The sequence below is a fragment of the Marmota flaviventris genome, chromosome 1 (genome assembly GCF_047511675.1).
Source record: "Marmota flaviventris isolate mMarFla1 chromosome 1, mMarFla1.hap1, whole genome shotgun sequence".
NCBI lineage: Eukaryota > Metazoa > Chordata > Mammalia > Rodentia > Sciuridae > Marmota > Marmota flaviventris.
Window position 1 is genome coordinate 160,894,039 of NC_092498.1, and position 249,928 is coordinate 161,143,966.

Here is a 249,928-nt window from a genome sequence, read left to right on the forward strand (position 1 = left end):
TGGCCAAGTGCCCCTGAGTTCGATCCCTGGTATCCCCCCCAAAAAAATTAATTAATCAAAGTTAAAAATAAAAGGGCTTGGGATCTAGCACTCCTGGGTTCAGCCCCAGTATTGCAAAAACACGCCAAAACTGCACTTTATTTTCTTACTTTAATTATAATGGGTGAATTTTTTTATTCTGTGCATTTTATGATCAATAAAATGTATCCAGACTAAAGAAAAATAGAAAATGATCAACTATATGTATTGACAAAAGAAATTTTTATTTGAGGAAAAAAATGAATCACAAATGGCTGTATTATATTGACTAATGTATGCCGTATGTGAGTAAAAGAAAAATCTAGAAGGATACACTTCAAAACATTTTAAAAAATCTGCTGAGTAGAGGGCCCAGAGATGATTTTCATTGTCTTTTTAAAGTAATTTTTACTGGAAAAATTTAAAATGCTCCTGGTTCCCAAAATTCATAGTACACAAGGAATACAAAATAAAACAACTCTCTTTCAAATCATCACATTTTTCACAATTTCCTGAGTATTTTTCCAAATTTTTCTATGCATACAGAGGCACATGGTTATCTGGGATTTTCTTTATAAATAAATCACTTAAGTACTCAAATAGAAGCACACTAAATATAGTGTTCTGCAATTTGCTTTTCTCTCTTAATTTATCATAAATACCATTCGATATCAGCACTTTTTCTTTTTTTTAGGTACCAGGGATTGAGCCCAGCAACATTTAACCACTGAGCCACACCCCAGCCCTTTTTATATTTTAGTTAGAGACAAGGTTTCACTGAGTTGCTTAGAGCTTAGGAACTTGTGATCCTCCTGCCTCTGCCTCCCCAGCCCCTAGGGTTGCAGGCATGCGCCACCATGCCCAGCCAATATCAGCACTTATAAATAAACCGATGCCGTCTTTAATGTATGCAAATGATTCCCTTGTAAAGATATTCAATAATTCACTTAACCACTCTCCCTTTGAATGAACACTTAGATAGTTTTAATTCATTTGCCAACCTCAAACCCTGACAATATTTTCCTTTAATGTTCTTCTTTGGGGGCACCTGTATTAACTATTTCTAGATGATAGATGCCTGAAAACAAAATTGCTAGGATATAGGATATATGCATGATTATTTTCATTTCAATGTTACATGACACCTTTTTTGGGGCGGGGAGGTCTTGGGGATTGAATTCAGAGGCACCCGACCACTGAGCCACATCCCCAGCCCTATTCTGTATTTTATTTAGAGACAAGGTCTCAATTTAGAGTTGCTTAGTGCCTCGTTGTTCCTGAGGCTGGCTTTGAACTCATGATCCTCCTTCCTCAGCCTCCCAAGCTGCTAGGATTACAGGCGTGCACCACTGCACCTGGCCTCATGACACCTTTTTAAACACTAAGTTATTTTAAAATGGCATTTGAGGGGCTGGGGTTGTAGCTCAGTGGCGGAGCACTTACCTACCATGTCTGAGGCACTGAGTTCGATCATCACCACATAATCCATAAATAAAGGTAATGTGTCCATCTACAACTAAAAAAATAATAGTAAAATTTTTAAAATGGCATTTGAACATCCACAGTCTTTCCAAAGTCCTCATGAAGCTCCACTACTGTGCATTTGACCTTGAAAGAGGAGGAGCCCTGGTGCGGGACCTACTGAGACACCATGCCCAAAGGATATGTGGTTCTGCAGTTGCCAAGTTTGAGAGGATGACGGCTGGAATCTGAAACCACAGACTCCATATCCAATCCCCTTTATCATGCCAGGGAATCTCAGAGCTCTTTCTCAACCATGTTTGCCCATTTAATAAGGCAGCAGCAAAAACCGGCATTGGGCTGGGGGAGGGGGGGATGTGCTTCTGATATCTTTGGCATCAAAATGCCCTGAGAGATGCAGAATGGTCAAAACCCCATAAAACTGTCACAGCCTGTTGAGAGGGGCATGGCAGTCTTGACAGAGGCTGAGATGAGAAGAGGCACATTTTCCCAAAAGGACCAAGGGAGAAAGGGTTGGATGGGAGTCCCTCAGAGCTTCGTTGCTCAGACAGAAGAGCCTACATGATTCTAGAATCTGCTCACCAAGCCGAGCTAGCGAGCCAGGGCTGGAGCGCAATGGAGGGCGGACAGCTCTCCTTGCAGCTGGTGTCTTCAAGAAATCTGTTAATTGTGTGTTCAGGGATAACATCAGGAAAGGGCATTAAAACAACTGTCCAAACAGGATGAAATGAAAGCATATTTGGCAACGGTCCTCAGAGGACAGGAGAGCAAATGTTGGCAACTTTCCTCAAATGGCAGGAGATGAGTTTGCTCAGAGCACCCAGAGGCTGGCTCACAATAGCATGAGCCGACTAATTATTTTCTACTCCTTGTTCTGTTTCTTAGACCAATAACCCTTTTTTCAGTTTGTTTAAAAATCTAGTGCTTTGCTTTGTGATCGCACCTCTGAAGACTGCTTGGTTTGCAGCGTTGACTGGCGAGTCCAGAAACCAATGTGAGAAAATTGAGTCCCATGAGGAAAAAACGCAGATATTAGATTAGGTTCATTTAGAGCAGGAGAGGGTAAAGGGGTTTGAAAACAACTGACTGAATGAAGAGCTTCATGTTCTGTGTTCTAAGCTGTAGGGTATAGGAGACATTAGCAACATGTGAGATTTAAATTTAAAGTGTTCTGGGCACGGTGGTGCACGCCTGTAATCCCAGAGGCTCTGGAGGCTGAGGCAGGAGGATTGTGAGTTCAAAGTTAGCCTCAGCAACTTATAGAGGCCCTAAGCAACTCAGAGAGACCCTGTCTTTAAATAAAATATATAAAAGGGCTGCAGATGTGGCTCAGTGGTTAAGTGCCCCTGAGTTCAATCCATGGTACAAAAAAAAAAAAAAAAAAAAAAAAAAGAAGAAGAAGAAGAAGAAGAAGAAGAAGATAATACCAAAATCTGAAGCTTCCATAACAAAGTATGGCAGTCTCGGTGACTTATTCTCTCAGAGTTCTGATACTAGAAGTCAACTGAGGAAGGATCTCTCTAGGCTCTCTCTTGGCGTGTCCATGATGATCTTCTCCTGTGGCTCCTGGAACTCTTCCCTCTATGTGAGTCTCTATGTCCAAGTTTCCTCTTTTTACAAGGACACCCTTCATGGAGGTTGAGGGGGCCACTTACAACCTCCTTTGAACTTCATCACCTCTGTAGAGTCCTTAACTCCAAGTACGACTGAGGTTCCAGCACTTAGGATCTCAACCAGGTCACATTAATGTTTAGTGGTCATGAATATAACCCTTAAGAATATAATGACTATCAACCAGGACGGCAGGTCCTGAAGTCTCTCTCCTTACTACTATCTGCATTCCTGGGATAGTTCCTTCATCTCTCCATCTTCCCAAAGACTTCCTTTGTGACGCGGAACTATTTTCTCTTATTCTATCATCCTGCATTGGAGGTACCCAGAGCAGAGCAGAAGCACAGGGTGAACTGAGACCATTACATTCAGCAATCACTGCATACCTTGTTTCTTGAGGAAAGCAGGGTGCTAGAGGTCAAAGACACAGAAATGGGCCTGGAAGTGCCCTTGACCTCAAGAAGCTCCCAGTCTGGTGGACCCTAGGTGTCAGTTTTTTGTTTTGTGTTTACTTTTAATTTGCAAAGAAAGCCAGAGTAGAGGTGCAGGCCTGTTATCCCAGCTGCTGGGGAGGATGAGGCAGGAGGATCATGAGTTCAAATCCAGCCTCAGCAACTTAGCAAGGCCAGGAGCAACTTGGAGTGACCCTGGCTGGAAATACAAAATAAAAGGGGACTGGGGATGAGGCTCACTGGTTAAGCACTCCTGAGTTCAGTCTCTGGTACCAAAATAATAATAATAATAATAATAATAATTTTAAAAACAATAATCTGTAAAAAAAAGAAAAAAAGGTCAATTCAGTAACTGGGAACTGGGTACATGTTCACTCTTCTCAGTCTTAATGCATAGATTTGGATGATTTTTAAGCCTTCTGGGATCAAATAAAATGACAACCACTCAACAGTAAATTTGGGAAGCGAACTAAAATGTCTTGATAATCGACCACCTATCAGCTGCTTGCTTTACCTCCCCATCATCCCCCCGTAAATACTCAAGCCAAACCCAAGAGCAAAAAGCAAGAGAAAAAAAAATACAGCTACTTCAACAGTGACATTTTGGAGAATTTCTTTTCTTTTTTCTTTTTTTTTTGGAGGGGAGTGGCTACTGAGGATTGAACCCAGGACTCAGTGGGGGACTCAACTGCTGAGCCACATCCCCAGCCCTATTTTGTATTTTATTTAGAGACTTGTTGTCACTTTTGCTGAGGCTGGCTTTGAACTCAGGATCCCCCTCTCTCAGCCTCCCCAGTGGCTGGGATTATAGGTGTATGACATTTCGCCCTACTGAGAATTTCTCGATTTTTAAAAAAACTTTGTATCCAAGCCTAGTGGCATCACCTATACCCAAAATGACACTGAACATTACTTTACAAAGGCACCTTCCATGGACTTACAAGCTGAGTAGCCCGTATCTATATGAACAATCATGGTTATACAGTGGGAGTCTGGGTTTAATGGCCAGTCTGAGGCAGACACAAAAATAAGAACAGAATAACTGTTGGAAAAGATCAAGATTGGCTTCAGAGCTGGGAAGGCTGAAATTTGCTTTGGATCTGTTTGAGGACTGCGGAACAGAAGATAAGGAATCTGTGTCTTAGTTACAGACTTGAAGGTAAATTGGACCCATTAAAGGATAATTGGGGAAATAATGTTGACCGTGATAATGCTAATGCAGCCCTAGCAGCACTCCACGCTGACCTTGGCCGGATTTGGGTTCCCGCCAGCCCCCTCAAGCCCAACCATTTAGCTTTCACTAGCTTTCAACTGCAGATCACCGTCTGTGTTCCTTCTCTGAGTTGAAGGGCAGGCTCCTACCTCCAAAGTGAGTAAATAAACATGACCGTGAGCCCTTCCATAGATGCCCACCCATGGTTCCTGGGAAGGCTTTGGACCAGTCTCTTGAGAACTGCAGACAGATTTAAGGGGGCCTTTGCCATTTACTGGAAAATCCATGTAGAACAGGAAGACTTATTGGGGCCAGTGATTCTAAAACAATAAACACAAAATACACTGGAGTCAAGACCCATCCCACACAAAACCACCTGGCAGGTTGTCGAGCAAATCTAAACACACACGCTTCCAAAGGAAAAGCACAGAAAAAAAGACACCACGCTCTTGTCATCCCTCCCAACCGTTCATAAACACTCTTCCTGCCAAGCTGCAGTTTTAGCTCAATTTCATGCAGAATTTTTACATTTATCTGGAAATAAAAACAACAAAAAAAATTTTATACCTTATTTTTGGGGTTGGGGGTTTATCGGGGATTGAACTCAGGAGCACTTAACCACTGAGCCATATCCCCAGCCCTATTTTGTACTTTATTCGGAGACAGGGTCTCACTGAGTTGCTTAGGGCCTCACTTTTGTTAAAGCTGACCTTAAACTTGTGATCCTCCTGCCTCAGCCTCCCAATCTGCTGGGATTACAGGCTTGCACCACCACACCCGGCCTTTTTTTTTTTTTTTTTTTTAACCTTTTATCAGTGCAAACAGACAAATGTAGGGTCATTTTTTTTCTGCCTAGGAACACACCTGGATCAGAAGGTTGGAAGTCATCTGCGCTTCAGTCCTCTCGTATTGCAGAAATATGGCGCAACCCTGGAGATCTCCGATAAGGGAGAGCACAGACTTTCCCCCTGGTCATCTTCCTTCTCCATTCCTGATGTTCATTTTTTCCCTTCGTAAGACTTTTGTCTGAGGTTGCATTTCAAAGCAGATAACTGCTCATCGCACACGTGGCTTCTCCTCAGTGAAACACACCCCTTCTGGTGGTACTTGCCAATAATTTCTGGATCCATTGAGGGCTGATCTCATCCTTCTCCTCCCTTCAGCACCCATCAAAATAATGGATGGTGGAGCTTCTCCCTGGCGATGCTGGCACAAACAGCAACGTGCGATGGCAGGGATTCTTTGTTTCTGATTAATAGGTATTCTGGGTTTTTTTTTTTGTTTTTTTTTTAGATTAGGAGGGAAGCAGGCGTCTGAGGGGAAAATAGGGGGGCCTTCTGGATCGTGGTGGATGGGGTTACTCTAGTTTGCTTTCTCTTGCTGTTGACCCAAGGATTGGACAACTGGGCTTTCAAGTGCCTACACTCGGGTCCCATGGGCTGGACTGAATTCTTGTTCAGCTAAGAGGGAAGGTCACTTAAACTCTGTGCTTCAGTTTCCTCCTCTGGGATGCAAGAATGACCACAGTCCGCATCTCACAGGGATGGTGGGACACCTAAATGCCACAAAGCTGGTACCCATAGACCACTCTTCCCATCTGATGGTGCTGGCATAAGTTCTTAGCACCCCTCAGGGAACCGGTCAGTTCTCAAAGTAAGTTCTTGAGTCCAGCATAGTGAACCGGATACCAAGAGGCAGAGAGAGAAGAGATTCCGGTTGGTCAAGGACACAGGAGATGTTCTCAAGTATTCAGGCAGACATAATTAAGGGAGGCCTTGGAAACCGACACTAAAAGTGACACTGGTGCCCAAAAAAAGTTCCTAGACCCCATTCTTGACCTAATAAACCAGAAATTAGGGAAGAGAGGTTAAGACTTGGTGTTTTAACAAGCCCTCCAGGTGAATGTGATGTACATTAAAGTTAGGGGGAACAGTTTTCTTTTCCCTTACACTGAAATTCCTTTTAAAAAAAACCTCACTTTTGCAATCCTACAGCTGGTGGGATGAGCCTGAGCCATCCTTGGAAGGAAGTGTTTCCAATAAGTATAAGCAAGCTAAGTCTTGTGTGTGTACATGCAAGAATTTACTTGGTTCTCTATGGGCATTTAAATCAAAATAATTAGTCATCCTGTTGTGAAAGGTCTTTTTGTGTGTATGTGGGTATCTGGGATTGAACTCAGGGGCACTCGCCCACTGAGCCACATCCAGCTCTATTTTGTGTTTAATCTAGAGACAGGGTCTCACTGAGTTGCTTAAGGCCTCACTTTTGCTGAGGCTGGCTTTGAACTTGCAATCCTCCTGCCTCAGCCTCCCAAGTTGCTGGGATTACAGGTGTGCACTACCACACCCGCCTACATTTTGATTTTTCTTCACATACATTTCTGAAACTAAGACGCAACCTACAATCACTATATACATTTAAGGTAAGATTTGTTTTGTCTTTATCCCCCCCCCAACACAAGGTGATGGTAAATAAAAGACAGAGCATATGATTCATGATGACCTGAAGAAATGACACAGAGTTGATGGTCAGGAGTATAACTCTCTATTCTCGTTTTAATAACATTTTATACTTTGCATTTTTCCTCACTGAAGCAGAATTAATGGTTCAGTTCTTTTCTTTTCCACTAAGCAATGAGCTGCTTTTAGCACAGAACTGAATCACTCATTTATTAATTCATTTCCTGCCCCCTCCAGCAAATGCTACCAACAAGGATCTGGCCCATAGTAGGTACCAAATATTTGTTGAGTTAATGGAGGAATATATAAATATGATAAATACACAAGCTTATATATAAGTTCATATATAAACTTACACATTTATTATATCTATGTATTTAATTCTATATATGTTTAAATAATATATGCATAATACATCATTATATAATATACATTTAAATAATAATAAATAATATTAAAAATGTGACTCAAGAACAATGTCCTTTTAAAATGCCTTTAAAATATATATATTATGCTGGGTGTGGGGGCGCACACCTGTAAGTAAGTCCCAGCAGCTCAGGAGGCTGAGGCAGGAGGATCAAAAGTTCAAAGCCAGCCTCAGCAACTTGGTGAGGCCCTGAGAAACTTAGCAAGACACTGTCTTAAAAAATAAAATGGGCTGGGGATGTGGTTCAGTGGTTAAGCACCCCTAAGTTCAATCCTAGGGGCCAAAAAAATTATATATATGATCGTTATGTTTATAAATCTATAAATAAAATCATTACCATTACATTTATATTTTTTTCACATATATATGTATATATGTATATAGGCTGAAGATATAATACCCAACATTTTTTAAGTCCTAACATAGGCCCAAGCTCTACGCTAAGAGCTTCTCATGCAGTGTCTCATTGATTTGCCTATGCGCTGTCAACTGACAGCCTCATTCCCTCCTTTTTCAAGCATGCACACTGAGATCAGAGATTTTTTGCCCCGAAGTAGCCAGCTTGTAAGTAGAACAGCCATTCCTCCACTCTGGCCCAGCTGGCTCCACAGCTGGTCCTGCTAGCCACTGGAGTGACACAGACCCATTCCAGACCTAAGATTCAACACCTTGGTAGAAGCCGCTCTGGAAGTCCAGCCTTTGCGCCTGCCCACTTCCATTCCTTTGGTAGCAAGGAAGGGGTCTGGCTGCTGGGTCAAGGAGGACTCCTGGTGAGGCCTAGCTCCTCTTCCATTCCTTTGTTGCCCAAGGACCCAGCTCAGGAAATGATGCTTATAGTAATAGAACTATCCAGGGGATCTCTTTTATCCTGCTTCCAGTGGGTGAGGGTCATCTGCATATTTCAACTCTGAATGCAGGAATGCATTCCTGCTCAATCACACATCTCTTTTTCCTTGGAACAAAAAGTGGAAAGAATTATACGACACAGTCATGAGATCATGATGGGGAATATTCAGTCTAGATAAAAGTGGGGAGGTACCCTTATCTGTTTAGATTACATATCAAATCACACTCCCTGAGACATGCTGCGTTGGGAACCACTGCTTATTTCCTAATACTTTTCTCCTCTTCTCTCAAACTAAGAACTAGCTCAGTACCTGTACAACGAAAACAGAAGCCACTTCTCAGAGTTGGGGTCACAGAGTTGGGGCCCTACACAGCCTCAGTTCAGACCAATAATCCACAAATACGAAATACCATATGTGAGTTCTATTAAGCTTTCTTCAGTCTGCTGCCATGATTTCTTTGTGCCACCTTTTTTATCTCTTCTGTCCTGGTGGCTGGAATTTTAATGTGGTAGCTGGAGGGGAAGTTGCTATTATGGTGTGGCTGTGAGGTGTCCCCCAAAAGCTCACATGTGAGACAGTGCAAGAAGGTCCAGAGGAGACATGACTGGGTTGTGAGAGCCTTAACCCAACCAGTGAATGAACCCCTGATGGATTAACTGGGTGGTGGCTGGAGGCAGGTGGGTGTGGCTGGAGGAGGGGGCATTGGGGGCGTGGCTTTGGGGTCTCTATTTGTCTCTGGAGAGTGGAGTCTCTCTCTGCTTCCTGATCACCATGTGAGCTGCTTCCCTCCACCACACTCTTCCCCCATGATGTCCTGCCTCACCTTGAGCCCCAAAGAATGGAGTCTGCTATCTATGGACTGAGACCTCTGAAACCATGAGCCCTAAATAAAATTTTCTTCCTCTACCATTGTTCTGGTCAGGTCTTTTGGTCACAGCAGCAAAAACGCTAACTGAAAGAGTCGTCATCTTGGACCATGGTAATTCTGGGAATGGAAGCTACACACAGTGGAATGAAGTAGAACAACCCTGGTCCCTGGAGTCTTTCGAGCGTAGAACCTTTTTAACAACTTTACACTATCTACCTCCAGATTCTGACCTGAGAGAGAAATAGGCTTATCTGGTATAAGCTGTTGTTAGCAGTTTCATAGTTTAAGTCAAATCTAACCTTAGCCGACTCAATGCCAATGGCAACCTATAATCCCCTGATACTAATGTGGTAGGGTGATGGCTGCCTACCAGTTTGAATGTGGAAGCTACACCAGCTTCAGGGATCCATTTATCTGCCTTTTAAGACACAGATATTTGATACAAGGGCTACTTGGGATTATGATGGATAAAGTGGCTATTTCTTGAGGGCTGAGGATGTATGTAATCAATAGATAAATAAGGAAAACGCCCAGGCAAAGATTCAATGGGCAGTTCAGCTGCCAAGTAAAAGCCAAAAATGACAGTCACCTAGGAACTTGGAAAATCAGTTAACAAATGAAACGTTACAAGCAATAGTCCAATCAGAAGTGAAACATGGAAGCAAGCTAGGGTTGGCCCTTGAGATCTATCTAGAACAACACTTGTCTGAAACTTGAAAAGTCAGCAAGTGGGGGAGCTTACCACCTGATTCCTCGTTCTGCCCCACCCATTCTCCACCAGAGCAGTTCTAAGGAGGGGTCCTGTGGAAAGTGCAGATGAGGCCTCCCTGACCTAGGAGGGGCCCAAGACTCTGTCTCTCTTACAGTTTTTTCCTGCTGCATAATAATTGTACATATTTCTGGGTACAAGATGATAATTCAACCCATGTATACAATGTATAATGATCAAGTCAGGATATTCAACACTTCCATCTCATTTATCATATCTTTGTGCTTGAATCCTAAGAACTTTTCTTCCCTAGTTCTTTATAAAAATATCAGCTTTTCAAACTATATAGTCATCCTATTGTGTCTTAGGATAGTAGCTCTTACTCTCCCATATAGCTGTGCCTATTTTTCAACCACCCTTTATCCCCCTTTCCCACCCACTTCTCTTTCCCAATCTCTAGTGACCTGTATTCTACATTCTTCTGTGAGATCAAGTTTTTACGCTTCTACTTGTAAGAACATTCAGTATTTGTCTTTCTGTGGCCAACTTATTTCACTGAACCTAATGTCAGTCAGATCCATCCCTTTTTTTCCACAAATGATAGTAGTTCATCTATTTTAATGGCTGAGTAATATTCCCTTCTACATAGAGGCCATTTTTCTTTATTGTCTTTATCGAATTATCCACAGATGGATACCACTGTCTTGACTATTGTGAAGAGGGTACTGCAATAAACACAGGGATGCAGGTGTCTCTTTGGTAGGCTGATTTCATTTCCTTTGGAAACAGACCCAGAAATGGGACAGCTGGGTCATACAGTGGTGCCATTTTTAGTTGTCCGAGGAGTTTCCATATTGTTTTCCATGATGGCTGTGCTGACTTATATTCTCACCAACAGTCTGAGACTCTGCCTTTCTAACAAGCTCAGAGATGATGCTTGTCCATGGATGGGCCATGAATGGGCCACACTTTAGTACAAAGAATCCACACAACACCAAAGAAGCTCTCCAGAACCTAAATCAGACCATATCCGTCCTCTGCTTGAAACCTTGCAGTGACTTCCCATTGGATTTAGAGTAAAACCCAAACTCTCTACGGTATCTCCTGAGACCCATCATGATCTGGCCCTCGTCACTGGCCAAATTGCCACCCCCATTCCTTGTCCACCCTCCTCCAGCCACAGTGGATTTATTTCTAGCTCAAGACATGCCATTCTTATGACCTCGCTTTATTTCATGATCATAGGAATGTCAATCTCAGGAATACCTACAAAGTCCAAACCCGGGGGATATAGCAAGTTTCTGGAATTTTACAGTGTCTGCTACAGAGGACTTTATACAAAGGAATGCTAAGAGCTGAAGGCAGGACCACAAAATTAGCAAGAGTCATTGATCCTGGGGCACAACAGCCTGGTGGACAAGAGGAACTTGAGGACAGAGCGATAATGCCATTATCTGCTGCACATATGCAGATAAGAGCCCAGAGCCCAGAGGACTGACTCCAATTTAAGGCGATCCCTGGAGCAAATAGCTCTAGAGCCACACTCCTAGCCCGGGACGAGCAGATGGTTCATCCCCGGCATGTCTGACAGACCAAAAGCCCATGATGACACTGGCCTTGGCCTGGGCAGTTGGGCCCCAACTTGGCCTTCGGTGAAGTGCAAGCCTTTAGTTTCCAGGGACATGCTTTCATGAGACTCCTTGTTTGAGTCAGCCTTTTGCTGCTGTGACAAAAAGACTCGACCAGAGCAATGGGACAAGAGGTGGAGTTGATTTGGGGCTCACAGTTTCCGAGGTCTCAGTCCATAGACAGCAGGCTCCATTCCTCGGGGCTCCAGGGGAGGCAGGACATCATGGAGGAAGACTGTGGTGGAGGGAAGCAGCTTACATGGTGATCAGGAAGCAGAGAGACTCCACTCTCCAGAGACAAATAGAGACCCCCAAAGCCACGCCCCCAATGCCCCCTCCTCCAGCCACACCCCCCTGCCTCCAGCCACCACCCAGTTAATCCCATCAGGGGTCCAATCACTGGTTGGGTTAAGGCTCTCACAACCCAGTCATGTCTCCTCTGGACCTTCCTGCATATCTCACCTGTGAGCTTCTGGGGGATACCCCACATCCAAAGGAATGACATTGATCATTTCGGTGGCAAAGGAAACTGAACACAGGGTCCCTGTGATGAGATAAATCTGAGTGAGACATGGTTCCCCAAAGAAGGCCTTCTGATTCGCATGCACCCCGTCTTTCTCCCCACCCCCACTGTAAAGCGACAAAGCCCAAACACAACCGCACAGCCCAGAAGGACTGCTGGCTCCTGCCATGAAAAACAACCATTCCGTGTTTTCTTTTAACTCACCCCATTCCCTCCCCAAGGGTAGAAATAAAACATTTTGAAGGTCTGAGAACATTCAAAACAAGCCATCATTTAGAAGCAACGGCTGCTTGGGCTCTGCACATAAATAAAAATCCATACCAAACCAAGGCACGTTTATAAGGTCTGCGTGAAGACTTGGCCTTTTCTCTATAAATGTCCAGAAAGATGAATTAAGAGCAGGATGACTCATCCGTCTAGATTGATTAAACGTATATTTAAGGGTCAGACTGGAAACAATGTTCAGATGCATTAACATACAATTTGCCCACGGTGATTAGCCTATTTATTTTACTTGCTGACGATCTTTCTAGAATTAAGTCATCGTGAATCAATGTCTGGAAGGAAAGACGGGACCACCCAACTCCCCATCTCTGAAGCCATCTTCTCTTGCAGTATTAGCCTTCTTCTCCCAAATTTTCAAGCTCCTTTAAAATCTGGGATAGGAATAGAGAGAACCCAGGCCTCAGGGAATGCCACTAAAAGCAAGTCCCACACTCAGATCTCTGTCTCCTCCGCCACCCCATCCCTAGCCCTTGGGCAATGTCCGTGCCCTCTCTGAACTTCTTTCTTCTTTTTTTAACATTGACCATCTGCAGCAGAGCACATTTTCTGATAACCTTTTGGGAATAATAGACTCTTTCCCAAAAACAAAGCATTTGATTATGTGCTGGGGGTGGGGGGCTAAAGAACAGTCCCAACCTCATGAGGCTGTGTCTCATGCTTTGTTAATTGATATTTACTTGTTATTTGTTAACTAATTAATAATATTCACAAGGAGTCTGGGATGTAAGGATGTACATTCTCTCTCATAGGTTAGGGAAACTGGTACTCAGAATTGGAAAACCTTGCTGGGCATGGTGGTGCATACCTGCAATCCCAGTGGCTCTAGAGGCTGAGGCAGAAGGATCATGAGTTCAAAGCCAGCCTCAGCAAAAAGGAGGCCCTAAGCAACTCAGTGAGACCCTGTCTCTAAATAAAATGCAAACTAGGGCTGGGGATGGGGCTCAGAGGTCGAGTGCCCCTGAGTTCAATCCCTGGTACCCTCCACCCCCAAAAAAGGAAAATGAAATGGAAACCCTTGGCTGTTTATGCAGCTACAGGAAGGAAATCAAGCTTCCACACCCAGGTAATTGGCAGTATGAAGCCTATACTCTAAGCTCTGTTGCCATGTTGTCTCACAAATGTCACACTGTATCTGGGCCAGTTCTGCTTCTCTGAGGCAGGCATCCTATGTCTGCAGGTAAAAACCAAGTCCCACCACCGTCCTCGTCCCTGGTGGCAAATCACAACCAGCTAGGCCCCAGATGCACATTTATACACTGTTAGAAACTCTAGGTGTGCTGGTGATTTTCCTTCGGCTATTCTCTGGTTATGGTGGCCAATTCTCAAACTTTAAGCTGTGTTTATTAATATAACTCCAAGGAGCTTTTTAAAAAGCTGATCATACTTCCAGACTGACTGCATGGTTCTAAAATGAGCCTACCAATGGAGCTCTAAAGAAAACAAGGTACTTTGGGTAGAAAGTAAAAGAAACCAGGACCCAGTCTCCCTGGTCAAAGTGGGGCTGAAATGAGGCCAGGTACAGGCCTGGGCCTCCCGTCTTCACACCGCCACTGTTCTGGGGCCTCAGGTCCTATTCCTGTAAGAAGAGCTAACTTACAAGGTCGTGGAGAATATTAAAGGGGACAATGAAGACAAGGCAAGAAGTACAGTGACCATCACATAACATAAGCTCAACCACTGAGAACCATCACTGTCATCAGTCTCTACTGGAAGTTCCGTAGGACTTAGTAAGAATGACAGTCATGGCTGCCACACATAGGAGGCCGACTATTCTAAGTGCTGTGTATCTCTCATCTACCCAGAGAGCAGGATATTCTTCCAGCAGGAATTCTACTATATCCCTAGAGTCTACCATTTTGCCTGATATTTTGTTAGGCATCTCACACATTTATGTGGAATGGTACTTTTGATGATAACTATGAAGCATGCCACTTTTTTTTAAGGATCAGAGGTTGTAGAATAAAACTATTGAAGATCAAGGTTTTCATGATGTGAAAGGGATTTAGACAATTCTAGAAAAGTACTAGCCACTGTTTCCTCAGGTCACTCACTATAATGTGGGAACCAGGAGAATGTTTAGCAGTCCCAGTTTCTAGAACATTCTTCCCCCCCCAAAAAAAAATTTCAATATCCCCTTCTATTATTTACAATCGTTCTACTTTAACAGGTTTTCTGTGAAGATAATGCTCAGGGGCAGAATGATAATTATGACATTTTCATTTAGCTTTCTCCGCTGTGGATTTAATAATATTAGCAGCTTCAAATTTTTCCCATAAAAAACTATTAATTTTCATTGCTTTCATGCTTCTCCAAATGACTCATATCTTAGTTCTTATGTTACATCTTATATGAAAATAAAGGAAGTTTGAGGTTTGTATTCTAACCTTTGTTCTCCAAAGACAAAAAATTAAAATGAAAACAGAAACCAGGTCTGTATTATTTACAAAGTAAGGAATAAAATTAGGGTTCAGGGAATGATCATTTGGTCTCAGTCTACCTACTTTTTATTTTATTTTACTACTACATACTCATGGACTAGGGATATGACTCAGTGGTAGAATACATGCTGGGTATGTGGAGGGGCTGGATTTGATTCCAGTGAGATACACACACACACACACACACACACACACACAATTGGGACATGCTAAAACTTTCTACGACATTCTAGAAGTCAAAGATTATATGAAGCCTATGGTTTAGTATAAGCACCTACAGAAAGATATTAGAAATCATGTTATATTTTTACAGGCTCCCATTTCAAATATTTTAACCTGTTTTTTTCATGAGTAGACTCTTAAGTGTCATATCTATTTCCTAATTTGGGGATCAAAAAATACGGCCAACCTGCCTATGATCTATAATCTCTACATAACATTGCCAATATCAGAAGGAAACACTGATTGCAGTTTCCCTCCATAGTTGCACCCTGGTCCCTTCATAAGTATTCTATCTTTTAGTCATTAAGAGATATTTATGAGTAGGTACTGCTTTTCTCCCATTGTACAGATGAGGATGTTGAGGCTCATTAACTCACACAGACTCAGCCGGCCACTAGGTGGCAAGGCAAGGGCTCTCACATTGGGTGTGGCATATGCTCCAAGCTCTATGCATCCTGCTGCAGGCTCTGGGAGCACGGGCTTTGGGGTTTGGTTTGTGACTTGATCTAGCAATACACAAGCTATAGCTTCTTCATAATTACCTGATTTTGACGTGGAAAGCAGAGCCTACCTGCTGCACTCGCAGCACTATGAAATGGATGGACCCCTTTGGAGATGATTCGGGCAGTGTTTCAGAGTGGGGATGATGATCAGGGTCCAGCCATGATGCCCTGGCAGGATGGCAGACACCACTGACCAGCCAAGCCCACTCCATCGACAGCCTCTGGGAAACTTCCTCTTCACCTGCCGGTGGGTGAAACATGTGATGCTCTTCTGGCCAACAGGGCATAAGTGAAAAGCCGAGGAGCAGGGCTTCCACCAGAACTTTTCTATGGGGTCCAGAATGCTTCTTGGGCCTTTTGCTCCTTGTCCATCTTCCTGACGGGAATATTGGATGTGACGTCCAGAGATGCCATCACTGTTTTATGTCCATGAAAATGCAAACTGAGAATAAAATGAACCCACTAAACATGGCAGAAAGGCAGAAGGAATCAACCTAGGTCAAGTACTTTAGTCCTGGAATGTTTACCTCCAGACTTAGCATTTGTTATGTTAAAAAATGTGCCATTGCCAGATGCAATGACACGCGCCTGTAATACCAGCGCCTCAGGAGGCTGAGGCAGGAGGATCATGAGTTCAAAGCCAGCCTCAGCAATTTAGGAGGCCCTAAGCCACTCAGCGAAACTCTGTCTCTAAATAAACTATGAAAAGTGCTGGGGATGGGGCTCAGTGGTTGAGTGCCCCTGGGGTCAATCCCTGGTACCAAAAAAAAAAAAAATGCCATTAATCTCCTGGCAGTTGGGCTTCTTGACACAGTTCTCTTGGAAAGACTCTTATACTTATGCCCAAGGTGACATCCACAAAAGCTTGTAACATCAAATCTTGCAAACAAGCAGAAGTTTAATGCCCATCAGTAGATAAATGGATAAACAAATAGTGACACATTCGTACCATGAGACACCACATAGCACTTAACAAGAAGTGACCTAGATGTATACAGATCCACAAGGAGAATTCTCAAAACCATGATGTAAAGGGAAATTGCTGAATGACAGGTGCTCAGCCCAACACTACTTGAATATATTTTTAAAACACATGGAACAATTCCACATGCTTTGTGGATCCATGTGCATGCACTGAATATAAAAACAATATTTGTACTGAAAGTATAAAAACAATGTTATAAAACAAACTCACCAGCTTCAGGGAGGGAAGACGGGAAGGAAAATATAAAGTGATAGAGAAGGCACTTAAACTGAACTTGTAGTTTGTTGTTTTCTTGAGACGGGGTCTTGGGTTCAACCAAACTTCATCACAGAGCGCTGTTCAGAGAATCAAGGCAGAAGCTACAAGTCCTCTTGGGGCCTAGGCTAAGAAGTCAACAGAATAATTCTGGCTGTATTCTGTTGGCCAACGTGGGTCTGTTAAGTTGTCCCAGCTGGCCTTAAACCTGTGATCCTCCTGCCTCAGCCTTCTAAGTAGCTTAGATCACAGGCATGTACCACATACCCAGTGATCCAATAGGATTTGGGTTTTTTTTTTTTTTGGGTGGGGGGGAGGTTGTTTGTTTGTTTTTGGTACTGGGAATTGAATCCAGAGTTGCTTTCCCACTGAGCTACATCTCCAGATCTTTTTGATCTTTTTTTTTTTTTAAGACATAGTTTCACTAAATTGTAGAGGTTGGCCTCAAATTTGCAATCCTTCTGCCTCAGCCTCCCACCACACCCAGTTGAGCCTGTAATATTTTACTTCATAAAAGTAATCTGAATCAAATAGGAGGGAAAATTGTAACATTTATTAAGCCAGGTGGTGGATAAATGAGTTGATAAATAATTCACTGTATTTTTTCTATATTTTTAAAATGTTTCACTTTTTTAAAAAATTGGGTGGAAAAAAACTATTTCAAAAATCAGTTAGCTATTTACGTAAATGTATTCTGCCAAATATAAGTCTCTCTCACACACACACACACACACTCAAAGTTTGTTACCTGGAATAAAGACTTAGTTCATATTTTGAACTGAACATGATACAAACTTATCAGGATGTGGCTGTCATCCTAAGCTCCACCCTCAACCAGTTGAACAAGGTAAAAGATAAAAGAGGAAGTGTGGTAGTTTATTATAGAGAACTCGGGAATCAAACACCCTTAGGTTGGAGGGTAGACTATTGGTAAAGAAGGATACAAAAACTCCTCCTGTCCTCAAAGGCTTTGCCATATGATATTGCAGAACTTTCTATCGGGCAGTGAAGTCTAGTCATCCACCCATAGATCCATACTGGCTGGTGACTCGAGTTGGCCAACAGAACAAGCCAAAATGATTCTGTTGACTTCTTAGCCTAGGCCCCAGGAGGACTTGTAGCTTCTGCCTTGACTCTCTGAACAGCCCTGTGTGATGAAGTTTGGTGGAACCCAAGGATTGGCAGAATATGGCCCAGAGACCAAATCTGGCCTGCCGCTTGTTTGTGTAAATAAAGTTTTATTGGCATATAGCCACGCCCTTTTGTTTAAGTAGTGGAAGAAGTTGGTGTCAAAGCTGGGGGTGTGGCTCAGTGGTAGAGGGCTTGCCTGGCATTCATGAGGCACTGAGTTGGATCCTCAGCACCACATAAAAATAAATAAATAAAAATACTCCAGATTTCTTACCCTTTGTGAGATATAACTTTGAGATATCCGTCCTCCCCTGTCCTGAGAGTCTTCCTGCCTGGTGACACTGGCCTCCCACCTCTGTCCCGACAGTCTTCCTGCCTGGTGACACAGGCCTCCCACTGGCTTGCTATAGCACCCTTTATTAGCAGCCTCGCCTTCCCAACCCACATACTCTATTTTCACTTGAACCCTTGTCATGGGACCTGGCCGCACATGAACCAAGAAGCCACGTAGCTTGAGACAAGTGTGTGTCTCTCTGAACCTTAGTCTTCCTACCTGTAAAATGGGCCCGAAGGGAGCTCCTGCACCCAGAAGGCGGACAGGCGACTGACTGGATGTAAGGCCAGGCCCACTCTTGCTGGTGGTTAGGTGCCTTCATCTAGCTCCGCCTCTTCCTGCACCAGCCCTGGTGATTGGCCAGACCCATGTGCCCCTCTGAGGGGACTGGCCAATAGGATTGTAGGGAGGCAGAGAGGCCCAGGATGTTACGCCGCCGCAGCCGCAGTGCCTGTGGATCTCCTCGTCGCCCCTCTCCTCGCTCCAGTCACGTCCTCCTGCTTCACATGTCCCAGCCTCGCGCCACAGGTCGCGCCTGGAGGACGCCATGGCTCCTGAGTTCCTCCTTGGCACGTGGAGCTGGATCCTGCTTCGTGCCTGACTCCAGGAGCCGGTCCCCACGAGAAGAAGCAACTCGGTGGAGGAAGTGTGGCCGACAATTAGAAAAACACCCAGCCCCTGCCTGGGGTGGAAGGTGAGCATGACGTCACTGGTGGCCTTAAAAAGAAATAGGGAAGCAGGGAGGGTGTGGCCTGTTCTCTAGTGAAGAAGTCTGTCCCCAACCCTCCGCTCCCTGGGACCGTCTATAAATACACACCCTGCAGAAACCTGGAGGAAAAATCAAGGGCGTGCATTCACCTCAGGGAGCACGTTGCATTTGCTCCAGTTGTTTCTGGGCTCGTTTAAAGGTTGCCTGCTGAGTGCTCCCTCCTCATGACCTCCCCCCAATGATTCAGGGGTGATCAGGGAGAACTGGACCCTACAGCATGCTCAGAAGGCTCTACTGGTTCCTATATTCACGTAAAAATCTCTCTCAGACCGAAGCGAAGCTAGCCAAGTATTAAGAGTGACCTTCTGGCTCACCTCCAGACCAGGAAAAATGGAAAGCTTTTTTTTTTTTAATGATTGCCCCGTAGGAATTTGAATGGAAGTGACTATTTTAGAACCTGAAAACATCTCCACAGCCTCTTGGAGTCACTTTTGGGAAAGTCCCTCGCTGTTGTCTTCTTGTCATGCGATAGGATGTCAGCGTCGGGGACATTTCCTAACTGAAAATCATCAAGGGCTCCGTGTAGCACTTGGAGAAGCTTAAAAGGGTGCTAGGGTTTACAAAGCTTGGCTCTTGCTGAAAATGGCATCATTTCTTCTTCCAGAAGAAAACATTTTTGTTCTGGTGTTTATTGGTTCAACACAATTAAGATTGTTTGTGGTCGTGGTCTCTCTGATCACAGAGCATAACCTCTTTGCAATTTATCTTTGCATAGCCACACAGTGAATCAAGTTCTTGCAATTATTAGATGCTCTGGGAATATGTGTCTGGAAAATGAGATGTACTCGGTTTCTGGAGGCAGAAATCTTATTGGAGCTGACCAACCTCTCAGACCCTCTGTTTCCTTATCTGTTTCCTCTGCAAACTTCCTTCTTTCCCTCCTTGTACTTCTGGAAATGTGAAAGGAGAAAAGGGGCACACCCTCACCCACACTGAGTCCTAGTACACAGTATATGCTCAGTGAATGTGAGTTCCTATGATTAGAAAATCACTTGTGATTCTTCAGCTTAAGAAAAAGAATGTTGGAGAAACAAAAGACAGGCTACTGGGTGATCATGAACTCTGCAGTGGCAATACCTGGGTTTAGTTCCTAGCTTTGCTATATCCCAGGCCATGACTATGAAGAGTGTAATTCTCTTTCCTTGCCTCAGTATCCCAACATAAACAGTGCAAAGACACCTCATAAGACTAGTAAGGATTGAGACAGTTCACAGAAATGCACTCAAAGTCTGTTGACCATAGCTACTAGCAAAGAACAGTTACTTCCATTGCCGCAGTCCGGCTGCAGCAAAATAACCCCGGGGGTGACGAACAACTTGTGTACATTGATACAGCAGGAGTGGGAGCCATTTATTGTAGGACAGGAGTGGTATATATACATTCCACACAGCTTATCTTAATTAACATAAACTAGATACAGCAGTCAACCAATAAGGAATCTCCACACTTAATGGCTCGCTGGCGTTACTTCACAAACCACTCCCTCTTGCAAAATGCCAGGTGCCATCTTGACTTGTTTACAGACTCTAACATTTCCCCCTTTTGTTTAATTTAAATAAAGACCATAGTGGTTTTTACACAAACACTATAAATAATCTGCTACAAGCAGAAGGGGAGGATACAAAATGCCACAATACCAAGCCAATTGATGGCTCCATGCAACAAGCCCTTGGAAAAATTATACCAGCAATGACACCGTTAGCAAAGATACTGAGTTACAATTTGTTGTAGATTACAGTTTGTTGTCTCAGTCCAGGTAAAGCACTGTCTCAATAGATTAACTCACAGTCCAGGTAAATCATAGTCCAGGTAAGTTCTGCAGGCAGCTAGCTTAAATCACAGTCCAGGTAAGTTCTGCAGGCAGCTAGCTTGATCCAAAGTCTCGTCCGGTTTTCAGCAACACTGGAAATTCTTCCACCCTCACTCCGGCAATAATGGCTAAAGAAAATCAGCCTCCAGGTGTGGGAGAATCATTGTAGCTTAGTTATTGGCATTGAAAATGACTAAACATCAGGGACACCGGTAGCATCCCAGGCAGCCCCAGATGGCCCTGGGGAGTGTCCCGGACTCAAACTGCTTCCGGGCACAGGGAGCAAAAGCTTGCGAGACTGTGCCTCCAGGTCAGGTCTAGATTTGGGCTCGAGGCAGTGGAAGAGCCGAGCCAGCTGCCGCCGCTTGGAAAGTCCTTGCTGCGCCATGACCGGCTTGAGCACGTGGTAGCCGCCACCCAATTCACGCACCCTCCGGTAACGAAAAGTATTCAGTAATAGCCTTTTGCTGCAACTTTTTTCCTGATAATCCTTCTTTTTCTGAACTTTCTTTTTTCTGACTAGAGTTCCTGGGCTTCCATCAACACATGCTCTAACTATGCTTGGTTCCACTGGGGTGCCTTCTTCCCTTAGTAATTTACTTTTCACCCCTTCCATATTTTCGTCACAAAGACAATACAACATTTCAAGACAAAATAAGACACAAACATACTGCATCAATCCTCTCCATTTTCTCAAAATGGCCATTTTTCCTCTCGCCCTATCTGTCTAGGGATGAACAGATTTGCTCCCGTCCTTTCTAGGGACGGGCAGCTTTTTTTTTTGTCACTAACCCCCAAGTGTCCCGGGGCTCCCCATAATGGGCCACCATCTGCCGCAGTCTGGCTGCAGCAGAATAACCAGGGGGTGACGAACAACTTGGGTACATTGATACAGCAGGAGTGGGAGCCATTTATTGTAGGACAGGAGTGGTATATATACATTCCACACAGCTTATCTAATTAACATAAACTCGATATAGCAGTCAACCAATAAGGAATCTCCACACTAAATGGCTCGCTGGCGTTTCTTCACAAACCACTCCCTCTCGCAAAATACCAGGCGCCATCTTGACTTGTTTCAGACTCTAACATTCCATTAATGTCATAATAATTATTTTAAAATTATTGTTAGAGAAGACCAGTCTCTTTTCACGCCTGGAACTTGAGCTGTCAATCATAAAGAAGGTACTTGGGAGGCATTTGGAGGCCACAAAGCATTTGCTAGCAATCAGGTAACTGTTGGGAGGGCATCTTTGGAGACCATGGATTTCAGCACAACCTGGAGACTCCATTTTTTTGCCAGGTTGTTTTCAAATCCCTGGATTTCACATACCATACCAGGATACCCATATGAGCATGGTATCATAACTACCTTGATGTGTTGAACCAATAAACACCAGAACAAAATAATCAAAGTAATAAGATGTGTAAAACTTGACAAAAGGAATATGTTAAGAATTGTACTTAAGGTATCAATGTATATGAAGGCTCCCTGAGAATTAATAACTTGGCCCAGAAATAAGGTTATCCCAGACCAACCACTCTTCCATTTCCTTGCATAGCATTTTTTTTAAGTAAGAGACAGTAGGCTGGATTTGCAGTTAGCCACATCTGAAATTGTCCAAAACATTGTGTTAATGATAATGATAAATCAAAATGATGGTATGATAGCTAATTAATGTCTACTACTTTTTAATATGATACTCATTAGCTTTCCTTATGTTATCTCATTTTATATAAGGAGAAAGTTTACCCTTATTGTTCCCATTTTACAGATAAGACAGTTAGCACTTCATGAAGAGTAAGTAACACGCTGTTGGTCACACTCTCCTATGTGATCCCTGGAAATTCGAACCCAGCCCTATGAGAAACAGGAGTTTCCAGTTTGGGTATGAGCATGGAGTGAGAGGACAGCTTTGTAGATCCATGATCTCCATGAATTTCATGTGAATTTCCAGTGAATCTAATTTATGGCTTCATTTCTGTCTAAAGAATGAAGAGCCTAAGGAAGTCAGGAAGTGCTAAGAAGGTGGTCAGGGTACTAGCTGCCCAGTGCTGTGACAAAATACCTGAGATAAATGACTTAAGAGGGAAGAAGAGTCATTTGGGCTCATGGTATCAGAGGTTTCATTCATGGTCACTTTGGAAGTTTTGCTCTGGGCTTATGGTGAGGCAGAGCATCATGGCAACCAAGAAGCAAACACAAAGATAACACAAACACAGAGGTGAAGGGGTTGGGCTCCAGTGTCCTCTTCAGGCACACCCTCAGTGACCTAATTTCCTTCCACTAACCCCACCTCCCAACACTGCCACAGACTGATGGCAAAGCCTTTATTTAGCACATGGGCCTTTGAAGGACTCTTAGGCTCTAAACCATAATAGTAGATTAATAATCAGTCCGTTCCTTGAGCCATCACAACTAAGAGCAAATTGATGGGTACAAAGGTACATTACCACCAAAGATGAAATAGCAGTTAGCAATGATCATTTTGCAAGGAGTCAAACTCATATTCTGTCACTGGGCCCTTCAAACCATCCTGCAGAAGCAAAATAAACACAGACAGCCCTGGAGACACGAGCTGCATGTGGCCTGGCTGGGAAGAAAAGGGTTAGAAACCCTGACATACAGAAGTCAAGTATGGATGATGGGCATGAGGCTGGGGCTCAGCGGTAGAGCACCTGCCTGGCACATGTGAGGCCCTGGGTTCCATCCTCAGTACCACATAAAATAAATAGATAAAATAAAGGTACTGTGTCCATCTGTGGCTAAAAATAAAAATAATATGGATGATGATCAACTGAGGGATTTACAATGTGATCACTGCACAGGGATATATATAGAGTATAGTGACACTTAACTGGATTCTGTTGTTACAGAAAAGATGGTTTTAAGGGATCCTGATCATCCATTGATTGTATGTCAACAATACATTTTAGAAAGTGACCTAGAGGAAATACTTCACCTGGATTCTGCACATACTGGTGAGCATATCTCTCTGCCACACCCTTGGTACCTGCCAGTGACATCCCAGTGAACAGCAGCAATGACCAAAGGACACTTGGAGTGAGAAATCTGCTGGGCCTGAGGGACCATGGTGTATAATACATCCTAAACTCTTCCATAGAAATGTTTATAATATCCACTTGAAAAAATAATATTGCTACTCAAATACACACTAATCCAACACCAATTATAGTTAATCCTCTGTATACTTGGGTTCCAAGTCCTTGGATTTACCCAATATGGATAGGAAATTTTGAAAAAAAAAATAGTTATGTTGTTGCTATTGTGAACTACATAGTTATGGTCACATCTGTACTGAATATGTCCAACTTTTTTCTTGTTGTTCTTACCTAAACCATGGAGCATAGTCTCAATTTACATTGTATTAGGTGTTAAGGCTCTCACAACCCAATCATTTCTTCTCTGCTCCTTCTTGCATTGTCTTGCACGTGAGCTTTTGGGGGACACATCCACCATAACATGGTGGATGTGAGGTATCCCCCAAAATGGTGGATGTGAGGGGTCCCCCAAAATGGTGGATGTGAGGTGTCCCCCAAAAGCTCACGTGCAAGACAGTGCAAGAAGGAGCAGAGAAGAAATGATTGGGTTGTGAGAGCCTTAACCCAGTCAGTGAATGAATCCCTGATAGGATTAATTGGGTGGTAACTGGAGTGGTAGGGTGTGGCTGTAGGAGGTGGGCATTGTGGACATGGCTTTGGGGTATATAGTTGTGTCTGGCAAATAATCTCTCTGCATCCTGATCATCATGTGAGCTGGTTCCCTCTGAAACACTCTTTGACCATAATGGCCTGCCTCACCTTGAGCCCCAAGGAATAAAACCTGCTATCTATGGATTGAAACCTTGAAACCATAAGCCTCCAAATAAACTTTTCCTCTCTACAATTGTGCAGGTTGGGTCTTTTAGTCACAGCGGTGAAATAGCTGACTAAAACAGCTGATTTGAATGCAAAGATGTATAACATAGCATGTAAAGATGTACACAGTTTCTACACAAAGTCTATACCATTTTGTGCAGGACTTGAGTATATGTAGACTTTCTCACTGTCAGGGGCCTGAAACCAAACCCCTGCAGATACCAAGGGATAGCTATATTCTGTCCACTAGCATAGTTTTGGAATTTGCAGGATCAGTAGAAAGAAGATGTAAGTTGAAGGTATAAACAGGATCTATGATGGGTGTGGTGGCACAGGCCTGTAATCCCAGTGGCTCAGGAGGCTGAGACAGGAGGATCATGAGTTCAAAGGTAGCCTCAGCAACTTAGTGAGGCCCTAAGCAACTCAGCGAGACCCTGTCTCTAAATACAGTATTAAATAGTGCTGGGAACGTGGAGATCATAAGTGATGGATTAGACCTTTGCAGCATATTGACCAAGGGGACAAGAGCCATCTCAGATAAGAAACTGAGCTATGTGACCTGCTGTGCTTGGTCACTGGCCATGGCTGGGCGTGCATGCATGGAAGGCAAGCAATCGAACAAAACCCAAAAGGCTGTGCTCAGGACAGCTTGAGTTTTGTCTTCCAAGCACTGGAGAAGCAGTGAAGAGATTTCAGAGCAGAAGTGGCAAGCTCAAGATTTGTTTTCAAAAGATTGTTCTGGCAGCAGGATGGCTGTCAAAGATGGAGAGGGCTGGCTTACTGCAGTGTTTAAAGTCCGTGGTCCTGGCACTTCTGCCCACCACAAAGAGCTTCTTAGAACTGGGGAATTCTTGTACTGAATGCAGATTAGGGCATTTGTACAGGCCTTTTTACTCCTAAAACCCTCTCTTTCAGTTCATCAAATAACAATCTGGGAGGTGGGCCACATGGACTTATCCCTTACTCACATATGGGAAAACACCTCCAAGTGGCTACAGAAACACAGAACAATTGCAAGTTAGAGTAATTGCATGCTAGCTCTGTCTCAGTTAAGATTGGAATTTGATTTGTGTGGCTAGGAAATGAAGCATGTTTAAAACTCTGGGGAAAAAAACCACAGCAACTCAATGCCTATATGTAGAAATCAATGCTAAATAATGACCTTAAAAAAAACAAACAATGGCTTTCAGAACAAAAGAACAGGAAACTTAACACAAAGACACATACAGCACACCTGAAAACCAGCAGGCTGCTAGCTGGGATCTGCTTTGCAATATTAAAAATACTTGATGGAAAGTATTATAATTTCATGCATCTAGTATGCATAGCTTTAAAAAATACATTCAGATATAGAATTTAAGCTTGCCTAATTGTGCACATTACAACTCTTACCAAACTGTGCTTGGATTGAGCTTAAAAGCCATTTCAAATTGACTACAGAGGAGTACACATTCTCTGAATTAAAAATGAAAGCCTGTCTGAGGACCTGAGCAACAGGAGAGCCCATGGTGTAAGCCCTTAGTCCAAGGTCAAAAGCCTGAAGGGGCAGTTGGGCAAGGGTGGAGGTGGTGGTCACTGATGTAAGTCCCATTTGAAGTCCAAAGCCCCAGGTCAAGCAGAGACTAGATGTGCCCCTCCTCCACATTTTCTTTTATTCAGATTCTCAGTAGATGGGACGATACCAATCTGTATTGGTATAGGGGAAATTTCTGTACTCAGCCTACCAATTCTGATCCAATCTCTTACCAAAAACAACCTCATAGACACATCAGAAAAATGTTTTACCAGCTGTCTAGGCACTTCTTAGCCCAATCAAGTTGACTAATAAAATTAACAACAACATTCTCAGTGCACCACCTCTTTTTTACATTTCCTACAAGTCATGTGTACATATTCACAAAATTAGAGAGAGATCATTGAGTCTATTTTAACATCCAGTATAATTGACTTCTTGAACTTTGGGTTTCAGAACAAGCAAAAAAAAAAATGCACAAGATCTGTAGATTTGCAATACAATTTTATGGCTCTACATAGGCAAGAGAAATTTCAGGTGAGAAAAATACAGAGTGACTTTAATGACCTTGAGCAGCTTCCAGATGGAAGATTTAGATTGTCTATTTAGATTGGGCTCAGTCCCTACTTTACTCTAGGCCTCAGTAGCTCTACTGTAGAATGACCCAGTGGCCCCAACTAATCTGGCTCTCAGCTGTATCTCCAACTTTGTTTCAGCATTCTCTCCATCACTCACTCGTCCTCCACCTCGAGGAGGCATCAGTGTCTCCTGGATATACAAAACACATTCCCATATCTGGGCCTTGGCACTTGCTATCTTCACTATGTAGAAACAGCTGTTCCCTCAGATGTTTTCAGACTTGTTCCCTAAAAGACTTCTTTCAAGTCTCTGCTCAAATAGTTCTTCTGCAATAAGCCTTCCCTTGGTCTCCTAGTTCATTTTCTATTACTATAACAGAGTACCTGAGACTGGGTATTTGTTCAAGAAAAGGGATTTTCTGTCTTAGCTCATGGCTTATGAAAATCCCACAGCATGGTTCTGGCATCTGACCAGCTTTTGGTGAGGGCCTCATGCTGCTTCATCTCATGGTAGAAAGCAGAAGGGCAAGTGAGTTCACACAGAGAGAGAAATTCCTAGGGTAGTCTTACTTTAGAACAATTCACTCTCAGGTGAACTAACCCTTTCTCATGGGACCTACATTAACCAATTCACATAGGATCCCTCCTGAACCAAATGTTTCTTAAAGGCCCCTCTCAACACCATTATGTTGGAAATAAGAGTTCAACATGAGTTGAAATTTGATGCCCCAAATGATATCCAAACCACAGCTGTCTCTAAGAAGCACTCACCACTCAGTACTCCCCATCTGACCTTTTCTGCCAACCTTCTTTATGGCATTTGTCTCCATCTGCCATTATTTTCAACTTATTATCCATTCTCACCCCACCAGTAAAAGATAAGATCCTTGAGTGTCAGACTTCTTCATCCTCCTTCCCTTTCCCATGTCTTCAAAGAGCACCAGCAAATAAGTGCAAGCTCAGTATAGAGAAAAAGAGAAACAGAAGATAAGGAGAAACAGAAATCTCAAGTCTCCATCAATATTTCCAAATTAGCACCATAGTTCTAAGATATTTCCATTGTCTGATTTATGCCAGACAGTTGGTGATCAGAATGAGGGATGAATAATCATTTCCTTTTCAAATTAAAAAGATATTTGTGGCAATTGGGTAGATAAGATTATTATCTCTTACAATGCCCTCTCTGGATTACAGAACATTTCCAGGAGGAATCCCATTTTGATCATAATCAATTGTCAAAGGAATTGCATAGACCATTTCAGAAGTCCTAAATAACTTAGGCTGATTCCCTTTTCTGAGATCTCAAGTACTTTGGAAAGGAAAAAATATCCAGTATGGATTAGACACTGTTTCCAGGCAGAGGTCAAGGACTTCCCCCCTTCTTATGACCATCAGACTACCCCATATCCCTCCAAATAAATTATAGTAAGTAAAATCAGGGAATGTCTATGTAAATTTTGCCTCAAGGGGCGTTCTGGGTCTGGCTTCCTAATACACAGCTTCTAAGTCAATTAAAGACATTATAGCCAGGTGTGGTGGTGCATGCCTCTAATCCCAGCAACTCAGGAGGCTGAGGCAGGAGGATTACAAGTTCAAAGCCAGCTTCCACAACTTAGCAAGGCCCAGAGCAACTTAGCAAAACCCTGTCTCAAAAGAAAAAATAAAAAGGGCAGGGGATGTGGCTCAGTGGTTAAGCACCCCTAAGTTGATATTATAGACCTACCTCCATCCAAAAAATTATGCTAAGTTCCTATTTACATTAACTGGGTTACTACTTTTAACAGAAGAAAGCAAGTGCCCTGTAATATACTTCTGCTAAAGCAAGATGACAGAATTTACCAAAAAAAAAAAAAAAAAGAACCAAAAAATCATAATAATAATAATAACAAAAACCATTAATTTATAATGCACCAGAAGTAGTGTAGTCTAGTAATGGAGCAAAACTTTAAAGCAATATGATGAACTTTTTCCTGTTTTGTCAGTGGATATAAGCAATGTTAAATGAAACCTCATTTGGTGGTTATGTCTACATTTGAAAGTCTATGAACATGAGACTTGGTCAAATGACCCTTGTGCTGGGTCACCAGGTTTATTCCCAAGTGACAAGACAGAAGCTAAGGCTAAGGTTATAGCTCGTTCAAGGAAACCAGAGAGAGTAGAAAAACAGGTATGCACATCCAGGTCTTCTAACAGAAAGTTCTGAGTTGTTCCATTATACCAGGCTGCAAAATAACATTCCTAAATGTAACTGGCTCATTTTTCCATCTTTTTAATTTTCTTCTTTGGCATTCAAAGTCATTCTATACTGGAATCTCTTCCTTCAAGAATCACATAAAAGGGTTTTTTTTTTTTTTTTTTTAAGCCCAAGCTATGAATTTTCTAGACTAATGTCTTAGCAATAAAAAACACCTTTCCTGAGAAAGTGGCCTTACATGCCACCTGGCAGCTCCAACCTCACTTTAGGAAATACAACTTAATTTAATGGGGTGCTAGGAAGCACACTTGGGAGGAATCCAGCATTTTAATGCAGACTTTCTGACCAGATGGTATTCACTTGCTCTTAAACTTATTCTCTTATTATTGCAAGACTACTTTCTTCCTTTTTTTCTTTTATTGCTCTAGCAATAACTAAAGAGGTGAAGGTCATGGTTTTGATCCATGTAAGGGTCAGTACTACTTATTCAAGTTCCAAGATGTTATTGCCTTTTTTGGCCCCATTCCATGGGCCAATGAGTGGTAGACTGGTGCAAATCCATTACCAGGGAGCTAAGAGCAAGTAGGCAAGTCAGGTCAAATCTTCACTAGGCTTCTAGAATGTTCTGTATCTAATACAATGGATGATACCTTGCTGGGTAACAAAAGAAGGTTTAGTCCTAATCTGTCAACTATTCATGGTGAGTCTCTACCACATTTCTGGCACTGTACTAGGTACTATGGATATAGCAATAATCAAGGCAGATGCTGCCTGTGGAGCTCACAAACTAGTAACTAGAGGAAGTTTTTTTCCCAGTATAAGTCAATATCAGCCGGTAAATTCTTAACAAATAAAGAACTGAAGGGTTACAAGGATAAAACACCATCCCAGCCTTTAGAATTCCCACATTATAAAAAATTTTTTAAATAAATAAGCTCTCAAAAGCTGTATATACATGTGTACATAAAATATTTAAATCACTGACAGTCTCTTAAGGAAAATACTCAGTAATGTTGATAATTGATTTTGTTTTCTTTGTTTTTGGTACCAAGGATTGAACCCAGGGGTGCTTAACCCCTGAGCCACATCCCCAGCCCTTTTTAATTTTTATTTAGAGACAGGGCTCACTGAGTTGCTGAGGTTGGCTTTGAACTCTCATACCTCCTGCCTTAGCCTCCCACCTCAGCCTCCTGAGCCACTAGGATTATAGGCATGTGCCCATACCTGGCTCCAGTTACTAATATTATTAAGAAGTCTTCACATTGTCTCAAACATGGAACCACTGATCCTCAGGCCTCCCTCCCCCCCCCTTTTTTTGTTTCATTTTATTTTATTTTTTAACTTAAAAAAGTGCATTATAGTTATACATAACAGTGGGGTTCATTTTGACATAGTCATGAATGAATAGAACATAGCCTTCTCCATTTCAGTCCGCAGTGATACCTCCTTCCCACCTCCTCCTCCCCTGATCCTCTTCCTGAGGGCCTTCTTCTAGAAAACCCTTTCTTTTTAGGAAGGCAGGATTTATCTGCCAGTGCTGGATGCTGGGTGTCAGGTATCCAAAGGCGGTTTTCATTTTATTTGCACAAGGGCATAAACTGAGCACTGTGTACCCTTTAGGGGACCTGAACAGAAGTACGTTTCATAACATGTAAGTTTTTATAGAGCAAGTATCAGTTGTAAGCTAACTGTGACAAACTAGGCCATGGGAAATTGGGTCACTGTAAAGTTTCCCCTCAAAAGAGTTTTAAATTTTCCAACCATAAAGTTTTGGTTAGAAAAAGATAAGCCACTCTTTGGACAGAAGGTTAGCAGAGAACAGAAGTGGACAGACTCGTTGCTGTGAGATTAGTACCCGGATGTGGGTTTTAGATCATGAACTTGGAAGTTAGGGACACCTGGCTTTGAATTCTGGCTCTGAAAGTCACTAACAGTGAGTACTTGCACAAGTTGGATTTTGTTAGCTCTAAGATAGGGATTACTAAGCCTACCTCAAGAAATGGTTGGGAAGACTAAACTAAGTAACATAGACCAAGTTCAATGTCTGGATGATGATAAGACAGTGACGATGTGTCCTTGATGATGATGACGACTACGATGATGTTGCTGATGCTGGGGAGGACAATTAAGATAAAAATGTCAGTAAGCCTGACAGTGACAGCTCTGGGATTCTGTCTCCCACCCAACCCTTACCTCCACTCCCAGGATGCTATCTTGAAGGCTGGTTTCAGAGACAGAAATAGAGATAATCCCCAGAAAAAACAGCAGGCTGCTATCACTGTAGAACAAAACTCTTTGAATAGTGTTTCAACCACTAGGACAACTTGAAATCATCCCTCCGTAGTATTCAGGTCAGGTCGTCCTTTGAATAGAGCTTTTGCTTGTAGGTGGTTCTTTGCTTGCACAAAGCTAACTGGCCCAGATAGGGACACAACCTGAGTAATATCTCGGCCTCATTAGCACCATCTCATACCCAGCTAAGCTAACTAGTCTGACATGAGGGATGAATATAATCCCAAATTAGTCCCTGGGTTATTTTCTTGGGCTCCATCATAGAACTGGCTTCAAGAAATGTCTATTATTATTATCATCATTGTCATCAGTGAATTTACATTTGGAATATCTTCCTTCCCATGGTAATGGTTCCTGGGCAAAGGCTTGGGCAGTGGTCACATGTCTCCTCAGCTATAAGAATAAACACTCCATTTCCTTGTGATCATCTAATGGGCACAAAGATGCAAATGTCTTAATAACAAGAAGGCAGATGAAAAAGAATGACTTTATGACTTCTGCTGGTAAACGGATGGAGCTGGAGACCAGCACACTAAGGGAAATAAGCCAGTCCCAAAAAACCAAAGGTGAATGTTCTGATAGGCTGATGCTAACACACAATAGGGGGCAGGGGTTGAAGAGTAGAAATTCTCTGGATGAGACAAAGGGAAATGAAAGGAAGGGAGGGGGATGGGAATAGGAGAGACAGTGGAGTGAATCTGTCATCACTTCCTATGCTCATATATGGATACACAACCAGGAAACTCCATATCATGCACAACCACAAGAATGGGAAGTTAGACTCCATGTATGTGTGGCATATCTAAAAAGAACAGATTTAAAAAATAAATAAAAATTTTAAAAATCCAGAAGGCAGGATAATTTGAATACCTGAAGGGAGAATAGCAAACGGTGAATTACTTTACTTTGTAACTGTATCTTCTTGGCATATGAAAAATATCCATATATGAACATATGAGAAAGTGATATCTGTAAGACACTACTTTTTCACATACTTTAGGTTTTAATGCCCTGGATGGTAGAATTTCAGCATATTGGATGATGTGAAGGCTTCAAATAGCAGGCAACTTGAAATGTGCTGAGAAGAATCAAAACAACATGTTAGCATTTGACACTGCTATCTAAGAGCTGGCTTCTGTCTTGGCAAAGGGAAGCACTTCACCTGTAGCTGTTCCAACTTCGTGAAATGTGTCATAAAATCTCCATTGAGCAATAGGGCTTTCCAAAACCTTAATAAATTGAAATGGAGCCAAGCCCGACTTCCCAGATAAGTATCTGATGTTTTTCATTTAGGAGTTAGAACACTAAGGTTTGACTTAAAATGAAGTCAATCTGATATTTTTATTGAATGCTTTATCCTACACATCATAGTCATTTTGTACATTACACATGATCACAGATGCTAAGTGTTGGAAGTTCATGTTTCACTGCAAATAATGAAATCCTGGGACATGCAAGGAGAGCCATTCAAGGGAAACGACTTCTTAGCTTTAAACCACTACTTCTAACCATTACTGTGGGGAGACAGATGAAAAACTGAATTTTAAAGTAGTAATAGCTTCAAGTAATAATTAGCACTATGGAGCATTTCCAATTGGCTGGCATTATTGGGCTAAGCACTCTCTAGGTATATATCATTTGATTTAGCCCAGCTCTTTGAATTTGATAATGACTATGAAGTGACAAAGATGGTTGAGCTTCCATGTTTAACTGACATCTTGGGGGGGCTGGGGCTGGGGTTGGGGTTGGGGTTGGGGTTCAGTGGCAGAGCACTTGCCTAGCACGTGTGGGGCACTAGGTTGGATCCTTAGCACCACATAAGAATAAATAAATTAAATAGAGGTATTGTATCCATCTACAACTGAAAATATTTTTAAAAGATCTTAAGTGGCATCATGGGAATGAAACATCCAAACTGCCAAGCACTGTTAATAAAAATAATGTCTATTATTATTTTTTAAAAATTATATATTATATGATATATATCATTTATATATTACATGTGTATATATTATTATGTTTATAGTATTATATACTATAGTATATTATGTTATACATACATAATATATATAAAACATCATAATATATATAAAACATCATAACAATTTTTAAATATAAATTTCATTTGTTATATATGTATTACATATACATGTGTATATGTATTATGTATAATATATGTCAAAATATATATAATTATAAGATTTTTATAAATTTTATTTATATATTATATATGTGTATGTGTATATACATTTGCATATAATACATATAAATCTATACCATAAAATGCATGTTTTATATATAAATTTTGTTTATATATTATGTATGTATATATTATCACATTATGTATATATTACACATATGTAACAGAAATATATAAAATACATATAATTTTATATATGAATTTTATTTATATATTATATATGTATATAGTATATATAATTTATATAAATAATATATATCACAAAATATACATAATTTTGTATATAAATTCTATTCATATATATTATGTATGTCTATTATTATATTATGTATGTATTATGAATATATAATATATAATTAATCTATATCATTATTATTTATTTCATTTGGCACCCCCTAGTGAGAAAAATGGGAAAAGCAATACCCATCCAGACTTTGGGCACTTCATTCATTCATTCATTCATTCATCCGTTATTTATCCATCCCAGGGATGCGCACTGATTCTCTTAGATGCAAGACACTGTAATGGGTGCTGGTATACAGTAAGAATCAATAGCCCTGCTCCTACCTCCAAGGAGTTTCTAAGTCCCATCTGAGACAAACAACCAAAGTAAGGTTAAAAACGCACAGTTGCTGAGGGAAATTATCCGAAATGGCTAGAGTCCTGTGGTAGAAAGAAGTGGAAGGCCCTGAAGCTCAGTGTGCTGCGGGAGTCTGGGGAGTACTCCAGCCAGGGAACAGCATCCGTGAGGGTGCTGAGGTGCATGGGTCCTTGGTATGTGCGGGAAGCACATGGGCTTCCATGGCTGGGGCAGGCGAGGGAGATGGGCAAGCTCAGGAGAGTCAGGACTCATGAAGATGGACACAGTCCAAAGGATTCATCCTGAGTGTGAAGGGAAGTGGTGAAAGCATCTCGGCTTGGCCCTCACTGAGGGGATTGCTGGTTAGTCAAGACCTCTCTGGGAGGGTCTTAATCTTACTGGGGAAGGACCATGAGAAGGTCTGATGGGAGCTGAAGTAGGGCCTGGATTGGATCAGAAGTTCTCAACCAGAAAAGACTTTCGGATGAAGCATCCTGCTGGCATCCAGTGGGACGAGCACAGGGGTGCTGTTCACAGTCCTAAAAATGCCCACAGCAAATAAGTGTTCATCCCAAAATGTCAGTGGTGCAGGGATGGGAGCCCACAGTTTGGAGGTTTTGGGGTGGTGACAGAGACAAGTAACTGAACTCCATTTTTAATCTTTTTTTTTTTTAACTATGGAAGAAGAGCACTTAGTGATAGATGAATGTAGATTGGCAAAGGGAGAGGGAGGTATTAGGTATGACTCCTCAAATTTCTGGCTTGAATAAAGATAGGGTGCTGTTTACTACGATGAGGAAAACTATGGAAGAAGTCAGATTTGCAACAGAGGAGAAATAACTCAGCCTTGAATATGTCACTTTGAGATGCCTGCGTGACGGCCAAGTGGAGATATCAAACTAGCTGATTTTCTAAATTTAGAGCTCACCCATAATCATGACAGCAATTAATTTTATTGAGCAACTCTTATGTGCCAGGCATCATTCTAAGAATTTTGGTATATCATTTTATGGATCCTGTAGATAGTAAAGATCAGCATAAATTATTAACATCCTCTTGATTTCTTCTTAAGTTTCCTAATTAAAATCAAGGGATATCAACCTAGTCTACAAAAATCTGCAAACATGAGAGAACATTTCTGAAAGCTACCAGTAAAAGTGATGCCTTCCCTAGTAAAATAGCATATGTCCACATGACAGAACATCCTAACCACCGCACCATCAAAAAGATTCAAAACTGCATGTACCATTGTTCCAAAAGCTTTTTTTTTTTTATTTTGTTTTAGAAATATCCTGAAATCACTGTTCTTTAGCATCTCTGGTTTGGATAAAATAGCAACATTCTGCCCCAAAGGGAACACTATTTGAGAAATAGAAGCATGATCTCTAGAAACAATTGAGCATTCCAAGACAGCCTCATGCCATTTAATCTTCTTGCAAAGCCATCTGGCCCTCCGTTTTCTTGGCCACATGATACAGTGTCTTCAAAACACTTTCCCCCCATTAGCAGATGCCGCTAACTACAGTCAGGAAGCCTGAAGGAGTTGAACAACCCAGTTCTAAGTTATATGATATGTAAATCCGTCTGTGATCCTTGGGATGGATGTCTGGGAGCAGTTTTGCTTATTTAGTCTGAGAGAAAGAATCTTAAATAGCAGGGCTGTGAAAGCTCATATTGTTACTGCAAGTTCTCCTGCGGTCGAGGGCTCAGCTGGACTTTGGTGAGATGGGACTCCACTTAGGAATTTCTTAACAAGGCCAATTCCTAGTGAGGTGCATTTGTGACTTGGCCTTGGTCTAGAGTTTCAGGTCAAACTCACACTACAGTCAAAAATAAGTACTTTGTTCAGTGGAGATGGAGCTACTCAGCTCAGAGTCTCAGATTTCAAATGGTTTGTGCTCTCCACGTGTCTCAGGGTGGTCTATTAGGATTTGCCTGCAGTTGCTGGTCCGTCCAGTCCAACTGAGAACCTGAAACAAATATGTCTGACAAGCAGGAGAAGGGCCTGATCATTACAGAAGGGCCATCCACAGGGATGATTAGTATGGTCTCTCTGAGTCTGTCTCTCTTTTTCTGGTACCAGGGATTGAATCCAGGAGTGCTTAACCACCAAGCCACATCCCCATCCTTTTTTTTTATATTTTATTTAGGGACCTGGGCTCCCTGAGTTGCTCAGGGCCTTGGTAAGTTGCAAGGCTGGCTTTGAACTCATAATCCTGCCGCAGCCTCCTGAATTGCTAGGATTTAAGGCATGCAACACCATGCCTTAAATGCCTGTGGTATGATGACATTAGTTCTTCAGGATAAATACCAAGGAGTGGTAGAGCTGGGTCATAGGGTGGTTCATCAGGATTTGCCTGCAGTTGCTGCATTTTACCTGATCATTTTACCCTGATCACCTCTCTAAAGGCCCTATCCCCAGATGCAATCACATTCTGAGGTGATGAAGGTAGGACTTCCACATCAGAATTGGAGTGGGGGACACCATTCAACCCATGAACCTTGAGGAAGTTTAGGTATTTGATTTCTCCTTTTTTCTCTCAAAGCCAACCTCAGCAACTTAGTGAGGCCCTAAGCAAGATCATGTCTCAGAATTTGAAAAAAAAAAGTTTTAAATCTTTTAAATCCAGTCAATATGGTCTCAGATTTCAGACTGCACTATATTTTGTTTTGTTGGGTTCTAGGCCTCCAGGTACCATCAGAAATTTGGAAATTGGGAAATCCTTTCAGAATTTGAAAATTCTAAAGTTGACTAGACAATATTGAAAATCCCTTCCCTAGATTGTAAATTGGTACAACCACTATGGAAATCAGTATGGAGTTTCCTCAGAAGACTAGGCATGGAACCACCCTATGACCCAGCTCTACCACTCCTTGGTATTTATCCTGAAGAACTAATGTCATCATACCACAGGGCCACGTGCACACCCATGTTTATAGCAGTGTAATTCACCATAGCCCAACTATGGAACCAGCCTGGGGGTCCATCAACAGAGGAATGAATAAAGAAAATGTGGTGTATATCACAATGGAGTTCTATTAAACATCCATAGGGAAAAATGAAGTCATGTCATTTGCAGGAAAATGGATGGAACTTAAGAACTTTATGTTAAGGGAAGACTCAGAAGGTCAAAGGCATACGTGGAAACTAGAGAGGAGAAAGGAAAAGAAAGACCTCATGGAAATCAAAGGGAGAGCAGTAGAACAGAGGAAAGAGAACAGGGCAGGGAGGGGAAGGGAGCAGACCGGGGAATGGTACTGGCAATCACGTGGTTACACTGTGCGTGTATGAATATGTGACAACAAATCCTACCACTACCTATCACAATAGCGCACAGTAAATATGGGGGAACCTGGGAGTGGTGGCGAACGCCTGGGGAGGCTGAGGCAGGAGGATCGCGAGTTCAAAGCCAGCCTCAGCAACTTAGTGAGGCCCTCAGCAACTCAGTGAGACCCTGTGTCTAAATAAAATATAAAAAGGGCTGGGGATGGGGCTCCGTGGTTAAGTGCCCCTAGGTTCAATCCTCCAGTATCAAGAAAAAAAAAAAAGGCGTGGGGAAGAAAGTCACTTCCTTAGAGCCAACAGCCTTTCCTGCCCTTCATTACACAACTTCCTTAGTTCCAAAAGCGGCTGTGGGACTCCCCCAGGGAAGGAAGAGAACCGGGAGAGTAATCGGAGGAAGCAGCACACTTCTGTGCCTGCCTGTCCTGTTCAGGTGCGTCTACTGAAGTTACCACCTGTGCTGGACAACATTGGGCCCAGGGCCTCCGCCACTGTCCCTGCTGCCTCAAAAGGGCAGCCTGTTGAGAGAAAGGCTTTCTTACTCATCTTAGTCATTTCAGAAACAGCGTCTCCCACAAAGATGCCCATAGAACTTCCTCAATGCAAAGTCAAGGTAGGGACTACACTAACATGCCATGCGTCATTTCCTTTTCCACACGTCTTTCCAGAGGAGAATATCTGCTTTTTGGAGGTGGGGGCAGGGAGCATGCAAGACATTTGCAATTCCACAAATATACATCATTCATCATTTCATTTTTATTTTGGTCCCGGGGATTGAATCCAGGCGCTTAACCACTGAGCCACATTCCCAGTCCTTTTTATATTTTATTTACAGACAGCGTCTCACTGAGTTGCTTAGGGCCTTGCTAAGTTGCTCAGGCTGGTTTGAAATCAAGATCCTCTTGCCTCAGCCTCCCAAGCAGCTCAGATAACTGGCATGCGCCACCTCGCCTGGCTATCATTGATCATTTCTTAAGAAACAAATACGCAAGTCTGCCTTTGAGGAATACTAAATACAAACTCACTAAAGATGATATTCTGCTAATTTTAAGACCTATGTTCCCTCCCCTTTACTTCCTATCTCAAATTTTTAAATTCTGTGAGTCCTGTTTTCAGTGTCTCTGATAGCTATATCTGAGTATCTTTGGGGACTCCCAGGACACCTGTATCCTGTTGCACATTTGGAAACTAGTTGGATCCAAGCATCAAAAAAGAAGTTACCTTCCCTGAAGTTATATCGTGCACCCAGCTCTAACCTAGTGGTTAGCTCATTTAACTGGTGATACATAATGAACTCAGAAACATTTTTCCCACTGGTGGTGTGTGATTTTATTTAATCACAAAATTAATATATGCTTATTGAGCAAATGTGGCAACATTGAAGACAGGCTGCAGGAGTCATATCCCCATCCCCCTGAGGGAGTCACAGTTCAATCTGCTTTCTTGCATGGACATTCCCATGTTTTGGCTTTCCAAAATCTAGTTATGATGATACTCTGTGTAATTCTTTTTTGTCTTTTAATATTTTTTAGTTGTAGTTGGATACAATACCTTTATTTTATTTACTTATTTTTATGTGGTGCTGAGGATCGAACCCAGGGCCTCACACATGCCAGATGATGCTCTATCACTGAGGTGCAGCCCAGCCCCTCTAGGTATAATTCTAATATACATATTTTACATGCAATTATGCATAGTTGCATTTATATATAATAATTTAATCATTTTCAATTAACACTAAAAATGTTTCTTTTTTGTTGTTGTTTTTGTTGTTGTTGCCAGGGATTGAACTCAAGGGTACTTAACCACTGAGCCACATCCCCAGCCCTTTTTTGTATGGGTCTCGCTGAGTTGCTTAGGGCCTCACTAAGTTGCTGAGGCTGACTTTAAACTCACAAGCCTCCTGCCTTAGCCTCCCCAGCCACTAGGATTACAAGTGTGTCCCACCCTGCCCGGTCTAAAAATGCTTTTTGACAGGGTATTATTCCATTCTCTTTGAACAAATGCATCTATGGCTGTATTATATTTGTCTTAATTACTCTCAGGATGAGCTGGACATTTTAATCAATTTACATAGGTCAGGAGGGGAAATTACACTGTCCTTTTCTGTTTAGAAAAAAATAAAAGATCCCAACGGCTTGGGAGGCTGAGGTAGGAGGATCACAAGTTCAAAGCCAGCCTCAGCAACTTAGTGAGGCCATAAGCAAGACCATGTCTCAGAATTTGAAAAAAAAAGTTTTAAAAGGGTTGGGGATGTGACTCAATGGTTAAGCAACCTTGGGCTCAATCCCCAGGATTAAAGGAAGGAAGGAAGGAAGGAGAGAAAGAAAGAAGAGAGACAATGAAGAAGAGAGAGAAAGATTAGGCCATGCAAACACATCAAAATCATCGAAACATATATTCTTTCATTGTTAATTTGCCCTATTTTCCATGAATGACTATGAATTTTATTAAGTACATTAAAATACATACAAATTGATAAATGGGACTGACATCTTCTGGTTTCCTTTCCACCACCTCAAAAAATAAATGAAACATGAATTCCATGAGTTCCATATGCACCTTCAAAAGATGAGCCAGAAAAGTATAAACAGAAGGCTCTCACAGCTGGTGTGGAAACAGTCATTTGACTCAATGTATTAGTCAGGTATGGCTGCTGTAACAAAACACCACAAGTGGAGTTCATTTTCTCCCTGGCTGGATGTCCCAGATCAAGGTGCTGGCAGGTCCATTTCTCCTGCAGCCTCTCCTTGGCTCACAGATGGCTGTCTTGTCACTGTGTCCTCACATGGTCTTTCCTGTGCCTGCACATGTCTGTGTGTAAATCTTCTCTACTTAGGAGGACTCAGTCATACTGGATGAGGGCCCACCCTTGTGACCTCATTTTACCCTGATCACCTCTCTAAAGGCCCTGTCCCCAGATGCAGTCACATTCTGCGGTGCTGAAGGTAGGACTTCCACATCAGAATTGGAGTGGGGGACACCATTCAACCCATAAAGAACCTTGGGCAAGTTTAGCCATCTGATCTCTCCTTTTCCTCTCCTGCTAGATGTCTGATTAACAAAGAATCTTCCTTTTAAAAGAAAGAAAGAAAAACAGATGTTGTTTCTCTCTAACACTCACTCAGGCTACTCTACCCAGAAAAAAAATTTTTGAAGTTCTTTTCTTCATTTGAAGTATCAGATCACAACTGCACTGGGCAGGTTTTCAAATCTTGGGTAATATCTCAGACTAGCAAGGGGCACAACTTTTGCACTAAATTCCTTTAAGAAATAGCCCCAGACTTTCTGCCATTTCAAAAGGAAAAGAAAGGAAAGAAAATGCTAATAACAAGGCTGCCCCTGACACTCCTGAGGCCATATTTTTTTCAAACCAGCTTCTTGGTTCCTGATGTCACAGAATCACTGCCCTTCAGTGGTCTCTTAATTGCCTGTCCCCAATGAGCCCCAGACCAAAAATAAACCCTATTTTCTTCTTGGCACCAGATTATAGTGTTTCTGCTTAAATGTAAACACCTCAAAAACCTCTCCCAAAATATCTCCTAATTAAAAACACAGTGAAAGAAGACACCTAACTCTGTAAAGATTTCATTCCCCACCAGCCACTCCAAGGCTAGGAAGAAGTGGGTTTGACATGAGCCGGTCCAGAGAAGGCTATGCTTTGAAGAAACGGCCATCCCATAGGCCCTTCTGTTCTTTGATTTCCACAGGAGACGATGTGAGCAATCTTGTATCCTTTTTCCATATCTTTTGGTGGAATCTAATCTCATTTTGCTAAAGGTCGCCTCCCCTGCTCAGCCTGCCGTGCCAGCGGGGATGCATGTTGCATTTTGACCTAGCGCAGAGTCCTCTTGAGCTTATTAACATGAGACTGCTGAAAAAGGCCAATCTCCCTGAGAGAGGCAATATCCCCTTTCCCTGGCCCATGTGCCCACGAACATCATTCCAAACAGTGGCTGTATTTCGAACCAGGTGAGTGGTTCTGAATCTCCTGGCTCAACTGAAATGCAAATAAAGGACTCTTCAGTAGGGTGAAGGGAACAGAGTGGGAAAGCCCACGTTTTCTTTCTTCTGGATGGTCATAGTGCCCTTGAATTGTAGGACCTGGGCTTCTCCTGTGTCCTGGCCCTGGGCAGGCCAAGGCAGCACTAGCTTGCAGCGTGGATCACAGAAGACCTCACCCTTGGTTGGGAGCCTGTCTGCCATGATTAGTCCAACCACCAAAGAGGACAAACTGTGTCTTCATTCAGGGTCTGTGAGCTCCTTCTGTTAACACAGAAAAAGAAGTTGTCCACTAACCAGACCCAGCGAGGACGTTCCAGGCCTTCTCTTCTGGCTCAGAGCCTGCAGAGCAAACCCCAGTGGGCCCACCCTACAGAAGAACACCAAGTGGAAACAGTTGAGCGCAGAGAGTTCAGAGAAATCCCTAGAAAATCCCCTCGAGAAATTACCAGCCAGTGCGGTCACTGATGTCTCTGTTAGCACAACAACAGTTCCAATAATTGGTAATGTGACTACATAGGAAATGTCCATGTTCTAAAGTGTCTTTACAGGAAGACAGGGATTGACAGAACGAATGAAGAACCATTGAAAGAACAAATAAAACATCAGAGAAAGGTACAGGTAAGGTGTTGACACCTTACAGTAAATCTTAAAGGTTGGACTCTTATCATAAAAGGTGATTTGGAAAAAAAGAAATGATGCCTGTGTTTGTTACATCATGCCAAGCATTTTAATTGTCACTTTTCCCCTCTGGAATAAGAATAGCTTCTGGGCACGATGGCATGCCTATAATCCCAGTGGCTTAGGAGGCTGAGGCAGGAGGATCACAAGTTCAAAGCCAGCTTCAGCAATTTAGCGAGACCCTAAGCAACTCAGCAAGACCCTGTCTCTAAACAAAATATAAAAAGGGCTGGGGATGTGGCTCAGTGATTAAGTGCCCCTGAGTTCAATCCCTGTTACCTCCGGCCCCTCCAAAAAAAAAAAAAAAAAGATGCTAATATTTTCTAAGAAAGTTTTCTGAGCTCCTGAGTCCTGAATAATGAGCCATTTCAGTTTGCCTATGATTGACAGGACTGCTAGAATATGGGATTTAGGGTGCTCATACTGGGCCAGTCCCAAGACAGCCAGGGTGAACCAAATGGCTCATGTTCCTTTTTACCTCCCCAATTACAAATGAATACTCCATCTTACAGGTGAGACTCTGGACAGCTCAGCCCTGATAAGGACTGTCTCGTCGGAGGCCCGAGGGCCAGCTAACCATGTGGCAGACCAGCAGGAACACCACGTGGATCCCACCTGGCAATCAAGGCAATGATCACAAATGTGCGTGTGGCACTTTCTCACTTAATCCTACAGTGACCAGAGGCCACAAAACCAAGTTACAGTCAACTTCCATTGACCTCCCCTGGGAATTTCGTGGCCCATTACTCTGGGCTCCGATAAACCACTTTGTCCCTTCTGTGTTTAGAGAAGATACACAGAAAATAAGAGAGGAAGGGAGAGAGAAATCAATCTTCATCAGCAAGTGATTTCCTCCAGAGGCACCTTTAGATCATTAGTATAACAAAATGCATTTCTTTTTCCAAAGTCTGTGCTAAGGTTGAGAGAACGACTTTAACCACAGAATAAACGAGGGCCTTCAAGGGGTGAGGTTGTGAATTGCCCATCAGGCCAAGGATTCATGGCTGGCTGCCTTCTTTTTATTTATCTCTGAGAGTTCCCTGACCCACCACCTGGGACTGCCTTTACTGATATGCATTTTTCAGTTTAGCTAAACCCTGAAGTTACAGGCAAGAGGAGATTTAATAAGCTGGGGGAGGAGGGAGCATTCACGAATGTAATAAAGGTTTTCCCAATAGTAAGTCAAGCACACTTGTATACTTTAATTGAAAATAAATACCTTATAAATGAAGCATGTAACTACATACAAGACCCATGAAGAAAATGAATTGATTTTCAATTAGATTTGATAATGTGAATTTGTAGGGTGTGATAATTTGGGACATCTCTTTGGCTCTCCGTGGTCTTTAAAATTTGGCACAATTTGTCTTGACGGTTAAGCCTTCTTTTTGGGATCTGGAATTGAATCCAGGGGCACTTAACCACTGGGCCACATCTCTTTTTTATTTAGAGACAGGGTCTCACTGAGTTGTTTAGGACCTCACTAAGTTGTTGAGGCTGGCCTTGACCTCATCATCCTCCTGCCTCAGCCTCCCCTGTTAACTGTAAGGCTTCTGGCACCACATTTCCAGCTTTATTTTTCTCTGCTCCCAGTCTTCTTGTTGAACTCTACCTCAAACATTGTCTTAGCCCCCCACCTTTACTGGGTGCTGCTGGAAACCTCCCCAAGGCTTTAGCTCTGCCATGAGACCTGCCAGGGACACCCAGCACCCTCTTCTCCTCTTGCTTGGTTTTATAGCACCCTTTTTTAACTTGGGAAGGAACTATCCAGACCCAGCTCGGTCCATCGGTTGAGTGGAGCTGAGACCGTCTTTCACTCCAGAGGCCAAAGGAAAAGTGACCCATATTGACAAAATGGAGCCCTAGTTGTATATTTTGCTGGATTTATCAGGGAAAAAGATACTTCTTTTTTTTTTTTTCTGGACTGATGGACACAATATCAAGGTGAGCTTTGCAGAGCTGCTATCCATCTTTACCTAGACAGGAAATAAGTCTATCAGAAAACAGGGTCACACAGGGTAAAAAATAACCCCTAAATGGAGAGACAGCTCTCTAATGGGATCATAAGGTATCTGGATACATCTGAACCTGAAGCAGGATGCCCTGCATTTTTTTAAAATTAGGTAAGCAACATATTTACCTATTTTTACTTCAACTAGTTTGAGTTGAACCTCTGTCACTAAAAACTAGAAAACACAAACTTTTGGATTATGCAAATTCTTCCGGCAATTATGGATTCATCTCAAAGGTCACTACTTTCCTGAAGCTTCTTTAGCCTCAACAAAGGGATGACTTTTTTTACTTCAAAATATTCTAGGACTCAAAGTCTTTTAGTACTCTGAGTATTTCTCATGATGTTCTTGTCATCTACTGTGGGTTAAAATTATATATCAATGTCATGAGACTCTAAGCACCTTGAGGACAAGGACTGGGTCTCTTACTTCTATTTCAGCACAGTCTTGCACACAGCAAATGCTACTACCCGTCTGTAAATTTCATGGGATCAAATTTACTTTGCAGGTAAACATGTTTCTTTAAAAAATCCTTTTGCTCACCCAAGGATAATGTCCACACCTACCTTACCCAGAAGTCAGAAGGCACTGAGTCAGGAGAGGTAAAAAAGGCATGATTGTGGAGAGAACAAGCTAAGGTATGTTTATTTCTACATCTTCAACAATGATGATGTAGAAATAAACATAAATAAATACAATGACTATGATTTATAATGTGTGTAAAAATCCTATCATACAGTCAGCAAGGTAGAGGCTTGAAAATTAGGTGCCTTGTGAAGTTTGGTGAAAGAAGAAACATATTTGGTTTTTGTCTCTGGTTTCTGGCAAAGAGCACCTAAAATTTCCTGAATGATAAGGAGGTTTCCTTTGCTTTTTTTGGTAATTTTTTTTAGTTGTAGATGTTTGTAATACCTTTATTTTATCTATTTATTTTTATGTGGTCTGAGGGTTGAACCCAGTGCTTCACACAAGCGCAATACCACTGAGCCACCCCCCCAGCCCCATCTTTTGCTATTTAAAAGTAAAGTCTACAGACTCATGAGACCCTCAGAGTCCTGGGGTTTCCAATCCTCTCATGGCCTGATTGTTGTATTAGATTTAATTGTTCTGTTTAATCAAAAGAACCTTAAATGATTTGCCAACACCAGGAATGATGATGAGCATGACAAAGAGGTATGCAATCATCAAAATGATAAGTTGTACAAATACAAAAGTATGACTAAGATATAATTTTAGGAGAAACTACAAGAAAAGAAAATAGTATTTCTCCATATCAATATTAGTGAGTAAAAGTAACAAATACATCAAAGGATGTTGCCAGTAAAGTTGCAATATACAAAATGGGAGAAAATATTTGGAGAATATATAAAGAACATCTACAAATCAATAATAAAAAGTCAACTCCATAAAAAAATGAGAAAATAATTTGGGTAGATATTTATTCAAAATACACATACAAATGGTCAGCAAGCACAGGGAAAGATGCTCAACATCATTTGACATGTAAGAAAAGAACATCAAAAGCACAATGAGGCACCAATTCATACCACTTGGATTGCTGTTTAAAAATTTTTTTTTGAAAATTGCCTGTGTTGGAGAAGATGAGGAGAAATTAAACACTCTGAATATTTCTGGTAGGAATCTAAAATGTTTCAGCCAATGTGGAAAACAGTTTGGCAGCTCCTTTAAAAGTTAAACTTAGAATTACCACATCATCCAATAATTTCACTCATAGGCATATTGAGAATTGGAATCAGGGACTCAGAACAGAGATGTGTACCTGAATGTTCAGAGCAACACTGTCCACAGTATCTGAAATGTGGAAACAGCCCAAATATCTGTCTTAGATAAAAGCATAAATAAATTGTGGCTTATACACATAATGGAATACTATACAGCCACAAAAAGGAATGAAGTACTGATACATGTTACCATATAAATGAATCTTAAGAACATTATGATACATGAAATGAACTAGACATAAAAGGTCACATAATACATGATTCCATTTCTATGAAATATCTCAAATAAGTCCAGAGAGACAAAATGCAGGTTGATGGTTGCTAGGAGCTAGGGAAGGAAGGAAATGGAACCAACTGCTTAATGTGTCCATTTTTTAAAAAATTGGTGTAGGGTGGAGGATGATGAAAATATTTTAGAACTAAAAAGAGATGGTAATTGCACATTTACTATTTTAAATACTAGTTAATTGCTTCCTTTGAAATGGTTAATATTATATGAATCTTGTATTAATTAAAAATAACAAAGAAGAAAAGATAAAATTGTTGGGATGATTTCATTAGAGCAAGATTAATTTTTAAAAAATTTATGAGATGGGACCTTGCTATGTTGCTCAGGCTGACCTCAAACTCCTGGGCTCCAGTGATCTTCCTGTCTCCACCTCCTGAGCAGCTGGGACGACAGACAGTGTCTGGCTCTAGAAGCAGTCTTTTTAAAAAGTATTTTTAGTTGTAGATGAACACAATGCCTTTACTTTATGTATTTATTTTTATGTGGTGCTGAGAATCGAACCCAGTGCCTTACACATGCTAGGCAAGTGCTCCACCACTGAGCCACAAGTTAAGTACTGAATCACCATTTCAATTATGCACTCTTATCTATGTGTATATGTCTATATATTCCTTTTGAATTGGAATAAATGTTTATTGGTTCCTTAAAAAATTAAAACTTTGCTGGGCACAGTGGCTCACGCCCGTAATCCCAGCGGCTCAGGAGGCTGAGGCAGGAGGATCACAAGTTCAACGCCAGCCTCAGTAATTTAACGAGGCCCTAAGCAACTCAGCAAGACCTTGCTTCAAAATGAAATATAAAAAGGGCTGGGGGTGGGGCTCAGTGGTTAAGCGCCCTGGATTCCCCCCCAAATTAAAAAATTTTCAGTTGAGAGAAAATTCAGGATGCTGTACAACAGGAGAAGGTGCTCTTGCTGATGTTCCCTTGATGGCGTCAATCAGATTCAAAGCAATTGGCCCTGGCCCTTGTCCTCCTCAGCACCTTCAGCCCTGTCCTCTCAGTCACCTCCACATAATATAGTGCCACATGTCCATGTTGGTCATCTTCGCATCACTGGGGCCCACAGACACACCAGCTTAGAGGGGGGAGGTTCATTCTGACGCCCTGTTGGAGAGGATCCAGTCCACGACTGGCTGACTCCAAGGCAGTACAATATGGCGCAAGGTCATGGGAGAGGGATGCTAGCTGCTCAGTTTGTGGCAGCCAGAGAGAGAAGGAAGCAGGCTCTAGGGACAAGAGAAACACCCTCAGGGACTGACCTCCTCACCTCACCCCCACCATAGCCTACTCGGCTCTCCAGGCACTGACCCACTGATGTGGTGGCACCTCAAGATCCAGTCATCACCTAAAAGCCCACTTCTGGACACTGCGGTCCTGGGGCCAGGACCTCAACACGAGCTTTCGGGGACATTCCAGATCCAAACCCTCACAGTGTCACACTTGTACCTCCCAGACCACATTTCTAATATGTTGGCGTGACTTACAGTGAAGAATGTTTGCCTTTAAAAAATATTCACATCATTTAATTTATCGTACATTTCAGTACGAAATATGAGTATCATTGTTTCTTTTGAAAATTCACATAAGAATGAAAGTAGAAAATTTTAAAAATCCCCATCATTCTGTCACCTGGAATATACATGTTAAATACTGGCTTTATACACACATGTGGGTACACCCACAGGTATGCACAGTCATGGATACATTAGTGGTAACAAATACTCTTGCTATATATTTTTTTTTTCTTAATGATGTTATGAGTAATTTTCTCTGTCACTAAATATTTCAAAATAGCATTTATTTTTTTAACTCAGGGGCGCTTAACCACTGAGCCTCATCCCCAGCCCTTTTTTATATTTTATTTAGAGACAGGGTCTCACTGAGTTGCTTAAGGCCTTGCTAAATTGCTGAGGCTGGCTTTGAACTCACGATCCTCTTGTCTCAGCCTCCCGAGCTGCTGGGATTACAGGCCTGTGCCACTGCACCTGGGTTAAAATATCATTTTTGATCAAACAATACATAATGTGACTTAAATAATAACTGAAGTAGAGAGTGCCCAGAGGAAGATCTCCTGCCCATGTATATATTCCACCATCCCCTCTGTGCATGACCAATGTTCAGGGCTCCTCATGAATCCTTCCAGAAACCTGTGCATTCATAAGTATTAGTCTAAATGCATTATTCCTGTATAATATCTTGTTATTTTCCACCTACTGAACAGTTTGAACATAGCTTCTTTATTCTTTTTACTGCTGTGTACATCTGTATTGTTGAGTGTTATACCCTTACTCAGTGGCCTCCGGATGAATATTTAAGCTGCCTTTAACCTTTAGCTGTCACAGACAATGGAGCTGTGGATGATCTTGTAAATATACCACTTTACCTACCAACAGGAGAGTGTCTGTGTGTGTGTGTGTGAAGTTAAATTACTAAGTCACTACGTTTAAGGATCATAAAATAATATTTTAATATTATCAAAAAAGAAGTGAGAGAGCAAGGAGAGACAGTGAAACATTAGAAAGCTGGTCGGTCTGGTCAGTGGTAGGACATGTCCCATATCTGCCAGGTTGCACATGTCTGGACTCCCTGGGGGACTGTCCCATTCTCCCTGGTCTGCTTAGGTGTTTAGAAATATCCACTGACCCAGGGTGAGAAGATGGGAGCTGGAAACCTGGTGGCAGAGCGGCCTCCACCCCAGAGCAGTTGGGGCAGCCCCAGGGCCTGAGGGCGGTAAGGAGAGTCGGGCCTGCCCAGGGACAGCTGGGCCTTAAGCCCCGAGGTGACGCCACAGCTTTCCCTTCACAGTACAAGACGGGGACCTGTGTAGGGGTGGAAACTGATTTTCCAGAGGGGAGACTATCTCCAACACCAGGGATCTGCACCCCAAAGCCTCCATGCGGGTCTTCATTTACCATCCCGCCTGGTCCTGTCCTGGGGAAGCTGACCTGGGGTACTTGAGGAAGCCCTTTTCAGAAGCAGGTCCCCAGTTAGTGCCCAAATCAGAGTTGTACACCGTGATGACTTTGGTCAATGTGAACACGTCCTCGGGGGCACCCTCAGACCAACCAGTGGGACGGGGCAGACCCCAGAAGCCCATTGTGGCCCTCCATCGATACCGCTGAGAGTGACCATTTGCTGTCACTGACGTTCCATCGTGGGGGGGCCTGGGCTGTACCTCTGTGTCTGCTCTCTCTCCACGTCAGGTAGAACCTTGCTGCGGCCTCATTTTCTTTCTACTGTCATGTGTAGCTAATAAGAACAAATTTTTTTAAAAATGCCTCTCAGTACTATTGCATTGGGCATTAAGTTCCTAAGGTGCTATTTCAGGGACACCCGTAACCTACATCATGCCAACACTTAAAGCACGTTGGGCCCCTTAACTCCGAGGGAGCTCTTGAAGACTGCAAGGTCTTATTTCTGTCTTTATTACAAGAACCCAACATGGAGCCCGTCACCTAACAACTGCTCCCATGACACAAGTGTCCTGGGCCTGATCTTTCTTTCCTCTCTTCATTCCTTTTTTTTTTTGGTACCCGGGATTGAACACAGGGGCACTCAACCACTGAGCCACACCCCCAGCCCTATTTTGTAGTGAGACAGGGTCTCACTGAGTTGCTTAGGGCCTCGCTAAGTTGCTGAGGCTGGCTTTGAACTCGCGATCCTCCTGCCTCAGCCTCTAGCCACTAGGATGACAGGTGTGCGCCCTGGCACCAGTTTCTTCTCTTCACTTCTCAACCACATGGATGGTCCTCCCCTGCCTGCCCAGCATTTGAAAGGCTCAGTCCGTCCTTAGGCCTTTGTTCTGGGCCTTCTCTTATTTCTGTGGAGTCCTTGCCCTGGTCAGAAGCCCTCTTCCCTAGCTGCACATTAGAATCACTTGGGGAGGTAATTTGAAACCTCTAGTGCCCAGGCCCCCTCTGCAGAGATTCTGACTCTCTGGGTCTGTTCTGAAGGAGCTCCCTGGTAATGACACCCACCTCCAGCCTCCCCAGGCTGTCTGTTACAGGGCTAGAACAGAGAAGTATTGCCCAAGACCAGGATCTCCAACTGGGGCCCCCAACTGGTGGGCATCTGCCTCCTCTGCAAAGTGTTAGACATGCAAATGCCTGGGCCCCACACAATTGTTCCAAGTGCAAATTCTCAGCCCTCAGAATCAGAAACTGGGGGTGGGGACCTGCAGGCCATTCTGAGGCCTGCTGAGTAAAGTGTAGGAAGCTCTGCCCTGGGGACTCCTGCTCTCCCAGGAACTGGGAGCACACAGAAGACCACCTTCTCCTGCCGTCCAGCCTGGCCTCTTCCAGGAACACCAGCTGCCTTTCTGGCTGACCTTCCTCCACAGGGTCTCCCCAGCATCTCCAATGTCCCCAACACATTTTCCCCTCACCAAACTATTTTTCCCAATCACAGTGATTGGCACCAATCTCCTCTGAGTTGCTAGAGGTAAAAACTTGGGAGTTTGTGATCTAACACCTGGGAGGTGACCTCACACCAAGGAGGTGCAGAAAGGTAAAGAAGCCTCCCACCCTTTCCCCTTTTCTGGGGAAGACATTGGAACTCTACCCCTCATGAACTGTGTGTCCCCGACAAAGTCCCGATGTGGAAGTCTAACCTCCAGTGTGACTATATTTGGAGACTGGGCCTTTCAAAGGGTATTAGCAGTGAGTGAGATAAGAGATGGACTCTAATCCAGGGTGACTGTTGGAAAGGCCTGTGAGATCACACTGAGGTGCCTGTTACAGGCCACACAGAGGGGACTCTCAGGACACCAACCTGTCCACACCCTGATCTTGCACTTCCAACCTCCAGAACTAGGAGAAATACATCTCTCTTGTCTACAGCAGATATTTTTTCTGGGGGGGTGGGGATGCTGGGCTATTCTGTTTTGGTAGCCTGTGGACATTTTTAGGTGTCAACTGGACTGGGCCATAGGGTGTCCAGACGTTTACTGCGACATTATTGTGAGTATTTCTGTGAGGGTATATCTGGATGAGATTAATACTTAAATCATTAGACTAAGTAAATCAGATTTCCCTCCCCCCGTGCCAGGACCTCCTCCAGTCAGAGCCCCTTCTGGAGTGGGTGCGTTCTTCCTGCCTGCACACTGGGATGCTGGTGCTTGTACTTCCTACTGGAAGTGAATCAGTGGTTCCCCCTGGGTCTCAAGCCTGCTGGACTTAGATGGGACCCACACCGTGGCTCTCTGGTTCTCAGACTCTGGACTCACACTGCAACTGTCACACGTGCTTGCCTGAGCCTCCAGCTCAGCCCAAGACCTCCCCTCTTCCCAGTTGTTCATCTTCCTCACGGGGTGACTGCTGTATTTAGCTTCTTACATAATCTTTCAGAGTTTCTTTAGAATATAGAAGCAAAATGAGGGAATGTACAGCTATTTTTTCCACCCCCCCCCCCCACACACACACAGACATTCCTTTCACAGAGGAACTACATTTCCTTGTCTGGGTGTTTCCTGATTCATTCGCTCAGGCCCTCCCAGTTTATATTTTTTGTGATGCTTGCCATTAGAAATGATAGTGCTATGGGGAATTTTGTATATGTCATTTTCTACATAAGCAAACACAACAGGTATGTAAAATGTAAAACGCGGGCGGTGGGGGGGGGGATGACATCACAACTTTGATAGATCTTATCAGATTTCCTTTAGATACGCAACAGCCACATATAAGAGTTCCCTGGAGCCTTAGTAATGGACTGTGTTCCTCAAACTTTTAGATTGTGTGTCTGGTAATTGAAAAGTTTGGATTGGTACAATCTTAAGTTGAATTTTTCTTTTTAGGAGTAAAATGAAGTATCTTTCCACAAGTCTTGGCCATTTTTATTTTCTTTCTTGCGAGATATCAATGGTAAGTTTTTTCTTATAGGTGGAAGGAAGGATCTCTCCTGTTATGACCTGAAAATATTTTTTCTGAGTTCCTCATTCAGTTCTGATGTAAGTATGATGTGCTGTGATTTGTAGGTGTCCCCCCAAAAATGCATGTGTTGGAAACTTAATCAGCAATAACCGTGCTGAGAGATGGAGTCTCAGGAGAGGTGACCCGGCCAGGAGGGGAGAGCGTGTCGACTTGACACCAGTACTGCAGGTGGATGGGGGTACTCGTACCCCTTTCTTCTCTGCCCTTCTGCCATGCCATGCCCTTGCCATGTTGTGACACAGGAAGAAGGCCTTCACTAGACACAGCTCCCTGGTGCTGGCCCTCCAGAACTGCCAGCCACAGCCTTCCTGGGGTTGCAGATGACCTTCTCTGGCATTCTGAGTAGTAGCACAAAGTGAACTAAGACACGCTGTCTCTTGTTGTGTGCAATTTGTTTTTATTTGCTTTATAACTAGGTTAAGTGTTTCAAGTTTTGGGTTTTTTTAATGGCTTGTGGGTTCTGAGTCATGCTCAGAGGCCTTCCTTATGCCACAATACAGAGCTGTTACTCCTGCTGTCTCCTCTAGACAAGTTTGGTTTAGTTTTTTACATTCAATTCTTGATCATCTGATATGGACAACACACGGGTTAAGAGCCTGACATACAGAGTCCACTTTATCTGTGTGTGTGTATGTTTGTTTGTTTTTGTTGTTGTTGTTGTTGTTTGTTTGTTTTCTTTTTTTGTACCAGTGATTGAACCCAGGGGTGCTTAACCATGCAGCCCCATCCCCAGCCCTTTTTTCTATTTTATTTAGAGACAACGCCTCACTGAGTTGCCGAGTTGCGTTTTCACGGGTGACTATCAAGTTCCTCTCGGCACCCAGAATTGAGTGGTCTGTGCTCCTAGTCTAACTGAGAAACCATCTCTATCAGAACTAAGTCCTCATGTGAGATCTCTTTCTGGATTTTAATATTCTCTTCCATTGGCCTGTCTGTTCATTTACAACCCAGTATGGCCCAAATTCATTATGAAGGATTTCTGTTCTGTTTTATTATCTGGCATTCTTTCTAGATTCTCTTCATTGTCTACATCTTTTGGCTTTTGTCAAATAAAACTTTAATTTGTCCCAAACAAAAGAAAAATAAACAGGAAAAACTGTATGGAGAATCTAATCATTTTATAGACATCTTAGGGAGAGGGGCACCTTTGCAATAGTCTTACTCACATCTCCTGAGAGGTCTTGAATGTTTTGAAATGTTCTTCATATAGGGCATGCGCATTCCTGTTCCTTTGTTTCTTCCTTTTTGGTCTTGGTGATTGAACCCATTATGATTGATGCATTATCACTGAGCCGCATCCCCAGCCTTTTTTATATTTTCTTTAGAGATAGGGTCTCACTAAGTTGCTTAGGGCCTCACTGAGTTAATTGAGGCTGGCTTTGAACTCGCGATCCTCCTGCCTCAGCCTCCCGAGCTTCTGGGATGACAGGCGTGGGCCACCGAGCCAGGTGATTTTTCTTGCCATTCTCTATGGGGTTTTGTTCTTTCATATTCTCTGGATAGTTGCTATTTATATATTTGAAAGAGCAATTTCTGCATAGTGATTTTAGGACTCCTTGGTGTATGTCCCCATTACTTGCCATGACATCCTTCACCATGTCCTGTTGATTCTACCTTGAATAGACACTTGCATATGCCTGATTCTTGGCAGCACCACTAACACCTATGATGTCACCTTACTTCAAGACACTGATTTCAGCCAAGCCTGGTGGCGCCTGCCTCTAATCCCAACTGCTGGGGAGGTCGAGGCAGGAGAATCACAAGTTCAAAGCCAGTCTCAGCAATTTAGCGAGGCCCTAAGCAACACAGAGAGACCTTATCACTAAACAAAAATATAAAAAAGTGGGGCCTGAGGATGAGGCTCAGTGGTTAAGCACCCTTATACCAAACAAAAAAAGAAAAAAAAAACACACAGAGATTTCTCATCCAGACAATTGCAGTATTCCATTAACTCCATTCTCCATACAGCAGCCAGAAAGATCTTTTTAAACACAAAAAGAACACTGTCTTAGACACTTGTGTGTAGCTATAACCAAGTACCTGAGGCTGGGTGATCAGTAAAGAAAAGAGTTCTTTACTTCGCAGTTCTGGAAGCCCCAAGAGTATAGCAGCCTCATGTGTTCAGCTTCTGGTGAGAGCCACATGCAGCATCAAACATGGCCAAAAGCGAAAGAGATCACATGGCAAGAACAAGAGGTACAGAAAACCAAGGAGCCCCACGGGGTTTATAAAAACCTGCTCTTAGAAACTACCCGACTCTCATGGGAACTACCCCAATCCCTCATGAGGGCAGCTCTCACGTGATCCACCTGCACCTCCCAACAATACAGCAGAGACCAAGCCTCAACAGGTCTTAGCAGGGACAAATCCCATCTGAGCCACAGAAAGCATTTTTCTATTCCCTTATCTAAAATACTTCTGAGGCTTCTCCTTGGATTAGAAGGAAATGCAAACTCCTTCCCATGAAGGTGAAGACTCGTTCTGTTCTCAACTATCTCTTCTCATTTCTGGAATTGGAGTGACCAAGGCTTCTTTGGATTCTCAAACACACTACCTTCTTTTTCTTGACTCCCTTTTAATCTTTTTCACAATACTCAGTAGGATCATTCTACACCTATTTATGACTTACTTATTTTGTGTACCTCTTCCCCACTTCTTCCCCACTCTGCTACTTGCAAAGTACATAGTAGGTGTTCAATAAACATATTTAGTGAATGAATCCACAAATATCTTTCCTGTTTATACAGTCAGAGCTTGGAAAGCTTAAATACATACATGTGTGTGTGTGTGTGTGTGTGTGTGTGTGTGTGTGTATTTTTCCTGTTACTTAGCTTTATTCCCCATTCATGCTTTAAATCCCTGATTACCATCTGTCAAACGCTTATATTTCTAAGTCACTAGCTTCCCCCAGAAGCCTCATGGCCATCATAAATCTCTTCTCAGCATTTGTTCCCATGTACACAAAATATATAAGGTTATTTTCAAATAATGAAGTGCATATTGAATGTTACAGAAAAAGGTAAGGTTATACATATTTATGAGAACATTTTTCCCTAAGGGAATGATACCACTCTATATTTACTTTATATATTATCTCTTTATTTAAAGAGAAAAACATTATTTTTCTCATTAAAAATTAATTTATTCTTGGTGTAACAATAAACAGTATGGAAATGAGGAAGTCAAAATATAAAAAGAAAAGATCTCCATAATTCCCAGTCCCAGAGAGGACCAGGGGTCACAGTTGAATGTATATCCATCTTTTTAGACTTTTTAAAATGCACATCATATTCGAGCACAGGCTGAGAATTCATCATTGTTGTTTTACTTCAATTTTACTACTGTTGGACCCAATTAGAGGAATAGCTCTGTGACTTGGATTCTGAACAATACATCTTGGATGTGTTTATGTGCTAAACATATAGCCTTACCCGATTTCTTTCTTTCTTTTCCTTCCTTCCTTCCTTCCTTCCTTCCTTCCTTCCTTCCTTCCTTCCTTCCCTCCCTCCCTCCCTCCCTCCCTCCCTCCCTCTCTCTCTCTCTCTTACTGGAGATTAAACTCAAGGGGGCTCAACCACTGAGTCACACCCCCTGCCCTTTTTATATTTTATTTAGAGACAGGTTCTCACTGAGTTGCTTAGGACCTCACCAAGTTGCTGAGGCTGGCTTTGAACTCATGATCCTCCTGCCTCAGCCTCCCGAGCTGTTAGGATTACAGTCATGCACCACCACACCTGGCTTCCTGACCCTGTTTCAACATTTGCCTAGTATTTCATTCATCTACTCTCCCTTGAAAGTCCCCTTCCCTCTTTACCATGTTAGTGCCGGGGGAGGAGAGGGTCATGAATTTGTCACGTTTCTGTTTTTAAGGACTGTGCTGCTCTTGGACACAAGGCTGAAAGTCTGGATCAGGGAAGGAGCCACTTCTCTGCTTCAACTTCCATATTGGTGGAGGAGGTATCAGAGCAAATAGAGAGTTCCTAAGAACCAGGTTCATGTTCAGAATCAATGAGCTAAGTGAATTTGTGTCACCTCCTGTCATTGGAATTCAGACCCTCTACTGCCATGCTGAAGGTATCTAAAAGGAAGTCATACCAGTAAGTTCTTATTTTTTCCTAACTTCCTGTTGTACAGAGCCCAGGTAGCTGAAATTTATTCCCGTTACACTGCCATGAATGCCATCAATATGGACTGTCAGACCTGTTTTGAGTGGGGAATGAAAATCACTGCAAAACTGATTATTTGGCCAACATCTGATAGGGACTGGAGAAGGCACTAATTGCTAGGCTTACGTTTCAGGAAGCAACTTATTTTGTGGTATTGGTGCCAGTTAATACAAAGGCCATGCTTGGTGACTACACCATTTCCAACTAGCATTAATCTGATGTCACATAATCTCATTACCAGGTCAGGTTGGTACATGGGACACACTTCCATGTTTGCACATTTTATATACATTAGTTTGGAAAATGAAACTATTCTTCCCTGCCTTCAGCCCCTTCCCATAGTTTCTAGTAGAGTAGCTAAAATGATTTGAAAAGGTCTTTGAAAAGCTTCTTTGTCGAGGGCCCTTCAAATTAGCTCATCCTAAAGAATTCAAAGCCTGTGCCATTTTTACAAGTGTTTATATAGCAAGGACCACATCCAAACAATACAGGGCCCTGGGCTGATCTGGAGACCAGGGAAGGGGGTTCCCAAGAACTGGTACAGCAATGAAGCCACTGGAGTATGAGGCTCCCAGGGCCAGTCTCACAGGTGAGTGCTCTGCCTTTCCAGAAAGACCTTCCCCTCCTCAGTCCCAGTGGGCCTGAGTCCAGAATCCCACATTAGTGACCGACTCCCTGAACCCCATCCCCGAACCATCCCCTCTGGCCTAGTCCATCCCAGCGTGCCCATATCTGAATTCCACATGTTTTTGGATTTCTACTCTTGGAAACTGCATCCTTAAGCTTCCCAGTTTATTCTGGGTAAAGCCCAATAAAACATAAATGAGTACAGGCCCTGGAACCTTCCATTCAGCACCTAGCAGTGCAACTTGGACCAAGTGACATATCTCCTTTGTACCCTGACTTCCTCCAGTGAAAAGGTGATCTAGTCTGTCTAAAACTAACAAGTAAAAGGAGGAAGAAAAGGGGTCTAACAGCATTCTCTGTCTCCTTGGTTTGGCAGGAGGATTAAATACAATATTATCCATCGTTCCTGGAAATACCCATTATAATCAATATTATTAGAGCAGAAAACCTATCTGGCATCAACGGGGCAGAGGTGTTTGATTTTTTTTTTTTTTTTTGAATGACTTTTTTGAATGAAATGTGCTTACCCTAAAAAAACACTTTTTTTTATGTACAAAGGGAAATGATGTTATAACTATTTAAAAAGATTCCGCTGGGAACAAAAACCTACTTGAAAATTACTAAATTGGACTTATATGAATTGCTCATTTAAGCAGATGGTAAGAAAGAGAGAGTAAATCTGTTTTCAATTTTTTTTTTTAATCTTTAAGAAGATGAAGGGGCCAATAGCAAATAGAAGTGTGGAAAGCATTTTGCAATCAAGGACACACAGGCCCTGGAGGAAGGAAGAGACCACCCTTCCTAACTAGCAGGTAGTGAGGCTGCTGACTTCAACCACAGAGATCACTTCCTCCACACCAGGCTCCAAGCCAACGCTGTCACCACTTTAGTCATTTTCCCGGCATCTGGGAGGCCAGGAACCATTATGACTCCCCTTCTAGGACACACAAAGGATGTGGAACCTGCCCAGGAAGAGGTCTCCTGCCCGCTGTACTGAGCAGGTGAGGATGCTCCCACGGTCCTGGTCACCATGGTCCTCAAGCAGCCCCTAGAGAAAGCCGAGCTCTGGAAATGTGTGGTTCCAGGAAAAAAGGAATCCTGGTGATGTTGATTAAAGCAGGACTTGCCTCCCCAAGAGGAATGACACTGTAAGAAACAGAAATGAGGTACGTGGGTGTGAAGAGGGACTTCTCTAAATTGAAAGAAATACTGCCTCTGAAAACTAGAACCAAACTGGCGGCAATAGTTACCTCATTTAGAAATATTGGTAAATACCCACCATGTGCCACAGGGACTGTTTTAGTCTTTTTTTTTTTTTTTTGGGGGGGGGGCTGCTGTGATCAAAAGATCTGATAGGAACAACTAGAGAAAGAAAAGTTTATTTTGGTGCTCACAGTTCCAAAGGCCTCAGGTCATAGACACCTGGCTCCATTCCTCAGGGCTCAAGGTGAGGTAGAACATCATGGCCGAAGAGTGTGGCAGAGGAGCTGGGCACGGGTGGTGCACGCCTGTAATCCCAGTGGATGGGGACGCTGAGGCAGGAGGATCTTCAGTTCAAAGCCAGCCTTAGCAACGGTGAGGCCCTAAGCAACTCAGTGAGACCCTGTCTCTAAATAAAATATAAAATAGGGCTGGGGATGGGGCTCTAAGCCTTGCATTGCATCACACATGAGCTTCTGTCTAAATCGAAATTATAACAGGTATATATCAGTTCAGAAGATAAAGTTGGGCTGAGGATGTAGCTCAGTGGTAGAGCGCTTTCCTGGCCTGTGCGAGACCCTGGGTTCAGTGCCTAGTACTGCAAAATAGATAAATAAATATGAAAAAGAAGACAGACTCGTCCATTGCTCTCATGCTTCTTAAAGTCTAACAAATGCCACCAGCTAACCCAACAAGGTGGGAAAAGTCCTGGGCTCCGCGGGCATATTGCATTCTGATATGGTGAGACTTACCAGAGTCCATGAGAGCCTATTGCTCGTAAATAGCTGGGTTAACTGAACTGTTGGAAAATCACGAAACTGCACTTGGACACACTGTGTTTCCATCTAATTTGGCTTTAGTGTGAGCATGGTCTGGATTTGAGCCAGAAGTCCGGGATTTCCAAGTTCTGTTGGTGGTTCTAATGTTGAACCCCAGGTCTGAAGATCTCATTTCACGGGATGTAGAGAAGATGGCATAAGGATTTGAGGCTCTAAGGATAAAGTCTCAAATTAAACATTTGTGGGATTCCCATATGGGCTCTGAAGCCTGAGCAATAGAATTGAGGATAGTGTTCTGGAATAGCAAGAAATAAGGCTTACCACGGAGCATCCCTTCCAGATCTGCCCTGAGCTGGTCACGAACAACTGGAGAAACAATGTTCTGAGCATGCTCCAGAGAAGCTCTTAAGAACTTGGGATTTAGCACTGGAAGAAAGAGGAACGTTCTCACAGATCATATTTACCAGGCCAGGTGCAAGGGCTGAGCCACCAAGAACAATTAGGTAAAAGGCTCTGTGTTCCTTAGGCTGCTCCAAGATGGAGATCACACACTTTGGGGGTGAACCAATCCCTGTGCAGACCCCAACTCTTCACATTCTGGCTCTGTGGTGTTTGGCAAGTCATTTAACTTTGCTAAGTCTTATTTTCATCATAAGTAAAATGAGAGCAAGTGGCAGGATTGCTCAGAGAACCCAATGATTAGCACATAGTAGGAATTCAAAAAAGAGAATCTAATATTATTGTCACCATTTCTCAACATTATGCTGCACTGGAAGTTAGTAGTAGGAAGACTGTTAAAAAAAAGTATAGCTGGGCGCAGCCGCGCCTGCCTGTAACCCTAGCAGCTGGGGGGCGGGGGCTGAGGCAGGAGGATAGCGAGTTCAAAGCCAGCCTCAGCAACTTAGTGAGGCCCTAAGCAACCCAGGGAGACCCTGTCTCTAAATAAAATACAAAATACGGCTGGGGCTCAGTGATTGAGTGCCCTGAGTTCAATCCCTGGTACCAAAACTGGTTTCCAAAAAAAATTAAAAATGTACACTAAGGTCATTTGCCCACATGGCCAGCAAACAAGACACCGTTTCTCCCTACTCCCATCCTGTGAATAAACTAGATCAGAGAGGGTGATACCCAAGGTCACAGAGCTCAGTCACCCTCAGTTCCTCTGAGGGACTTCACTCTCCACAGTCCAGTGCTCTATCTTTTCCCTGAAGTCACCTGTTGCTGACCGCTCAGGAAGCCATTCACTGGCCCCCTCTGCTCTATCATTTGGGTGTGGCTTTCCCTTTCTGTGGAAATAGATGGCTTTGCTTCAGGCCCCTTCCTGCTGCTTCAGTGGTATTCAGCCAACAGGGTCATTTGTGATGCCATCTCTTTCATTTCCATCCCCCAGATTATCTTGGGCTAGTGACTGATGTTGATTATCACTCCTCTGGGGCCCAGTTTTCAAGAAGAATCAGCCAAAGACGACTTCCACTTTAACCTACAAAAACATTCAATTCCAATAAAGCCCCAGGAGAGGGGAAAAAATGGGTTAAAAACTCTTTGTTAATTCCAAGTAACCACAAAGTTCCGCATCTTTGAGAACAAACTTTTGTGAGGGGTCATTTATTTTCAAAATCCACTTTCCCACCCGGCTTGATGGTGCATGCCTGTAATTCCAGCAGCTTGGGAGGCTGAGGCAAGAGGATCGTGAGTTCAAAGCCAGCTTCCGCAATTTAGTGAGGCCCTAAGCAACTCAGTGAGACCTTGTCTCTAAATAAAATACAAAATAGGGCTGGGGATGTGGCTCGTGGTTAAGTGCCCCTGGGTTCAATCCCCAATACCAAAAGAAAAAGAATAATCTACTTTCCCTTCCTGGACTCTATTATTCTGTGTAGTTCTTTATAGAACCAGACTCCAAACTGATTTTAAAAATATACATAATAAAGAAGCCATTTTAGCACAGTCGAACCAAAATTGAGAGACCACATTTGGTCAATATTTGTTGAACATCACCTGTGTCAGACCTCTCCTAGGTGCTGAAGGAAAAAAAACCATGGAACACCAGTGAAAATCCAAGATGATTCTCATCAAGTCCTCACCATTAGACAAACATGTCTAAGTGTCAAAGAAAAATCATACATAGAAGAGAAAATCGAGGCAATCCTCTGGACAATTTTTGCTACCCTCTCCCCTACCAGTCCCCCCTAAAATCTAGCAAACTCTGATTAATAATTTATTCATTATTTTAAGAATTATGAAATGGGATCATATCACTGAAACAGAATTTAAATCCTCACTATCACTAGGCAGGGATTCTGGTCAAATTACTTCACTTTTTTGGGACGTCATTATTGTCATGTCACCTGTGAAACGAAATTTGACTGACATTGCTTGACTTGTACAGCAGCTGTAAAAACTAAGCAGTGTTTATTAGCACATGGGCTGGTACTCGATAAGGACTCAATAAAAGATTACTACTTAGACAAAAGGTTTTGATCTGAATTAGCTCAAGTATCTTCATCATTCCAAACATCTCTTCCTAAGATTCTCTAAGACTCCAAAGTCCAAGCATGGTGGCACATGCCTGTTATCCCAGTGGCTCAGGAGGCTGAGGATCTTGAGTTCAAAGCCAGTCTCAGCAACTTAGGGAGGAGCTAAACAACTCAGCAAGACCTTGTCTCTAAATAAAATATAAAAAAGGGCTGAGGATGGGGTTCAATGGGTGAACCCCATCAGTGGTTCAGCTCATAGATTGATATTTTTCTGTTCCATGCTGAACTCTTAGCAAGTGCTCTGGGGTTCAATCCGTTGTACTAAAACAAAACTCCTTTATAGCATAGATGCAGAGGTGCAACAATCCACCGAGGAAAGGAGGACGTGAAATGCAGAAGTCCAGGGTCTCCATCACCTCGGGTGGTCTCAGGAGATACTTGATATCTCCTCCCCCTTCAGCTTTTGTGGATAAGACTGTGTTGTATCAGAAACAATTTTCCCAAACTGTAGACAAAGTTCATTCATAAAGCAAATTTTTAGAAAAGAAGCACAGGAGATGGTTCACACAGAGAAATCGGTTGCTACATGTAAAATTTATACCCTCTTTGGTTCTCTTCATCAGGAGTGGTTTGACTTGAAAGAGAGGGAAATCATCTAATGGAAAAATACTGAAAAGTACTCTATTTCTGAGTAATTTGAGTAAAAGTACTATCATAGTTTTTACTGGAATCAGCTCATAGATTGATTTCTTGATATTTTTCTGTTCCATGCTGAACCCTTAGCAAGTCCCAGGCTCTGAGGAATTTTATCACATAATGAAAGAAAGATGACATATCAGAAGTACACTTCCGTAGATTGTTTTAAACAATCAAGACTGCCAATCCTTTAAATCACCTCTACACTGTTGATGGGATTGTCAATTAGTACTACCACTCTGGAAATCAGTATGGTGGTTCCTCAAAAGAGTAGGCATGGAACCACCGTAGGACCAGCTATCACTCCCTGGCATTTATCCTAAGGAATTAAAGCCATCATACTACAGTGACACATGGACACCATGTTTATAACAGCACAATTCACAATAGCCAAACTATGGAATCAGCCTGGGTGTCTGTCCATCAACGGATGAACGGAAGAACGGATGAAGAAAATGCAGTATATATATATATATATATATATATATATATATATATATATATATATACACACACACACACACACACACACACACACACACAATCGAGTTTATTCAGTCATAAAGAAAAATGAAATTATGTCATTGGCAGGAAAATGAATGGAACTTAAGACCATCATATTAAGCCAAATAAGCCCAACTGAGAAGGTCAAGGGTCATATGTGAAAGCTAGAGAGGAAAAAGGAAAAGAGAGGTGGGGGCAGGGAACTCATGAAAATCAAAGGGAGATCAGTAGAGGAGAGGGACCAGGGGCTAGGAGGGGTGGACCGTTGGGGGGAGGGCTGGGGAGAGCCCAATTACATTGTTAAACTGGGTGCATTCTTAACAACAAATCTCATCATTATACAACTATAACATACCGATAAGAAATGTGGAAAGGGAAAAAACCGCCATCCTTAAAAATCTCAGATTGTGTGCATGACGGACGGGTACTTTACCAACTTTATGTAGTATATACCCATTATGAAATTCCAGTAATACAGCCACACCGTGGCCACAGTAATGGATTTGGATTAGTAACTTATTTAGGAAATTCCAATCTTGCCAAGTCATTTTCCTCTCTACCTGGACAAATGCACATAGGAATATTTCTAGAATTGTGAGTGCTTCTAGCATATTGCTCTTTGGTGCCAAATCTTTGGTATTTTCAGTCCTGAGTGGTAGACTACCAAACAACAGAGAACCCTGGTTCTAGGACACTTGGGCAAACATATACACACACACACACACATTATATACACATTTATGTTTTAAATATATATTTAAGTATCATCTATTTATTTATATCATATCTTTTACTGAAATTGCCATTTCCTTTCTCTTGAAATCAGCACATCCTCTCTGCCTGAGAGCTTTTGAACCACCCAGGATTAAACAGTTCTCTTTCTCTTCTCTTCCCTGCTCCTCCCCCTGCCATTCCCACTCTCTCTGGCGTAAGTTCTGACTTTCAAATATGCATCCTCAGTCGCAGGGAGCTGTAGCTGGAAGAGTCTGCTCTGAGCAGCTCCAAGCATCTCTGCCCAAAGCCAACGGAAGTGAATGAGAAATCCCTCTAGCTACTGGTACTTCCCCTAGGGATCCACAACCTCGCACTGCGTCCCTCCCTCTCTCCTCCCCTCTCTAAACCCGGGGTAGTTAGGGGCGCCAAAGTCCCCGCCCCTTTTCGCTGCCCGGAGCCGTTCCTAACCTTTTTTGGGCTGGGGACCCACAGGAACCTACAGACCCTCTCGGGATAAGGGCAGAAGTTGGGAGAAAGCAGTTTCAAAATGTTGCGAAACTTTCCAGGGACCACGGGTTGGAAACAGGGCTCGATTTGCAGGAGTGAGAACCCTGTCTTTAAACTCTTGACTTGGGGCGATTAAATCGAGAGAGGAGCTCAGGTGCCAGATCCCGGCGCGAGTGAGCAGGAGTAGGACGCCAAGGCACCCTGCGCTGGGTTACTTTCACTTACAAGAAACACCAAAAAAAGAGGACTGGTGGAGAGAGACGGGGACAGGAGAGAGAGAAAGAGAGAAAGGAAAGGGGGAAATACGGCAAATAGGGGCGCAGTGGTAAGGGGAGAAAGAGGCCAGCGGTGGGGGCACCGGAGAGAGTCTGAGTCCCGAGAGTCTCTAGGAGGGCCGGGAGGTAAACAGAAGGAAAGAGACCCGGGGTGCGGCGGGAGCGGGGGCGGGGGGGGTGGGTGCTGCGCGTCTGGAAAGGGAGAGAACTTTCTCTGCTCCTGCTCCCCAGGGCAGGGAGTCTCAGAAAACCCATCTCAGGGAGGTGGCGCTGGCTGCGATCGACGGGCCAAGCGCGGCTGGCGCCTCTGGCCCCGGCCTGTTGTGGCCTGAGGGGTCTCTCTCTCTCTTCTCTCTCTCTCTCTCTCTCTCTCTCTCTCTCTCTCTCTCTGCGAGTCGCGCACGGGCCGAGGAGGGGACACGGTCTGGAAGGAGGCGGGCCGCGCTCGCCTGGCTTCCTCCTCCCCTCTGCTCCTCCTAGAGGCGTGCACGGTATTTGAGCGGCGGAGGACCCGGCCCCCGCCCCCGGCCCCCATTCAAGAAGCCGCTCGGCTATCCGCGCCAGCACAGGGCGCCCAGCGCCTCGGAGCGCACGTTCCGCGCCCGCTCGCTGGACATTATGCGGCCGAGCAGCCGAGCCCCAGTCCTCCTCCTCCTTCTCCTGCTCCTCCGGCTCCTCCTGCGGCCCGAGCGGCTCAGCTCTCGGCAGGCGGCAGCGTTGCTCAGCCGAGCGCAGACGGGACCCTCACCGCACGACCTCAGCGACTCCTAAAGTCAAAAGTTGGCGGCCGCGCCGGGCTCCGCGCGCTCTCCACGGCTGCTGCCTCGCGTCGCCGCCGCAGCCTAGGCGGGCAGGAGGGAGGGGGTGGGGGCAGGGGGGAGGGGTGGGGAGCACCATGCAGTTTGTATCCTGGGCCACACTGCTAACGCTCCTGGTGCGGGACCTGGCCGAGATGGGGAGCCCAGACGCCGCGGCGGCCGTGCGCAAGGACAAGCTGCACCCGAGGCAAGGTAAACGAGGCTCTGGCCCCTGGGACCCCCTCTGGCCCGGTCGCTGCCTCCCTGAACTCGCTCCCGGGCGGGGGCACCCCGCAGCGGAGGCCTCTCCTTTTCCTAGAAAGAATTACCTCCCGCTTTGGAACCTCTTCTTTGGGTCATCCCCCAGCCAATTGTTAGGGACACACTTTAATTTAGTTACTCCCCCCCACCCTTGCTTCTAGCCTGATCTTTCACCTTCCCTAACCCACGCCTCAAATTAAAGTTACTAAGTAACTGGGGCCACCAGATAGCGCACGTTTTATTTTATTCAAGGCATTCATCAAAGATCTGAAATTATCTTATGTATCTTGACTCGTTCATTGTCTGACTTCCAGTGGTTGTATCCTCTGCGCCCAGCATTGCTCTTGACTGTTACTGTTACATAGTAGGTGCTCAGCAAATATTTGTCCAATGATAAAGGGTGAAAGGGTCGAGTCAAATGGTCTAGAAAATAAGTCCGGACAAAGTCCCCATCTTCGTTTTAAAATGAAAACTTGCCGGGAAATGAACTATTGGCTCATATACCTCTGCTTCTCTCTGCAGTGAAATTATTAGAGACCCTGAGCGAATACGAAATCGCCTCTCCCATCCGAGTGAACGCTCTCGGAGAACCCTTTCCAGCGAACGTGCACTTCAAAAGAAGGCGACGGAGCATTAACTCTGCCTCTGACCCCTGGCCTGCCTTCGCCTCCTCCTCTTCCTCCTCTACCTCCTCCCAGGCGCATTACCGCCTCTCCGCCTTCGGCCAGCAGTTTCTATTTAATCTCACCGCCCATGCCGGATTTATCGCTCCACAGTTCACTGTCACCCTCCTCGGGGCGCCCGGGGTGAACCAGACCCAGTTTTATTCCGAAGAGGAAGCAGAACTCAAGCACTGTTTCTACAAAGGCCATGTCAATACCAAGCCCGAGCACGCGGCGGTCATCAGTCTCTGCTCGGGAATGGTAAGTGGGCGCGTGCCCCCTGCCCTGCCCTCCCGCCTCGTCGCCTGCTTCTTTAAGACTTAATTGCTCTCCAGGCCCGGAGACGCTCCCTGCACCCAGAAACTCGTCTGGGTTCCTGGGGCTGGGGGCTGCTAGCTCTGCGTGCACGTACACTCCCAAGGATCGCACGCACCCGCCCCGAGAGGCTGGTGGATGTTTAGGGGGCTTTCTAGGGGCCAGAGTCGGCTCAGCTGTGCGTTGCCCAACGCTGCAAGGCGGCCTGGAAGTCGGTTTCCAAACTCGGAGAAAGTTGCTGGAGTTGTGGTTTGTTGCAACCAACTTGGCTGCCCGCGAGCGGAGCAGCTGAGCGCAGGGCGGACCCGACTCCTCATTGGCGCGTCCTGGGTCGGGATTGTGGATTGACAATTCCCAGCCACGGGTACTGGGAATTCCTTCTCAGTGTTTGGGCAACTGAGGCGAGTAATCTGGATTCTCCGCCTTCTCCCGGGACCTTTTATCAAGCGCAAAGAATCCTAAAACTGAACCGGAATGACAGGGAGCAGGTCGCGTCCCAGGAACGGAAGGGCGGGCCAAAGGCTCTGAGGGCGGGGGAGAGGGCGGAGCCTGCTTCCAACTCTGCGATTTAGGGTGGAAGCCTTGAGTGGGGGGTGCAGCGCAGTCCGACTCTGCACCCTGCTGGCGGGGTGGCCCAAGACGCAGGAATTATTGGGACAGAGCTTAGAGAGACTGCCCGGACGTGATTTTGGTTCTTCTGGAACCCGTGGTGGTTCCCTGGGAGTGTAGGCAGAAGGGATCCTCGGGGCAGGTTTCCCTAGGGAGGCTGGACGGGACTACCACCTCCCGGAGCTGCCAGATACGCACTTGGCAGGGGATCCAAGTTTGTACCCGTCCCCCCCTGCTTTCCGACCCCCACCCCCTAGCCCTTTACCCTCCACTAGGTCTATAGGGCATCCTCTCCCTCTTCCCACGACATCCGAGGACCCGATGTACGCTTCTGGCCCCAGCCAGAATGATCCTTGACTTTCCCAAGCGACGTGCGTTTCTGCCACGCGCGTATGACGCAGAAACTTTCCCGGGCAGGCTCGCCTAGCTCACGGCGTGGCGTCGTACGCTCCTTTGGGTATTAAACCTTGCGTCTATGATGTGTCTACTCTCACCCAGAGCACCCACACTCCCCCCACCATCTTTTCTAAGTGGGGGCTTAAGTACTCACCCAGGGAGCTCGGCAGCCCCGTTGCGCGCTGCGGTCTTGGGTCTTAAGCTCCAGATCTGGACGTCGCATCCTCCTCCTCACGAGGGAAGGCTTTCGAGGGAGGGGTAAGCCAGCTTGAAGACGGGGAGGGAGGAGGTCTAGCCCACTGGGATGTGGGGAAGGGGCTGAACCCCTGCTCACCCCAGCTAAACGCCGGGAATCTCTGCGCCCGAAGCGCGTCGTGGAGATTGGGGGTAGGCGGAGACCGCAGTGTGGCTGGGCAGCGGAGGAGGGGTGCTGCGGTGAGTGAGTCATCGCTGCCCCGAGACCTAGGTCCTGGACGGTGGGATCCCTCGGGTCTTTAGCAGGTGATGGCTTAGGTGGGCGCGAAGTCCGGCGTCTGACCGAGCGAGCTTCAGCGCCCCGGGGTTTCAAGGTAGTACCCTCCAATCCCTAGTCCCCGCGACTCGAGCTGCGAGTGCACGTCAAGTTTGTAAACACTCCTCACTCCTCCTCTCTCCCCGCCTCCGCCCCCCTCTGAAGCCCGGTGGCCCCAGCACTGGTTTGAATGTTTTGCTGCGCAGAACCTTCATTTCCATTGGTAGTTTTAGGTGGTAACACGTGGTCTTTGGGGGGAACTGAGAACCGAAGCCACTCCCTGGGCAATGGCCATCATATTCATATTGCGTTTGATTTGTCATCTGCCTCGTTTGGGGAAAAGAGTATGCATGGATCTTAAAGATAGGTGCTCTCTGTACCTCCAGCCTTTAATCTAGTTCCAGCGCCCTGCCCCTTTGTGTTCCTTCTGCAATTTTTATTTCCTCCTGAGATTTCTCCTTACCGTTTTTGGAGCCTTGGAATTAGGATGTTCCAGATGTTTTGCCCAGGAAGTCTTCCACTCCTTTGAGTGGGCGGGGCCACCTGCATGTCAGTTATCCGTTCCCCAGAGTTCCAGCTCAGGTGTTTTGCTTACTTCTGAACATCCCTACCTCTCTTCTATTTTCCTTCTCTTTTCCCCTCCCCTGATTCCCCCCTCCCCCATCCCAGGCTCTCATTAGGACTGTTGTCTAAGACAAACTTCCACAGGCTCTTGTCTTCCAGTCTTTTCTCTAAATCCCTGCCCCCCCCCACACACACACACCACTAACAGATGAATGATGATTGAGCACAAGTACTCATCACCACTCTGCCCAGGTACTTTGCGTAGCCCCCCATGGTCTAGTAAACAACCATAGACTCCTTCATTGAGCAGTTAAGACCTTTTACATTACATTCGCTCACACCACAGCCATCTCACACTCAAGTTTTTCTCCTGAAATCCTATATTTCAGGCAATATGCTTTATTCCCTCTGAATCACTTCATACAGCTTCCCATGTCCAAAACATACTCTTCTTAAAGCGTCAAGTACGCCCCCTTCCCAGGGAGACCTTCCCATACAGATAGATAGATAGCATCTCTCTGGTCCACTTAGCTGTCTCTCTGTTGTGATGCTTGCTGCATTCTTTCCTGTGATGAAGTTCCCAGGTGCACAGATTCTGTTCCTTCATCCTTAGTAGCCAGGTCACCATCAATTCTTCTCTGGCATTGGATCCTTCAATCCTGTGTGTACTTAATATGTACATTTGAAAAAGGATCCCCTTAGCCAAGAAAAGGTAACTCTGGCCCAGCAGCTATTTGTGAATCAATGGCAAAATCAATTTTGGTGCCATATTGTTATTGTCGTGCATGGAGCCGTTATCCTGGCACCATAATAAGCACTTTACTGTATGCATTGTTTTACCCAGAGCCTCCTGAGGACAGTGCTTCAAAAACCCATTTTACTATTAAGGACACTGAGGCTTTGACCTGGAGTCTTGCCTGAGGCCTCCCAGCTGGTCAGTGGCAGTTGGGACCCACTCTGGTCTTTCTGCTCAGTGCTGTGAACCATGAGTCAGAGACTCCATCTGTGCTCTTTCGGGAACTTCAGGATTTTTTTTTTATAGAAAAGGCACCTATTTTAGTTGGAATCCTCAGTTCTCGACTTGTCCGGCTGCTTCTTCACCATTGGAGGGGAACTCTGAACAGATCACTCCCTTTCTGTGCCGTGGTTTCCCCATTGACCAACCGCAGGTGGCCCAACTTCTCCACGTGCATTCCCAGGCTTTTCTTTAGTATTCCTGTCTCTGGTAGATTTCTCGTGTTTGGTGGATCTACCTGATTTGTGCTCAGAGAGCCCCGAAGTTATATGTTAATTTCAGAGAGAGATCCCCGGGTGAAAGGAAATGTGTTCAAAAGCCTCCTCTGGTAACCAGCCACTCTGTCTCTTCGATGACAATAGAGCTGTTTCCTTCTTAAACAAGTCCTCCTGAATCATGTGGAAAACTGTCTTAAGAATACAAATTCTGGCCGGGTGCAGTGGCCCACACCTGTCACCCAGTGGCTCAGAAGAATGAGGCTGGAGGATTGAAAGTTCAAGGCCAACCTCAGCAACTTAGCAAGGCCCTAAGCAACTCAGTGAGACCCTGTCTCTAAATAAAATACCAAATAGGGCTGGGGATGTGGCTCAGTGGTTAAGTACCCCTGAGTTCAATTCCCAGTATCAAAAAACAGGATTTCCGGGGCAATTTTGATATTACCTGGTTTGGAGCCTGGTGCTTCTCACCTGTTATCATTTTTAAGAATACCCTGGGGGCTCATTAAAATCTGATTCCTGGAGCCCGCCCCAGAGATTCTGATGCAGTGGATCAGGTTTGGGTTGGTGTATAATCATTTGCATTTCTAACAAGCTCTGCATGTGGCAGATGCTGGCCTTTGGGGACAGTCATTTCTCTTGTGCCCAGGAAGGGCAGAAGCCTGCTGATTATTTTCTGGTGTGGGAAACAGGACGGCAGAGAAAGAGAAGAGTTTGATTTCTTCTCTTAGACACCGCCCACTGGCACGACATGGAGTATTGGTTGGAGTATTGTCTGGTTTGGGTGGTGGGAGCTTGAAGTATCATGGACGGTTGGCAAAACTTGTTAGGAGTAGAAAGAGTGGCCTTTCTCAAGATGCTTAGCATGGTTGGTAGGAGCCCTGGTGGATCCTGCCATACCAGAAACCACTAATGAGTTCTAAGCCCTTCTAAGGTGTCAGGCACTTTATTTGCATTCTCTCATTTAATCTGCACAATGGTCCTTGACAGAAAGCATCTTTATCTCCACCTGACAAACAGTAAGCTCCATCTCAGTGCAGTTAAAAAAACTCACCTGCCCAGTGCGGTGGCACACACCTGTAATCCCATCAGCTCGGGAGGCTGAGGCAGGAGGATCACGAGTTCAGAGCCAGCCTCAGCAACTCACTGAGGTCCTGAACAACAAAGTGAGACCCTGTCTCTAAATAAAATGTAAAAAAGAGCTGGGGATGGGGCACAGTGGTTAAGCATCCCTGGGTTCAATCTCTGAAAAGAAGGTACCAAGATGGCAGAGGGTGAAAATCTTCTCCATACATGCTGCAGTATTTTCACTGTAAACATGGACTGCAAGTCCTCTATGGGCAGAACTGCCCACAAAGGAAAGGGGTTGAATAGAATGAGCCTGTCTCTACTTGGAATTGTTCTGTTTTGTTTTGTTTTCCCTTCCATTGGCTAAATTCTGCTAAATCAACTTCTCTCTTCATTTGCAGCTGGGCACATTTCGGTTCCATGATGGGGATTATTTTATTGAACCGCTATTGTCCGTGGACGAACAAGACAATGAAGAGGAGCAAAACAAGCCCCACATTATTTATAGGCGTAGTAGCCCCCAGAGGGAGCCCTCTCCAGGAAGTCATACGTGTGACACCTCAGGTATTTGCTTCTTGTTTAAGTGGAGATGCCAACTCTGTGAGATGGGTTCATTAGCCAGACTTCAGAGATGTAGCTCTTTTGCAGTTTGCAAGGCACTACTGTATCGTTGTCTTTTGTTCAGTCCTCCAGTGAGGTAGGTATACCCTCGGCCCCATGTAGATATGGAAACTTCAGAGAGGTTTAGTGACGTTTCAAAGGTTGCACAGCTGAAACTTGGCAAAGTGAGGATTCAAAAGCACGAAGTGGTGATTCCAATTCCTGTGTGGGCAGAGCTGAGTCTTCTGTTGCAAGTTGCTAATTTTTAGGACTCAGCTTTAGTAGTTTTTTGAAGCTGTGACAGTGATATACCCCATCAGCAATTGCTTGTATTTTCTTGGTGTGTTCTAGTGACTTTGTTTTTCTGGGCTTCTTCCTGTGTAGGGTTACAAGAATTGCCTTACAAATGGAATTTGCAAAATCTTCTGTTTTATCTGAAATTTTCCTACCAACTTCACTTTTGCTAATGCCCTGTGGTTTCAGGAAATAAAGGAGTGGGCCTGTACCCACTACTAGATCTCTTTCCATTCTGACCAGATTGTCACAGGCTGCTTACTGATCTGTTTGGCCGCTGTCAGGGATCTGTCATTGCAGACACCTTGGAAAGCTGATGCTGGTCCCTGTTCTTCCATCTACAGTCCTACAGCAACCGCCATTGTCTCCTGAGCCTGGTTGCTTTCTACTTAATGATAGCTTATCGTTAAAATCATCCCTCAGGTGGGTGGGCTCAGTGGCCCACTCCTGTCATCCCAGCAGCTCAGGAGGCTGAGGCAGGAGGATCGTGAGTTCAAAGCCAGCCTCAGCCACTTAGCGAGATTCTAAGTAACATAACAAGACCCTGTTTCAAAATAAAACATAAAAAGGAGCTGGAGATGTGGCTCAGTGGTTGAGCGCCCCTGGGTTCAATCCCTGGTATAAAAAAAAAAAATTACATCAACAAATTAACCAGCTCTTCAGGGTCTTCATAGTATGTGCAAATAACAAAACCTTCCAGACTGACAGGGAGTTCTTCAAATACTTCTCATATGATTGCTTGCTTCATCTTGTGTGTGGATCAGGTCATCCCCTGGTGATAGTATCTGGTGTCCTCTTCCCTCTTGGAATTGCTATTTCTAAAGTGAACCCTTTAATTAAAGATAGCATCAACCGATGACTAAGAGGGCGGCATCCTAGGTCTCGTGGCTTCACTGTATTCAGTTCTGTGTTCTGACCTCCAAGCCTGGATGAGTGTCACTGAAGTCCTGTCTTGCTCAAGATGAGCTGGGATTGGGTGGACATACCCATAGACAGTAGGCCCGGGAGCTTGTGTAGCATCAAGACTGCCACCACCAGCAAGTTTAATGGTCAAGGCATTTGTCACTATTTATTTATTTATTTATTTATTTATTTATTTATGTATGTATGTATGTATGTATGTATGTATGTATTTATCTGCCTATACTGCTAAGACCATTGCCCTTCACTTTTTGACTTCCCAAATCCATATTCCAAAGTACACTTTTTTTTTGTACTGATTTTTTTATACTGATTGAATCCAGGGTGCTTAACACACTGAGCCATGTCTCCAGCCCTATTTTGTATTTTATTTAGAGACAGGGTCTCACTGAGTGGCTTAGGGCCTCACTGAGTTGCTGAGGCTGGCTTTGAACTCATGATCCTCCTTCCTCAGCCTCCCAAGCCTCTGAGATTACAGGTGTGTGCCACTGTACCTGGCACAAGTACATACTTTAAATATGTCCATAAATGTATGTGAAGCATGTGATAGAAAAAATGTGTTTCTTCTCCTCCTTTCTTCATAACATGTTCAAAAGACGCTGAAATAATATTCTTACCGATTAACTTTTAGAACATTATGTATTGTTTCCAAAAGTGGCTACAAACCAACATTTTAAAAAATTACTATTGGCGCTGCAAGTATATTATTTATACTGTTTCATTCATCTTTTTTTTTGGTATGGGGAATTGAACCCAGGGGCACTCAACCACTGAGCCCCATCCCCAGCCCTATTTTATATTTTATTTAGAGACAGGGTCTCACTGAGTTGCTTAGGGCCTCACTGTTGCTGAGGCTGGCTTTGAACTCCCGATCCTCCTGCCTCAGCCTCCCAAGCTGCTGGCACTACAGGCGTGGGCCACTGCACCCGGGCTGTTTCATTCTTCTTTATCACAAATTTATGAGATAGGTGCCATTCTGATTTCAGTTGTATCTGGGGAAGAAGCTGAGGCTTAGAGCAATGAAGTACCCTCGCCAAGATCTTACACCTAGTCCTCAGTAAGAGTTTCACGATCTTCTTACTCCAAGAGCCATTTCGTCTGTGTAGGTGACTGGTGGAAAAGGGAAGTTGGCTGGGAAGAGAAAATCTCAGTGCTGACATTCCAGAAAATACTCAAGGTTCAATTATCCAAGTTAGTGGACATTTAATTTTCTGAGAGGACAAGTCATTGTCAAGTCGTGTTAAAAACACTAAGAAGAAGGAATTTTAAGAGTAAATATTGAGCCAGGCTCAGTGTCTCATGCCTGTAATCCCAGCAACTCAGAAGCCTGAGTCAGGAGGATCTCGAGTTCAAAGTCAGCCTCTGCAAAAGTGAGGCCCTAAGCAACTCAGTGAGACCCTGTCTCTAAATAAAATACAAAATAAGGCTGGGGATGGGGTTCAGTGATCAAGTGACCCTGAGTTCAATCCCTAGTACCAAAACAAAAAAGTAAAGATTGAGAACTATCAATGGAAGACGCCTTATTTTTTTCCACAAAAGCTTATTTGTGTTCTAATCATTACTGACATCTGGGCTGTATGTAACGCCTTCCAAGTCACAAATGCTGATTTTTAAAAATATATTTTAAAAAACTTTTTAGTTGTAGATGGACACAATCCCCTTATTGTATATATTTATTTTTATGCGGCGCTGAGATCAACCCCAGTGCCTCCCCTGTGTTAGGAAGCGCCCTGCCACTGAGCCACCTCTCAGCCCCAATGCTGCTGTTCGGTTTCCTTGCTAGTGACCAATATGGTGTGCCCTGCCTTCACCCCCTGAGATGGATCAGGAGCCCAGCAGTTTCTACTGGCTCTTCCAAAGATCGCTGCGGGACTCTGCCACTCTGGTTTCTCTCTTCCAGCTGCTTCTGCACCCCTTCTTTGAATTCAGATACAGGCGGCTCAGAACAGAGGCTCAGAACAGGTGGAAGGCACTTTGAACTGTGGCACAATCCACAAGCACCATTAGAGGGACGGCTCTGCAGGTCATGAAATCTCCGACACCAGGTAGCCCTTGTCTAGGGAGTGAATGGAGATTGGGGTGGGCGTGGTCCCTCTTGCCAGAGAGGACAAGGGCCGCCTCCCTAGGCCAGTCAAGCAGCTTCAGCCATGTGTCCTCCCACCCAAGAGCAGGGACACAAATGCAGATTCTTTAGAAACAAACGTATCTTGCAGAAAAATGGGATGGAACTAGAATCAGTGGCTTTCCTGCGTCTTCCAAGTGATTCAGACTAGAGCTCAGTGGGTGTGTCTCTGCTGAAGTTGGCTATAGGGCTGTGATCTCTGTCTCCTGCTGGACTTGACCTTGTATGTTGATGCCTTCTTTATCTTATAGGATAATACAGTATTTGCAATGGGGGAAACCTTAGCAGTCAGGTCTAATCCAATTCTCTAGTTGTAGACAGTATAGGAAACTGAGGCTCCGCTGTGGGGTCCCTCTCTCATTTCCAGCAGTGATCCTACCTAGGGACCATGTGGCAGAACTGTCTCTGGCCCAAGTCTTGGGACTGGTGCCCCAGAGTCCTCTGCTGAGCTAGGTGTCACCCTGGAGTTGCTGGATTCTGGGGATCTGAGCCAGGCAAGGCCTCTGGCCTAACCCAGATTACAGGTTGGTGGGACCAGGTCAGAAAAGGTCTAAGGGACTTGATGGTGGCAGGGTTGAGAGTGCTTTCCGCCTGCTTGTTTCCTCTGTACCCAGCGAAGCTTGTTGACATTCTATTTCTCGAAAGTGAAAGTGTCTCTTGGCCCAGTGGCTCCCTTTCCAGATCATCTCTGCTATCATGAGCTGTCTCTGTGTACCTTGGGCCACTTGGGCGTGACTGCATTTATTTGTCTTTGCATCCTGTTGATAAGTTCCTTGGGTCCAGCACGAGGGGCGAGGGGTCAGTTTCCTATGCCAGGCCCTTGTGACTGCAGTGTCCCTCCACAGTAGGTCTTCGTCAGTTCCACTGAGCTGGCCAGCCTGCCTGCCCCAGGCTGCAGGAGACCAGTGACAGTCTGGTGGGAGCCCTGGGGAGAGGAGGTGGCTTTGGTAAGCCCCCTCCTGCTGCTGATTCACTGCTGGCCTCCAGGTGAAATCCCCAGTTCGGTCTCTGACCCTGAACTTTCCCCAGGTGGCTTTAGAAGTTGTTCTAGTTAGTGACCCTCATGGGCTCCCTGGTAGATGTGGGAGAGGGAGGCAGCCCGTGGAAGGTCCCCCTGTTGACTTGGGCTTGTGGGACAGTGTTTTCCTGTTACTAAAATTCCTCTTTCGTCTTCCCACCTCAGCAAGGCCAGCTCTCTTTGTGTCTTGTGGGATGTGCCCCTTGGCCTGCCAGTGCTGTTTCTAAGAGAGCGTTGGACAGTTATGTCCAAGAAGTTATGAATGATGCCCAGTACCAGGCTCTTTTTTATTTTTTTAATAATTTTCTATTTGTTCTTTTTAGCTATATATGACACTAGGGTGTATCTTGACCTATCACACATACATGGCATAGCTTCCCATTCTTGTGGTTGGACATGATGTGGAGTTTCCCTGGTCGTGTGTTCATATATGATCATAGGAAAGTTCTGTCCCATTCACTCCACTGTCTTTCCCATTCCCATCCCCCTCCCTTCCCTTCATTCCCCTTTGTCTCATCCAAAATACTTCTATCCTTCCATCCTCCCTCCCTTATTGTGTGTTAGTATCCACATATCAGAGAGAACACAGCCTTTGGTTTTTGGGGGATTGGCTTATTTCACTTAGCATGATAATCTCCAGTTTCATCCATTTACACACAAATGCCATAATTTTATTATTCTCATAGCTGAGCAATATTCCATTGTGCCAATACCATACTTTTATAGCAAGAGAACAGAAACAATCCCGGTATCCCTGAGGTGAGGCATAGATCAATAAATTATAGTGTGGGCAGATGATGGATTTCTCTGCAGCCTGAAAAATGATGGCATAGATTTGTTAACAAACATGGATGTACACGTTAAGTGAACAAGCAGGTGATGAACTAGTATGTATGATATGTCACTTTTTAAGAATGTTAAGATTTACCAGGCATGGTAGCACACACCTGTAATTCCAGTGGCTTGGGAGGCTGAGGCAGGAGGATCACACGTTCAGGGTCATCTCAGCCACTTAGTAAGGTCCTAAGGAACTCAGCAAGACTCTGTCTCTAAATAAAATATTTTAAAAAGGGCTGGGCTGGGATGTGGCTCAGTGGTTAAGCACCCTGGGTTTACTCACAGGTATCACCCGCCAAAATTAAGATACATATATGTGCACCTGCAAGCAAAGGCATAAAAATATTAACAGTGATTATTTCTTGTTGCCAAGAACATAGGCAATTTTTACTTTTTACTTTTTTTTTTTTTTGGTACTGAAAATTGAACCCAGGGGTGCTTAACCACTGAGCCCCATCCCCAACCCTTTTTTGTATTTTATTTAGAGACAGAGTCTCACTGAGTTGCTTAGGGCCTTGCTTTTGATGAAGCTGGCTTTGAACTCACAGTCCTGCTGCCTCAGCCTCCCGAGCTGCTGGACAACTCTTTCCAACTTCAGTTTTCAGAGCATCTTCTTGGACTTCCCATCTAGCTTCCCATCCCTAAATGACCTATGGATGGCCAACTTTCATTGAGCAGGTATCATGTAGTCAGCCCTATTCCAAGAGCTTTCTGAGCTGTAGTCCCTAATTCTTCCCTTGGCTCCATTTTGCAGATGGGGAATCTGAGACTCATCCAAGGTCACACATCTCATACAGACACCATTGTTAGAGGATTTTTCTGGCCTGTCCCTTTCTGGCTCCGATTGCATTCATCTGAGTTCCTTCTGATGGGAGGACTTTTTAAGTGCCTGCCTGGAATTTGATTTGGCTTCAGGAGGGTTGCTGGTACTTGAAATTCCCACCAAGACTCTAATGCCTCTTAGTGTCTCCCGCAGGCCCCTGTTGGAGTGTCTAGAGGTTACCCATTAACCTCCTGGATCCCATTAATAATTTAGCATAGATTAGCTGATTAGATTAGCTCCCGGGCCAGTTGGGCCCAGATGGAGTGAGAGACAGAACTCAGCAGCCTCATGAGGCAAGGGGGAGGGGTTATGTAAATGACTCTGTGGCAGTGGCAGTCCCAGGGGGAACCCTGTTGCTTCCCTGTTGGTACCCAACTTCTGCAGCCCCAGGTCCTTTGCCTCAGGCTTTACACCCTATGAAGGACCAGGTGCCAGCGCCCTGGAAGCCCCCAGGGATCCCTGCACCACTCCAGAAGCCCCCCACCCCCCCCCCCACCAAGGCAGAAAATGCTCAGGTTATTCCCGGATGAGAAACTGAACTTGACCGCAGCGAGGAAACCAGGAAACAGTAGATGTGGCGACCCAGAACTGAGCCTAAAGTTTAAGTGATAGTTGGATCCGTTTGGTGTTTCTTGTTCATTTACCCCTGTTTCACCCGTATCAGTGTTTTATGATTTTTTTAAAATTTTATAATTTTTTAAATTTTATAATTTTAAAAAATATTCTTCTATAACTTTATGTCTAATAAAAAGACAATATAAGCAGTGACCTCTGGAACCCATCCTAAGTTATTATAACATATTTTTTTAAGCAACTAAATTTTCAAGTTTAATTTTCTCAGCTTGATCTTTACAGCATTTATATAAAAACATTGCTTTCCTATTTTTCTTTAACAAACATTGGTAATAACAGTACCATTTTTCAAAAAATATAATTCAAGGATAATGAAACAGAAACTTGTAATATAGGAACAATTTCTCCTTCATTTGTTCTCATTTATTAGTGTAACTTTTTCTTTCATCTTGTTTTTATGAAAACATTTTATTATGAATGTCTTCTTTGCACAAGCAAAGTAGAGGCCGGAGTTAAATGAATCACCCTAAACACGTCATCTGCATTTAACAATGACTAAGATATTTTCACATTTGCCTTCTTTTATTTTCTGGAATAATTTTTTTTTTAGTATCATTTTATTTAGTTATCTAGTTGTTTATTTTTTGGGTAGGAGGGATTGAACCCAGTGGTACTTTACTACTGAGCCATATCCCCAGTCTTTTTTAAGACAGTTACTTAGGGCCTCGATAAGTTGCTGAGGCTGGCCTTGAACTTGTGATCCTCCTGCCTCAGCCTCCTGAGCTGCTAGGATTATAGGTATGTGTCATCTTCTGGAATATTTTAAAGCAAACCCAAATATCATCTCTAAAATATCTCTAAATATCCCAATACAGGTCTTTTAATACGTAACTGAAGTATGATTTCTCACCATGAGCAAAATTAACAGTTTCTCCATATCAAAAACAGTCTCTATATTAAAGTTTTCCTCATTTTCCCCCAGATAACTTCCTGGCAGCCTGTTTGATTAGAGGGTGATCTAAATGAGGTCTTTATGTTGCATTGGGTTGTCATCTCCTAAGTTGCTTTTTGCTTCATTGTTATTGTTACTATTGTTCAAATTGACATTTTCCTCCTAGTTTTAGGTTTGGGGAATTTTTTTCCTTTTTGGGGGATACCGGGTTTTGAACCCAGGGGCACTCAACCACTGAGTCATATCCCCAGCCCTGTCTTGTATTTTATTTAGTGACAGGGTCTCTCTAAATTTCGGAGGCTAACTTGAAACTTTCCATCCTCCTGCCTTAGCCTCTGGGATTATGGCCCTTCCACTGTACCTGGCTCTCACCTGTGTTTTGAAACCCTGAAGAACCAGTTCTCAGTTGGAAACTTCAGGCAGGCAGTCCGCTTGGCCTAGAGACTGAGGCTCTTTGATGTTGGATGGACTCTCTGGTTCCCTCCCCGGAGCATTTTCTCCCGGGTTCTGGATCCAGAGACAGCCAGAGGGTGCCTGCTTCAACAGCCACCCAGTCTCAGGGCCTCTTCTGTCTCCTACCCATCAGATCCTGGGAGTCCTGATTGCTTTGCTTCAGAAACCCAGCCGGTTGGAGGGAAAGGATAAAGCAGATACTTGCTAATTTGTTGCCTTCTGGGCAGTCACTGGAAACCTGCTGAGCAGCACATCCATCTGTGATAGGGACTCAGGAAATGGCAGGGGGCTCTCTGGCCTGCAGGGGCAGGAAGTTTGTTGGTTTTTCTATTTCCTCTTAGTATTTTCTAGTATTTCTTGGTATTTTCTAATAAATAAATAAATAATTTAGAGACAGGGTCTCACTGAGTTGCTTAGGGCCTCCCTAAGTTGCTGAGGCTGCCTTTGAACTTGCGATCCTCCTGCCTCAGCCTCTGGAGCCACTGGGATGACAGGCTTACGCCACTGCGCCCAGCAACAGGAGGTTTCAGGGGTCAATGACCCTTCAGAGCTTTCTCTTGAATGGGCTATGATTTTGAAGTAAAAGAATTCTGGGGTCTCTTCCTATGCAGAGATAAGCCCTCTCACTTTATAAAATGCTATTTTTATCATATAATTGCGATTTCAAATTTGCAACTTTATATACATCAGAATTGGGCTCTTTTTGATAATCAGATTGTTACAGAGTCACTGCCGTGGTCATTTATGGGTTACTTTTCTCATTTGTCTCTTTACGTCTGGACCACACATCTGCCTAGGCATTCTGTATAATTGTACATCATTAATAAATAGGATATTCTGGGACGGGCGCGGTGGTGCACGCTTGTAATCCTAGAGGCTCTGGAGGCTGAGACAGGGTGATCAAAGCCAGCCTCAGCAATGGCAAGGTGCCAAGGAACCAGTGAGACCCCGTCTCTAAATAAAATACAAAATACGGCTGTGGCTCAGTGGTTGAGTGCCCCTGGGTTCAATCCCTCATACCCCACTCCCAACATAGGACATTCCATATAACTGCAAACCGTTAATAAATAGAAAATGTTCTTAATATCATAAAAAGGATCACAGATGAATGCACAAGGTGATGATAGGTGCACATACAGCCTGTGGGCACTGAGAATCTCCTTTGAGAAGGAGCAAAATAAAATGAGGAGCAACTATTAATATAATTATTCGTTTAAATTGACTCCCAATTCTCACCGATCCTCAGTTCTCATACACATTAGAATCAGAGTAAGGCACTTAAACATGCAGTTAGCATATGGGAAAAGTTCAAGTTGCTGTGATTCCAAGACTTTTTCTAAGATTTTTTTTAAATCTTTTTATTTCCCCTTAGTATTTTCTAGCATTTCCTTTCCATTCTTATCTGAAGGTATAATTTTTATGCTCTAACCTCACCCATTCTAGTGTATAGCTCTGCAAGTTTTGGCAAATACGTTCAGTCTTGAAACTGTTCACAATCAAATTATAAAATATTTCCTGTTGTCCTTTGTAGTCAACCTGTCCCCCTCACGTTCTGTTTTTGGTCTCTGTAGTTTGACCTTTTCTGGAATATCATAGAATAACTAAGCAGAGTGCATTTGAGGTTCATCTACATTGATGCCTGTATCAGTCATTCATCCTTTTTATTGCTGAGTAGTATTACATTGTTGGACATACTGCAGTTTATGGTATGCACGTGAGCAGCACAGTTTTCAGTCATTACAAATAAATCCATTATTAACATTTGCATACAGGTTTTTTGGTGTGTGAATGTAAGTTTTTATTGCAGTGGGGTAAATAGGAGAGAGATTGCTAGGTTATATGCTAAGTGTATATTTAACTTCACAAAGGACTACTGATCTACTTTTCAAGTGGTTGTACCATTTTTCAGTACCATTAGCAGGGTATAAACTTTCAATTCTTTTGCATCCTCACCAGTGCTTGGTATTGACAATATTTTATGGGTTTCTTTATTTCTTACTTTCATTTATTTATATGGTTTTTTTTAGATATATGTGACAGTCAAGTGTATTTGGACATATCATACACACATGGAGTCTAACTTCCCGTTCTTGTGGTTGGACATGATGTGGGGTTTCACTGGTCGTGTGTTCACATATGAACATGGAAAAGTTCTGTCCATTCATTCCGTCTTTCCTATTGCAAACCCTTTCCCTTCCCTTCATTCCCCTTGGTCTCATCCAGTGACTTTCTGCCCTGCCCTCATTGTAGTCAGCCTCCACACATCATGACTTTATTTTTAGTTAGAGCCATTCTAATAGGAACATAGTGTAGTCTCATTGTAGTTTAATTTATATTTCCCTCGTGACTATTAATGTTTAATATCTCTTTCTGTAGTTATATTTACCATTTATATATCTTCTTTGGTGAAATGTTTGTTCAAGTTTTCTGCTTATTTTTTTAAACAAATTAAGATGTTGTTTTCTTATTATTGAACTTGGAGAGTTCTTTATATATTCTGGATATTGACCCTTTATGTAGTTTGTAAATATCGTCTCCTGGATTGTGGCTTGTCTTTTCAAAAAGTTCCTTAATTCTCAGGCCCTTATTTGACACATAGATCCTTATTTTACTGCCAGCACTTCATGCATTATAGATTTCATGGAATTATACACTAAGAAAGTATGGCAGAGCTAGGTACGATGGTACACTCCTGTAATCCCAGTTTCACGGGAGGCTGAGGCAGGAGGATCACAAGTTGGAGGCCAGCTGCAGCAATTTAGGGAAACCCTAAACAACTTAGTGAGACTCTGTATCAAAAAAAAAAAAAAAAAAAGAATAAAAAGGGCAGAAGATGTGGCTCAGTGGTTAAGCACCCCTGGGTGCTTAAGCACCCTGGTTAAGCACCTCCCTCCCCCCTAAAAAAGAGTATGGTAGATACTGAACTATAAAGTTTGTCCAAGACAGAGGTACAGAGAAAGGAAATGCTTAAGACTTATTATTCAGCTAGACGAAATGATGCTCGCCTGTAATCCCAGTGGCTTGGGAGGCTGAGGCAGGAGGATCACGAGTTCAAAGCCAGCCTCAGCAAAAGCAAGGTGCTAAGCAACTCAGTGAGACCCTGTCTCTAAATAAAATACAAAATAGGGCTGGGGATGTGGATCCATGGCCGAGCGCTCCTGAGTTCAGTCCCTGGTCCCCCCCACCCCTCAAAAAGAAAGAAACTGTTGCAAAGCTGTGGAGAAAGCCTTCAGACCTCCAGTTCCTCTGAGGGCTTAGGATGCTACCCAAGGCGGCCTGTGGCTGGGGAGGTGCCCCTGTGGCCATTCCCTGCCATGGCCTCTCCCCGGGGTGAGAGGCGTGGCTGCTGCAGGACAGCTGGCCTGGGGCCCATGAGGGAGGTGGGTGTTCGGCAGGAGGAGCCTGGAGAGCTTTGTGCTCCTTCATCTCTGCTGTGGACAGGGCCTGGGACCCCACCCTGCATAGCCTCCCAGAGCCACAGACTGCTGAGAAAGGCTAAATAGGGGCCAAGGTCACCAGCGGGGAGCCCAGCAGCCACTTCCTTTGGGCAACCTGACAGCGGTGCCCACCGGCACCCTCTGGAGTGCTCACAGTGATCCATGGTGCGTTCAGTCATTTACCTGACCCACCTCCCTGTGGTCATACCCATTCCATAAATGGGGAGCCTGAGGCACAGAGGACTCAAGTGACTTGCCCGAGGTCATGCCAACTGGGTATTTGAACCCAGGTCCCTCTGACTCCCGAGCCCAATTTCTTTGTTGTTAGTGTCACCACACCCTCCGTTCATTCTGCAAGCAGCGCCCAGAACGCACTGACCTCTGTAGTCTCCAGAGTGTCCTTGATGTGTGGCCAGTGCTGCATGTTGAGATGGCCACATTCTGGATCTGTGGGGTTAAAGGGAACACATTATTAAAATCAGTGTCATCTGGGGCTGGGGCTCAGTGGCAGAACACTCGCCTAGTACGTGGGAGGCCCTAGGTTCCATCCTCAGCACTACGTAAAAATAGATAAATAAAACAAAGGTATGTGCTCATCCACAGCTAAAAAAAATTATAAAATAATTAATTTCATCTGTCTCTTTTGGTATTTTTAAAACGTGACCCATAGAAATTCTTACCTTCAGTGTGTCACTTGCATTTTATTTCCACTGGAGAGCACTAGTCGAGAAGTTTCCCAGCCAAGGGACGAAGGGGCCCATGAGGCTACGCAGTCCCTAAGGGCAGTGGGCAGGGTGGTACTGTCACCCTGAAGAAAAGCCCCGTGTCCCCTGCTGCCTAGCGATGGAATGAGTCAAAAAGAACATTTTCCAGAGAATATTTAGATATTAATAGCCAAAACAAACAGTTCCTTAGTAAAATACAGGCCCGGGTACATTCTGCATTTTATGTTACTTCAAGAAGATAGTTTTAAAATATTTCCTCAAGTTATTTCAAGTGTTCCTCCATTTCCTCATTTCTGATATGCAGATAAGGGTTTCAGGAGAAATAAGAACCGAGTTACTCCCTTTAATGCTTTGAAGAGTGCCTTACTCAGAAAAGCTCTCCCAGACCTTAGCCAGTATTATTATTATTATTATTATTATTAGTAGTAGTAGTAGTAGTAGTAGTAGTAGTAGTAACAGGAATTGAACCCAGAGGCGCTTAACCACTGAGCCCCATCCCCAGCCCTATTTTGTATTTTATTTAGAGACAGGGTCTCACTGAGTTGCTCAGGGCCTCACTAAGTTGCTGAGGCTGGCTTTGAACTCAAGATCCTCCTACCTCAGCCTCCCGAGCTGCTGTGATCACAGGTGGGCACCACTGCACCCAGCTTAGCCAGTACTATTGTGTCCCAAAGTCATGGCCACCATTGTTGCTTTTCGGTAGTTTTCTCCCAGGAGAAAACGCTGGCACAGTGTCCTTCATCTTTTTCTATTTCCTTTTCTATTTCCATCCCTCCCCCTGCTTCCCAGTCAGGAAAGGATCCCCAAGTTTTGGCAATCATTTGGTTAAACTCATGGAAACCGGTTTCTTTCTTGTAAGATGTCTCAGAGCTTTGCAAAGACTCCTGTGCATGGAGAAAGTTCCAGATGTGACTGCTGTGCAGAGTGTTTAGCAAACCCAAAGGATGTGTTTGGGGAAATATCTTATGGGACAAATGTTCCATAAACTGCTCTCACAGAAACATTGTCCATAAAGTTTCAGGCCAGCTAAAAAAGGAATCTCCTTCACCAAAACCTCCCCCAGCACTGCCGGGGTGTCTATTTATTATAAAATGTTAGCGCTGTGCATGTTCCCGGTCCACGGGCTGCAGACTGCGGGTTGTCACTGTTTTAAACACAGCTCACAGTTTGTTAAGGAAAATGAACTTGGGGACACAATCCAGATAGCGTCCAGGGAGTCGCTGCTGTTTTTAAAGCTGGCGGATGGTGAACCCTTTAAAACATTAAATCTTGTTGAGTTCAAGTTCAGACACATCAGAGGTCCCTGTGCGCTCGCCCATCCCCCGCCCCCAGCTCCTTCTCCACCCAGATTCTAGAAACACATTGCTCTTTGTGATTGAAACAATCCTGGTTTTGTGGCTGTTTTATTTTTTTTTTCCTTTCTTTTTCTTGCTACATTGTGCTTTTTTACTCAACTTCCTCTGATCCTGACCAACTCCTTCCCTTGTCCCCCCAGGGGACCCTGACTGATGCCTTCCTTAGGTCCCCCTGAGCCTGTGCCCCTCAGTGCACATCTCGGATCTGGGGGACACTAGAAGTCAGGAAAGTGCTGTCAGTGTCTGGAGCCAGCTGAGAAGCACAGCAGCTGGTTGCTTTCTGTCCCCTGTCCCCTGGGCCGGCACCTCCTCTCACTGTCAACTGCAAGGGCTGGCACAGCATGAGAAGTTCCAGGGCAGCCTCTCTGCAGAGCCCTCCTTCCTTCCTTCTCTGACTTTAGAAGATTGTTTGTAAAGTAGAATGGTTTGTCTGAGGCTCCCTGATGCACATATAGTAATTCATAAGAGGGGACATTTTGCCTTCTACTAAACAATAACCATTAATAATAATAATTGTTATTGGCCACTAATTATTAATAATAAATATTAAATATTTACCAGGATAAATATTAATTACTATTATCCTGTTGAATAGTTAATGGATCTTCCTATGAGTCACGCCCTACACCAAGTGAACTTCATGTGTTCTCTCTCACCGTCTCCACCGTGGCCCTTTGAGATAGCTGCTGTTATTATCCTCACTTGACAGATGAGGAAACCGAGGATGGGAGGCAGGAAATTGCCTCCAAAATGGCAGCTAGAGCCCTGTGAGGGGCAGGAAGGGAAGCAGCCTGGGTCTGACTCTGGAGTCCGAGGGAGAGACTGCTGTGGCTCCTGCCCAGCCTTCCTCTCCTCTGCCAAGCTCAGGTGGAGCAGAACGGGGACCTCTGCTGTGCTCCCGAGGCCCCTGGCTGGTCCTGTGCCAGTGATTCCCCAGCCAGTTAGACCTGAGGTCACAAGGAGGCTCATTACCTTAAGGAAGTAGAGTTAAATTTTGATCAACCTCATGAAAGAGCAATCATGAATTTCCCAGCTGCGGAGGTTAGCATTCGGATCTGCACAGGGCGGGCCTAGCTGTTGAGAAACACTTCAGTGAGTAACCACTGGATAGCAAGGCCAGGCAGTTCCATTCGAGAACAGTGTCCCGTTCCCCAGTGACAGATCTCCCTGTGCAGTGAAGCTCATTTCCGACATTTGCACCAATTATTGTTAACGCTTTGTGAATTTTTTTTAATGACTTTTTTTTTTTTTTTTTTTTGGTCTGGGTGTTGATCCCAGGGGCACTTAACCTGAGCCACATCTCCAGCCCTTTTTATTTTGAAACAGGTTTTAAGTTGCTCAGAGCCTTGCTAAGTTGCAGAGGCTGGTCTTGAATTTGTGATCCTCCTGCCTCAGCCTCCCAGGCAGCTGGGATTCCAGGTGTGGAATTCCACCACACCTGGTTCCATCCTACATTTTTATAAGACTTTATTTTAAAGACTGAACCTAGGTTTTATTTTTATTCTGTGGCCACTTTTTAAAATAATTTATGTAGGTCAGTACCTTGTACAGAATAGGTGCTCAAGAAGAGAATTTTAAGAGAGTTTTCAAATATTCAACTTATCATTTTGAAGAAGTTCTACATACGCTTTCTTAATTCTCAAGAGAGTCTTAAGATGGAAGCAGTACTTATATGCCCATTTAAGAACCCAGGGAACTTGTGGGGGGGGGGGGGAATGACTCAGAAAAGGCCCTTTAGTGATGTGGCAGATTGAAGCCCTACCCGCTTAGCTTAGTAGCCAAGGCCAGGGGTCAGAAGTGAAGTCGGGCCCACTCTGTGCCCAGGTGCCCCACTTCAGGATACAATTCATGTCCTTGACATTGGGACGGTAAGCCAGGAAATTGTTCTTAGGCACACTTAGTCATTCTACCTTAAAAGGTTCCTTTTGCATCTAAGTCCTGCCATAATTTTGTGCCTGGTAAAAATAGAAAAATAATGATGCAATATTTACCCATTCATTTCTCAGCACTAGGTATGGTGCCAGCTCATGCAAGCGCCGTCTCCATCTAGTCCCTGGAGAAACTCCATGAAATGGGTCCTGTTGTTGTTGTTGTTGGTTTTTAACCAGGGATTGAACCCAGAGGTACTTAACCACTAGCCTCATCCCCAGCCATTTTCATATTTTATTTAGAGACAGGGTCTCACTGAGTTGCTTAGGGTCTTGCTAAGTTGCTCAGGCTGGCTTTGAACTTGCAATCCTCCTGCCTCGGCCTCCTGAGCTGCTGGGATGACAGGCATGTGCCACCGTGCCTGGTGTGGGTACTGTTCTTACTGATCTCCTTTTATAAAAGAGAGCAGGGTGAGTGAGAGTCGGCGATGTGCCCAAGGTCCCTGAGTCCCATATACCCACTTTACTACAGGAGCGCTTAGAATATTGGCTATTGGTGGTAGCATAAGTGTCACTACTTTGGTTTTGATGGCCACAAAGCTGGAACAGTTCCAAACGCCAAACCAACCCAGGTCCTGGGAGTTCTGTGTTAGCAGTAGTGCCTGCTATGTGGGGACGGCAAGCCCGCCACTGCCTTTTAGAGTTTTTTTGCTTTTTAGATATGCCTAAGTTTGTTTACATGCATACGTGAGGTTCATCTTGCTAAATGTTATTCTGCAAATCTAAGAGTGCATTTGATTCCTGGAGGAATCGATGTGTTCTTTTAGAATTTGAACTTGGCCTTTTTTTTTTTTTGTAAGCTGTTTAGTCAAGTAAAAGGTGATAAATTTTTGAAGACTCTTCAAAGAAGAAGAGACATGAAAAAAAGAATGTCCTGTTTTGGAATGTCACATTTGAGGTTCAAGCAGAGGCAAGAAAATGGGGAAGCACCTTTGGAAAATCATTTGTTAGTTTCTCAAAATCTTAAACAGAGGGACCATGTAACCCAGCAGTTATTTCAGTTGTGTGTGTGTGTGTGTGTGCGCGCGCGTGCGCACGCATCTCCAAGAGATATGAAAATATATCTACCCAGAACTTAGTATATTAATATTTATAGCAGCTTAGCCAAGTGTGGTGGAGCACACCTATCATCCCAGGAGTTTGGGAGGCTGAGGCAGAAGGATTCCAAGTTCGAGGCCCTAAGCAACTCAGTGAGACCCTGTCTCTAAATAAAATATAAAAGGGCTGGGGATGGGGCTCAGTGGTTAAGAGCCCCTGAGTTCAATCCCCAGTACCCCCCCAAACATATTCATAGCAGCTTTATTCAGTTGGCCAGTTGGATTATTGAGTATCCTGCATATTCATCAACTGACTAATGGACCCACATAACATGATATATTCTATTCAGGAGACTATTTGGCAATAAAAAGCAATGAAACAGAAATACATGCTAGAGCATGGATGAACCATGAAAACATTATCCCAGGAGAAAGAAGCTACATAAAACCCATATGTTGTAAGGCTCTGTTTAGATGACCTGTCCAGATAGGTCCATCCTAGGAGACGTAGGTTGTCCATTGCCAGGGCTGGGGAAGGAGCAGAATGGGGACCAGGACTGCTGATAGGTCTGGCATTTCTTTCTGGAGCAATGAAAATATTCTAAAATTAAATAATAGCAGTGATCAACTAGGAATGTACTAAAAACATTGAATTAGGATATACTTTGAGAAGGTGAATTTAATGCACTCTGAATTTTATTTTAATGAAACCGTTACTGAAAAGTAATCATGACAGTAAAGCTATGTAGAGAGGGAAACAAAGATGAGCAAGGATACCTAGACCATTCGTGCTGTGATTTCCACAAGGGTGAAATTTTATTATTTAGTCGGGTCTTATAAAACGATTAGCAAAGTGACCTTGTAAATTCCTGAAACACTAGCCCGATTCCATTATGCTAAAAGGTCACTAACGAAAAAAGTAGATGACTTTCTTTTTATCCTAACAGTCTGTGGTCCCGTGGTGGAAATTATACTCTGTTATTATGATTCTATTCAGGGGAAAGGACTTTGAGTAGGTATCTAAGATATAGTAGCTATTTTTATGCCATTTCTAATGCTCAATTTAAAATTACTTGCAAAAATAGTTACTGTGCTAGAAATTAGTTGGGCTAATTTGGTCAATAAATATGATTCTAATCCATTAGATAAAAGACTGGGGAGTATTATGTATTGGAAGATGTTGCTTCTGCCAGGCGAAGTGGCGCACACCTGTAATCCCAGTGGCTCAGGAGCTGAGGCAGGAGGATCACAGGTTCAAAGCCAGCCTCAGCAACCTAGTGAGGTGCTAAGCGACTCAGTGAGACCCTGTCTCTAAATAAAGTCTAAAAAAGGGCTGGGGATGTGACTCAGTGGCTAAGTGCCCTTAGGTTCAATTCCTGGGACCCTCCCACCCCCCAAAAAGAATGAATTCTATGCAACATTTTCCCAAGTATGTTTCCCCATGATAAGTGTACCTTTTCTGAATCAATCTAATCTGTCAAATCAGACTATGCTGTGGTTTGGACTTGCATCAGAGATTCACATGTTGGGACTTGGTCCCCAATGTGGCAGTTCGAGAGGCAACGGAGCCTTTAAATAGTAGGGGCTAGGAAGAAGAGGTTAGGTGGTTGGTTGCTCTGCTCTCAGAACAGAGTGAGGTAGTTCTCATGAAAACTCAGGTGATTTTCACAAGAATAAGTTGTCAAAAAAGAGTGGGCTTGATCGCTTTCTGCTCTCTGGCTTCCTGTCTTACCCTGTGACACCTCTCTCCTGTGCTTCTGCCATGATGCCATCTGCCACGTGGCCCTCTTTGAAGGCCAAACAAATGGGGTGTCCAGTGTCAGACTTTTAGCCCCACAAACTGTGAGCTAGCAAACTTCATTTTTTTAGACATTATGTAGCCTCAACCATTTTATTATAGCAACAGAGAGCAGACTAATCCAAAATATTTACCTAGGATATTAAGGATTATTACTTTCACAAACTTGGTGGTATATTGTCTTTAAAAAAAAAAAAAAAAAAAAAAAACAGCTTAACCAGGCATGGTGGTGCACATCTGTAATCCCAGTGTTTTGGGAAGCTGAAGCAGGAGGATTACAAGTTCAAAGTCAGCCTCAGCAACTTAACGAGGTCTTAAGTAACTTAGCGAGACCCTGTCTCTAAATAAAATATAAAAAGGGCTGGGGATATGGCTCTTGGTTATGGGCCCCTGGGTTCAACCTCTGATACCAAAAATAAAACAAACAAACAAGCAAGGGTCAGTTTAGTAGGAAGGTACAGTAGTTATAAACATGTATGCAGAAAATTTGAACAGGCTGTACACCAGGTATGTCTAGCAGACAGCTATAATATATCCAATCCAACGACAGCAAAATGTATATTCTTCTGAAGTCTACACGGAGCAACCTCCGGAACAGATGACATGCTAGGTCCTAAGACAAATATATGGTGATAAATGAAAATGAAGACACAAAATGCGTAAGCTTGTGGGATGCTGATAAAGTGGTGTTTAGAGGAAAATTTATAGGTGTGAATACCTGTATTAAGAAAGAAGATGCCAGGCCTGGTGACCCCCCCTGTAATCCCAATGGCTTGGGGCACGGGGGCAAAAGGAGGCTGATACAGGAGGATCATGAGTTCAGAATCAGCCTCAGCAATTTATCAAGGCCCTGAGCAACTGAGGGAGATCCTGTTGTCTCTAAATAAAATATAAAAAGGGCTGGGATGTGGCTCAATAGTTAAGCGCCCCTGGGTTCAATCCCTGGTACAAAAAAAAAAAAAACCTAGTTAGTGTCTATTCTATATTCATTTGATGATTTCAAATTTGAATGACAACTGATTGGCCCTATGACACTGGTATACATATGTGAAATATCCTTAAAAGAGACTGAAAGTAAAACCAATGTCACATCCAGCTTCAGGCCAGTCATTTTGTCCATACTTGGGATCCGCATCATCCATTTGACAGGTTGGACAGATCTCACTATTCACATTATCACCCAAATGCTCAAGTGTTTATGTTTGATTTAGCAACGTGTATGTGCTAGACTCAAATGATCGGTTTAGCAATTGGTTATCTTGGTGAAATATTTGGCCCCTTCAAATAGTCAACCACTTACTTTTTTGTCTGTATATTTTGGTATTGGGGTGACAAATTCTGCTCCTTAGGTCTTAGCCACCTAAGTGTGTTTCTTCCTTGTACAATTCTGTTGCTTAATCTAGACTCCAAGCTAGTGCCATTAAAGCTCTCAAGCACATTGATGAACTGATGTGCAAGAGAACTGATGAAATTTTGTTTTTACTCAAAGTGGGTCCAGACAGGCACTTCTGTGCCTACACTCTGTGGACTGTGTGTGGTGGGTGGTGTGAAAATTGGATAGGTCTTCTCCAAAACTCAGTATGAATACAAGTCACTGGGGGATCCTGCAAGGTGGAGACTCAGGTCTGGGGTAGAACAGAAAAATCCCATTTTCATCCACTTCCAGGTCCTGCCTGAGCTCCTGGTGCACAGACCACGCTCTGAGCAGCAGGACTGTGGGAACCCAAGAGGCCCAGGCAGGAGCCGGCAGTGAGCAGAGCTGGTCTAACGTTGTAGACCCCTGCACGCACTCAGACTTTAGTCTCCTTCCTTAACTCAGCCCTGAACCCACTAATTAAAACTTCAGGGGCATTGGATTCCACCGACTGTGTTCTTCTATTTCCAGTGATCTAAAAAGGTAATAGAATACAGCAGTAGGTATTTTCTATAGTTCCTCGGCGCTGCCTCCTGGCCTGCCCACCTGTCAGATTTCTATCTAACATGTCATTGAGTATCAAAAGTGATCTACCTATGAAACATCTCCATTTCCCTTCTTTAGAGCCCTGGAGCTGTGTTCTTGGCCCTAACTATATCTATGGCAATGATATACTTAGGGCCAAGAACTATGAGGCAATGAGGGAGAACCTCTCAAATCCCAGCAAGGCTTCTGGTACCCAGTGGAAGGAATCTTGCGCATTGTTTGCCTAAACTCAAGCCTGGTTTTCTAGTATCTTTTTTTTTTAATATTTATTTTTAGTTGTAGTTGGACACAATACCTTTATTTCACTTATTTATGTTTATGTGGTGCTGAGGATCAAACCCAAAGTCTCACATGTGCAAGGCAAGCGCTCTACCACTGAGCCACAACCGCAGCCCCTGGTTTTCTATATCTTAAGTGTACATTTATTGTAGCTTCCCAGGGAAACTAATCTCAGACCCTCAGTCATTTAAATGAGATTGCAAACTGAGTTGTACCTATAGAGGCTGCTCTCTGTAAGACAATACGACATAGGGCCAATCAAGTTTTATATCAAATCTGAGTCCAGAGGCAGCATTTTAAGTCATTTCAAATTTAATTTTTTTTTTTTTTTTTGTACCAGGGATTGAACTCAGGGGCACTCGACCACTGAGCCACATCCCCAGCCCTATTTTGTATTTTATTCAGAGACAGGGTCTCACTGAGTTGCTTAGGGCCTCACTAAGTTGCTAAGGCTGGGTTTGAACTCACGATCCTCCTGCCTCAGCCTCCCAAGCCACTAGGATTACAGGCATGCACCTCCATGCCCGGATTTGTATTAAAAAAAAAAAAATCTTATCTAAGTATTATCATTTCAAAAATTACTAGTGAGATTTTATTGATTTTGTTTTTTACACCAACTTGTTTAATGCTCATGGCCCATCTCCATTTGGGCTGGCCACATTTCAAATTAAATTCTCCATATGGAATGGATGTGGCTTGTCGTGTAATGCACTCTATTCAATTTGTTACAGATCACAGAAGCAGTCACAGTAAAGACAGGAGGAAAACCAGGACAAGAAAACGGAAAGCGAGGAGCACTAGCCTGTCTGATGATTTGGCAGTGTTGAACGGTGGCTTGGCCACCAAGGCGATTTCTGCCTATGGGAACAAGACAGACAGCATGAGGGAAAGGAGGACGCACAGAAGAAACAAACGTTTCTTATCCTACCCACGGTTTGTAGAGGTGATGGTGGTCGCGGACCACAGGATGGTATCATACCACGGAGCAGACCTGCAACACTATGTTCTAACGTTAATGTCAATTGTAAGTATGCTCAGAAGAAGGTCATTCAAGAGCTCTTGAAATGCACCCTGGGGGAATGGGTTCCCCCCAGAGCTTTGGAGGGTTACTCAGGGCTGGCATTTCAACCTTTCAGGCAAGTGCCCGAAGGGAACCTGAGATGGCTCATTGGTTGCCTTTGTATGGTGATGACAAGGGTTATTAATGTGGAGTGTTTATTCTGTGTTAGAGACTTTGCTTCTTAGTTTAGAGGCCTAATTGCTGACTCTGCTGGTATCTCGCTAGTTGGAATTACGTACTCATTTCACAGATAAGCACGCTGAGTCTCAGAGGAGTTAGGTCACTTGACCACGGTCAGGTAAATCTAGCAAGTGGCTTAGATGTTGCAAGTGGCTTTATCTTGTCTACTTCCCTAAATCCACGATCTGATTTCTGAATTTTGCTCAGCCAGGTGTGTTTCTTCAGTCCTTCTGGGTGCTGCTGGCTGTGAATCAGAGTCACCCATGAGCTTTTGTTACATTCAGTAGTCTAATTAAGTAGCCCTGGGGCGAATCCTGGGAATCTATTTTTCTTCTCCCATTGAAATTGGATTGAATTAAAAACACTAAATTTGCATGATTAAAAAATCATTCCCTATATATATCATTTCATCAAAAGGAACCCAAATACTATGTATAATCATAATGCTCTTATAAAAAATGTAGAAAGAAAAAAAAAACAAATGAAACCTCAAACTATTGTTAGAAAATAAGTTTTCCATGCAAGTTCCCTGACCATTGCCCAATAAAAGCCACATATTTAATTTCACATGTTTTAAGAGGCATTATTTTTAGAAGAGAAAGAAGTGAGACTAATATTAATAGTATAATTTGTCTTATCTAAATATTATCATTTCAAAAATTACTAGTGAGATTTTATTGATTTTGTTTTTTACACCAACTTGTTTTATGCTCACAGCCCATCTCCATTTGGGCTGGCCACCTTTAAAGTGCTCCGTAGCCACATAGGGTGTTTGGCCACCACATTGGGCAGGCTAACGCTGGATATGTACCTAAGCTAATGACTTATGCAAATATGTGCATATACTGTTGGCCCTCTGTAGCTATAGATTCAGCATCTGTGGATTGAAAACATTTGGAAAACTAATTGAACTGTACTGAACACATATAGACTTTTTTTGTCATTATACGCTGAACAATACAATTATTTATATAGCATATAACATTATAAGAAACTATAAATCATCTGAAGCTGCTTTTAAAGCTTAGGGGATATGCAGAAGTTAGATGCAAAAATTATACCATTTTATGTGAGGGAACCTGAGCATCCTCGGGTTTTAGTATCCTTGAAAGTCCTGGAGTCAACCGCCCTGGATATGGAGAAACAACTGAGCAATTTTTTTTTTCACCTTATACAAAAAAGGAGCATCTCATGAGTTTAACACATTGCTATTATCTTGAACTAATAGGGATTGTTCCATAGCAGCCCAGATAGATCTGTCTAGCTCGTTTTTAGCCTTAGCTTGACATTCCTCTTTATAGACTAACCCTAATTTACCTGAACCTACTTTTTTTTTTTTTTTTGTACTGGGGACTGAGCCCAGGTGTGCTTAACCACTGAGCCCCATCCCCAGCCCTTTTTATGTATTATTTAGAGACAGGGTCTCACTGAGTTGCTTAGGGCCTCACTAAGTTACTAAGGCTGGCTTTGGACTCACGATCCTCCTGCCTTGGCCTCCTGAGCTGCTGGTATTATAGGCCAGTGCCACTGCACCTGGCCGGAACCTATTTTTAATAAATTCCACAGATGAGTGTGAAAGAACATGTTTGGGAATGTTGCATTAGGTTTTCCCCTTCCCACCCCATGGCTGGGGACCATTCCCCCATGCTGCCCCAACCCTGCCACCCCTCACTCTCTCACCCCCTCCCCTTGCTCAGTCCCATATGCCCCAGCTCTCTCATGACCAGAGGAAGAAAACCAACCTTCCACAGCCCCAAGTCCATATCTACGCCATGATTTCAGAAATGTAATGAGAATCTTGATGATACACACAGCTGGCCTAGACTGAGATTTCTGGCTCTGCCACTCACCACTGTATATTCAATTTCTCTGAGGCTTGGTTTCCTCATCAGTTGCACGGAGATTGTCATAGTAACCAGCCCAGAGTTTTGCTATGCAGACTGATTGCAAACGCCTATGGAGTTTTTCAGCAAGGATCTAGTTCATAATAAGCACTCCGTGAATGCTCGCCCTCATAATTAATTACAGCAAAATAAAACAAAAGCAGGTTTCTCAGGTTCTTGAGAATGCAGATGGGTGATAAGCATAAAGAACCACAGTTATTAGCGGAGGTAATTTTGTAAGTTAGCCATTGTGATTTTGTTAAGTTAGCGATCCAGGACTTCAGATGGGAGGAGAGACGGTAATTGGAAATTAATATCCAAATGTTTGGGTACAGAGAACTGTGAAGCAGCAATACAGTTTCGAGAGAAAATACCATTTGGCATTTAAACCTGTTTGAATTCATTATTATCTAAAAGTGCCATCTGTGGATTCACAAAGAGATTTCAATAAATGCATGTTGAATGAATGAAAACTCAGAACAACAGAATGTGTATATGTCATGGAACATAAAAAAGAGATGGAATCCAACCTAAGAAGTGAATTGCTTATTGCTTACAGAGAGTTCACAATTAACTTTGAAAAATTTATCTCGGTTGCAGGTAGCCTCTATCTATAAAGACCCAAGTATTGGAAATTTAATTAATATTGTTATTGTGAACTTAGTTGTGATTCATAATGAACAGGTAATCACGTTTTTTTTTCTTCTTTCTTCTATCTGTATCCGAAATGGCATCTCTGATTGGTATTGCTAGCAGAGACCAACCGTAATTCTTCTCTGTATTTAGGAAGGACCTTCCATATCTTTTAATGCCCAGACGACATTAAAAAATTTTTGCCAGTGGCAACATTCCAAGAACTATCCAGGTGGAATCCAGCATGATACAGCTGTGCTCGTAACCAGGTATGTGGATTTCTGATTCCTCCAATCTCTCTGTTCAGGTCAGGCTGACGGGATGGGGTCATCTAGAGCAACCTTTGTAGGACGTTTCTCAACTTAGATGCTATTGATGTCTTGGACCAGATAATCCCTTATGGGGTGCCCTGACTACTGCAGAACATTTAGTAGCACGTCTGCCCTTGGCTCACTACATATCAGTGGCACTTCGTCTTCTCAATGGTGACAGTGCCTCTAATCACTGTCCAGCATCCTCCTGGGGAGGAGGGAGGAGGTGAAGAATTACCCCTCCTTGAGAACGACTCCTGTGGAGGTGCCAGCTAAGAGTCAATTTGTTAGGCAGCTCTGAAAGTCAATGCCTTTATATACAGGGGACAGCTGCTGTTCAGATGAAGCAGGTTGTGGTGACTCGGATCAGAGTCCCATGATTTTGTAAGAAGCTAGAAATATGGATTGGGGGAGGGTCATGGGGGATTGAACCCAGGGGCACTTAAGCACTGAGTCACATCCCCAGCCCTTTTTAAAAAATATATATTTTATTTGCAGACAGGGTCTTGCTAAGTTTCTTAGGGCCTCACAAAGTTGCTGAGGCTGGCTTTGAACTTGCGATCCTCCTTCCTCAGCCTCCTAAGCTGCTGGGATTATAAGTATACACCACCATATCCAGTGAAATATGGGTTTTTTAAAAATGTGAAATCCCCCCAAATTTTAGTGTATTATAGTTATGCATAATAGTGGGGTTCAACAGCCATAAATGCATATAACATAATTTTCTCCATTTCAATTCCCAGCCCTCCCCCTTTCCTTTCCCTTCTCGATTCCCTGTGATCTCCTTCCTCTGCTCTATTGGTCTTCTTTCTATTTATTTTTTAATGGATGCATTATATTTACATGGTAGCACTTGTCTCAAAAGAGCAGGGTGTAGTGGCTCACGCCTGTAATCCCAGTGGCTCAGGAGGCTGAGGCAGCAGGATCACAAGTTCAAAGCCAGCCTCAGCAACTTAGAGAGGCCCTGAGCAACATAGTGAGACCCTGTCTCAAAATAAAATATTAAAAAGGACTAGGGATATAGCTCAGTGGTAAAGTGCCCCTAGGTTTAATCCCCAGGACCAAAAAATAAATAAATAAAAGTGTTTAAGACATTGCACAGGATAACAGAGAGTTGCTGGCCTAAACATACCTCCCATCCATTGTGCCGTACACTGGATTTTTCAAAAACTTTTTATTTATTTAAATTTTGCACAGTGCTGGTGATTGAACCAGGGCTTTTTTTTTTTTTTGCGGGGGGTGGGGGTGCTCCTTTAAGTGAAAAGCATTTAGCACTTTTTTAGGAATGTTTACAAATTATATATAAAATTACAATCACTCGTGGGTGTGTTGGTGCAGGCCTGTAATCCCAACACCTTGGGAGGCTGAGGCAAGAGAATCCCAAGTTCAAAGCCAGCCTCAGCAACTTATCGAGGCCCTAAGCAACTCAGTGAGACCCTGTCTCCAAATAAAATACAAAATAGGGCTGGGGATGGGGCTCAGTGGTTAAGAGCCCCTGAGAACTCCTTGGTACCAAAACATTTTTTTGCAAGTTACAATCACTTATGCTGGGTATTGGGGAAGTCCTGGCTAGAGAGGCAGCAGGAGCAATCTTCTTAATGTAGCTGTTAATCCTGAATCACTGCCTCCCAAAATGTTTGCATTGTAAAACCTGGGTCTTATTAGTTTGTTTTTGGGGAGCGAACCTCCCCCCAGCCCCCACACTTACCCCCCACTGTAGCATGTGGTACTGTGATGCCTAGAACCCTCTGAAGTATTTTCTTGTGTTGACCTTTGCTCTTTGGTGTCATCAAGGCCTAAGTCTGCTTTGCTTTCAGACAGGACATCTGCAGAGCTCATGACAAATGTGACACCTTAGGTGAGTCCTCCATTCATATTCTCTGTGGCTAAAACAGTTTGCTACACGTTTCTGTTCTAAGTCACAATTGCTCTTTAAAGTAAGTCCTTGTTGGTCTTTTCTTTCCCCTTTCTAATAGGTCTTGCTGAACTGGGAACCATCTGTGATCCCTACAGAAGCTGCTCTATCAGTGAAGATAGTGGACTGAGTACAGCGTTCACCATAGCCCATGAACTGGGCCACGTGTAAGTGTCACTTCAATAATGTCATTTAATTCGGAGTCACCTACAACTTGCATTCCTTGGCTTCTGTGAGCTTTTGCTTGATGTTAGGGTATGTGAGTCACTTTCCATGTCACAGTAGAGTTTCAAGGTTAAAGAACTTTGAACCTAGTTGGGAGAAGTGACCTTGACTTCCAAAGTTAAAGGAACACAGTGCACCGAACCCTCTTCAGCCAGAGCTTGTGTTTTAGTCAGCTTTTTACTGCTGCGACTAAAAGACCTGACAGAACAACAGTGGGGAAGGAGTAGTTTATTTGGGGGCTCAGGGTTTCCGAGGTCTCAGTCCACAGACAGCAGGCTCCATTTCTCTGGGCTCCAGGTGAGACTGAACATCATGGAGGAAGAGTGTGGTGGAGGGAAGCAGCTCACATGTGATCAGGAAGCAGAGAGAGACTCCACTCTCCAGAGACAAATAGAGACCCCAAAGCCACGCCCCCAATGCCCCCTCCTCTAGCCACACCCACCTGCCCCCAGCCACCACCCAGTTAATCCCATCAGGGATCCATTCACTGGTTGGGTTAAGGCTCTCACAACCCAGTCATGTCTCCTCTGAACCTTCTTGCATGTTTCACACATGAGCTTTTGGGGGATACCTCACATATAAACCACAAGAGCTTCTGTGTTTTCAGTAAAACTGCTCCAGTTTGGTATGCAAAATCTAATAACAGATTTTCCTTCTGGGAACTGGGGGAACAGGGCCTTTCCACTTCCCTCAGGACCACGTCTTGGTCTAGAAGGGTCCCCGACACTGTCCTGGCCCCCAAGATTTTTACGAGTCCAGCTCACTTCTTCATTGAGCTATGCATAGCTGTAATTGAGACAGGAAGCACCTGCAGACTGTAATGTCCCTCTTTCAGGGAAGAGAGTGAGCCAGGATATGCAGAAAACAGTCATTTCCTAATCAAGGCCTCCAAGCACCTGGCTATAATGAAATGGGTCTTCCCTTTTGTTTCTGTAGAGACAGAGCCCGGTTAGAATGTGGGCTCATCAATGTGAATTGACTAGAAATTGGTCTGATTTTCAATCTGCAATTTTTTCTTTCTATAATAATCAAATCACTTACCCTCTATATTTGGAAAATAACTTTTCTCAATCGATGCCATTAGTAGAACATCCCCACATGTCTATTTGTGTGTCAGACGCTGACTTTAGAGCTAACGTTATACAATCGGCAAGCTTTTCGTGCAGGTGTTTTCTGGATTCACCTGTGGGCAGTGCGCTCACACAGATCAAGATGCCCACAGGCACACACAGGTATCTCCAAGCTTCAGAAGCAGTGGGTGTATCTTCAAATGAAGACCTTTCAATCGTATTTTAAGAATACATTCCTCATCCTGAAAGGGAGAGCTCCAGATGACAACTAACTGAGAACATAAAGAGCCATGGCTTTCTAGGTAGCCGCTGTGACAGTCCCCAGCATCTTCTCTGCCCTGAAGGCTCCTAAGGCACCTCCATGAACCTCAAGGACTCCTTGAGAAATTCCAATTTCAGTCCCCCTCCCCTCGGTCCCCTTTGACCTTCATCAAGTCATTAGACCTCTCTGTGGCTCAGTTCCTCATCAGCAAAATGTGGGTAATAGCCCAGTCATCCCTGTGTGTCTGTGGGGGCTGATTCCAGGACCCTCGTGGATAGGGAAATGTGCAGATTTGCAAGTCTTTTTTATAAACTTTTTTATACTTTTTTTTTTTTTTGGTAAAATGGATTGAACCCAGGGGCAACTTAACCACTGAGCCACATCCCCAGCCCTATTTTGTATTTTATTTAGAGATAGGGCCTCACTGAAATGCTTAGGGCCTCACTAAGTTGCTGAGGCTGGCTTTGAACTTGAGATCCTCCTCCTTTAGCCTCCCAAGCTGCTGGAATGATAGGGGTGCACTACTGCACCCAGCTATACCTTTATTTTATTTATTTATTTTTATGTGGCGCTGAGGATGGAACCCAGTGCCTCACATGTGTTAGACAAGCACTCCACCACTGAGCCACAACCCCAGCCCTGAAAAGACTTGGCTCTTACTATTTAACCAGGGTTCCATAAATATTTACTATAATTTAACCCCTGCCACGAGCAAATGTGTCTGGCATCTGGATAAAAACAAATTGTTATTTCATATGATGAAGTAAACTTGATTTCATTAAGTAAACTTGATTTCATGATGGGATAGGATTATCTGCCAGTTACCTTGCACCACAGAGAAGCAAGCTGAGGTTTGAACACTTCCTGGTTGTACAATGGATGCCTCTGGAGTGAGGGACACCATCATTCCCGGCCCCCTTCCTCTGACTAAGCCAAGAATGGCAAGTATGTATTCATGCAGCTGCCAGGTTCCCTCCCAGGCCCAGGAGGACGGGGGCGGTCCTCAGGGCCTTCTGGGGTCAGAACCTGGGTTAGTTTAAGAACGCTTTGTGCCGGTTTTCATCAAGCCAGCCCCCATATGGTGACCTTGGCACAGAGCACAAGACTATTGCCATCGCTGAGTCCCGCCTGCTCCATCTGCATGCCTCTGGTCTCCATGATCATCATTTTCTTTCATGAAAATGGGCACCCACTTTACAGACCTTTTTAATGACCTACCTGCCCAGGTGTATCATTTGTCATCTGGGGCCCAAAACAGAAGATGCCAAGACTCACAGTCAGCTCCTTATTAGAAAGCTTGGGCTTCAGAATTTTTATTTTTTATTTTTGTTTTTTAGTTTTTTGATGCCAGCAATTGAACCCAGGGGCACTCAACTACTAAGCCCCATCCCCAGCCCTATTTATATTTTATTTAGAGACAGGGTCTCACTGAGTTGCTTAGGGCCTCGCTTTTTCGGAGGCTGGTTTTGAACTCGCCATCCTCCTGCCTCAGCCTCCCGAGCCGGTGGGGTTACAGGTGGGCACCACTGCGCCCAGCTTGTCGTGTTCTCCACCCCATCTCAGGTAGCTTCAGATCTGTTCTGCTGCCCTGGACTCCAATTCTGATCCATAACCCAGTAGCCTCGGTGCTCATGGCGCCCGCCCTGGTGTCCCCTAGGTTCAACATGCCGCACGACGACAACAACAAGTGTAAAGAAGAGGGCGTCAAGAGCCCCCAGCATGTCATGGCGCCGACGCTGAACTTCTACACCAACCCCTGGATGTGGTCCAAGTGCAGTCGGAAATACATCACCGAGTTTTTGGAGTAAGACGCCACTTTCTCTTAACCGGGTTCCTGGGGCAGATTCCTAGCCAGTGTTCAGAAGGTCAGGGCAGAGCCGAGGAGGAGCCTGGGGTCTGAAAGGGAACCCCAGTTGGGCTTGGACATGTGTGGCCACCTGGGAAGAGGCCCTGTAAAGGCCCGAACGAAAGCCACCCACATCTCTGCACCTGTAGCTTAGTGACCTGGGCACAGGAAGGGCGGGATCAGGAGATGATCCCCAAGGGGGTAGAAATTGGAGCAGCCTCCGTGTGGTTGAATGGAGGGTGCGTGTCTCTCCTACTCTCCTTACCACTCCCCTTCCCTTTTTATCTGTCTTTCCTTTTCCTGTTTTTGTTTGTTGGTTGGTTTGTTTGGTACCAGGGATTGAACCCAGAGGCACTCAACCACTGAGCCCCATCCCCAGCCCTTTTTAGATTTTATTTAGAGACAGGGTCTCCCTACGTTGCTTGGGGCCTAGATGCTGAGGCCAGCTCTGAACTCATGATCCTCCTGCCTCAGCCTCCTGAGTTTATTTAATTATTTATTTTTAACTTCCGTCTCAGCTGCTCAAAGATCCAGTTTCATTATAAAATTGCCCCAATGTCACAAATATATTGGTCTTCTCTCCCAGTTACCAAAAAGCACCAAAGTTAAAGCAAAAACCCCAGGTTTCTGCAACTACAGGGAATGGGTGGATTTCTTCATCAGAACTCAGGGGTGACACTTTCCCAAAACAGGGAAAACATCCTTTGCAAAAAAAAAAATAAAGTGAAAGAACTGGAGGATTCCATTTTTCCTCTTCGTCAGGGGATGTTTTCTTTCTGTGAGTCACTGATTTCCTTACTCATCCCTTTGGCAAACACTTATTAAGCACCTGCTGCTGTGGACCGGGCCCTGTACTTGAATGAAGGAGACACTGTCTTCCTGCCTTCGACTGTAAGAAGCTTACAGTCTTTTGGGGAAGACGATCAAAAAATAAGCTGGTAACTGCCTCCAAATGCAACCAGTGCCCTAAGATATTCATACTTCCTGTATGTTGTATGTAGATCTGGTTCTAGAAGTATACACCAAGGATACAACTCCAACTTCTGGACTTAAGATGGATGAAAAGAATAAAGCCGGCTGCGCTTGATGGCACTCACCTGTAATCCCAGAGGCAGAGGCAGAAGGATCAGGAGTTTGAGGCCAGCCTCAGCAAGTTAATGAGGCCCTAGGCAACTCAGTGAGACCTTGTTTCTAAATAAAATAAAAAATAGGGTTGGGAATGGGGCTCAGTGGTTAAGCACCCCTGGGTTCAATCCCTGGTACCAAAAGAATATAAAAAAGAAGAAGAAAGCCAAGATCAAAAAGGAACTGTCCTCTCTTCATTGGACTGGGGTGTGGCCTCCACATTGAGGGGACCTTTGTCAGTCCCTCCTCTTACCTTCTGTGTGTCTCTACTTCCTGCAGCACCGGGTATGGCGAGTGTCTGCTTAACGAACCCGAATCCAGACCCTACCCCCTGCCTCCCCAGCTACCTGGCCTCCTTTACAACGTGAATAAGCAATGTGAGCTCATCTTTGGCCCTGGTTCCCAGGTGTGCCCCTACATGGTAAGTGTTTGGGGCTGTTTCTGTCCTCATCAGATTTGGGACGTCTTGCTCTGCCTGGCTTCCCGTTAGCTTCTCACTCAGCCCAAGGACAGTCAAACATGCAGTTGGCACTTAGGGGGATCACTGTGCTGATGGTATCAGTCATGCTCCATACGTCGGCGCCCTGTGGCATCTCTTATTTTCCCCTCCTGACTGGCCAGAAGGGACATGCTATTGCAAGTGTGAGGTGGGGCTCCCAGGGGGTGCAGGGGCAGAGCTGGTAATCCCAGAGCTTGGGTGTTTCTCTCTCCTTGTCTTCTCTCATGCCCTCCTCCGACTTGTCCGAGTGACTTACAGCGATTCAGTAAAGATGACACAGGAGGCAGACCTGGCTGCTCCTCCTAGCTTGCCAGCCTTGGGTCCTGGGTCCACTTGGAGCTTCAGATCTTTTCTGGTGGTTGTTCACCGGGCTGCTGTGGTTTGTGCCGTGAATATCTGGACCAGTGATATCACCTAGGGGTGACTGGGTAGAAATGAGGAGAATGGTGCTCCTGTGGGTTGTCCCGCTCTGTCCCTTTGGGGCTGTGTGTGTGTGTTGCTGGGAGACCCTTCAGAGGTTGCAGAGTAAGTTGCAAGAAGTACAGTGATTCCATGGAAATAATTTAAAAATTTGAGTCACTCTACCTTAATAATACCCATTTATATGTTACCCATGATGGCACGAATTAAGAGTCATTGACTCTGAGGCGGGAGGATCACGAGTTCAAAGCCAGCCTCAGCAACTTAGTGAGGCCCTGAGCAACTCAGGGAGACCCTGTCTCTAAATAAAACATAAAATAGGGCTGGGGATGTGGCTCAGTGGTTGAGTGCCCCTGGGTTCAATCCCTGGTACCAAAAAAAAAAAAAAAAAAGGAGTCATTGAAGTGTTAAACAAAAGAAAGGTTAAGCATATTTTAGTATCTCCATTTAGTGGAATATTACATAGCAGATGAAAATGATCTACGCAAGACACATGTTCCTGCTCATGTAATTTAAGTTAAAGAATAAGATGAATAATTGCATAGAGTGTGTCTTCAAGTCTCAAAAGAGGGGGAAAAGTGACAGGGAATGGGTGGAGAGCTCGAGGGACTTTTTTTTCCCTATTTTTCAGAGTATATATTTAGTTCTTTCTTAATTTTTCTACCATAAGCCTGATTGATTTTGTTTTATTTTAATAATTAGGAAAAATATAAATTAGAGAAATCTTTTTTTTTAAAGTATGCATTGAAATAGCTAAAGTAAATCTTTCTTTTAAATTTTTTTATTTTCTAGTTGTGTTGTCAATACCTTTATTTATTTTTATTTATTTATTTATTTTATGTGGTGCTGAGGATTGAACCCAGGGCCTTGTACATGCTAGGTGAGTGCTGTACCGCTGAGCCACAACCCCAGCCCTGCTAAAATAAATCTTTAAAACATAGTATTCAGAGGAAGAACAATGTTTCAGAATGTATCAAAATCAGTTTGCATGAAGCTTAAATGCTGTGTAACTGCTAGATTTTTATGCTGTTGTGTAAAAACTTTGGGACCAATGAAGTCATCATCAATCAGAGTGGGTCACCTCTGCAGAGAAGAAGCAAGGAAGAGACAGACCCAGGATGGGTACAAAAGGTTTTAGCTTACCTGTGAACTCTTCTTTCCTTAACAGGGCAATGGGTACATAGGTATCCATTATGTTATTATTTTTTCTTTTGCTCATTTTTATTTGTTCTTTCTTGATGTACATGATAGTAGAGTATATCTTGACATATCATACATACATGGAGTATATCTTATTCTAATTAGGATCCCATTCTTGTGGTTGTCCCTGGTTGTGTGCTCATATATGAACACAGGAAAGTTCTATCCCATTCACTCCACTGTCTTTCCCATTCCCATCCCCCTCCCTGCCCTTCATTCTCCTTTGTCTAACCCAGTGAACTTCTATTCTCCCTCCCTTCATTATCTCTGCATATCAGAGAGAACATTTTATCTTTTTTTTTTTTGGGACTGGCTTATTTCACTTAGCATGATAATCTCCAGTTCCATTCATTTACCAGCAAATGCCACAATTCCATTCTTCTTTAAGTTTGAGTAATATTCCATTATGTGTATATACCACATTTTCTTTATTCATTCATTTGTTGAAGGATGCCAAGGTTGGTTCCATACTTTAGCTATTGTGAATTGAGCTGTTATAAACATTGTTGTGGCTGTGTCACTGTAGTATGCTGATTTTTAAAAGTCCTTTGGGTATATGCCGAGGAGTGGGATAGCTGGGTCAAAGGTGGTTTCATTCCCAGTTTTCTGAGGAATCTCCATACTGCTTTCCAGAGTGATTGCACCAATTTGCAGTCCCATCAGCAATGGATGAATGAATCTTTTCTCTACATCCTCACCGACATTTTTTGTTGCTTGTATTCTTGATGATTGCCATTCTGACTGGAGGGAGATGGAATCTCTGTGTAATTTTGATTTGCATTTCTCTAATTTCTAGAGATATTGAGCATTTTTTCGTATCTTTTTGACCATTCATATTTCTTCTTCTGTGAAGTGCTTTATGTTACTTTTTAATACTTTGTGTAGGTCTGAAATATTGTACACTATCTAATACCTTCTATCCTCTAACAACCCCTAAAAGCCTTAGAAACGATTCATAATATGATCATGATAATACATGGCCCTAGTAGAAGCACACACACAGAGACATACACACACACATGCATGAATGCACTTTGAGTCAGGCCAAACTGAAACACAAATCATATCTGATCACTCCCTAACTCAACAACCAAACTCACATCACACAATTCCCACATGCTCCTTTGTCTCTCTGAACCTCAGTCTCTTCATCTGTATATCTCAAATGCATGGTGGGTCCCCTTTTATGCTACACTCTATCCTCCCAGGCAGACAGGGCTGCTCAGGGCTGCTCGTTATCACCCTGGGACTATTTCATCATTTAATGAAGGAAAAAAAATCCCTTTCCAAGTTCCCCTATACCTTTGGCAAAGCATTCATTGAAAGATTCTGTCTTAATTCCACTGTCTCTTCATTCAACTGAATCGAGCAGGTGCAGTGTAGACGGCTCTGGTGCAATAACGTGGATGGGGCTCACAAAGGCTGCCGGACTCAGCACACGCCCTGGGCCGACGGGACTGAGTGTGAGCCTGGAAAGGCAAGTACCCCCCATTGCCTCTCCCCACCCTGGGGCTGCAGAGAAAGGTTCAGGGAGCTTTTGAAAATGTGAGACTCACATGATGGCATGATCCTGACACCAGAGATCATTATTGCCTGCATGTGGGGACAGTCTCCCAATTGAACACTTCTCTCATTTGAGCCATTCTGAAATTCTAATGCCGTGTGCAGGAGTGTTTTTTGGATTGTTTGCTTTCTGTTTTGAGAGCGGCACTGCAAACTTGACGGAGCATCTCAGAATCAGGAGGTGCAGAGAACGGATTCTGTCCTCTCCTGTGACACCAGGCTCTTGCCAGCCTCTGCTGTTCCCTTTAAGGAGAGATGATGTCACTTGGTACATATCCAAGTCCAGATTCTCATGAGCTACTACTTGTCATGGTTCCCAGTGATTTTGTTAATAACTAAACGAAATCCACTCCTTGTGTGGCCCGGGGACAGCTGTGTCCCACGCACCTAGGGGTATGATTAACTTACCCTCCTGTCCTGTGTGCATCGAAAAATCAGAGTCATGAGTTAGTGATATCATCATCCCTCCCCCCCAAAATTTGGTGGCACAAAGTTTGAGAGATAAATCCTGATTCTTTTTTTTTTTCTTTTTATTTTGTAATTCTGTAAGGATGAATGCATTTAGCATTGACAGTGATCCAGTCGCTGGATTCTATTTCTGAGATTTGTCGTCTTTATATGTAGGTAGTTCTTCTACCCGTTAGCTATCTTACTCACGTTTATAACTCTTCATTCTCATTCATCTTCTTTCCTTTTACTTTGTAGAATTATTAGGACCCAGAATGGCTCCTTCAAAGGGATCTTAATTGATAACAGGGTTTTACTCCCACTTCCCCATTTTTTTTTTTTTTGTACCAGGGATTAAACTCAGGGGCACTTAACCACTGAGCCCCATCCCCAGCCTTATTTTGTATTTTATTTAGAGACAGGGTCTCACTGAGTGGCTTAGGGCCTCGCTAAGTTGCGGAGGCTGGCTTTGAACTCGCCATCCTCCTGCCTCAGCCTCCTGAGCCGCCAGGCTGACAAGTGTGCATCACCGTACCAGCACAATAGGTCCATTTTAATAGTATTCTAGAAGAGTGGCCAAGTCTAACGGCTTTTACTGAAGGTGTGGGGATGTACAGGTACTCTTAAGATCATGCATTTTGCAAATGCTGGAGAAGGTACCCAGGCTGGCATAGGAGTGCCTTGTGATTTTTCTTGTTTAGTGTTGATTTCACAGAATTGGCCGTGTGGGTCTCCGGTCTGCATGCCAGCATTCCAACTCCCGTTGCCGCTGGGTTAATTTTTTTTTTCTTTCTGTTCTCTCTGCCCTGCTCCCTCCGTAGTAATCCATCTTGGGCTGCTGACACAGTGTTATTTTGATGAATGACTCACTAATGTCTCTTTATTTGCTGTGCTCTCTTGTTAAGTCCATTAACATTTCATTTTAACCCTGTTTTTTGAGTCCAGAGAATCCTTGAATTGAAGTTGGCCTCCACATTTACCTTCCAACCTCTTAGATAGATGCATGGATATAAAATATCAGCTAAATAGTTTGGGACACTTTTAAGAAAGGCTGACTTTTTTTGGCTCTAGTTCCATCCACCAGCCACTTAAAGCTTTGTTATGATGTAATGGCAATTCCCATATAGAATTAAGATTTGTCGGATTTGCCTGGTAAATAGTTTGAGGGTTTTTTTTGTTTTATACTGGGGATTGAACCCAGGGGCACTCGACCACTGAGCCTCATCCTCAGCCCTTTTTATATTTTATTTAGAGACAGGGTCTCACTGAGTTGCTTAGGGCCTCACTAAGTTGCTGAGGCTGGCTTTGAACTCGTGATCTTCCTGCCTCAGCCTCCTGAGCTGCTGGGATTACAGGCCTGCTCCACTGTGATTGCCACTGTGCCCAGCCAGTTTTTGTTTTGTTTTGTTTTGTTTAAACATATTTCCCAAACATCCCCAGCTTGTATCACCCTATTCCTCTGAGTTTCTTTCTCTGTTTTGGATTCCTGGTAGCAAGATGGGAAGGCTGAATTTCACCTTGATTTTGTGTTAGTTAAGAATTTTGTTCAGGTTCAATCCAATTATTGTGTTTTAAGCAAATTGCCTCTTTATATGATACAAAAACTAGACAAGTTATGGAGCTATTATGTGGCTCATGCCTGTAATCCCAGCAGCTCGGGAGGCTGAGGCAGGAAGATCACGAGTTCAAAGCCAGCCTCAGCAACTCCGTGAGACTCTATTTCTAAATAAAATATAAAAAAGGGCTGAGGATATTAGGGGCTGGGGTTGTAGCTCAGTGGTAGAACACTTAGCATGTGTGAGGCCCTAGGTTCCATCCTCGTACCACATAAAAATAAATAAAATAAAGGTACTGTGTCCATCTACAACTAAGGGAAAAAAAAGAAATGGAGGTCATGCTAGTCCCTTATCTGAAGGGCTGGAGGTCTGAAGGGGCTCAGATTCCAGAGTTTTCTTGGACTGTGGGATATTCACATGCACGTAGTGAGCACCTTGGTGACGGGACCCAGGTCCTGTGCACCTTGGACACACAGATTGAGGACAGTTGTCCACGATATTTCTGGTCTCCCTTGGTTCTGATCAGCACCCACCACGTCAAGCCCAGTGGGGAACCGTGACCGTGGCCTCGTGCCCACCCTTAACAAGTCTGGGATTCGGGGCCTTCTGGGTTTTGCGTTTTGGAACCGGGATAGTCAACCTGCTCAGAGCAGTGCCCGGCCCTGGTCAGTGTGGATGCCCACCGGCACCCCAATCCTACCTAAGCTGCACCCTGTGCTCAGCTGTTCCCAAGGCCTCCTGTCATCAGACCCAGGACAGCCTGGTCAGAGGGGCTCCCTTTCCAGCTGTGGACACAGACTCCCACCCTGCCCTGGGCCACAGAGCCAGTTTCTAGGAGCCACCGCTACAGCAGAGGCCTGCTGATCTGTTGACCTTTGACCCGAGGCTGCTTGGTCCTGGGTGTGGCCACGTGTGGCTACCATGCACTTGAAATGCCAGTCTGGTCTGGGGTGCACTGACATGCAAAATACAGCCAGGTTGTGGACCCTAGAGGGCAAGAGAAAGCTTCCTGCAGTGGCCGCCTCTCATTCTGTCATCAGACCCAGGACATGTGTGAGGCCCTAGGTTCCCTGATACTTTGCAAGTGTTTGAGATATTGGGTGGTACTGAGTGTATATCAACATTATTTATTATTTATATAGTGATAGACATAATATGATGATATATGGTATATTATATGTGATGGTATATTGTATGTGATTATTATAGCATCAATAATTATTAATATATATGTTATTATGATGTTATGTGTTGCATATAGTATATGCATGTATACATATACATATACACACATATACATATATGACATACATATCTTATATCACATATAGTATATGTGTATGCACATAAGTATACATATAATATTTATGTATGTCATTCATAATATTTGTAATATATATGTTTATTATTTATAATTGTAATATATGTGTGAATATACATATATCACATGTATATTACATCTATATATTCATATATTACATGCATATTATGTGTATAAAATATATATGTGTATATAACATGTATATACATGGAATATATGCATGTATATGTAATATATATTTATAATGTTATACATATTAGGTAGGTGTATGATTATGCATATATGTGCATATATAATCATACATATGTGTGTATAATTATACACACATACATCATACACATATAATATATAAACATATATTAGCAATATCATATATGTCTATACATTCATATATAACATTTCAAACATGTGATATATATAATGTCTTTCCTAGGCACACATACCTATGATAATGTCTGATTTCTAGATTTGGCATGGTAAGGGATTAACAGCAATAGTTGACAATAAAATAGAAAAATCAAAGTAATTTTTATACTGACTGCATGTAGAATTAATAATGTTTTTAGATATACTGGGTTAAATACCATTAGGATTTATTTCGATTTTTGTTTCCAAAATGCTTTAGTGTGCTTCTAGAATTCTCCGTCCTCTCTTGGGCCTGGTTAGCTCCTCCTGGGCGGGGGCTCCAGGCCCAGCTGCCCTCTTGCCTGTCTTTGTGCACAGGCACCCCAGGGAGTGTGACAGTAGAGACAGGATCAGTGATGTCAGGTAGCGTGGGCCACCGCAGCTTGGCCAGACAGCCCAGGGAGAAGGACGTCTGCTGTCCTCAGACGCTGGAGGGGATCAGGTCAAAGGAGGAGACGGGGACTGCCAGGGACAGGCTGGGCTGCACCTCCAAACAGCCAAGCCACGGCCTTCAGTGGACAGGGACACTCTTCCCATGGAGACGCCCTGGCCCCGCTCTGCCCAGCCTGGAGCCTCTGCCTCCGCCCTCCAGAGGCGGCTCTGTCCCCCTGAGATCCGTCACACAGCCACAGGCTGCTCCACTCCAGAGATCTGAGAGAGCGGCGGGGTGTCACCCTCCTGCAGCCACTGCCGCCACTCTTCCTTTGTCCACTGCTCGGTGACCTTTGTGTCAGGGCTTGCCACCCCCACAATGGCAGAGGGTCCTCGTGGGCCACTCCCTGTCCTGCTGAGGAGTTTAACTTAATTCTATTTTTGTAATATCTTTATTTTTTTTGTTGTTTATTTTTCTGTGGTGCTGAGGACGGAACCCAGGGCCTCACGTGTGCAAGGCAAGCACCCTGCTGCTGAGCCCCAGCCCAGCCCCTATTTTATTTTTTATGATTCTTTTAAAATCATGGCCTCCCTCCTGCTCCAGGCTGCAGAAGCTGAAGCCTTAGTAACAGCAGCAACAATAACAAAGGAATCAACTTTAGGGGACCCTGTGAGGGCCCTTTGTTACTTCCTGATCCTAAGTATTTTCTTGAAGTGAGTTTATAGAAATCATGTAACTACTTTTTCCCCTCCCTCTTCCCTGGTGAATTAAAATTGGGTTTTCAAATCCAAGGGGAGCTGGACAGGGTCTCACTGAATTGCTTAGAGCCTCAATAAGATTTGGGAGGCTGAGGCAGGAGGATCGTGAGTTTAAAGCCAGCCTCAACAACTTAGTGAGGCCCTGAGCAACTCAGGGAGACCCTGTCTCTAAATATAATACAAAATAGGGCTGGGAATGGGGCTCAGTGGTTAAGCACCCCTGGGTTCAATCCCTGGTACAAAAAATAAAGATGAGAAAAACAGGAAAGCATTGCTATTTTACCGGAGGCCTTGTGAATGGAGGTCCATATGCAAAGCTCACTTTGTCCTGTCCTGCCTACCACCACCTGCCCATGTCCACTCTGCATTTTTCCAAGCTGGAGACTTAAGCAGTCTAAAGCTGGCCACTGGAGTCGCCCTGCCAGCCTGCAGCCCCTCACTCAACTGGCTTTTTTTCCCCCACAAGCAAGCTATACCTGAAGACCCAGCCTAAAATTAAGATCCTTACAGGGCTAAATCCTCACAGAGCTCACGCTCCCCATAGATGGCACATGCGCAGCATTTCATAAACTATGATAAAGAATAAAGAGATGAGAGAGGAAGGACGGTATGTTTAAGAAGACAGGGTCCTGCAGTGACTCCTGGCACCAGCCCTCCCTCACTGTCGCCCTTATTAAATACAGCACTGCAAGTATGGATTTTGTGTTCCCAAAGAAATGGAGGTCCCCGCGACTGATGGATCCTGGGGAAGTTGGAGTCACTTTGGAACCTGCTCAAGAACATGCGGAGGAGGGATCAAAACAGCCATCCGAGAGTGCAACCGACCAGAGTAAGCTCTAGAATTATCGTTGACTGCCAGGGGGTGGGGGGAAGGGTGGGGGGGTGGGGGCGGGGTAGCAGGAGGCTGACAGGAACATGGTCCAAAATAGTCAGCAGGTAACTCCAGGCACCTCTCGATCTTCTCCTTATTTAGCCCCCCAGGTCCTTCAGTGTTAGGTTGGTCTCCCAAGCAATTGGCAGTCCTGGGATGGTGGGTCTGCTTCCCGGTTTGGGCAGTCAGGTGGGTCTCAGTGCCACCTGGAGCATGGGCCAGCTTGCTCATGGAGGGCACACTTACTTGCACAAGGAACTTTTTAAAACATACACAAGGCATATTCATCCAGAGTTCAGTTAAATAACACTGAGATGCCACAAAGGCTCCCAGGATCCTTTATGGCTGTGAGCAGCAGACCCCAGATATCCTGGAGCCACAGGTCAGGGAATAATAGTAATAATAATAATTATAATAATAATAATTATTATTATTATTATTTGGTACCCAGGGGTGCTTAACCACTGAGCTACATCCCCAGCCCTTTTTTATATTTTATTTATAGAGATAGGGTCTCTATAAATATAAGTATATATATATATATATATATATATATATATATATATATATATATATATATAAGTTGCTATAAATGAGTTGCTTAGGGCCTCACTAAGTTGCTGAGGCTGGCCTTGAACTTGCAATCCTCCTGCCTCAGCCTCCTTAGCTGCTGGGATTACAGGCATGTTCCACTGCAGGGAATTACCTTTTGAATCAGTCTAAATTTATAGGTGAGACTCCTGGGGTTCCTATCCCATAGCCTGACTGTGTCCAGGTGGGGAGTTGACCTGCTTTTCAGTTCTCAAGATGTGACCCTGCAGCCTCTGCCAGCCTAGCCTCGCTAGCACTTATATTTCCAATAAGGCCATGGATCTTGTGGTTTTTTCCAGCATTTACTATGTGTTTGTCAGGGGAGTAGACAGTAAATCATATCTTTATGTCGGAAGTAATGGTTTACATGTCACTTCTTGGATTTGTCATTGCATCTATATAGACTGGGAACCCAAGGAGTCTTCACAGTGTAGGGGTAGCTTCAGATGTATAAATCAATGACTTTGATTGATTGATTGATTCAAAGTCTCCCTCTGTTGCCCAGTCTGGTCCCCAGCTCCAGGGCTCAAGGGATCCTCCTGCCTCAGCCTTCTGTGTAGCTGGGACTGAAGGCATGCACCACTGCACCCAGCCCATCTACTTTGGGATCATGTAAAACAAGTCTGCCTTGAAGTACTCATTTATTTATTTTTTTAACACTTTTGATTAGTGATAGCAAACTCAGTTGTGGAGAGAAGTAAAAAAAGAATGAAGAGCTAGCAGACTATAAAAGTTTATCCTATCTGGGCATCATCATGCACACCTGTCATCCCAGCAGCTCTGGAGGCTGAGGCAGAAGGATGGCAAGTTCAAAGCCAGCCTCAGCAACTTAGTGAGGCCCTAAGCAACTCAGCGAGACCCTGTCTCAAAATAGAATATATAAAGGACTGGGGATGTGGCTCAGTGGTCGAGTGTCCCTGGGTTCCATCCCCAGTACAAAAAAAACAAAAAATGTTTATTTTAGAGTAAAAGTGGTACAATTGTGCTGGGTGCTGCTCAAATCTAATGTTGACAATATGTTTTTTGTATAAGAAAAATCTGCATTTTATTTACAAGAAATAACAGAGCTATAATCCACTGGTTTATAAGCAATGGTCTAAGTAAATATTCTATGGTACAAATAATAAATAATGATCAATTTATTTTTGCTCACAGTGCAGTATGTGTATCTTGTCTGCTTAATATTAGTCTTGGGTTAGGGATAGAGCTCAGTTAGTAGAGCGCTTGCCTTGCATGCGCAAGGCCCTGGATTCAATCCCCAGCAACACACACACACACATACACACACACACAAAATGGTCTCCAAGGAAGAAAAAAGCCCCAAAACTGGTTCATAACACTAACATTGTAGCTATAGGTAAAAATGAATAAACATTAGACTTTCTACATAGCATATATCTCATAGCACATACTTTGCATTTTTATAGTAGGAGAAATAGTGTTCATGTTCAGAAAAATTCAAAAAGGTATGACTTGAAAGTTTTTGACACCATTTTTCTTACCCCCTTAAGAACTTTCTGCTGAAAAATAATGTTTTTCTTTTTTTTATATATGCCAAAAAATAATTTGATGTGTGTCAATTCAGACTTTTCAAATAGATTGCGGATCTTGTGTGTATTATATGAAATCAGTATCCCATAATTTAAAGTGAGGCTCGTGTTACTTTTTTAAACCTAACTATATATCCTAGCTGCCTGTATTGTTGAAGTTTAAAATCAAGTCTTTTGATCAACATTTGCTGTTGGGCTGTGGCTGTCACTCAGGGTGTAGAGCACTTGCCTAGCGTGTATGAGGCCCTGGGTTCAATCCTCAGCACCACATAAAAATAAACAAATAAAATAAAGGCATCCTGTCCATCTACAACTACAAAACAAACAATGAACATCAACAAGACCTTTGCTGTTAGCAGCAAATCCAGTGATTATTTTTAACGAATTAAAATTCATCAGGTGCCTACCTTGAAACCAAATTATACTAAGTGCTGTATTGCTATATTTCGAATAGTAGATGCTTTATAAGTGCTTCTTAAACTCTGATTCCAGAATATTCCATTCCAAAAGAAGTGACCTTTTGGTTTGGTTTTGTGTTGGGATTTTTTTTTTTTTAAAGTCTTAAAGCCATTCTTGAAGAAATGAGGAAAGTGAAGAGAGATAAATCACTCCCTAATTGGAAAGGGCAGACAAAGAAAATCACCCCAGTGTGAAGCTCTCACCAAAAGGAGTCTGAGCTTCAAAGTGAAACAAAGATCCTCCCATTCAGAAGTTAAGAGCCTATCATTAAAGACCTCAATTAGAGGCCTTTGTCCTTGCTGTGTGCTGGGAGAGACTTGGGGGGAAAAGTACAATCCACCTCCTTGAGGGTCAGAGCCACATCGTGCCATTGAAACTCCTCCGAGTTATTTGCTCTTTAGGGTGCTCCTGTTAATTGAGGAAAGGAGACTGCTTCTGAATACTTGGGGGGGGGGGGTGCATTGGAAAAGTGAAAGGGACACAAAGCAGAGAAAATCCCATCCCAATCTCAGGGCAAAAGCTTGTTCAGAGAACTTCAGAGCAGAGGGCTCACTTTGTACAAGGTGGAAGTGGTTTCTTCTGGCTCCGTTATCAGGACCCATGGTTTCGTGTTTCACAAGGATCTTGAGGGGAACAGTCCCTCCTCCCTGGGAATCCTCTTTTTCTCAGTTGGATGAGCCTTTAGAATACATGGTAAGCTCCATTTTTAGGGTCCGATACATGTGTCTCCTAGGGACACTGGATTGTTCTATTTAGCATTTTAACAGTATCGATGTGATTTAAGAATGTATTTAGTTAGTCTCTGGAAATTTTATGCCATATTTTTAGAATTCTCCCTCTGCCCTGAAATCAAAAAAGTCATAGAAGATACATAGTGCAGGTGCAGCTCCAGAGGCTGAGGCAGCAGGATTGTGAGTTCAAAGCCAGCCTCCACAAAAGCAAGACCCTAAGCAACTCGGTGAGACCCTGTCTCTAAATAAAATACAAAATAGGGCTGGGGATGGGGCTCAGTGGTCGAGTGGCCCTCAGTTCAATCCACGGTACAGCAAAAAGAAAAAAAAAAAAGGTAAGAAAAGTAGCTTTCCCCAAGTTTTGGGTTGAACTGGTATATGTTACTACAGGTGGAGGCCTGATATTTGTCTTAAAATGCTTGCTTGCTTTTTTGTTTGTTTGTTCATTAATGGTATAGGGGATTGAACTTAGGGCTGCTTAACCACTGAGCCATGTCTTCAGCCCTTTTTTTACATTTTATTTAGAGACAGAGTCTCACTAAATTGCTTAAGGCCTCGCTAAGTCGCTGAGGCTAGATTTGAACTTGGGCTCCTCCTGCCTCAGCCTCCCGAGCAGCTGGGATCACAGGTGCACCACCGTGCCTGACTTTTTAACTCTCCATTTGATCCACCCTGTACATAATAAGATGCCCACATGTCTTGGTTTGTAAGGTTAATCCCACTTTATGTCTGTTCCCCTGGGGAAATTATTAATAGCTCTTATTTTCACTCCTGTGAAAAGTGTCCTGGATTGGACAATTAATTACGTGGGTCTCCTGACCCATAAGAAACACGTGAAAGAGTAAAATCTAAACTGGGCCCACCAGAAAATGTAAAAGTTAGAACATCAAAATAAGACCAAGCGTTGGAGCTAGAAGATGTATCATCAGGCTGCTGGGCCCTTTGGTTATTACTTTGTGTTCAAAATTTGGCCTTGAGCTTCCTGGTAGCTGAAACAAAACAGGTAATAGAATTGCTCCAGTCTGTCAAAATAGAAAAAAGAAAGTCGTGCCAATTCTCTAGGTAAAGCAAAGAACTTTCCTTTTTCATGCTACTATTTTACTTTTAAATTAAGAGACTGATGGAAATTATAATAAACTCAGATATGAGAAAAGGGATCATGAACTACATATTTCCTGCTAGATATAGCAACTGCTGATGAAATCTTACTTAAAGGTAGAATACACCTGTGATGATCTTTGCAAAAATCCCTTCTTAACTTTGGCCACACATCATCCCAAACTTCCTCTCTGTTTATAGGTCATGGTTGTGTAATGTGCCAGAGGAAAGATCCAACTTGGCTGTACAAGATAACAATGACTCTAGCAATTTCCTTCAGTCCTTCCCACCTATCTCTGGCATGCAATATCTTTAAAGGATCTTAATAGTTAGAAAATGTGGTGGATATTATTTTTAAAGCTAAATTTCCTATAATTTGGGGGTTTTGCCTACATGGAAACATTACCCTTCTATCCAGTTAAATTATTAAATTATAAGTTTAATTTTTCCATGATGAAAGATTTAGTTCAGCTGGCTGAAGCTTTCCCTAGCTCACAGTACCATGCAAATTCAGCAGAAACCACATTGTCTAAGAAGAAATGCCATATGGTTCAGAAGGGCACATTTACATTCATTAAAGTCATATGAAGGCTGGGTGTGGTGGCGCAAGCCTGTAATTCCAGTGGCTTGGGAGGCTGAGGGAGGAGGATCACAAGTTCAAAGCTGCCTCAGCAACTTAGTGAGGCCCTGAGCAATGCAGCAAGACCTTGTCTCTAAATAAAATATTAGAAAAGGGCTCACTCCCCTCTACCTAAAGTACCTCTGTTTTCCCTAGCCCTGCCCACTTACTGTGAGTTAGCATCTGCATATCAGAAAAAAATATTCAGCCTTTGGTTTTTTGGGAGTGGCTTATTTCACTTAGCATGATAGTCTCCAGTTCCATCCATTTACCAGCAAATTTCATTCTTCTTTAAGGCTGAGTAATATTCCATTGTGTATATAGACCACATTTTATTTATCCATTCATCTGTTGAAGAGCACCTAGGTTGGTTCCACAGCTTAGCTATTGTGATGCTCCAGTTTCTTTAAAATGATAATCAGTCTGAAACCATGAGCCATGTGGCAGGCCAGATTTGGTTCATGGACCATATTTTGCCATACCCTGTAATAGCTAAGTGTTTATTAAACACTTACAGTATGCAAAGCCATGTTCAAGTGCTTTGAATGTAATGATGAAGTTAACATTCCCTACAGCCCCATGGAGTAGATGGTGGGTGTTTTCTCCCTTTTACGGACTGAAAAGTTGAGGCTTAGTGGGGTGAACCCGTTGGCCTGAGATGGTATGTTGTTAATGCAGAGCTGGAATTCAGACCCTCTGTTTCTAGAACCCATGGAAATAGCCCCTAGCAGGGCTTCCTCTTACAGATAGTGGTTCTTACATGTTGTTTATCTTAAAATGTTTTAATAGAAATAAATCATAGCTTGCTATTTCCTCATACTCCAAATATGCAAAGTTGGAAACTACTAATAAATTTCAAGGATCAGCCAAGATGGTACATAAGAGAACAACAACAAAAAAATCTGCTTAAAAATGTTGTTTTCAAAGGGGAAAGAAATACGAGATACTTTGGGGCAATTAATAATCATTCTACCACAGTCAGTTGGAACATTAAGAGACTTTCCATATAGTTCCTACCTCAGGAAAACTTGAAGGGGGTCCTCTTTAATACATTTAGAACAGGTTTTACCTGAGCAGGTACATGGGCCTAATGAGTTATTCATGTGTAATTCGTGATGTTTTATGCATGAGGTGGAAAGGGTCTGGTATCCAGGAAACCAAGCCTGCATCTCTAAGTGGCTATAAAACCAAAAAGCCAAGACTCACAGTTTCTGGGGAGCAGAGCAGAAAGAGCACAGAGCAAAATCCTGGACAACTTGGATTCTAGTCCTGACTCTGCTCCTCTATTGGCTGTGTGACCTTGGGCAAAGTACTTAACTTCTCTGAACCTCCTGTCTTCTGGTTTCAAAGTACATTTATTGCCTACCCTTGGGCAATAAATGAAAGTCAAGTGCATACTACAGATTCAAAGCACATGGACTTAGTTGTATTGAACAGGGAAACAGTCAGACATAGACACTGCTGAGTGACATTGCAGTTTGTATTCTTAGATTTCGCTTTTTCATGATAAATAATGGCAAATATTCATCCGACTCCTGATAAGCTCCTCAGATTCATCCAGAAGCCTCACATTTCTTTCACATAAAGATGGAGCCCCAAGACTCCAAGCTTTTAACTATGCTCTCTCCTTACTTTACAATCTTTGATCTAAGGAGCACATTTATAGCAGTATGAGGCCAGGCTTCCCCCAGGGCCCCTTCCTGAGTCCTGGCCACTCTTCAGGAGCATTGAGTTGCCTTTCCATGTCCAGAGTTGGTACTCAAACCGACTGCTGGCTACACTCAGATTAGACTGGGCAATGTTGACACATAATGTCACAGTAGCTAACATTTTCCATCATCCATTAGCAACATTCATTTCAAAGGAAGGGATAAGTCGAGGTTCAGAGAGGTTGGGTACTTAGTCTAGAGCTACACAGTGAGGACAGGGCGAGACTGGAATCCAGGTTCTGCTCCAGCACTCTGGCTGCATCTCATTCCATGTTTTATGTCTGTGGAGCTATTTCCCATATCCTAGAAACCCTATTTGAGAAAACAAAGCAAAACAAAGCACTCTTACAGTCAGGATCACTCTCACAAATTCATTGTTTAAAAAAAAAAAAAGGTGAAATTTTCCAGTTCTGGGGTGTCCCGGGGTAGCTGTTCCGGCCCTGGTGGGTGGCCCCAGCATCCTGCGATTCCATGATCTCCCCCTTTTCCGTGGTGAATTTGGCCAGCTGCTGACTGCTGGTCGCTGTGTGGTGTGGTGTCCCCTCCAGGTCACACCTGGTGTAGGACTGCAGGCCAAGGGTAAATCTGCACTGTGGTGCTGTCCATGGCTTCACGGTCCCACAAAGATAATGAAGCCAGTATGTCCTCCTCTTGATTCGAGTCAGTCCATAAGGGGACACGTGCCCTTTCTTCCATTTTATTGTAAAACAAACCAACTAAACCAACAGTGGCCAGGAAACAGGAAGGGAGGTGCCGGAGGAGTGGAGGTGGAAGGGCGCATCCTTTGGCCTCCCGTGACTGCATCTGAAGGTCCAGGTGGCAGTCGGTGAGCAATCCACCTGCTGGGTGGCACTCTCTCGCCATTAGTGTTTTTAAAATCAAAGGACTGCAAATGTTCAGGAGAAAGAGGACTCCCCCAAAACACCACAATTCATAAATCCAGGCTTTGTGTTTTGTATTTTGTACCCTCTTATGCTGACCAATAGCCTTGCAAGGTGGCAACAGCCCATTTCACAGATGTCAATGCCGAGGCTTGCCAGAGTTGCCCAGATGGGCCTCCATGGTCTATGTGAAATTAATGCCGGCATCTTTAATAGAGAGCAGAATGCAAACCCAGAATCCGGAGCCCCTGGGCTTCCCTGGGTCATCTGCCACCGCCAGTTTGCTTCTCTCCATCACAGGAAGTCATGAATGGGATAGAGATGTACAGAGAAACCCATTATAACACAGTGCGCATATGTGCATGTTTATATTTTCTCAGGCCCAAAAACGGTGGCAAGTACTGCGTGGGGCGCAGAATGAAGTTCAAGTCCTGCAACACGGAGCCCTGCCTCAAGCAGAAGCGAGACTTCCGCGATGAGCAGTGTGCGCACTTTGACGGGAAGCATTTTAACATCAACGGTCTGCACCCTAATGTGCGCTGGGTCCCCAAGTACAGCGGAAGTAAGTGCCTGCGGGCGAGGGCCCCGGGATGGCGGGCTGGCCCTGGTCCAGGCGCACACATGTCCCATGGAATGACGTCTCCCCTGCAGTTCTGATGAAGGACCGCTGCAAGCTATTCTGCAGAGTGGCCGGGAACACCGCCTACTACCAGCTCCGGGACAGAGTAGTCGATGGAACGCCTTGTGGCCAGGACACCAATGACATCTGTGTCCAAGGCCTTTGCAGGGTGAGTCCCAGATGGCCTTCTCTTCATGGTGCTGTGGATTGTGGTTTATGGCTTTCTTGATAGAACAGCACGCAGTCCTGAGCAGGGCTTCTCAAAGTGTGGTCCCTGGACCAGCATGAGCGGCGGCCAGTATCATCTGATTCTGACCCATGCTCTGTCAAAATTTAAGAACCACTGCCCTGGGTTTTTCCTGACATTTTTAGCCTCTATGGGGGCCCCCAGATCTCCCTGAAGGTTTATTATGCTAATTTACGCTCCTTTAGTGTGACCTGAGTCCAAGGTTAAACCCAAATGCTCTCTGACAGCATTTCCTACAGTGAATAACTGTGTTCCAGAAAAATGTCAGGAGAAGAGCTGGCCTCGCTCAGATTCCTCTTTGTGATTTTAACCATAATTGCTTCCACCTGAGACGTGCCTGTTAATTATTCTTGGAAGGTAAATTGAGACACTTCTGGCAGACAGCAACGTCTCTGTGACTTTCGGAGAGCTTGGTACCTCTTCGCAGTTCTCGCTGACCAGAAACTAGTGCTAACTGTGCCAGGTTCATTCAGGTGATGTGTTTCTCCCTGAGTGTGGTCCAGATGCAGATGACAGTTCCTCGGGGACAAGGATTTGATGCACAGAGCCCCTAAGAGCCTCACCCCTTCCCAGCCTGCACCTGCAGGGCAGGTCCCCTGTTCCGTCCAATCCATAGCAACATCTTGAGCTCTTTCTCAAAGAGTGGTTCACACAGAGGGACAAAAGGGACAAGCCTGTGGCCTCTCCTCCCCAGTTCTGCAGGTTGTTGCCAGGGTTGGCCTCAGGGCTCAGTCTGTACTGATCCATGTTGCAGATTCCAGAGGCCAGGGATGGAGCCAAGGTCTCAAGCTGCCACCTGTCAGTCATGCTTTCCCCTGCAAGCTCAGCCCAGGATTTAAACATGGGGGATTTTGCATAATATCCAAAATTCCCAACTTCTCTTGAAAAACAATTTGGAAAATGTCAACAAATGTTCTTGTTGCTAAATGGTCCAGCAGCAGGGAGTGTCAGCAGCTCCTCCCTAAGGTAGAGCCAGAGCTCCTTAATTAAATATAGCCTCTCACCACCCCACTCCTTCTTTTTCTCATTTACTCTGCTTATTCTTTGTTGGGGGTGTGTGTGTTTTTTCTTTTTTGTTGTTGTTGTTCCAGGGATTGAACCCAGGGGCACTTGACCACTGAGCCCCATTCCCAGCCCTATTTTGTATTTTATTTAGAGACAGGTTCTCACTGAGTTGCTCAGGGCCTTGCTAAGTTACGGAGGCTGGCTTTGAACTCACGATCCTCCTACCTCAGCCTCCTGAGCTGCTTGGTGATCACAGGTGTGTGTCTCTGCACCCAGCCCCACTCTACTTATTCTTCGGTGCTTCTCAAACTTTTCTCTGCAGATGAAGTCTTGTTAAAATCCCAACTCTGATTCGGTAGATCTGAGTGACTCCTGAGAGTCAGTATTCCTAACAACATCAAGGATGTTCACGGCTGCTGGACCAAATTTTAAATGGCAAACCCATAGATGATTTGAGTTCTCAACCCTGGAAAGTTTCAAGGGCCATCTCTTCCTTGTGGTTTTGAATTTGCATCATTGAAAGAAACGCATTCGTTGCCATTTTATTATCTCATTCATGCTTCACCATTTATTTCTAATGTTTTCTTTCTTTCTTTCTTTTTTTTTTAAAGCAAGCTGGATGTGATCATGTTTTGAACTCAAAAGCCCGGAGAGATAAATGTGGGGTTTGTGGTGGCGATAATTCTTCATGCAAAACGGTGGCAGGAACATTCAATACCGTACACTATGGTAAGAATCTGCTTCTAAAGATTGTGAGAAGGAAAAGGTTTTTTTTTTTTTTAAGTTGAATTGTACATATCATGTGAAAGTATTAATGTCAAGCGTAAAATCAATCTGGTTACAGTCCATTTTCATCCATCTGGCCGTAAAGTACCTAATAATGAGAATCACATTTCCTTGTGGCCCACCTTGGCTTCCGTTCTTAGAGAAAGTGAACCACTGAATTTTTGTTAAATTCTTTTCAGGTTACAACACTGTGGTCCGAATTCCAGCTGGTGCTACCAATATTGATGTGCGACAGCACAGTTTCTCAGGGAAATCGGAAGATGACAACTACTTGGGTGAGTCGGGGTGCCCCTGCCGTTTTCTTCAGACATTCCGGTTTTCTGGGGCAGTTGGCACAAACTCCTCCCTCCTCTCTCACGCCTTCCGATGGGTTTTCATAAAAGCAGTTGATCTCGAAATTCATTATTTTACTTCACGCTCGTACATAACCCCCTCAGAATATTGATTCAGGGGTTAAGTGGTTGCCCCGTTCAATATCAAGGGATTGACTCTGGATTTTACAAAATAGATAGGCTTCAGGTCAAATTCTGAAAGGACTTACCCTGGAAGTTTAGCATAAAAATCATTGGTCTCGTTGAGGCTTTTGAAAAATCTTTCCTGTGGGTAACTGACTTGCAAATATTTTATTAGAGGTATTACTTAATTTTTTTTTTATCAGCTCCTTCCAAGTGCAGAACATCGGCGGGGGGAGGCTATTCAATATTTTATTATGCCTGGTGATTCCAGAAGATTCTGTAGTGGCACATATTTTTTCTGAAGTCATTACTAGAATAGCTAACTTTGTTGCTTTACAGATTCTTCATCCTTCTCTCTGGATTAATTCACATTTTTTTTTTCCTGTACTGGGAATTGAACCCAGAGGTGCTTAACCACTGAGCCACATCCCCAGCCCTTTTTTATATTTTATTTAGAGACAGGGTCTCACTGAGTTGCTTAGGACCTTGCTAAATTGCTGAGGCTGGCTTTGAACTTGTGATCCTCCTGCCTCAGCAACCTGAGCTTAATTCACATTTTTCCTTATATTTAACCACTCCATTAACTTATTTCTATTTCTTGCATTAAAGGCACAACATGCCAAAGGCACTATGTTAATTTTTACCTGTTTTTCCCCACCAGTCTTACTTCAATTAATTATTCTATAAACTTCCATAAATTGTTATAAATTTACCCAGTTGCCTTTTAAAAGAAGGACCTATGGGAGAGCAGAAAGACTGGAAGGGATTCCACTGGTCACCTTGCGCTGGCCTCTTCCTAGCCATGCCTTGTACCTAGGGAAGAAATCAGGCAGGCAATCTTGCTGAAAAGCCAATTTTTAAAAGCAATTAATATACTTTCTTTCCAATGGTGTTCAGGCAGGAATTTATTTATCCATGTGAATTCAGCCTCTCTAGAAGCTCAGGCCAAGCACTTGAACGCACTGAGCTAGTTAATGAGTATTTGTTGAATCAAATTAAAACCTACATCTGTGTTTTGAGATGTCTCCATGAACCCGCGCATTGATAGACAGAGACCCTTCCGCCGAGCTCCCTAATCAAGCATGATATTCGTGCCTGATTCCCTGATAGTGTTTTCTGCTATGGATCTCCATTCATTCGCTGATTTAATAAGCACCCGCATTATTTGAGGCACAGTGAACAAGAGAGACAAAAAAATAAAATAAAATCTGTTTCTTAGAACCTGTATTTCCATGGAAGAAGGTAGACAATAAAGAATAAGTTAATAAACGAACAAAGATGTAAGTATTTATAGTATATAATAGTATGAAGGTGATACGTGGGATTAGAAATCAGAGCGTGATAAGGAAAGTTGGGATCTGAAGGCTGGGTGGGAGGGCAGGAGTGTGGCTCAGTAGCAGAGCTTCTGCCTGGCCTGCATGAGGCCCTGGGTTCAAAGTAAAAGGAAAAAAGAAAAAGAAAATCAAGGATGGGACTGAAATGTTTGGAGTGGAGGAAGACAGAAGGCGCCATCTTGGGCAAAGAAAGACATTCCAGTGGGGGGAACAGCCCTTGCGAAGTCTTTGAGGCAGGAGCGTGCCTAGGTCCGTGCAGAGCAGACAGGGACCAGTGTGACTGCAGGTGGTGGGCAGGGAGGGGGGTCCGAGGTGGGGAAGCAGGTAACAGGACTAGACCATTCACCCAAGGCCCTTGTGAGGACTTGGGCTTGGACTCTGAGAGACCTGGGGAGCTCCCGGGGGTGTTGCATCAAGGGACGATGGATGTAATCACACTTAGGCTGTAAGGAGAACTCTGGCCATTACCGTGCTCGTAGATGATGGGGCAGGCACGTAGGGTAGAGGGGTGGCCTGGCTTAGGGAGCTGCTGCAAAACTCCGAGAGAGAGATGTTCATGGCTCTCCCCCAAGCAGGAATGTGGAGATGGACCTATGTGGTTAGGTCCTGGGGACATTTTAGAGTTCAAACCATCATGACTTTTTTCTTCTTTTTTTTTGATCCCAGAGATTGAACCCTGGGTGCTTAATGACTGAGCCACATTCCCCAGCCCTTTTTTGTACTTTATTTAGAGACAGGGTCTCACTGAGTTGCTTAGGGCCTCACTAAGTTGCTGAGGCTGGCTTGGAACTCGCAGTCCTCCTGCCTCAGCCTCCAGAGCCACTGCAATTACAGGAGTGTGCCACCGCCCCCAGCTGACTGTGATTTGTTGATGGATTAAATATGGAGGTACATGGGAAAAAAATAGCCAAAGATGTCTTGGAGTCAAAAGGAGTCAAAAACTCTCTGGTTTTGACATGATCAATGGAAAGGAAGGTGTTGTTCTCCACTGAGATTGAGATTTGGAACTTATTTGTGCATGTGACTACCAGTGTTTTAGGTCAGGACTGTGTCTTTGCATCTTTGCTCCCGAGACAAAGCCTGTACATGATAGGTGCTCAGTAAATGATTGCTGAATTGTTCAACAGGCATCGCTCCTACCGTGAGCTTCATGGGGAACGGAGCTACCTTGGAGATATTAGATTCATTTCTTCTTCTAAAGACCATAAAAAAGTCTTCCTTGTAATTAAGCACCCTATCGCTGCCTCAGGTTTTTGCCACCCTAAATACCCAACATCTGGCAACATTATAGGAAAATGAACGAGCCAGATGCAGGGGTACACACCTGTAATCCCAGAGTCCTAGGAGGCTGAGGCAGGAGGATTGTGAGTTTGAGGCCAGTCTGAGCAACTTAGTGAGGCCCTAAGCAACTCAAGGAGACCCTGCCTCTAAATTAAAAATAAAAAAGGGTTGGGGATGTGACTCAGTGCTTAAAAGTGCCCCTGGGGTTCAATCCCCAGAGCCAAAATAATTAATTAATTAATTTAAAACAAAAAGAAAATTACCAGGGTGAGGGGTATAGCTCTATGGTAGAGCATGTGCTTAACAGGCACAAGGCCCTAGGTTCAATCCCTGGCACCACAGTTACAGCAAGAAATCAAATAAGACAATGGACAAAGTTCTTGGAAACCATTTTCAAATGATATTTTCAAGGATTTCTCATTTCCCCACGATGCAAAATGGGTCAAAGATTTTTCTCCATGTACTTGGTTATAAATTTGTGCCTGTGACTGTGACCTTCCCTGCTTCCTAATTAAATCAAGCAGCTGCACTCAGCTTCCTGGGGAAATTGAATTCCTGCTAGCTGAAAGCCATGTTGAGCTGTTTCTTTCCTCTCCTCCAAAGGAAGAGGATTCTCTTCTCTCCTCCTCCTGTTTGGGAAAATGATCGCTCTCCAATTAAGCAGCCTCAATTCCGTTCAACTCAATCAGCCCGTGTCAGGTGTTGGAATTTGGGGTGGGCCTCCAGAGAACCTCTTATTCATCACCAGAGGATCTTAATCTCCTTGCAAAGGATGAAAACAAAATTAAAGAAGATCTGTCATCTGGAACAGGCAGTCCTAGCCACTCGTGGCTCTTTAATGGAATAGTAGGAGGATGTCCCTTGTTGGCCTAAGAACAGTCTCTCTGGACACCAAAGTGCCCAAGCACAGATTTGGAGACACAGTCCGTCGAGTGTGAAAGCAGAGACCTCAGAGCCTTTGAACCTCACAGAGGTGTCTTAGAAGGCAGGAACAATTTGATGTCATCAAGGCTGGGGCGTGGAAATTTACCCTTGGCTTAGAGGAGATATGGCAGGAAGGGGACCGCAGCCCGCGCTGGGTTAAGCATGTGCCCGTCTCTCGGCTCTTCTGTTGCTAAGCGATCTTCACCCTGATCCCTGGTGGTTTTATCAAATCAGTCCAGCCAGGCGCTTCCTGTGTGTTTTGATGAGGGAGCAGTTTCCAGAAGACAGCGCCTTTGTGGCAATCGGGTTCTGATGGGTGCAACGGGGAGGAAAGCCCCCAGGAAATCAGCTCTCCTAATCGCATTAGCGGGAGGTGGAGCAGGAGGCTCTGATTTTCAGGAAACTATTTGTTTCACAAGGTACTGAAGCAGAAAGCCTCCCAGTCAAAGGTGGTCCTTGCACATAGACCCCTCCCTGCCACGGGGTGAAAGCCAAGTTGTAGGGCCTCACTGTGTTCTGAGCCTATCCCTTGGGGAAAGTGCTCATTTCTTTTTGTCTTTTTTTTTTTTGGGGGGGGGGTACCAGGAATTGAACCCAGAGGTGCTTACCCACTGAGCCACATCCCCAGCTCTTTTTTATGTTTTATTTTGAGACAGGGTCTCACTGAGTTGCTTAGGGCCTCGCTAAGTTGCTGAGGCTGGCCTCAAACTTGCGATCCTCCTGCCTCAGCCTCCCAAGTTGCTGGGATGACAGGCCCTTGGCTAGCTGTGGCAGTGGGAAAACAGAAACTGATTCAGTGAAAGATAAAGCAGAAATTTTCTTTCGCCGGATGGCTTTACCTGTACCTGGGATGGAGCCGTTTACCAGAGCAAATCCCAGCATTCCAGCTCCTGGCCTCTTCTCCCTTCCCTGTGAACTGAAATAAGAAAAACAGGGTGCAGGATGGCACCCCCCAGGTGGGCGTAATTAGGAGAGGAAGCCGGGTTAACCTTTGCCGGCACCGCCGTGCGGTGAGCATGGACAAGGCTCCACTGTGGCTTCCTTGGCGGGGATGGCATGTGACATTCCACTTCCCCGTCTCCAGTGAAGCGTCAGCGGCATAGCCAGCACGTAACTTAGCTTGAAAGAATTAGGTGATTTGGTTGATAGCACATCATGCCGTCACCGTGCAAGTGACCCGCTTGAGGGAGCAGCCCCAGGACACCTGAGGTGCCATGGAAACCACTCGTCCAGTCAGTGACCCACTGGAGCTCCGGCATCCTGCATGGCAGGTGGGCCTCACACTGCAGGGGCTGCAGCGAGACAGGGCTGCCCGAGGGTTACACCGACTGGGGACAGTCACTGGGCTGGAAGCACTCTGTTCTCCCTGTCACCAGTGTCAGGTTCAATCCATCACTCGCTCTTTATTATTTTTTTGGGGGGGTACCAGGGATTGAACCCAGGGGCCCTCGACCACTGAGCCCCATCCCCAGCCCTATTTTGTATTTTATTTAGAGACAGGGTCTCCCTGAGTTGCTGAGGGCGACAGTGCTGCTGAGGCTGGCTTTGAACTCATGATCCTCCTGCCTCAGCCTCCCCAGCAGCTGGGATGACAGGTGTGCACCACCACTTCATCAGTAGCACACCTACTAAGGGTAGGGATCTTTCTTGGGTTTACAAAAGCAATTTTTTAAATGATTTCTTTACTCCAAGGCATAGGCTGTCTTGCAAGACCCACTATTTAAATTTTTTAAAAGCTGCAGACCTAAACAAATTTGATTTCCACTTGTAAACCAAGGAAAGGATGCATAAATTCATTCATTGAACATTTGCCGAGACCCTTCTTGGAAAATGTTAGTGGTTCCCAAATTCTGGAGAGAGATTTTCATGATTAGAAGCCACCTGGCCTCGGGAAGTTAATTTAATACCAAATCAGGCCTGTTTCTCCCTTAAGTCAGGAATAGCAGAGTCGATGTCACGGAGGTGTGGTGAGGGGACCGTGCGTGGGAATCCATGATGACCTTCCAGGTTAAATGGCCCCGAAGCAGTGGATGACTGGGAAGTAGAAGGCCAGCTCCCTAAAAATAAAACCAAGGTTTTACCACAAATAGAAGGAAAAGATATGGTTGGAATTTTATCTTGAGAAGTAAATCTGAAAGTATGCAAATAAGATTCTTTTTAGCTCATATTCAACAAATTACATTTTAATTGGAGTCATTCCGAGTTTTTTAGATTGGAGATCAATAGCCATCAGAACATATATTTCTGTAAGTTTTGCAGCCAGTTTGTATGACAAGACAGTAGTGCCTTCTTCTCTTAGAGTGTGACTCCATGAGCCTTTTAATTTTTATTTTATTTTAGTTTTTGGTACTGGGGATTATACTGAGGGGCACTCGACCACTGAGCCCCATCCCCAGCCCTTTTTATATTATATTTAAAGACAGGGTCTCACTGAGTTGCTTAGGGCCTCTCTAAGTTGCCGAGGCTGGCTTTGAACTCACAATCCTCCTGCCTCAGCCTCCAAGCTGCTGGGATGACAAGCGTGGGCCACCGCGCCTTGCTTGCCATTTTGATATAACTCTACATTGTGAAATAGTCGCCAAAACAGAGTAATGTACATGTTTTAGCATAGTGACCATTTCCTTACCTGTGTTTGTGCATGTGCACATCCAGCTAGAAATGACACTGATGACCGACCCTCTGGACTCATTGTCACCGTGCAGTACATCAGATCTGCAACATTTATCATCTTTGAACCCTCTCCCCATTCCCCCTCCTTCCAGCCCCCTGTAACCACCGTTCGACTGTCTGATTCTCGGAGTTTCATTATCTTAGTTTTCATCTTTGCTTCAATTCAGCCAGCTCCTCATCTGGCCAGTGTTTTGGCACTTGATCCAAGCAGTTTTCCAATTCTACTTCTTCAGCTTCACTGATTCTTTTATCTTTTGCAAGATTTGGAGAACATTCACTTTAAAAAAAAAAAATAAGTGTTTAGTGAGCACCTGCTATTTCCCCTTAAGAAGCACAGTAGTAGTGGGTGCCCACACCCACAGTGCCCACACCCTGGCCCCTGGGGGCCTCCGATAGTCGTGCAGAATGAAAAGGTCATGGAGAAAAAAGAGGATGGGAAAAGAGATGGAATCTGTGCTGACCCTGAGTGACATTTGCAGTTTGGAAAAGAATGGTCCAGGCAGGTGTCTGGGACTGCTACTGTGTGACGAGCTATCTCAAGACACAGTGCGACATCACAGGGTAGGAAATGTCTCTGTTTCTCACATCGGGAATGTGGGAGCAGTGTAACGGGGTGTTTCTGGCTTGAAGGCTAGTGTGAGGTGATGACACTTAGGGCTGTGGTCTCATCCAAAGGCTCCCCTGGAACTGGAGGATCCGCTCCTGGCTGGCTCACGCTCCTCTGGTTGGCAGAAGGACTCAGTTCTCTGAGCTTCCCCAGGGTGTTTGCTGGAACCTCAGTCTGGGCATCCCATCACCTGGCAGCTAGCCTCCCCTAAAACTAGAGATCAAAGGAAGAGAGAGGCCAGGCATGGTGCACAGGCCTCTAACCCCATTAGCTTGGGAGGCTGAGGCAGGAGGATTGCTAGTTTGAAGCCAGCCTCAGCAATTTAGCAAGGCCCTAAGCAACTCAGTGAGACCCTGTCTCTAAATAAAATACAAGAAGGGTTGGGGATGGGGCTCAGTGGTTGAGCACCCCTGGGTTCAATCCCTGGTTTTCCCAGTCATTCCTGTTGGGTGTGGGAGGGGGGCGAGACAGGGTGACTGCCTGGAAAAAAGGATCCGCAGGGCCACGTGTGAGGCTGGCCGCCACCCTGGGCCTCATTGGAAAGGTGGCACTGAGCATCACATTGTGTATTTGCAGATAACACCATTTGTCAAACAGAGGTGACCTCACAAAGACTCAGCAGGCTCAAGTAATGAAGGCATACATCAAGTGTGCCTGTGTGGGAGGGGATTGAAGACCTTCTCCACGCACGGCTACGCATTTTCAAATCAAATGAAATACATTTGCTTCCATCTGTGGTCCTGTGACTGTGGGGCTTCTACAGGGAGCGTCAGGCTCACCAGGACCCCTGTATTCTGTTTCTCTTAGTCTTCTCTATTCCACTTGGTTTCCATAGTCACCATTAGGAGTAGATGTTTTAATCTCCATTTTAAAGAAATGGAGTCAGAGAGGGAAAGTGGATTGCCTAAGGACACACAGCTGGCATTGGGCGAATCAGGAATGTGCTCTTGCCTATGGGGCTGCAAAGCCCCTGATCTGTGGACTCTCTGCCTGTTAGGGTGGGATCTCATTTTCTTTTTCTTTTGTTTACTATTTTTTATTTGATCTTTTTAGGTATACATGGCAGTAGACTATATTCTGACCTATTATGCATACATAGAGTCTAACTTCCCATTCTAGAGGTTGTGCATGATGTGGAGTTTCCCTGGTCGTGTGTTCATATATGAACACCCAGGAAAGTTCTGTCCCATTCACTCCACTGTCTTTCCCATTCTCATCCCCCTCCCTTCCCTTCATTCCCTTTTGTCTCATCCAGTGACCTTCTATTCTTCCCTCCCTACTTCCAATTGCGTGTATCAGAGAGAACATGTGGACTTTGGTTTTTTTTGGATTGGCTTGTTTTGCTTAGCATGATGATCTCCAGTTCCATCCATTTACTGGCAAATACTATCATTTCATTCTTCTTTAAGGTTGAATAATATTCCATTGTATATATATACCACATTTTCTTTATCCATTCATCTGTTGAATGGCACCTAGGTTGGCTCCATAGCTTAGCTATTGTGAATTGATGTGGCTGTGTCACTGTAGTATGCTGATTTTAAGTCCTTTGGTATATACTGAGGAGTGGCTAACTGGGTCAAACAGTGGTTCCATTCCTAGTTTTCTGAGGAATCCCCACACTGCTTTCCAGAGTGGTTGCACCAATGTGCACTCCCACCAGCAACGCATGAGTGACCCTTTCCCCCACACCCTGGCCAACATCTGCTGTTACTCGCATTCTTGATGATCGGGGTATTTCATATTTCACACAATGCTCATGGGCAGCGGATCAGCAGGTTCTCTGTCCTCACCCACAGCTTTATCAAGCAGTAAAGGCGAATTCCTGCTCAACGGAGACTTCGTTGTCACCATGTCCAAAAGGGAAATCCGCGTTGGGAGCGCCGTGATTGAGTACAGCGGGTCGGACAACGTGGTGGAGCGCATCAACTCCACGGACCGCATTGAGCAGGAGCTGCTGCTGCAGGTAGGACCTGCCCTGGCCACGCCCCTCCCTGGGCTGGGGCTTGGCTGACCGCCCCATCTCGCTGCCCGCAGGTTCTGTCCGTGGGGAAGCTCTACAACCCCGATGTGCGCTACTCCTTCAACGTTCCCATCGAAGACAAGCCTCAGCAGTTCTACTGGAACAGTCACGGCCCCTGGCAGGCATGCAGCAAGCCCTGCCAAGGTACCGCCTGCGGGTTTCTTTTGTGGGGATTCCAAGAGGAGGAGGAGGAGGAGGAGGAGGAGGAGGAGGAGGATTTTTGGTACCAGGTTTGAACTCAGGGGCACTTGACCACTGAGCCCTATCCCAAGCCCTATTTTGCATTTTATTTAGAGACAGGGTCTCACTGAGTTGCTTAGGGCCTCCCTTTTGCTGAGGCTGGCTTTGAACTCACAATTCTCCTGCCTCAGCCTCCCCAGCACCTGGGATTACAGGCCTGCACTTCTATATATGAGAGAAACAAACAACCCTTGACCTTCTGAGTTTGGTTTATTTCCCTTAACATAATGATCTCTAGTTCCATCCATTTTATTGCAATTGACATATTTCATTTTTATTTATGGCCAAAAATAAAACTCCCCTGTGTATATAGACTGCATTTTCTTTATCCATTCATCCACTGGTGGACACCCAGGCTGATTCCATAGTCTGCCTGTTGTGGACTGTGCTGCTGTAAACCTGGCTGTGCATGTGTCACTGTGGGAAGATGACTTTAATTCTTCAGGATAAATACAGACGGGTGATACATTTGGGTCCTGTGGTGGTTCCTTGCCTAGTCTTCTGAGAAACCTCCATAACGGATTTCCACAACAGTTGTACCCATTTATGATCCACCCACAGTGTGAAAGTGTCCCTTTCCCCCAGCATCCTCTCCAGCACTTATTATTTGTATTCTTGGTGACTGCCATTCTGACTGGAGCTACATGAAATCTTGGTGTTGTTTTGGCAAATTCGGGTTATGCTAGGTTCTCTTATCTAAAGAGCTTGGCACATAGGCGCATAGCCAAGCAAGATCCATTTGCCACTTTAATTTTTCAGAGACATGGTTTCAGTAGTCACATACTCTTGATTTTTTTTTTCTTTTGCTAAATTAAGGTCAGCAAACTACAGCCACAGGGCCAATTCCAGCCTGCCACCTGCTTTTATAAATAAAGTTTTATTGGAACACAGCCATACCCATGTGTTTATGGATCATCTGTGACAGCTGTATTTTCTGCCCTGTCATGTTGAGACGTGCAACAGAGACCGTGCTGGCCAATAAAACTGAAAATATTTATAAGCTGGTGTTCCCGTAGAAAATGCTTTCCAGACCTTAGTCTAAGTAGGACTGTGTGCTCTGAATAATTTTTTTGTCCTCTTTGCTCAGGGGAGCGGAAACGGAAACCTGTTTGCAGCAGGGAATCTGACCAGCTTACCGTGTCGGATCAGAGATGCGATCGGCTGCCCCAGCCAGCACCCATCACGGAAGCCTGCGGCACAGACTGTGACTTGAGGTGGGCCCTGCTCTTTGCTGCTGAGTGGAGAGGGTCTTGTGGGGAGTCTGGAAGGAGGTCTGGGCGTGTGGATCAGAAGGAGGGGGTGTTCAGCTTTAATCCTTCTTCCTAATGTTTTGTGAGATGAGCTCTAGCCAGTTCTCCATCTGTTAGATCCTATCATCTAAGACACATGTTGGTGGATTTCTTGTTCTCCTAAGAATTAAAGAGTCAGTGGAGTGTGGCCTTTGCCAGAAAACATTCCACCTTGATCTTCAGAACTCACTGATGAGGCATTCAAAGTCAGCAAGAGGTGGGGAAACTCACCAGGCACACGCCTGTCATCCCAGTGGCTCCGGAGGCTGAAGCAGGAGGATCAAGAGTTCAAGACCAGCCTCAGCAACTTAGCAAGGCCCTAGGCAACCTAGGGAGACCCTGTGTCTAAATAAAATATAAAAAGGGTTGGGGATGGGGCTCACTGATAAGTGTCTCTAGGTTCAATCCCCAGTACCAATAATATTAATAATAATTAAATTTTTAAAGTAATAATTAAAAGTCTTCAAAACAAAGAGTAGGGGGACTTTATCCCTCTATGCCCATGATGTTCTGCATCCACCCAGGGCACATTCCACCCAGAACATGAACTCTAGGCATGCCAAAGTTGCATGGAGGAGCAAGAAGAAAGTCTATTTAGAACTATCTATATTCAAACAAGTATTTATGAAAGCAAAGTCGGAGGCAGGAAGTATTGAATGGGTGGAGAACCCTGAAGCTTTCCTCTTGTCTGCAAGGTTAACAGTGTCCTAGTGAATAATTTGGGGGTGCCTTGTGTATTCTACATGTCAAGTGAACTCAGTTAAGGTGTGCTGCCATTTCATCCCTCTTTTGCAGTCCAGAGATTAGGGGCAGAGAGTGGTATATGGCTGTGTTAAGGTCTCACCATTCATAAGCCACAGAGTGACTACTTGAACATTTTGAAGTTCCCACAGCACTGGACCAAAGCCTTCAAGTAGTGCAGGCTTCCTATAGTGCTGGATGGAGTGCAGATTTGGAGGCATGGAGAGAATAGTGCTGTGATCGATTAGTAATGCCTGTCATGGGAGTCAAAGTGGAAATTGTGATACGTGTGCTGTCTCTCAGCCAGTCCTGACCTGAGGCTCTGACTTCAAAGACAGGACTTTTCCACCCTCACATACTTCTTCTTGACACATTGTTACTGATCTGCTTGCTCATTGGCTTGCTCAAAAGCATTGACCAAATATTTATTGTAAAAAATAAAATAAAATATTAGTCATTAAAAGGTGAACATTCACACTAACAACATTCTTTTTTTCAGTGAAGTAGGGGGTACCAGCTCAGGGGCACTGGACCACTGAGCCACATTCCCCAGCCCTACTTTTTGTATTTTATTTAGAGACAGGGTCTCGCTGAGTTACTAAACACCTCACTTTTGCTGAGGCTGGCTTTGAACTCATGATCCTCCTGCCTCGGCCTCCCTAAGTGCTGGGATTACACCTTGTCACCATGCCCAGTTTAAGACAATATTTTTATTTTTCAGAAGTGTCCATATAAACCCATTTGCTTCAATCGATTCAGTTAAATTATAATTAAAGATCCTTTCAGAAAAAATAATCAGTGGACTAACTGCTGGACTGAATTAATCACTAATGTTTGGCAGAAAAAACTAAATTGGTGCATAGATACCTTGAGATACAGCCTTAATAAATTGAGAAAGGTAGCACTTTCAGGTTAGCCTTCTTTCTAATTATCACTGTGAAAGTCATGGGATATGGTCACGTGTTTTCTAAGAACTATTTTTAACACTTATGTTATTCTGTTAATAGTCTCACATTGATAGGATAGTATTTATATTTCTTATTGCCTTGTATATAATCTTATATTATCCTATTGATAGAACTAATAGCCTGTTGATTTCTCAAATACCACTATAACACAGGTATCGTCACCATTTTACAAATGAGACTAAGAGAAGTTAAGCAGATTGCCCAAGGTCACACAGCCATCTAGTGCCACCTTCACTCTGTCAACCTGATGTCAATATAATCATGATTTGTGCTAATTATTTTGGGTACTGGGGATTGAACCCGGGTTTGCTTAATCACTGAGCCACATCCCCCAGGCCTTTTTAATATTTTATGTAGAGACAGAGTCTCACTAAGTTGCTTACAGCCTTGCTATGTTGCTGAGGCTGGCTTTGAACTCAGGATCCTCTTGTCTCAGCCTCCTGAGCCTTTAGGATCACAGTCATGCACCACCATGCCCAGCTCAAACCAGTGTTTTTGAAAAGCCCTACCAAACAAGTCCTTCCGCAGGTGGACATGCATAACACTGATCAATATCCTGGAGGCTCTGAGAAGATCTGTAGTATGGAAGCCAGTTTAATTTGGTAGTTCTCAAAATCATTTAATCCTGCAATCCTCACACAGACACCCCCTCATGAACACAATCACACATTGTCCCTCAGTTTCCACTTATTGACGAGACATTGGAGGATGCTTTTCTGAAATATACTCATTAAATATAATTGTGTTTAATTTCCCATGAAATGAACTCAATGGTCTCAGCACACTGAAGTTAGACCACTGTCCAGAAAGAGAATCTAAGTCATGTGACAGTGTTTGGGAAGAATTTTTCACATGACCTTCCCACAGACTCTGCAAGCCTCTGCTGAGATTCTGGGCATCGTGTGGACATCAGGGAAATGACTTTGGTTGGGGTGCCCGCCTCCTTGATCCTGGATGGAAAACAACCCATCCCAGAGGGTAGCCAAGATCAAAGTGCAGCTGAAAGTTCAAGATGCTTCTGTTGAGTTGGTCCACACTCTTGCCCTCCTTCCTGCAGGAAGGGAGAGTTTGCCCCTGTTAACTGTGATGGGATGAGATGAAGCGCTGGTCCGCAAGCCCCGCTGAATGTGTTCTGGGTTAGAACAAAATCCTCTCAATACTGTGTCCCTCCAAGGGAAAGTCTCTAGCCCACTGTCCTTGCCAATGGGCACCTCTGACCTGCTTCTGAGCATCAGTGAGAAATTCCATGACAAGCATATCATGGAATAATCCTCTCCCCCTCCCCGCCCCCCCCCCCCACTCCTTTTCCAAACAGTTGTACATAGAAGAACTCTTAAAACACTGGAGATGAGGAAGCCATCTAATTTCCAAGCAGTAGCCAAATTCCAAAAGTCAAATCCAGTGAAGATTATCAAGAAATCATCTTTTTTGAATTTGTAAATCCAATAAACAAAATTGTATTTCAAGTTCTTTTATTTAGTTTATTCCTGCTGAGGTAAGAGTTCCAAGCCAGCCTCAGCAAAAGTAAGGCCCTAAGCAACTCAGTGAGACCCTGTCTCTAAGTAAAATACAAAATAGGGCTGGAGATGGGGCTCAGTGGTCGATTGCCCCTGAGTTCAATCCCTGGTACAAAAAAAAAGACTCATTTTATTAATTTTCCTTTTTTTAAAAAATTTAAGCCCTGCTGACTTTGTTTCTAGGGTGTTGAAAGAAACTGACAATTTATTGGTATTTATTGAGCACTTACTGTGTGCCTACAAAGTTTCATTAAAGATACTGGGGATACAAAGATTTATAGATTCAAATCTAAATTTATAAGTGTATAATTAATTTTTATAACATATAGATCACATCTTTGCAGAATTTAGTCTTTGTTCTCAGATAATAGTGCACAGGGTTTAACATACTGGAACTTCACAGTTGCAGTGCAAATTCTTCATTCTTTGAGTAACTCACAGAATGTTCATTGAGCACTTCCTAGCCTGGGCCTAGGCAGCAGAGGCTTCCTGTGATTTGTTTCCAAGAGAAGTTCTCTGTTAGAAGAAGCCAAATGAAATGCTAGATTGCATGAACTTTTTAAATATAAAGTGGCTCTTTCTGCTCTGTTGAATTCAAAAAAAAAAAAAAAAAAAATTTCTTTCTTGGTTCCTTAAATTTTAGATGGACTGTATCAGAGAGAATCTTCCCAAAGATAGAGACTCTGGTCATCATTCTTTGACTTCTGCGCATACCCACAGCCATGAAAAATACATGGATAGTTGGTTTGAAATTGGATTTCAGTAACTCACTGGGGCTTTGAGCTCCAGGGTATTTGAGTTAAGGAAGAAAAAAGAACTCACCTCTTCCACTCGTTGGCTGAGGCACATGTGTTTTAACAGATGCATTGTTTTCTCTTTATTCTGCTTCACAGGTGGCACGTGGCCAGCAGGAGTGAATGCAGTGCCCAGTGTGGTTTAGGTTACCGCACATTAGACATCTTCTGTGCCAAATACAGCAGGCTAGATGGCAAGACCGAGAAGGTGGATGATAGTTACTGCAACAGTCACCCCAAACCAAGCAACCGGGAGAAATGCTCAGGAGAATGTAACACAGGCGGCTGGCGCTATTCGGCTTGGACTGAAGTAAGTTGGTTCTCATAGAAGAGCGTCCTCTTGGATCAGTTGGAGGAGTTGATGGTGACTCCTTGCAGGATTGCATTAAGAAGCCCATTTAGCTGGAAGCGGTGGTGCACACCTGTCATCCCAGCAGCTGGGGAGGCTGAGGCAGGAGGTTTGTGAGTTTAAAGCCAGCCTCAGCAAAAGCGAGGCCCTAAGCACTTCAGTGAGACCCTGTCTTTAAATAAAATATAAAAAGGGCTGGGGATGTGGCTCAGTGGTTAAGCATCCCTGGGTTCAATCCCTAGTACAAAAAAAAAAAAAAAGGAGAAGAAGAAGCCCCTTTTAGGCTGCATAGAAAAGAGTACTGCGATTGATATTTAATGCCTGAACCCATTCAAGCTCAGCTGGAAAGAATCCCATGATTGATTGGTAATGTCTGACCCAGGCAGAACAATTGCAGAAGTGGTAATAACAATTGCAAGTGGTAAAACAAATCAACCAGCCACTTTTCTAGACCTCTTGGGCCATTTCCAATTTTATTTTCCTATGCCAATGAGCTACTGCGGACTTCAATATAAACCCAGGTATTAAATTGAGAGCATGCAAAAGAAATCTCTCCAAAAGAAAAAGTAGAGTCAGCCGGGTGGGTTGGTGGTTAAGGTTAGAAGAGGATCTTGACTCCACAGTGGTCTGATTGGACTTTTCGTTACAGTGTTCTAAAAGCTGCGATGGGGGAAGCCAAAGGAGAAGGGCTATTTGTGTCAACACCCGCAATGACGTCCTGGATGACAGCAAATGTGCCCATCAGGAAAAAGTCACCATTCAGAGGTGCAATGAGTTCCCGTGTCCACAGTGGAAATCGGGAGACTGGTCAGAGGTGAGATGGAGGAGCTGCTGATCCCCAGGTGGCCTCGGATAGCTGACTGTGGGTCCCCCTGGTGTGTTGAAGGCTGAGCCTACAGAACCTCTCCCTCCACCCCTTGAGAAAGCAGCAGGCCCATTCCCCACCCAGGCTGTGGCTGAGTACTGGCTGGGCCTTGTCCACCAGAGACCTTGACGTCACGGGGTGTGTCTGGATCCACCATGATGGCTTCTGTTGGTGACTTTGGAGTCCCAGCTCTCACCCTCCCCCCTCGTTGAGCCCTAAGTATCTGAGTGGGAGTCAGGGCTGTAGTAATCCTGAGGCTCAGCTAGCTCAGGCCTCAAGTCCTCATCTTGGAAATAAGAGACGTCCACCCCAGGGAGGGACCTCTGACTCGGGCATCCATTTACCGGAGGAAAACTTAGATGAAAGAGAAAAGGACCAGGCCGAGGTCCAGACCCGTGCCTTCCTCATCCCTGAGCTTATGAACTTTGTGACCCAGGACAGTGAGGAGAAGAAGGGCTCTGAGCTTTGCCCCGGGTGAGCCAGCCCAGGGACAGTCACCAAGAGGCCCACTCCTTCCACCTTCCTAAGGGGATGCAGGAGGAAGGGGATCAAGGTTCCCGTATGAAGGAGCCAAGTCAGGAGTGTGGGGAGGAGAGTCTTTATAGCCACAGTGACCACAGCCGTGTCCTTCCCTCTTCCACAGAAGTGCAGCCTCAACCATTTACCTTCACCATCAAATAAAGTGCGGGTCTGAAGAGGAGAGGGTCAGTGTCAGTGGAATGGTAGGGAAGCAGTGGTACAGGCGGTGGTGAGGGCTCCTGGCAAGGGGACCAGTAGACCTAGTGTCTGAGGTCTCAGGTTAACTGTCTCATATCTGGTTTAAAAAAACTGAAAGGAGGAGGCCAGGTGCTGTGGCCCACGCCTGCAACCCCAGCAGCTCTGGAGGCTGAGGCAGGAGGATCACAAGTTCACAGCCAGCCTCAGCAACTCAGCAAGACCCTGTCACTAAATAAAATATAAAAAGGGCTGGGAGATATGGCTCAGTGATTAAGCACCCCTAGGTTCAATCCCTGGTACCTGCCCCCCCCCCCCAAAATAAAAGGTGGTAGTAGGCTTGAATTTTACTTAGATGGCTAATTCTAGGTGAAGTGTCATTTCAAATTAGGTAACAGACCTTTGATCAGTTAGGGGTGGGGAAGATCAGACTAAGAACTCAGAATGGTCCAAAATTCCTTAGATAAAATGATTGGAAGGGAAACAGCTAAGTGTGGTTCACACTTGGCCCTCGTGCAGTGAGATTTTGACTATAGGAATGTCCTTTATTTTTCAAAATTTCTAAAGGAAGCTGGGTACGGTGGCGCACACCTGTAATCCCAGAGACTTGGGAGGCTGAAGCAGGAGGATGGCGAGTTCAAGGCCAGCCTCAGCAACTAGGGAGGCCCTAAGCAACTCAGAGAGACCCTGTTTCTAAATAAAATATGAAAAAGGGCTGGCGATGTGGCTCAGTGGTTAAGCACCCCTGAGTTCAATCCCCAGTGCTTGACCCCAAAAAATGTTTCTTAAATTGACATGAACAATAATGACGTTGATATTTGACGTGTTTTGGGGTAAAATTTGTGCTAAGTCCTTTACCCGGATGCCTTTCCTTTAGTGTTCACAACACTTTGCAGTAGGCAGGGCTGTTAACCCATTTTACAGATGAGAAAATGAAATCCCAGGGGGCCCCTCTCACTTGATTGCATTGGGGTTCAAACACAGTTTGGTTGGACTTAACCCCCTAGAGAATCACGAATGCTGTCTTTCTTTTCAGTATTTCAGGGATTGACACTCTGTTGAGTTTATTCTCTGTTTAAAAGTGGCTCAGAGACTAAGTACAGAAAGGAAGAGAGAGAGGAGGGCAGGAGGAGGAGGAGGAAAAGAAGGAGAGAGAGAGAGAGAGAGAACGTGTACGTGCATGCGTGTGTGTGTGTGTGTGTGTGTGTGTGTCTGTCTGTCTGTCTAGACAGCCATGGGGACAGGCCATGCCTCTTCTCACTGGTGACTACCCGCCGCTGACCCAAACCACAGCCCTGGATGACCCAGCCCCTGACTGCCTCTGCTTTTCATTGCAGTGCTTGGTCACCTGTGGAAAAGGGCACAAGCATCGCCAGGTCTGGTGTCAGTTTGAAGACCGAGTAAACGACAGGCTCTGTGACCCCGAGACCAAGCCAGTGTCCATGCAAACTTGTCAGCAGCCGGAATGTGCATCCTGGCAGGCGGGTCCCTGGGGACAGGTATTTTAACCGATAAGATTCTTGGCTACATTCTTTCCGTCTTATCTGGGGAGGGCTTGTGCAGGGCATTCCAGTGGCCTCCCCAGATCAGCGGCCTCCCCAGCTCTGCAGCCTCCCCAGCTCCGCGGCCCTGGAGCAAGCACGTGAGACCCTCTGCCCCATCCAGCTCCCCTCCCCAGGGTCGCCACTTCCCTGCCAGAGTTCAGGGCTCTGTCCACAGCCTCACCGCTCGTTTGCGCCCTTTGGCTTCAACTGCACGTGCGCCTTGAAACAAATCCACAGCAGACTCTGCGTCTGGCTGATGTTATCTTCTCCTGCCTCTGCTAGGCTGCTACAGAGTACAATCCGATCCATGCCAGAGCCTTTGGCAGGAGGTCTGGGGTGGGATGTGGAAGGGCTATTTTGGCTCCCAGCGTCAGGATTCCAAAGCTGGCCTCCCAGAAAGAAGCCAGGCTCTTCCAGCCTAATGAGTTAGATCAAGGGCGCAGAGTCATCAGGCTTGGAGGGAACCTTTCCCAAGTCCTCCTGGTCTGTGGGTCCTGTAGTCTTTACTTGATCCAGTCTTAAAGGAGAGAGGGGGCCTCCCTGGGTCTTGTGTTCACCCCTGGAATTCAGTCCTCCCTAATATAGAAGCAAATGTTCGTGTTCTGTTGAAGCAGGACTCGGAGTTCCCAGCACAGGGCTAGCAGCTGTGGGATGTCACTTATGTAACCTCTTGAAAAATGTTGAAGAATGACTCTCCCTGCACCCTGACCAGCCACGGCCCCTTCTGTCCTTTAGCCTCTGTCTTTATTTCCAAATTTCCGCGCAATCAATGACAGCAGCTTCATTGCCTCATTTCTGCAATGTCTGCCATCCATATTTTTTGGCAGGGTGAGGGGGTACCTGAGATTAAACACAGGGGCACTCGACTACTGAGCCACATCCCCAGAGCTATTTAGTATTTTACTTAGAGACAGGGTCTCACTGAGTTGATAAGGGCCTTGCCATTGCTGAGGCTGGCTTGGAACTCATGATCCTCCTGCCTCAGCCTCCTGAGCCGCTGGAATTACAGTCATGCGACACTGTGCCCAGCCTTTTTTTTTTTTTAATTAAAGTGAAAGCCATAGTATAAAACTAAAATTTTTAAATGAAAAAAATCAGAGACCTCTAACGTATTCATAATGTTTTGCAGCCTCTATTTACTTCCAAAACATTTTTATCAGCCCCCACCAGAAGAAACCTTGACACATCAAGTGGGTTGTTCTCTGTACCCTTCTTCCCTTAGGTCCTGGCAGCCACCAGTTTGCATTCTGTCCATACAGGTTTGCCTGTTTGGACATTTCATAGAAATGGAATTATATGCTGGGTGTTGTGGCGCACACCTGTAATCCCAGCAGCTGGGGAGGCTGAGGCAGGAGGATCGTGAGTTCAAAGCCAGCCTCAGAAACTTAGCAAGGCCCTAAGCAACTCAGTGAGACCCTGTGTTTAAATAAAATACAAAATAGGGCTGGGGATGGGGCTCAGTGGTCGAGTGCCCCTAAGTTCAATCCCCAGAACCCCACCCCCTGAAAAGAAATGGAATTACACAGTATGTGCCATCTATATCTGTCTTCATATTACATGCTGCTTTCAAAGTTCACCTATGTGGTAGCATGTATTGGTATTTCATTCCAATTCTTACCTGAATAATATTCCATTCTATGGATGTAACACAATTTGTTTATGCCTTTATTTTTTTATGGATATTTAGGTTGTCTCTACTCTTTGGCTACTGTGAATTACTAGCCTGAATATTCACAAATATGTATCTATTTGAGTACCTGATTTAACTCCTTTGAGATCTATATACCTGGGAATGCAATTGCTGGATCATCAATTCTGTATTTAATTTTTAAATTTCCAAGTGGTTTTCCATAGCACTGTACCATTTTACATTATAAAAGCAATATGCAAGGATTCTAATTTTTCCATGTCCTTTTCGGTGGGCAGGGGTGGGATACCAGGAATTGAACCCAGGGGCACTTAACCACTGAGCCCCACCCATCCCCAGCCCTATTTTGTATTTTATTTAGAGACAGGGTCTCACTGAGTTGCTTAGGGCCTTGCTAAGTTGCTGAGGCTGGCTTTGAACTCAAGATCCTCCTGCCTCAGCCTCCTGAGTTGCTGAAATTACAGGCATGTGTCACCACACCCAACTTTCTAATCTTTATTATTTCCTTTCTTCTCCTAATTTTGGGCTTACTTTGCTCTTCTGTTTCTTCCTTCTTAAGCTACACATTTTGCTCATTGGCTTGAGGTTATTTTTCTTTATCTTACACAGTCATTTGCAACTATCAATTTCCCATGAGCCCTGCTTTCCCTGAATCTCATAAATTTTCTTATTTCTGTTTCGTTTTCATCCATCCCAAGTACTTTCCTGTGTCCCTTGTGATTTCTTCTTTGGCCTGTGGGTTGTTTGAAAACATGTTAATGTCCATGAATCTGTGAACTTGGCCGATTTGCCTCTGTTGATTCCCTTGTGGTCAGAGAACATGCTTTGTGTTACCTTCTTATTAAATGTCTTGAGCCCTCTTGGGTGGCCTAATGTGTGACCTGTCTTGGAAAATGTTCCCAAAATTGGAGAGCAATGTGCAATATGGTAGGTGGGTGAGCAAAGATGCCATCACACTGTCTTATTGAAATTGGTCGGTGCTCTCCGAGTGGCCGTAAGATTTTCTGAGATGCCAGAGTTCCAAAAATGTTGATTCTGCCCGTTGTTACCAGCTTGGTGGTTGCTTCAGTGGAGAGACTTAATTTTGGAACTTCTTACTTACTCTGCCATGTCTCTGACCTCACTCCTGCTGTTAGACTGCTTTTCAAAATCTGTTTATCCATTATATTTATTTTGCCCTTTTATTTATTTCCTTTCCTACCTGGATACAGTGGTGTCTTTTTAGCTAACTTTTGATCATTGCATTTTTAGGTGGTTTCTAACATCTTGTGATCTATTATAAGAGCATCGTGCTGTTCAAAAATAGTGACGCGAACTCCTATTATTTCCTCAGAATGTTCTTTCAGAAGCCAAGGAAGGCCGCAGAGCTCTGCGAAGTACCTGTCTGAACTAGAGTGCTGTCTAGGTCGCACGTGAAAGGGGGCTCTTCCCTCCCCTTGGGGCTCACAGCCGAGGGACTGAACCCTGAGTCACTGAGCTGTGACCAACTACCTAACGGAAACGACTTAGAGGAGGAAGGGTTCATCTTGGCCCAAGGTGCCAGTCTGTGGTCCCATGGCACCATTAGTTTGGGCCTGTGGCAGGCAGAACCCAAGTGGTGAGAGGTGCAGGGGAGGAGATTCTCAAGGCAGTTGGAGGCAGAAAGAGTTGGACAGGCAGGGACCAGGGACAAGATATGGTCCCCAAGTCCAGTGACCTTCTTCCTCCAGCTGTGCCTCACCAGCCTGCACTTCCGCCACCTCCCAGTTGTCCATGTGGCTCTCATGGGTTAGTTCCCTGATGAGGTCAGGCCCACATGATGTAGTCGCTTCCCAGAAGCCACACCGTTGAGCATTACTGCCTTGGGGACCAAGCTGTCACACATGGGTCTTCAGAAGACACTTCATATCCAAACTGTATCAAACCTCTACATATATAATTCCATTAGGAGGCAACAATAATTCCATGTGTCACATAATAGTTGATCAGTAAATAGACCGATGCATTTTGATGAATGGTCCAATCATTATAGTGTAATCATAATCACGGGCAAATGAAGCTACTGATTGGTGCAGAGCTAGCAGCTAAGTGCTTTGGGCATCGGCCCCTCTGGCCTCCTACGATGGAAATGCTTTTTTCCGGCAGACAGTTGGAACAGTAGGAAAAGGGAAGATTTCTGAATGTTGTGTCTCATTTTCCTCCCCCAGTGCAGTGTCACCTGTGGACAGGGGTACCAGCTGCGGGCAGTGAAGTGCATCATTGGGACCTATGGGTCAGCAGTAGACGACAGCGACTGTAATGCAGCCACCAGACCAACAGACACCCAGGTGAGTCCCGCTTATCCAACTCAGTGACCGACGTTGGGCATTGAGACGCCATGACATCCCAGGGGTTCAAACAGAATCAGAACCTTCTCCTCCGTGAGGACAGCAGTCAGACCAGCACTTGGTTAAATCACCTGGATTTACTTATATGTTGTGTTTACAGTCTGATATTTTGTTTTATTGCTTTACTTCATTTTCTGATTATTTGGAATATATATATATAAATCTGATTTTATTTTTATTTATTTTTGGTACCAGGGATTGAACCCAGGGACACTCAACCACTGAGCCTCCAAACCCAGCCCCATTTATATCTTATTTAGAGACAGTTGCTTAGGACCTCACTGAGTTGCTGAGGCTGGCTTTGAACTAGCAATCCTCCTGCCTCAGCCTCCCAAGCCACTGGGATGACAGGAATGCGCCACCACACCTGACTCTGACTTTATTCTAATCAGGTGGCAAATATTGGTTGACTTCCTTTTACTTGAACTTAGATTTAATTTTTAATGATTTCTTTAAAGAATTCAGTAACTAATGTCATGATTTCAGGCAGTGTGTGCTGAAGCTAGCTTGACCCCCTCACCAGAGCCTGGTCAATGTCACAGGAACTTGGTGAGCTGGAGATTAAATGTAGCCATTATTTTAACATGAGAAATACAGACTTTTATTTAAGTAGATGGTATTAAAGACAAAGCTGATAAATACCTAAGCTTATCCCTTCCTAATTATTTCAGTAGTCACTCTTGTCCGTGCCCTCGGGTCGTTTGCCTCTGGTACCTGTGTGGGGGAAGCCCACTGTGCTGCTCAGCACCTTCCCGACTCTGGATTGACTGACGTCTCTTTTTAGATGAGCAAGTGGATCTATAATAGGACTTTAAAAATCATTAAGTAGACCTGGCCCTGAATCCAGACATCTGAAAAGGGATTCCCATGGTATCACATTCTGCACTGACGGAATCCAGCCAGGACTATGAGGAGACGTGGACACACACAGGAATCTGATCTGGGTTTGCTTGGCTCAAGGCAGAAACAGAAAGAGCCAAACAGGAAGGGACCAGGGACGAGATATAGTCCCCAAGGCCAAGGGTTAAGGGAACACTTTTTTGTCATTGTTCCTTTTAGATACCCAGGGCAGTAGAGTGTAATTGCACATATCTACATACATGGAGTCTAACTTCCCATTCTTGTGGTTGGACATGATGTAGAGTTTCCCTGGTCGTATGTTCACATATGAACACAGGAAAGTTCTGTCCCATTCATTCCACTGTCTTTCCTAATCCCATCTCCCTTCCGTCCTCTTCACCCCCCTTGTCTCAGCCAGTGACCTTCTACTCTCCTCCCTACATTGTGAGTCAGCCTCTGCACATCCAAGGGAACATTCAGCCTTTGGTTTGGGGACTGGCTCACTTCCCTCATTGCCCCCTCTGTGTGGCGGGTCAGGACCGCTTGCCCCGCGTGTTCTCATCCACTCTCTAAATGTGTGATGACTTGAAATAAGCAGGTTTTCTCCCCTTTCGCGTCTAGGACTGTGAATTCCCATCCTGTCACCCTTCCCCAGTGGTCCCAGAAACAAGGAGAAGCGCACACAATGTTCCAAGAACCCAGTGGCGATTTGGATCTTGGACCCCAGTAAGAAATAGATGGGGCGGAGCAGGGAGGGCTGAGGGGACAGGTGTTCTCTGATGGACGACAGGGGGTGGCCCATGCCTGTAAGACCCTCCCTCAGTCCCCTGTCTGCACTGTTTCCCTCCCACCCAGTGCTCAGCCACCTGTGGCAAAGGGACCCGGATGAGGTATGTCAGCTGCCGGGACGAGGACGGCTTGGTGGCTGAGGACAGTGCATGTGCTGCCCTGCCCAAACCAGTGGCCAAGGAGGAGTGCTCCGTGACCCCCTGTGGGAGGTGGAAAGCCCTGGACTGGAGCCCTGTAAGCCATGACTTCTGAGGAATTGGGAACGGGTGGGGGATGGGCAGGGGTGGGGGATGGGCAGAGGGGGGAAGGGCCGGGGTCCCAGTGTCAGTGGTGAGATTTTAGAGGGAGGCAGAGTTTGTGATGGAGTTATTCCACCCACACATACAGCTGGTCAGGGGTACAAACCATGCACGTTTTAAAAAAGATGTAGATTAATTATCACGGGCTTGCAGAGCCTCCTGCTGGGCTGGCTGGAAACCCCAGTCTTCGTGGAGACATGTCAGCTTATAGTGGGTCCACAGGGTGCAGGATGGGTGGGGGGAGAGTGCGAGAGACCCTCTTTCTTTGAGTCTGGAGGCCTCCTGTATACTGTGGTTCCTCAAAGTCAAGTGGGTCTAGTTCCCTGCCAAGAGTGGGAAGTGAGTATCCTCCCCCAGTGCCCTGTGCACACCAACCACCATCTGTGGGTTTTTTTTTTAAACTTTTTCTTTGTTCCTTTTAGATATACATGACAGTAGAGTGTATTTTGACCTATCACACATACATGGAGTCTAACTTCCCATTTTTGTGGTTGAACATGATGTGGGGTTTCCCTGGTCATGGATTCATATAGGAACATGGGAAAGTTCTGTCCCATTTACTCCACTGTCTTTCCCATTCCCATCCCCTTCCCTTCTCCCCATTCTTCCCTCTCCAATCCAATAAACTTCCACTCCTCCTTCCCTGCCCCCTGGTGAGTCAGCATCCACACATCAGAGGGAACATTCAGCTTTTGGTTTGGGGGACTGGCTTATTTCACTTAGCATGATAGTCTCCAGCCCCATCCATTTACCTGCAAATGCTATAATTTCACTCTTCTTTATGGCTGAGTAATATTCCATTGTGCATATGTACATTTCTGTGGGTTTTTATAAAAGTAGATGAACCTTTGTCTACAGGAAACTATTGCTTTCTGCCCTGAAAAACTCATGGAGTCCAGGGAAAAGCTTGGCATAGGTGAAAAGGAAACATAAGAAATGAAGGTTATAGTAGTAAATATCAAAATATGAACATAAAATTGGAGGAGTCAAATAGAACTCTCTAAAATCCCAAACCTTATGATTTGCCAGTTGTATCATCCTAGGCAATTTCAATTCTCATTTTTCTTCCTCTCTAAAAAACAAAAAGAACACCTACTTTGCAAAATGGCTGTGAGGGTTATTTGAGATTATAGATGGTAAATGCTTTACAGAAAGTAGGTCCTCAATAAACAGTGTCTGCCCTTCAGTCCAGGCATCTGTCTGTCAGATCCTGGTGTTTATTCATTAGCCATTCGTGAAAGAGCAGCGAACCAAGAATAACAGAGTCCTTGCCTTATGCAAGAATATCCCAATGGAGAAACCTGTCAGCGAACAAATAAAGCAATGTCTGCTACAGCAGCAGGTCCTGATGGGAGCTAGACACAGTCAAGCAGTGCATGGCCTAGAGAGAGCCATGAGCAGGACCTGAGTGAGGAGAGGCAGCCACAAGGGGTCTGTTTGGCGCAGCAGGAGGCACAGCGGGGTGAGGCCCCGAGCCGATTGCTTGGAGTGTGCACAAGCACCCTTGAGGCTGGGGCATAGTGAGGGTGACTGAGAGGCACTCATCAGGTAGCCAGTGGTGTCCCCAGAAAGAGCCTATGGTCAGCGGAGGGACTTTGGTTATTATTGTGAGTGACCTGGGAAGTCACTGGAAGGACCCATGATGGGACTTTTGTCCTAAAGAGTCATGTTTTGGGACCTGCAGACAGCAGACTCGGGTGGAGAGCATCAAGTCCTGAGCCTGGTTGAAAGGCCATTGCAACACCCCAGGGAAGGCCAGATCTCCAAGTCAGGCCACTGTCGCTGTGGCCATCGTGACAAGTGGCTGGATCAGGGACATACCTTGAACACTGAGTTATGGGACAGGAGGAAGAGAGGAGTCAAGGTCCATTCCAAGCCTTTTGGGGCCTGAGCAACCGGGAAAGTAGTAGCCGTGTGTAGAAATGAACATGCGAGGCCTCCACAGCACCCCCCAGTGACCACCCCTTTTTCTTTCTGAACATTCGACATAGTGCTCTGTGACGTGTGGGCAAGGTAGGGCAACCCGGCAGGTGGTATGTGTCAACTACAGTGACCACGGGATTGACCAGAGCGAGTGCGACCCCGACTACATCCCAGAGACCGAACAGGACTGCGCCATGTCCCCGTGCCCTCAGCGGACCCCGGACAAGGGCCTCCCTCAGCACCCCTTCCAGAACGAGGACTACCGGCCCCGGAGCCCCAACCCCAGCCGCACACACGTGCTAGGGGGAAACCAGTGGAGGACGGGCCCCTGGGGAGCCGTGAGTATCACAGAAGACCCCCCCCCCCCTCTTGCTTCTCTCCCATGAGGTCGAGTTTGGGGAGGGAAAGTTCTAGAAATGCCTCTGCACCTGTCTGCTCTTCTTTAGGTACTGGTATGTGATTTCATGGGCTCTGGGTGAAGGCAATGTAGTTAGAGCCACTCAGTATGGTCCCCGAAAAGATGCTCTTGGAGGACTCACTCTTCAAAGGGGCGAGGAATGCATGGAGGAGCGGGTGTCACTGCTGGGCAGTATTGTGAAAGACAGAATGAGTCAGGCAGCTCAGACCTGGAGGGAAAGAGCAGAGAGACTTTTCTAAAAGGGAGTTCTTTTTTTTTTTTTTTTTTTTTTTGTTCCTTTACATGTGCATGACAGTAGAGTGCATTTTGACCTAACACACATACATGGAGTCTAACTTCCCATTCTTGTGGTTGGACATGATGTGGAGTTTCATGGGTCATGTGTTCATATATGAACACAGGAAAGTTCTGTCCATGCACTCCACTGTCTTTCCTATTCCCATCCCCCTCTTTATTCCCCTTTGTCTAATGCAGTGAACTTCTTCTATTCCCCACCATTATTGTGTATTAGCATCTGCTCCTCAGAGAGAACATTTGTCCTTTGGTTTTTTGGGACTGGTTTATTTCACTTAGCATGATGGCCTCTAGTTCCATCCATTTACTGGTAAACACCAAAATTCCATTCTTCTTTAAGGCTCAGTAATATTCCATTGTATATATAGACCACATTTTCTTTATCCATTCATCTGTTGAAGAGCACCTAGATTGGTCCCATAGCTCAGCTATTGTGAATTGGCTGCTATGAACATGAAAAGGGAGTTCTTAAACAAAGTGGCTTTTCTTTCTGCCATTTTCCAGATGAATACAGTCTATAGTGGCATAGTTGCTGTTTCACTGGTATTAGATTAAAGAGGAAATACTCCTGTTAGATAATCTAAGTGCTGCTTGGGGTAGGGCAGCATCTCATTCCCTAAAGGTTAGCAGTGCGGGTGGACCGCAGATGTCTCCATTTGACCAAAAACTTGCACTTTCAAATTTGAGGGGGCTGAGGAGGTCCCCTCACCTGTGAGCCTCAGTGTCCTCAATTGTAAAATGAGGGTACCATTAAGTCCTGCTCTCTTTGGTAGTATGACTTAAATGAGATGATCTGGGGGCAGTGGTGCACACCTGGAATCCCAACAGCTCAAGCAGGAGGATCCCAAGTTCAAGGCCAGCCTCAGCAAAAGAGGCCCTAAGCAACTCAGTGAGACCCTGTCTCTAAATAAAATACAAAACAGGGCTGGGGATGGGGCTCAGTGGCTGAGTGCTCTGGGGTTCAATCTCCGGTACCCGCCCCCCCCCCAAAAAAAAAAAAAGATTGCAAATGCCATGTGCAACTTGATAATTTGTAAAAATGACATAGCTCCCAGGGCCAGATGGTTATTTTGGAGGCAAATCCATTTTATAACTGAAGGGGCAGAGTAAAGGATGCAGGCAAACACTCTGGGTTAAAAGGATAAGGAAATCATGGGAACACAAAACATTCCAGGTGCCGCTATGCGGGAGAGCTGAGAAGCTTGTGTGGGAAATGGGGAGGATGCCAACCCCAGCCATCAGCGTGCTAGTCTGAAGTGCCCCAAGACAGGCTCCTCAAGACGAATTCAACTAGGTTCATTGGGGAAGTAAAAAAATTAAATGAGCAAAACATATCTATCTTGTTCCCATGAAGCCATTGAAGTCAAGGGGGCGGAGGGAACGTCAGCCTGCTAGGGAGTCCTGTCTCAATGACACTCCAGGCTGCCTCCTGCAGTAACTGAGTGAGGTCCTGGGGAAGCATCATTTCAACAAGTGGCAATTCAGTAAGCCAGTAATTTGACCTCTGTGTTGAAAGGGACGTCCAATGTTGGTTCCAAATAAGCTCTCCAAATTTTGAAAAGAATCTCCAAAGGGGCTGGAGAGATAGCTCAGTTGGTGGAGCGCTTGCCTGGCATGCACAAGGCCCTGGGTTCACTCCCCAGCAGCGCCCAAAAAAGAAGAATCTCCAAATAAACTATGATGTCCATTGACCCTCCCCCCCACCCACTCCACCCCACCCTGCAGAGAAATTAAGGGGGACAATAAATGGGACTAATTTAGAAGTCTCATGAGCGTGGGAGGCTGAGGCAGGAGGATCACAAGTTCAAAGCCAGCCTCAACAATTTAGCGAGGCCCTAAGCAACTCAGTGAGACCCTGTCTCTAAATAAAATATAAAAAAGGGCTGGGGATGTGGCTCAGTGGTTAAGTGACCCTGAGTTCAATCCCAGTTACAAAAAAAAAAAAAAGAGGTCCCCAGCTGCCTTGTCCTGGTTGCGGATGCTCAGGAACAGTTTCTGTCACATTGTCTGAGTTGCAGCCAGTTGCTGCTTTGTCTCTCCAGCAGAGGTGATGCTGAGGGTTAACTTGTCATCGGTGTGTTAGTGTTCCAGTACCTGTGCCGGAGGGGCCCAGCGGCGTGTCGTGGTGTGTCAGGATGAAAATGGATACACTGCAAACGACTGTGTGGAGAGAATCAAACCCGACGAGCAGAGGGCCTGCGAATCCGGTCCTTGTCCCCAGTGGGCTTACGGCAACTGGGGAGAGGTGAGGACAAACCACCCGTCCCTGTCCCTCCGAAGGAATCATGTCATTGTTTGTATTATAAGGAACAAGAACCAGATTGAATAGAAACTTCTGAATTTGGGATTCATTAGAAACCTGGCTTCGTGCTGTTCTTATTTAAACAATTTGCTTATAACCAATAAGAGACAGCTTGAATACTTACAGAAGGCAGATTAGGAGAAAATGTTGATAAATATTGGTTTAAGTTGTTTATTAACTAATCTTTGATGATTTTTTAAAAATGGATGCTTTTAGCCGGGCACGGTGGTGCCCGCCTGTAATCCCAGCAGCTCGGGAGGCTGAGGCAGGAGGATCATGTGTTCAAAGCCAGCCTCAGCAATGGCGAGGCCCTAAGCAACTCAGTGAGACCCTGACTCTAAATAAAATAAAAAATAGAGTTGGGGAAGTGGCTCAGTGGTTGAGTGCCCCTGAGTTCAATCCCTGGTATCCCCCAAAAAATAATAATTGACATCATTAATGTTAAAAATCTTCATGATCCTTCGTGGTACTATTATGAAAGGGAGCTTGAGTCCCTGTTGTACTTAATGGTGGAGTTGAGATGCTTCTGGTTTTGCGTTTAACCAAGAATACAGCTCTCTCCTGCTAAATCCACAGGAAGAGCATGTACTTAAAGCTCATCGAGCCGTTCTGTCTGGACTGTAAAATTTATGAAATGAAAAATGTCAGTTAGCACCTGGGAGACCCCGGTGCCAAGAGGAGGAATGAGAAACCAGCTTGCGGGCCCCTTGATGCGTGCTCTGGCTGAGGGCAGTGGCGCCCACCTCCCCTGGTTCCATTCGCGCCACCTGGTAGTGGCAGGCAGAGCAGGGGCTTTGGCTGACTGTCATCAACAGTTATGTCATCCTGGAGAGCTTCCTCGAAGGGAAGGGAGGGGGAGGGAGGCTCGGAGCCTGGTGGATTGTGGGTTTCCCAAAACTCCTTGCGAAATCCCTGCCCTCTGGGACCCGCGATTAAGCTTCTGTAATTGGACCCACACCAGCCAAGTGCAGGCATTTGTGGGACGTGCGCTGTCAGCACAGAGTGATCCTTCCAGATTCTAGGGAGATCTGGCCCTCACACAGCAGGGGAACTGACTGTCAGGGTCCCTGGATGTGAGCACAGCAGTACTGTCCAAGAAATGCGACTTGTTCCTGCCTCAGAAGTTTGAGTCCCGCCAGGAGTCTGAGCCACATCTCCCACCACACTGCTTATTCATCCCAGGGGCAAGTCATCCTTGTCCTAAGATTCAGAGAGAGAGAGAGAGAGAGTAAAATACATTAGCGTCATAAAGGTCTAAAGAGATTAGAGTCAGAAAAACATCAGAGGTTGGTGACACCTTAGAAGTTGCCAGAAAATAGCTGAGCATGGTGCTGCACGCCTGTAATCCCAGCAACCCGGGAGGCTGAGGCAGGAGGATGGTGAGTTCAAAGCCAGCCTCAGCAATTTAGTGAGACTTTGTCTCAAAATAAAAAATAAAAAGGGCTGGGGGTGTAACTCAGTGGTTAAGGGACCCTGAGTTCAATCCCCGGTACCTAAAAATAAAAAGAAGTTGCCAGAAGGTGGAGTCTGACTAAGGAAGTAGCTCAGAGGTGGAGCACTTGCCTAGCATGTGTGGGGCCCTGGGTTCCAGGCACTATTTTTAAAAAATAAAATAACATGCTTGCCAGAAAATAAAACTGGCTAGGTCATTATTTCCTTTATTTAATATTGAATAGTTTGGGGTTTTTTGTTTTTGTTATTTTTTGTTTTTTCCTGGGTACCAGGGATTGAACTCAGGGGCACTCAACCACTGAGCCCCATCCCCAGCCCTATTTTGTATTTTATTTAGAGACAGGGTCTCACTGAATTGCTTAGGGCCTTGCTTTTGCTGAGCCTGGCTTTGAACTTGTGATCCTCCTGCCTCAACCTCCTGAGCCACTGGGATTACAGATGTGCACCACTGCACCCAGCTTTGTTTATGTTTTTAGATTTTGAATTTTACCCCAGCTATTTGTGCATAAATTAACTTTGATCGAGTTAATTGACTCCTTAACCTCAGTGGCCCCAAATATTAAGCGGGACAAATGTCATACTCTGCACCTGAGGAGATAATGGATACCAAACCCTCTTAGGTATGGGGAATCCCTCAGTGAGCAACCCCTACCACCCAGGGAGGAGGACTTGGGTCCACTGTAAGATAGTATCGCTGCGGTAACCCCTGGCTCTAGCTGTCAGAGTTACCTTGTCCAATGCTGTCATCGAGTTTGGCTAAGACAGGTTCCTTATGGGAAAGAAAATCTGTCGCTGGCCATTCAGACAAAATCACCGCAATGTCTGCTGTCCTCTCTGCAGTGCACAAAGCCATGTGGTGGAGGGAGCCGGACGCGGCTGGTGGCCTGTCAGCGGTCCAACGGCGAACGCTTCCCAGATCTGAGCTGTGAAATCCTTGACAAGCCTCCAGATCGTGAGCAGTGTAACACACACGCCTGTCCCCAAGACGCCGCCTGGAGTACTGGCGCTTGGAGCTCGGTACGGCCCTAACTATTCCTGTTTGTTCCCCAAACTCTCCAATCCCAGGGTGTTCTGGTGTGGTCCCTGCGACATCAGTGTCCCCTGGCGAGGGTGTCCTAGAGGCCGTCCTGGGGAATAGTGTGTCATCCTCTCCTAGTCACTGACAGTAGCATTAACATTTTTGCGACATGGCCAGAGGTGACATCGCAAGAATACGTGTACCTCATACAGGACCTGGTGCCAAGAAGTAGCTTCCTTTTCTAGAAGAACCATGTCCCTAGATAGTGACAACTCATTAGCAGACACTCTCTCCTTTCTAAGCTACCGTAGCGTTGACGCTGGGGGACCATTTCTGCTTATTGAGGCCTCTGCATTTTTTTTTTCTTCAATGACTAATAGTTTGCTTCCCTGTCATTCGGGGTACAACTCAACCACAGTCGTCACAAAGCCTGGGCCCACCAAATAGACTGAAGTCATTATGAAAAGATGAATGACCCCCAGTGGAATCAGTGACCTGGGGCCTTTCAAGGTGTCTGGAATGTTCTTCTGCCCAGACAGAAAGCCTGTTGGAGACTATTTTTTTTTTTTTTTTTTGGTCTGGTCTCTGCTCACTGCTCAGCCAGCAGGTGACATGGTGAGGCAGATTTGCCACCGTGGACACAATGCAAACTTCTAGGGCAGCTCTTGGCAAACAGAAGGCTCAACAGTGTCCAACATCACCTTGACTTGGCTAGCTTGTGCCCTGAGCTATGGAGCCATTGACTGGTTCATAGAGCTAGGGCAAACATTCTGGTCAATACGTTAATTGCACTGAAGTCGAACTTAGTATTGTATCAGGTCCTATCCAGAAGGCCTTTTTTGTTCACTATGATTCTGAGGAAAAGGCTTAAATAACCCTGAAACCAGCTGAAAAGCACATTCATTGAATTGATATGGTTGATACCTGTGGATGCTTCTAGAAACCAAGGTTTTCAATGTCTGAGGTTGTGTCTGCAGAAATAGCTCTGTGACCACTGTACTTTTGTTAGGTAGAAATCTAGAAGAATTGAGAAGGGTTATCTCGACTGGTACTGTATCGCTGAGCTGTATTCCAGAGTTTAAGAAATGTCACCCTGAGTCACATGGACAGTTCCCTGGGAGCACGTCTGTGTCCAGTAATGGCACCCTCCCCAGGTGCATGCTCTGAAGAGCACGAGAGATGACCTCAGGGTGTTGGCAACATCCCCACATGTCCAGCTTCCCTTTTCACGGACTTCATGATATTTTCCATGAAATGTTCCCTCTCGAACTTACTCCATTTTCATCTCTACCAGTAGTAACACCAACACCAGAGTCACATTTCAAAAAGCCTCCTAGCCCTCCAAAAAGAAATATGTCACAAGGCATGGTGGCCCATTGCCTATAACCCTATGGCTCTGGAGGCTGGGGCAGGAGGATCATGAGCTTGAGGCCAGCCTCAGCAACTTAGCAAGGCCCTGAGCAACTTAGAAAGACCTTATTTCAAAATAAAATAAAATAACAAAAAGGGCTGGGGATGTGGCTCCGTGGTAGAGCTCCCCTGAATTCAATCCCTGGTGCCAAAAAAAAAAAAAAAGTATGCCACTAAATTTCACCAAAAAACATAAGCCTCCTTGTTACATATTCCTGTAACTGGGTGAAAAAAAAGAAAAACAGAAATTTGTATTTCCCATGCTCTAATTCCTTAGATTGTCCTGTATTTTTCTATGAAGTATTCCTTGGGAAAATGACATCTTGCCAGGGTTCTATGCATGTGTATGTCCATGTACACACCTACGTACGTAAACACACCTGTGTACATCCACACTTATGTACATATATATTAATTTCCACAGAATTCTCTTACTTGAATGTATTCTTAGTATGGCTTTTTTTTTTTTTCCTTCTCTGCACAGGATCACCACCCGCCCCCATAGATATTTTAAGAGCTTACATGCTTAAATTGTAAAATATGAACTGCTGATTATGTTAACTGAAGACATGACGTTTATTTAATATAGTTCTTCTTGGGTCTGTGTACGATTTTCTGAAATGCCAAGGAGGAAGAAAGAGGGAGAGAGAGTCAGACCCCAGTGCTGTGGCACTTGCAGAACAAGTCGGTGGAGTTGTAAACTCTGTGTGCGGGCTGTGTGATGTCTAACACTCCCTTTGTACAGTGATCATTATCTGAATGTCTCTTTCAACACCTCTAACGTCTTAAGGGCAAGGCCACTTCTGCAAGGCTTTTAAGTTGTGATTTTTTTTTTAAATTAAATCAAAAGTATTTTCTGGAAAAAGATACATTTGTAATATATTACTCTTCCTAACTAGATGTGTGAGAGGATAGTCTTTCAGATTCTTTTTTTTAAAATTTTTTAAAAAAATTTTCCTCTTCTGTCTATTTCCATGGTGGTGGATGCTTTGGTATACAACATCTTAGTGGTTCTGAATTAAGCATACCTCAATGAATGTGTTCATAGCCATAAAGTCACTCCTACGGTGCTTGATCATTGTCACCAACAGTGGAATTCACAATAAAAAGTACATTTGAGGCACTAATATATTGCTTTTAACAGAAGGCAACTTGGATTTATTAGAGTTTGGGGGTAGGAAAGGTTCCTGCAGGTTTTTTCTCTTCCCAAGGACTTCCACACATAGACGCTCTCATGCCAAGAACCAGCTACACTGAGTGAGGTGGCTTCCCCCAAGGTCAAAGGAAGCCTTCTCCAAGGTCGCAGTGGAGATAGCCTACTCCAGCACTTGCTACTAAAGAGCAATATCTAGGCGAGAAAGCCCAAATCACTGTTATCTTGGCTTCCAGAGTCTCCAAAATGAAGCTTCAGTGAACTTGAAAGTTCAAGGGTCCACTTTAGACAGATGGTTGGCTCTGACTCACATCATTGCAGATTTAAGAATCATGATTTAGCCTTTTCTGTCCTTTTGAAAATATGTCCTTGGAAGATGGGCATGGTGATGCCAGCCTATAATCCCAGTGACCCTTGAGGCTGAGGCAGGAGGGTTGCAAGTTCAAAGCCAGCCTCAGCAACTTAGCGAGGCCCTAGGCAACCTAGTGAGACCCTGTCTCTAAATAAAAAATAAAAAGGGCTGAGGAAGCATTTCTGGGTTCAATTCCCAGAACCAAAATATTGTGTGTGTGTGTGTGTGTGTGTGTGTGTACGCGCGTGTGTGTCTCCTTGGACTCTCCCTTGGCTATGTTCGTTTTTGAAATAAGGTTCTCCAACCACTGTGCCTTTGAGTGTACTCCTGAAGCCAAGAGGTAGACATGGTGTCATGAATGCACATACCCCATGATTAGAACGGCAGATTGTAAAGAGAGCTTGATGCTCTGCAGCCAAAGTAGAAATCAGCTAAGACTCAAGAGCCATCTAGAGCAAGCTCACCCATCCAGATAACTCACGCAGCAAGTTCTGCTGGGTGGTGCTATGGCTCCAGATGGTTCTATGGCATTTCTCTGCTTGGCCCTGTGTATCTTCCTGCCAATCAACTTGGAGATGGTGGTTCTCCTTAGGAGACATGGCTTGTTGGGGTTTTTCGTGACCAACCTAAAAGTGTGTGTTCTCTGAGCCTTGCTTCAGGTGCTTTAGAATACTGCTTGTCAACCCTCATAATGAGAATTTATGAGCTCGTGAAGGATCGTGCTTTTGTTTCTGCCTGGCCAACTGATGAATTGTGTCTACCTCATTTTCATGTTCAAGTTTGCAGCTTCCCATAGGTAGGAAGAGGAAAATGTTTTGCATCAGTGTTTTATCACCTCATGACACCTGTCTCTAGAAGAAAATAAAGATTGTAAATAGCACAACCGTATTTCCTGGACAGTTTTAAGCAGCCACACCTAGTATTTTCTGAATATTTTGAGCAGTACAGATTTCTATGTTTATATAATAAAGCATATTTATTTTTCCATGTTATTTAATTTTATATACCATGTTTAAAAAAATCAGTGTTTATGAGCAGACTGTAAAGGCAAGTAGGCTGTGTGAATTAGAAATGAATGTATATGTTTCTTCCAGTTTTAAAAAGATACATTTTAATTTTGTAAATTCCTTCCAACCTGTACCACTGCACCCTTTCCCCTCCAATCCGTGTAGCCAAGAGTCAAGCTTTATGTAATTGGATAGTTTCAAGTGTGTATTTTTAAAGAGATACTTTCAAAAATATTTCTGAATTGGAAATGATACTTAGTTACATAAACAAAAAATATATGAGGCTTAACAATTTGTTGGGTATTTTTTCTTTTCCAATACTGTTGTCCTGATTCATTGAGTTTCCACTATGAAATATGAATGCTCCATTTGTTGAATTTGTAGATAATGATGAAACATAGCCAGAAGATAAAAAAAAAAAAAAAGTAGTTAGGAGAAATTGTTCTGAACACATAAGAGAAGCTAGGTACAGGAAAAAACAAACAATGTGCATAAATTTGATCGCACCTTATTCTTTGTTCATATAACTGCCAAAGGCTTTATAAAATTTGTCAATTTTGTTTCTTGTTTACCTACAATATACTTCAGAAAGCATTTCTTATTTTAAAAAAATACTATCCCAATAAACTGGGAAGTCTCAAGAGAGCCTACCTTTTGCAAAAACATATATTTATGTGTAAACCATAAAAATGACCCCAAGGCCTATGGGTAACTCGTTCCCCTCCTGAGCCTCCATATTGCCCTATAGTTGTTGACTCTGATCCTTGGAGATGAAAGGACTAAAATAAAGGAGTTCTTATGAGCATTAGAATATTTTTCATAAGGTACCAAAAAGCATTCTAAAAGCAAACGATGATAATAGCTAAATTCTACTGAGCATTTGCTGTGTCTTGCCCAGTGTACACATCACATCAACCATCTTGCTATCCCCTGGGGAGGTGCTGTAAGGAAGTCTCTAGATTATGTGATGATCTGTGTTAGTGAGAAGACCTCATGTCAATACCTTGACTGTATTAATCTATTAATCCTATTTCAGTGGGAGAAAAAAGGCCAGATTTCAGAATGAACTTTTTTTTTTTTTTGGAAAAGGGATTGAACCCAGGTTCCTTAACCACTGAACCACATCCCCAGTCATTTGTATGTTTAATTTAGAGACAGGGTCTTCCTGAGTTGCTTAGGGTGTCACTGAGTTGCTGAGGCTGGCTTTGAACTCTCGATCCTCCCACCTCAGCCTTCTGAGCTGCTAGGATTACAGGTGTACACCACCATGCTTGAGGCTTCTGTTGATATTCAGTAAAATTTAAACATCACCTAACTTTAACAATATTAAATAATTTTGACATTGTCCATTTGACTCCAATAGAAAATTCCAATTTAGTACAGCAGTGGATAAATTCCCCAAATGAGCAGTTATGAAAACTTTTGTTCAAGTTTAGGGAATAAGAAAACATCCCTCTCGTACATGTTAAAGATATAATTTGAGTCAGATTAAAGGAAATGATATCAAGCCTGTCACCATGAAAAGATGTCACACTAAGCATGTGTTTTTTGTAAATATATTTCTACAAAAATGAAGACATATTTTAAACATCTTGCTTGCTAGCACTTTTTCAAAACTAATTTTTAGTTGTAGATGGACACAATACCATTATTTTATTTATTTATTTTTATGTGGTGCTGATGATCGAACCCAGTGCCTCACATGTGAGAGGCAAATGCTCTACCACTGAGCCTCAGCCCCAGCACTTTCAATAATACAAAAAGAGTCCATTATTTGGCTCTATCAGTGTGGAGTATAAATGATAAGATTTTTTTTTTTTTTTTTAAATCAGAAGGCTGAGGCAGGAGGATCATGAGTTCAAAGCCAGCCTCACCAACTTAGGGAGGCCCTAAGCAACTCAGTGAGACCCTGTCTCTAAATAAAACACAAATAGGGCTGGGGATGTGGCTCAGTGGTCAGGCATTCCTGAGTTCAATCCCCAGTTCCCTCCTCCCCATACACCCCAAAAGAAAAATGCCAAAACAATATGACCTATAGAACTACAGCATTTCTCTGTATTTAGTGTAGTTTAAGACTTTATAAAGCCCTCCCCTCCAGTGTGTTTAGAACACTCCGAACACGTGCCTGCATGGATTTCACTGGAGACAAAACTTAGCAGTCTTGAAACCGTCTTTCTTGTCCTTACGGTGATTGTGTGCCTACTGGACTCTGTTCTTGCTTTTGGACAGCTGCTTCCTGGTAGCTGGACTGATTTCTGTTTTCATGAGTCTTAAAAGTCCAAAGTTGGGGCAGGGAGAAAGGGAGTAGGTGCTTGGACCCCAAGGAGTGTGTCTTCTCCCCAATTCCTGTCCTGGAGCTGTCCTTCTGGAATTGAAAGGAATGGCCACTTTGGAATGTGGAGGGGGAGGTTCAGCCTCATGAGCAGGGAGGGAACCCTGGAGGTTACAGCAAAGCATCCGGAAGATTTATTCTGTGGGGGATGGGATGCAGGAATAAAACTCTCCCATCATTCCTTTAAAAATAAAGATATTCATTTTTCAACAAATGCTTTTAAAGTGCCTACTGTGGGCCAAGCACTTTTTTGGGGTGCTAAGGATATAGCACCCAAACAAGTCAGAGCTTCTAATGGAAAAAAAGGAATATTTAGTATTAATTGAAGAAAACTAAACTCGTGTGATTCAAGCACTTACACTTTTTTTCCCCTCACAGCCCCACCACCACCATAAAAATAAAAATTGCTATTAAGAATATACAGCCTCATGATCGCTGGTGATGCTTGTTCAAAAATATAAATTAGCCTCCAGTAGCTCAGGAGGCTGAGGCAGGAGGATCACAAATTTGAGGCCAGCCTCAGCAACTTAGTGAGGCCCTGAGCAACTGAGCAAGACCCTTATCTCAAAATAAAATATAAAAAGGGCTGGGGATGTGGCTTAGTAGTTAAGCACCCCTGAGTTCAATCCTCAGTACCAAAAAGAAAAGGAATCACAATGTGAGTTCAGGGGTCCGAGAGCCAGGGCTAGGGGTGAACTTGACTTTGCCTCCTCCTTGCTGGGGTCCTCAGGTTCCATGCAGCTGTGGAAGCTGTGGCCTGAGGGTACATTTCCCCTTTGTTATTTGATGGGTTCTAATAAAAAGATCTGGAATGTGTGGGTTTCTCCACCACCCTCTTTGCATCTTGGTGCTTTCTCTCAAGTGTGCTCATTTTCAAGGGTGTTTTTTTAAAGACCCCAACTTCCCTTTCCAAAACTTTCTGAAATATAAAATGGGCAGCCAAGATAAGGAGGTTCATTGGGTAGTAAGGAAGATAACACAAAATCCAACCCCAGAAACCTGTCATTCTTACCAAGATCTGCATCCGCTGTCTCATAAGAAAGAGATCACACCTTGGCCCACGCAGTCCAATAAACTCCCGTGAGATGGGCCTGTTCTGTGGCTTTGCTTCTCGACATGGAAGCCACTACCCTCAGGTTGCTAATGCCAAGCCCTTCAAATGTGCCCGAGTGAGAAGGAAACATTACACCTCTACAATTTTATTTAATGTCATTACTCTTCATTTTAAGCAGCCCCCTCAAGCTGATGGCTACCATATTGGACAGGGTGACCTCAGGCAGAGGTATATCTCAGCAGTTAACCATGCACTAGCCACTAAAACAAAGCTTACAAAAATAAATGGGGGAGAAATCCCCTGCGTCAGCATTTAAGAGGTCGCTGTGTAGGATGCCCTCTCATCCAGCCATCAGCGACTGGACCTTGTGTTTGGGCCTTCGTTTTGTAAGACGTGGGTGGGTGTTCCCTGACAGCTGGCCAGGAGGGAAATCAAGATCAGCTGAAAGACAGGCTGTAGGGACCAGCTGTCCCCAGAGGAGGAGATGCAAGGCTTCATTGTCAAAGCAGCTGTTAAAACAAACTCTCTCTCGTGTATCTCACAGTTCAAGTTCACAGTGGCAGTAAGTTCACTTAAGGAGAAAGCAGGTTTATGTGTGCAGTGGGTCAAAAGGGCACGGCAGGATGGGTGCTTTCAGCAGAAGGCAGAAGGGAAGAGTATCAGGTGGCCACCATACCTCTGCAGTTCCCAGAGACGGTTCTCTCCTCGCAGGAGGAGTTTTAGGAAGGCAGCACTTCCTGGTTGCTAAACCCAGCAGGTGACATGGAGCAAATTAGCTTTGTAGGGTTCTGTTTTAAGGACCCATCAGAAGATTCAGAGTTGAGGCAGTGTCTCCTCCAGCACGGAGCTTCTCATCTATTTTTGCTTTTTTCTTTTTTGGCTGTGGGGCAGTAGCAAGGATTGAACCAGGGGTGCTTAACCCCTGAGCCCCATCCCCAGCCATGTTTTGTAGTTTATTTAGAGACAGGGTCTCCCTGAGTTGCTTAGGGCCTCTCTAAGTGGCTGAGGCTGGCTTTGAACTCTCAATCCTCCTGCCTCAGCCTCCAGAGTCACTGGGATTACAGGCATGAGCCACCAAGCCCAGAGAGCTTGTCATCTGTTAACTTTGCGATCTTCATCCTCTTCGGTGTTCAGAAAACCCTTATGGGTTCATTCAGTCACCTCATGTTGAGGACCCCAGAAATCTAAATTTGTGGAACAGCATTAGCCACAAATGAGTGATGTCATCAATTCTTTTTTCTAGTGGCCAGATAGAGCTGTTTGTTTGTTTGACTGACCCCCTGCCCATTCCTGAACTAAACTATAATCCTGCAGTCAGGCGGTCTGAAGCTCTTTCTGGTCTATGAAGCTCCTTCTCATGTTGACTAAGCACCAAAAAGAAAAATAATTCAAATGATTCTCCCTAAGCCACTTTCTTCTGAAGTAGCTCCCAGCAGTAATAGTTGCAGCAGTAATCCACAAAAGAACTGATTTCCACCCACTTAGTGTGTGTCCTCCAGAATTATAGGGAGGACTTTGAGTTTTTCATATAACGATCACTTAAATTGTGGATCTTTGGCTTTGGGCAAGAGATTATGCTAAGCAATTCACCTACGTTATCTAATTGACTCCCCTATACTTGTTGAAGTCAACACTATCAGAGAAATTAGTTGACCCTAGATCACATTGCGATTGATTTGAACACAGAATTTTATGACTTTGAAGCCACAATTAAAGATTTTTTTTTTTTTTTTGTCGTGCCAGATTGTAATGACTTCAAACATTCTGGAGTCATTTGTAGACTTTGCTCATGGGGTAACCCAAGCAAATTGTGAGAAAATCCTTGCTCTTAAAGATAAACTGAAGGGCGGAGCACAGTGACACACACCTGCAATCCCAGTAGCTCAGGAGGCTGAGGCAGGAGGATCATGAATTCAAAGCCAGCCTCAGCAAAATCGAGGCCCTAAGCAACTCAGGAAGACCTTGTCTCTAAATGAAATACTAATCCCTGGTACCCAAAAAATAAAAAATTAAACCAAGGAAAGTGCAAGTTATCAGAGGTCTTAAAAGATTTCAAGAGAAACTCATCCAGTATTTATTAAGCACCCTTTGGGTTGTTATTTCTGACATTTTAATATATGAAGAGAAACAGAAAAAAAATCAAGAAAATAAATCTGAATGCTTCCCAGTAGGTATCTAGGTAATTAGGTGGACAGATCAGATTTGATTAGAGCCACTTAGGAGATTTTTGCAGATGGTGGTGGCGGTGGTCAGATTCTTCAGGGAGAGGAGCAAGGTGCTGTAGCACTACAAACAAATTAACAAAAAATAATGAAATTAAAATTTATTGAAAATGGCCTCACACTAATAACGCTCAGATTTCAAATAAAACCTGCCACTCCATGCATCCAAATGTCACCCAGACTTTTTCCTGAGCTCACAGGAACGGAAGGATTCAAACTCTTAGCAATGTGAAGTCCAGTTCACTCCCACTGGTAAACCATCAGCCCCTGAGACTCCTGGGCTGACTCTGCTTCCTCCCCTTCCCCTTCATCCTCCCAACTCCTGCTCTGTTTGTTGGCCCACGTGGCCAGCGAATGAAAAGACCTGCTTATGGTTGGGGAACTTGCTAAGGTGAACAGAAAGATAACAGAAAAAAACAGGAGGGATTTTATTTCTTTTTCTTAGCGAAGACAAAAGGGAGGAAATGTAGACAGATCCCATCAAGGGTTAAGTGACAACCTTGCTGGCCAAATGATTTATTTAACTGCTCCAAACCTTAATTTCCTCTGGCATACCATGCCCACAGTTAAGGGGCATGATATACTTTATGTGGGCAGACCATAAATGTTAAATGAATGAATGAATAAATGAGCCCAGCTACTCAGGAGCTGAGCTTCTTATCACTAATCTAGAAATAAAAAAATAATAATAAAAAACTGATTGGAGGAAATCATAAAAAAAAAAAAAAAGACATAGGATCCTTCTATACCTTGACTTAGTTATATGATATTCATGTAGGAGAAGGTGTTTGCAGACCAAGGTTTTGGAGATGATGGGATATTAGGTTTATGATTTGCTCTCCAATTGTTCAGAAAAAGACTAAATAATGAATATAGAGGCAGGAGGAGCAAGGTTGGTAAAATTGGAGCCTCTGGTGAGGAGAGGCAGGTGTCCCATTCGGAAGGGATAAGGGAGACCTTTGTGATGTTTTTGCAATATTCTTTAAGTTGGAAATTTTTCAAATTAAGTTATTTGTTAAAATTTAAAATATATATATACACACACACACACACACACACAAAGAGAGTATGTGTTTTCTTTCCCAAGGGAGTGAAGAACAGAGCTGGTTTTATTATAGTATTTCTAAATTTCTGACTTGAGCCAGGTATGGTGGTACAGGTCTGTAATCCCAGCAGCTTGGGAAGCTGAGGCAGGAGGATCATGAGGTTGAGGCCAGCCTCAGCAATTTAGCAAAGGCCTAAGCAACTTAGATACCCTGTCTCAAAAAATAAAAAGGGCTGGGGATGTGGCTCCATGGTAGAGCACCTCTGGGTTCAATTCCTAGTACGCCCCCCAAAATAATTCTGACGTATTTTAGGAAGCTGTTTTTAATCCCAGATTTGCACTGTAATGATAATAAGAGGAGTAGCTGTTGCAGTCACAGCACAAGAGAAAAAGATCTCTTCCTACTTTTTCATTGATTTTTTTTTCCCCATGATTTTCTCTCTCCTGGTCTTCTCCTTTCCTCCCTGTCTCTCCTCCCACCCAGGCAGCTGAAATAAAATGTCTCTGGGAATAATGCCAATTCCTGGCTTTCACTTCAAGTCTTACTATTAAATTCCAGTAAATATCAGATCATATGAAGAGCTCCCCCTCATATTTTTTTTTTCAACCCATTGCTACCCAAACTCCAGATTCCTTTGAAAACTAAAGACTTTTTCCAAAAATGTGTGATGTTAGTTTTCCTGGAGCCTAACAAAAATTAAATAAATAAATAAAAACCCTCAATCCTTGCATTGCTATTTGCAGGACTTACCCTTGAGGTCCCTCTCTCCTTGTCCTTGGCTGTCTTTGAGTCAGACCTGACATATCTGGAACCCCTGAGTGGAGGTCACAGACATGACGTCAGGGAGGAAGTGCTGTCCCAAAGAACACGTTTGTTCATTGTGACCGGGATCTTTATTGCTGTGTGTGGGAACTGATTTCCCGGTGGACACACACCTTCTCCATAACCCCCCTGGAAGCCTCCACACCTGTTAACCCTGAGCCCCTGACCTGGCTGCATTGATTCACAGAAGGCTCTTTGAAACTCCCAACATAAAGAAGCTGTGACTTAAAACTAAGTCACTCCTGAGAACCTTAGGGATAGTTCAGTGGTTCTCAATGAGCGGTGATTTTCATCCTCCTGTAGACCTATAGCAATGCCTGGGGACAGTTTTGGTGATGACATATTGTGCAGGAGTGCTCCTGGGATCTAGAGGTAGTGACCAGGGATGTTCCTGGCCAGCTTACCAGGCACAGCCTAACCCCTGATCTCAAAGGATTAGCTCAACTGAACTTGGGCCAAAATTGTAGCCTCTGTCAAGGAGAGGCAGGTGTCCCATTCGAAAGTCAGAGTTAAAGGGACAGTTGCCAACTCTGTGTAATGACAACAGAGCCATTAGAAGCTCTTCTCTCTGAAGAGATCACATCCCTGCGAAACATTGTATGAGCTCCCAGGCAGGCATGCAGGGCTCCCAGATCCAAACGAGGTTTCCAAGGATGAGCCAGAAGTTGGTGTGCAATCGTCTTTCCAGGCTGTGAGTCTGAACATCTAGCAGCACCACTCACCTGGGAAGCAGGAAGAAGTCAGGGTGTGCCCGTGTGCCCCAGGTGATGGGCAGATAGTCTGCATTTTGGCACCAGTGATCAGCTTTTAAAGAATGGCATGAATGTAGGGGGACATTGCTTCCCCCCACCCCCAACTGGGGATTGAACTCAGGGGCACTCAACCACTGAGCCCCATCCCCAGCCCTATTTTGTATTTTATTTAGAGACAGGGTCTCACTGAGTTGCTTAGGGCCTCACTGTTGCTGAGGCTGGCTTTGAACTCACGATCCTCCTGCCTCAGCCTCCCGAGCCACTGGCATCACAGGCGTGCACCACTGAGCCTAGCTAGAACTCTGTCTTGTCTAGGTCATTTCTTTGCAGTCTGTCTTCAGTCTGTCTATTGTGTTTTTCCATCTGGAAGACACTATGTGGCATCGGGGTCCTGGCAATATCCATGGCTCGGAGCTGAACTTTCAGTGCTCTCCTGGCTTTTCCATAGTAGCATAGTATCTCGAGTTCCCAGCTTCTGTGACTTATTTGTTTGTCTGATGTTACATTCTCAGATGACCTTCCTCCTAAATGTCACCTGTGATCTACATAGCTGTGCAGTTATGAATTAAATGTTAAGCCATAAGAGTACTCTCTTAGTTTGGGATTGAACAGGAGATTAGAGAGTCCCATAGTTACTTACCTGGTCTTTAGGATAAATGGTGCACTGGGCGGAATCTTTACTTTGTCCTTATGTATTATGGTGGGATAAGTGGCTTTAGGTTCTATTAGACTATTATTGGATGCATTTGTTTGTGAATTACATTAGTTGAGCGTTTCCATACACCGGGCACCGTCAATTGAATAAACACACACACAGAAAAACTTGAATTCATCAAGCTTATGTTCTAGAATAAGGGGAGACCTATAAATAACAAAATAAGAGGAATTAAATATATTTCATGAAAGGAAGAAATAAGTGCTATAGGCAAACTAAACTAGGGCAGAAAAATGGATAGGGCATAGTAGGGAAGAGAGGGGGGTGGGTAGGAACTATTATTTTAAGAAGGTTTGGGGAAGTCTCTGTTAAGAAGGAGACATTTGAAAGAAGATGCTGAATGGCTTAGGGCCTCACTGAGTTGATGAGGCTGGCTTTGAACTCTCGATCCTCCTGTCTCAGCCTCCCGAGCTGGTGGGGTTACAGATGTGCACCACTGCACCCAGCTAAGCATCTTGCATAAGAAAACTGAGGAATATGTGGCACTAGCCAAACCAGTTCTGACTAGTCCCAAAACCATGTTCATAACCATCACATTTCTCTACCTCAGTCCCTGGACTCCCATCTGAATAAATCTTAGAGTAGTACAGAAATAATTTCAATTTTCAGAAAACCATCAAGTATAATTGTAGTCCTTCCTAATGCCCAGCCTTGCTGTTGCCTGCCATTTGCATGTTAGGCAATATCTATGTTGTATTCATCCTTTCATGGTGGCACTTGTGAGTCATTTCTTTGCCCAAAGATGGGCAGGAGGAGGGAACAAGAAAAGACAGGAAGATTTTGAATCATGCATATTAACAGTGACTGTGTGCTCTCTGAACTAGCAGCCCATCAATGAAAGATTGGAGGGCGAACAGCTAATTTCCCCTCTGGCTGAGATACATTTCCCTGGATTCCACTCAGATATTTATTCTCATCTCAGTTTCTAGGTGGCATTAATATCCAACCAAAGCCAAGTGATTATATAAGTTGACTCCCCTCCCCCGCAAAAAAGGTTGCAAACTTTTCAGCACACTGCCCCCTTGGTAACCATAGGGAATTGGTTCCAGGATTCCAGACAGATACCCAAATCTGCAGATGCAAATGCCCAGTCCTTTACAGAGAGTGGTGTAGTGCATGCATATAGTTCATGCATCTCCTTCCGAAATTTTATATCTTCTCCAGACTACTTATAATGCCTAATAAAGTATAAATGTTTCATAAATGATTGTTATATTCTATCTTTTAGGAAATAATAACAAGAAAAAATCTTGCATGTTAGGTACAGATGCAGTTTTTGGTTTTTCCTGAATGTTTTATTTTCGAGGAGGGGAAGGCGGGGATTCATTGAACTCAGGGGCACTTGACCACTGAGCCCCATCCCCAGCCCTATTTTGTATTTTATTTAGAGACAGGGTCTCACTGAGTTGCTTAGCGCCTCGCTTTTACAGATGTTGGCTTTGGACCTGCAATCCTCCTGCCTCAGCCTCCCAAGCCACTGGGATTACAAGTGTGCGCCACGGCACCTGGCTCTTGCATGTTTTTAATATGAGGTTGGTTGGATCCAGGAACCCCAACTCCAAAGAGATACAAAGGGCAGATTCCATGATGTACTGGGCACCTAGTCTGTAAAGATGCTACCCTAGCACTAAGCTTATGAGGAAAGGCAAGAATTCAGACAGTGGAATGCCCTCTGTCCTGGTGGCTTTTATTAAATCAAATTAAATTAACTTTACTTATTTAGGTACTGGAGATTGAACCCAGAGGCGCTTTACCACTGAACCACACCCCAGCCCTTTATTATTATTATTATTATTATCATATTTATTTATTTATTTATTTATTTATTTATTTATTTATTTATTTTGAGACAGTCTCGCTAAATTGCTGAGGCTAGGTTTGAACTCTCGATCCTCCTGCCTCAGGCTCCCCAACAGCTGGGATGACAGGCATGAGCCGCCCAGTCCTTTTTTTTGATTCTTTATTTTTGAGATAAAGTCTCTCTAGATTTCCTAGACTAGCCTCAAACTTGTAATCCTCCTGCCTTAGCCTCCTGAGTGGCTGGGATTTACAGATCTATGCAACTGTGCCTGGCTGTCCTGGTGTCTTTAAAATGTTTGATGGACATACATGTAGCTTATTGAGAAATGGATGAGATTTAGAGGGTGGATGTGTGTTGGGAACATGAGACAAACTGCACGTAGCACAGACAGGCCGCAGGGACTGTTTTTGGGCAGAAACATTCCTGATGGTGTCCTAAGCTCCCCAGATCTGTCCCTGACCGCCCTGGGCAATAGCATAGAACATCAAGTGAGACTGCTCCAGCACTGTCATTGCTGGCAGAATGACATCTCCAGGTGGCCTTGGGCCCTTCAGCCCAGAACTTTGATCACCTAAAAATACCAAAACCTTTGGTCGCTGTCCCCCACCGCCATAGCTTCCCCATCAGCAATGTATTCAGACATTTCCTCACTCACCTTTGGAACAGCTGAGAGTCAGGATCCTGGGGGCATCTCGCCCCTGCCCCTCCCTGTCCTCCAGACAGGATTTTCAGAGACACTCCCGCACCAGCAGGAGGGAGGGCTCCTGAAATGGTTTCCACGTCTTCCCTGAAAAACGCCAACATGGTTATTCTAGTGCCGTCAGGTTGCAAAGAATCACGAGCTATAAGGTTGAAAGGGAAAAAATAAGTAAGTCCTGCAGAAATAGGTCAAGTGCTTAAGAAAGGGGACTCCAAGAACACTTGGGGGATGGCAGGGCCTGGTGATGGGGTGGGCATCATGTTCCCAGGGGTGCCCTGGATATGCCCAGTAGAACTCATCAGGTACCACATTTGCAGATTTTCTTAGCTTTTGTTTCTCTCTTTTTAAATTGTTTTATTTGTTCCTTTTAGTTATACATGACAGTCAGGTGCATCTTGACATAGAATACACACATGGAGTCTAACTTCCCATTCTTGTGGTTGGACATGATGTGGAGTTTCCCTGGTCATGTGTTCATATATGAGCATAGGAAAGTTCTGTCCCATTCATTCCACTCTCTTTCCTATTCCCATCCCCCTCCCTGTTTCTTTCTCCTTCTTCTTCTTCTTTAATACTGGGGAGTGAATCCAGTGGTGCTTAATCACTGATCCCCTTTCTCACCCCCCACCTTTTTTTCTTTTTATTTAGAGACAGGGTCTCACTGAGTTGCTTAGAGCTTCACTAAGTTGCTGAGGCTGGCTTTGAACTCACAATCCTCCTGCCTCAGCCTCCCGAGCCTCTGGGATTCCAGGTGTGCACCACCACTCCCAGCTTTCTTGATAGGGAGAAAAACTGTAATAATCAGACCCTTGCAGAGCAAAAGGAACCCTGATTGGGTTTCCACAGCTTATGTAACTAATTTCAGGTACTGCTGTATCTAATGCTAAAATACATTTCCCCTTCTACTATGAAGTTGTTACATTGTGAAGGGACAGCTGGAGAGCCCTGTGTCCCCTAATTCTCTGCAGGGAAGGGGGGTAATAATGGGAAGTGGAGGGCAGGGACGCCTCTTGCTGTGTCCCCTTATGTTCCTGGTCCTGCCATTGACCCTGTTAGGCAGGGCCACCTACTTGGCTCTTATATTGACAGCAGCCTTCACATGTGCTCCAAAAGTTGACATGCGAGTCTTAGTTCCTTTTCGTAGATCTTTGTAGAATTGTGAAGTCTGGACGTTGGGGGGCCAGTGGGGATGGCCAAGTGTCCCATCTGGCTGGAATGACAGTAACTCCCACATCCCCTTTTTTTCTAGGCTATTCCCTGCCACTCTCATTCTTCTCAGCTTCTTTCCGTGGTCATAAGTGCCAGGGTGGTCCCTGACACAAACAGCCATCAGGACTGTCAACCCTGGCTTTATGCTCTCAAGTCAGAGCCCTTGTTTCCCGGTGAAGCTTGCTCCCTGTTCCTCCTCAATATTTTTGGTTCTTGGTGGCTCTGTTCAAAGCCATTCTTGTTTTGTGAGAAGTCCTATAAAAAGCCTTTTTTTTTTTGGTGCTGGGGATGGAACTCAGATCCTCGTTCATGCCAGGCAAGTGCTCTACCACTGAGCCATATTTTATTTAGAGACAGGGTCTCACTGAGTTGCTTAGGGCCTTGCTAAGTTGCTGAGGCTGACTTTGAACTCGAGATCCTCCTGCCTCAGCCTCCCCAGCCTCTGGAATCACAGGCGTGTGCCACCACATCTGGCTGGAGCTATGCTTTTTTTGACCCAGGACTGTGACCACTCCCACAGCACCTGGGCACAGCAAGGAAACGAGTGACTATGTAGAATGTATAGGGTGACGTGATCACAGTTGCTGATTCTTATCTCTGATGCCGAGTCTGTGTCTCTGGACCTTTGAAGAACTGATATCACAAAATAGTAAAGAGAAACAGCTCAAGTTGAGAAAGAAAAATATAGAATAGAGAAGATGCATGGCATTTGGATGAGGTACCTTAGTTTTCTGTTTGTTGATGAGAGGTCCCCGTATTGGTATCATCTGTAGGAGGAAAAAGAGCACCAGAAACAGAATCTTCAGCATGTGTGTCTGTCCCGTGGACCTCTCTGTGCCCTTTAGAAAAGACAGTGCTTCACTCATTCATAAGGATGGGATTTTGTGTGACTTATTCCTGCTGTGCCTGTTGAAGTCTCTAATAGACTCCTCAGTGAGCTGGGGTTGTAGCTTGGTAGGTACATGCTTGCCTACCATGTGCTAAGGCCCTGCTTCAATCTCCCCCCAAGAAAATGAGTTCTCATCTTAGACTCTGTAGACAATTTTTTTTTAGAATATACCTTTACAAGCTGGGTTCTCACTAAGTGGCTGAGGCTGGCCTTTGAACTCAAGATCCTCCTGCCTCAGCCCCCTAAGCCACTGGGATGACAGGTGTGAACCATCAAATCCGGCTTATCCTCATTCCTCCTGGGAGGTAGAGGAAGCAGAGAACTCTGAAATAGCCCCAGGGTCCTGTTGCCACTTTGTCATGAGTAGGCAGACTTGAGCAACCTGCTGATTTAATCAGGTCACTTCTCTTGGATGGCCTTAGGATGATCAGATGGTTCTAGACACCTCTGTGCTTTCTAGAAAGCCTGACTCTGCTGTGACCTGGATTGGTGACCCAGGGAAAGTGATATCACTCTTTGATTCTCAGTCTTCTTATCTATAAGAAGGAATACTGATGATACCTGGGTCATAAGGACACTTCTGGAATTGAGAGAAGCCAGTGGACTTCAGCACAGTTTCTGCTTACAGTCAAAACTCAATAAAAGGTCATTTTGCTCCAAGGAAAAGAATAGCTTAGCATAGCTTTTTTGAATCTAAATAGCTTGTGCCGGATTTGTTCATCATGAGTGCTGTGAGTCCGATTCTAGGTGGATCTTTCCTTATGGAAACAGGACATTTGGTTTACGATGTGTCTGTGGCTACAGCTCTCACGTGATCATTGATTTCCATCCATATTTGCTGACTGGCCACAGCCTAGGAAGCAGGAAGGACACGTGCGTGAGTGGCCCCTTCTGTCTTTCCTACTGGCGAGCCCACGTGGTTTCCTGAGCCTTCCGTGGAGCTGTGTGTGAGACTTTGGTCCCTAAGTCTGCATCCTTGACTTGGATTTTCTTTCCCCCGTGGAATAATAGCAACAGGCAGGATCTGTTCCCCTTTCCTAATGGTGTGACCCGTATGCAACATGCACCTTCATTTGTCACTGTGATTGGCACAGCCAGGCCTGTCCCTTGAGCATACACATGACATCTCCAATAGTACACTTTTCAGGTGAGGTCTGACTTTGTTTCAATAAGAGCTTTCTTGTGATGAAAATGTACAACCGAATATTATTTAAAGGAAAGTGATTTTAGATGTTATTTTCAAATTCTGTGAAATCACAGGCAAAAGACCTTGAAAAGACCAGAAAGACCATTTCCTGTCTGCAAAAAGGATTTGACCCACCTGCCTTGGGGTGATGCTACCACCTGGTTAGAAAAAGACCCCAGGAGAGTCCTGACTTAACTTGGCAGGGCTCCAGGGTACAGCGTTCCTCCTGGCCTTTCAGTCCTTGTCATTTCTAACCTGCTGTCAACCAGCTCTGGGTTTGGAAATATGTACTACTTGATGAACGTGATGATGCACGCCTGTGATCCCAGCGGCTGGGGAGGCTGAGGCAGGAGGATCTCGAGTTCAAAGCCAGCCTCAGCAAAAGCTAGGCCCTAAGCCACTCAGTGAGACCCTGTCTCTAAATAAAATACAAAACAGGGCTGGGAATGGGGCTCAGTGGTTATGCACCCTGGTACAAATACATACATACATATATATATATATATATATATATATATATATATATATATATATGTCCTTTATTAGCATCCCCTGTGACACATTTGCAATATACAGAGTCTCCATCTCATCCATCCTGATTGTGAATCACCTGTGCCTAGAGACTAAATAAGCAAAGGCTGCCGCCCCACCCCCACTCCCAGGACCATCCATTAACCCCGTAGGTATCAGGAGGCATCTGCTCTGGTTCCGATGGTCCTGATTGGCACCCTGCCCTCACCAGGACTTCCTCTAAGCCCCAGCATCTTGTAACCCCACCCAGAAGCTTCCTTCTAACCAGAGCCTATGCATCCCTGACCCACACCTGCCCTTCCTCCTCCTTCTTGGTCCATTTGGTGGACTTACCAACTCTGTGTGTGACTCCATCTTCATGGTGAGGTCCCAGGCCTCAGCAGTATCCTTGGGGATCTTGTTCTCTTTAAGTCTCCAGGTCTTCTCACCCAGACACACGGGGTTATTTGCTGGCTTCTTAATGATTAAGAAATTGTTGCCGAGTATGGTGGCCCACGCCTGTCATCCCAGCAGCTCTGGAGGCTGAGGCAGGAGGATCATGAGTTCAAAGCCAGCCTCAGTAACTTAGTGAGGCCCTAAGCCACTCAGGGAGACCCTGTCTCTAAATAAAATGCAAAATAGGGCTGGGGATGGGGCTCAGTGGTTGAGTGCCCTTGAATTCAATCTCCCCCACCAAAAAAAAAAAAAGAAAAGAAAGAAAGAGAAGAAATTATGCTTCCCAGTGTAAGTTAAAGAACCAATAAAAGGAACCAGAACAGGACACAGGACCCAAATCTCTTGGTTCTGTATCCACTCAAGAGAGAGCAAGCCCTAGGAGAGAGGTTGTGAACACACTGCCCACATCTCGAATTTCATTTCCACCAGATGAGTTGAAATGTAAGACTTCAAACTCTTAGTCTGTCCTTATGGAAGGTGTTAACCCCAGATCTGAACAAAACTCCTCATCCTAGCATCTCCTCTGAATACCTGAAAATGTGACTGTGTGACCAATAGGATTCTGCAACATGTACACTCAGGAAAATGAGAAATCATATCCCATCTATATATGATCTATCAAAGTGCATAAATGCATTCTACTGTCATGTATAACTAATTAAAACAAATACAAAAATTAATTAAAAAGAACAAAGCCAGAAAACCCCAGCATTTGGGATACTTGATTTTGTGATTCTACATTGTTCACCAGTCTTGCTCCAAGTTGTGGGGGAAATCAATCTCTTAAATAAGTTGGGTTGTTTCCCAGGAGGAAAAAAATGTTAGAATCCTACTGGCAAAGCAAGAGGCTATTTCAGCTGAAAATTTAGGGAATTAAATGTTCCCAAGACCAAGAGCTCTCCGATACGTAGCCAATAAATAACACGGAGTAGGTGATGCACTAAATATAGCTATTACAGCCCAGTGACGCACGCTGATGTGAAAGTCCTCTTTGCCTGGAAAAGGACTAGAAGTGATCAGATGGAAATTTCCCTGAGAACGTAAGAGCTAAAACCTGTGTTTATTTGATTATCGAAATGACAGTTCCTTTACGAAGTCATCCCAGACCCATGAATAAACCTGTTATTTTTGAACATTTCCATCAACAGCTGCTTTTCTTCATTGGTCATTTAGAAAGCATTAAATGAAGTGTTTGCTGTCAGATTAGATACCTTGAGTGGTTCCTAATCACTTTCAGATCTTAATGATTTCAGGCAAGGAATATGTGTGGTGACTCATGCAAAGTATTACATTCTCCCCTCCCCCACACCCAAGGCGCTTCCATTCAAGTCCTCAAGGAAGGAAAAAAAAATGCACATTTGAATGGGTAGGATGCAGCTAGTCTAGATATTAAAAAGATATTGCCAGAGGCGGTGGTGCATGCCTGTAACCCCAATGACCCTGGAAGCCGAAGATTGAGAATTCAAAGCCAGCCTCAGCAACTTAAGGAGTCCATAAGCAACTCAGTGAGACCCTTCTCCAAATCAAATACAAACTAGGGCTGGGAATGGGGACTCAGTGGTTGAGTGCCCTGAGTTCAATTCCCAGTACTCCCCCTCAAAAAAAAAAAAAATCTTTAAGGCATGCTATGTAGAAATTCCTTCATCCAACCCCATTTCATTAGCAATATATATGGTGGCGGCATCAGTGACACACATCAGATGAATTACTATCAGGTAGATTGTTGATGATTAAATTACTTGTCCAATGTGTGGTTATTGCTCCCAACAGAAATAGACCCGCTTGTGAGAAGTAGGATTCAAAGCCCTTGTGGGGACACCATTGTGAAAGCACTACTTGTCTCCAACAATAGCACCTATCTCTGGTATTGAGCGCCACTGGTTATTGAAATGATCTAAGTGAGATAATACACATCAAGTCTTAGGGTACTTCCTGGCACATAACGTGTTTGAGACAGTTAAGCCTCTGCTGATTCTGCCACCCTGGTGTGGTGGCCTTCTTTTAAGCTGCATCCTCTGCTGACCATAGCAGGTTACTTAATCAGTATTTCCATCATCTTCCATCACCCTCCTCATTGCAAGAGACAGCTTGTTCAGACTGTTTGTATGGAGGAATGACTATCCCTAAGGATACCCTTGCTTTAAGTTCATGCCTGTTCATTTGATTTAATAGAACTATGTTTCTTCACTCTGATCAAGCAAATGTTACCACCTACGATGCCATATTCCTGATGTCCAACCCATTTCCTACCAATGAATATATTCTTGACTCCCCATGCGGTTCTTCCCGGTACTCCCCATCTCTTAACAGGGTGGTAGATGTTATTATTGTCTATCTAATCATCCAAAACAGAAAACTGAAAGTCATCCTTGACTTTGCCCCCCAACCTCTACCCCACAGTGGATTCATTGGGCAATATCATGTATACACCAAAAAAAAAATATATAGATAGATAGATAGATAGACACACACACACACACACACACACACAAACACAAACACACACTGTTTTAGTTTGCCACCCTTCCCCACCCAGACAGTGCAGCCTAATCCAAGCCACCATTGTCTCTTGCCAGGACAATTTCAGTAGCTTTCTGAGTGGTTCTTCTTCTTTCCACCCATGCTATATTCATATCCAATTTCCACTGAGTAGCCAAAGTAGATTTTTTTCTATCTTTTTTTATTTTTGGGGGGTACCAGGGATTGAACTCTGGGGCACTTGACCACTGAGCCCCATCCCCAGCCCTATTTTGTATTTTATTTAGAGACAGGATCTCCCTGAGTTGCTTAGGACCTCACTAAGTTGCTGAGGCTGGCTTTGAACTCAAGGATCCTCCTGCCTCAGCCTCCCGAGCGGCTGGGATTACAGGCATGCACCACCTCACCCAGTGAATTGGACTTTTTTCTTCCATACTGAATACTATTAAGATTTTTCCCGAATAACTACTCCAAATCATAGCATTCAGAAGATGAAAGATCAAATGCATGTTTCCACCTTCTAAAGTGAAAAACCTAAACGTATTGACACCCACATTTTAAACTTCTCTACTCGCTCCCATTGAAACTTTTATAATGGTTTGATTTACTAAAAAAACATGCCTTTGGATGGTTTAACCAGGAGCCTGCTTGGTGACCATGGCTGAATTAACATGAGGCTCCTTGTTTGACATGGAGCTATTTATCTATGAGGCATAAAAGGGCATTTTGGTAATGTAAGCTAAGGAAATCACCCAGTTAGCGGGGGGAAATGAGAAATATTGAATTGAGGGAAAGGAAGTTGAAATCTATTTTTATCGCATGTTCACATTTTGTTCTTCATTCTTAAATTCATTTCCCTCCAAAAAGCCGGACCATTATATTGGGGAGTAGTGTGTCTTGAAAACCTGAGCCAGCAGCTTAGGATCCAGCGGTAATGACTTCTGGAACCGCTAATGAGGCAGTGGACGTTGGCCGTCTCGGTGCGCTGATTAGGGCCAGCCTCTTGCCTGGTCCACAGAAGCTGTCAGATCAGATCTTTGTCCAGACTCCGTGGGCACTTTGATTCCTGAACCTTTCTGAGAAACCTAATCTGAAATCAAAGTCAAGCTTCTCAGATGCGGTCAGACAAGGTCACATTTAAAACAGCCCAGGGAACCCGCAGATCAGAGTTGAAAGGTGACGCCTCCCCCCACCACACACACACACACACACACACACATACATACACACACACAGTTGGAACAGGCTTACCTACTACTGCATCTTCCGGTTTTCCATTGGCCTTTCGCATCTCCTCCCAATGGACTGGAGACATGGGAGCTTTTTCTCTGGAAAATGGCCCAAGAGTTTTCCTTAAAAAATGTCATAAAAATATGGACACAGGGGATTTTGAAAACATATCTTACTATTTGATAGTAGGACTTTTTATTCATTTATTTTATTTGTTGTTTGTTTGTTTATTTATTTACTTTGGTACCGGGAATTGAACCCAGGGGTCTTAACCACTGAGCCATGCCCCCAGCCCTATTTTGTATTTTATTTAGAGACAGGGTCTCACTAAGTTGCTTAGGGCCTCGCTAAACTGCTGAGGCTGGCTGTGAACTTGGGATCCTCCTGCCTCAGCCTTGATAGAAGGACCTCTTTCAATCAGATTCTCAAGGTAACTCTGGGTACATGAGCTCTGTTTCTGGCCTCAGTGATCAGAATCTATCCACACTCTCAAGGGAGACAGGATGCCACTTGGGGTTGCTGTGGGACATGTGTTCTCAATGCCACCTGTATTCCCAGTGGAGCCTTGAGATAGGATCCAAAGTGGCTCTGGAAAAGGAGGGCATGGTGACTCTGGTTAGACGCGCTCTTGACCTTGACATCTCTCAGGCAGGCTTTACCACCTCCATGTGATTCAACAACAACAACCTTGCCGTTGCTTTATGTTGCAGTGCTCTGTGTCTTGTGGTCGAGGGCACAAACAGCGAAATGTTTACTGCATGGCAAAAGATGGAAGCCAGTTAGAGAGTGATTACTGTAAACACCTGGCTAAGCCACATGGGCACAGAAGGTGCCGAGGAGGACGGTGTCCCAAATGGAAGGCTGGCGCGTGGAGTCAGGTGAGCAATGTTTCTCCCCTACTGGCTGCTTCCTCCTGCCGCGGTCGCTCCCGTTTCTCTGCATGGGCTTGGTGTCACAGAGGGGCACTCGAGACTGGGAGGGACGAGTCTTTATGGGACACTCTGGACACTCACCAGGTGACCTTGAGCAGGTGGATTCAGTCCCTGAAGCTTTGCATAATACCTTCTAGGGGTGATTGCAAGGAGGAGTTCCATGTGGTAGTGGGTGTCTGAGGTCTCGCACCCCTTGATCCTTGGCTAATGGCCTTGGTCACTCACCACTTAGAAAACCACTGATTCAGGTCCCACCGAGGCTGAGTGGGTTTGAATTTATCTTGGAGGTTCTCTCTTTCCTTCCTTCCTTCCTTCCTTCCTTCCTTCCTTCCTTCCTTCCTTCACCAGGGATTGAACCCAGGGGCCCTTAACCACGGAGCCCCATCCCCAGCCCTATTTTGTATTTTATTTAGACACAGGGTCTCACTGAGTTGCTTAGGGCCTCACTAAGTTGCTGAGGCTGGCTTTGAACTCAGATCCTCCTGCCTCAGCCTCCTGAGCTGCTGGGATGACAGGTGTGCGCCACAGCACCCAGCCCGGATTTTTCTTAAATGTCTAGAGCTGCTGGAAGCCTTGTCCTCCCTACCCCCAGCCACATTTCATATCACAGAAGTGTGACATACAGGACACCATCCCTGGCACAGTAACCTCATCCCTCCCAAGCCCTTCGTCATCAGGAAACATGGAGCTGCTGTCTGTTCTAATTCAACAAAGAGTCTGTGCCCAGGTAGAGATGGTTCCGTAAGGAATCCCATTCAAGCATTGTGGCCTACTGCTCGTCCTTCTGCATGGTTTCTAATGACCACTGTCATCTGCTAACTGCCCGTCCTCCTTATTTGGGGAGCTCTCTGGTTCATCTGAAGCCTGCAGCCAGCGTGATTAAGATGCCCCACTAATTAGCTTGGCTTCTTGTAAACTTTACACTCTTGCTCTTCTTTATGTCCCTTGGCCTCTATTTATCTATTCTACATTTCTCCCTGAATATTCAGCTCAGAGCACATGAACGATGCTCATTTTAAAGGCCAGTTTACTCACTAAAGAGATGATTAAAAGACTCTCTTGTTCCTTATTGGTAAACACAGGGAGTTTACTCAGTATCCCATGATCTTATGGGGGAAGCCTAAAACTGCTTACAAAATTGGGATGATTAGGTTTAACTCTGGGCGGTTTGGGGAATGGGTACTGGGGATTGAACTCAGGAGCATGGACCACTGAGCCCCCCATCCCCAGCCCTATTTTGTATTTTAGTTAGAGACAGGAGGGTCTCACTGAGTTGCTTAGCACCTTGCTTTTGCCGAGGCTGGCTTGGAATCAGGATCCTCCTTTCTCAGCCTCCTGAGCTGCTGGGATGACAGGCATGTGCCACCGCACCTGGCTTTTTAAATTTTTTTTTTTAATTTTTGTAAACATAAGGTAAAGTGGGATTATCAGAATGCCTTCCCAAACAAACCACACCGATTGTTCAAACCAATTGCCACCTTTAAATGAGAGGCAAGCAAACCCAGTTATGTAATGGTCTGTGGCCAGCTTGATAATGTCCTGATTTGATTTGTAGAAATGCTGGACAGACAGGGTGCAGCCTGGGAAGGTGTGCTTTGTGCAATTTAGAAGCGTGCCTGAAACTCATCCACATGATCAGAGATTGTTGGCTCCCTAGAGATCAGCAGGAAACAGCAGCGTCCCCAAGGCAGGACTGTTGGGCAAGAGTGATTATGGCCCATTGGCAAGGATATTTAGGAGATTTTATATCTGGTCTTCCTACTCTTTTGCTGGTAGCTATATTTCAGTCTTCCTGTCTTCAAGGTAGAAAAAATAATTAGTGCAATTTTTCATGGTGTCAAAAATACTGGATGATAATAAGGCAGACAGAGTATTGGGATGGGAGACTCCTATAGCCATGTTACTCTTAATAGTCTCTCCCCAAAATTTGGTGTTTTGAGATTTGAAATGGAATGTTTTGTTTCAATGTCTTTTTAGAAATCTTGAAGTTTTGAAGGGAATCAGCTGGGTTGGGTTTTGTTTGTTTTGTTAAAAAACATCATCACTAAAGACTTCAAGGGGCTCCCCCACCACCACCACTACCGAGAGTTCATGTTCAAGGCTGTGGCTAGGGCTCACTGGTAGAGCACTTGCCTCACATGTGTGAGGCCCTGAGTTTGATCCTCAGCACCACATAAAAATAAATAAATAAAATAAAGGTACTGTGTCCATCTACAACTAAAAAAGAGAGAAAGTTCATGTTCAATTTGTTTACATGGTTTGGATCAAGAGCTAAGGGATATCCATGAAATTTATTTATTTTTTTAGTTTTAGTTTTTATTGTTTTGGTACTGGGGATTAAACCCAGGAGCACTTGACCCCAGTCCTATTTAGTATTTTATTTAGAGTCAGGGTCTCACCAAGTTGCTTAGTGCCTCACTATTGCTGAGGCTGGCTTGAACTCTCAATCCTCCTGCCTCAGCCTCCCAAGCCACTGGGATTATAGGCGTACACCACTGTGCCCAGCTACCCATACAATTTTAAAACAAACATCACCATCGGCTTCTTGATTCAGCCTGATAAATTTGAAGGCTCTGTATTCTCATCTTTTAAAAACAGTTCAGAGCAGAATTTTAAAACTTATTCCTGTTCCTATATAAAGGATTTTTTGTTTGGCTGGTTGGTAAGCTATTTTTTGTTTTGTTTGTTTGTTTGTTTGTTTGTTTTTACTTAAAATGAAGCTGAAAATAAAAATCAATGATCGGTTTGGAATGAAAATGTACTTCACCATTCATTAGTCATGATTCTTTCAATCAGTTCATGCGTCAATCCTGAGACATAGGTCTCTATCATGATTCAACACCTTGGCAGTTAGCATGGGCCCAACACACAGTGGAATGCTGTGACTTAATTAACAGTCCTGGTTTCTTTCTTACTTATTCAAAAATGCAAGGATACATCTTGTAGTCCATGGTGTCTTCGATGTAGTGAAATAAGGACCCAGTTTTTAAAGATCTTCAGTGCTAAAGTTGAAATAGCAGCTGCTCTGTTATGACTTTTCTTGTAATTGCAATGCAAGCCACTAGGTGGTGGTGTCTGAGACTGACGCATGCCTCAATGTGTAATGGAGAAACGAGTATATGAGTATATGTGGACTTTGTATCCTTTGAGAGGTTAAGGAAACCATATGCATATGGCCAGGATGAGAACAAAGTTGCTTTCATGATTTCTGCTCTCCATTTGCCTGGGTTTTGTTTGCACTCCTCACCAACACTCTTGCTGAGAGATACAAGAAAACATCATGATTGCCATAGTTTAAAACTGGAGTCAGTTCCAACCCACAGTATCTATGCTGCATTGCCCTGGACAAGGTTTATTTGGATTCATTTTTGTTCCTTTTTGCTTTTGTTGGAGCTAAGGTGATTATCTCTGTTCTTTACTTATTTGTGGAATACCTACATAAAAAGGTTTGTTAGGAAATAAAAAAGATGTTTCATGGAAAATGCTGAGCATAGAACTAAGCCCTCAACTGGGGGTAATTTTGTACCCCATGGGACATTTGGCAATGTCTGGAGACAGCTTGGGTTGTCACAGCTCGGGGTGAGGGAAAGTGTAATTGGTACCTAGTGGGGACAAACCAAGGATCCTGCTAAATGCCCCACAGTGCCCATGCAGCCCCCACAAAAAGGAATCGTTAGGTTGAAGACCCTTCATAGAGTCTGATATCTATTAAGGGCTTGGTAAAAGTCTGCTATTATTGTTGTTATTATTCAGAAAAGTGGGTTGATATAGTTATCTTTCTATCTAATTCCTACTCTAAAATAAAGTCCCCCTCTCCATAATTTTAGCGGTAATGCTAGAAGAAAGTGTGTAAAAATTCTCTCCAGGTTTTCACATATGTGTTATGATTCCCCAAATGCCAGAAGTTCCGCAGAAATTCTTCCTATCTACATAGATAAGCACCAAGTTCCCCCTCTGAGTTGGTGAATTCTGGGTTCCAGCAGCTCCCTGCTTCTTAGGTCAGAACTGACAACATCTCTCAACCCTGCGCAGTCCGCTGTGCTCGGATGATGTTGGCAGCAGCCGCAGTGGTGGCCGTGGGGGGGACACATTAACCAAGGCCACTCAAAGTAACTCAGAGGTACACTGAGTGGAGTTAGCAAAATTAAATACACATGAGCACACCCCCGGCCACCACCTCCAGGGTCACACAGAGGTCTTTCTGAAGCTGTTTTATTCATGGAGTTTCTGCACAGATCTCTTAGAATTCACCAACCAAGCCTGGCCAGCTCTGTATGCAAATTGCTATGTCCCTTGAGACAGCCCAGGAAGAAAGATCAAATACCAAAGATGAACTCGCAGGCTGTTTGAGCAATGAGCATAGAAGCAAGATTCAGAAAGGCAGGGCCTGTAGCTTGCTGTACCATTTCAGGGGGGCTGAAACTTCTGAATGGGTTATTTCAGAGCTGGTTTTGATAGTATGCAGATCAGAAGCCCCGAACAACACATTGCATAATTGAATTATTTGTGTGTGTGTGTGTGTGTGTGTGTGTGTGTCTTTAATTGTCTTTTGAAAAACGATCAAACAATTTAAGTAGTGATTTTTTAAAATTTTTAGATCATTATGACCCTTTATACCTTCTCTCCATTAACCATAATTTAACTATTCAATAACCAGAGCATCAAAAAGAGGTTCCATTTACTGAATAGCCAACATGGTATTATACACTCTAAAAGTCTTCAGCTCTTTTTCATTTTATTTTCCTTTAGGTGATTCAAATATTTATGAGTTTGTGAATAAATAGCCAAAGGGCTTCTTGGTTCTTGCTGTTAATGGTTGGTGGCATTGTTGTTTGAACAATTCTGTCACTTGGGTAGCTCTGCTGTGCCTCAGCTCATTTTCTTTCACGGAGTAATCATTGAGAAATATTATTCCTGTCCCTCCCATGAGCATTCAAGGGCCATTCTCTGGAGACAGAGCTGTCCCTGGCATCCAGGAACCCTCCCCTCCCACCCAGGACATAATGACTTCAAAAGTCTGGCTCCTTGTGGGTCACAAACTCAATTCCATTAATACAATTAACTTAATTAAACTCACTTAATTAATACAATTAAGCCCAAACAATACAGCAACGTGGATCCAACCTATTTCCTTCTCCTTAGCTAGCTTTGATGTGAACCCTGCCTCCCGAGCAGAGACTCAGCTGAAACAATACAATGTCCCCGCTGCCTTCTAAAGAGTGTCACCTGTTTTCTTAAAATCTGAAATAGGGGGGAACTTAAGATCCAGCAGAACCCGTTGGGTTGTGCACAGAGGAAGGTCATTAGCCCCAGAGACAGCAGAGACCGCTGAGGGTTAATTGAACCAGACCGTCTTTCTAGTTTAAAAGAGCAAGATCCTGTTCTTTAGGGAGACTTCTCTTAGCCATGTAGCTTTCATGTATATCAAACTCCTTGTCTCAACCCCAGCAAATTAATGGGGGCTGAGCTATCACAAAAACTGGGTCATCATTTGTAATTGCTCTAAGCAGTAAGATGTAGCTCCTTCCAATCAAAGGTTGCCTTTCGTTCCTGTCAAAACCTTAATAAAGACAATCATTCTTGGGCCTGAACATAAGTGAGATTATGAAACCCAGCAACGAGGAAGCCATTAAAAAATTAATTTAGAGGAAAGTTAATTGCAGATTTAATATGGTGTTTTGCAACTTGGTCAAACAAAAATGTTTCTGCGTGATTAACAGTTATTTTTCAACAGCAGAGCACATTAAGCCCGAGGAAGTGATTTTTTTTCTTGTCAGCTTTTATTCTTCATACATTTATCTGAGGTTGTAAATAGACACGAATACTTTAGTGAATTCCATGGTTTAAAAAAAAAAAAAATGTTTCCAAAAATAGGAGCCAGAAAAGGAAGAGACTAGAGGAAATAATTCTGCTTATATGGCCCTAAAATGGTCCCGGGTTTACTCTCCTTGGGTTCTGACTTGAATCTGCCAAGCAATTCTTCTTAGACCAATTGTAAGTTTGGATTTGAATTGTAGAATTTCGATTTCTTGTAAATTCTTCCTGATTTTCAAGAACCTCAGACCCTCCAGGATAGACATCATCCCAACTTGTCATTCCCTGTGACAGCCTTGTCCTCTGGGGGGGCTGACTGCTCCACCCCACTCTTCCCAGCGCTCCAATCCCCCTCGGGGGGCTTTGCTAACTCAGAGACCCCCTGCCACTTGGGTGGCTCTTCCCAAGCCTGCAGCCCCTCCAGCGGCTGAGTTCCCAAGTGCCCGTGGGTCCCACTGTCGCGCTAGCAGTGAAGGTCACTGGGTTAGGAGGGCACCGCCCGCCTCCTCACCTCCCCCCACCAAAAAATGAGCCAAAGCGGCCACTTACCGTCCTCTGTCTTCCCAGTGCTCGGCGTCCTGTGGCCCCGGCATGCAGCAGAGGCGCGTGAGCTGTCAGATCGGGACGCACAGACCAGCGCGCGACACCCAGTGCGACCCCTTCGTGCGACCCGCGTCTGAGCGCGTCTGCCAGGGCCCGCCGTGCCCGCGCTTCACCTGGAGGGCCGAGCAGTGGCAGGAGGTGAGTGGGGACACCTGTCGCTTGCCCCGCCCCTGGCCGGCGTCACCTCCACCTTGGGAAGCCCGGGGCCCTGCAGCAGGGTGGCGTGGTGGCTGGCCCTTTCCCAAAGGCGGGCTGTCAAGTCTGCAGCATTCCCACCGCGGGGTGGGGAGCGCCCTGCAGAAGCTGCTCCTCCCCAGGCTCCGTGTGTCCCCAACGTCCTGGGTCTGACTGTGCCAGACAAGTTCTCCAGGCCTTGAGCCAAATGCCTAAAGATAAGACTCACAGGAGGGGCAGGCGGGAGGGACATGTTAACTCTGCAGGTCCAGATTGGGCCACTCTGTATTCTTGCAATAGCCGCCAGCCAGAAGGCAGACTGTAGGTAGGACCTGCTGTGTATTTTCCCCCTTTTTGCATGACTTGGGCTGTCGGATAGAAGACGGGTGCTCCTGTGAAACTGGGATTCACTAGTGAAGGATTTCCAGTGATTGTAAAAGAAGGACAGCATCTAAAACTCTTCCATGGGTGCAGAAATAAGCCGGACTTACTCCCCGCCCCATCCCCAGTTAATGTTTAGCTAAAGAAAACACTAAGTGTCCCTGGAGAAAAGTCTGGCTGGGAAGGTAAGACATTAATAAGAGGTGACCTCAGTTTCCAGAGCAAGTATGTGTGTGTTCTGATTGCACAAAGGGGGGAAAGAAAATGAAAAGCAAAACCACCTCCTCTGATGTTGCAATAAATAAAATTGCAAGCTGTTTAAAGCTCAAAGATAGGTCGGGAGTCCCCCGGACCCAGAATCGCTCTGGGAATGCACAGAAAGGGTTACAATTTGGGGAGCAAAGACACTATACTTGGTAGTGAGGTGGGTGCTTTGTGTTCATGTCACCTCACTCAATCTTTCTAACCACTAGATTAGATGAATATTATTATCATCATCCCATTTTATAGATGAGAAAACTGAGGTTCTGAGAGTCCGTGTCACATACTAATCACCGGGAAGAAGCAAAAGTTGGGATCTTAAGTTTGTTTTCTTAACTATGATGAGATGTCCACCTGCATTCTTTTTTTATTTGGAAGGGGGGGTTACCAGGAACTAAACTCAGGAGCACTCAACCACTGAGCCACATCCCCAGCCCATGAGGCAGGTCTGCGTCCATCAGAGGGTAGCGGGCAGCAGTGCCTACATCAGATACAGTTCCGGTTCGTTGCATGGGAGCCCTGTACGTTACTGGGAACCCGGAGACTTAGAACACAGACCTGGTTCCTACCCCAGCTCTGCTGCCTGCCAGCCACGAGACTCAGAGCAAGGATTCTAGATTTCTCTGAGTCTTGGCTTTACCGTCTGCAGGGTGGGGATAACAGGAACTCTGAGAAAGATAGAGAGAGGCATCAATTATGGTTTGGGAATTGGCATGTCCAATGCAGAAGAAACTGGAGGCTCCTTTGTCCCCCTGCCTTAATAATACCTCTTAATTCTCTTGCAATTGCCTTTTTCTTTTTTTGGTACCAGGGATTGAACCCAGGGGTACTTAACCACTGAGCCACATCCCCAGACATTTTTTATTTTTTTATTTAGAGACAGGGTCTCCCTGAGTTGCTTAGGGCCTCACTAAGTTGCTGAGGCTGGTCTTGAACTTGTGATCCTCCTGCCTCAGCCCCCACTGCTGGGGTGACAGGCGAGCACCACCACACCCGGCTTCTTCTCCGTGCAGTCCTTGTTTATTGGCTGCTTCCGCCCTGTCCCTCTCCATCTCACGCCAACTCTGCTCTGTGTGACTGCTCCAGGGAGTAGAAGTAAGAGAGCATTGAGAAATGGACCGAAGTGGACTGTTCAGGCTTCAGCTGGTTTCTGAACCTGCTAGAACCAATCACCAAACCCCACCCCAAGCTCCCTTGAGACTCCTTCTAAATCTCAAAAAAAAAAAAAGGCGGAGAGGGGACCTTGCCCCAGAAGCACTGATGAAATTCCTCTTTTCCTGTCATACAAAGTAAACCTGAAGTTTATGTCTTCACATACGCTGTGCAGATGGATCTTTGAAAATCTATCTTCAGATATTGCTTTCAATCTCTGAGTAAGAAGACCTGCCGAGCGCAGTGGCTCACACCTGTCATCCCAGTGGCTCAGAGGCTGAGGTGGGAGGCTGAGGCAGGAGGATGTGAATTCAAAGCCAGCCTCAGCAACTTAGTGAGGCCCTAAGCAACTTATTGAGACTCTAACTCTAAATAAAATATAAAAAGGGCTGGGGATGGGGCTCAGTGGTTAAGCACCCCTGGGTTCAATCCCTGGTACCAAAAAACAGAAGAAGAAGACCTAAGGACACAGTCTGGCTGGGACCTGTGTTTAAGACATTTCCAGAGATTAACCAAGAGAAGAGACCCCACTAACAATGGAGGGCAGCTCCGAGAGTCTCCCTCCTGCCCCCGAGCTTGAGAGTTTGGAGGAGGACCTGGGGTCACGGGAGGCTGTGTGCTGTGGCAGAGGGATGCTCAGGGCAGCTGGAAGCTTGAGAAATCCATCCGGACCTTCATGTCCTCATGTAAAAGGCTGTTGGTGGCCTGCTCAGAATGTCCCCAGGGCAGCACAGTGGAGAGGGAGTGTCCACGGTGCCTGAGAACCTGAGCTGACCAGATCAGGAGCCCAGATCAGGAGCCGTGTGACCCTTTGCACGTCCGACCTGTTTGCCTGGGGCCACCTGATGGGATCCTTGATTGTTCCTACCTCTGTGGTCACAGGTGTCCTGGTTAAACAGTAAGGAGGGTGGTTGCTTCCCCATGCAGCCCACTCCTGGCCCCTAGAGCACAGGCACCCCCACGGCTCTGTCTTGTTCTCCTGGGACCCTCTCACTCAGGCACATGTTTTGACTTTCCTCCCTAATGACCCTCGACCTGATCTGGGGAGCAGGCCCAGAGCAACATCCGGGCCCCCAGGGTGGGACAGCTGGAGTTCCCTGGACAGGACCCTCTCTCTTAGTGGTTCTTGGCAAACACCTACATCTTGTGGCATGTTGCGAGTATCTTGTGCTTTCTGCTCCTCTCTCTGAGGTAGTAAACTCACCTGTACGTTGGTGAGATGTCTTGTTTCAGCACGTGACCCCCTTTCCTTGTCAGAAAGGCATCTGCCTTGATAAGCAAGACCTCTGCAGCTCTGCCCACCTGCTCCTGGCCCAGCAGAGGAACGTGGTTTTGCTCATGCAGATCTGGACTCCGAGGACGAGCAGGATGTCTTAGTGATCTTCACGATGGTCACAGTGGGGTGGGACCAGGGTGGGATGTGGACACAGGGCTCCTATCACTCAGTACTTCATTTGATAAATCCGTATGGCCACTTGCAAAGCTCCACGTACTGTGCTTTAGGAAGGCGTTTAAAATCCCAGTCCTCAAATCATGCCATCCAAGAACCCCGACTGCTTGAGCAGGGCCCCCCTTTAGCATTTGGAGTTGTCCTTGGCCTCCTCTTCTTTCCCTGAGATATACTCAAGTATATTCTGTGAGGAACCCATGTCTGCTCACAGAGCTGTACAGGTGGCCCTAGGTGCTAAGCCCGGTGACCACCAGTGAGCAACTGAGTGACACTCAGGACACCGAGCTGACAGTAGTTGCAGCACTGTGTGGCACAGTAGGGAGGGAAGCTGGGTACGGAGCCCTCCGGGCTGTGTGTCGGTCCCCAGCCCAGAACCGGGCCTGCTGTGAATACTGACTGACTGACTGACTGAGTGACGTCAAAGTTGTAAAATGTCTCTATGGTAACATTTCTGCCTCCTTTTTTCCTTAGAAGTCTGTTAATCAGGGGGCAGAAATGTCCAAATTTGCTGGGCACGGAGATGCGTGCCTGTAATCCCAGGGGAGGCTGAGGCAGGAGGATCGAGAATTCAAAGCCAGCCTCAGCCACTCAGGGAGGCCCTAAGCCATTCAGTGAGACCCTGACTTTAAAATGAGCTTTAGAAGCCCTTGGTGATTTAAAAACAGTTTACTGTGGGGTGGGGGATTTTCCATCATTGCATCTCATAATATAAAAATTTAAAATCTTTGCTGGGTGTGGTGCTACACACCTGTACTCTCAGCGGCTCAGGAGGCTGAGGCAGGAGGATCATAAGTTCAAAGCCAGCCTCAGCAAAAGTGAGGCCCTAAGCAACTCAGTGAGGGCTGGGGTTGGGGCTCAGTGGTTCAGTGCCCCTGAGTTCAATCCCTGGTACCCCCCCCCCCCAAAAAAAAAACCCTTAAGGTCACACGAGGAACCCTGGGTTCCACCTTTGGTCTGTGATTTCTCCCTCTGTATGCTCTGCAGGCATTGTGACTCTAGAAGTGACAGAGTCTTTCCTCCTTGGAGAAAATCAACAATCTCAAAAGGCAGAGCCTGTGAATATCACATGACCGGTCTCCCCCTATGGTTAGGGAACTGCACCAAAAAGTATATTTGAAAGTATAAAGCAACCTGATTACAATCATTGAGGACAGACAATTTCCACCTGTCGCATTAAATGATCCTGTTTAGACCGGCACCCCATGGCTTTCCTACCTGGCTTAGCAAAATAGTACCCTTAAAGAGTTTATTTTAGGGCTTCCTCAACCTCCAATTTGGAAAGCTATTTCCCTGCTGTTAATTTTAGCACATTTAAAGGCACATGCAGCCCGAAGCACCCCGAGCAACCTACCCCACTGAGTCCAGCCCTGTGATTATTCTCCTCCTGAATTACACAGTGCGCTGGAATTCACGGAGGCTGCAGGTGTTTCTTATGCATTTATTGGAGGTTTTCCTCTAAAAGCTATAATGGAATCAGAGAAAGCCTTTTGGACATTAAAATAAGACTCCTTGAACTTCCTGGCCGCTTTCTAGAACATTCTAGAGATTGTATTCCAGGACATGCCGAGGAGTCCTAAGTCAGGAGTCCGAGGAGGCATCACAGCAGACGCTGCTGAACCCCCAGTCGCACGGCAGGACTTGTTTTCTAGTTACCCAGCCCCCACCATCTCATTAGGATTAAAGATTCCAGGACAAAACCCTCCTCACGTGACTCTCAGAGCTGCTGTTGACCAGTTCCAAGGCATGGGCCAGTCACTGATTTACCTGGCTTAATTTTTAATTTTCTGAAAAGGGAGAGGTTTTCCCAGCTCACTTCTCTACTCGTGGTCAAATAGCTGTCCTGGTAGTTAACAGGGATTGAACTCAGGGGCACTGAACCAACTGTTCCTCAAGACGCAGGGACAGGCACGTAGCAGGCAGAGAGCATTCAGGAGTCTGGGTGCTGCTGCTCTCAGCCGTTACTGATTGACACCAAGTGAGCCTTGGGGTTAAGGAAAAGGAGCCAGAGCCCTGGAACGTGTAGTCCAGGTCGGCTGCTCACTGATCACTGTCTTCTCTGAGTCACCCAAGTCTTTCCTTTTTAAGGCATTACTTTTTCCACGCATAGCTACAAATTTCTTCTGCAGCTATCTGCACACTTTTTGGTTTGGTTTTTTGTTTTTCTGGTACCAGGGATAGAACCCAGGGGTGCTTAACCACGGAGCCCTATCCCCAGCCCCTTTTATATTTTATTTTGAGACAGGGTCTGGCTGAATTGCTGAGGGCCTTGCTAAGTTGCTGAGGCTGGCCTCAAACTTTTGATCCTCCATCCTCAGCCTCGAGAGCCGCTGGGATCACACGCCTGGCTTACTAATGAAAAAACAAAAACATTATCCCTTCGAAATCACTGCCAGCTTAGTTCAGGAAAACAGACCCCCAAAATCACTGAGGCAGGGGTGAGCCGGGGAAGCAGGCCCTTCCTTGACATGATGTTTGCTCCCCCAGGCTCTCCTCAAAGTGGTTTTAAGTCAGATTTGTCCTCTGGGAAATGAGGATCCACATTCCAGACTCTTGAGATTTTGCTTCCAAGCAAGCAATTTTAAGTTCACGAATAATGAGAAGCTAACAGCACATAGCAGGAGATGGCTTCTGCTCCCTAAAGGAACAAAGTCATTCCTGAAGGACCCACAGCCATTCCCTTCTTAGAGGTCTACCCCAAAGAATTGAAATCAGGCCAGGTGCAGTGGCACATCTATAATCCCAGCCACCCAGGAGGCTGAGGCAGGAGGGTCGCATATTCAAACCCAGCCTCAGCAACTTAGCAAGGCCCTAAGTGACTCAGTGAGACCCTGTCTCTAAATAATAATAATAATAATAATAATAAGATAGGGCTAGAGACATGGCTCAATGGTTAAGTGCCCCTGAGATTAATCCCTGGTACCAAAAATAAAACATAAGATTTGAAACCGGGTTTACCTGTCTGTCCATGAATGTTCATAGTAACATTACTCAAAAATGTCCATCGGGCAGATTAGGAAAAACCTCTCTGAGTGAGGTTGGATCTCAAATGCCTTGGGGGCAAGTCTGTCTGTGAGAGGTGAGATCTGAGGCTCTCCTTGGACTCCTAAATTAGAAAATTCACTGATTGTTAGATAACCCAGGGCAACAGGTTTATCACTGGGGTTAAGGAAATGGACACTGGGCTCAGCACATGTGTCTATCAGCTCCCAAAGTCATCTGGAGTCTTAAAGAGAGAGACAGGGACTCTTTAGAAAGAACAGGTTTTGGTGAGCTCAGCAACACATCAGCAAGATGAGACTTCTAAGGTGGAGTTTGCTGTTGGTTGAAGCAAAAAAGATACGAACTTTGTGGACAACACAGAGATCATTCTAGAACAAAATATATCCTTAGCCTTCTTTTCCAGTCTTGACTGATAGGAGCAAACATGTGTGACCAGGGATGAGTTACTTAAGGCTCTTAAAATCCCAGTTTCTTGCCAGGCACAGTGGTGCATGCTGTAATCTCAGGGGCTCTGGAGGCTGAGGCAGGAGGACTGAAAGTTCAAAGCTGGCCTCAGCAACTTAGCAAGGCTCTAAGCAACTCAGTGAGACCCTGTCTCTAAATAAAATACAAAAAAGGGCTGGGGATGTGGCTCAGTGGTCGAGTGCCCCTGAATTCAATTCCTGGTTAAAAAAAAAAAAAAAAATCCCAGTTCCTTTATCTGAAATGTAGAAATTATAGAAAACCCTAAATCTCACTTTCTTACTATTATCCTTAGTGCTTAAACAGGAGCGCCTCCCTGAGACCCTGGAACTCCCTGTTCTCGTCCACTCTCCCCCACCAGGACCTGCCCTGGGCCTGGCCATTGGCGGAGACTTGGTGAATACTGTGTGGGTGATTGGGGGTGTGAACCGTCCACCCTGGAGTAGGTCAGGCTGTGGCCAGGACAGCACATTTCCACGTCTGTGGGGCTTCCTAGGGAGAGGTGGGACTTGTCATTTGTGGTTCCCCGGGATAGGAGATAGGGCAAGGGCTGGAATCAGCACCCATCACCACATTCCTGGCACCAGAGGTATTCAGATGGCAGTTGGGTGACCCCGGGCTTTGGTTTTAAAGGCAAGTCTGCATTTGGGTAGGTGTTGAGTTTTCAGGCCTGAGGGCCTTTCCAAGACTGAGAGTCACTCCTTCACCTTTCCTTTCCTTATCGGCTCATCCGTGCCCTGGGGAGCCGAGGGTGAAAAATGGAGAGCTCTGACATCCTGCTTCAGGATCTCAGGGTTTTTTCTTATTTGTTCTTTTTAGATATACCTGAGAATATATTGAATTTTGACATATTATACATACATGGAGTCTAACTTCCCATTCTTGTGGTTGGACATGATGTGGAGTTTCCCTGGTCGTGTGTTCATATATGAACACAGGAAAGTTCTGTCCCATTCATTCCACTGTCTTTCCTGTTCCCATCCCCCTCCCTTCTCTTCATTTCCCAATGAAATTCTATTCTTCCCTACCTACCTTCCCTTGTTGTGTGTTAGCATGTGCACATCAGAGAGAATATTCAGTCTTTAATTTTTGGGGATTGGCTTTTTTCACTTAGCATGGTAGTCCCCTGTTCCATCCATTTACCAGCAAATGCCATAATTTCATTCTTCTTTAAGGCTGAGTAATATTCCATTGTGTATAGGTACCACAGTTTCTTTATCCATTCATCTGTCCGTAGGGCATCTAGGTTGGTTCGATAGCTTGGCTATTGTGGATTGAGCTGCTTATAAACATGAAGGTGTAGGCCCAAAGTAGGCCCAAAATAGGCCCAGTTCTCCACCATGTTGACTTTGGAACCAACTTCCTCAACAAGACAGGAAGTAAAATCAAGAATCAAACTAAAAAGCTTCTTTACAGCAAAGGAAACCATCAAAAATGTGAACACAGAACCTATAGAATGGAAGAAAATCTTTACCACCTGCACCTTAGATAGAGCATTAATATTCAGGCTATACAAAGAACTCTAAAAACTACACACACACACACACACACACACACACACACACACACACAAACCAGGGCTGGGCTGAAGCTGGTGCTGAGCGCTCGCCTAGCACGTGTGAGGAGGCCCTGGGTTAGATCCTCAGCACCACATAGAAATGAATAAATAAATATTAAATAAAAAAGTATTGTGTCCATCTACAACTACAAAAAATAAATAAGTAAAACAGCCCGATCAATCAGTGGGCAAAGGAGCTGAACAGGGACTTCTCAGAAGACGGGGCCTCAGCCTTAGGAGCTCAGAACCAGGTGGCCAGGTAACAGCAGGCAGCCCGGGACAACGGAGGTCGGGCCTCACCTTCTCTCCCACCTCTGTGTCCTTGCAGTGCACCAAGACCTGCGGGGAGGGCTCGCGGTTCCGCCGGGTGCTGTGCGTGGACGCCCGCGAAGGGGAGGTGCACAGCGCGCACTGCGCCCCCGGCCAGCGGCCAGCCGAGCGCGAGAGCTGCAGCCTGCAGCCCTGCGAGTACGTGTGGATCACGGGCGAGTGGTCAGAGGTACGGTCCCGGGGACACGTGGGGCGCCTCCAGGTCAGCCTGGCCTGGGAGCAGCTGAGGGAAGGGACAGGGACCCACCTCCCAGCTCTGCCCTGAGAACCCTTGTGCTCTCGGGTGGGTCCTGGGTGCAAATTGGGGAGATCTGCAGCAGGGTCTCAGTTCCCTCAACTCCTCCTGCTACAGACTCCGCTGGATGAGATGATGAGTTGTGACAGGGACTGCAAGAAGATCCTTAGCAGCATAGTGAGACCCAGGCTTACATTTTAAAAAGTAAATAAAAATTAAGAAGGGCTGGGTGCAGTGGTGCACACCTGTAATCCCAGTGGCTGGGGAGGCTGAGGCAGGAGGATCTCTAGTTCAAAGCCAGCCTCAGCAACTCAGTGAGGCCCTAAGCAGCTCAGCTAGACTCTGTCTCTAAATAAAATACAAAATAGAGCTGGGCTTAATAGTTAAATGCCCTTGAATTCAATTCCCAGTTTAAAAAATAAAATAAAATTTAAGAGAAAGGTTGGGGATGTGTAGTCTAGCAGTAAAGCACCCCAGAATCTAATCCTCAGTACCAAACTAAGTATATAAGTATTAAAAAGAAATCATAAGGTTTACAAGGCAGGGTGGCCTATGCCTATAATCCCAGCAGCTCCGAAGGCTGAGGCAGGAGGATTGCATGTTCAAAGCCAGCCTCAGCAAAAGAGAGGCCCTAAGCAACTCAGGGAGACCCTGTCTCTAAATAAAATACAAAATAGGGCTGGGGTTGGGGCTCAGTGGTCCAGTGACCCTGAGTTCAATCCTTGCCCCCCGCCAAAAAAAAAAAATCATAAGGTTTGAAAAGAAGATGATCATGCTATCACTTGTGTGGACTGACCGATAGAGAGGGGTGTCTAGGTAGGCAGAGTAGAGGGGTGTACAGGGGAGATAGACCCCTGAGGTTCTTTGGATATCACAGAAGATCGCTGTTTCTCTGGGCAAAATTGGTGAAATGGGAAATCCACATTGGCCTTGCCAGACGTGACTGGCCTGGCCTGCACAGGGTTGGAAATAGCAACGGCACAAACGAGGCTGCATTGGGGAGTTAGGAGGCCTCACACAAAAGCCCAGCTGTGTGGCCTCTCTGGGGAAATCAGGGAAGAGGGGCCACGTTTCTGGACAGCTGGGCCAGGAAGGAAGAGAACCCGCTGGAGTTACGCGGCCGGACGGCAGGGGTCCTGGCTGAGGAGTGGTCCTGCCCTGCCACACCCTGTGCCTCTGTAGGGTGAAGGGATACCGGGTCAAGCTATTAGGAAACAGACGGACAGTTCCCCAGGCAGGAGCATGTGACCCAGGTGAGAGTTCAGAAGTCTTTGCCGTCGAGTTTGAGGCCTGCATCCCAACTGTCCTGAGGCCAGGGAGGTGGAAGGGATTCATGGGAAGTGGCTCCTCTGGTCTTCTCTTTGCCCCTTATTTCTTCATCAGACAGCGTCCCCAACTTCTGTCCCCAAGGCTTTCGCAGGAAGCCACCCCTGGCTCTCAGGGGAAAAGACATCCTGCCTTTCCTCCCTCTCTCCCGCTTGAGGGCTCTGTCCCTGTGACTGTGGACTCCTCTGCTTCCTGGGGACTCTGCTTCTTGACTTGAGCTCCATCAAGTGCTACTCAGTTGAGAGCTGGCTGGAGCTGCTGTGCCTCTCACTGGCCAAGACTCACAGCCTCCTCTCGGCCTCTATGACAGCCTCTTCTCAGCCTTCTATGATAGCCTCCTCCCAGCCTTCTATGATAGCCTCTCTCAGCCTCTATGACAACCTCCTCTCAGCCTCTATGACAGCCTCCTCTCAGCCAATCTTCTATGTGCTGCTTTTTCATGTTAAAAGAGTTTGCATTTCTTTCTAAGACTTCAGTCAAGTCACTCTTATAGCTTTAATACAACACGAAACCCTTGACAGAGGAGATAGAAAGATTTAAAAAAAAATAATAGTCCCACACTTCATCGGATTTTCAGCTGTATTATGAATTTAAAACTGTGCAGATCTGCAGACGGTCTAGAAGCCTTAAAACAGGACCAGACACAGACGGAAGGACCACAAGGAAGGGAGCTTACAAGGGGAGACATGCAGAGAGGGGTTGGCAGAGCAATTCCTTCTAGAAGGATCTGTGAACATGCAAGTGCCACCGCAAGGCATGCTCTGTCCCTGGGACCTCTGCTCCTAGAGAGCTCTCTGTGTCCTTCTGGAGGTCACCCCCTCTAGGTTGGCAGAGAACAGAGAAAGACCTGCAAAGACAAGCTCCACCCCAGACAGAGATGCCCTCCAGTGAGGCCTAGAGGGTCCTGCTGGGAAGGAGACACCGTCCTGTGCTTTCTTTTTATTTTCTTTCTTTATATATTTGTTTATTTTATTTTATGATGGTTATTTTCTTGGGTGTGGTACCAGGGATTGAACCCGGGGATGCTTAACCACTGAGCCCCATCCCCAGCCCTTTTTGTAGATTTTCTAATTTAGAGACAGGGTCTTGCTGGATTGCTTAGGGCCTTGCCAAATTGCTGAAGCTGGCCTCAAACATGCGATCCTCAGCCTCCCCAGCTGCTGTGATTACCGGTGTGTGCCTCTGCACCTGGTTTATTTTCAAATTAGATCAGGAAGACAGCTCATGAAGAATCCCACATATAAGACCCGAACCAGGAGCACAGGCAGAACATGCATGATTTTCCCTCCTCAGAGAGGGGCCACTCAAACCCTTCAACACTCTGGTCTGCTTTGGTTGGAGGAACCCAGGAGCAAGGGACATTTTCACAAGGCTTTTAGCAGCTGGTTGAGAGGATCTGCTCTTCCCAGCTTCCTTTCAGAGAGTGGAGGCCTCTGAACCAAGCCTGGCCATACTTGGGGCTCAGTATCCTCAGCAAATAAGTGCCCGCCTGTGCCCCTCTGGAATGGCTGGTGGGCTGCTTTTGCTTGTGGTGTGTAGGGGCCAGGGCTCTCAGCACCCATCTTCTCAAACATACAGCCTCGTTGAAGTCAGGACAGACCAAGGTCGATGCCTGCAAGCACTGGTCAGCCCCGAGAGAGGCCCTAAGCAATCTTGTGAGACCCTGTCTCAAAATAAAAAATAAAAAGGGCTGGGGATGTGGCTCAGTGATTAAGCACCCCTGAGTTCAATCCCAGGTTCATCATCTCATCATCATCATAGTAAAAGGACTGGGGACATGGCCCATGGTAAAGAACCCTTAGAGTAACCCCCAGTACTGGGGGGCAGGAGGAAGCAAGATGATCCCTGGCCAGGGAGAGAAGAGACAGGCCCGTGTGGAAGCACTCAGTTCCCAGGGAAGGGACCCTCCCCCCAAGTCCCCTCTGGCTAAATGTTTGCATTCCACACTCAAAATGGCAGCTCATGGGTTGGCTGTCGGTGGCTTCTGTGATGTGGTGGCTGTAGGTTTGGAAGACCACAGTTTGGTGACAACTACGGATCCTCCTGCTCCTCCTCCCCTGGAGAGGCAGAGAGGGGTTGGAGGGACCCCAGTTCCCTGCAGTGGGAACCCCAGGTGTGGGAGTGTCCCAGGCTGCCTGTCCCCTGGGTGCCTGGGCTGCCTGTCCCCCGGGTGCCTGGGCTGCCTGTCCCCTGGGTGCCTGGGCCGCCCTGTGATGGACTTCGAGAGCTGGCCACGGGAGAGCCCCTAGGCACCTGGGAGGCAGGGCCAGCTGGAGAGCAACCCCCGGAGCCCTGCCTGAAGCTCCCTGGGGGCCCTCTGTCCCTGTCCACAGTGCTCGGTGACCTGCGGGAAGGGCTACCAGCAGAGGCTGGTGTCGTGCAGCGAGGTCTACGCGGGCAAGGACAGCTACCAGTACACCTACCAGGCCAGTGCCCCCTGCCCCGGCCCACAGCCCGCCAGCGTCCGCCCCTGCTACCCCGGGACCTGCCCCACCTCGGCCGCCTGGAGAGTCGGCAACTGGGGGAGCGTGAGTAGAGGGCCCCACCAGACCACACGTTAGTGCTGGGCTGCACAGAGCAGGAGAGGGGCCTCTCTGGTTTCTGACAGGACGGCTCTGTGCTTGGAAGCCACTTGGGCTGGAACTGAATCCCGGGTTGGCCACCTTCCAGGGCAATGTGAGCTGGACAGCTCTCGGTTTCCTCATCTAGACAGTGGGTGGAGGTGAAATGTCAATAAGCAAAAGGCTTAATATGTAAATGGTTAGAATGGCCAATTTTATCGTGTGTGTGTGTGTGTGTGTGTGTGTGTGTGTGTATTTTAATTACTTTTTTTTTTTTTTTTGGTACCAGGGATTGAACCCAGGGGCATTTAACCACTGAGCCACATCTCCAGCCCTATTTTGTACTTTATTTAGAGACAGGGTCTCACTGAGTTGCTTAGGGCCTCATTAAGACGCTGAGGCTGGCTTTGAACTCAGGATCTTCCTGCCTCAGCCTCCTTAGTTGCTGGGGTGACAGGTGTGCCACCGTGCCACACTTACTACCCTTTCCTTTCAAAGGAGGGCTGGGGGAGTCTCCCATTGCTGAAGAGCTTGCCTAACATGCACAAGGCTCTGGGTTTGATCCCCAGGACTTTAAAAATAAAACAACATGAAAAGCACTTGGAGTCTGGCCCTTGGCAGGAGTTACTGACGGTAGCAGCTATGTCTTGCAGCCTCTGTTCTCAGGGAGTCTGTAGGTTCTTGTTGTCCTGTGTTGGGAGTATGTCATGGTGTTACGGGTTCAACAAGGCAGAGGATTTTGAACTGAGTCAGCCCTGCTGGAGAACTGCTGCAGCCGCCTGCCTGGGCTATGAGACTCCCATTCTTAAAAGGTGATTAGGCACAAGTATGTGGTGACTTGTGCCAGACAGACCCAGTAGCACACGCCTGTAATCCCAGCAGCTCAGGAGGCTGAGGCAGGAGGATCACAAGTTCAAAGCCAGCCTCAGCAACTCAGCAAGTTTTAAAATTAAAAAGGGGCAGGGTGCTGGGACTGTAGCTTAATGGTACAGCTCCCTGGGTTCAATGCCCTGTGTCCAACATACACACACAAGTATAAGATGGTTAGAGTAAGTGGTTAGCATTTGAATCCTGGCCTCACCATGACATTAACAAATTCCCTAACATTTCAGCCTCAATTTCTCATCTGTAAAAACAGGGCAATGGTAGTCCTATCTCACAGGACTACTGTGCAGCCTGAATTTAAAAAAAAAAAAAAATGTATGTATGCATATAATCACATGTAATTTTACACATGTGTAAAAGTGTTTCCTGGGTATGTTGCGTACCTATGCAGAAAGCTAAAATGTGTATGTCTAAGGCTTAGCACAGAGACTGGTCCATAGTGAGTGCTCAGCACATGCCGGCTGCTTATCATCCATATGGGGTCTGAATGGTCACCCTGCCCGTGACGTCAGGGCTCTGAGCCCCGCCCGGCCAGAAGCCCATGCCAGCCTGGGTTGACAGCCTCCCGCTGACCCTGGTTTCCCTCGCAGTGCTCCGTGTCTTGCGGCGTCGGGGTGATGAGCAGATCGGTGCAGTGTTTAACCAACGAGGACCAGCCCAGCCACTTATGTCCCGCTGATCTGAAGCCAGAGGAACAAAAAACCTGCCATAATATTTATAACTGTAAGTGGTCTGACAGGAGCCCGTTCTCCAGCATTGGGAACGGGGTTCTTTGTTCATCTGTCTTAGAAACACAGTGGCAGGATTTTTTTTGCGGGGGGGTAACCAGGGATTGAACCCAGGGACACTCGACCTCTGAGCCCCATCCCCAGCCCCAGCCCTATTTTGTATTTTATTTAGAGACAGGGTCTCGCTGAGTTGCTTAGGGCCTCACTTTTGCTGAGGCTGGTTTTGAACTTGCGATCCTCCTGCCTCAGCCTCCCCAGCCTCTGGGATTAGAGGCGGGCACCACCACCCCAGGCCATAATACTATTGTTCAAAAAAATCCTCCCCTTTGCTCATACATCTTGGTGCCAAGGACGTCATCCATTTTATTGTCGGTCCCCACCCATCTGGGAGCATCCACTCCCTCTCTGCATTTCGGGTGTTCCAGGCGAGTTACCCCAGAACTGCAGGGAGGTCCAACGACTCACCGGTGCCAGAGACGACGGCGAGTACTTCCTGATCATCAGGGGGAAACCCCTGAAGGTGAGTGTCATCCGGGAGCCGTGTTTGGGGACCCATCTGTCCTATGTCCCCGAGCCGCTCCCCATGGCCTCCTCCGGCCTCCCTAGGTCTTCTGCGCGGGGATGAAGTCCGACCGCCCCAAGGAGTATGTGACGCTGGCCCGCGGGGACGCCGAGAACTTCTCCGAGGTCTACGGGCACAGGTAGGACAGCGGCTCAGAAACAGCCAGGCGATGCCCGGGGAGCCCCAGGAAACCGGGCCGTCCCCACCCCAGCCTCCTGTCCGAGCCTCCTGTCCTTCCCATAGGTTGCACAACCCCACCGAGTGTCCCTACAATGGGAGCCGCCGCGATGACTGCCCGTGCAGGAAGGATTACACGGCCGCCGGGTTTTCCAGCTTCCAGAAGATCAGGCTGGACGTGAGCAGCATGCAGATAGTCAGTGAGTTCGGGGCCACCCACTGTCGTGCGCGGAGGCTGGGGTGAGGCTGGAGGCCGAGGGCTTGCATTTCGGTAACCACAGTCCCCAGCTAGGATGCCCCAGGGCAGGGTCTGGTCTTCACTCCCTGTACTGTACCCGGCAGATTTATGATGAATGACCAAGTCCCAAGTCCCTTAGAAGGACCCCGTGGCAGTGTGGGAAATCGGGACAGCACCACAGACAAATGACACTTACTATGACCTGAGGATCAAGAAGGGCTCAGGCTGGGTTTGGTAGCTGCACGCCTGTAATCCCAGTAGCTCAGGAGGCTGAGGCAGGAGGACAGCCTCAGCAAAAGCAGGGACTAAGCAACTCAGGGAGACCCTGTCTCTAAATAAAATACAAAATAGGGCTGGGGATGGGGCTCAGTGGTTGAGGGCCCCTAAATTCAATCCCCAGTACCTCCCCCACCCCAAAAAGGGGTCAGCCAGAACAGGGCACGGTGGTACCCGCCTGTAATCCCAGCTGCTCACGGAGGTTGAGGCAGGAGGAGAGCAAGTTTGAGGCCAGCCTCAGCAATTTAAGGAGACTGTATGCAAACTAGTAAGCTCTTCTCTCAAAATAAAAATTAAAAAATAGGGTGGTGGACATGGCTCAGTGGTTAGGTGCCCCTGGGCTCAATCAAAAAACGAAAAAGAAAAAAACATGGTCAGCCAGGCACAGGGGTGTCAGCGTGAGGAAAGCAAAGGCGGAAGCAGAAACTTCTAGAACAGACAGTAGGTGCAAAGCCCCAGAGGTGAGCAGATTTTATCCCATCAGCTCCCACCAGCACAGTGCCCCCAAACACAGCGGAAACGAAACTCCACCTGATTGTCAATTTCCAGAAGAAACATGGAGCACGGAATGACCTTTTCTAACAAGCCTGCAGGAGGGCTTCTCCATGCTCTGGCCACCCTGCATTTCTGCTGGGGACATTAATCACCCAGAGTGCTTAAAGACAGCTCAACTATCCAAACATGCTCCCTCGAACAGAGGAAAAACGGAAATGATGAATAATGAATTTTTCCTCATTAACATTGAACCAGAATATGCATCGCTTTTCCTCTCGAGGTAGATTCAACCTGATTTGTTCCAACATATTTTTAATTGCCTTCGGCCGGACTGATGAGCACTCAAGGCACAGGGACTGCAGTTTCTCCCCTTGGAAGGCACCTCAGCCTGCAGAACAAAGCTCTCCCATTTCCCTCCCACCCGAGTGTGGTTCTCTGCAGAAAGATGAAGGGCTTTGGCCATTCCTGAAAAGAACAAAGCAGGCTGGGCTCAGTGGCGCAAACCTATGATCCCAGAGGCTCCGGAGGATGAGGCAGGAGGATCGCAAGTTCGAGGCCAGCCTCAGCACTTTAGCAAGGCTGTAAGCAACTTAGCAAAACCCTGTCTCTCAATACAATATAAAAAAGGGTTGGGGATGGGGCTCAGTGGTTAAGTGCCCCAAGATTCAATCTCTAGTTACCAAAAAGAAAAAGAAAAGAAAGAAAGAAAAGGTAGAAGATAAATAAAGATAAATAAACTCCGGCCTCCAGTCCCACTAGAAGACATGTCCGACGGCCTTCTCACTTTGATGGCTCCTAGGCGCTTGCAGAACTGGTCTCTGGAGCTGCGGCAGGGTTAAAAATGCAAGCTCTGGGTCAGCAGTATTTTAATCAGCTTTTTCTTGTTCCTTTTTTTTTAAAAAAAAAAAACTCCAGTTAGCTACACTTGGGAAACTGCCATTAATCATTTCAAGATGTGGGTTCTAATTGCTCCACATTTTGGCAATCAGGGTGCCCAGGCCACAGAAGGACAGATGGACCCTCGGGGGATAGGCCCTGAGTGGCTGGCAAAGCTCCCCTGGCCCCGGCCTTGAGCCTGGGAGGCAGAGTGACAGAAGGTCCCTCAGGGGTCGTGCCTTTCAGGGAGGAGACTCACCTATTTATTTATGTAGGACTAGATTCCAAAGTCCCGTGAAACTCCCTTTGGGCTTCCATACTGGGGGGAGAAGAGTCAGTGTCGATAAACCCCAGGAGCGAAGCTCTGTCTCCGAACCACAGATCTAAGGAGGAACCCCCGCAGCACATCTGGATCCAGTTACTGGCTAATCCTTGGAATTGTTTCTTTCTCTCCCATTCCTGCTCACTCCTCCTCTTCTCCTCTTCTTCCCTCTTTCTCCTCACTCATATCCTGTCCCTCTCTGCCTCCCTGCCCCCCTCTTCCCTTCCTCTCCCCTTAACCCTTTCTCCCCCCCAACAGCCACTGACCTACAGTTTGCAAGGACAAGTGAAGGGCACCCCGTGCCTTTTGCCACAGCTGGGGACTGCTACAGTGCTGCCAAGTGTCCACAGGTATGTCCTCAGAGCTTCGCCCCTTACCCAGCCTCCACGGCCCTGCCTACCCCAGGGCCACCCTCCTCGGTTAGCATATGCTTCTAAGGATGAAATGGGAACAGCTTCTCTGCAGGGTGTGTGGACATATGCATTAGTGGGTCTCGCAAATCTGTGCAGAGTCTAATCCAGTGATTCCATTCCCAAGAGTGATTCCCAACAAAGTAACCAGAGCTGCACGCCTGATCTCTGCATTTGGCAAAAGGCACCAAGTATAGCCGGGCATGGTGGTGCACACCTGTAATCCCTGTGGCTCAGGAGGCTGAGGCAGGAGGATCATAAGTTCAAGGTCAGCCTCAGAAACTTAGTGAGGCCCTAAACAACTCAGTGAGACCCTGTCTCAAAATAAAAAGGGCTGGGGCTGGGGCTGGGGCTCAGAGGTAGAGTGCTCGCCTAGCATGCCTGAGGCACTGGGTTCGATCCTCAGCACCACATGGAAATAAAGTAAAGATATTGTGTCCACCTATAACTGAAAAAATAAATATTTTTTAAAAAGGGCTGAGGATGTGGCTCAGTGGTTAAGCACCCCTGGGTTCAATTCCCAGTACAAAAAAAAAAAAAAAAAAAAAATGCCCCATGATTGATTTCAAGCTGTCAATCTGATGTCCCTGAATGGAGAGTTGGAGAGAGATGCTCACCATTGACTAAAAAGCCTGTTTTAGGGGCCCCACCGCACTCCGCTCAGCCACTCAAAATTCTGAAGTTTGCATAATGTAGAAAACGCTTATGGAATTAGTGATCAAAAATAAGCGCCGTATTCTCTATGGCCCCTCTCTGGTTTGGGTTTTGGGTTTTGTGGTGCTGAGGATCCATCCCAGGCCTTGTGCGTGCTGAGCATCAGCGCCACAGTGAGCTCTTCCCCCAGCTCCTGTGTGTTGTGTATGTTTTGTTTGTTCGTTTTGGGGTACAGGGGATTGAACTCAGGGGCCTCCACCACTGAGCCCTGTCCCCAGCACTATTTAGTATTTTATTTAGAGACAGGGTCTCACTGAGTTGCTTAGGTCCTCACTAAGTTGCTGAGGCTGGCTTTGAACTCACAATCCTCCTGCCTCAGCCTCCCAAGCCACTGGGATTACAGGTGTGCACCACCACACCCAGCTCCCATGTGTTTTATAAAACATCTAAGTGGAAACAGTCTGGAAGAACCTTTTTCTAAATATTAGTGAGATATATTTCGTTAAACATTTTTGAGAAATAAATGTTGGACCTGGGGGTCTCGAAATTTGCAATCCCTATATGGGTCCCTTTGATTCTGTAGCTGGAACACTTCTAGAATCATCTTAACAGATCAGTTGTTCTCTCTGATACGCACCATTCTGGTTAGTAGAGACCCACAAATATCCATCTCCTGAGGGATTTATAGCTGTTTGAGGAGAATAACAAGTAAACTAATATCCATGATGTAATAGTATGTTCTAGAAGTCTGATAGGACTGAAGCTTGGGGCTCTGTGGATAGTCATTAGCTGAATGGGTTAGTCCTGCTTCGGGTCTATAAAATTTGCAATGTTCAGGTCAGAAGTGCAAATTCATCCTCTTCTACTGGATCTGCCCATTCTGTAGTTCTACCCTTTCAAGTCTCTTCAGAAGCATGTCCGTTTTGGTTTTGATCTTATTTTAATTTATTTGAGACAGGGTCTCAGTAAGTGGCTGAGGCTGGCCTCAAACATGCAATCCTCCTGCCTCGGCCTCCCAAGTGGCTGGGGTTACAGGCGTGCACCACGGCACCCAGCCAGAAGTGTGGCCTTTTGAAACATGCTGGAATCATCAGCCTAGGCTAATTTTGCAAAATAAGCAACAGTCTTTGCAAGAAGCTTCTCCGCTTGGGAAGCAGGACAAAGCCTAATGAACTTGTGGATTCTGGTCCAGAGAACTTGGTCTGGGTTTTTTTCTTTGGTCCATGTGAGGTCTCCACAAAGCTGTTATTCCACTCTCTGCTGGGAATTTCCCACTTGGCCTTCAGAAGTCTGGGGATCAGGACAGAAGGCTGTGCTCAGGCACTGGCCTCCCGTAGGATGGATGGATTTAGCCCCAACCACAGAGAAGGCCCGAGACAAACACATGGGGATTTTCTTTTAAGGAAGTGTTTTCTCAGCCCCATCCTAGACATTTAGGGAAGTGAAAAGAGAGCTCTTCAGGGAGAAAGAAGGTAAACACAGGCCCTAATGGTAAAAAGGGGCCTTTCCTCTATTAGTCAGGGATTGAAAGCGTTTGAAGTGCTGTTTCTTTAGGGCCGTCCTGGCTTCAACACCCGGGTGCTACGGGTCGAATCTTAATGGCTCATAGATGGGCCTGCCTTGCCTCTTTCAGATGGCTCAGAGGTCTCTGATTTCTGTCTGCACATCTTTTGGGAAACATGACTGAAGGAAGGGTCATTTGCATTCATTTATTTTCATAATTCAGAGACAAATGGCCTAATGGATTTGCTGAATTCTGACAAAGAACGCAATTGCTAAAGGGGAAAAGCCCCAGCCGGTGAGGAGCTCATGTGCATTTTTTTTAAATCTCATGGTGTCCTCTGGGATTCGACTCCTGAGACGTTTAGGGAGCCCCAGGTACTTTTGAGAGAGGGGAACTTCTCACATCTGTTTTCCGGGGAAAGGTTTGTAGAAAGAACGATTGTGCACACTGCTATGGAGCAAATGATGAGTCCTTGCTCCTAGTGACTGTGCAGAAACCAGAGAGGGGCTCTGTTTGGATCCCCCACCCCCACCCCGTCCTGTGGATCAGACTCCGGGCCTTGAGCGTGCTAGGCCAGGGCCCTGCCCCTGCACCATCTCCCCAGTGGACATTCTCTGTTTGAGGCTCTGACTCTTCTTCCTGTTGCTTAGGGTATTTATTTTCCAACAGAAGTGCTCTCACCTCCAGAGAAAGCTGGAGTGAGCCAGGCACGGTGATTAATGCCTGTAATCCCAGCGGCTGGGGAGGCTGAGGTAGGAGGATCGTGAATTCCAAGCCAGCCTCAGCAATTTAGCAAGGCCCTAAGCAACTCAGCGAGACCCTGTCTCTAAATAAAATACAAAAAAGGGCTGGGATGGGGCTCAGTGGCTAAGCATCTCTGGGTTCAATGCCCAGTACCAATAAATAAAAAATTAAAAAAAAAAGAAATGGCAGGAGTGTATGTGTGTAAGACGGTCACCTTGATCAAGCATGTGCATTATTGGGATTACCCTTGTTGGCATTCATAGCTTGCCATTACTGAGCCTCCTGTATGTCTCAGGCACCAGACTCCCTGTGTCCATAGCCCAGCATCCTATGTGGTGAGGAAATGGAAGAGGTTTGGTTCTTGTCTGAACCACACAACCAGTGCATGGGAGAGGCTGCATTGGATCCCAAGTGTATCTGAATCCATATCTGTGATAGTAGATATCTTTTCTTTTTTTTTTTTTTTTTCTGGTACCAGGGATTGTACTCAGGGGCACTTAACCACTAAGCTACATCCCCAGCCCTATTTTAATGTTTTATTTAGAGATAAGGTCTTGCTGATTTGCTTGGGACCTCACTAAGTGGCTGAGGCTGGCTTTGACCTGGTGATCCTCCTGCCTCAGCCTCCCCAGCTGCCGGGATGACTGGCATGCGCCACTGCACCTGGCTAGATGTCTTTTCTGATTCTGTTTCCAGGCAAGATTTCTGCCTCATAGTCTTTTGGTCAGAGGACAGGATCTCTCTTTGGCCTAAGCACGTCTTTTGCAGATCTCTAGGGGATGTGCCTAACTCTTAATTACTTTCCCTCTTTTAAATCAGCAACAGGAGGTAATAGCTACAACTCTTACGCCATTTAGGCCTTGAAGGTAAAGCCTTTAGGGGCAAGGGTGTCCCAGAACAGAGCTAAAAAGACATCAGATAAGGTCTTTGCTTCTTTGACAGTCTTCAGCTTTCAAAGTACGGATACTTAGCCAGGATGTTTGCAGATTCCTGATCCAGAAAAAGCAGGAGGAGTGTGAGGACCATCTCTCTTGCGTTTGGGGTTGTTACCCTGCTGAGAAGACAGAGCTGGTCGACTCTGTATCGGTGCTCAGACACAAGACACCCAGATGAGCTGGGGCCATTGTTGGGACAGAAGCCAGGTCAGCGGTCTGGACTCCCTAGGAACTTGGACGCTGGGACAGGCCGTGCAAGGGGTCAAACTGATCAGAGGGGTTGCAAAGAAGGTGATCACATTGGGGCTGGGGCTCAGCGGTAGAGCGCTTGCCTAGCATGTGTGAGGCCCTGGGTTCCATCCTCAGCACCACATAAAAATAAACAAATAAAACAAAGGTGTGGTGTCCATCTACAGCCAAAAATATTTTTTTAAAAAACCGATCCTTGGCAACTTTGCAGTCTGGGTATTATGCATGGTGAGACCCACAGCTCCGGGTATGAATGACAGCGACTAAGCAAATGGCCAGATGGGAGGGTGCCGAAGCTAGAACCCAGGATCTAAGGGACAATCGGGGACAGTCCCCCCACAACACCAACACCTGGGTACTGAGGCCGCTGCCTGACATCTGTGTCGTACTGTCATGAAAATCTTTCCAAAAATAGTTTCCAAATGTCTCCTACTCTCTGCCAGGTGACAAATTACAAGCATTCTGCCTCCTAGTCACAGGTTAGTTCTCACTAGGCGATTTTACACCTGGGCTCAGGAGGGCTGAGCCGTTTGCCTGAGGTCACACTGAAGAGAATAAAGGAGTCGGCATTCTAGAGTGATCCAGCCACTCCCCAGAGATCCACCCCTCCCCAGGCTTCCCATGCGCAGTGTTCTTGACCCTGGGGGCTGGCGGACTCTCTGTGGTGGGCTGAGACGCATCCTCAGGCTCTTCTCATTGCCAGGAAGTAAGATGATTAAAAATGTCTCTGGACAGTGCCTGGTTTCCTCTGGCAGCAAGAATCTTCCCCATGGTTGAGAACCGCTGTGGGTGAGACCAGACTAAACCTCTGGTCACCTCCAGGAATAGGAGTCCTGTTCGTCCTCATTAGATGTTTGTGGAATCTAAGGCTCCAAAGGGGTCCATAAGCTCTTGTTTATGGAACAGGCAGGGAGAGGAGAGTCCTGGTCCTGCACATCTTCATTGAGCAGCTAGAATGTAATATTTATTAAGAGTCTATCAAGGCCGGGCACGGTGGTGTACGCCTGTCATCCCAGGAGCTTGGGAGGCTAAGGTAGGAGGAACGCCAGTTCCAAGCCAGCCTCAGTAACTCAGTGAGGCCCTAAGAAACTCAGTGAGACCCTGTCTCAGAATTAAATATTAAAAAAATAAAAAGGGTTGGGGATGTAGCTTAGTGGTAGAACACCCCCATAGTCCAAATATTAATAATAATAATCATCAAGTGACTAGTTATATGTTATAAACCATAACTAATATGCATAAAGCAATACCAAGGCCCTGCCTTCAATAAGCTTACTGTTATATTGGGGAAAGTAAACTAACTCACAACACAATTAGAAAATGCAGGACAGATATCAGGGGTTTTGTATCTCTGCTCCCTACCTGGGGATGATTTCATTTCTCCCTCACTACAGCATCTGAGGGGTTACTTTTATTATTATCTTCCATTTTACAGATGGACAAACTGAGATTCTGAGATGCTAAAAAATCTGTCCAGGATCTAATTGCTGGTAAAAGAGCTAACCTCATACTGGGGTCTGTCTGGTCGTGAACACCCGCTCCCACTCTGTCTTTGCTCTGTAAGGAGTGTCTTGATGAAAGCACTGGGGCGTCCGAATCAGAGAGAGCTTGCACATAAGAATATGTCCAGCCCTGAAATTGCTCACCAGGGAGGAAGCCTCCAAGAAGCAGCCGGTCCCAGAGGCCTTTGCAGGGTCATTTTTAAGAGAGAGAAACAGAGGGAGGGAGCAGCCAGAGGATCGCTCTGCTGCTCCGCGCCTTAGGAATAAATGCTTTGCAAAGCACCCAGGAAACCTTTGCGCACTGTGTCCCTGGCCTGGAAGGAGCAGCCCGGCGGGTCCTGCGGTCTTGCGCGGGCCAAGCGCGCCCTCTGCTGGCCGCGCGGGGAAGCGCCTCCTCTTTGAAGTCCCGCCCCGCTGTGCCGAGGCCACTCTGTGCCCAGCGCCCCGGGGAGCTCGAAGCCCAGGACGCTTTGGCAGCGAGATCTTGTTAGAAAAATTACACGGTGGCATTTTGTTCCCGGAGGAATCTGATAATTGTGAGCAACACCAGAATGGCCGTGCTAGGGAGGCCGAGTCGAGGAGGAGGAGGGGGAGGATGTAAAAGTGAGGCCGGGATGAGCCTCCCTCCTCCTGCTCCAGCGGGGACACCGCACCGCCTGGCCTCAGTTTCCCCATCTGTAAAGAAACCCCTTCTCAGAGCTCTCGCGAGGAAAAATGAGGCGATGCTTGCAAAGTGCCTGGCCCTGCCCCAAACGAAGTACCCTCCACAATCAGGGGCCATCAGAGCTCATTAACGTCCTCCTACCTCCCCGGCACCTCTCCTGGTGTCCCCTTGCGGTGGCTTGGGACATCACGTGGGCTAAAAGGCCTTTTTGTGTCGGCCCCGTTTGTTGCAGGGTCGGTTTAGCATCAACCTCCACGGGACGGGCCTGTCTCTGACGGACTCGGCCAGATGGACCTCGCAAGGGAACTACGCCGTCTCCGACATCAAGAAGTCGCCGGTAAGGCTGCGGGGTGGCACGGGCGGGGCTTGCTTTCAGCCTTTCTTAGGTTTTGGAGCCACGGTGGTGGTGCCAAGGGCGAGTGTGCTCTGCCATTTATTTGCAAAGTTTCGGGAAGAAAATGTAGGACTGAAGTCCAGGGTGGCAGCCTCATGGGGCTACTAGGTCCTTCTCAGTCCGTGACTGTGTGAACCATCCCAGTGGTTGAGGCCGCCTGGCCTGGAGGCTAAAAGCAGGGAGAAGCCTCTAACATGCCCTTGCAACAAGTCATTGTGGCCACAACCCCAGCCCTTTTTAATATTTTACTTTGAAACAGGGTCTCACTGAGTTGCTAAGGGCCTCGCTAAGTTGCTGAGGTTGGGTTTGAACTCGAGATCCTCCTGCCTCAGCTTCCCAGGCTGCTGGGATTACAGGTGTGTGCCTCCATTCCTGCCTCCCACCCACTCCCCCCTTTTAAAATAATTAGAGACAACTGCAATTCAAATGGGTCTGGAAGAGAGGGATAACTTACCAAGTGATATCTCTGGACAATTAGGGATACATACGCAGGTTGTACAGTAATCAGGTTTTTATGCTTTTATTTTATTATTTTTTAAATTAATTCGTTTATTTATTTGCTCTAGTTTGTTAGTGCTTTTAAATCTTGTGCTCCAGGTGTGGTCTAAGGGACATGTGGACGTTATTCCCTCAATGTGGCAATCTTATCAATAATAATTCTGCCTAGTCAAAATCAGAATATACAGAAGCAACTCAGTGCCCTACCTCTGGGAAGGGAGACACCCAGTTTTGTCTTCTGGAGGAAATCTGTTTCCTGATCCCTTTTTCTAAGTGCCAGGGTTACATTTGCGAAGAATAAGAAAAAAAAAAATCTACCTCACTCCTTCTTTTCTCAACCTGAGCCAATCAATCACTGACCTCCAATAGAACTAACTAAATAGCCATATCGATTGCTCACAATTTGATCGTTAAATATTTTCATAGTACTGAAAGGAACAGAAACAGCCCCCAGGGTTAAGAATGTGCCCTGAGATTACAGCATTCTTGCCTTTCCTCTTCCCTCCAGCAACTGTGCATTATGGATTTTAGTAGTAGTAGTAGTAGTATTGAAAAATAAAGTTAATATAGTTTTATTGTGTACAAAGTGTTAAATATACATTGTTTCAGTGACCCAGAACAACAACAACAATAAAAGTTGACTGTCCAGCAGGGTGTGGTTGTACACACCTGTAATCTCAGTGGCTGGGGAGGCTGAGGCAGGAGGATCAACAGTTTAAAGTCAGCCTCAGCAACTTTTCAAGGTGCTAAGCAACTCACTGAGACCCTGTCTCTGAATAAAATATAAAAAAGGACTAGGGATGTGGCTCAGTAGTTGAGCACCCCTGGATTCACTCCCCAGTACACCCCCCCCCCGCCAAAAAAATTTCCAAAACCATGGTTGAAGGTGTGGGGAAGCAACCATCTCAGTAAACTGCATAATGTGAGTGGCAATGGCGGGCTAGCCTCTGGCAACCTTACTGCAGTTTCAGGGGAAACTAAAAATAATGAAAGCCTGGAGCGCCACCTTATGGAGAGAATGATCACTGCAAAGGCTCTTCCTCACGCCTGCAGGGAGGACTCTGCCTGAGCTGGAGGAAGCTGGTGTGACAATAGCCTGTCACCATTTTTTTTTTTTTTTTTGTGTGTGTGTGTGTGTGTGTTCTATGACAGTTTAGAGAACCTGAGCTCAAAATTAATCTCCAGGGCCTGTGGAGCTCTCCTTATGAATACCCGGATCTGGGACACCTCATGGCCCCTGGCAGCCTGGACAAGTGCTGCTCTGTGCCTGACCTTCAATCTAGACCACAGAGCAGGGTCCCCTAAGGGTGCTCAGTGATGACGGGTCTCCACGGCCTCGTATGGAAAGACGCACGTGGGATCTCCTTCCTGAAGAGTCACAGAGAGCGTTGCCATGTTAGAGACTGGAGCAAGCACACAGGAAAGAAACCCACAGGACTTTATTCAAACCCACATTCCCCTCAGGCAGTGGTTCCCAGGCTGGAGTGTGTGTAAGCCTCAACAGGGTTTGTGTGGGGTTTTGGTTTTGTTTTGTTTTGTTGGTTTTTGTGTGTACTGATTGATTGTTTGGTACCAGGGACTGAACTCAGGGACACTCAACCACTGAGCCCCATCCCCAACCTTATTTTTATATTTCATTTAGAGACAGGGCCTCCCTAAGTTGCTTAGGGCCTCACTAAGTTGCCGAGGCTGGCTTTGAACTCCCAATCCTCCTGCCTCAGCCTCCCAAGCCACTGGGATGACAGGTGTCTGCCAGGCATCCCAACCACACCCAGCAGGATTGTACATTTATAACAGTTTCCAGGTGATGCTGGTGCTCCTGATCAGTAACTCTGTTTTGAGACCCACTGACCTAACTTAAAGCAACCACAAAACCTGTCAAAGGCACACCTTTTAATATTCCCACAGAGTCAGTGTGCATGGGAGACGCTTTGGAAACGGTGCAATAACCTGCCCCCACCCGATGCTCACTGCCATCTCGCCCTAAGGGACCGAGGCACAAGCCCTCTGCAGTGTGGACCCTGGCCATTTATAACACCCTCTTTTCCAAAGGTGAAAGCCTCCCTTTTCCAAACTTGCTTAACAATAAAATATTTCCCCAGGCAACACTCAAAGCAAAATCAGGACATTCAGGTCGAACTGGATCTCGGGGGCCAATGCAGAGCTGAGGTGTTGCCTCACCACCAGGGGCAAACCCCGCCAAAAAGAAGCCTCAACACCAAGTTCACTGTTGTTGACTTCCTTGTGTGCCATGAAAAGAACTCTCTCCTACTTTCACCTCAGAAAAATAACCATGATTGTAATTCAAATACACTAGTTCCTCCTTCATTCCCAAGGGGATGCCTGAAATCTCAGAGAGTACCAAACCCTAGAATTACTAGGTTTTTCTCTGTACATTCATATCTATGACAAAGCTTAACTTAATAAATCAGGCACAGTATCTGTGGTCAACTGGAGTCCAAAAATAGCATATGGAAAATTCCAGAAACAAGCAATTCATACGTTTTAAAATGTGTGCCATTTTGGAAGAGTGCCATAAATCAGAGTGGCTTTGGGATTAAAAATTAATGAAAGTTGTATTTTATTTATTTATTTGTTTGTTTGTTTATTTATTTTGGTAATGGGGATTGAACCCAGGGGCACTTAACCACTGAGCTAGTAAGATATTAACAACAATAATTAATAATACAATAGAAATATCATAACAATATATCATAGTAAAAGTTATGCAAATGTGGTCCCTCAAAATATCTGACTATGCTGTACTCATTCACCCTTTTTGTGACAATGTCCGATGATACAGAACCTACTCGATGGGATGAAGTGAGCGCCTGTCAATCAATACTCAGCCGTGGCTCTCAGCATGAGGTGAAGGATGTGCCATTGTGATGTAGCATTGGGCTACTCAATAAGGTTTACTTGAACACAGACACTGTGGTACCATGAACGTCCATCTGATAGATGGCTACTAAGTGACTAAGGAGAGGGTAGCATATATAGCATGGATACACTGGACAAAGTGATGGTTCACATCCTGGGTAGGACAAAAAATTTGATCACACTACTCCAATTGGCACACACTTTAAAACTCATGAATTGTTTTCCATTTAATATTTTTGAATTTTCCATTTAATATTTTTGAACCTCCAATGACCACAGATAGTGGAAACTGTGAAAAGTTAAACCTCAGATAAGAGGAAGGCTACTGTAGATATTTATTGGGCAGTTTACAGATATGAATTCTGTGTGTTCCTCCCGGCTGTCACACCACCAAGGATTGGGATAGCAAGGTTTAAGAGTGAGGTCAGTTCTTGGGAGAGCAAGGTGATGAGGTGGGCAGAGGAATACAAGCCTGATGTCATTGGGTGTCGGGCTCAGTCTAGCCTGCAGCAGGCCCCCGCCTTGGGTGCCTCAGTCAAGCCCTCAGTGGCTGCACAGAGAAGGGGAGCCTTGCTTTCTTCATCTGTGCCGTGCAGACTGTAGTGTCCCTCGTCTCTTTGGGTTCTTGAGAAGCATAAATGGAGTAAGGAAGTGAAGTTGATTGCATGTCACCAGGAAGATAACAGGAGTGGAGCACTGGCTGTGGGTGTCACAAGGTCCCGGTGTGAATGTTGCAGGCAGGCAGAGCAATCTAGGGAGTGAGCTTATCTGAGTGCAAGAACCTCGGACTGTGGTGTGAGCTGAGTGAGCCTGTGCACGTGGGCCCACTCTAGACTTCTAAGCAGATGCTTTGGCTGCGCCCACTCAGCACAGGGCCTAGTAGTTTCCATGCGCTCCGTTAGATCTCTGCATGAGGGCAGGTGAGTTTCTACTCATCCGTTAGATCTCTGCATGGGGGGCAGGACCATGGCCCGGAGGTGAGATCTGAGAGAAGATGATGGAATTCTGAGCTCCTCTGCCAGGGGAGAGCCCCTCAACTCACCAGTGTGCTCAGGATACAAAAATGCCCTTCGAGCACATCCAGAATCCCCTTGCACCCCAAATGCCCTTCTCAGAGCTGCCCAGAAGAAGGTTCTAGAATAGGCCTGTACAGCCAGGCAACACAAAGAGCCCTGGGGTTGGGGGAATTCCTGGCCAGGAGGGCAAGGGGCTTTGTGTACCCTGTGTGCCTGGGGGGTGTTTAAGGGCAGGGGACAGGGGACTGTTCTCTACATCCTGCCATCTACCTGACATTCTTTGCATTTGGAAAAGGGCCATCAGAGTTGTTTTGGAATTAAACATTAATGAAAGATGGTTTTCTTTTTTAATTTAATTTTTAGGGGGTACTGGGGTTGAACCCAAGGGTACTTAACCACTTAGCCACATTCCCCAGCCCTTTTTATATTTTATTTAGAGACAGGGTCTCACTGTCTTAGGGCCTTGCTAAGTTGCTGAGGCTGGCTTTGAATTTGCAATCCTCCTGCCTCAGCCTCCTGAGCCGCTGGTATCACAGGTATGCACCACCACACCTGGCCATGCATGCATTTTTATTCTGTACATTCTTATAGAAACTGGCCATGTTTATACATATATTTGTATATACATAACTTTCAAGGACTAAATTTGGAATATGCACATATGTATGTGTATATATGCATATGCATACATATATGTATATGAATAGTGTTCATGCGCAATAGCCAATAGTCAAGAGCAAATTTCTTTGCACATGATTTCAACCCTAACATTTCAGTTTGGGGTCCTAAAATCATGTGTCCATTACTTAGGATCTCTGTGGGTTTTCTCAGCAAACTGCCCACCTTCCAGGCCAGCAGGCTCCCCTTATAGCGCCCTCCAAAGACACGCCGGTAAATGCCCTGCCATCAGACAAGCACAGCCCTTCCTAAATCACGGTAGTCACTCCCTAGTTATATAACTGAGAAAGCAGAAAAAAATTAGTGCCAAGTGTAAAATACAAGCCCTTCTTAATGCAACAGAGATCCATCCGTTTGACTTATATGTAATAGTTTGAACTACGCTAATTGCACATTAGCTGAAAAGAGAATTCTGGAAGGCCCACTCTAATGAAGGAATAAAAATTAACACTGCATGCTGTGTGGGTGGATGCTTCTTATCTACTTTTTTTTTTTTTTCGCTTTTTTTTCCCCTGAAAGAGACACTGTCTCCATGACAGTTGTGTTTATCTTATTTGCTTGCTTGGTATGGTGCTTTTTTTTTTATCTTATAGTAAAAATGAATTTTAGCTAAATCAAATTAACAGACTTCCAATAAAGGATTGGCGTGAAGCCTGAACCACGTTTACCTTTCAATTTTATAATCTTATAATTACCCACATTTTTTTCTCGTCCTCAGGAAAACAGGATGGAGAGCCCCCCGCCCCCCCCCCCCACAATGCCTTTATGATCAAGAGAGCAAACCCTTCCTGAGCATGTGCATTGGGCCAAGCACTTTGCTGAGCACTTATTAAGTGCTTATGGCAAACACGTTAGAGAAACTCTCGTGCTTTCCATTTTACAGATGCCCCAGCACATGGAGGCTTTCAGGAGCCTGTTCCAGTCCCAGGCAAATCTGGTTCAAGTTACCTCCTCTGCTGGATGAGGAGAGTTTGGGTAAAGCTTAGCTTTGAGGATCCTAAAGACTTTTCTAGCATGTTAGCATCCTGAAGGGCACCAGCCCTAGACTCATGCCTGGGAGAAGTTCCTAGCTAGGGGATCAGTTGTTCTGTCATCAAACCCAGTTCTTGTTGGTATCTGTACCACCTAGTACCTGTACCAACTAGTTCCAGAACTAACATGGCCCCCCTAAAACCAGAACCAAGTAGGGTCCTAGAAACAACTCTCCTGAGCTCGGAGGAGCCCAGTGGCCGAGCCCTTGCCTAGCATTGGCAAGGTTCTGGTTCCATCCCAATAAGAAGGAAGGAAGAACTCTTCCAGACAGGGTCTCTTTCAGTTTTAAACTAAAGAGAAAATGTTTTGTTCTTCTTCATAGTTAAACTCACTGTTTTCTTCCTCCTCCCCCACACTTCCTTCTTTCTTTTATAAAAAGAAAAGGAGGGGATCCTTTGTTTGCAGGAGGCTTCACAGATGGGCTACCTGACACAAATCTTCATACCCCTTCACCCAGTTCTGGGAACACAGCCCAAAGACACCCTGAAATTAAGACCCTGATCTCTTCGTCATTGTGTTAGTCCCAGTAGCAGAAATAGTGGAACATGGTTTGGAGAGGGAGGTGGAAAAGGATGTAAGTGACATGGTAAATACATAATGCAATGCAATGCTACAATTAACAGAAACAATTATAGCATTAAAGCAAGGCAGTGTTCCACATTTCAGAAACACAAGGCAGTTTCAGCCACATTCATTCATTCATTCACTCATTTACTCATTAATAGATGTGTGTTTGGCATCACTATAAGCCACACACCATGCTAAGTTCTGGATGCTTTTGGATTTTAATGAGAAATTAGGCCAGGCATGGTAGCACATGCCTATCATCCCAGCAGCTCAGGAGGCTGAGGCAGGAGGATCATGATTTCAAGGCCAGCCTCAGCAACTTAGCCAGGCCCTAAGCAACTCAATGAGACCCTGTCTCTAAATAAAATACAAAATAGGGCAGGGAATGTAGCTCAGTGGTTCAGCATCCCTGGGTTCAATCCCAAGTACAGAGAGAAATTTCACCTTGCATCATGAAGCTTACCTTCCAGCAAGAAGACAAAAAAAAATTTTTTTTTAATTGCCCAATTGCAGGGTGCTGTGCAGCAAGTAACTGGGTCAGGAAGGTTTCTTAGAGGAGATGACCTTTGACTGAATTCTGAAGAATTTATTAGGCAAATATTGGGGTGGGTATAATGCACACACACAGGGAAAGAGAAGAAAGTTCCAATCAGAGAGACTGGGCATGTGCAGAGGCCCTGTGTTTTAAGGGGCATATCAGAAGAACAGCCCAAATAAATACCATCGTGAAAAAAAAGAATAGCACAAGATGAATCTGAAAAGTCAAAGACAAACTATGCATGTCTGTAGACCAGGGATTGACAAAGAAAGGGCCAGAATGCAAGTATTTTAGGCTTTGAGGACCAAGAAGCAAAATCAGTGATGTCATATGTGTATTTATATGTCAAGAGAAAAAGAATATGTAAAAATTTTGGATAAATGCATAATGTAATGATTGAGTACTTTATTTATAATACAAATCTACCAATGAGAAGACTGGCGTATTGGTGGAGGAAACATTTGGCTTAATTAGTGTTCTCTAATTATCAAAATGTATTGTAGATATTTACCTGTTGATGCAAATCTAAAATGAGATCATATCTAATTCATGCATGTTGCAAAGTGTTCTTTTACATGCATACATGTTGTCCAACACCGATATCTGTCCACAGCTGTCTAATTTCATTTGAGCGTACTCATGGTTTGGCAGGCCTTTATAGAATCCTGTTGGAGTTTTCTCCTGATATTTGCATATCATTTCATTGCACATTAATCACCATTAAACACTTGCAACTGAAAATGAAATGGAAGCTCCTCAATTACCTAGCTAAATGAATTTTTGAAATATGAACATTTCCTTTACACTTACATCAAAGTCCAAATCATACTGCTGTTTAAACTCAGAAAATATAACCACTGTAAATTTGTGTGCGATGAGATGTAGTTTTTTTTTTTTTTTTTTTTTTTTTCATTTTAACTTTTGACAGTCTGGGGAGGTGTTAAAGCAGCTTAACATTACTTGTGATTTAAATAATGTTCCTTGTCATTGAAATGCCCTTACCACAGTAGGAGTTTTGCCAGTAATTGCAGATTTGCCATATCACCCTAGGTACACTTCATTAGGAAGTATTACCAAGTCTATAGCAAGGCTAAAGTTCAAACACTAAGCATCCAGTTGGAATGACTGGGAACAATTCTTACTCAGAAAACTTTTAATATGGGTCCTGAGCTCAAAAGTCAAAATAAAACTTTACTGCTAAGTGATTACACTGCAGTGGTAAGACAAGTCAAGGAATTCAGCTTCTAGTTTTTTTACAAAATTAAAAAGGCACAAGACTGATGATGATTAACTTATAGCAAATGAATTCATTATTGATAATACTTCATTGGTAATACTATATATTCAATTATTGACAATTCATGATTGACATTACTATATTGACAATACTATATATTCAATACATTATTAAACCTGATAGGTTCAATTATTTTCCACACAGTACCTGCTGATAAATAATACAATGAATAACCATAGGCTTTAAATCTTACAGTTTCACAAGCTTTGTAGGTTTTCCAACTAAAGCTCTTTGCACTCCAAACCTAGTTGTACCACAATCTGTTTTCAACACCTCTTAGCAGATTCCACTTCAGTTTTTCGGCAAGAGTGTTTTTTCTCAACCTCATTGAAATATTGTCACCCATGCTTATTTCGTATGAGCCATTCATAAAGGCTAATTTTTTTTAAGTCAGTTCAGATTGACCCTTGTCGCCTCAAATGACAACAGCCCCTAAATAGTATCAGTAATATCTGTTGACTCATCAAGAACCTAAGAAACCCACTCAAAATCATCTGCCTTGTTCTTAATTACCTATTGGCGTGGCTGCCAACGTCATCAACTTTCTGGGGCAATTCTTCTTGCCAAAAGGGTAGTTTCCTTAAATTAGTTTATTTTTGCTGGACACATTTCTTGAGCTGCTGCAATTAAACAAGATGTCATTAATTCACTATGAGTAAGTTGTTTTCCTTGCCTGACTAACAAGTGAGCAAACTGGAGACACTCATTTTCATATTTTATTTTTGGGTAAGAATCATGCTCTGGTAATATACCCCATTTTACACTTTATACATTTCTAAACCATTACAGGAATATTTGTGATGATTTTAGTTTGATAATGTTGGTGCATATCATTTTTCTTTAGCAAGACTATATTGTCATTACATAATAAATGCAATGCTTTGTCATCTAAATTTGATAACAAAACAATCTACCTGCCATTATATACTAAAAGTATAACATTCATTTTGGGGAGGGGAATGGTTATTTGTTGCTAAGGATCAAACCCAAGACTAGCATTCTACTACTGAGCTGTACCCCTAATCCCAGCCCGAAAGTATAGCATGCAAAGTTCACTTTCCCTTCTTTTCTTCATCTGTCTTCATGATTGCACTGGTAGAAAACAAGTAAATAAAATGAATCAAGTTAAAACAGTGTCGCTATGACACACTGAGCATCAATGTGAAACTGAGACCTACTGCAACTCCTCATTTCTGTTGCAAAGTGAAAGTAGCCATAGAGTTTAGGTAATAGAGTGAACATGGCTGGTTATAATAAAACTTTACTAATGGACTCTGAAATTTGAATTTGATAGAATCACCTCCTGTCAAAAAAAAATGTTATTCTTGGTTTGCTTTTAATCAATCATTTTTTTAAAAAATACTTTTTTAAAAAATGTTTTTTAGTTGTTGATGGACTTTTTTTTAATATTTTTTTTACTTGCTGATAGACCTTTATTTTATTTATTTATATGTGGTGCTGAGAATCGAACCCAGTGCCTCACACATGCCAGGCAAGTGCTCTCCCACTGAGCCACCACCCCAGCCCTGATCCACCATTTTAAAATGTAAAAACCAATCTTGGCTCGTCCACCATGAAAAACCAAGTGGTTGGCTGGATTTGGCCCTTATACCATAGTTGGCCAACCCCAGCGTTAGACCCTGGTGAGCATCTTAGGTTTCATTTAATTTCAGAAGGTCATGCCTACTGTGTGTACAATAATGATTTTTCACAAAAGGTGTTGCGAGCTCTGAAAATGTTAGGTAATCTAAGTTGATGTGTCTCTTTGCAGGATGGTACCCGAGTCGTAGGGAAATGTGGTGGTTACTGTGGAAAATGCACTCCATCTTCTGGTACTGGCCTGGAGGTGCAAGTTTTATAGCTAAGGTATGTGTTCCATCTCTGATCTGTCTCTCCTCTCTCTTTTCTCCCACCCCCCCCCCACACACACCATTTCTTGTGCAGCCTAATGAGGAGCAGCTGTGGGCCAGTCATTTCCCCCAGTCAGGGTCACTAGTAAGGGTACTGAAACTGGCCTGATACTATCCTATCTTTTTTTCTCTCTTGCCCATCTGCTTTCACATGAGTGAGGCCATCTGTCCTCCACCCTTGAATATGAGGTCCCTCCCAAGGCTACATGAATCCGATTTCTCTGCATTGAGTTTTTAAAATCTTCTCTACCGGCAGACTCCATCTCTAGGAGTCTTGCTTCAGGCAGATTCAGGGATCTGTATTTTTAATGCAGGGAATTTGGATGCAGGGAGCACACAGATCATCTTTTGAGAGCTACTGTCCAGGAATACGATGATAATAATAATAGCAATGGTAATTGTCAAGTCCTCGCCATGCTAAGCAAATTACAGGCATTATTTAATCGAATTCTCCCAAGGAACCCATGAAGTGAGGCTTTGGAGCTTTACAGAAGCTGAGGCCCACATCTATTAAAAAGCTGCTTCACGGTCCCTCCAAGTGCCCAGGAGGGCTCTCGGCCACTGTACAGTGCCACCAGCTTTGCCACTCACAGTGTGGCATTGGGACCAGAAGCAGCAGCATCACCCGGGAGCCTGTTTGAAATGCAGAGTCTCAGACCCCACAAAAATCAGAATCTGCATTTTAACAAAACAGGGAAGAGAAATTTCTCTTGGGGAAGAGAAATCCTGCATAAAGATCCGCAGTCCCTGGTTAACTGCATCATGCTGGCGCGGGCTCCCTCTGCTGGACTTAGGGTGGAATTGGTCACTATTTTTTTATTTTTATGTTTTACATCGTCCTGGTGTGTTCAGCCGCCAGGGACAAGCTCAGCCAACTCACGTGGGCCTCCTAATCTTCCCGGATCTTTCATCAGCTCTTTATGAAAACCTGACACAGGAGTACTTATGTGACATTTATGACCTTTTTAATATTTAACTAAGTATCCACATCTGAAATTATGTTCTTAAATTGGAATTATTTCTGTTTACAAGGGACAAAGGAAATATATTAAATAAATAAGATGTCCAGGGCTGGCTTGGGCACAGCTGCATCCAGAGGCTCAAACAAAGTTATCGGTTTTCTTTCTTTTTTTATTGATCAGCAACGATTGCCTCTTAAATAACTTCTTTCTCAGACAGATGGTCTCCCCCACACCATGGTCCCAGGCAGCTCCAGGATGACATCATCCTCATCATAGCTCATGACCCAATAAATACTCACCCCCAGCATCCATTATGCAAAAGAACTCTGATTGGCTCTGATTGGGTCCCGTGGCTACTTCTGAACCAATCTCAATATCCAAGGGCCTGAGATCACATACCTTCCTAGAGTCAAGTGACTGATAGCTTCAAGAGAGACATCATTCCTAAGGGACAAGAAGATATTTGTTATCAGAAAAAGGAGACCAAAATTAATGCTGGCAAAATTCATTGAGTGTAGCTGGATGAGGTGGCACATACCTATGATCCCAGCAGTTGGGGAGGCTGAGGCAGGAGGATCTCGAGTTCAAAGCCAGCCTCAGCAACTTAATGAGGCCCTAAGCAACTCAACAAGACCCTGTCTCTAAATAAAATATATAAAGGGCCGAGGATGTGGCTCAGTGGTTAAGCGCCCCTGGGTTCAATCCCTGATACCAAAATAGAAAAAAATATATATATTTTTTAAATCGGTAGAAAATAATAGTGCCATTTTAAAACTATATATGTAAAAATATATGGCTTACCTACTCTTTGGCTTTTGGCATTTGAGGCAAAAGGTTTACATTTTCTGATTTGTTCATTTCAGGTGCTCTGAAGAGGAAGCCATTATGGGATGGATGAAGGATAGTCATGCAATACCTCCACCTTAAATCTGGGTGCCTGTGTGTGTGAGAGACCTGTATGCCCGTGTGTGTGTGTGTGTGAGTGTGTGTGTATATGTGTGTACATATGCATATATATATAAATATATATATGTGCAGGTTGAGCATCCTCAGTCCAAAAATCTGAACATCAGATTCCGTGTGTGCAAATATCACGAAATCTGAAATCTGCAAACACTTCCGGTCCCAAGCATTTTGGATCAGGGATCTTCAACCTGTGGAATAGCCTGATGATGTAAAGTTTAATATTTATATGTTTGAAATTATTTATTGTGATGTAATATTTTTGTACGTAAAATGATTTTATTGTGACTGCCTTCGCGTTATTACTTTTGTCCCCTGCAGTCAAGACCACTGCATTTTACGTACTCTACGTTATATGTAGGACTACGACAGAGGTAACTCTTCCTTATCACGGTACACTGCGGTTTACTTTTTTATCTGTCCGTGTTTTGCTGATACTTTTTTTTTAAATTGTGATTTGCGTTTTGAAACAACCCAGCCATCCCATCATCAAGGTGCTACAAGAGTCATACAAGGGTAGTTTGGGCATTTCTGGAAAAGGTTCGTTAGCCAATGAGTCTCATTAGCTAACCAGTTAGTAACATGGCACGCAGACTGTACCAACTGGGAATTCTATTCAGTAGCTATTCGGTTTCATGTGATCTCTGGGAAAAAAAAAATCTATCTATCTATCTATATATATATATATGCTGCCTTGGTGCTAATGTTGTATGTATTTAAGTGACTTTCAGACTTCTAATAAAAGGGAGCAACAGAAAGACAGTTTCCAGTGGACAGAGTCACTTGGATAGAATAAGACCAATAACACCCTTATGTTTTGGACATGCCACTTTTGGAAGAGAGTGGAACTTTATTCTTGCTGGTATTGCTGTGGACCCTCGTTGCTTCAGTGTGCGGCTCCTGGGTCTCTCTGCATTGGGACAGAGGATTTGGCAGAGACACACTGGGAAAATGAAATCCTCACACTGTTTGGCCAAGGTATTCTAGAGTGACATCCAAGGTCACTGAGCAAGCACAGCCTATTTTTCTACGAGTGACCTTCAGCACACCCTGGAGATGTTCCTGAAGGTTCTGAGTCATCAGGATTATCCTTTGCTGAGGACTGGCCTGCTCCTCTGGCTGAGCCTGATACCCCGCCATTCCGCCTGTAGTATCCGATGCTGTGTGAAGAGATGGACTTTGGAATACAAGGTGCTGGTTTCTTTCTGATCTTCTGTGAATCCACGTTTTGATACTTCTTTCCAAGAAGTGGGGAAGCCTTGGTCTTTGTGCCCTTCCAACTTGATTGGAATGGAAGTGGCCCATGGAAGAGAAACCCTGCCCATGTCCAAAAACCAAAGAGATTGGGGGAAAAAAAACACCTGGCCGTATTCAACTCCAAGCGAGTGCTCCAGGGAGAGGTATATTCAGTGTATGAATAAGTATTGTTTTCCATTATTAACACATGTTGAAAACATATTATGAATAAATACCATGACCACATCCAAACCATTTGCTTTCTGGACTCTGGACTCAAGTTGGAATAAGAATGTCTGTGTTTTAAAGTTGCCAGACTGGGCTGGGTGTGGTGAGGCACACCTGTAATCCCTGCAATTTGGAGGCTGAGGCAGGAGGATCTCAAGTTTGAGGCCAGCCTCAGCAACTAGCGAGGCCCTAAACAGCTCCACAAGACCCTGTCTCAAAGTGAAAAGTAAAAAGGGTTCAGAGGTCAAGCACCCCTGGGTTCCATCCCCAGAAACAACAAAACAAAAATTTTTTAAAAAGCAAATAGGCCCCAGCTTGCTCACAGTGAATGAGTGGCAACAGGCTCCGATTGGGCCACAATGCCACATCTGGACCAATCACATCGTCGAAGGGGGTGGGGTTGAGCACCCACTTAGAATCCAGTGATTGACAGCTTAAGTGGAAAATGAGGTGGTGTCCCTTAGAGAAACCGGGTGAGTTACCAGAAAGCAGGCCATGGAAGGGAGACGCAAAAGCAGCAGCGTCCTGCTCATTCATTCATTTACCCAAATATTGTTTATTGCACACCTATTAATTTCCGTCCACTGTTCTAGAGGCTTGGTTTGATGAGGCTGCTGTAACTGCCACTGGTTCAGTGGCTTGAACAAAAGAAATGAATCCTTTCACCAGGACACCGGGACGGTCCTGCTCGCCTGTCATCCCAGCAGCTGGGCAGGCCGAGGCAGGAGGATCGTGAGTTCAAAGCCAGCCTCAGCAAAAGCGAGGCCCTAAGCAACTCAGTGAGACCCTGTCTCTAAATAAAATACAAAATAGGGCTGGGGATGGGGCTCAGTGGTCGAGGGCCCCTCAGTTCAACCCCCAGTACCCGCCCCCGCCCCCAAAATAAAGAAACCAAGGAGAGAAGAGGCCAAGAAAGCCCGAGGCGGAGCATGATGCTCTTTTAGGTAGAGGTTCTTCTTTATGAGCCTCCATAGCTGCGACCAAAGTGGCAGTGGCGGGTCACCCTCAAAGCCTGCCACCCAGCTCAGTGGGCGTGGAAACCACCTGTCACCAACAGATGGCGGGAGTCTGAGCTGTGGCACTGTTAGGCTGTCGCTGGGTTCTGCTCATTTTGGCGGTGACGAGGGCCGAGGCGTTGGCGGTCTGTAGAGCCTGAGCCCTGCAAAGATCGGGCGGCTCCCTTTGCATTTGTGCCTCAAAATTAAAAATACCTCCAGGCCATGAACTTGGTCGTTTCATGGAAAACTATTTTAATGCCAAGTATCAGATGCCAGAAGAGCATTTTTGCTGTGGCCCTGGGCACGAGCTTTGTCTGCCCGGGAGGTGGCCCAGCTAGTTTGACTTTATTCTGACTGTGATATTGGGACATAAGGCTCAAAGAGTCATAGAGGGGCACCAACTAGGAGGAGAGAAACAAAATGTACCTGTGTGTAGAAATGTGCACCTGCCTATGTAACTGGTGTCGTGCCCTCTGTCAGGACTTAGGCTCAAGTGCCTTTCGGGCCAGTGACATGAACGACACAGTGTATTGAGGGAGGGTTTGTGTGTAGGAAATGCAATTCGTATTCAATTTACTGTTCAAGAAAACCTATGCCTTCCTTAAGTTTTTTGTTTTGTTTTTGTACCAGGGATTGAACCCAGGGTCACTTAACCACTGAGTCGCATCCCCAGCCCATTTTATTTTTTATTTTAAAACAGGGTCTCCTTAACTTGTTGACCTCAAACTTGCAATCCTCCTGCCTCAGCCTCTTGAGTCACTGGGATTACAGACATGCACCACCATGCCCAGTTTGGTCCTGTTACTTTATTTATTGGTCAACTTGGGTTTTAAGGTTTACTAAAATACTTTTGAATAATGTTTGCCTCATTTGTAACTTAGAAATTTAAAGGTATGAATTATTTTATTCAAAATTTATGCATTCAATGAACTTTTTACTTCTTTTTTTGTTTTTCTTTTTTCTTTTGGTACTAGGGATTGAACCCAAGGGCACTTAACCACTGAGCCACATCCCCAGCCCTTCTTATTTTTTTATTTTGAGACAGGGTATTGCTAAGTTGCTGACAGTCTTGCTAAATTGCCACAGCTGGCCTTGAACTTCCCATCCTCCTGCCTCAGCCTCCCGAGTTGCTGGGAAGGCAGGAATTTAAATATAAGAGCCACATTCAGCAGGATGCAGTGACCCAGCCACTTGGGAGGCTGAGGCAGGGGGATCACAACTTCAAAGCCAGTCTCAGCATAAGCGAGGCCCTAAGCAACTCAGTGAGACCCTGTCTCTAAATAAAATACAAAATAGGGCTGGGGATGGGGCTCAGTGGTGGAGTACCCCTGAGTTCAATCTCCGGTTTCCCCCACCACAAAAAAAAAAAAAAAAAAAAAAAAAAAAAAAAAAGTCTTCCTGCCTGGATCCAAAGACTTTGGAACTTGACAAGAATTCTGCATTGTCACCTAGGCTTCCTAGCACACAGAATTCTCACAGTGTGGGGGCACGACCCTCTGAAAGCTCCATGTCTCGTGGCTTTGCTGACCTGCCATCATGCCCTGTGGGGCTTCTTATGACAGAACAGCCTTTAGAACGTGAGCTGTTGCGAAGTCCAGGCACTTCCACGGGCAGCCTGGTCACAGAGCCTTCATCTTTCCGGACCAGGACACGCCGCCCGTGCTCTCATAGCAGCACAGCGTGCGCGCGTGTCTGGGAGCCCCCACCACCTGGCAAAAGCTGGGACCCCCGAGGCCTCCTGGGCTCCTGGGCACACCCCGGGCTTACTCAGCTGGTGACCCTGGGGGGGAGCAAGAACCTGCCTTTCTGCAGCTCCCAGGGAGACCCGTGTGCTCACCACGGAGGACCACCTTGCAGGGTCTCCGTCCCACCCTCACGCCATCTCTCCAGTGCTCAGTTCATATGCAGGTCTCTAGAGCAAGATGATGGCCCTGCGTTGGCTGCTCTGCCCCCATGAGACCTTGGACACAACTCACACCTTCCTCTTCAGACAGACCAGGGGCATTAATGGCTCCCAGGTCTTGAGTGGCCCTGAGGCATGCACGGGGTAGTACCTAGTAAGCTTTTACAAGACAGCCTAGTGCTCTGCCTCTCTTAGCTATTAGGGAAATATGCAATGAATGAATAATGGTCTCTGCTTTACTTGGGGGTCAGCTATTATGGGGAAGCTATTGGCCTCAACATCAACCTCAACTCTAGATTGAGAAAACTGAGTTTTCCTGCATGCACCCTTCTCCAATTCCATTTGCACACACCCTACTGCAGTTCCATTTGTTTTCCCAAAATGTGAATGAAAGTTGTGAATTGGAGGACAGCAGGCAGCATGAGAGGGTCCTGAAACGACATTCAGACCAACAGAAAGAATAACTGTCACAAGAATAATAGGGAATACATTTACAGAGCAAGTCTCAGTCCCTGTGAGCTGCTACAACAAAACAACCTGGACCAGGTGACTTACAGACCACAGAAGTTCATTCCTCCTAGTTCTGGAGGTCAGGCAGTCGAAGAGCAAGACTCCAGAGCATTCCATGTCTGCCAAGGGGTCACTTTCTCATTGATTTCTGTGTCCCCTCTGTAACCCCACACAGTAAAGGGTCCCATTCATAAGGACTCTGCACTAGAACTCTGACACCTTCCCCATTTACCAAGTGTTCATTTTATGTGTCAGCCTGAGTAGGCCACAGTATCTTGGGACCAAACACCACTGTAGACATTTGTTTTAGTCAGCTTTTTTACCACTGTGACTAAAAGACCCCACCAGAATACAACTGTAGAGGAGGAAAGGTTAATTTGGGGGCTCACAGTTTCAGAGGTCTCAGTCCACAGACAGCAGGCTCCATCCCTCAGGGCTCCAGGGGAGGCAGGACATCATGGAGGAAGAGTGTGGTGGAGGGAAGCAGCTCACATGGTGATCAGGAAGCAGAGAGAGACTCCACTCTCCAGAGACAAATAGAGACCCCAAAGCCACGCCCCCAATGCCCCCTCCTCCAGCCACACCCACCTGCCTCCAGCCACCACCCAGTTAATCCCATCAGGGGTTCATTCACTGGTTGGGTTAAGGCTCTCACAACCCAGTCATGTCTCCTCTGGACTTTCCTGCATTGAGCTTTTGGGGGTCAACTCCCATCCACACCATAACAATATTTCTGTGAAGATGTTGCCTTAGATGTGGTGAAGATTGAGATCCGACTCAGCAGACTCCCCCTTCAAAGAAGAAGGGATTTGACCTTGAGACAGTACGTTGCCTCAGGTTGCAACATCATCTCTGTGGCTCCGGCCTGCTCATCTACTTGCTCTGCAGACTTCAGACCGCCAGTCCCAGTCACAGGAGCTACTCTACTTGTTGAGCTCCCTGTGTCCCCCACCCACAGATAGGTGTGGACGTAGATACAGATCTCTAGAGACCCCTGTATTTCAAGTTGGTTCTGCTTCTGCATCCTGTTGACTGTGTTTGTTCAGAGAACCCTGAGGATGACTGAGACAGAATTATCCAGAGCCAGACATACCTCCAGCAAGTGCCACCCACTCTGAGCCCAATGTTCCAGAAATTGTGTCAACATCACCCTGTCCTCCCATGGAAACTTTATTTAGAAGCTGCTGTGTTGATCCCCATTTTCACAATGGGGAAGTCAGGGGGAGTCACAGCCAAGTCTCATACCCAGTAGGTGACCCCAAAGTTGCCACCTCAGGTATTCAATGAGGTCAGAGGCAGTGCCACAGCCAGGCACAGTGGTGCTCACCTGTCATCCCAGCAGCTTGGGAGGCTGAGGCAGGAGGATGGAGAGTTCAAAGCCAGCCTCCACCACTTAGCAAGGCCCTAAGCAACTCAGGGAGACCCTGTCTCTAAATAAAATACAAAATAGGGCTGGGGATGGGGCTCAGTGGTCAAGTGCCCCTGGGTTCAATCCCTGGTACCAAAAAACAAAACAAAAAAGCAGTGCCAATACCAGAGTCAACACCCTCTCGCTCCTGACATACTGGCCTTCCCCACAGCAAGCCTCCTCACAGAGCAGATGAGCCGGGCCCAGTGGTCACACCTATGACCCCAGCTCCCTCGGGAGGCTGAGGCAGGAGGATGGCCAGTTAGAGGCCAGTGAGACTCTGTCTCAAAATAAAAACTAAAAGAACTGGGGATGTGGCTCAGAGGTAAAGCATTCCTGGGTTCGACTCCCAGTACCTGACCCTGTCTCAAATTTAAAACAATGAAAATTAAAAAAAAAACAAAACAAAGAACAAAGATATTAAACAACAACAAAAATAAATAAATAAATAAATAAATAAAATGTAGAACCTTGCCTCCCATGAGCAAGCAGAGAAAGAAAGAATGAGTCCCTACTGGAGCGCTTCCTATAGTCAAACCAGTACATTCTGTGATGGATCCTGACAGTTAAGAGCCACAGGCCTCCGAGAACTCAAGGTAAAGTAATTTTCCAATCAGTTAGTTAGACGTCCCTCCTGCTCCATTGTTCTTTGTGGCTTGACTTTTAATTTGGCCGAGAAACACTTACAAACCCCGCCCGGCTGTCCTTCCGGCTATTTCCAGAACTTTCCAGGGCACAGAGATCAGCAAGAAGCACTGGGCTCATCAGATGCTCCGTCCTGGAACTGAGATAGAAATTCTTGGTCCCAGCAAAGAGCCAAGCCCTTCACTCATGCAAAGAGACCACGGTGTCTTCCCAAAGTCAGGTTTGTTCCCCCCCACCTCCAGGTCCATTTGGGAAATAAAGTGTTAAAAGCAATTGCCTGACCAGCTTGGCTGACCCAGGGGTTGGCCGATCCAGCTTCTCCTGCAATCTACTAAATATTTTCTTTGAGGTTGTCCTTGAAGTCCAAGTGGGACTAATGGCTTTAACTACCCACTCCTGTATTTCAAAGTGATTTGCTCATCAGGAAGCCATTGTCCTCGTCCCCCAACACTTAATTGGTATAGGCTGTGAGCAATTCAGAAAGCTGGCTTCTGGTCCAGTCCCAAGCCAGGGCTCGGATGGAAGCTGGCTCTCAGCAAGGACTTCCCTTTCTGCCTCCTGAGTGTGCAAAATCACTATGGCTCCACTTTGCTATGGCTTAAAAGGCTTCCTTGGTAAAGAGAAATCATGATGACCCTCCCTGGAACCCAGGAAATAGAGCTGTGGTCACACAGGCCAGAGTGCATAAAATCACAGAGGACCCCTGCCAAACACAGCCCCTGCGAGCGCATGCTGGGGAAGAGTGCAGCCGCTTGAAATGGGGACAGGTGACGTCTCTCTGGACCTCAGTTTCCTCGTCTGCCAATCAGGGTTACAATCAGGAGCCCACATCCTAGTGCCATTCAGGGAGAAGTGAAATCCTACACACAGAGCCCCCAAGGGGTGCCGGGTGCACAAGACACCGAGGAAATATGTTTTGACACTCCCCTGACTCTATCATCATCATCACCACCACCATCATCATCATCATCATCATCATCATCATGGAGAAAGAACACCCTTTTAGAAAGAGCAGAAAATTGCAGAAGTTATAAATATGAAAAATCACCCATTGGAACCACATAAAAATTCAAAACTAACCAGGCGCAGTGGCGCACACCTGTCATCCCAGCGGCTCTGGAGGCTGAGGCAGGAGGATGGAGAGTTCAAAGCCAGCCTCAGCAACTTAGCAAGGCGCTAAGCAACTCAGTGAGACCCTGTCTCTAAATAAAATATGACACAGGGCTGGGGATGGGGCTCAGGGGTCGAGTGCCCCTGGGTTCAATTCCTGGTACCAAAAAAAAATTTTAAAAAGATGTCATTTCGTTGTCCCTTGTAACTCTCTTTTAATCTGCATCACCACCACCTTTTTTTAAACTGTTAACTTGTTAAAAGAAAGGAGGACAGCAGGCCCATCTTCTGGATGTGTCCCTGAACTGGCTCCTCTAACTCCTCTGGCTCCTGTGAACCCGACCCTAACTGGAGGGCTCCTTCTATTTGGCAGGACTATTTTGGAAGTCACAGTGTGTCCTTCAGGCCATGGCCAGTTGTGCCTCGACCTGAGGTTTGGAAATGGGTCAGAGCCATCTTTCTAAGTGTTCCCCCTCTGAAGGCCCTATTCCAAAATCCCAAGTCAAGCTCCAGGCCTATTTTTTGGTGGGGCTGGGATGGAACCCAGGCCTGGTGCCTGCCAGGCAAGCGCTCTACCAACGGGGCCATCGCCCTCGGGGTCCTTTAGAGGTAAAGACAAAGGATTTCTTCTGGCCGGGGCCAGGGGAGCGGGAAGCACTCAGCTCTGCAGCCCAAGACACGGGAGGCAGCTGGGAGCCACCTAAGGACGGGGCGGGGGAGGCAAGCACAGTCCTAGTACATTCTCAGAAGTGGCCCTTTATTGTCCCCACTCAGGAAGTACGCTAAGGTCTGCTCTGTAGTTTAAAGACATAGTGGTCGGGTGCAGGTGGGTGAGGGTGGACGTGTCAGCGTCTACGCCGGTGGCCCATGAGGAAAGGGGCATGAAGAAGGGGGGTCCGGGTCTGCGCAGGTGAGATGCCAAGCAGAATGAGGTCAGCCTGACTTAATTTCAAATCGGCCCCTAACAACACCACTCTCCTGCTTAGAACCCCAGGAGAGCGCCCCATGACACACCTGTCCTCACTATTACCTGACCACTGGCTAATGCTTTAGCCATTGCCCACTAGACCTCCTCTACACTGAGCTACTCTCCCTGGAACTTGACAAGCTGTGTCAACTTAGGATGTTTGTATTAATTGCTTAAGACACTTTCCTCCTTGAACTTTATTTATCTATTTATTTGTTTGTTTTTTGATCCCAGGGATTGAACCCAGGGGTGCTTAACCATGGAGCCCCATCCCCAGCCTTATTTTGCATTTTCTTCAGAGACAGGGTCTCACTGAGTTGCTTAGGGCCTCACTAAGTTGCTGAGGCTGGCTTTGAACTGGTGGTCCTCCTGCCTCAGCCTCCTGAGCCTCTCCCCCTAGAATGGTCAATGACTGATCACTTCTCACCCCTTCCCAAGAGACTTTCTTCCCAAACTACTTGCTAACCCATAATCCTATATTGTCTCCTTTGGTCATGTATCATAGTTCATGAAGATGAAACAATCTCATCTATTTTACATCTGTCTTTTGTGAGTGTGTGCGACTCTTGTGAGTCTTCCCACAATGAAGTGTGAACTCTTCCAGGGCAGAGAACTTGTCGTGGTTGCCCATCTCTGCACCTCAAAACTTGGAGCAAAGCCTGGCACGAAATAGGTTCTCAATAAATATATGTGGAACAAATAAATCAATCTGACCTGCTTTTGTTCCAAGGTGCTTTAATGTTAAGGCACCATTTCTAAGACACCTACCCGAGACGAATAAAAACAAAGGACTGGCCAGTATTGCTCCTTCTGTGGGTTCAGCTTATTTGTTTGTACTTCTGCTTTAACTGTGGGTTTTGCATAACGCTTCCATAGGAGAGGTTGCTACTCAAAGTGTGGGCCACAGACCAGCAGCACGGGAGTCACCTGGGGGTCTGTTAGACATCTGCCATCTCAAGCCCCAGCTCAGCTCCCAAGTCAGAAGCTGCATTCGAGGAGATCCCAGGAGACCCCCCTGCATTCTAAAGCCTGAGGAGCTGTGGTCTGCAGTGTGTTCTGTCGCCCTTGTCCTTGCGCCCTCCCCTCCAGCTGGACCCAACCCACCCTCTCCCTCTCGCGAAGCTTCCCTGGCCCAAGCGGGAAGCAGCTCCGGTGCCTCCTGAACTAGTTAAGGGGAGGCCCATCTTCTCCAGCTCCGTCCCTCCCTCCGGATTTGGTTCCGTTGATGAATACTGAAGCCGAGGTAGAAACCATGCTCAGACTGCCCCCCGGGAAGCCGGCGTGTCCTGGTGGGCCTGTCCCTTGGCAGCCAGGCGTCTATGGGCGTATCTTAAGTAAACCGAGCTTCCCCTTCATCTTGCCTGGTAAGCAGATCCAGGCTGGAGTTTATTTTTTTATTTATCTATATATCTATTGATGGATTGATTGATACCAGGTATCAAACCCAGGGGCCCCATTCCCAGCCTTTTTTTTTTTTTTTGTATTTTATTTAGAGACAGGGTCTCACTGAGTTGCTTAGGGCCTTGATTTTGCTGGCTTTGAACTCGCGATCCTCCTGCCTCGGCCTCCTGAGTTGCCCCAAGCCCGGCTCTCATCGTATTTCTTAAACATGGATTGAGGCCTCATGCTACTGCGTCATGGAACTGGGGTTTGATTCCACCCGTCTGAGCCAAGAGCCTGGGCTGTTATCTCAATGGGGCACAAATGTGCTTTTGGAAAGCATCACTGGCTCATTCATGGATGGTGTGGAGATTCAGAGCCCTGCAGCCCCGAAGAGGGGGTGAAACAAGGACAAGGACCACTGGGTCATGGGGACGATGTGACTTACTCTCATTGCAGTGGGAACTTTCTGAAGGAGGTGGCAGAAGTACTTTGAGGAGCAGGGGGCACAGGGAGTCAAAGTCCTCTGACCCTTTGATATGAATTTCTTTAGGATCTTGGGCACCTTCTATCCTTAGTCTCACTAGGATGCACAAGGCTCCCAGGAGCTATAGGACTAAGGGAAAACAGTAGTCATCTTGGCTCATCAAAATTTTCCTGAGCACCTACTACATACCACACACAGCCCGGAGGAGCACAGAGCAGTTAACACACAGGCAAAAATATCCATTGTAGCTGGGCACGGTGGTGCACGCCTGTCATCCCAGCAGCTCAGGAGGCTGAGGCAGGAGGATCGGAAGTTCCCAAATCTACTATAAATAATGGAGCAAATGAACAGGGATTCAGCCAGCCGAAACAAGGAGGCCCTGGAGCCGGAGAGCCTGATGAGGACCTGACGTCCGCCACTAGTCATCGTTCCTGAGATTTTGCGTGATCCTCATCACTCTCAAACTCTACAGCCTCCTCTGGACCTTGGTGAGAGCCACAACTCCTCCCTAGGACCCTCTCCTCAACCAGTCGTCCACTCCACTCCAGGAAAAGCCTGCCTTGGTTCCCTACCTGGTCACCGCCGTCTGAGTGTGCTTCTGCTGGACGTAAAGCCTAAGGCTTAAGACTTCTGAACTTAGCACGCAGAGGACATGTCTGTCATTAGCCTGTCATGATTAAGTGTGTTTTGAAGTGCTGAGAATTAATCTAGAATTGTTTGCTGTGAATTGATCATGTCTATTGCAGGGCCTAGCACTAAAGATTGTCGTTTTCTTGATTAAGAGCCTATAGAGTGGAACCGTATTGAGTTAATTTGAGTGAATAAAGCATTGAAAGGGGCAGAGGCGCGTGGACATTCTTTATTTCTCCCCTCGACTGCATATGTCGCAATTTTGCCCCCTTGCCACAGCCACACAGCACGTCCACGGGGGCCTTTCTAAAGCGGAAAGAGGGTCTGCTTTGGTACTTGGGTGCTTTTTGCAGCCTTTGGAACATTTTTGTGCTGGGATCTTAATGCCTTGGCCGGTCCTGACTCAGAAATTCTGTGACGCCTGCCCACGGCTTCCCCGAGCCCGGGGGCAGCTAAGCTGGTCCCCATCAGGCTCCAGCTTGCTGGGCACGGTGGCTTATTCAAGGTTGGTCTACTGCCTTCCAGGTCCTGTGTGAAGCCCATTCTTGAAATTCCATTTTTGTCCTTTTTTAAGTCTTGTGACAACCCAGGGAGCTGTGTACTATTATTAGTCTCCTTTTAATTTTTATTTATTTCTTGGTACCAGGGATTGAATCCAGGGGCGCTTAACCACTGGCCACGCCCCCAGCCCTGTTTTGTATTTTATTTAGAGACAGGGTCTCACAGAGTTGCTTAGGGCCTCACTAAGTTGCTGAGGCTGGCTTTGATCTCGCGATCCTCCTGCCTCAGCCTCCCAAGTCGCTGAGATTACAAGTGTGCCTGTGTCCCCAACTCTTATGAGATTTGCTTCAAAGGTGAGGAAAGAGAGGTCCAAGTAGGCTAAGTCAACTTGCCCAAATCCCATGGCCATGGCCGCTGTGGGAGGGAGGGACCTCTCAGCCAGCCCACCCATCCCCTGCCTGGCCTGGCCTGTGGGCTGGGGAGGGAGGAGGGCAGGGCGCTCAGCAGCTGGCTCCAGCCTCCTCTCCCTGCCTGGCCTCCTCAGCAGGTTCACCCTGAAGGGAGGGAGCAGGGCCTGGACCACCCTGTAACCAGGCAACGGTTCCAAGATGCTGCCTCTGCTCCTGGCTGGCTTCTGACTTATTCAACATCTGTCAGGCGGGTGGCTCCTGGGACCTTCCCCAGAGTCAGGAAAGAAGCAAGGCTTGCTGGGAGGCCCAGGGGACATCTGCTATTCCGCCTCTCTGAGCCCTGAGCCCTGAAGCCTTGAGCTCACCTGCTGGGGAGTCTGAGTGGTGCTGGGAATGCAGACGCTGGGGCCTGTGCTTGATGGGGAGGGTTGGGGGGGGCAGAGGCGGCCGGGGGTGGGGAGGGGGCTCTGTGAGATGGCTCCTCAGCTGTGGGTCCTCAGCTGTGCGCCCTTTCCCCGAGCCAGGAGGCAGCTGGCTGAGATGCTCCAGAATGGAGGTGCAAATGCCCTGTGCTCTCTGAGGTGGCTAGAAACCCAAGAATTTCTGCTACCTGCAATCTGGTGGAAGATTAAGGCAATGCCCAGGATTTATTGAGCTCTTATTAACTTCCCTGTGCCAGAAACTAAGAAGAGAAAAAAGAGCCAATCAGATCTAATTCCAGTTTGACAGATGGAACTGTAACTCAGAGAGGCAAAAAGACTCACCTGCATCTGGTTGATGAAAGTGGGTGCCCTTCCTGCTATGGTGCTGCTTTGACTAAAGAAACCTCAAGCTGAGCACCGTGGCGCACGCCTGTAATCCCAACGGCTTGGGAGGCTGAGGCAGGAGGATCTCAAGTTCAAAGCCGGCCTCAGCAACTTGGTGAGGCCCTAAGCAACTCAGTGAGACCCTGTCTCTAAATAAAATATAAAAAGGGCTGGGGATGTGGCCAGTGGTTAAGCACCCCTGGGTTCCATCCCTGGTACAAAAAAAGGAAAAGAATAGGGCTTACAATTCTTTCTTTCTTTCTTTCTTTCTCTCTCTCTCTCTCTCTCTTTTATTCATTCGGTTATCCAGAGGCCTAGTACTATGTCTGTAAAATAGTGGGTGTTCAGTAAAGTTCTAGTGAAATTTTGAAAAGTCTGGAATTAGGGTGTGGCTCAGGGGTAGAGCAATGGCCTAGCACACTTGAGGCCCGGGGTTCGATCCTCAGCAGCACATTAAAAAAATAAACAAATAAAATAAAGATATTGTGTCCGACTACAACTAAAAAAAAATAATAAAAATTTTTAAAAAGTCTGGAATTAAATTCAAGTTCTAACGGGTAACCCACACCAAAAAGGTGAACCAAGCTGTCTTCTGCTCTTAGAATCAGACTGGAGCCAATTTCACAGGCAGCCGCCTCCCCCTCCCCTCTGCCTCCATCTACACCTCCAGCCTCTGCTCCAGGAAAAACCCTCCTTGCTCTTTACCGTGACTGTAAGATGAATGGGCCCCTCCGACGGAGGCAGCTGCACTGGGAGCCTCCTCTAGAATGAGGCAGACCCCGTTACAGCACGAGAGATGTGCCAGGCAGAGGCTCCTGGCCGTTCAGCAGTGTGACCCGGGAGGCTCCATCCCAGCTTCCCTTGCAGGGAGGTCTGGTCATGTGACCGTTCTGGCTGAGGCTGGAGGCTGGGGGGGTGGGGGGTGCTGCTGCCTGCAGGCTTGGCCCATAAAGCTGCCCTGTGCCTTCCTTTCTCTTTCTCCTTTACCGGCCCCATGGGAGGCCACCTGCTGGAGGAGGAGGAGCCACAGATGGAGGGAGGTGGGGCCCCTGAAGGACTGAACAAGAAGACAAAGTCCCCTCCCTGCACCTCAGGACCAGGTTTCGGCCTTTATTGGAGTGAAAGACACATTTTGTGTTGCTACGCCACTGAGTTTGGGGAGGGGGTTGACTACTGTGTGTTTCAGTAGGCTTTTCACCACTGTGACTAAAGGACCCCACCAGATCGATTGTAGAGCAGGAAAAGTTTATTTGGGGGCTCACGGTTTCAGAGGTCTCAGTCCACAGACAGCAGGCTCCACTCCTCAGGGTTGGAGGGGAGGCAGGACATCATGGAGGAAGAGTGTGGTGGAGGGAAGCAGCTCACATGGTGATCAGGAAGCAGAGAGAGACTCCACTCTCCAGAGACAAAGAGAGACCCCAAAGCCACGCCCCCAATGCCACCTCCTCCAGCCACACCCACCTGCCTCCAGCCACCACCCAGTTAATCCCATCAGGGGTCCATTCACTGGTTGGGTTAAGGCTCTCACCACCCAGTCATGTCTCCTCTGAACCTTCTTGCACTGTCTCACACGTGAGCTTTTGGGGGACACCTCACATCCAACCAGAACACCATGACAGTATCTAGTATTCCCTTAACTAGTTCAGTCATGAGCTGGGTCCCCCAACAGGCAGTTGAGTGGTGGTCACTCGGCCTCTGTACCCACAGCTGGCCCATCTGCACAGTCAAGCACAGATGCTTGGCAGGTGCGGACAAACTGCAGCGGTTGCCTCTGTACTGAGCATGTACACACTCCGTTCCCTCGTCCCTATTCCATAATCTGTGCAACACAACAGCTCTTTACAAGCTACTTCACATCATATTTGCATGGTATGAAGGGTTCTAAGCGATGGAGAGATAGTTGAAAGTCTCTGGGAGAAAGTGCAGGGTTATATGCACATACAATGCCGTTTCACACCGAGGTCAGGAGCACCCTTGAACTTGGGCATCTGTGCAGGATCCTAGAACTAACTGTCCTTGCATACAGGAGGGACACCAGTCCTTTCTGGAGGTAGATAATGAGGCCAGGGCAGGTGGGGCAGGCTGGGCTGAGCCTAGGTCCCCCTTCCGCCACTTCCTGTCTGGGCTGTTCTCCCAGGGAGCTATTTAAAAAATCTTAAAAGTTGAGCTACCCATCATGGCTTGATCGCTGGCTTCTGAAGAGACGCTGGGAGAATCAGAAAGCTGGAAAGTAGGGCAAGGGTTCTTTGATTTCAGCTCCGTTTGATATTTTTGGCCTTGGCTAAGAATTTAGAGTTAAAAATTCCCCCTGGGAAGAGTTCTTCCTGCTCCGCCCCCCGGTCCCTTCCCCCTGTCCCTTCTCCCTGTCCCTTCTCCCTGTCTTATGAATGTGGAAGCTGGCAGCCTGGATATTCAAGGACAGCACTGCCACTTTTAGCTGTGTGACCTCAGCCAACTCGCTCTACCTTTCTGGGTCTCCATTTCCACATCTTTGCAATGAAGAGAAGACCACCTACCTTGCCAGGGCCTTGGGTGGGTTATAGATGGAGTGTCATCAGATAAGAGGGGACAGGAAGCCCTCAGAGCAAAGTATCTCCAGCTCTTAGGATTACTGCAACTTACAAGTGCTACATTCTCTCATTCCAAGTCTCTATTCAATCCTCCACTTTTTTGAGCACCTACTATGTACTAAGCAGTGACCAAGAAGACAAAGTCCCTGTGCTCACAAAGCTTGCCTTCTGGCAGATGGATAAATATATTCCAAGTAAACAGACCCATTAAAAAGTAGGAAATTTTAATAAATGCTATAAAGGAGCTGGGTGCAGGTGCGCATGCCTATAATCCCTGGGACCTGGGAGGCTGAGGTAGGAGGATTGCAATTTCGAGGCCAGCCTCAGCCGTTCAGCCAGACCCTCATCAGTTTAGCAAGACTCTGCCTCAAAATTTAAAAAAAAAAAAAAAGGATTGAGGGGTGCCGCAGTCTGGCTGGGCACAAATCACGAGCCACTGAAGCAGGAACAAACTTTATTTTTGAACTGCAGGAAAACACTTCACACAGCTCCAGGGGAATCCTCCCGAACACCACGAGGCTTGTCCAGGAACCCCCAGCCGGAAATATCTCTCCCGGAAATCCCTCCTCCTGCACTTCCCCAACCAATGGAAACTCTTGGGGAATCCCCGGAAATCCCTATGAGAACTCCAAAATAGTGTGAGAACTCAAAAGTTGTGGCAGAGGCGGATAGTAATGCCTCGCCTGTCAATCAATACTGTTGGCAAAATGCCAGGGGCCATACAGACTCGGCCATGGCTCTCAGCAGAGGGGCGTAGCTCAGTGGGTTCAATCTCCCCTGGGTTCAATCTCCAGTATCACAAGAAAAAAAGAGTGCTATAAAGGAAATAAATAGGTTGCTGAGACAGAGAATAGTGGGTGAGAGGAAGGTGAGGTACATGTTGCATAGGGCAATCAGAGAAGGGTTCCCTGAGGAGGTGACAAATTATAAGCCCTGAAGACTTATAAGGCAACCAGGTAACAGAAGAGCTGAAAGAGCACCCACCTGGGAAGGCAGCTGGTGCCAAGGTCTCTAGTAGTCAGGATCCTGGGTGGAGAGGCACGCAGGAGGCCAGGGTATGGCCGAGGGTGAATGGCCTCGTTTCAGGAGTGGCCACACCCTGCCTGGCAGGCCACGGTACAGAATGTGAATTTTTAAAATATATATGAGCAATGAGAAGTCGTCCATACATCTGGTGCTGGGGATGCCACCCAGGGCCTCGGGTGTGCCAGGCAAGTACTCGACCGCTGGCTGTGCCCCCAGCCCAGGAGACATTGAAACAGAGGTTTTAGAATTGCATGACACTGTGACAGCAACGGTTTTCACTGTGGTTCTCAGACCTGCAACATCACCTAGGAATTGGTGAGAAATGGCAATTCTCAGGCCCATCTGAGGCCTACAGAAACTCTGGGGAGTGGGCCTTGGCTGTCTCCTGGTATCTGGCCTTCCCAGGGCTGCAGCTTCTGGTGGTCCAGACCAGGAGCTCAGGGACGGTCAAGGCCAGCTGCACAAAGGAATCACCCAGCAGGGGGCGGGGCTGGGGCTCAGTGGTAGAATAACTTGCCTGGCATGTGTGAGGCCCTGGGTTCAATTCTCAGCACCACGTAAAAATAAATTAAAAAAAAAAAAAATTACCCATCATCTTCAATGAATGATGAGGGACTCCTGCCCCCACCCACTTTCAAGACTGATGCAATAGTCAGGGATTAGCATCTGGCTGTTGGTAGTTCCTGAATGTTCCCTAGGATGGTCCAGAGCCAGAATAACTAGAGCTCAGGTCCTTGTCTGAAGATGCAGCTGAGGAAGTTAACGCAGCTATGGTTTAGATACTAGGTGTCCCCCAAAACTCACGTGTGAGACAGTGCAAGAGGGTTTAGAGGAGAAATGGCTGGATTATGAGGGTCTCAGCCCAATCAGTGATGGATCCCCTGATGGGATTAACTGGGTGGTGGCTGGAGGCAGGTGGGCGTGGCTGGAGGAGGGGGCATTGGGGGCGTGGCTTTGGGGTCTCTATTTGTCTCTGGAGAGTGGAGTCTCCCTCTGCTTCCTGATCATCATGTGAGCTGCTTCCCTCCACCACACTCTTCCTCCATGATGTCCTGCCTCCCCTCCAGCCCTGAGGAATGGAGCCTGCTGTCTATGGACCAAGATCTCTGAAACTGTGAGCCCCCAAATAAACTCTTCCTCCTCTACAATGGTGCTGGTTGGGTCTTTTAGTCACAGCAGCAAAAGGCTAACTAAAACTCCAACCTAGATTAAGATGTCACAGAGAATAAGGAGGCACATGAACAGATTTTAAGTCTATTTAGGAGGAAAAAAAAAATAATCAATGGGACTTGTCGGTTGCAGGATATGGGGGCGGGAAGGGAGATTCACGTTCAGCATCAGATGGGAGGTCATGCCAGCCATGAGAATCAAAGCCCTGTGCTTGTGGGTGGCCTGCAGCGGGGAGACCCTGAGAACCTGGGCCAGACTTGGAGAATGGGGACCCAACAGGCTCGTCCTCTCTCTGCCCGACAGAGCAGGCAGCAGTGAAGATGGCAGCAGAGTTAGCAGGTTCTAAGTCTCCCCTGAGGCTAAAAGGAGCTGAAATGCACGTGTAGGTCGAATCCTCAGGACGTTCCTGTTTTCTACCAAGTCACCCGAGTTACACGCTCAGGGTGGGTCCCCTAGGGGAGAATGCGGGACCAAATGACGTACACAGGAGTGCCCAGCAGGGGGCGCGCCAGACCCGGAAATGTGCGCAGCCGAGCGAGGCAGATCCTCGCCTCTAAGCTTCCAAGAGGGAAAGATTGTCCTGAAAGGATGATCCTGCACGCTTCACTAAGTGGCTACCTTTTGCCCATACTATGCCAAATGCACGTGTGTTTTCCCATTTAATCCTCATAGGTCTTCAAATGACTCCTGCGCCAAGTACGGTGGCACACACCTGTCATCCCAGTGACTCAAGAGGCTGAGGCAGGAGGATTGTGAGTTCAAAGCCAGCCTCAGCGACTTAGCGAGGCCCTGAGCAACTCAGCGAGACCCTATCTCTAAATAAAATATAAAAAGGGCTGCGCAGGGCAGGCACGGTGGCACATGCCTATAATCCCAGCAGCTCCCAAGACTGAGACAGGAGGATCGGCAGTTCAAAGCCAGCCTCAACAATTCAGCGAGGCCCTAAGCAACTCAGTGAGACCCTGTCTCGAAATATAATACAAAATAGGGCTGGGGATGGGGCTCAGTGGTTGAGTGCCCCTGAGTTCAATCCTATGTATCCCTCCCCCCAAAAAATATGGGTGCTGTAAGCCCCCGCCCCCATACATACTCAGAGAAGTGAGCTGGCCACTGTCACTCATTCAGGCAGTGGCAGAAATGGATTTGGTCCTCTATCCTGTCTGACCCTAAAGGCTTGTGGTCACTTTTCCTGGCAGAAAGGACAGAATCCCCAACTTACCCATGGTGTGCTTTCTTATCCGTGGGGAGATGCTCTTGGATGGTGGCATCACCAGGCTGAGCCAAGGCTTTAAGGTCCAGTTCCCTTGACTTTGCCACTCACTTGCTGTGTGATGGTGAGAAAGTTACTTAGCCTCTCCATGCTGCTCATTTTTTCATCTCTAAAATAAGTTGAGATATGAGATAGCGAGGCTTTGGGGAGTGGTCTTACATAACTAACCTAGAACCTTGTTTTATGGCTCAGTGGAAGGGCTCAGTGAATGACAGCTTTTCTGCCTAGAATGTGTTCATAGGAGGTAGAGACCACTGTGAAAACCCAGAATTGTGCTGTCCCCTTATTCAGTTATAAGCTGAATAAGCACTTATTTAGGTACCAGGAATTGAACCCAGGGGCGCTTAACCACTGAGCACCCCAGCCCTTTTAATATTTTATTTAGAGATGGTGTTAGAGTCTGTAGACAAGTTTGGATGGCGCCTGGCAAAATGCCAGAGTGAGTGGTTTGTGAAGTAAAGCCAGTGAGCCATTAAGTGTGGAGATTCCTTATTGGTTGACTGCTGTATCTAGTTTATGTTAATTAGATAAGCTGTGTGGAATGTATAAATAGCTCTGTTGTCCTACAATAAAAGGCTCCCACTCCTGCTGTGTCAACGTACACAAGTTGTTCGTCACCCCCCCCCCCCCGGGTTATTTTGCTGCAGCCGGACTGCGGCAAGATGGGGTCTTGCTGAGTTGCTTAGAGCCTTGCTGAGGCTAGCCTCAAATTAGTGATCCTCCTGCCTCAGCCTCCCAGGATTCCAGGCTTGCTGCCCTTGCCCTGCTTCAAGCAAAAAAAATTAAATACTTCTTTGCTACCCATAGAGGGGGCGGAGGGCAGGGGACAGAGAACAAATATGTCCTAGTTAATAGTGTACACTCAATACAAATTCTCCTTATTCATTCACTGACTAAAGAAGTCTTCCTGTTTTATATCCCTGACTTCAGATTTTTTTTTTTTTGCAATTTTGCAAACCAGACAACCTCTTTGAAAGGTTTTTAAAGATTTAAAAGGTAAATATTATAATAATCAGACCCCAGGAGACGTGCGCCTCTGTGTTTCTCAGTTCCAAAATTCTCTCAGCAGAACTTTGGGCTCTGTGTGTAAGCGGTGATCAGTTGGTAGAGCTCATGTATTGGGTAGGGGCTCTTCAGCTCCTGGAGGCTGGAGGCATGCATTTCTGTAGAGTCCAGTCTGCAGGGGGGGATGCTCATTTGTTTTAGCCTGAGGGTAACTTCTACTCTGACAGTATTGGGGCTAGTTTGCAAATTGTGTGTGTGTGTGTGTGTGTGTGTGTGTGTGTGTGTGTGCGTGCTGGGGATTGAACTCAGGGGCACTTGACCACTGAGCCACGTCCCCAGCCCTTTTTTATATTTTATTTAGAGACAGGGTCTCATTGAGCTGCTTAGGGCCTCACTAAGTTGCTGAGGCTGGCTTTGAACCCGAGATCCTCCTGCCTCAGCCTCCTGAGCTGCTGGGATCCCAGATGTGCACCTTCTATGCCCAGCCTGTGGCCTAGTTCTTATATTTTAGATGGAATGTACCCCACGGCTGCTGGTAAAGACTGATAAAAAGAAACTTAAAATTGCATTATTATTTTTAGTGTCCTCTGTGAAGTTCTGGGAATCCACAGTGCCACAGGCGGAGGCCTCAAGAGGCAGGAACATCTTTTCATACCCAGCTGTGGGCACAGCGGGAGGGAGAACTCACACCAACTCTCACAGGCTCAGGAGAGAGGAGAGTGTGGCTATGGAAGTCTATACATCTGTGGTTTTGTAGTGGATTTGATTTAGACGGCAGAGGAGGCATTTGAGAAACAGCAGTTTGCATGGAAATGTTGAGATCTGTGGCGACACATTCCCCATTTTTGTGTCTGATCCGTGGACAGTTGTCACAGGGGTAGACGATGTGATTTTCCACATCTGAGCCCCTGTGGGGATCAGGAGGAGGAGGGAGGGATGTGCAATTAACTGAGAAACCACTGACCGTGCCTTCGACAGTTGGACGAATTTGCCTGATGCCTCATTTACTTCATTTTTAAAGATTTTCTCAGGAGTCCCCCAAAATAGCAATATGCGCACATTTGTCTTCTCATCTAATTTTGTCTTAATGATAGTTGGGAAAACACAACCAGATGCTTTGTTAAAAAAAAAAAAAAAAAAGACGTCTCCCCGTTGACATCCACGTCAACGTTACCCCTCAGCCTCCAGAAAGTCACTTTCTTCCTCCAGTTAATGATTTAAGTTGGCAAAGTCACCCATTAAATGCTGGAATTCCGCAGCCAGGTTCTGAACCCTGACCTGGCCTCGGGTTTCCAGCCAGGGAAGTGTCTCTTTCTTCCTTGGAGCACTGGGCCCTGGATGAGCAGCACTATTTAACAATTTTGCTTTAATTATCTAAGTAGGAGTGAATTCGTGCTCCTTTTAAAACACTTAATAGATCACAGATGAAGCTCAGGTTCCCGTGGACTCTGCTCCTCATCAGAGCCCTCCTGGAGCCTACTGGAGTTTGAGTGCAGTTTTCTAGCATTTTAATTTGGTATTTTCCTGCATGTGTGTGAATGGTTTCCCTGCTCTTGCCCTTGATTTCTTACAGTTTAGTTTTCTCTAGACCCCTGATTTTTTTTTTTTTGGTGCTAAGGATTGAACCTAGGGATGCTTAACCACTGAGCCCCATCCCCAGCCCTATTTTGCATTTTCTTTAGAGACAGGGTCTCACTGAGTTGCTCAGGGCCTCACTAAGTTGCTGAGGCTGGCTTTGAACTCACGATCCTCCTGCCTCAGCCTCCTGTGTTGCTGGCACTCACCGCACCAGGCTGGACCCCTGATCTTGAAGAATCCCTTAGACCACACTGAAACCCTGAAGTTGACACAAGCCCTTTATCTTTGTGCAATGAACCATTGAAAATATGGTGAGGTATATGGCAAGGTCTACTTTATTTTATTTCTATAATCTGCTCTCAGATTCTATATTCATAAAGGTCATATTAGAAAGATTTTAAACTTGATGGGCGTAGTGGCAAATAAACCTGTAATCCTAGCTACTCTGGAGGCTGAGGCAGGAGGTAGAGCATTGGCCTAGCATGTGCAACACCCTGGGTTCCATCCTCAACACCACATAAAAATGAATAAAATAACAGTATTGTGTCCAGCTACAACTAAAAAAATGAATATTAAAAAAAAAGTATGCAAGTATCAATAAATGTTGGTCAGGATGTGAGGGGAAACATTCACTCCTACATTGCTGGTGGGACTGCAAATTGGTGCAACCACTCTGGAAAGCAGTATGGAGATTCCTTGGAAAACTAGGAGTTTGACCCAACCACCCCACTTCTTGGTTTATACTCAAAGGACTTAAAATCAGCATACTACAGTGACATGGCCACATCAATGTTTATAGGAGCTCAGTTCACAATAGCTTGCTAAGCTATGGGACCAACCTAGGTGCCCTTCAACAGATGAATGGATAAAGAAAATGTGGTATTTATACACAATGGAATATTACTCAGCCATAAAGAAGAATGAAATGATGGCATTTGCTGGTAAATGGATGGAACTGGAGTGGAGACTCTCAGGGTAAGTGAAATAAGCCAGTTCCAAAAAAAAAAAAAAAAAAAAAAAAAAAAACCAAAGGCCGAATGTTCTCTCTGATATGTGGATACTGACTCACACACAAAAAAGGAGGGGGTGGGAAGAATAGAAGTTCACTGGATCAGACAAAGGGGAATGAAGGGCAGGGAGGGGGATGGGAATGGGAAAGACAGTGGAGTGAATGGGACAGAACTTTCCCAGGTTCATATATGAACACACGACCAGGGAAACTCCACATCATGTCCAACCACAAGAATGGGAAGTTAGACTCCATGTATGTATAACATGTCGAAATACACTCTACTGTCATGTATATCCAAACAGAATAATAAAACAATTTTTTTACAAAGAGTTGAAGATGTATCTCAGGGATAGAATGCCACTTGGTTAAATTCCAGGGCAGAGGAAGGAAGGAAGGAAGGAGGACTACAGAGGGTGGGTCCTTAGACACCATCCATTTTCTGTATTAACAGACTTGACTTCTGGATTATGCTACACATCTAAGGAATACCAGCAGGGGTCTTCCCTCCTGTCATTTAGTAGAGTACCCTGACCAGAAGTTCCACGTGGTCACTTGCATGCTTGGTCAGTGCAGCAGTACGCGGGGGCTCCAGCCATGTACTGGTTTCTAAAGACTTTTGCTGGAAGCTGGATGCAGTGGTGCACATCTGTAATCCCAGAGACTCAGGAGGCTGAGGCAGGAGGATCATGGGTTCAAAGCCAGCCTCGGCAACTCAGCAAAACCCTGACTCTAAATAAAATATATAAAAGGGCTGGGGTGTGGCTTGGTGGTTCAGCACCCCTGGGTTCAATCCCTGGTACAAAAAAAAAAAAGTCTCACATCTTTGGGTTTTTCAGAGGCTAATGCAGGTCCCATGGCCAAGGCCATACCTTAGTGGAAAGGCATGAGGTAGAATCCTGTCTCATGTCTGGTGAGACCTAGAAGGACACGAATGGCCAACCTCTTATTTTAAAAACAACTCTAATTTTATTGCCTTAAAGATGACTCACTTTGTTTTTTGTTTTTTGCCAGGGTAAAGAAAAAAATGTTCACATTTACTAGATTATCATCTTAATCTTCCCTTTTACCTGAGACAGTGTCTCTCAATTTCATTCTTTCTTGCAAATCCACCTTGGCTCTTCCAGAACTTTCTTTTTCATTTTTTTAGTACCGAGATTGAACCAAGGGGTACTTAACCACTGCGCCACCTCCCAGCCCTTTCATATACTTTATTTAGAGACAGGGTCTCACTGAGTTGCTTAGGGCCTTGACTTTACTGAGGCTGGCTTTGAACTCATGATCCTCCTGTCTCAGCCTCCCAAGCCGCTGTGATTACAGGCGTGCCCCCATGGTACCCAGCATCAAAAGATTTTCTTTCCTTTTGCTTTTCTCTGAAAGGATGAACCAGATAGCATCTTTGCAACCTATTGCCTGTGCCAATCAATGAATTTTTTAAAGCAATATGAATTATCAAATAATTAATTCATACATTTAATACTTTATCAGCATTAACAGTGTTCCTGTTATACATCAAGTGAGGTCCTGGGGACAGTGTAGAAGAAGCAGTCGGTACCTGCCATCTCAGAGCCCAGAGTCCAGTAGGAACAATGGATTCTCTGTAGAACATTACACAGGGAAGAAGATTCAAGAGTGATATGCGCTATGAGAACAATTACGATGCTGAGAGCCACGGCCAAGTCTGTATGGCCCCTGGCATTTTGTCAACAGTATTGATTGACAGGCAAGGCATTACTATCCGCCTCGGCCACTACTTTTGAGTTCTCGCACTACTTTGGAGTTCTCGTGGGGATTCCCGGGAATTCCCTGAGAGTCCCCATTGGTTGGGGAAGGAGGAGGGATTTCCGGAGGAGATATTTCCGGTGTGCGGTTCCTGGAAGATTGGTGTGGAGTTTGGGAGAATTCCCCGAGAGCGTGTGTGAAGTGTTTTCCTGCAGTTCAAAAATAAAGTTTGTTCCTGCTTCAGTGGCTCGTGGTTTGTGCCCAGCCAGACTGCGGCAATTGGTGGCCCGTACGGGGAGCCCCGGGACACTCGGGGGTAAGTGACGGAAAAAAAAAAAAAAAGCTGCCCGTCCATAGATAGGACGGGAGCAAATCTGCTCATCCCTAAACAGACAGGGCGAGAGAAAGAATGACCATTTTAAGAAGATGGAAAAGATTGATACAGCATGTTTGTGTCTTGTTTTGTCTTGAAATGTTGTATTGTCTTTGTGACGAAAATATGGAAGGGGTGAGAAGTAAATTACTAAGGGAAGGAGGCACCCCAGTGGAACCAAGAATAGTTAGGGCATGTGTTGATAAGAGCCCAGGAACTCTAGTCAGAAAGAAAAAGAAAGTTCAGAAGAGGAAGGATTATCAGGAAAAAAGTTGCAGCAAAAGGCTATTACTGAATACTTTTCATTACCGGAGGGGGCATGAATCCACGTGGCGGCTGCCATGTATGCGAGCCAGTCATGGCGCAGCAAGGAGTTTCCAAGCAGCTGCAGCTGGCTCTTCCCCGCCCCCCACCCGGGAGCGGGACGCCACTGTGAGAGCCCAAATCCAGACCTGACCCGGAGGCCCAGTCTCGCAGGCTCTTTGAGTCCAGGACTCTCCCCAGGGCCATCTGGGGCTGCCCGGGATGCTGCAGGAGTCCCTGAAATTTGATCATTTCCAAGGCCAGTAACTACAATGTTTCTCCCACACCTGGAAGCTAATGAGTAATGAGCGCCATTAAGGCTTATTTCAAATGTAAAAAACCTTGAGATAATGTACTAAATTGTTCAGAAGGTTGTTTTCTTAGTGCCTGCTGGAATACTACAGGATTTTCTTTAGCATCATTGCTGGAGTTCCTGCCTTCATCCCAGTGCCGGTAAAGACGAAGGTGGAAGAATTTCCAGTGTTGCTGAAAACCGGACAAGACTTCGGATCAAGCTAGCTGCCTGCAGAGCTTACCTGGACTGTGATTTAAGCTAGCTGCCTGCAGAACTTACCTGGACTGTGATTTACCTGGACTGTGAGTTAATCTATTGAGACACTGCTTTACCTGGACTGAGACAACAAACTGTAATCTACAACAAATTGTAACTTGGTATCTTTGCTAACAGTGTCATTGCTGGTATAATTTTTCCAAGGGCTTCTTGCATGGAGCCATCAATTGGCTTGGTATTGTGGCATTTTGTATCCTCCCCTTCTGCTTGTAGCAGATTATTTATGGTGTTTGTGTAAAAACCACTATGGTCATTATTTAAATTAAACAAAAGGGGGAAATGTTAAGGTCTGTAAACAAGTCAGGATGGCGCCTGGCATTTTGCCAGAGGGAGTGGTTTGTGAAGTAACGCCATCGAGCCATTAAGTGTGGAGATTCCTTATTGGTTCACTGCTGTATCGAGTTTATGTTAATTAGATAAGCTGTGTGGAATGTATATATACCCCTCCTGTCCTACAATAAACAGCTCCCACTACTGCTGTATCAATGTACACAAGTTGTTCGTCACCCTCTGGGTTATTTTGCTGCAGCCAGACTGCGGCAACCAAGTACTATGTGGGCATGCAGCAGCAGGGCCAGTAGATTGACAGTGACCCAGGAGGGTCATGAAGTCACACTGAAGCTAAGCCTCTGTAAGAGCAAACAAGGTGCACAGAAGGGAGAATGCACTCGATGAGGTGGCCCACACCTGAAATCCCAGCCGCTCAGGAGGCTGAGGCAGGAGGATCCTGAGTTCAAAGCCAGCCTCAGCCACTTAGTGAGGCCGCAAAGAACTCAGTGAGACCCTGTCTCTAAATAAAATACAAATAGGGCTGGGGATGGGGCTCAGTGGTTAAGTACCCCTGGGTTCAATCCCTAGTACCAAAAAAAGAAAAGAAAGAAAGAAAAAGAAGAAGGGAGAATGTTCTGAGCCCTCCTCAGGGACAGCCTGAATAACTCAGTGAGAATAAAGGATACATCACATGTCACCTTTCAGAAAACAAATGCTCTTCTGTTTGAAACCAAAATAACTGGCTGGTGGGTGAGGAGCCCACGATCAAAACAAATACTCCAGTTGTCACTGAGTTGGAAACAGTTTTATTGACTTTATTGATGTTTAAAAATAGAAGTGGCAATTCTGAAATAGCCCCTCCCCTCCCCCATCCCCCCTCCCCTCTCCACCCCCCTGTCTTCCCCCTCCCCCCTTCCTCTCCCCTCCCCTCCCCTTCCCTCCCCTCCCCTCCCCTCCTCTCTCCAGAGTGATCAGGACTTAGCCCAGGGACCCTAGAGGATCTTTTCATGACAGAGGAAGAGACACCGCCGGCCTCAGCTTCCTGTGTGACCTCTAGGAACCTTCGGCCTCCATGTGTCCGTGAGGTCGATAACAGCCCAAACCCAGAGAGCAAGTGACAGGGGACATCAGGACAGTCAAGTGCAAAGTCCATCACTGAAATCAGTAGCGCTCACTTCGCCTGGGATTTGTGCTCCTGTTTCTTAACTATCTTCATCGCAGAAGACGTTACAGTGTCTGACGGTCCCTGGCCACCTGCCATGGCGATGGAGAATGACACCTGTCATCTCACTTAATCCCGACCAAACTCCACACGGGGGGGGGGGGAACTGTTCCCTTGAAGGATGCGACACTGTCGCTCCCCAGCATTTCAGGACAGACAAAAGGCCCATTTCTCAAAGCCGAACCTGAATGACCATTTCCCAGGGGCCCAGAGGGCTTGCAAAAGTGGTCCCGAGTTTTTGTCAGGGGGTGGCGGAGGGAGACTCCTTCCCAGGAGAGCACTTTGGCCAGAGGCTGAAAGAGGGGGAGGGAGGGAGGGGTCAGGCCACACTGGGTCTTCCTCTCCTCCTTCCCCGCCCTCATCAACCTCCCTGGGGCTCGGGCTGGAAGAGGAGAGGCAGAGGGAGCTGAAGTCTGGAGACCCCCGCCACCCTCCTGCCCCAGCCCAGCCCACTGCGCCGGACCTTGCCCGGGAAGGCCGTCTCGGCCGCGCTACCGGGGAGCCCAGGGCCTCCCTCAGACCCAGGCTCTCAACAATGCTGAGGATCGGGGTCCACCAGATCTTCTGCCGACCAGCTGGTCCAGGCAGGCCCGCACCCCACAACCTGCCACCCCCACCAGGGGAGGTGAGAGGGACAGACGGATGGACAGCGGGACAAATGGACCATGATCCACTTTCTCCATAGCTCCTACAAAATACCAACCAAGAGTCCCCTGCCCTGGCCATGTCACACGCCCTGGCCTGGACCCACAATGATCACGTAGCCCTCCTTCCTTGAGGATGTGGAAAGTGGTTTGTTTGGGTTTTTTGTTTGTTCATTTGGTCCCAGGGATTGAACCCAGGGCCACCCCACCCCTGAGCCCCATCCCCAGCCCTGTTTTGTATTTTATTTAGAGTCAGGGTCTCACGGAGTTGCTTAGCACCTCGCTTTTGCTGAGGCTGGCTTTGAACTCACTTTCCTCCTCCCCCAGCCTCCCAAGCAGCTGGGATGACAGGCATGCACCACGGTTCCCAGAGAAAGAGTTTCTTTTAGACACGATCCTGATTGTTCCTCTCCACAGCTCCACAAAGCAGGGCATACCATCATCATCCCATTTTACTGACGGGGAGACTGAGGCACAGCAGTGACTCGGTTTAATGGCCCCAGCACACAGAGCTGGCAGACTCTGGCTCCAAGGACCTGTGAGTCTCTCTAAGGTCCTGGACCTACCCATGGACAGTGGGGTCCGTGGGGGGCATGAGGAGTGGGGGTGGCGGCAACTCTGAGGGGTCAGGCTCACTTCATCTGCACAGATCCGAGGTGAGGAGGTGATGCCCCACAGGGACCGGGTGCTCCTCCAGGGGAGAGGGAGACGGGGGCCTGGCAGACGCAGCCCGTGGCTCTCCACAATGGGGCTACAGAGAAGCGTTGCACAGAGAGGGTATTTTTCTCCGAAGTCTGATGTGGGGCCCAAATTTCAAAGAACAGGAGGCTATACAAAGGGCAAGGGAAGGAAGTACTGATGAAAAGGTCCCTGCAGGGCTCCCGGGTCAGGAGGGACAAAGAGTCACCCATCAGACAGGCTCAGAGCCTGGGTTCACGGCAGGGTTTGGGGACAGCCAGCGGT

The 249,928-nt window shown here is 45.4% G+C and overlaps 1 protein-coding gene and 2 long non-coding RNA genes across 5 annotated transcripts; 1 reads left to right on the forward strand and 2 right to left on the reverse strand.

Annotated features, from left to right (window-relative positions):
• Positions 1–11,852: 11,852 nt before the first annotated feature.
• On the reverse strand, positions 11,853–67,727 carry LOC139707319 (uncharacterized). Its single transcript, XR_011708989.1, has 3 exons — positions 67,282–67,727; positions 12,178–12,259; positions 11,853–11,950 (listed from the first exon to the last, which is right to left on the reverse strand). It is a non-coding gene; the product is annotated as an uncharacterized lncRNA (long non-coding RNA).
• Adamts9 (ADAM metallopeptidase with thrombospondin type 1 motif 9) lies at positions 64,957–222,051 on the forward strand. 2 transcript variants are annotated; one of them, XM_027954537.2, is made up of 40 exons: positions 64,957–65,097; positions 65,668–66,068; positions 70,902–71,064; positions 92,344–92,636; positions 95,336–95,419; positions 95,522–95,637; positions 97,497–97,537; positions 97,656–97,761; positions 100,809–100,955; positions 102,402–102,543; positions 105,614–105,718; positions 111,348–111,493; positions 119,554–119,735; positions 119,825–119,961; positions 121,656–121,773; positions 122,010–122,105; positions 130,901–131,067; positions 131,139–131,268; positions 132,452–132,578; positions 136,773–136,983; positions 137,672–137,836; positions 139,939–140,100; positions 143,980–144,099; positions 145,621–145,725; positions 145,855–146,022; positions 148,079–148,348; positions 150,806–150,967; positions 153,317–153,493; positions 177,529–177,696; positions 184,132–184,305; positions 192,934–193,104; positions 196,830–197,024; positions 198,533–198,665; positions 199,096–199,190; positions 199,277–199,371; positions 199,476–199,609; positions 201,875–201,966; positions 208,511–208,615; positions 218,950–219,044; positions 220,914–222,051. In XM_027954537.2, exons 1-39 carry the CDS (start codon positions 64,983–64,985, stop codon positions 219,037–219,039), a joined length of 5,808 nt encoding a protein of 1,935 aa, XP_027810338.2. In that variant the 5' UTR covers positions 64,957–64,982; the 3' UTR covers positions 219,040–219,044; positions 220,914–222,051. The 2 variants fall into 2 exon arrangements, with proteins under 2 accessions (XP_027810338.2, XP_027810339.2); XM_027954538.2 differs by lacking the exon at positions 95,336–95,419.
• On the reverse strand, positions 162,974–176,917 carry LOC139707318 (uncharacterized). Of its 2 annotated transcripts, XR_011708986.1 has the most exons (5): positions 173,009–173,181; positions 170,792–170,836; positions 168,816–169,002; positions 166,285–166,506; positions 162,974–163,088 (listed from the first exon to the last, which is right to left on the reverse strand). It is a non-coding gene; the product is annotated as an uncharacterized lncRNA (long non-coding RNA). The 2 variants fall into 2 exon arrangements; XR_011708987.1 differs by lacking the exons at positions 170,792–170,836; positions 173,009–173,181 and adding an exon at positions 176,840–176,917.
• Positions 222,052–249,928: the final 27,877 nt, after the last annotated feature.

What these genes read in the sequence shown, in the direction of transcription:
- Adamts9 (XM_027954537.2), top strand. Translation starts at nt 64,983, where the DNA reads ATGCAGTTTGTATCCTGGGCCACACTGCTAACGCTCCTGGTGCGGGAC. An exon ending in AGGCTGGCGCGTGGAGTCAG is followed by an intron (nt 177,697 to 184,131) that starts GTGAGCAATGTT and finishes CTGTCTTCCCAG; the next exon opens with TGCTCGGCGTCCTGTGGCCC. An exon ending in GTGCTGCCAAGTGTCCACAG is followed by an intron (nt 201,967 to 208,510) that starts GTATGTCCTCAG and finishes CGTTTGTTGCAG; the next exon opens with GGTCGGTTTAGCATCAACCT.